We start from the raw sequence: 288358 nt of genomic DNA on the forward strand, positions 1-288358 counted from the left end.
TGGCTTGAATGTCAATGCCATTGTAAGTCCTTCGGCTGTTTTAGATGATATAGTCCAGCACTGTCTGCAATGCCCAGCACACCTGGACTTTGTCACTGGGAAGGCTCCTGAGACCATTATGAAACAAATAACTGGCAATATTATTGTCCTGAGTACTTAAATGCATGTGGAAGCATACAGTTACTCTTGAAACAGTCCTTTCAAATAGAAAAGATTAAGAAAGGAAAAAGAAAATATATTTTTAAGCACATGTGAAAGGAGAACATAAACCTGTTCTTCTTATTGCAAATGGCAGACCTAGCCCATTGCTGAATTTGCACTGGTGCCAGTAAAGTTACACTTGGGATTAATTTTACCCATTCAGCAGAAAGGCATTTCCTCTGAATCCCTTTGATTTCTTACCACTTTGTGATCTGTGAGCCAGAGGTTTTTTCTGTAATTTGCTGTCTGTAGAAAAACGAGGGAAACACCCTGTGCCCCCAGGCAATGATAAGCCTGAGGTGAAAGCTGATCTGTCCGAGTTATGCTGGAAGGAGCTTTGCTCGCTGTATGTTCCTCATGTTCTTCAGTTCTGCCTTCCATTAGACTTGTCCTTTAATAAAGAGATCATTAGAAAGTGTTAAGCTTCAGCGGAATTGCCTTCCTGCAATCTAGAATTGTTCAAATCCATCTGTGATCAAAGACATGAGGATATGAGGGACTTAGAGAGTGTGTTGTTTGTTCACTCTCACAGCAGAAGACGGTCCTGGCCCTGAACCAGACAAGCCAGTAAGATTTGTTTCATTGACTTCACCAGCTCAGACGCGAGCCCAGTCTATGCCAAATGCCTCTGTAGGAAAGGTCTGTCCTGCTAACAGCTGTAAATAGGTGGGAGCACAGCAGGTAGTAGCCTGGGCTATAGCTGTGCTGGAGTCTGGAGCTCTAATCAGGCCTGCCTAGCTAGGAAGATGAAGAAGATGCTGCAGCACTGGCAGACAGTACCGGTCTGCCCTGAGTCCAGGGTTGTTTATTCAGTTCTTAGCCTACGCCACTGTGTCTTCACCATGACTATTAGGAACTTCTGGAACAGTGGTGGGGCTTTTAGAACACATCATCTGGCAACATTCATGCTACCAAACTCCAAAGCAGGATTCCCTCCTGCCTCTTGGGAATTGCCAAAGCCCTTGCTGACTCCCATGCCATGCTCATGAATTGTCTGGATGCCAGGTGGCCTGGGTCAAAAACCTGCCAAGGACTGGTCGAGCAGGTAACTGTAACCAGATGAGTTTCGGTGCCTATGTCCAGACCCTTACCTAGAATCATAGAATCATACAACCATGGATTGGAAAAGACCTTTAAGATCATGAAGTCCAACCATCAATCCAACACCACCATGCCTGCAAACCATGTCCCTGCTTGGTTCAGCTTATTACTGTACATGTGGGTGTTATGCAAAGGCTTCATGGCCATACTTGGAAACAATCAGTTTTGTGGGGAATAAAAGGTCTCTGGTGGTGAAAATGGTTTTGCCAGTGTAAATGTCCATTGTAAGTTGTAACAGTCATTGCAATAAGGATGGGGTGTGGCTGTGTGTAGAGGGTGTGAGCCCATGAAGGACAGGAGGATCTGGGGGAGCGCTGAAGAGCTCTGTTGGTGTCCTTCATGCTACTGTATTTGCATGCCCTCAAGCTGGAGATATTCAAGACCCACCTGGACAAGGTCCTCTGCGGCCTGCTGTAGGTGACCCTGCTTCGGCGGGAGGATTGGACTAGATGACCCACAGAGGTCCCTTCCAAACACTACCATTCTGTGATTCTGTGATTCTGTGATTCAACAGTACTCGTGAGGTTTGGGATAGGTGCCTGTGGTATCATCTTAAATATCATTTTAAGGATGAACGTAGAGATGATTCCCAGTTTCTGTCAAATTGCATCATGGTGTGTTTCTCCCATGGGACAAAGAGAGAACTTCCGGATGGGTAAATCTGAGGAAGAATTCTGATTCCTGTAGAAACGAGTGACAATGTAAGTTATATGTGAGGGTTGGTAGTAAAACAGGACATAATAGGGAAAAAAATTGTGAGATCAAATTAATAGGGAGCTGTTGATAAAGAATGAGAAATACTGGGAACCATTGTAACCTGAAGTCACTCACGCCTCTGTAGCAGCAGGATGGAGCCAGTTCTCCCTTGGTTACCACAGATGAGATAGACAGTAGAAACAACATACTGCTGCTCACATTGAACCAGCTGGGATGCCTCTGCTCTTCAAAACAAAGGCCATCTAGGTCAGAGATAGATATCTTCAGGTGTAAAATTCAGCCTCTTACCTAACAAGCATTCCCAGAGAGCTATAGAATATACTAAAGGAAAGATAGCAGTGGCAAAAAAAGCACCAGTACATACATACCATCATCCAATTGATGGAGAAATCTTCCCAGGAAAACTGTTAGGAGATAACTAATGAGTCCGGTCAAGTGGGAGGACAGTTTCACATTAGAGGTGTAAGAAGACAGTGCAAGCCCTGAAGATCTGGGTGAGCTTCAGGGTCTCAGCTGAGTGCTATATGCCCACATAGCAAAAAATCTCAATAAGCAACATCCAAACAGGCAGGACAGATAAACACAGGGAAAACGAAGGATCCAATTCACAGCTGAGGAACTCTGATCCTTGAAGTTCTTGTCTCTTGAAATCCTTATGACACTCGCAGTGGAATACAAAGATGAAGTATGGAGGTGACTCCAACTCCCTGTAGTTCTAGTATGGTGATTAATCCAAGAACATCCTGTACACAAGGCACCAACTGAACTCAGTCGGATATGCTGGTCCCAGATGAAGGACCAGACTGTACAGTATCCTCTAACGTGGAACATGGCATCACTATACTAAGGAGAATGCTGACTGAGAGAGGTTTCAATATCAATTACTTGGTGCAGACATGAGGTGAAAGTTTTCAGCTTTGTTGTGGATCATTTTGTAGTCTCCAAATATTTTATTTTTGACATTTTTGTGCATTGGGGGATTTTGCACCACTCTGTATGGCATTTTCCAATGTTTTAGTGAGATAAGTGCATCACTTGGGGCCTTTCCTCTACACAGAATTATGTTAAAGCAACACCCTCACTCCAAACCTGTCCCACTATGCAGCAAATTCCCCCAGGTTTCATATTTATTTTGTAAACTGGGGCAATTGAATGACACAAAATTTGAAAACTTCAAAGGCTTATCAGTTTGAATATTCTGCACAGCTGTTGTTTAACATTGGATATGGAGACAGAGGAGGATTTTACTTGTGAGATACTTGGTGTTGTATTGCAAAACTGCATTATGCGAAGTCCTGTGCCTTCAAATTGATGAAAGCAAACAGTGCTTACTTCTGTGAGTAACCCCATCTGTTTCCATAAGAAACTCTTAGGGGAAAGATGAAAAAAAAAAACCCAACAAAGAGCTGTACTATGCTGGGAAGCTTAGATAGTTTGTCTGCCCACCCAGTGCAGATGTATTGCTACTATAGGTATAAATGCACATATACTTTGTCATTAATTTACATTCATTTGCAAGGAGGCAATGAGGCCAAGTAGAAAGAAATCTAACTGGACTTGAAGATTCAGAGCATTTGATCTTTTCTCATCTCTGACAGTTTCACCTGCCTGACCTTGAAAAAGGGGTGACCTCAAACACATGACTGTGCTTGCTGCACGTGTGAAACGATAGAATGCAGTGGTGGTCTTTTGAAGAGGGCTTGGAGAGCTGATGGAAGACATAGTAAGAAGTAAGTTGTCTTGTCAGGGTCCAGAAAGCAAGACTAGTCCTAGCATATTTGTGCAAATAAACCTGCTGTGACCGTGTAAACAAACATGGCTTCGAATCTGCATATGGTTCTCTAGCTGAAAGTTCATCCTGGTATGGCTCTTCTAGTGACCAGCCCTTCCTCAAGCTGTTAATGGTTTAGTCTGTGGGGTAGAGATTAGTGATGCAGGGTCAGTGAAATATAGGAAAGCATTGCCAAAAATCAGCCCTAGAAGGCAGCAAGATCAGCATGTACAGCATTAAATTGGGAATCACCCTAACTGGGTCCATTCCTGCTTACCATTTATAAACAGGGTGATGCTAAGATGGCAAAACTGGGTGGCAAATTACTTCACTTCTCAGTGCTTCAGTTTCCCCAGTTGCAGTTGTACTAAACTGCTTTTAAAGCACTTTGGGAATTTGCATGCATATTTGAGATATGACAGTTTAATTTGTAGCCGGAAAAGGAGAGGACCTGCAAGAGAGAGGAATATGGAAGGAGAAAGGACAATGCAGTGAAGTAGCATGGTCAAAAAGGAGGACTGAGGTACAGTTGTTAAGCATCCTGGACTAAAGCCATGCTGGGATTCAGGAGACTAACTCTTGGATTAGCTCTGGCTGGAGAAGTACCCCTGTCTCCTTAGAGGTGGGACTGGTTGGTGTGCCTGCTTCTCAGTGGTGGGTGGCCACAACACTGGTTACTGCAAGGGAAGCAGAGAAGTGCTGAGCTCAGGCTCAGGCTCTGTGTATGTAACTAGGTGCTATAGAAATCTTTCCTTCTTAAGCTGGGCACATAGACCCCATGAGCTTTTTGCCATGATCAGGAAGGTATTAAAAAACAGCTCAGGCACAATGCTCTGTTCTTCTGCAGGTTAGGAAGTGTGTTTAAGTATACCCAGATGTCGTATCTAAGAGCAGTCATTCTCCATAGTTACTCTGTGAAGAGAAAGAGAGCAAACAGTCATTCCTCCAAGCTAAGATGCAACGGTGAACTGCTCAGTACCGGCCTATTCCCACTTCTGGGTGGCTTTGTGGGCAAGGGATACAAGAGGTTGTGTATCATCATACGCATTATTACCTATTCCCAGGAGACGTATTTAAAGGCATGGCTGGATTTCAAGGGCTGTTATTCTGTTGTTGTCCTCTTGAGTCATGTTTACCCCACGAGACTGTCCACAACAGAGAGACCATCCTTTGTGCTGCGGTTGGGACAGGTGGCCTCTTGCCGTTTGAAACACACAGCTGATGTTCCCACATGCCCTAAGGAATAAGGGTGGTATGGAGATGGGCTTTAACTGAATTGTATGTTTCTCAAAGGCTGATATATCTTTTTTTTCTTCTTCTTTTTTTTTTTTTTTTCCCCACAAGAGCTGCTGTCTGCTTTCCTTTTGGAAGGCATCTTTACAAACTTGCTTAAAAACAAAGCCCTCACATGACACTGATGTAAACTTCCTGCCCTCCGGTTTGACTTTATTAACAATAACCTAAAGGGCTGCTCAAGCACACTTCCCATGTTTAGCCTTAAACCCTTTGTCACCAGTTTTTTTCTCCCCCCCCAGTATAGCGAGTCAGCCAAACCTAATTACCCTTTAATCAGTAAAATCAACACCTGCCAACAGGGTGGGCTTTTTTCAGTAAATAGTGCTTCACTTTTCCAAAGGGCTGATAAATTTCCAGGGGCCCTATTATTTCTTTGTCCTGCTGATTAGGAGCTTTGACAGATAATCTGGTAATGGGTATGGTTATCTCATGCCTATGAGGCAGTAGTGGTGAATCTTCCTCTTGGCAAGGGCAGCACAACTAGGTGAGACAGGAATTATACGTAGATGCTGGGAGCCAAATGTCCTGATCTTTTCTTTTTAAAACTTAGGTCAACCCTGGAAAGTGTGTGTCAGAGAGGTCTGGCACGTGGGATTAAAGTTTCAGGGGAAATAAAGAGTAAGGCAGCCCGTAGAAGTTCCTGATCTTTGATCTTGCTTAGGCAGCCCTCTGCAAAAAGGTAAGGTGGCAGGATTGTCTGCAGAGAGCAGGAACTGAGACTGGATTGTACAGAGCCTGCTGGACCTCAAGGGCATGTCTGTGCTGTCAGGTCAACCCAGAGCCACCACTGCCCGTGAGAGGTGACTCATCTGCACCTTCACTGCAGATCTGCAGTGTGAGAAGAGCTGTTTGTGGGAAGGAAGGTTGCTTAGGTGAAGTTCAGGCCAGGCCAGCATCTGGTTGACATGGGCTGGGTGGATGGAACATGGACAGGATTCAAGCTCAAACTCCTGATTTCCCACACTGCCCTCGTTCTCAGTGTGACTGGCTGAAACTTGAGCAAGCGGCAGCATGGACAGAAAGCAAACGGGGCTACAGGACTTACAGCTCCACTTGAGGTTTGCTTTTAGCACACAGATCATTCCAGGACAGATCTCTGGTGGAAACAATAACTGTGGTATTCATGGCAGCACTCTTGAAAATGTCTCACATATAATCTAACAGCCAGTCTGATGTTCATCTGAGAACAGATGAAACATTGTTCGAAATTTCAGCATACAAAACTCTTTACCAGTACACTCAGCTCTGAAAAAAAACCAGAGCCTTTTGGGCTGAAGTCTTTTACACTTGTTTTCAGCTCTAAAGTGAATGTTTTTGGAAAGTTTTGCTTAATTCCATGTGAATGAACAGGACTGAGGAGTGAAAACCTGTTGTGGTTTTGCTTGGATGTTCCCACTCGGGTTATTTTTGCTGGGTAGAAGCTGCAGTTTGTTCAGCAGCTGTGTGTGTGCCTGGCTCCGTCTCCCCTCCCCTAGCAGCCCCACACAGTGCTGCTCCATGGGTTTGTGTAGGTGAGTACACAGGCTCCTAAATGGCTGGTGTTGGCTTTACCTATGAAAACTATCCCCCTGCCCTCTGCACCGTCATTCAGCCTCTGCTCCAGCCTAGGGATGCTGATTATGTTCATTATTTATATGCAGACCTATGCCTGAGATGCAGCTAATGCTGATGACCAAAGCCCAGGATCTCCTCCCTGTACCCAGGGAGAACCAGGGTCTGTCAGTCCAGTCTAATTCTGTGTCTCCAGAGCTCAGCTCTTCCAAGTTAGCGTGGTTGGGTTGATGTTGCCAGGGTATGGATGAAGATCAGGCAGGATCAAGTGCTGGATGTTCTTCCAGGTGAGGTGGAGCCTTCCTTTAACTCTGCAGGGTGAGCAGTGCTTGAGTTAGTAGCAAAGTCCCTGCTAGTTGGAGGTTAAAGCAGTTCCTATGGAACAAGAGAGGTCTCCTGTGTCTGAACACCTCAGGTCATGATCTCCACGAAAATCCTCTGCTGAGCTTGGTTGAGGGAACGGGGGTCCAGTGGGATAAGGGGGTCTGGCATGGCTGGCTGCTGTCAAAAGGAAGGAGGATTTTGGATATGTGGGCTGACACCAGTCCCAGTCCTGCAATGAGATCTGGGAGGATTGATCCCTGGGCCTGTGCAAACTCTCCTCCATTGTAGGATTGCTCTTGATGGTGGACATAGCTGAAGAATTGTCTTCACCAGTCTGGCAGGACACCACCACTCACACTGATTTCAGCAGCAGCTACAAATACCCATTGCTCCAAAAATCCGTGTGAATTCAGGTGCTTTGTTTTGGACTCCGTCCTCTGACAATTCTGCCCATCCTTCTGTCTGTCTGTCTGCACCGGAGGGACAGGATCCCTGGGTATCTTGCAAACAAGCTTCTCCAAACCAGCCCCCCAGGGCACCCCCCCCCAGCAGCTTGCAGTGCCGCTGCTGGACAGCTGCACAGGAGGAGCCTGCAGCAAAGCGGGGCGAAGCGATGGCGTTTAGGACCCTGGGCCCTCCGCCAAGGCGCAGGTAGGTCTGTCTCATTCGTCAGCGGGGTTCATTCACTCCCAGGGATGTGTGTGTGTGAGCCTGAGTGTGTGCCGAGAGCTTGTCCTTCCCCGCCGCGGGCTGAGGTCCCTCCGAGCAATGGGACCCACCCCGTTCTCCGGGCGGTGAGGAGTGCTGAACTGGGGCAGAAAGCGCTTTCCTTTTCTCTGGAAGAAAACAAGCCGTGAGGATACTTAAGGATGTGCAGCCCAGATGTGTCTCCCACCTCCACCTTCCTCATAGGACTCGTGTGCTTGACAGCTTTCAGCAACTTTGCGAAAACTTCTGCAGACTTCTCAGGTAGGGGGGAAGCGCTGATCCCGTCGTGTGCTGGGCGGCTGCGTACGGGTGGGAGCTCTTGTCGCAGCTCGGGGAAAGTGGATGGGAGCAGATCCGGGATAGTTATGCGGGGAGTCGCTTTAATCTTTTTAAAATAAGCTGATGAAATGGATCTTCGGTAAGAGGATTTTGAGTTTGTTTAAAGCCTTTCTCAACAACCCTTAGCAAAACTATTTCAGCAGAGTCAGTCGGAGTAACTTTGGGAACAAGGAAGGGAACAGTGTTAACTTGTCTAAGTTTGTAGCAGGTTTTGTGCTGTGTTTCTCTGACGAGTGAAAAGAGCTAACCTAGGAGACTGGGAAGGCCTAGGACATAAATTAAAGCTAACATAGCAAAACCCAGTTATTTTGTAATCAGCCAGATTCCCCTCCACTTAACATACAGCTCCTGATTCTTGCAACAGCACCCAGAGACATAAATGAGATGTTACATGCGCAGAATGAATTATACTCTGAGCCTATGTTTGCTTAAGCCAGGAGAAGTATCTCATTTCTAAATAATTTCTCAATCTAAAAATGTTCATAGCACTTGTTTTGAGTTGTGCACAACAGGCAAATACACAGCACTTTGGAGGTATGGAGTCCCAGAAAAGTTTTAGAACTATGTACAGCTGCATCTGTCACTTTAAAATTGTCTTTCTGCTCCTTTTTTTTTTTGTGGATGTGTGTGTGGGTCAAAGAAAATGTAACAGATCTCAATTTATAGTTAAGCAGGATTGATTAGTCTTCTTGGGAATGACTGGTGAGGGTAACTTTGCTTTGGGGATATTGGTTCTAATTTTGGGTCTTAGTGTGGAGACCTAGTTTGGCATATTCTTTTGGTATGTGTTGCAAACTCTTGTAGTGGATAAGAGCTGCCAATTATACTTTGCTGATGAAAAAGTGCCATTAGCAAGAGCTGAATCTCACAGAATCACAGAATCACAGAATAGTAGGGGTTGGAAGGGACCTCTGTGGGTCATCTAGTCCAACCCCCCCGCCGAAGCAGGGTCACCTACAGCAGGCAAATCTCACTGGACTCTGGTTTCAACACATCACAACACTGCTGCTCGCTTGCTGGGAGTGCGTGGCTCTTCGTGCTGTGAGAGATTTGTGTTAGAAAGGAGGAGCTTGTGGTGGAGGGGGGAGAATATATATGGTAGCTTGAAGCCTTAATGTGAATTGAAGGGGGCTGACTTGCTTGTGATTCAGTCTCCTTTGGAGGCAGATCAGTCCCGGGGGCTGCCATTCAAGGCAGATCTGCCTCTGAATGGAAAGGACTGAGGCATTTCCCTGTTTCTAGTGTGTTTTTATCTCTTTCTTGGCACTGAGCTTTCTCTGTGCTCCTCCTTCCAAGCAAATTCATGCAGAAGGGGTGCATGGAGTGGGCATGACAGGAATTAAAGCTGCAACAGGAAAAGTACTGGTCCTTCTAAAATGTAGGTTAAGTTTGCCTCAGCCAGGCCAGATTGCTAAGCATTAAAATGTGTGAAAGTGTCCTAGGGCGAGGGTACTTCATACTGTGTGTGTGCAACATAGCCAGAGCGATGGAAGCAAGTTCAATAGGCTTTGGTGATGCTGGCAGTGTGGGCAAAAGCTGTGCTTTTAAAAAGATGGAAAAGAAGGTTGCTGATAACAAAATGGTGTTTTCTGCAACAGCCAGCCATACTGTCACACTTTGGGAGAAGAGGGGTGGCTTAAAACCCTGTGTACGTGCGTGGCAGGGCTGTACTCTGGAGCAGGGTCTGTAATCCCAACAGCACAACTTCCCGTGTGTTTCCACAACTGTTGAAATCTTCTGTCAGATCCAAGCTATGTTTTCTGATAGCAGGCTTGGCAAATGTCCCCAGTCTTGTTGGACTGACTGTACCTTGCAGGACAGGAAACATGGTTTGCGACAGGAAAGGGCTGTGCCGAGGGTGTAGCAGTTTGAATATGGTTTTCTAAGTTCAGGACCTGGGTAGCCACAAGATGAAAGAGGGTGGGAAATGGTACAGCACTTCCCAAATCACACCTTATGCTTCCCCAATACTTTCTGCAAAGACCCCATTTGTCTCCCTCCGGTACTGGAGGGCACACACCTTGTGCCTCTGAGAAGGAGGAGCGGCCCAGATAGCTTCCTACCTGATGGAGCACCTTGTTTGTTGCTGTTACCACTCTATATGACTTGTCAGCTGGCATGAGGAATGCAAGGCAGGTAGCCTTTTTAACATAATTTGACTGTAATGGTTTCTGGCCACTTATCTACTTTTTGTATACTTCGGGATTTTCTGTGTTTTTCTCCAGCATGGCTGGAACTGAGCAGGTGAACGTCTTTGGGGAAGCCTGATAGCCTTATCGTATGCCATCCCAGCTACAGGTGGTGCATTCAACACATGAGTTGGCTGCATCCCAGGGAGGTAAATGGATTTGTATTGATTATTGCTGCTGAGGAATGCGAGGCTTGCTGTGATCCCATGAGAGGTTTCTGCAGCAGTTCGTCTGCTGCCCACATGCTGGAGGGAGATGACACAACTCATTGGAATGGTAGGGCTTTTCCAGGTTGCAAACAGCAGTACTGTTCAGAGAAAGCAGCTGATGCTCTTTGGAGAAGAACGTTTTTTTAAACTCAATCCTGTAGACCATGTTTAGCAACAAAGCTTCTCTGGCTTCTCAGCTTGGTTTGACCCAGAGCTGCCTTGGAAGTGCTGCTGTCAGTAATAGGCCATGGCCTTTTCATGATGGGCCAGACACAATGCATAGACCCAGATCTGGAAAGAAACAGCTTAGGGATGGCCAGTGGAGCTCTAAGCAGATCGCAAGGAGCACTGATCCAACTCACATACTGCAGCTATGCAACAGGACTGGCTGAAAGACTTAGCAAGAATTGCACACCCACCAACGTCCCACTGCTCCCACTGCTCTCCCACTGGCTGACTCTTCAAGGTGTGTGTCTCGTGGCTGCAGGAAGATTTCTTTTTTACATAGGTTGTGACAAGGCACCCTGAGAGGGTAAGCAGAGGTATGGTGAACTGGGTTGCTCATGGAAGGCACAGGTAGAGCTGGTGGGGATCTCCATCATCTCAGCTCCCAGGTTTCTGAGCGCATGGTTCTCACACTGTGGCTCCATCCCTCCTGTTCGAACAGCTTAAATGCCACAACGTGAACACGATGAGTGCCTGTCCTGCTGGAGACTGGTGCAATCTAGGATGTAAGAATTATAATTTCTTTTAAGTCAAATATTTGAACTATGTGAAGAGTTTTGAAGTTGTTTTCTTTAATAGTTCTTTAAACATTGATGTCTGCAGGAGGGTGTGGGTGTAGGAAGGAGGTCCTTGGGGAGGCAGTGGAGTTATCAGGCACTTTGCAGCCACTTCTTGAGAAAGCCTGGACTTTTTCTCTGGGGCTGCTTGTAGTATGGACTCTTGATCTAATCTTATTCTGTGATCAGTTCTTGTGCTCAGGACTGTTTGAAGGCTCAGGACCTAATGTCATGATGTGTCACATATCCCTTATGTTCAAGGTGACAGTTGAAGACCGTGATGAGGTGTGGGGTAAGAGACTGGTCTTTTGAGTCTCTGGGCTTTAACTATAAACTCTGAATCCTGATCTCAGTCCCAGCAAAGAACTCTCCAAAATCTCTCCCAGATGATAAAACTTCACCTTTGTTTTAGCACTTTTCTATATGTGGTGAGAGTCCAAGAAAAGCAACGTCTTGCGCTGGGTAGGCTCTGGGAGGCAGTGATTCATGTGCAGCGCACAGAGCTTGCTCCTTAGAGACACTAGGTTAATGAAAATGGGGCCAAAATTAGTCTTTGGTGCTAACTTAAAATGCAGGTGTTGAAAGCTTAGTCAAAATCTTGGTCAACAGCTATTGCTCATATCCTGTGTGCTGTCTTCTAGCTCCAGCCATGGGATTCCTGTCTCTGAAGTTAATTTGTGCAAACACAGATTGAATTCTGCTCTGCCCACTAAGGTGACCATTTAATTTCCAGCTGCCTACCTACAGAGAATTAGGCTTATGTGATTATGATGCTGTGCTCCAATTGTATCCCCTCCCTCAATAACTTTCCTATTTATTAGCTAATTTCAGGCATGTTGGACAGAAAAGTAGTGACATCAGTGGAACAGATCACTACTGCCACAGTACAGAAAAGGCTGTCTGTAAACTCAACCATTTGCAGACATCAGAGAATCCACTGCAGGGACCTAAGCCAAAAACTTAGATTTCTAGGCTTGGAAATAGCTTTGATGGGAGCTTATGCTTTTTCTGACGCAGAAGAACCCAGCCGCAGGACATAAAGCCATAGGAACAACAGCCCCCTTAGTGCTGCTCCCCCCGGGCCTGCTTTAGTATTTATGTTCTTTGCACTAGATTTGGCACAAGCTGGATGTCAGCAGCGCTTTGCTTAAGGGAGCTGATCCAGCACTCGGCCAGATGAGCGCTGATAACTCCCATCCACACCCTGCAGGTGAGCCCTGGGTAGCTTTCGGGAGCTCTTCCCAGCTTTGAAAGCACAAAGATTTTTTTTGTTGTTGTTGTTTTGGGGTTTTCTTCCCCCCCCTCCCCAAGAATGGCAGGGTTCAAGTGAAAGCTGCTTTTGCCACCTCCCTGCTAATTGGCTCAGGGTGTTTGTTTGAGCTGATGAGGGCTGGAGTTGGGAGGGGAAAGGCACTTCTCCCTGATTGCATTTAATCAGTCCATAATAAAAGCAATTTGTTTGACAAGTCCATTCACCAAATTATCACCAAAATTTACATGCTAACAGCTTCTGAATGGCTTTAGTCAGACTTTGGTGCTGGTTTTGGTTTTCTGAATGGGTCGATGGTGTCAAGGGGATTCAGGATTTCAGTTTGTTGAAAGATGCAGGCTGCAAAAGGAGGATTTTCGAGAGAAAGGCAGATACGATTTATTTTCCAATGTGGTGGTGTAACTCAGTAATGAGGTTTGGGCTTTTGACCCCAGGAGTAAACAGACATGCTTGAGACTTCATTTAAAGACTGGGCTAAACCCAGGCTACCTCTGTACCTTCTCTAGGTGAAGGGCTCTGAGTGATGAGGTTGGATGGACCTCAGGCTGCTGCCGGAAGAGGTCGTTGCCCCAGGCAATTTTTTCCTCCTCAGCTGGAGGTCGTATGTGCCAACCCATCCATCACAGCTGCGTGGGCTGCAGTTTGGCTTTGTGAGGGGGGTCTGTGCTGGGGTGCAGAGGTGACAAAGCCCAAAATCTCATCAAAGACTGACTTTGGCCTTTTCTGGTAATGTTGAGAAGACGTGGCTGCATGGTGAGCTGTAGAGACTGCGTCTGGGGGACTGGAGGAGGATGGCTGGGTCTGGCAGCTATGGCTGGGTGATTCTTGAAAGAGGGGGGGCTTCCAGACTCCAGTTTTGTGTCATTTATCTCTATCTGTCAGTAGGCAGCAGTTTAAAGACCTCAGAGAGCTGAGAGGTGTTGGAGGAGGAAATCAAGCGCCAGTTCTGTTGCTGCTGGGAGAGGAAGAGAAGAAACACAGAAGCTGGGGCTATTTTGGTGCCTTAGAGAGTTTTTCTGGGTTTTCAGCTGGGATGCAGCTTTGTGGGCGTCAGTATATTGCACTAGGCAAAGATTCAGGTGTCTCTGAGCTCCTGTCCTGAGGGCTGCTTTGGAAAAAACTGGATTTCCCAGCAGTTATAATGGTAGTGCTGTGAGGGAGGACTCGGCGCTTGCTGACTCTGAAACATTCAGAGTTTACTTTTACTGACAGCTGAGGGGGCCAAAGTGAGCTTCAGGAAGAGAAACGCATGTTTCCAATTCTGTGTGTTCGTGGTTCTGTGCTGTGACCAGAGGTGCTGTTGCTGCGAAAAAGCAGCTGCGGGTCTGTGTTTGCGGTGCCAGAGAAAGGAGGCACTGGCAAGGAGGGACGGATGGGGTTGCTGTGGGTGCCAGGAGGTCTCGTGAGGGGTCTGTTTGAAGCCTTGTATAGGCAGTGACTTCAAGATCAGTGTGCCATACATATGCATCTGGTTCGCGTCATGTGGAAATCCTTCAGAGCTGTCAGCAACAGCCAAGAGACCCCAGGGATCCCAATGTCTGTGTGATGATTGGCGATGTTTATGTAGTATCTACTGATTGCTGTGGCCCAGAAACTGATCCACCGATGCAAACTTTTGATGGTACCAGGAACACTTTACTGAATTTGTGTTATTAATTAAAAAAAAAAATCCACTGTGGTAATTTCAATCATTTCAAGATATCCCAGGTTATCAGTACCCACTAGATGTGTTAGGGATACAAATGCTGCAGTATTAAAGAAAGCAACTGCTTGTGTCCTCAGGTAGAAATTGTCCCATGGTTTAAGACTTTGTGAAAGCAGATTTTATATAACATAAATAGTTTGGTCAATTAAAAAAAAACGGTGGAAATTTTAATGTATCCTTTCTCAACCGAGAGATGCTAAAATCATAATTTAAGTAGAGGTAGGGGAGAACAAGCTCTGCAGGGAAGGGGGAAACTATGTATTTACACTTGGCACTTTTCACAGAATCACACAGAGGGTAGGGGTTGGAAGGGACCTCTGTAGATCATCTAGTCCAACCCCCCTGCCCAAGCAGGGTCACCTACAGCAGGCTGCACAGGACTGCATCCAGCCAGGCTTTGAATATCTCCAGAGAAGGAGACTCTACAACCCCTCTGGGCAGCCTGTTCCATGGCTCCATCACCCTCAGAGGGAAGAAGTTCTTCCTCATGTTCAGACAGAACTTCCTGTGCTTCAGTTTGTGCCCATTGCCCCTTGTCCTGTCGCTGGGCACCACTGAAAAGAGTCTGGCCCCATCCTCCTGACACCCACCCTTCAGATATTTGTAGGCATTTATAAGGTCCCTTCTCAGCCTTTGCTTCTTCAGGCTAAAGAAGCCCAGCTCCCTCAGCTTTTGCTGGGTAGGAGAGATGCTCCAGTCACCTTTATCACCCTTTTGCTAATCCTTTGGTTGGTGCTAATTTAAACATGGCCTAATCTTCAAAAATGCTTGGTATTCAGAACTGGATATCAGACTATGCTACATTTTGGTGGGTGTGCAGTGGTTTAGGTGGCCAACACCAGGACTGTTTGCATGTCTTATGTGCTTGGCTCGTTTGTGTACTTGTATAGCTTGAACCTTCTGCTTTCTGTTCCAAGATAGCAATCGCAGTCCCTGTGGGGGACCATTTGAAGTAACTGCCCCTGGGCTTTTTTGTGCTCTTGTCATTCCTTTTTATCCAGATACCCCAGACCTTCACAGATTCAGTCTGTTTCTTTCCCTTAAAATTATGTAGTTGCCTGCAGGAACAGACCCAATGTGCTGCTCAAAGTAGTTCAGGGGATTTTCTGATCAGGTTGGACAAGGTTCCTTGTGTCCTTGCCAGTGCTGTGCCTCACTGATCTAGTACTGCTGTTGTCTGGAATTGTTAATCTCAGCTCATCTTCTTGATGATTAAATCTGATATAGAAGTAATAACTGTGAACATGTTTAAGAGAACTGCTTGGGTTACTTATTATTATTATTATTATTATTATTATTATTATTACTATTACTATTATTATTATTATTTACCTAGCTGCTCCTTTTGCCTGGGGAAAGATGATGAGCTGTGTTTCTCCTAGCCTGGGTTTGGGCTGATCCAAGTATGCCTGGCTCAGCTTACTAAGTGAGGATATGAGCTCATTCATAGTAATTCAAGTATGCATGTCTGCTCTTTTGAGGATGCCTGGAACCCAGTGCATGTCTTTTCATGTCAGGGAGACAACGATGGTTTGGCAGTTCTGAGTTGCATAGTAAAATAAGTCTTGGCTGAGCCTCTTCAAATATGCTGTGTGCGCTTGAACCACGTTGGTAGGTGCTGTCGTGTCACTGTTGATGGGACTTCTTTGGAATTTAAGGCTTGCTATACAGTAATTACTATTGGATCTATCTGGATCCTTGCATGAAGATGGAGTAGCATGTACAGGACCTGCTGTTTGGCACACTCTCCAAGTGGTCAGAGTTTTCGGAAGTGTACTTGTATTAACAGCTGGATGTAGCATACCGCAGAAGAATTTGGAGCAGACGTCCAAGCACTTTAGTTGTGGTGGGCAGGAGAGGCCACATCCACTGGCTGGCAAAGTATCCCACATCATTTACAACCTTGCCAGTGCTATGCCTGTGTGGAAGAAATAAAAGATTCTCTTTTTTATAAATATTCCCTTTTTTTAATGTTACATTAGTAGAAGAAGGCCTAGAGGGGTATAAGAAATATTGTCAGCCACCTACAGTCAAAGAACTTCACTATATACTTTTGTATGTCATCTTTTGACCCGGTATCAACACACTAGTTGCCAGCAGAGATGCTTGTCCATCCTCCAGCAGCCCATAAAAGCACCAGAATCATCACGGTGTGCGAGAGGGCTGTCTTCGGGTAAGTTATACCAGACCCTGAATAGCTTAGGTACCTGCTGGTGCTGCTTGCCAAAAAGGGACCATTCAGACCACCTACTCTGAGATGCCCTATGTGATTGTGTTGTTTTATTTTCATCTGCTATTGGATGCCTGTGGTTTTGCTGCTTGATATTATCAACATGTGTTGTATTAGCCTCAAGGGTTTAAAATGGGCTTTTATTCCAACAAGTAAATATAAAAACAAATACAGCAGTGGGGGGATTTTCTGCTAATTTTTCCTCTGTGATTTTTTTTGTATCATGCTGTGGGCTGGGGTGACCTGCATCCTGTGCTTAGGTCCTGTGGGCTCAGCTGTGATCCTTTATTGTTTGCTCCACTGCATTGATATTAAGGTTACTCTATGGTAGGTGCTTGATTCCTCATGTTTGCTGTATTTTGCATGGCTTTTGGCTCACATGTTGTCCCTTAAAGCTGTGTTGGGCCAATAGTGAAGACACTTGGTGCAACTAGGCTGATAGGTGGTAACTTGAGCTGCTGTAGCTGGATTATGTTCAATTTTGGGCCTCAGGTCTTTGGGAAATCTCTTACCTCTGTGGTCTGTGTGAGATATGTAAGTGCAGTGCTGCTGTGGCCCTGGCAATGCCCATAACATGCTGTCGGACTGAATTCTGCACTTCGGTTTTGAAAAAGTTTAGCTTTTGTGTGGAACATTTAAAGAACAGATTAATGTTGCAAATAAAATATTTGGAAGTTAAGAAATGTTACGATTAAGTTAAATGTTAGTTTTAACTAGCTGAATCCAGCCCTTTGGGTTTTAATGTTAAGAGTTACTCTTAAATGAAAACATACTACTTTTTCTCCACCTCCTTGGGACTCCTGTATTGTGAGGCAGCTGTCCTGTGCTCTGGACAATTGTGTTCTGCATGCTTCTGGTTCACTATGGCCTTATTTACCATGTGTTATTTAAACCCTGTTCTGCTTGTGGTGAGTGCCCTGCAAACAGGGATGTGCTTACCCTTCTGGAAGGAGTCTGGAGCATTACCTGCATTGCACAGATGAGGATCCAAGGTAGAGGGATTAGCATCAGGAGCTCTAACTGCCAAATATTTCAGAGGTTGTTCAGTATCTACCTTATTCTCCAGGAGCAGCCCCTTACCCATTCTCTCAAGCTATGATAGGCGGGAAGAAAGATGTGGTACTCGATACACAATTCCTTCTCCAGTACTGTAATGCATGTATGCAAATGGGCTGCATGGGTTAAAATGAGCATTACAGTTGCAAAGTCAAGTGCACGTAGTTACTTGTTGTGGCTTAAGCCCGGTAGGCAGCTAAGCACCACACAGCCGCTTGCTTGCCTCCCCTTCCCACCCCCAGTAGGACAGGGGAAGAGGAAAGGCAAGAAAACTTGTGGGTCGAGATAAAAGCAGTTTTATAAGTGAAGAAGTGGAAGAAAAAAGGAAGAAAACAAAATAAGTGATGCAAAGGCAACCACTCACCCCTCCCACAGGCAGACAGATGCTCAGCCAGTTCCCAGGCAGAAGATGGCTGATTTAGCTAAACTCCACTCCATTTGGTTGCTGAACATGACGTTATATGGCATGGAATATCTCTTTGGTTAGCTGGGGTCACCTGCCTGGTTGTGTCCCCTCCCAGCCTCTTGTGCCCCCTCCAATCTGTTCACTGGGGGTGCAGAGTGAGAAACAGAGGAAGCGCTGGTGCCGTGCAAACACTCTTCAGCAGCAGCTGAAATGTTGCTATGTCATCAATACTGCTTTGGTCACAGATCCAAAGCACTGCACTATACGAGCTGCTACCACGAAAATTAACTCCATCACAGCCAGACCCAGTACGCTGAGGAAAGGGTAACATTACACCGGCATTTTACAAGTAATAAAAGCTGGAGGTGGATGTGATAGCAGGCTTTCAGTTGGCAGATATGATCTGAACCCATAAAGTGCAGTTGTAAGAAGGGTCTGGTTTAGCATAACTTTTTTTCTTAGAGCAGGCATGCTTTGAGGGTTACTATATTTGGGACGAGATAAGAGTACTTAGAATTGGGTTACAAATTTGGGGTCAGTCCTTGAAATGTGTTCCAAGAGATCCTTAAAAATGAGTTTTGAAGGCATTCCCCACTTCCAATTTTTGTTTGTTTGTTTCTGTCTCTTCATAGGAGAAAAAAAATGCAAACATGTCTATTCAAAGGCACAAATAACGATCCTCTGGTGCAGGTGATATGGCTTAAAATAGAGCCCCTGGGATCTGCCCAGTTTAGTTTCTCTCTAGAATTTTTGTGTCTCTCTAGATTTTTGTTGTGTGGGCAACCCCTTGGAAACTGCGGTTGTTGAGCTGACTGTTTCCAAAGCACGTCCGTCTCTTCGTGCATCTTTTGTACAGGGGCCACTTCTGTTGTGTTAACACTGTTTGTGCCCTGGTTTATGTGCTCCAGCTGAATTCCAGCTCAAAGAGGTTAAAGCTTTATAAAAGTGAGTTGGGCAGGGAAGTGGCTCCACAGTTGATGATGAAGCGCACACATCTGTGACCCACGCTGTGCTCTCATGTTAGTTTATTGTCAGCCTCACAATAAAGGATAGCACTGGTTTTTGTTCAGCGAAACAACTGTGATGGAATGAATTGTATAGAAAAAAAGAACAGATGAAGCCTGGCTGTTATTTGCCAAAATGTTCTTTGTTTTAGCTGCGTTGTGTGGGACGCAGAACTCCCAGAAGAGGATAGTCTCTCTTCTGTAGCAGCCAAGGGGAGCTGATGGATTGAATAGGGAGGCAGAGACAGAGGTTCAGCAAGAAGGGGTGAAAAAATTTTCTGATTATTCCTGCCTGTTGGGTTTGTTTGTCTTTAGCTGACAGCCCCAGGCTTTTGCTTTGGCTGTACTGCAAGAGTAAAGGCTCTGCTATACCAATGAGTTGCACTGTAAATGTGGTTGGTGCCGTTTGGCTTGGATTTGGTTCAGAGTTAGCATGCACAGATAGTAGTTCATGCATTTTGGCAATAAGTGTAGCCAGTGGCTGGAGTGTAAAGGTCTATCAGCCGCTGCAGGATGCTGAATACTTGGTGTTAGATAATCCATTTTTCTTGCTGGATACATGAAAATAACTTTTTCTTTACCTCTTTTCTTCATCATTGTCCACATAATTGGAGGGCAGGGTTCAAGTTCAAACTGATAAGATTATTTTGCTTCCCTAAGCTGCATGACAATGGTCCCCTTGGCGAATTAAGCCATGGAACTCCTTTTGCTGTAATGAGAACCAATCTCATTAGAAACAGCTGGATTAGTGAAGAGTCCAACCTACCGTACAGATACACATTCTGACCCCAGCAGGCCTGAAGGGCCTTTTGTTCACTCCGGCATCCTCTGCATTTTCCCATCGCGTATACATCTGTGTGGTGGAGCTAGCTGGTGGTGATTATTTCTGCTCAAGACAAGCCTGCTGGGCGGGGGGAAGGAAGTTGATTGACCAGCTTGATATCACAATATGAATGATAAAGGGATTTTTAAATGTTTCCCTGTGTTTAAGTCATCAGAGTACAAGACTGATCAAGATGCCTGTTGCAGGGTATTGGAGATTAAGGGCCACTTTTCACTGGTATGACCTGTGAGAAAAGGTGATCCTTTTCTGCGTCTCAGCATTACTCTCTTCTGCAGATCAGGAAATCTGGACCTGTTTACACCAGCCTCTCCAATGTCTGGCTACACGAGTCTCTGTTGGGGAAAAGAAAGACAGAACTGTTCACCTGTGTTGTTTCTGTCTGTCCTTCTTGGTCATATTTATCAGCTCTTGAGGAGTTGTGCATAGACTGTCCAAGCTGCTTCATCAAGAGCCTTGAGCTGGCTCAGTGCACACCAGAGCCAGCAAGAGAGCAGCAAGGCTGTGCCTGCAGCAGGCTCTCAGGCAGATGTTGTGGTTTGGGAGCAGTGTTGAGCTGTGGAGATGCTGCTTCTGGAGATGCTCATGGTCATGCCTGTGTTGGCCCTAGCTTAGTGCTGGTGTTGTACATGCTGCTGTTGTCTGTGTTTACTTTCTTCCCTTTGCATCTTCACATTCTCCTTTTGGGATCCACCCTACCTATCTACCTACTTATGTGTATTATCTGCACTTTTTCCTCTTTCTGATGTCCCTCAGCTCTGGGAGATTAGAGGTACAGCCCTGGCTGATGCCAGCTGCTCCCGTGACATGGAGACATGCTAAAGATGCTGAAACAGGTGAATTCCACAGCTTCCCGGGCCAAGAGCCACTTTCTGATCCTTTAGGAAATCCTTGTGTCCTTGTATCTCTCCTATGCCCTACTTCTCTGACTTGAAGGTATTGCCTGGAGCTGGCTGGAAGTTCGTGCTTGAAGCAATCTGGCAGGAAGGACAGAATGGACAGTGTTTGAACGTGGCACCAAAGAAAGAATGAGCCTGGCCAGTTATTGTAGTAATTTGTTGCTATTGATTAGCCTAGAGGCGAATGCTTAAGTGGTGAGAAGTCCCAACTTGGGTAATTCAATTTAAAGCAGTGGGGCTCTTGACATGACCAAGAGTTGGCTTCCTTTATAGGTAGATGTCAAGTGGCTTTTTAAATGTCATTAGCAAGAACAAGGGTTAACCAGAGTAATTATTAACACTGCTAAGCTATAGTCTGTCACCAGCCAGGCTGCGAATAGGCAGCTGAAGAAACAGATCTGTTTTCTGTTCCTGTTACATTTCTGGATATTTTAAGGTTTCTCAGAAAGACCAGAACAATGAAACACCCTTTGACAATGGCAATCTCTTTTCTTCATGGTACAGCCTGAGCAAACATTCAGACTCTTTCCTTCTGGGATTGCTAATTTCCTCTTTTTTTTTTTTTTTTCTGAAATAAAAACAATACTCCCCCAAAAGCACAGTGTCTGCCAGTGCTGTGGCAGTGCCAGCCTCTCGCTCTGTCAGGCAGGCATCGGATGGGACATTGTCTTCTGTTTCTCGGGTGGGGGAAAAAAAAATAGAAAGCAACAAAGGAATCCTTTTCATATGTTATTTTAGTTCTGTCAAAAATAACTAGTGCCCATCCTGGATTTCTCTCAGTGCTTTTTCAGAGGCTTCCATCCGTTATACGCATGGGGGGAAAATGAGGCAAGCAGTAAAGAAATCCCATTCAGTGAAATAAAATATCGTCAAGCCAATTGGAGGTAAAACCCTTGGGTCTCCTGAAGTCTGGGGCTGTAGCCCCAGGCCTGGCATAAATGTGAAGGGAGCCAGTGATTAAAGAGACTGTCACAGACCTCCCGTGTGTCCCTGCCTACGCAGCCCCGAAGCTCACCATGAGAGCCTGGGGTCTGTGGGACTCATCCTCTGTTTCCCTGCCTGTGCCTTCTGATTACATATTTCCTGGGTGTCTCCATGTGTCTTTTACTGTAGGTTGATTTCTTGCTAGTTTTTTTGGAGCCCAGGTCCCATAGTTACTTGGATTGTGGTGACTTCTAAATAGTTTTGGGGCTGGAAGTTAAAGGGTATGTGTACCGCCTCATTAATAGTGCTGCCTCTCTGAAGACTTTCGGATGCAGAAAGGTCTCCTGAAGTAGATGGATAAGTCTGAGCAGGAGGTTAGATAGGTAGTCCTGTCTATCTGCTGCTTCAAATGAGTGGTTTTACTTGGTCCTGTCTGTGACTAGTTAGATGAAGTAAATCCTGGAAAGGATGCCTTTATTTGCACTTCAGCGGTCCAAAGCATTGGAGTAAGTTCAAAAGGAGTGTACAAAGGGTTTACCCACATCTGTGAAGTTTGCCAGCTAATGTTTTTGGTGAGACATGGCTTCAGCAAGTTTCTAACCTGCAAGACCTATAGTGGCTGCCTGCCAAGCCAGGCAGCAGATCTGGAGAAAGGTAAAGGTGCAGCTGCACCTGGTGGGAGTATTTTCTTTGCCAGATCCCCCTGACAACAGAGGGATCTGATACTGCCTCCTCCAGTGTCCCAGTGCCTCTCTTGCAGTGGTGGTAGAGAATGAGACACTTCTACTGCTTTCTTCACCACTGGGGCTGTGGTCTGGCTGAGCCCCCTCTGCTCCCCAGTGCAGTATCAAAATTCACTTGGTCCAAACTTTACACATCTGGCAAAGGGCAGAATTGGCCCGACCCACCTTAATCATAAGATATTTCAGAATTGTCTTTAAACTCAGACCTGTCCCTTTGTGCAAAAGTCTTCTGCTGGTTGAAAACTACTTTTCTGCTGTCGGGCTGGTGGGGGCTGCAGGATGCGCTTAGTACTCTGAGTGAGATATTACCCTAATATCCATGCCTGTTGGATGCAGAACTGCCTTTTAAAGTGCCTCTCAGCCTTGTCAGTGGTGGGGGATTAGTACAGAGCTGCAGTGCTGGGTTTGCTGGCCAAAGCAGCCCAAGCTACAAAATGCTGGATGGGGAGGGAGGCTGGCTAGATTCTTGATCCCTGGTTTCAGGGCCCTTCTGGCCCATTTCCTAGCATAGTTTTCTCAGGGAGATCAGAGCTGCCTCCATCCCAGCCCTATGCCACTGGCTTAATGTCAGTGCTGCTGGATGTGGAGGGAGATCAGGCTTTTCCCTGGACGCTTGGCCTGGTGGTGGTGGGGCGAGGGTGAGGTCAGTGCCCTTTTCTCATCATCTCGAAGGAGTGGCTATCAAGGGGCAATAACTTTTCATTTAAGGCTTTTTCAATTGGTGACAATGAGCTTGATTTGCATTGTAGAGAATCTGTCCTGTAAATGGTGCCTGGCTCATGCGATAACAGAGCTCAGCTGTGCTCCAGTCCCTGTGGGACATGCATTGAGGGTAAGAAGTTTTCTTAGACATTAGGCATGTGGAAGGCACACTTATCACAAAACTGTGGGGAGAGGCAGGGAAATGTCCATCTGTTGGTGTGTTTAGACAGAGAATGAGCATGCAGGAAACTGTTGGACAGAGGTGGAAATTTGCTCTCCCAGGTGGTTGTCCATCTGAGCCTTGCCTGGCCATGTGTGGGGATCATCCCACCCTCCTGATGTCCAGGCACAGGCAAAACTTGGTGTGTTTTGAGTGCTCTGGTGAAGGCTGTTTTATTCTCACTCTGATGGCTTGTTCATGTTCTTGCTTCAGTGATAAATCATTATTGGTGTTTCTAATGAGGCTTTTAGGACTGCTCTGGAAACTTTAAAACCTGTAGTACTAAGGTAGGGCTACAGGTAAACACCTTGGAGGCTTGGTTTCCTTCCAAAGAATGACAGGGCAGGTGCTTTTTGTTTGTGACAGCTCTGAATTTTCTAGCTATACTTGAAAACCGTAATGTTTCCTCCCTGTTCTCCCTCTAGTTCTGAATTTCCAACAGGTCTCCAAGTAACATGCTCAGGCACACTCAATAAATCTATCAAGAGTAATTCAAAGTTACGTGGTGTTGGTCATTCATGGCTGTACAGGCATTTCACCATAGAGAATAAACACTAAGAGCATTATTTTGCAGATGGAAAAACTGAGGCATGGTTTCATCAGGCATCGGATTCTATTTTCCTTAACTGTACCAAAGACACCTTCATCTCGCCTAAGCTGTTCCTTTGGACTTCTAGGGGATGCATCATCTGACTTTTTGATTACATCTACACCTAGAGTTCAGTGGCAATCCATGCTTGCTGGTTCCTCTCCATTGACCCAAAGAAGGTTCAGACAGCTAGCTTAGATTATACGGATCCTGCTCAGAATCACTGAAGTGGAGAACACTAAAGTTGACATCCTGACTTGCAGCCCATCTCCTGTGCCTTTTTTAGTTCTTGGCACTTTGCAGATATGCAATGGATATAAGGTGATTCTGTAACTCCTTCTTTCTGTCTTTTTAAGATACTTTTTTGCAGGAAACATCCTATTAGGGTGGTGAGGTATGGAACTGGAATACCACCCTCTGTTAGTGTCCTTGCAAGTAATGTCTGTGTAGCAGATTACTAGCCCTGCAGTTGCTCCCTTACTATGAGGAATGCTAGGGAATACTCCTTGCACTGCCCTGATAGAGCTAAACCAACCCAGGGAGCAAGGAGACTGGCTTCAGCGGTTTGAGATTAGTGCATTTGTTTTTGTGTTTTCTATTTTTCACTTTCCAGCCTAAGGGCATTCATTAGTTGTTTTGATGTATGTGCCATCTCCTATTCTTACAAATGCTGTGCTTGTTCGAAGAGCAGAATGACATTCATTCACTCTGAAAAAACCTGGGGATTTGTTTTCTTTGGCGTTGTAAAACAGACTAGGTATAAATGCTGCAATTAGGAGGTGATGGGCTAATCTCATTAGTCGATGGGAGGAAACACTGGGGTCAGTGGGTTGGATAATGAAATCTGAAGATATATTTTGATGTGCCAGATGGCCTGGCACAGAGATTCCACTAATTTGGAAGGAAGGAGAGCCAATAGTAGCTTTGAAGAACAAAAGCTGTAGCAAGAGGCGGCATGTGATTTCTCTGAGCTAAAAACCTGTTTGTGTGATGCCTCAGTTGAGTGCAGGCCAGTGGGATTCATCCAGGCCTGCTGTCTTTTTTTAGCTTTTTTGGCCAGTTTTGGGCAGTGAGAGACAGGCCTCCAGCAAAAGTTAACGAGGCCCTGGCAGTATATTGCTGTGCTTTTGTGATCAGTGGCTCAGCAAGAAGAAATAATCCTGACATCTCGTTGGTTTGGAAGGGATAATTGAAGTATCGTTGTTCTATAGGGAAGATATGTACAAAGTCTTACAAATATGTAAGAGTTAATATTCAGAAATCCTGATACTTGATTTTTGGGATGCGACTGTAGGCTCTTTCAGCATAATGCTCTGTTTGGGCTCAACTCTTAATTTTCTGGGATCAGTCCTTTCATCCCAACTGAAGTAGGCAGGAAATAGCATTTCTGGGGCTAAAAAAATAGGAAAAAAATAATCCAAGTTTTCAAGAGTGACGTCTGAGATGATAGGAACACCTCTGTTTTGACTTGGCCTAATGGAGAAGGTCTCACAAGAGTTTGATTTCACAGGGTCTCACCCAGCTCCTTTAGTTTCTGTTCATTTTTTGTGCGCTTGGCACCAGCACACACTAATGTGTCAGCACACACTGAGGCACTTCCCTTGCTGAGTCTCTCTGCAGGGCTGTGGCCCAAGAGACACCCCAGAAGTAAGTGGGAAGAAGCTGGATATGGTCCTCCTCCTTTCCGCTTTGCTCCGTGCTCGACACATTCACTCATTCCTTACCTCTCTCACCTACCCACATCAATATTTTTCCAGGACTCTAACAGTGAGCAGGGTTTGCCAAGCTTGGCTGTATTGCCTAAAACAAGAGCCCAGGAAATCCCTTTACCCACTCTGGCCACCTTACCTGGCAGCACCCTGGTGCTATTTTCTTTTAGTGAATATCTGGTGCATGCAAAGGCTTATCCTGGGCTCTGGGCCATCGCAGCAGCTCTGCTGTTGAGGGCCCAAGCTTGGAACAGTCTGATAAAATCTCTTCGTCTTTACAGCAGTGTCCAGAATAGTATCCAGACTTCATCTGGCTGTGAAATAATGAAAAGTGTATTTGCAATAAGAGGCCGTATTGTCAAATGTGCTTGTAACTGGACGCAGCCAGTCAGCGCTCTGTATCTCCTGGCAGAAGGGAAAGGAGGAGCTTTTCGGTAGTAGTATAGTGTGTTTAGTATCATGACAGCTCAATGGGCTGGATCTTCAGCGAGTGTATGATAACATAGGTCTGACAGCAGTGATGCTGCAGTGATGGTGGTCTGTATACAACCTGAGAGCAGCTCAGGTCAAACGCAGTGGGACCATTCTCCAGGGATCCTTTACCATCCCCACAGAGTAACATGGGCTGTAGTTTCTTAGCCTGCACCTTGAGTCCTATTTACGTTATCACGGGTCAAACACAACGCTATACATATGGCTCAGTCAATTCCAACCTAAGAGTGCACCATGTGCTGGAAGTAGAATTTAATGTGGAAAACATTAATCTGGCAAGTGTCCTCCTCCACCTGCAAAGGGTCTAGTTTCTGCTGCTGGAAGGGGACCCAACAGAGGCACTTAGCAGTAGCAGGGAAAGTCCCAGAGGAGACGCAGCTGTGGGGAGAGGCCCTTATAAATCACAGTGGCCCCAGCTGTCGGGGAGATTGATGTGGTGGGTGGGGGAGCTGAGGCAAGGAGAGTTCAAGCATCACCCTGACCCGGGAGAGGGGAAAATAGCCCCAACCCTCAGCAAGGTTTGATTGAAGCCTGCTGTTCTCCCGAAGGGGAAAGGTCAGGCTGTGCTTTGTCAGGCACCCTCAAACAAAAAAACCTGTTTATACAGGACCCACCCCTGTACCTGCTGAGGTAGAGGGTAAATGGGCTTGGAGACATTCAATGCTCCTCTCTCATAGCATTTGTGTTGATGAACAGTGGAAATTCAGACTGGGCAGGCAGTAAAAGCCTGGAAGCAAGCGGACAGGTTAAAACCCCACATAAACATTAACTGAGCTAGACTTTGTAAGCATTACGTTGGCGGTCCAGGGACGATACTCTCCTCCACCTTGGTTCCCATGCAGAAGTGATGGGATGTGTTGGAGGGTGCTGGCTGTTGCCAGCCTGCGTTTGAAGTTATGCCTGGAGCAGGCACCGCTGTAGATATCCCCACACCCTGGCAGCCTGAGCGTGGTGTGGGCTGCTGCTGGCACCTGCGCAGAGGAGGGTTTCCACACTTCATTGCCAGCTCTCTGCCGTGGGTACCCCAACAACCTGGAATAAGGTTTTGCCAAGCCCAATGGTGCAACTGGAAGCGAGATGTGAATATACTGTATGTCTGGGGACCCACAGACATGACAGTCATTTGAAGGTGTCTCAAATTCCCAGTGGTGGTCTCTGCCAGAAAAATTGACCTTCTCTGCTTCCAGGCATCCTCTTTCCTGAGTCCCCTCAACATGTGGGCAGGGAATAGCTTCTGGCTGTATGAACTGCTACGGTAACCTTCTCCCTGTCACAGGCTTTCAGAGAAACACTGTGGGTCCCATGTAACGTGATGGGTACTTGTCCAAGCATCCTGTCCTACAAACACAAATCACAGATCATAGAATCATATAGTTTGGGTTGGAAGGGACCTTTAAAGGTCATCTAGTCCAACCCCCCTGCAATAAGCAGGGCTGTCTGCAACTAGGTGAGGTTGCTCAGAGCCACTGCCAGAACGTCTATGTCACGTTTATATACATCACAGAAGCATGGATATTGGGAATCAGATATGACCTCCATGTCCTGTCCTGCATCTGGTTTATGCTCCTATTGTAAATAAAGCTCTTTGAAAGGAGAGGCCTGTGTGACTTGCCCTAGCCAACGGCTGAGGACCTTTTCAACTAACTGAAGTAAGAACTGGCAGTTCAGGAGCCAATTTCTGTGTGAATTGCATGTTGCCATCAAAGGAGAGGAGGAGGCATGAAACTGGCTTCAACCATCTGATTTTAATGTACCACCATACGTCTGTCGCAGCCCTCCCAGCCGTTTTCCAAACTCTCCCCTCCCTTTCTGCCCTTACACAGAGGAGAAGCTGAACCAAGCACAGCTCAGCCAAGCACAGGCAATCTGGCATCTCTGCTCTGGTCCTGCATGGCTTTTATCTGTTTGAAAATTACTGATATAGAATATGTTGATTAATGGCCCAGTAAATTAATTGGCAGCCTCTGTAGGTTGCTGCGCAGCTGACGGCTGCGGAGAGCTGTTGGGGTTGAAAAGCATAGCAAAGTGCCAACTTACTAGGCTGTGACGGTGCCCGCTGTTCGGCAGGAGTTCTTCTAACAGGAAAGGAAACAAAGGCATTTCACTGAGGAATGTTGCAGGCAGAGACTGACTCACAAGCAGGGTGAGGGCAAGGAATTTTAAAAAACAAAGGGGGAAGAACCCCAGATGTGTAGTTCAAACACAAAGCTGGCACTCTTCCGATAACGGAGTCTTTGCCACAGGATTGTATCTCAAAGCTGACTTTGATTTGATTTTACAGAGTTTGATTATATGATGTTTCATGTGTTGAATGGAAGATCAAATTCTGCCCAAATCTGAGGCTGTGAAGGTCTCTCTCCTGCTCTTTCTTTCCAGGGCAGCAGCACAGACGTAACTAAACAGGGAAGTACAGGCTGTGTCTGCCAGCTGCTGCCGAGGCACCAGCTTTTCCCCAGCTCTCCAGAGTCACTTTCTGATCAGTAAGCAGAGCAGCAACTGGGAAACAGGGCTTTAAAGTACTCTCTGTGTGTGCCAAATAACCTGCTGATATTAAATATCAAAAGCAAAAAGCTTCTGTTGTCTTGTAAGAAATCAAGATTGTGGTCTGTGCGTGGAGAAAACAGTCCCATCAAGAAGGAAAACAAATGAGAGTAGTTGATGACACACGAAATAAAAGCTATTACATCATTTTTAAATGTCATGAAGAGCATCTCCTCATCTGCCTGATGCATCCGTTCATCTCTTGTGTGTGAGCCCTGTAATTTTGTTTCTCCAATTTTGCAAAAGAAGCTATTGAGTCTTATTTGAGTTGTCTAGATATTACAGGAAAAAAAGCAAAATGCTTTGCTCTGCCCTGGTCTGGAGTAGTTGCTTGTGTGAAAAACCTGCTTTGCAATGAGCTTTCCTTGCCTGAGGGACTGGAATTTAGCTCCTTCTGCCTTCAGTGTTGTTACAATTCTCTTAATGGGCAACAAGGAGGGAGGTGCAGCTCCAGAAATCAGTTCCTCCGAATAGTCTTTGAAGCACTCCGACTTAAGTAGGATCTTAACAAAGTAGGACCTTAGCTCCTGTTCAGAATTCTGATTCTTGGTTGATTTTTGGTGGGAAGTAAGGATTTTAAGCAGGACACAAGAGCTAAATCTTGTGTTGAATCTGGGTCTGAGCCCATGTCACTTGAAGTTGCTGGGTCGTTTACCTTTGGAATAACCAAAACCTCGCAGTGGGAGTCTAATCTTACCAGAAAGGAAATCTGGCTTTAGAACTTCTGCAATCAAAGATGCTGCAGCGTCGTAATGCAAGAACTTCCTCTGCTCATTCAAAGTTGTTGAAACAGCTTGATGGGTTTAATTTTATATTCATTCAGAAGTGTGGTCTTGTTCTGCAGTCGGGATGGGGGAAAATGCGTACAGGAGTTGTGGAAGGGACTGTAGCAGAGAGCAGATTTCCAGCAGTTGTCTGGCACTGTGCCTTTTTCCCCAACACTAGCCTTGCTGTCCCTCTGCCTGCCATCTGAGAAGACCTGTGTATGGGGGTGTAAGAACAGGCTGACCAAAATAAAATAGAGCAGGTGGTTTGGAGGTGAGAGCTAGATATAGCGAGGCAAGTGTCTGCTGGCTTGATGGGTGCTAGGGGTTCTTCAAAGAGTAATGAAAGACTGGGAATATTCTACCTAAAAGACCTCACTGTGACTTTCTGCACATGTCATAGGTCCAAGATGGTTGATCAATAAGATTCGTTATAGGAAAATAGTGTTAACTTTACTGTTTTGTTTGGTCTGATTAGTAAGAGGCCACTGACCTGCTGCCAGGTCACTTGGCTGTCTGACCCCAAATGGCTTTGACTGGAAGAGTGGGCGTGTGTCTACTTGGAGATGGTGTGCATTGGCAGTGCTGGTTGTGTGCTTGGTATTGGCAGGTCTGATAAACGCTACCTTTTCTCCCCATGGGCAAGGAGAAGAGCACGTGAGTGCCTAACCCAGCAGATCTTTGCTTAAACACAGTCATGCCTCACACCAGTTTATGTGAAGACAGACTTGCAGCCCTCATGTTTTGCCTTGCCTTTGCATAATGAGACAACAAAGTATTGCTTGTCTTGGCTAAACAACAGAAATTGGCTGTGATGAATTGCATTTATGCCTGTTTCTGATCGGTTTAAGGTGCCTATTTCAAGTGGCCAGGAAGAAAGATGAGTGTTTACATTTTCTTTAAATGGCTGGTGTGGACGCTTTGCCCCCAAGTAGTCCGGATCAGCGCATAGCCAGGAGTTCTGGCACAGGGCCACAAGGACAGATTATTCACTGTACTTTGAAACCGTGTTGGGTTTCTGGATCTGACCTTTTGGGTGGATAAATGGGAGGATTAGCTACTAAGGAAGCAATTATCCACTCTCTATAATTAATATCTCCTTCTTATTCTCTGGTGTTATTTGACCTGGAACCAGAACCTGTTGGTGTTGCCAGTTTTGTGTAATTACCACCTTTAAAACGAGGGCTAGAGTCCCAGACCTTTCCAAGTCAGTGCAGTGGAAGCAGGGAGTAAGAATGCAAGGGTGAACTTCTCGAATCAAGCTCCAGTGTCCAAAACAATGAAGATTGGGATGATTAAAGACTAGTTTTGTCCCTGAGGTAACTCTCTACCCTTTAATGCCACTGTGTCTTTTGACACGAAGACTAAATATGCTTGCTATTCTTCTTAAACAAAGCCTGCCCTGTCAATAAAGCAAACAGATGCCTAATACTTCTGCACATGCCTTTTTAAAGGTTGCCTTTCCCATCAATTCTGCTCTGTTTTCAGCTGTCACCATTTAAAATGCCATCTTGATCAGGTGCAGCTAGAGATTTTTGTTCTGCACTATCATTTCCCATTTGCAAACCCAGGCAGGTGTAGCCAGATGTTGATAGCATCTGACAGTTCTGGGAGGAGGATATATTCTTTTTACTCTACTTTTAAAAGTAATCCTGGATTCCTTATGTATCTCTGAGATAAATATATAGTGTCCATTGCCATTGTAAAGGAGATTGAGACTCAGAAAATATTTGATGATTCTCTGGAAATGTCCAATTTTGATGTGTAGCTTGTTTTTTTGTTTTTTTTTTAAAGGACTGTCTTTTTAAGAAGAAAAGAGCAGTACCTCAGCCAAGTCAAACTGGATTCCCCTCTTTGAAAGCATTTCTTGTTAAACTTTCACATACAAACTTCACTTTTGGAACAAAAAGCCAAAGGAGAATAAACTTTTAAAACATGTGGATATAAAGTTAAATATTAACTTCTTTTTAAACTTCTAACAGGATGAAGTGGAGCTTTTAAAATGTACTTGTAAGTTAGAGATTTATTGCAGACTCTTATTTGATGCCATTGCTGAAGTAGCACCATAGGTGGGAGTTAGTTATTTTTCCCCTGCACTGTATTTTGAGATAAAGGGAAATCAGAGTTAATAAATTAAGGACAATTAAACCTTTTATACGATACATATTTTAGAATATGCTATCTGAACAGCATATCAAGGGGATTGTCTGCTGAGTAGAGTCACCAGAGAAATGCTGCTGGGTGTCAGGCAATGATGAGGTTTCAGCAGGCAAGGTGGGACTTTGTACAGCCCATAGGTAAATGGGGAAATCACAGAAATACGTAGTGTGATTATGCACTGGGAGCCAGCTGTGGGATTATCTTCCTGCCTACCGCACAGTGAAAGCAAAAACAAACAAAAAGGGTTAAGCATTTACAGTGCCGAACAGCAGCATTTTACTGAGAAGAGACCTCCTAAGTTGTCTCCTGGGGCCCAAATCTAAGGAAGAGCTAATTAATCAAATAGTCTTCTGCAGAGCACTAACTCCAGTAAAAGAGCACCCAATAATCTGTTTACCAGAGTTTGAGTGAATAGAAATTTTCACCGAATAGTCAAAATTAAAGCACAAATTTGCTATTTGTGAACAAAGATCTTTCTCTGATTGAGCAAGGGAGGCTGAATTCCTAGAGAAAATACCTTCCTTGGTTATTTCAGATACTAGAAAATGTTGTTTTCTTGACAGAAGAGGGTCTCACCTGCTACTAATACTACAGAGACATCCTTGGAGCTGTGGGTTACCCCCTGCCTTGGGAAGGATTGTTTGTCTGAGCTCGGTGGGAGACTGATTGAATTAGCCTGATTTAACCCTGTGCAGTGCGAGAACCTAGGGACTGTTATGTCACCCTTAAGGCAAATTGAACTTTGAGACAAACACTGACAGTGCAGATTCAGAAGAAGAAAAACTTGGGGAATGTGAAAGCTGAACATCCTGTATGCTCTTGCAGATTAGTGTGGTGCTGCCTTCTATTAAATCAAGGAGGTTGCTCTGTGTTGTTGCAAAAGATGTTTGTCCTGGTTTTCAGAATTCACAAAAACCAGCCTGCAGGGAAACTTCAGTTAGATCTCTGTTGTCTTCAGTTAAACTTAATAGTTCAATTCAAATAACAAATTAAAACAATAGAATAACAAAAATCATCTTCAATTAATGGATCATCACTAAGTAATAGTAGCGATAGTTTACAGTAGCCACCATTTCTCTGTTGCTGTGTAGGACTTGTATGTCCTGGGCCAATGCTTGCGTTTTTTTAATATCATGGCAACTCCAGGAGGTGCATCTACCTTGGTGTGTTCAGGTCAGGAGCATGCTGATTCTTCTGTGTCTCGCTTGATATCGTGTGCAGGTATCTTTGCAGGTCTTTTTGGCCAGAGGAGATTTCCATTGGCAAGGAGAACTTTGGACTTTTCCATGGTGACAGTTGATACTCGTTCTTCCAAAGTTACCAGCACAGCCAGTGGGAGCTCCCTTGGTGTCTGCGCCATTTCTGCTGGAGGTGACGGCCCAAACCACAAAACTCTTATGGCTATCTGTTTTCCTCTCAGCTCTAGGAGAAGGACTTCTCAGTTTCTTTTGATATTCTCGTTCTTTGCTTGTCTCAGAGATATCTCAGCGGTCTCCCTCCCTCCAAACATTCAACAGTTGCAATTCATGACACCTGCTATAACAATAATCATTAATTTTAATGAGAAATAAGTAAAGTTAGAGTTAGTTCAATCTCGCTTTGGTTGTACCCATACATCTGTTAGGGGTACTCAAGGCACTTCTAGATTTTTCCAAAGTGTTTAAAATGTACATTTAAAGTAAGTAAAGTAGGGATTCTCCTGTAATCACCTGTCTCCAGGAGATGGAGCTCCAAGAAAAACACTAATTACTGTTGAGTTTGTAATTTAAATTATGAAGGTTAGCAACATTAATTCTACGTCCCTGGCTGGGAAGACTTGTCAACAGCTCAATTACCATCAGCAAATCTCATTTTGTATTCCAGAAGTGTAGTGAAAGGAACTGAGAGGAGAAAAATACGTTCATTTACCTCAGCTAGAGAGACCCTGGGCCTGTATCCAGTTGTGAGTAATGCTTGCTGGAAACAAGACATGAGCGTTAACAAGGAGGGTAATTAGCTATTAATGTAGCTTATGAAGATATGCCACAGATTATTGCTTGCTTGGAGGTTTTCAGTGCGAAATGCAGGGGTTTACTCAGTGAATACTTCTTTTTGAAGTTATTGAGCTTTAGTGAAAGGTCTGTCGTGTGAACACCTAAGACCTGTGTTATGGTGGAGGTCTGGCTAAACAGGCTTAATAGCGCTGCTGGGCTTTGAAATCTCGGTAATTGGGTTGTGCACATGGATGTGAGGCTTGGATTTGGTCTTTCCTGATTAAGAAAATTTATACCAAAGAGACCCTGTGCATTTGGAACTTGAATAGACCGCTCTCTTTTGGCTCTGACAGCTTTCAAAAGAAAGTCCTGAAAGAGGTGAAAACCCCAATCCATCAGCAGCAGAGCCCTTGCACCCCACTGTTCCGCTGCCCGGGCTGCTTCTCCTCCCTCCCTGGCTGGCATGGACGTGCTCTCCTGCGGTGTTTGCGAAAGCAGGGCTTTCCCTGGAAAGTGCTCTCCTTCCTGAGGGAGAGCTGACTGTGCCTGTATGCAGTACAGCAGATGCTGGGCTGAGGTCTGAGGGGGAGAAATTCAGCCTATTCAGTGCTGGAATTCTTTCCAAATGGACTGATGAAAAATTTTGCTTCTTGAGAGGGACCATGACTTCATCTTGGCCTGAACAAGCTACCAGATAGTTCAAAGCTATTTAGCAAATGGCTAGTCAAAAGGCTCAATTAGTATGGTGGTGAAGGAAAAACACCTCACTTTAAAACAACACCAAGTAACTCTCACAGTTTTTATTTTAAATAAAAATGAAATCAAGTTTGACAAGTTCTTGTTTCTGTGAGATCTTTTTTTTCCTGGGTTTCGAACCTGAACATTCTAATTAAGATGAGAATTTTCAAAGAAAAAGACACAAAAACTTTTGCTCAAAAAGTCATTTTTTTTTTTAATTTGGGAACAAAAGTGGTAAGAGAAAAATCAATAGTGAAGTACACAGTTGCATTTTTTCATTTCTTTCATTTTTAATAATCCAAGACAGGTAGAGACCTTTGGTCACAGAAAATTTTCAAGTCTCTTAGGAGTTTTTTAACCAACACTAAAATCAATAGTGAAGATTATAAAAGGTGACACTTCAGCCTGAAAAATAACTGTAGCTTGTGTAGGCAGAAATGTTCACCTATACCCAGCTGGAACCCTGAAGTTGTTTTTATGAGTTTAGACCAAACATCTACCTCAATAATCATCCATCTATAGGATGAAATCAGATTAACACACAACTTCGTGCCATTGGAAATGCTCAAAGCCCTTTTCCTGAAAACAAGTAATACAGAAATCGAGATGTGCCTTCAGACGAAGAAACAGAGACCTGCTTTTGTGAGTGCCAATGTCACTGTTTTTTAATGTTATTTCCTGACATGTGGAAATGCTTTAGCATGCAGGTGATGCTTTGAAGTGTTGAGTTCTGTCTTTGTAAGCTGTAACTCTCCCTGGCTTTTATTATTCGCCATAGATTTTTGGGAATTATATACTCCATCACTTTTAGGCTCTGCGTAGAGTACGGTAACAACTGAAGAGTGTGCCTGAAAGATTCCTCCTGGGCCATAGTTTTTGGTATGGGCTGTATCCCTCTCTCTGGCTTCTTCTTCCTTGTGATTTATATAAGAAAAGGATTGTGAGCATAGTGCCAGAGTGTTTTGATAGTCTGTCATGTTGTCAGACCAGTCACTCAGCACTTTCTTAAACAGTTTAAGTGCAATTTCTGGAGTTAGGGATGGATATGTGAGGTTCAGCAGTTCTGGTTTGGAGACTACAAGGGATTAATTGTATAGCCAAGGCCAGACCATGACAGTTGCCTCAGGGCTTGAGAAGGGGACATGCCACTAGTTACTATTTTTGAGGGCATGCAAGAAAAGGGATGATCAGGGCATCCCTTGTTGTCCTATGATAAGAAGACCTGCACAGCCCGAGGAGGGCAGGAAATCATCTGGGTCACTTGAAGATGGCGGAGTCACAGGTATGGCCCATAGATAACCTGACCTGGCTGACTGCATAGTGTGGCATGTGGCATATATGTTTCTGTGGTTGGTGTGCTGAAATTGTGGTTGCTGTGGATCTCACCAGCTCTTGCAGGAGGCAGGGATAACTCCCTTTTAGGAAAGACTCCAGGCAGCATCAGTCGTATGGCATGATGTCAGAGGAAGATGGGTGGAAGGGCAGAAGTGAATAAGTTGTAAGTGTGGCCTTGAGCACAATTAAAATTTAGGATGCCATTGGGGCTGCCTCCAGCAGCACCAGCTCCCCTGGTACTGTATTGCAGAGTGTGAAGTTGTGTGGACAGCCTCAAATTTGGCCTCAGGCATAGCACCAGGGCTGCCCTTGTGTAACAGCGTGCACACGAACATTAATATCATATTAATGACCACGAAGATGTTATTCTCTTCAGGTGCTAAGGGCTTGGGTTAGCTTTATGTAGCCATCAGATCTGATGCGCTTGTCCCTTCTGGAAGGAAGAGTGGCTCCTCTGTCCCTTCTTGCATAAACCAAGGGCAGCCAAGGGCGGTCCTCTGGTAGTGTCACTCACAGTGCCAGGCTGCTCCAGACACAACTCAGTGCCACACCAGAGCTTGGAGGAGGTGTCTCCAGAGAATCAGAGGTCCTAGTAGCTGCTGTCCCTAGGCCAATGGTGCAAATGATTGTGAGTACCATCTTTTACTTCAGCTGTTTTCATGGTTGGCAAGAGGGTGGTTTGCTTTGCCCCTTCTAATTTAGCGTGCTAGTGCTTGACTGCTTGTGAATCACTGGTCCACATTGTTTATTATTGGGAAGAACTACCACAGGCTTGGGGGAGAACTGGAAAACGCGGTTGAAGTGCCTTGCCTTTCTCCCTGATGTCCCATGGCAAATTCGAAGTGAGCGTGCAGGTCCCTCCCTGCTTCTGAATGTGGAGTGAAGAGCTGGGCTTTCTGTGCACCTAGTGTTTCTTGGCAGCCTCCTTACGTGGGCTGACTATGCCTGCAGGAAACAGGAGATGTTTCTGCATGCAGATTTACCCAGGATATTTCAGGGGTGATACAATGAATCATGCAGAGGTTTAATTTCTCTCCCAGCCAGACCCTCTCCGCTGCTTCTCCCACCAAAGCGTCAGAGCTGCAGCTAATTGGCCTGACAAGTGGAACAGCTCCTTTCTGAGGGAACCCCATACTCTGTTGCGGAGAGGAATTTGCTTTGAAGTTGTCTCCCTGCCCTCTATTGTCTACACACCTTGCATTGCGTGAGTGTGATAAATGGAAATCAAACAGTCCCAGACCAAGGAAATGACTGCTAAGCCCTGCCTGTCATTCCGAAATGTTTGCCGTGTTTATTATAAAGCTGTCAGGGTTGTGCTGAGCAGCCAGATTCAAAGCAACCAAAATGCTGAGCAGTCAAATGCTGCTCTCCTCTCCCCCTCCCCCTATTCATTTTTTAGGGTAAGAACACATCAAAGCTAATGGAAGTGGGTTGAAGTGAGCTTGTTATTACTAATGTCCATGTGTGACACAGTGTCAGAAACACTGCGACCCAGCACAGCCATGCTGTTGCAGTGAGAAGCTCAAGACAAAGTTTGTAATTATGATACTCCAGTGCATGATTCCCACAGTGTCATTACTTCTTAGAGACCTCAGACTTTTCTCAGCTATGTAAAAAGGGTGATTTCGTGGTCTAATGGTTAGATGAGTAGAGCGGTATCGGTAGGGCACGGGGCTGGCCTTCAGTTCCCTGGAACTTTCACTGAATTGCAGTGTCACTCGGTAAGTGGTTTCATCTCTCCTCTTCCTCTCTTCCTTTGCTTTTGTCATCTGCTCCGAGACAGGTGGTGGAACTGAATTAGACCCTGTGCTTACAGGGGTAGTAAATCCCTCCATTTTGTTTATCTAATGCAACTGAATGGGGAAAAAGGAGGCTACTTTCCTTAAGGAAAAAATAGGGTGGGAAGCACTTTGAAAAAAAAAGGTGCGGGCTTTCAGCTGCTACTCAAAACAGCTAAAATGACTCCATGGCTTGAGAGGGAACCTGGAGCTGAAGGGGAAAGACACCATTTTTCAGAGAAATGGGCCTGGTTCGAGTTCCTCAGACCCTGGGGTTGAAGTGCCCATTGCCAGCTGTGTGGTGGGGTCAGTGAGTGGGCAGGTTAAGGGTCCTTTGCTTCTTGGGTCTACTCAGAGTTACTGGTTTACTGCCAAAGTGACTGGGGGGACAGATCCAGATGGATTCAGCAATGCTACAGTTTTCTAGCTTCATGTGAAAACTGCTTGCAAAGAAGCACTTGTGCCAGGATGACGTGCTTAGCATCTCAAAGATATAGGGGAGACAGAGATTTATTAGTCTTTTAAAAGTTGATTAGAGCAGCCTGAACCCATTGTTGCTGCTGTTGATTAACTCACGCGAAGGGTGCGATTGCCATGTTACTTCCTATGCAATGCGGTGTGTGGTGAGACGGAACTCCAGAATTACAGCAAAGTCCTAGGGTGGTGGTGTATCCCCTGTGGAAGCACCCCAGGGCTGACTGCGATGCAAGGGGACTCCGCACCTCCACAGAGTGGTTGGCAGCTGGGACATTCAGTGTGACAGCGGGGATATGCCAACAGAGAAGGGCTGTATTGACTTGGCAGAATATTATCTCCTCACCTAAGGGATTTGTCTTTCCCAGCACAGACATAAAAGATGTAAACTGGGCAGAGAGGCAAAGTATGTAGCTGTTCAGCCTGTCCCACTGCTCTGGACGTGGTGCTGGCTGGAGGATCTCTCCCTGCTGAAGATCTGAGCTGTGTGGGGAAGGGTGCAGTGGCTTTGAATGCCAGCAGGAATAGCTGTGTAATCCAAACTTTCTTGTTTCCTGAATAACCCAGCCTCGGGGCACAATTGGGCTTCAGTGATGTGGGGGGAATCTTATTAGGAGGTTGCAACATGGAAAGAAGACTGGCTTTTGTAAGTAGTAAATGAAGTAGTTATTAAAAAGGAAAGACAAAGCTACCAAAAGCCTCATTCATGTTGCAGGTTCGGGCATGGGACAGAAGAGAAATCCACAAAAATCTGCCTTTCAGCTCTTTCTATTGCCTGTGTTTGAATGGGAAACTGGATATCCCTAGGATCCTGGGAGACAGCACACATGAAAACAGCACCAAATTCCTTCAGGGGTATGCAAGGAGGAAGTGACATCTGTTTTGCATCCAAACATTACTTGAAATCTAGTTAAAACTGTTGTTGTGACAGTGTGGTGGAAAAACACGGACAAAATCCTCCTTCCCTTTCCGTTGGGAGCCAGTACAGCCAGGCAGGGGGAATACTAATGGAGGCCTCTGATCTTTCCTCCACTGACAAATCAATGCCATCCCACGTTCAAACAAGCCACTTAGTCACCCATGGTCGAGTCTTTGGTAAATGTGAAACGACTTGCTAGTGATAAATGGGGTCGTTCACAGTGGGCTATCCTGGCCTCTGTGTATGAGGAAAAGCGCAGTATCAGTCTCAGCTGGGGTTTATTCACTGTTCTTCAGTTAATTATCCTGACTTAATTTGATATATAGAAAACAGTTGCTCACGTAAGTTAAGGCTGGTATTTCAAGGGAAACATGGGGGATTTTGCGTATTGAGACCTTTTTGATGGGGCTGGACAGAAAACACAACTGTATGCCAAGAAATGTTATGAGGTATTTGACTTTGAAGATCCTTAGACATTTTTCATAATCAGAGACATCAACTCTTTCCCCTCACTCCGCCTTTTTCTAGAATACCCTTTCTGTACTCACCGGTGAGCTGAGACACCCACATTCGAGTCCCTGAAGACCCAATCTATAGAGTCCATTTCTCTTTGAATCTCCCCAGTTGAAGTTCTGCTGTCCTGTCGTATATTGTTTTGGCGAATGAGATGTTGGCCAGTCTCCACCGTAGGAGTGCAGTGGTTACAGCAAATGCCTGAGATAGGGAATGCATGGTTAAGTACTGGTTCCATATAGGACAGCCCCGGGACTTCCGTATCAGCTCATTTATTTCTTCTAAGGTTGTAGCTAGTCTAAAGTCTTGCTTTGGGAGTTGGGAAACATCCCCATCAGAACTAAATCAGAATGAAAATAATTTTGGAAGTGTGGAAATATTGCCTTTTTTGGGGGGGGGGGGGTTAGGGGTGGGGTGGGAAGGGGAGCTCCTTATGCACAGAAATAGCTTTTTTTCTTTTTAAATGTGTTCTAGGTCTTTCAGCCCCTAGCCAGGCAGGCAGGCAGGCCTGCCGTATAAAATATCCCCATGTTTTGCTTGTGCCCTACCCTGTGGCTGCCGTTGAGCCTACGTGGAAGACTATGGTGAAACAAGAGAATGGCTGGACTGCTATGTGTGAATGGCTCCCAGTTAGATTGCGGCAGAGCCCAGGCATTGTGGCAGGTAGGACAGCACATCTTTCACCCTGCGTGCGAGGGGGACTTGAGCTGCTGCTGTCTGAGCTGAGATGCTTTTAAGCACCCATGTACACAAGGCTGAAAGCTGAATTGTTTCTTTTTGTTAAGCAGAAGGATCAAGCAGGCAAGTTTGGGCTAAAGATTACTCTGCTTTATGAGACCACACAGCCAATCTCACCTGCTCTCTGCTAGACAAAACACAGAGCCTGGAGGTGGGAATAAATGCTGGAGGAGGCCAGTATGGGGAGGGACTGCTGAGATACAGTCAGGGAGATTTTAGCCGTGTGGTATGACAAGCAAGACAGCTGTGCTGGTTTTCCTCTCCTTCATACATGGAGATGAATAATCAAGCATATTAGCTGTCTGGCGTTTATCCTATTTCATAACCTGGTTTTGAATGCACTTCTGATTAGCACAAGACTGAAAAAAACAACCTCATGCTGTAAGTTTTGTCACGAGATGCATATTCCCTGTTGGTCTATGCTTAGGATAGTTTATGGATTTGTCTGATAAAATCCTACTGTTGTTTTCTCTTTTTTCTCCTTCTTGGTCCAGTTCCACAGCCTCTCTGAGTAGCCTTGAAGTCTTCACTGTGGAAGGCAGCGAGGGAAGATGGGGCACAGAGGTATCCTGGCATGTGTGGAACTGTGTGTGCCGTCAGTCAGACGAGCACGAAAGTTGCATGGAAGAAGATGCTGCAATGTGGTTGTTTTTGGCTATAGAAAACTTTGCCAACCTTGTAATAAAGTGGTGGAATTTTTTTGCTGAAGAGCAGGTTTTGGGATTGAGCTCCTAACCTTTTTTTGTTAGAAAATTGTGTGTAGAAATTAGTACTGAGGAGGTTGTTAGGTTAGACCTTTGCATGGTGGTGGTGGTTAGTTTCTCTGGCATGGAATTAAAATGCTGGTGTCGTGTGTGGCCATTCTTGCACTGACACAGGTAGCAGATACACCTGCATGGACCCCTCTTTGGGTAGCAGAAGCAGCAGTGCTCACCTTGCTTTGCATGGCAGCAATGGTAATTTAATGCCGCAGACCACTGCAGGTCTGCACAGATCAAGGCCCTAGTCTACTGAGACACATGAATGAATGCATGCTTAGTTTTTAAAAGTAGATTAATATTTGCATGTGTTTTGCCTGAGTTGAAGGTCAAATACATGAAATATTTGTCTGGATTGAGACCTGAATGACCTAATGGCACTAGGTCCTGACTGACGTAGAGTCCAGTGTTGGGAATGACAGCAGGTCTTGAACTTAACACTTGATCAATCTTTGAATGTCCCTTCAGTCCGGCAATTAGTATTTATAAGGCTCTGGGAGTGAATAGCTCTGTTAAGATTTAAGTCCTCAAAGTGCTCTGCTGTGGTTTTGTTCTCCCAGGGTGAGTCAGGGGGCCTGATGTGCTCCAGCAGCTGCTCTCGCAAAGAGCTGGATTGTAAAAGTCTCTTGATTCTTGCCTTGTTAGAAGCTTGTGGTTTATGAGGATAGAAACCTTTCTGGATGAAGCTTTCACTTTGTGATGATAAGCTGTTTTACAAGAGTGCAATGAATTTCTCTGAGGTTAATTGCAACTAAATGGGCCTTTTACACTGTATCTACAGGAGAAGAGACCATCTTTGGGTTTTGAAAAAAAGTCTTGCAAGTGAGCAAGTCAAAGGCAAACAGTGGGTAGCTGTACCAGCACAGAAAAGCAGGTTAAGTTTATTGAAACCAAGAGACTTCTTTGTTGGACTTGGGAATGGAACTAGGAATTTATTTTCTTTTCTGTGGCCTTAAGGCCTTAGTTAAGAAGGGACTGCCTGGCACAGCCTTCCTGCGAAGAGTGGATGGATAGTGAGATTGCTGGGTGGCTCCCCTAGCTCATGTATTCTCTAAAACCTGCCTGACAGCTTTCAGTATCAAAGTGTTGGTCTTCATGTAGTTGTGTTCTTTGTCCCATAGACTGTAAAAGCAACTGCAGCAGAGAGTGGATTCAAAAATTATTAATGTTGATGATGAAGTTAATACTAGGGGTAAAAGAGGGACTGTTGGAGCACCTGGTGACTGAGAGACTTTCAGGAACAAAATCTGGGGCATAAAGGAAGAGGACAGAATGGGAAGTAATGTGTGTGACAGGAAAGAGGACTTCCAGGACAACACAAAGCAGTTCAGTGACTTGGCTGGAGCCGCAGAAACCCAGTCCAGTGCTTTATCCATTAGACAGTGGCCCATTCTTGGCATATTCGTGTTGTTTTTTTTTTTAAGGTTGCAGTCATTGCATTTCACTTAACATAAAAGCAGCAAGTGTGATGTGTCCCAAGTGAAACTGAGATGGTCTCTCTTGTGCTTCAGTGGTCTCTTTGATGACCATGTTCAAGGGATCCTGTGCAGATCTTTCCACACAAGTGCTGGAGGTCAATTTTGATTTCTCTCTGAGCCTCTAAATATTCTTGCCCTGGGAGCGACCTGGAACTGTTCCCTGCTCCTTGGATTCCTGCCTGGATGGCTGCATGGGTGCACTCCCAGGGTTTTTTTGTTTCCACCCATGTTACTCTCATTCAGGCAGTGTGTGGCCCCATTGGATGCAGAAGGTTTGGCTTCTTCCTTCTATCTCTGTAGCATACTCTGGAGTATGGTAGTGAAAGATATGAGTGGTAGAAAGCCAAATAATTAGCTCACGCAGTCTTAATTCCCTGGGCAGAAGTTCACTTTTCAGTAACTGAAACTGGCTTAATCCTAATCCCCTGCAAATCCTCCTTCCTCAGAGTCCTTGTGAGGCTCCCTTATTGGTGAGAGCTTCCAGAAAGACCGGTGCTGCTGCTGGGGTGAATTTTCCTAAAGCCTGTAAATGTATCTGCAGTGTGATATAATACAAGGATAGTGAATCTCTGAAGCCATAAATGCTTTGACATGTGGGTGGGGTTATTAATGTGTAAAACAAACTGGAAGAAGAGCTCTAGCATTCCAGACACAAGTCTTGTTCCCTCCATTATCGATATAAACCTTCTCATTTCTTGCCTCTCTTGCAAGCTGGTCATTTTCTGGGAGAATCCTGTCTCTGAAACAGCTCCTGCTGCCTTTTAAGCTTCGTTGACTGAGAGGGGTGGATATGAGGGGGTACACTGAGATCACTTATCATTCCTGCCTAATTTAGCTAGTGGAGAGAAGCTGCCACAGCTGATACATTTGGCACTTGCTTCTGATCATCTGAGTGATCAGTTCAACTTCTCTGTGTTGTCTGTGCAAGCGACCAGAGCCTGCCTGCCCAGATCATCTCCTTGTGCTCATGACCATAGTGACCCACTAGTTAGGGCACCGAGTTAGCCTGTCTGAATGTCTCAGGCATGTATGGGAATTAAAAAAGGTGGAAACCTCAGCCATGAATCTTCCTGCATCTTCATGGGGAGGAGAGAGAGAAGAAAGAAAGAAAATTAGATGTTCCTGCCCTTTGCTTGCAGTAGATGGTCAGTCTGCTCATTGGTGATGAAACTTACAGATTTTTTTTGCAAACAAATGGGCCAGTTTCCTCTGCCTCCTCACCTCTCTACCTCGTGGCTCTCATCTCGGTTTCCTGTTCCAGTTTTCATCCTGGGAAAGGTCTGGGTGAAAGACGTTGCAGTGAGTGGAACAGGTACTGTCCCTCCTTCCTCTGCTGTTGTCGCCTCCTTCCTCTACCACAAAGGACAATTATATATCATGACAACTTGGTAGGTGAGCATCTTTCTTTGAACAGATATGCTAATTAAAGGCAGCCCATGTGCTAATTACTTTGTTCCCATTGTAACCAAGAACTCCAGGGAACTTTGCTAGTCTCAGCAATAAAACCAAAAGAGGATGGTTTGGGAAAATTTGTGGTCTAATACCATCTGAAGCTTCCCTTGTTAACTCTGTGGATTTAAGGAATGATTTCTTTCTCCTGTCTCTCTTACTTCCTTCATAAACCTTTGGACTAATTAGCTTGGATGACTTCTCTCCTGAAGAAGGATTAAAGGCAAAGAGGTAGGAGGTAAATTAACCTTGAATATGTGTTTTGATGGTGTTACTGGTATTCTTTTTTGATTTGTTTTTGCTTTTTCTTTTTTAAAATCCCAAACTGGATCAATCTCTTTTTCACTGTCCACTTCTGGTGAAGTGTCGAGGATCTGATAGCATCTTTCTGAGGCTTTATCAGGGCTTTGGGATTCCCGATGCCTTGTGACAGAGTTGTTTGGTAAATTGCTTCTACTCCTCCTCACCCCAGCACATACAGCTCTGAGGAGCAGGGACATGGTGGCTTGTCCCTAGCTAGGTCCCAGATCAGAGGCAGCTGCTTAGGAATACTTGGGTGGGATTAAAACAAGTCACAGCTCAGATCTGGAAAGCTGTTATTCAGACACTAGCAAGAACTTTCTTGTCTTTAGAGGGATTCACATGCATCAAAGGTTCAAACAACCACTAAGGGAAGTAACCTGTTGTACTCCTATATGTAAAAGTGATGTCTGTGTTAGGAATGTACGTGGTCTGGACCTGGCTGGCTGAATTGCCCTGCTGAAGTGCCCCTCCATCTCCATGGATGGCAGAGGGATCCTGGAGTGATGGTACTTCTACATAGCTCAGTAAATCGGCTAAAATCAGGTGGGTGACCTTGAACACGTTTGCTGTAGCCTGGTTAGGTCTGCAGTGCTGTTTTTAGAGATGCTGTACAAATGCCTAAACAGTGCCTTCTCTTAACCTGAAGTGAGCATTAAGTCCCAGACTGCAAGCCGTCTGGTGCTAGTGAGTCGTCCGGGCCACGGCTGAAGACCCATTCCCCCAACTTGCTCGCAGAGGAAAAGGCAGTGATTTCTAGGCTGGGTTTGCCACTGCTTCCCCTTCTTACCAAGCTGCCTCATGCAGGGGGATGAAGTGTGGGTGTCGGGATGTGTCCAGAGCCTGAACTAAGCCAAATAGCTCAGCTGAGTGTAAAGACAGGGACCTGCCTTTGGTATCCTTGAGGACTTTCTAGATTACTGGCTTTTGCTACTCTAGCTAAACCTGCCAGCCCATATTCTTCTGCAAAGTGTGCATTGGTAGAGGTTGACTGACCTAAAGCGAGGGAGTTCTGGCATTAGCTTTAATGAGGGCATTGACTTCAACGTACTGATGGGCAAACAAAGGCTTCTTGAGAGGACCCGTGTTTCTGAATATAATCCTCTGTGCTTCACTGCTCCAGAGACTCACTTGTCTTGGGGACTGGGAGAGTGGCATATTGTTATGCTGAATTTTAGGACCTGTCTAGCAAATGCCCTTCTCCAGCTTCCGGGCTGAATGGGACTTAGAGCAGTGTCTCCTTCTGTCCGTGGGTCATTTACAGTTTATGGTCAAGGGACAGCACAGCTCAGATCACCGTGCTTTTCAGAGAAAGGTGATAGTTCCACTATCAGCTGAGATTTAATACTTCCACAGCAGGTAAAGCCCGTCGTATCAATTTGTTGTTCTGGCCCATTCCCAGGCAACACGCCATTACCCAGCACAAAAGCACCTATTGTTGCCACTGAGCCGGTTCCAATGTAACGTGCTGTATGCCTCCTTCCTCAAAGAAATTCAAGACGCAGTATGAAATACAGTTTTAAGGTGTTGCCTTCGTAGGCGTGGCGACCTGGTTCAGGGACGGCTCGGCGACCTACCCCTCGGCCGCTCGGGTCATCAGCTCGCAGACACCAATGTGGTGGACGGCAAATGGCGTTTATTGATAAATAACACAGCATTACATAGCCCAGGTTCACAGTGTCACTTCCGTCTGCTCACCTCACGGGCCAAATGCCATTGGCCATCAGGAGAGGGGGGGGAACTACCTTTCCGGACAGCACGAAATCCTCAGACCGCCAAGCCCTAACTACCCACATTAAGGATTATAGATAAAAAATAATTCATAGCAGTTCAACAGAGTAGACTATGGTAATTATGAAAGTCTTATGAGCTGCCTGAAGATGGGCAGGAGGCAGAATGTTACATTGTGTAGGGTGGAGAAATTAGTCTACCTTGAATTCTCCAAATTATTCAAAACACATTTACTAAAACATTCTATCTTTCAGCAAGACAAACTGTGAAAATTGATTGGGAGAAGAGAAGGTAAAGGAACTGGTCTCTGATTCGGGAACTGTGGATAGCAGTTGTACTATGTGGCTATGCCTGTGCTAGAAAATTAGAGAGTTTCAAGGGTCACCAAGGGACTGGAACTCAGTCACAGAATCATAAATGGATTTAGGGTGGAAGGGACCATTGGAGGTCTTCTAGTTCAAGCCCCTGCTTAAAGCAAGGTGGACTTCAAAGTTGTGTTAGGATACTTGCGCCCTTGCCCAGTTGAGCCTGAAAATATCCCAAGGATAGAGCTTTCACAGGCTCTCTGGGCAACCTGTTCCAGAACTTTACCTCTCTGGTGGTGTTAAATTGTTTTGTTAAGTTTGGTTGGGTTCTCCCTTGTTGCAGCTTGTGACCTTTGCTTCTTGTCCTCTCTATGTGTAATTCTGGGAAGGATCTGGCTTTCTTTTCAATAACCAACCCCATTAGGAAGTATAAGTCTGCAATAATTAGGTCCTCCCATTAATCTTTGCTAGGCTAAACAAACATACTTTCATTAGCCCTATACATTATGTGCTCCAGCCATCTAATCATCTTGGTGGTCCTCTTGGTGCACTCTTTCCAGTTTCTCAACATCTCTATTTTACTGGGATTTTCATGAGTGCTGGGCAGAGAGGAGTCATCAGTCCCTTGGCCGCTGAAGTGAGGAGGATTTCAGCACATGCTTAAAAAAGATCTAAGGCTTTCCCGCAGCTGGAACAAAGTTATGACCACAACAGTTTTGAAGTTGCTCAGTCTTATTTTGCTGAGTTTTGGGTATCACCAAGAACAGAGATTACACAATGTCATCTTAAAAAGATCTAGGACAGCCCACAACTCATCCTTGGGAGTTTGTGTTTGAATGAGGATGTTGTATGTATATTATAGTGGTAAATTTGTTTAGTATTCAAGGTAGGGAAGGGAGAGGTGGGTAAACTTTGTATCACCCATGTTAGAACAGGCTAGATTCCCATTTCCTCTATTTACTCTGGAGAACACCAGTTTTCAGATGTATGGATGTTTTGCCAGCCAACTGAAACATTTTCAGAGGGGATACTGAGGAGAGTGACATGGTACTGATATATGGGGATTTTTGCGGGTTTTTTTAAAACTCAAGGTCACCTGAAAACATCAAACTGGGTTTGGTTTATAAACATCTCCCAGCTTCTTGGTTGAATTTAGGGTAAAGAGAGCAACAAGACAGCTATACTGTTTTGAGCAGACTGGTTGGTCAAAGTTTCGAGTCATTGGTTTTGTTAGAAGAGGCACTCCTCAGGGAGCCAGCTCTCTCTTGGTGCCATTGTAATCACAAAGGTAGCTGTTCTGCCTTGAACACAGCAGATGTTAAACAGGGAAGTTTTCTGCTGTGTTTGCAAGATTGCATATGGTAATTATTGGGATGAAGACCACTACTGTATCATACTGTCACTTTTGTCCCTCTGAAGCCAGCTGCTTCAATGAGATTTCCCCCAACTCACATCAGGAGCTCAGAGATCTGAAATATCACTACAATCAAGCCTATTCTATGTTAAGAGTGTCGATTTTGTTAATGCCTGGTCCACCTCTCTTTCCCTTGATTCGCATAGGTTCCAGTGGGAAAAAAGCTAATATTACTCTTCTCAGCGATGGGAAAAATTAGTTAAGCATTTCAAAAAGTTCCAGCCAGCACAAGCCTTCCTTCTACCTTTGGAAGGGTTGTCGTGGATCACTTAGCTCCAGCAGTCTTTGGGAAGGCTATGCCCATCAGTCTTCCCTGGAGATTTTGGTTGAGGGATTGGCATGACCATGAGAACCTGATGACAGCCACATGTCCTCTCTGCGCATGAGCTGCGCTGAGACTGCTGAGAGCCACTTGTATGGCTGTTAACAATTCTGTCCACCTCTAACTCATTTGAAAAATATCTTGATGCCTGGGTTGGGTCAAGCATGAACAAAGTATAATTCCATTGCACTGTTGTTAGGTCTAGTGCCGTGACAGAAAGAAACACGCATAAAAATTCTTTCAGCTGGCCTTTCTGCCTGGGGTTGGACAGATTGTCAAAAGACTCTTCCAATTATTGTTGATTTTGGAAATCCCTGGACCAATGAGCTGTATATGAGGGCCTGAGTAGCAGATCAGCCTCTTTTAGCTGTTGGTTCCAGATGGATCTGGCCAGTTAAGTATCCCAGGAGCCTTCCATTTTAGCCTTTTCCTATGGGGAACAAGAAGTGCTGGAAGGAATTATTTCAGTCTCATGAGATCTTAGAGGCACTAAGCTCTGAAAGCTGCTCTTTGAAGTTGTTTGTTTTTGGCAATTATTTCTTGCTGTGCTACCATTTCCAGTCCTGAGGAAGGTTTCCATCCCACCTAAATGCTCTGTTTTTCTTTTGAGAATAATTCTGTTTGACCCCTCTGCCTTTACAAACAAGATGTAGGAGGGTTTTGGTGCTGTTTCCCACTGCTTAGCCAAGTTACAACAGTTCTGTTGTTTCTCAATGCAGGGAAAGTAACGTCTACGCTGAAATTGTATCCAAGAAGTTTTCTCTCCTTGGTAAGGTGCAGGTTGTGGAAATCCAAGCTTTGTGCCCTTGGTTTATCCTCTGGGAGTGACAGTTCTGCTCTGCAGAACCTGAGGCATTCTGCCAATTCCTCACTGTTGTTTTTATCCCCTGACCTTTCTCCTGGCTTAGCCCCCTCCCACCTTGAGGGCAAGAGACAGTGAAGGGAAGATGGAGTTACAGCATCCTAGACATTTGGTTGTTTCATCTTTTGTACATCACTTTGTGGCTGACAGGACATTTTTTTTTCAGAAAATACCTTGCATGCTAATCTCTGGGCGTTAGCTGATCACAACATAAATGCTTGTCCATTAAACCAGTGCCTTCCTGTGTGTCTTTCATCTCCATGCTCTCCAGCGTTCTCCTGTTTCACTTCTCTTCCCTCCTTTGTCTTTAATTCCGCTTCATACAATCCACCTCAGTACCACAGCTCCAAGCTATGGGAACAGGGACAGATACTGTAAGCAGATTGATAGACTCGGTTAATAGATATGCCATCCAACGCTGAAGGCTATGCTCTCTGCAAAGGCCAATCTTCATGTGACTTTGACAGACATGTTCCCTTCCACTGTTTCTTTTATCTGCTGATAAGGGTAGCCTACGGACTGTTCTGCTGTGCCAACATATTGACTAAGATGCTACAGCTTATTTCCAGAGAATTCAAATATTATTATTGGTGCTCTTTTATATTTTAATAGATTGGGTGATTTGAGAGCAAACCCAATACAAAGTAGGGCTTAGTACTCTGTCCTAACTTCTCAGAGTACCATGCAGATTTCTATACCTGAGATACTGATTCTTGGCTCCCTGTGTAGGCACTGCAGAGAAACAGGTACTTAAAACATTATTCAAGAGCAACTACACCCGCTTGAACCAAAGGGCCACCAGTAACCACTCTAGGGCAACCTGTTCTAATGTTCAATCACCCTCACAGCTCAAGGACTTCTTAAATAAAGACTTGTGTATGAATTCACTGGTTCTTGATGGATTTTTCTTCCATTCATTGGTGACGTCGTGTTTTTACTCTGTGTAAGTGTTTGAGACCTGCAGAAGGGCGGTGGCAGTATGTGCCGCAGCTCAGCTTCGCAGAAGGTAAGGAAATGCCTTCTCGTTTACCTCATTTGGTGGCCCTACACCAACCTTTGTTTTCGTTGAAAGAAACAACACTTTCAATGCCTCTACTTCCCTTCCAGTTTCTGTGTGGTCTGTTGCGCCTCTCCATTGTCTGTTTTCCAGGCCGAAGAGGGCTAGTTGTAACTTAGCACCTTGCTCTTCACTGTCTCTAAGTTCACTGCATGGTTTCTGAGTGGGGAGGGAAGTGGGTGGATGACCCAGGAATGCAGACAGTCTTCTGGATATGAGTCCTTGAATGGTTATACTGTGACACAATGGTGATGTCTGGATTGCTTTCTGTTCCTTCCTGACAGTTCCTAGTATTATTTTTTTTCTCCTAATTATTAGTGAACATTGATTTTTATATTTTCACAGAAATGTTACTACTCCAAAATCTCTATCGTGTTACTTTGAATTTATTTACATTGACTTTTATCTGTGACTTATCACTGAACATTTTGGTATCAGGCGCTCTTTCTGCTGTTCACCCTCCAGTACGCTCTGCAGTACTCAGTGTGTGACATTTCAGACCTGGTTTGAGTGTATGCTTCACCATAAAACATTACAGAAATGTCTGCTTCTCTTCACTAGCTCTAAGGGGAGCCTGAACATGTCACTCACCTATGGAACTCTTTTACCAGACAGTGTGTGAGGGCAGACCTCCAAGTGCCGAGCTTGCTGCTGGCACAGCATGTACTCACAAGTACGTTGTCCTTCCTTTTTGGCTCTGTCTTGGGGAAAAAACAGAGGTTGAGATGACTTGATCTGCCACTTCATTTTCTGTAGCATGCCTGGCATGGCCTTTTTTCCTGAGCATGGAAAGCATCTCCCTCTGTGGAGAGTGGTGCTTCTGGTGGCATTAGCTGGCTTCCAGAGACTGTGTCTTATCATCTCTTTGCCTGCCAAGTGAATTTCTCCTTTTTGCTGAGAGATTACTTGTGATGATTTGGGAAGGCATTTGTAGAGGTTTGGAGGACTGACTTCAGAAGGAGCAATCAAGCAGGCTACAAGGAAATGCTATTGTGTAAAATCTGGACACTAAGTCATTATGTAAAATTCATAACAAAATTTTCAAATTTCATTATCTAAAACTGTGTTCCTGTAGCACTCTCCATGTTTACATCAGAGCAAATCTAATTAATAAACATAGATGTGAAGACTAAAGAAATCCTGAAAGGTGATCTTGTTACAGTGCTTGCTCAGCAGACTCAGAGTGCCAAGTGCCACTTCTGTTTTCTGCTCCAGAAACAATATAATATTGTTTATAAAGGTCAGTGATGCTGCTTGTCCAGGGGACATTACCGGGAAAGCCATTTCTTACTTCGCTGCACTCTGTTGCAGGACAGTCTGACTCTAACTACAAGGCATCTCTATGTGAACAGAGCTGAGATGATGCTGAAATGCTACCTGGGGTCGTGACAAATGGAAATCCAAATTTGAACAAGGGTTTTTTCCAGCGTGCTTTAAAGGAGACCAATGCTTGTCAATGCATCCTGAAAGTGATGTGGTGTCACAGAATGGCTGAGGTTGGAAGGGGCTAGAATAGCTAGCTGGTTGAGGGAGGGGATTGTACCACTCTGTGCTGCACTGGTTCAGCCCCACCTTGGGTACTGTGTGCAGTTTGGGCACCTCTGTAAGAAGGACATCAAACTATTAGCATGTGTCCAGAGGAGGGCAACCAAGATGGTGAAAGGCTTGAGGGCAAGACTTATGAGGAGCAGCTGAGATCACTTGGTTTGTTCAGCTTGGAGAAGAGAAGGCTGAGGGACAAACTCATGGCAGTCCATACTTTCCTCAAGGGGCGCAGCAGAGGGGGGGATGCCGATCTCCTCTCTCTGGTGACCAGCAATAGGACACGAGGAAATGGAAGGAACCTTTCTCAGGGGAAGTTCAGACTGAACATTAGGAAAAGGTTCTTCACTGAGAGGGTGGTCGGTCACTGGAACAGGCTCCCCAGGGAAGTGGTCGCAGCACCAAGCATGTCAATTCAAGGAGCAGTTGAATGCACACTGTTAGTGGTATAGTTTGGTTTTAGGTAGTTAGTCCTGTGAGGAGCAGGGAGTTGGACTTGGTGATCCCTATGGGTCCCTTCCAACTTCAGATATTCTATGATTCTATGACTCATGAGATCATCTAGTCCAACCTATCTGCTTAGAGCAGGGTCACCTGCAGCAGATTCTTTAGGGCTGTGTCTAGTTGGATTTTGAATATCTGCAAGGTTGGACACTACACAACCTCTCTGGGTAACCCATTCTAGTGTTTGACCACCCTCACAGTTATTACATATATGTTTAAGTGGAATTTCCTGTATTTCAGTTTGTGCTCATTGCCTCTTGTCCGTTTGCAGGATATTATTGAGAAGAATCTGGCTTTGCCTTCTTTACTCCCCCTCATCTGTTACTTATTGACAATACGCCCCTGAACGTTCTCCCTCCAGGCTAATCAGACCCAGCCCTCTCAGCTTCTCCTCATATGACAGATACTCCAGTCCCTTGATGGCCCTTCTCTGGATTTGCACCAGTATCTCCATGTCTCTCTTGTTCTGGGGAAACCAGGACAGGACACAGCACTCCAGATGGGTCTCACCAGTGCTGAGGGGTAGGCTTACCTCTCTTGACCTGCTGGTGATACTCCTGCCAATGGCTACCTTTGCTGTGAGGGCATATTACTGGCTCATGGTCAACTTGGCCTCTACCAGGAACCCCTGGTCCTTTTCTACAAAACTGCTTTCCAGCCTGTGGGTCCACAGCCTGTAATAATGCATGGGGGTACTCCTGCCCATGAGCATAACTTGGCATTTCCCTTCATTTAAAATTAATGAAATTCCTGTTTGCTCATTTCTCCAGGTTTTCGAGGTCCCTCTCAATGATGGAATGACCATCTGGTCTATGAACTGCTCCTTCCAGTTCTGTATAATCTGCAAAATATGCAGATGACATACACAGGTTCATAAATGTTCCTTAATGTAATGGAAAAGCATAACATTAATAATATAATTGGGTGCAGTTCCCTGTCCCGTCCCAAACCAGGATAATGTAGGAGGGGATATTCATCAATCTAAGCTCTCTGAAGATTAAAAAAAAATTTTTTAAAAAATCACCTTTTCTGGGGAGGGATGGTGTGTCTGGTTCCAGTATGGGCTTAGGATACTGCTGGGATGTGCACTCAGATCCAGCAACTGGGAAGTGCTCACAGGCCTTGTAGTTTAATCACAGCCTTTAGCTGTAACGCTGTCAATATATGAGCACAATTCTCACCGAGTTTAGCAGCAGCCAACTCCAAAACTGTTTTGGCCTGTGGTGTGTTTTGGTATGTAACACAATAGGTAGGAGGAAATCGTGTGCTGTGGATGCAGTTGCTGTTACAGCTGTGAGGCAAAGAGCTCTTCAAAGTGTTACTCTGCGAAAGAAATCCCTTTCTCTAGCCTATTAGTCAAAACAACTGCTCTGTGTCAAAGCAGTGCAAATAGCTTTTAGCCAAAAAGCTTTTTTAACTGCTGTTACGCTGGGGCCCTTCTGCGCTGCCTGATTGCTGTCCCTATAAAAGGGGTTAGTGTAGTATGCGGCTTAATAAATTCCACTGTCAGATTTCTATTGTCCCTTTGTTCTTCGTTGCCAAGGAAGCCAAATATTATTTCTGTCCTTGAAAGAAGCTGAAAATATGGGGAAAGACCTTAGTGAGAGGTGAGGGAGAAAAGGGACGCTGTGGAAAAATACCTTTTGTGTTTTCACTTATTGCCTTTATAGAGATGGTTGTGGTGAGGTGGTAGAACAGGCTGTTCTGTCTTTTCTCTGTTAGTCAGATGTCTTCATTATTGTTGTTAACTTATATTCCAGGCTAAGCAGTTCCCTCCCTTTGTGTATCCTTTCATCCCCTTTGTCACGTCCTGAAGTGCTACTGGGTGCTCCTGATTAAAAAACAGTATGCATTTCTATCTCTTTTTATCCCTAGTCTTTCTGTGGCTCATGTTACTTCCCATTCGCAGGTCCTTATTTTTTCCTGCCCTGCCCATGGGTATAGAAATGGGACTATCCTCAGCTGATATTTGGGAAAGTGAGGTGCAGGGGTGATGCTAGTTGAAGCGTGCTAGGAAGTCTTCTCTGGCACTGCAGCTGGCAGCCAGAGCTGACCTTTCTTGATGGCACCAGGGAAGAGGTAGAAGCTGTCTGTGGATGACTTTTAGGTCCTGAGAAGCTAAACTAGTATAGTTAAACCTCTGTACTAATTCCATAAATGCAGTATTTCTTTTGTTTTATGTAGGAATCACTTTAAGGTTAGATATTAAAGACAAAAGGTACGGTGGCAGCGACACTTCAGGAACAGCAGAAGCTGAAGAGCACCAGTCTCTCCAAAGACCATATCCTAGCACTAGCAACCATTGTGTTGCTGTCACATGAACCCTCATTCATCTGTGGGACCCTAGAGGGCTCAGGGCAGTGAGTTGCCACTGTACTGACCTTTCTTACCCGAGGTGAGCTCCACCTTGGGAAACATTTATCAGAAGAAGGTCATGAAGCTGTTGCTCAATGGTGTGATACGCAAGGAGCGGTTCAGCTCATCTTTCTTTTGATGCCTATAATGAAAATACATCTGAGCTAGTCAGATGGGGCTCCCTTTATAGTCAGCAGAGAGGGGTAAACCAGTTTCAGACATGGTTTGTCTGACCACTACTCCTGTTAGACACATACTTCAGAATAAAATGTTTCACACCTGACTGCTTTCTTCTTTCTACTGACTGTATGGGGAGAGTTCAAATCGTAGCTAAACCCCATACCTGGTGGGCTCTAAGGGGCAGTCTTCTAAGGTGAAGTTTTTCTCCGTGCTATAGCTTTGCCTAGCTAGGAAACAAAGCTGCCTTCCCACCAATACCAAAAAGAAAAAACATCTAAGAAGTCTTGATAATGAATCCTAAAGAAGGATAAACCAAAGCAACCAGTAATTTTTAAAGCCCCAGCAAGAATACCACAAGTTCCATGATCGAATGACATGATTCTTCAGGAAAAATAAAACTACAGTTAAATTCATGAGAGATTTTGAGACAGTCAAGATTTTTCACTTGAGCAACAGGGAAGAATAGCTTGTTTCGCAGGCAGAAAGGAAGCTCCTGCACTTGTGCTTGATCTTCAGCCCAAGGCACAAAGACCATCCTGCCTTTACTCCCAAGTGCTAATTTCCTGCCCGTTCCTGCAATGCCTTTTCCAGGAGGAGCATGTGGGACGTTGAGGTTAGTCCGCTTCTAGCTGCTTGGGCAGCCTGACAGCTCGAAGTGGCAATGCTCAGGATGGCCGTCTCTTCACAGAATCACAGAATAGTAGGGGTTGGAAGGGACCTCTGTGGGTCATCTAGTCCAACCCTCCTGCCAAAGCAGGGTCACCTACAGTAGGCTGCACAGGACCTTGTCCAGGCAACAGTGTCTCTTGTTAGTGGTGTTTGGATCAAACTAAAATAACAGTGTATATGTGAAATCATCATTCCTGCTACCCTGACAACTTTTATCGATGCTTTAAGTTGTCCAGTTACTGGTGGATAATAAATTCCCCCTTGGCTAAAGTCAATGGCTTAAACAGAAGATGCTGATCTGGCAGTTTTGCCTGGTTGTTGCATATGCAGCACACTGCACGTTCTGTTCAGGAAATATTTGTAGTTTGTAGCCAAGCTGTCAGAGACGGGGAATATCAGAAATCAGGGGAGGCTCGTGCAAGCCTACTTTTTTATCTTCTTATCTTTTTCTCTTTTTGCAGCCAGCCTGAGCTCCCTTTTCTCCTGGATAATTTTTATCTCCAGCTAACTCTGTCCTTTCTGTGAGTAGGTACAATTTTGAGCTCAACCACGTGGGAACATAAAGAGAGGTCACTTACAAATGGATATTCTTGCTCAAAATCTTTATTTTTCCTCCCTTTTAGTATTTTAGGGCTGCTCTCTTTCTGTTTCTCCAGTTTCCCTACCTTTGCTCAAGTCACCCAGCCACCAAAATGCTTCAGGCTGTGTCTTGCTGGCAGGATAAGCTCCTGGGACCACACTTCTAATTAACAAATGAGAAAGAGGATTTTTTAAATATGTCCATTCTACCCTGTGTCTCCTTTTGTTTTCCCTTTTTAATTTCCTGCTTTTTCCCCTACTCTGCTTCTTCCTTTCATTCACTGTTTAGCCTTTTCTATGTTGTCTCAGTGTCTCCTCATTTCCTTTCCTCTCTTGGGGTTCGTAAAGCTGCCAAGGCCTGGCCAAAGCGAAGAGAAATATGCGTTTCACAGGCGAAGGTCATGCAGAGGGCAGCATGACAGTTGTTATTGCAGGTCCTGGTGAAAAAGATGCAGGTCCATTCCAGAGATGTAGCTTTCATTAAATTTGTCAAATCTACTCTGAATAAGAATAAATAGATAAAATATGGGATTTAAAGCAGAAAGAAAAGGGAGATCTTAAAATCCCAGTATTGGAAACAGGCTTGTTTCCTAATTTTTGGATTTTCTTGGGAGGTGAGTTCTGGGAGGGGAACCACAAGTGTGGGTTCTCCACAGTGTCTCAGCAGAGCTCACCCCGTATGTTTGTGAGCAGCAGCTGCCTTTCCCACCACAGACAGCAATTTGTCATTGTCCCCCAAAATTTCCTGCTTCTTCAGTGGAAAAATTGCTAGGTGGCAAAGCAATCTAGAGTGATTCGACCTGCTTGAGCATGAAAATTGCCTATCGCCTATCCTTGTTACACAATGTCAGATGAGGGAGGCCTTGAATTTCACAGTTTGCAATACAATAAGGTTTCTAATAAAAACCACCATCGGAGCGTTGAAGTGCTTCTTAAAATTGGTAAGAGACTCCAGCCTGATTGGAGGTATTTTCCTGTAGGAGAACTCTTCACTGCCAAGACGATATTTGCTCATGTAAGTCACACTGTGTTATTTCATGCAAGGTAACAGGATTTCAGATTTGCTCTCTGGGATCACAGGAATTGTTCAGCATTTTGACCTGCCAGTTGAAATCCACTTTTTTTCAGGGATGTGTAGGTCGCGCTGAAGGTTCCAGAGTTGGCTTCTGGCGCTGTGTGCAAAGCACTCGTGTCTGTGATGGCTTTAGCAGCAGCTCCCGTAGGGTGAAGCGCTTTTGCCTTTGCTCCTGACATTTGCCCTAGTCTAAACAAAGCTGCCATCTCTCTGTACTCATAGTCTTGTCAGAATAAGTTCTCCCGAAAGGGCAGAAACCTGTTTCTTTAGTGTTGGTGTTTCTTAGCCCTTGTCAGATTGTCATGGCTTGGTGCTTGATTTGCTTAAAGAATTGGCCAGTGCGCACAAAGTCTTGTCTGTCACTTGTGTGGTCAGATAACTGCTTTCATTGTCCCAGGGTGATATGCTGTGCAAAAGCTTTCTTTTAATTTGAGTGGTAACGGGGTACTTCCCTGTCACTCCCAGTAAAGCTGTGGGCAAAGGTCAAGCTGCTTTTAGGCGCAGCTTCAGCCGTAGCTCTGCAGACGCACATGGTTATACCAAGGCTGATTTATATTTCCCTTACTGCGTGTTTCTAATACAAAATCAAACCCTTCCCTCTGTGTTTGCAATGGTGAAGGTGTGTGTTTTTGTCAAATTGGACAGTGCCCAGCCTTCCCGAGTTGGTGCTCTGTCGCTCACTGTCACGCTGTGCGGGGACACGAAGGAGCTGTCACAGACCTACCAGAGACCTGATACACAGCAGCTGCTTTCATGGCAGATGCCAAACATTTCCTATTTCCAGAGAAGATCTGGGACTGAATTGTCTTTGATATGTGGTGAACTGGTAAACCCTGTGCTTTCAAAATACTGGAGGTAAAAATTAAAGGTGCATTCATTGCGCATGAGGGTGCACCAGAAGACTCCTGTAGGGCGCTGTGCTCACCAGCCTTGACTTCTCTGTGGGTGATAGTGCTAAGGAAGGCCCAAGAAGGGATTTTATGGAGATAGAGAGATGCCTTGCAGAGACTTATAGGGTGCTTCTCCCCTGGGTGTGGAGAAAGCGTGATGGTGAATGCTTGCAGATTGATCGCGCAAGCCATGGAAGTACTAATTCCATTCCATTCCATGGGTTAGGTGGAGGGGGATGAAGATGTTGATCACCATAAAAGGTTCTTGGCCTCTTGAATAAGTAGAGGGACGTTCAGTGAGCTCAGAACATGTCCCGAGGGAGGTGCTTGGATCCAGTTCCTGACTCCTTTCCCTGTTACATGAGAATATTGCATTGGTTAATCACTTTAGCAACACATGAAGAAGTTGGTCCCTGGCCCTTGAGAAGTGGCAGAAATTTGATTTCAGTAATTTTAGTGACTAGGCCAGAAGGTGTGGGAGGGCTGTCAGCTTCTTGCCAGAAGACCCAGTGATGCTTGTAGGAAAGGATGTAGGAAAATGCTGTTGGAGCAGGCTGAGTGTGGGGACAGATCCCATTTGAGCTCTTAAACTTTGCTGCAGGCAGTGCTGCCTACAGCTGCTGGAAGACACCAGGCTTTGGGACTGGTTTTTCTTAGCTAGGGTCTTTCCATTTGCATGTTCGATCTGTGATGATGTTGATTTCCAAGGTCAAATTTGTTTTCTGTAAGAATTGACACAGGAAGGGGTGGGGGATCAAAAGGACTTTACTGTGGAACTGGAAGTCAAAATGAACACCAGTGAAACTCATCTACATGAGGAAGTTCACTAGCGAAAGTGCATTGGTAATTATGCAAATATGTCCCTCTGTGACTACGGAATATTATATAGGTATCATTATGGCATTCCAGTTGTATCACTGCAGTTTTGCTGCTGAAAATCCCATGCGTATAGACCACCTAGAGAAAACTGTCATTCTTTCAACAGAATAAACCTGTTATGACTTAATTGATAAGAGCTACATGACCCCTGTGGTGTGAACTCTCTATCACTACTTAGAATGCAATAGCAAGGCCACAGTGAGCAGTGCTGTGACTTACTTGTGTGATGGCTGTGTTTAAGAAAGGATTTGGTTGAAAGCCAAGGAGGTAGAGCCAGCTGAAGCTGCTCGGGAAGTATCACCCATGTAGTTCCTTCAGATAGAAAGTGGTGACCTGAACTCTTCACTGCAGCCATACCTGTAGAATGAAGTTGTGCCTATCTGGTGGAATTGGCCTTTTTGGGCTGTAAGAAGTACACAGTAAATCTCTTTCAAAATTATAGCTCATTCTTTGAGTACTGAACAAAGCCCCTAAGGCTTCCCAAGGCGACCTGGTAATTATCTTTAGGTTATTCTGTGAGATGTATTTTATGAATATGATTGTGCTATGTGCAATATACTTTATATAATTGACACATAATACATACTTATGCATGCTAAGTTATACTTTTTGCAATTAAAGTAAGACATTAATGTGCATTAATATTTATAATGCTACAACACTAACATATTAATTATATAATACATTAATATTTATAATGCTGTAACACTATTTTAACAAAATGTTCTAAGAAATTCAGTGCTGTGAAAAATGAACTCTGCAGTTATAGCAGGGTTCAGGCTTCTCCTGCAACTTAAACTAGGTAAAGTACTGACATGGATGCTTCAGAAGGCTGGGGAATCCGTGTCCTTGGCAGTCCTTGCTCAGGGCTGCGCAGGGTGCTGAGCAGCTTGGTCTCACTTTGATAGTGGCCCTACTCTCAGCAGTGGTTTGGACTAGGTGACCTGCAGAAGGCCCTTCCAGGCTAAATTTCCCTGATTCTAGAAAGATAAGCTTACAAAACAAAGATACATTTTAAACACTGCCCATCTGCCTTTTCAAAATGTAATACATCAGAAAAAAAAAAAATTTCCATAGCCATAAGGGCTTTAAAAACTGATCTTAGCGAAAAGTAGGTTCTGAAGAAACCATAGACTTGTGGGACATTCAAAGAAGATCATCTAAGATGATGTTCAAATAGCAAGCAAGTTTTTTTGTATTGAATTTTTAGAGCAATTCTTTAAAGTTCTAGATCCAAAATGTTTGCAGTTAGAGTTGCTTATTAAATTCTCCAGAATTACTCCAACAGTCTGTGGAAGGGCTGTAGTGTTTTATTAAACTCTATAGGAGTTTACAGTGAAGAAGTTTAAGGAGTTAATTATAGAATCATAGAACCATTTAGGTTGGAAAAGACCTTTAAGATTATCAAGTCTAACTGTAAGATCATCGCTCCAACTGTAAGATCTGTTAGCAATATTATTAACAATAATCCTCACTAGTGTCTGAGTTAGATTCAAGCCTGCAGAGTTGAAAACCACCGTGTTTTTATTCCTGTCACCCCTAGCCTTCACAAATCTAATTTCCACTCCCTTCTCATCCTTACACAAACCCAGGAGACCTATGAAATACTGTTCAGCGTTTACAGAAAGTTACCTTGTTCAGCCTTGAAATGCTGGCACTCAGCTGCAGTTCTAAAGTCACTCTTGTTTCAAAGCCGTTTTTCTAAATTAACATTGGATACTGTCTGGAGCTGTATCTGCGGTGCAGAAGATCAGATAATGGGCAAAGAACCGTTGACTTAAAATAAAAATATTTTCCCAAGCATACTTACAAGGTGTTCAAGTTTTTCCAGTGCTGTATGATAGCTGAAAGGTGAAAGGGTTGGGGAGTAGCTGAAGTGAAAGCAAATCTCTCTGTAGAAGGTTTGTAATAGCAAGTTTTAATTTCCAGTATTAGTAACAAAGCAAAACAAACCCTGCTTGTCCATGCTAGGCTGCTCTGTGATTCCAGAAAGCGGCTTTTACTACTGCAACCACAGGATTATCAGTAATGCCTGGTATGAAATGTTTTCATTGAGTTACTTGCTCTGGCTTCAAGCCTTGCCTGGAGTCACATTTCAGCCTTGCTGGCCTATGCTCACGGCATGTTATTCCATTCCACGGGCTTAGCACTGTTTCTGTGAGATGTTACAGGTATCGGTGTTCTGCATCTAAAGAATAAGCTGAAATTCACCAGTCTATAGCCTGTTTGAAAAACAGTCTGGTCTAGAGGTAGTCTGAGCTCCAGAAAAGTAATTGATTAACGCCTCTCCTGGAAGAAAGTTCTGTTTCACATTTACAGTCTCAAAAACATCTGCAAGGCAGCTGAGGAAACTAGAAGAAAATAACAGTAGTTATTGAAAAAAAATATAGATCTGGAAAATAAGAGGATTAAAAATTAAAAGAATTTGTGTCAATCAGGAATAAGGCAATGTCTTATTCACACAGTTAATTACACTAATTTAATGTTTCAGGTAATGGGAAATTGCTTATTTCTAAGAATGATATTCTTTTTTTTTAATGTTGATTTCTCTCAATTACATGTGTATATTCCTATATTTGTAACTGCAAAAACTCAAGATGTGATATTTTAAGAAGACATTATTATAGCTTAGATATAGCTCAATGCAGATATTAATGAAGCTCTGGCTTGAATTATGTGCAGTAGTTCACTAACCATTATAATCCTTTGAGTTTTCTTGTAATTTATTAGATGTTTTGGATCATATCCAAATTGTACAAAGAGTTAGTTTTATTGTGATTGTCTCTAATCCTCCAGCACACACTCACAGAGATGTTGCTTGGTGAAAGCTGAAATTTGTCTTCCGATGACTGGTGAGCTGGTGTGTTGCTATGTGCCTTGTCAAGCAAAACTAGAACTGTACTTCGGGGAAGCAGGAGAAGGAGGCTTACCACTTTGAGACAGTCATGGTTACATATGATAGATGAATGAGTGTTTGTATACTCTGCTATTATCCTACATCTGGCTGGGAGGAAAGCTCTTACATCATCTGCGCTTCTGTGAACCACTCCATCAGTTGCTGTGGTTTCAAAAAGGCAGGGTTTTAGCTCTATAACAGTAAGTAAAAGATGATGTTTAGATTTACAGTATCTGTGAAATGATGATATTCTGTACAAAACTGTTATTTTTCTCTAGTCTGCATATGTGTTAAGGCTTAGAACTGGCGGTTGGATGAGAACTGAGCAACAGTTCCCTGGAGAGGCAGTGGTGAAAATGGTTCTTGGGAACTGACATTGCTGGGTGGAATAGAGTTACAGTCAGCGTTAAGGGTTGTGTTTGGGAGTAGTGGAGAGTAATTGCTGATGACTGATAGGCGTCAGACTCTGGACTTGGGAAAAATAAATTGCCTGTGGTGTTTGAAAGGAATATTTCCTTCTTGTTAGAGGGAAAAAGTGATCTATCATTTTGTGATGCACTGCAGGTTGTTTATTCTGTCTTCAGAGTGTAAATTCCTGCTTTGGTAATGACATTGGCCTTTTGAATCAAGGAGATGTTTAGCACTTGACTCCTATATATTGGTTTAATTTGGGAGTATGAATACCCTCCAGCAAAGTTTCCATGTCCTTGACCCACTCTTAAAAAAAAGAGAATTTCCAAACCCAAGAGTTTTTTAACTGTTTTTGTTATCCCAGAGTTTCAAAATGTGTAACATTTGGAAAATGTTTGGTAGGCTTAATGCTTCAGATTTCTTTTATGCTTTTAGCATGCTTTCAAAGGCTCAAATTACCACCTGCTCTAACATTATCTTCCCCAGACAGGTTAATGAGTGAACCACCAAAAAATCTCTTGTTAAAACCATGAGATTTTATGTCACTTGCACTCCAAGATGAACCATGACAAAACAGAGTAGATTTGACTGTGGCAGTACAGATGGGAGATTTTCCTCAAATAATTGCTTGCCTTTGGGTCCTGGATATGATAATGGTGATTTCACATCCGAGAATTTGAGGTTGAAGAAAAGAGTGCCAAATGTCTTTGGCCATCTTTAATAACAGCCTACCGTATCTTTGTTTGGAGTGGACACTTGTAAGGCAGTAGCTTGTATCCCAGATAATAATGCAGAGAAATAAACTCAACGAAGAGAGATCTTTGACCATGGGGAGGTGTACACAGCACCGGGCCTGCTGGCAACAGGTGCATCGCAGCTGTCTCAAAGGGGAAAAAGGATACTTGGCCACGAGCTGGCGGGGCTCATTGAGAGGGCTTTAAACTAGGTTCGAAGGGGGAAGGGGACATCGCCCTGCTCACTAGGGACGAGCCCAGGCTTGGCGTGCCAGGGTCAGGGGTGAGATTGACAGCCCAGCTCAAGTGTGTCTATACCAACGCACGTAGCATGGGCAATAAACAGGAGGACCTGGAAGCCATTATACAGCAGGACGGCTACGACTTGGTCGCCATCACAGAAACGTGGTGGGACAGCTCGCAGGACTGGCATGCTGTCATGGATGGCTACAGACTCTTTAGGAAAGACAGACCACCAAGGAGAGGTGGGGGAGTTGGTCTGTATGTGAGGGAGCAACTGGAATGCATTGAGCTTGGCCTGGGGGCAAATGAGGAACAAGCTGAAAGCTTGTGGGTTAGAATTAAGGGACAGGCTCAAAAGGGTGACATTACGGTGGGTGTGTACTACAGGCCACCTGACCAGGAGGAGGAGGTTGATGAGGCCTTCTACAGGCAACGGCAAGCAGCCTCACAGTCACAGGCCCTGGTTCTCATGGGGGACTTCAACCACCCTGACATCAGCTGGGAAGACCACACAGCTAGGCAGGCGCAATCTAGGAGGTTCCTACAGAGCATCGATGATAACTTTCTGATGCAAGTGGTGGAGGAACCAACAAGGAAAGGTGCGCTGCTGGACCTTGTGTTAACAAACAAGGAGGGACTTGTGGAGGATGTGAAGGTCGGAGGTAGACTCGGCTGCAGTGACCATGAAATGGTTGAGTTCAGTATCCTGCGTGGAGGAAGCAGGGCGATAAGCGGGATCAAAACCTTGGACCTCAGGAGGGCTAACTTTGGCCTCTTCAAGGAGCTACTGGGAGGAATCCCGTGGGCCAAGGCTCTCGAAGGCAGGGGGGTCCAAGAGTGCTGGTCGCTCTTTAAACATCACTTCCTCCATGCTCAGGAGCGGTGCATTCCCCTGAGAAAGAAATCAAGCAAAGGAGGCAGGAGACCTGCATGGTTAAACAAGGAGCTTCTAGCGGAGATCAGGCAGAAGAGAAAGGTCCATCGAATGTGGAAAGAGGGACAGGCCACTTGGGAAGAGTACAGGAATGTGGTCAGAGCGTGCAGAGGTGCGATGAGGAAGGCCAAAGCCCACCTGGAATTGAATCTGGCAAGGGATGTCAAAAACAACAAGAAGGGCTTCTTCAACTACATCAGCAGCAAAAGGAAGGCCAGGGACAATGTGGGGCCACTGCTGAATGAGGCGGGTGTCCTGGTGATGGAGGATGCAGAGAAGGCAGAGCTACTGAATGCCTTCTTTGCTTCAGTCTTCAGTGCTAAGACTGGCCATCAGGAATCCCAGGCCCCGGAGGTAAGAGAAGAAGCCTACAGAGAGGACAACTTTCCCTTGGTCAAGGAGGACTGTGTGAGGGATCGCTTAAGCAATCTGGACATCCACAGATCCATGGGCCCCGATGGAATGCACCCACGAGTGCTGAGGGAGCTGGTAGATGTCATTGCTGAGCCACTCTCCATCATCTTTGAGAGGTCGTGGAGGACAGGAGAGGTGCCCGAGAACTGGAGAGAGGCCAATGTCACTCCAATCTTCAAAAAGGGCAAGAAAGAGGACCCAGGGAACTACAGGCCGGTCAGCCTCACCTCCATCCCGGGAAAGGTGATGGAGCAGCTTATCCTGCAGGTCATCTCTAAGCAAGTGGAAGAAAAGAAGGTTATCAGGAGTAGTCAGCATGGATTCACCAAAGGGAAATCATGCCTGACCAATCTGATAGCTTTCTACGATGACATGACTCACTGGGTAGATGAAGGGAGAGCCGTGGATGTTGTCTACCTTGACTTCAGCAAGGCTTTCGACACAGCCTCCCATGATATCCTCCTAGGGAAGCTGAGGAAGTGTGGGCTGGATGAGTGGTCGGTGGAGTGGATAGAGAACTGGCTGAATGGCAGAACTCAGAGGGTTGTCATCAGCGGCGCTGAGTCTGCTTGGAGGCCTGTAACTAGTGGTGTCCCCCAGGGGTCAGTACTGGGCCCAGCCTTGTTCAACTTCTTCATCAACGACCTGGATGAAGAGTTAGAGAGTAGCCTCAGCAAGTTTGCTGATGACACCAAACTGGGAGGTGTGGTGGATACACCAGCAGGCTGTGCTGCCATTCAGCGTGACCTGGATAGGCTGGAAAGTTGGGCAGAGAGGAACCTGATGAGTTTCAACAAAGGCAAATGCAGGGTCCTGCACCTGGGGAGGAACAACCCCATGCACCAGTTCAGGCTGGGGTGAACCTGCTGGAAAGCAGCTCTGCGGAGACAGACCTGGGTGTCCTAGTGGATGACAGGTTAACCATGAGCCAGCAGTGTGCCCTGGCTGACAAGAAGGCCAATGGGATCCTGGGGTGCATGAAGAGGAGTGTGGCCAGCAGGTCGAGGGAGGTTCTCCTCCCCCTCTACTCTGCCCTAGTGAGGCCTCATCTAGAGTACTGTGTCCAGCTCTGGGCTCCCCAGTTCAAGAAAGATGAAGAGCTACTGGAGAGAGTCCAGTGGAGGCCTGCAAGGATGGTGAGGGGACTGGAGCATCTCCCCTACGAGGAGAGGCTGAGGGAGCTGGGCTTGTTCAGCCTGAAGAAGAGAAGGCTGCGAGGGGACCTTTAAATGCTTACAAATATCTGCAGGGTGGGTGTCAGGAGGATGGGGCCAAGCTCTTCTCAGTGGTGCCCAGTGACAGGACAAGGGGCAATGGGCACAAACTTAAGCACAGGAAGTTCTGTCCGAATATGAGGAAGAACTTCCTCCTTCTGAGGGTGACGGAGCACTGGAACAGGCTGCCCAGGGAGGTTGTGGAGTCTCCTTCTCTGGAGATATTCAAGACCCGCCTGGACAAGGTCCTGTGCAGCCTGCTGTAGGTGACCCTGCTTCGGCAGAGGGGTTCGACTAGATGACCCACAGAGGTCCCTTCCAACCCCTACCATTCTGTGATTCTGTGATCTGTGATAAAATTGTTTGAGAATATCTTTATCATCTCAGTTACTTGACTGTCATATTCTGTAGTCCAGGAATAGCTGATTGATGATCTGCTGTATCTTTTTACTAAACTGAAATAGTTTTTTGCAGCCATTCATTTTTGTGCTTGCCAGGAAAGAGTCAATGAGCTCTGTAACTACTCCTCGTGTACTTATGAAGTCCTTCTTTGCTTGGTATACAAGTGCCACTGATGTCCTCAAACACCTGCCATTGGCTACATGTTTATGAATTTCTTTCAGTAGAGAGCATCCCAGTAGTTCTCTCCCTGGTACTGCAAGTAGTGGTACAAAAGATCACTGGAGACTTGTTACCAAAAATTCAGCAAGGGTGCTGAAAATAACACAGGTTTTGGGTTACTGAACCGTGAATCAATGGATAATGAAATGCCAGTGCTTTCAGAAGATCTACCAATGAATGTAGTGCAAATTTAATACACTTCAAGACGAAAAAAAAAAAGCATTGGTTCTCTACAGGCACTTCCTTTTGCTCTTTGAAGAGCATCGTGCCATCCCTGATCATGCCCATGCCTAATTCAGTATCATCTCTCTGACAGTGGTCAGTGCCAGATGTTTCAGACATCATGATTTTTTTGTTATTAGACGCTCACCATCTAAGCATTCAGTCCCTTCAGTGTGTTGAGCTTGAATGAACTCAAGTTATTTTGAGATTGCTGATGGAAGACGAGAGGAAGGAGTTGTTTCAACAAGGGATCTGCACTAATTGCAGGGGTTGAAACCTCCGTGATCCTGAACTGGGAATGTGAAAGGCATGCTTTAGCATGGCTGTTCTGACAGAATAGTTGAATATTCAGAGGAGCCAGTAGAGTGTTGACTGCGCTTTGGTTGTATTTCTCTGGCTGCCTAGTAGATCAGCCTCAGGGAAAAGTCCTAATGCGCTGGATTAACAGTGTGGAAAGTGGGGTTGAATGTTTTGTGTTATATTCTGGTTTTGTGTGTAATTTTCTTTTCCTGATGCCCTTCTTATATGCTTGCCTTACTTTTGAGGGAGCAGAGCTGATCTGATTCTAGGACTAGGTAGTGTACAGCATCACACAGAACGTGTATTCTACTGACTTGGAAAGGAACTGCACTCCAGTAGTTCACTTTATTCCCAGAGCGTTTCCTTGAACAAGTGAGATAAAGGCACTAAATTAGACAGTGCTGTTCTCTGATCTGACACAGCCTGTCACTTACTCTAATCATTGGGGCTGTGTCTTAGTCTTTTTCTCATAAGCAAATGCTGCCCTGGGGACTTGGAAATTAATATGTTGATTTGAGTGAATAGCTATTTGGCACACACCTTGAAGCACTGCAGCAACAGAACTGCTAAATAAGAACTATAGGTTAAAATTTAAAGAAGTCAAAGAATCCAGCCCTCATAGTGGCAACTTGGATGCTGAAGGTAAATTACTGTGTGTCAGTTATCTGCAAGAGCAATGATTATAGTTGTTTTAGGCACCTTTAAATTTGTTCAGACCAGTATTCTTTCACAAATCTCCTGAGCTTGGTTTCAGTGTTTGTACAGAAGAAGAAGTATTCCCTGGGAGTGTTTAACTTCGTGGAGTAAAATACCCTACAGATGTGTCTACAAGGATAGCTGGAGTTGAAGTTTAAATGAATTCTCTAAAACCACATGAATTGTGCTTCCCTATGTGTGTTATCATGTCTTGGAAGACAGGATGATGAATGTGAGGAAGCAGTGCGCTTTGCAGTAATGAAGGGTAACTGCATACCAGGCTGGCCCTTCAGTATAGCCAAGATGTTGAGAATCTGCAGAGAGTCCCTTTGGCTGCCAAGAAGGCAAGGGTAGTGGAACATATGATAAATAATAAGAGACTAAGGGAGCTGGTCTGTTCATCTAGGAGAAGTAAAGACTAAGGAGAGTGGGATCTAATTACTGTTTTACACTACCTAAATGTATAGAGGAAATGGAACCAGTCTTTTCTCTGAAATGCACAATGAAAGAACCAGAGGGAACAAACAAAAGTCATAACATGGGAAATTCCAATTGCAGGTAATGAAAAAATTTTTCATCCTGAAAGTTCTTAAGCATTAGCACAGGTTGCCCAGAGAGGTTGTGGAGGCCCCATCCTTGGAGGTATTCAGAACTAAACAAAGCCCTGGGAAACCTGGTCTAAGTTGGTCCTACTTTGAGCAGAAGGTTGGACTAGATGACTTCAAGAGGTACCAGCCTAAATTATTCTGTGATTATGGGCACATTTTAGACATTTTTTTAAAAAGAAATCTAAGAACTCGGGTTTCCTTTTAGGAATTTGTCCAGGGATTACTTGTTTCTCTTAATGGTTTTGTCTTTTCTCTTGCTGTGGTTTAGCCCAGCAGCCAGCAACTAGGACCACACAGCCACTCACTCACTCCTCCCCCTACCCAGTGGGATGGGGAGGGGAATGGACAAAAAGTAAAACTTGTGGGTTTAGATAAAGGCAGTTTAATAAGACAACAAAGGAAGGAATAGTAATAGTGATGATAATAATAATAATAATAATGATAATAACAATAATAATAATGATAGTAACAATAATAATAATGAATATGCAAAACAAGCTATATTCGATACAATTTTTCTCAGTGCCCAGTGACCCGATTGATCAGCCAGTCCCAGAGCAGCGATCACGGAGCTCACGGATTTCACCAAACTCACGAAAAAGTTTGAACTTGCAAAAAAGGTTGAACTCAAGGAAAAGACTGAACTTATGGAAAAGATTTTCTGCCCCCTGGCCGACCCCTGTTCATAAACTGAGCATGATGTCTATGGTATGGAATATTTCCAATGGCCACCTGGGGCTAGCTGCTTGGCCATGCCCCCTCCCAGCTCCTGCACACCCGCTCATTAGCCGAACACGGGAAACTGAAAAAGGTCTTTGATTTCTTAGCAACAACTGAAAACATCAGTGTATTATCAACATTATTCTTGTACTAAATCCAAAACACAGCAGCTACTGGGAAGAAAATTAACTCTATCCCAGCCAAAACCAGCACATCTCTGTACTCTGCTTCTTAATAAAAAAGTCTACCAGCAGCAATCCCATAATCCCTTTCTTTAAGAAAAGGCAGAGAAAGACAGGGACAGGGTATTGTGGGTTTTCTTCTGGTGGACTTGTGCTGGTGGCCGGCAGGGGGAAGGAGACTTCTAAACGCATTACAGAGGGGAAGTCTGCAGAGTTGAATGGTCCCGTGACTGATGCTGAAATGGGACATGCTGTAGAGTTCCCTCCACAAATGTCTCTGTATCAGCACTGCAGTGGCTTCCCCTCATGCGTCAATGTGGCAAAGTCAGGATTTGTTTGGCAGTTGCTATAGCAACCTGACTGCAATCAACCCTTTTAACTCAGTGTAACTTTAACGAGGCTTTGTCCCCATGCTTTATTCTTGCTAACAACTTTATTAGTGTGGATAATGTCATGCTCTAACAAACAAAGAGAGATTTGGTTCTGCATACTGTTTTCCCTTTAAAAAGATTGAAACTTTGCAGAACTGGAGAGAAAGCAAAGCTTTTGTGTCGAAGGCCTAGAACAGAAGGTGCAGCCAGAAGAATTAAAATGGTATATTGTGAAGGGAGATCAAAGATGTGATTGTTGTGCCATGATGGAATAGGACCTCATATAACCAACTGTAACACCAGCTTTCCCCTTAGTGGCTCTGTGTCTGGGTCTTTCTTGCCCATGATCATAAGTTCACAGGTAAAGTGAGGTTGGAAGGAATTTGAGTTCTCTAGTCTAACCTCCTTCTCAAAACAGGGTCAACTAGAAGGTCAGACCAGGTTGCTCAGGGCTTTATCCAGTCTGGTCTTGAAAACCTCCAAGGATGTAGACTGCACAACTTCTCTGGGCGATCTGCTCCACTGCTTGACTGCCCTTGCAGTGAAAAAGTTGCTCCATATACCAAGTCTGAAACTCTGTTTCATTTTGTGCCCGTTATCTCTCATTCTCCTGCCATGCACCACTGTGAAGAGCCTGGCTCCATCTCCTTGATAACCTCCCTGTAGATACTGGAAGGCTGCTATTCTTTTCCCCCAAATCTGTCTCTTCCCCAGGCTGAACTAGCCTCTTTTTACCAGGCGAGTGCTCCAGCTCCCAACTATCTTGGTGGCCCTCTGTTGAACTCACTCCAGTTTATTAATGTCTGTCTTGTACTGTGGGGGAAAAAATTGCATGTGGTATCTAGATATGGTCTAGGTAATGAGACTAGTTCAGCTGCGTTTCCTGTAAACTTGGTAGCTGTTCAGCTGTAAAAAAGTGGTATGATGGGACTAAGAGTTTGGAGCGTCTGAATATTGCTTCCTCTAAGGATATATAACATGGCTGAAGGCCAAATCACCAAGCCTCCCCACCCTCTCATGTCACTGTGTCTCTCCTGTGCATGTGTGTGAGATGAGTATATAAAAATCTGTGTCCCTCATTGCTTGTTAGTTGTGTGTTTGTTAGATTACACTGCTGTAAATCACCTAAATATTAACTACCTTTCACTAATCATGGTTTTTTGTCATGTTTTTTGCAGGTTACATATCACAAGTACTAAAGAATTACACTGACCATGCCTGTGATGGAGAATATGTCTCCTTGAGATGTCCTCACAGAACCACCATCAGCATCCAGTCTTCTTTTTATGGCCGTATTGTACCAAGTCATCAGATGTGTCCTTCTCGCTATCCCCATTCCTATGCGACTTTAATTAAAGAAGATGTTGCCTGTTCAGTTGGCACCTCCCTTCAGGTATTGCATATTAAACTGGATTTGTTCATTTTGGACTTCATCTTTCCTTGGCCAGGCAACAGCTGTCGGTGCTAGTGCTGCATAGATCTGTGTTAAGCAGCGCTACCCAGCGTGGGAGCACTGATGTCTCACACAGCTTAGTGGGCAATTCATCTTTGTAGTTTAGACAGGACTAAATTAGATTTTACTGCTGAATTTCTCAATTTTGCTGCAACTCCAGTCAATAACAGTTCAGGAATGTGGTTGAAACAGAATTACACTGCAAGACCACATTATGTTCACTGGGTTCGAAGATTACTTGTTTAGTATTGTTCCTTCCCAATGGTTAGCTTTTTCAACACGTTCAGAAATTGCTGTGGCGTTCTTTTTACTTCAGAACTGATCCTATTTCAAGAGGCTTTTACTTTAGTAACTTGAAACCCAGAGAGAATCCTTGGCTTTGCGTCTTCTGACTCATTTGGCTCTTAGGCCACTGTAAGCGATCATACATCACTTAAGCTTGTAATCTCCCAAGCATAAGTAGTTAATCAGCTCTGTCCATTTGTGTAGGGGATGTTGACTATATGTGTCCTCATGTGACGTCAGCAGATCAAGGGATTATTTGGAAGGTGCCAGTGTTATTCAACTGTCAGTAGGAACAACTAGAATTAGAAACATGGGTTAGCTGACGTTGTTGGGATGAATGGGGTCTGCTCCTGGATGTTAAAGTATGCACAAGTCTTTCCAAGTGCAGGATTTGGCACTGTGAAAATCTGACGGCAATGATCTCAAGCATCCAGTGTGTTTATGACTATGAATCAATAATAACTCATAATAAAAATTTATAACAGAACTAGATTAATGAACATACGGGACTAGTGAATAATTTCTTTTATAATTTGGCTAAAGGCCAGAGTTTTCCACATCACTTCTCACTCTTGTATCCAGGGTTTTTAAGAGGAATTTACAGTATTTTTTTTAAAGTTTATATGGGTGCTTTGGCCTGCAAATGTCAGCGGTAAATTCTCAAGAAATTGCACAGGGTTGGTGTTTGCCTGTAGTGTAACCCTTAAGATGACACATTTGCAGTTGCCCTCAAAGACTTCCACTGCACAGCAAATGACTGCGTTGTAGTGTGGGAGGACATCGTCCTTATCAGTGGAAGGTTTTCCCAGATTTGATAATGAAAGTTTGTAATACGACAGACAAGAGGCAGTTGTGTTTTTTAGGGTGGGAGAACATGGACCGAAGACTTTCAAAGAGGCTAGCCTTCCCTTCTTTCTTTTATTGATTTACTGCAAAATTTATGTTTCATTTACCAGCATGATTGGTAGTTGGGTGAGTAGCCTAACCCATTGTGAGTGAGTGGCCCGCTTAAGGCATCTGGAAGAACCTGGGAACAGGGAACATGCGACCTTTGGCTTTCCATGCCATGGTTTTATAGAAAAAAGAAAATCCATACCTGCCTGGATTAGCTCCTTGTGTCCTCAGAACTGTTACCCATTAGCTTTCCCTCCAACACTTAGATTGCTCATAATTACAGCTCTCCTTTTTATCAGGGTGAGAATTGTGTTCCCTGTAGGCAGTCTTGCAGCAGAGCTCTTGTACAGTAAGTTTGTTACATAACTGAGACTGGAACATTCCTATTCACCCATTTTTGGGGAAAAGAGAAGTAACTGACATTCTCTGTTCTGCCACAAATTTCTTGGAAGACCTTGGGAAAGTTCCTGAGTCTCTTTGGAGGAGATCCCCAGTGCCTCTTGGGTGCCCCCAAATCTGGCTTTGATACCTCAATGCACCATGCTTGACCAGGGGAGGATCAGTCTGAATGCCAGAGATGAATCTTGTCTTCTTTCTCAATTCTGGAGGGGGGTGAGGCCCCTCCGGAGGGTAAGCCAGAAACTCCACAAGCTGAATGGCAAGCTGCCTGCAGCTCGCTGGTCGGAAATGTATGTAGGAAAGTTGGAAAGCTGTAGACAAGAAAATTGCATGTGTTTTTGTGGTTTTAAAACTCGGCTATATGGCTGCTATAGGCAGGACCAGTTGTGTGTGTATTCTGATTGCCAGTAATTCAAAGAGTCAGCCAGACCAAACTCTTCAAAATTAAGTATATAAAAGCACCGTGTCTAATCAAACTCATGACTGTATAAATTTGCTGCTTCTCTGTGGAGTGGCCTGGAGGGAGTGTAAGGGGCAGCTATCAATACCGTTCCCTGCAAACACTACCTGTGAGTAGCAGTTAAGTCCCATTTAGAAGCTCTCTTCCCTGTAAATGTCCAGTTCAGACATTGTTTCTATGTTAAAAAGGAAAAGAAAGTGTTGATTACACGGAGAGAACCACTACTAATCCAGCCTTATGTGGTTGGCTGCCATGATCCCTTGCTTTAGTCACTTGTTTTTGTTTGAAATGAAATGCAGACCACTTTGGAGAGTGTGTCCAAGACATTAAGGCGGTGACCCCAAACTACAGGTTTCTGTTATTCTAAGACCATAGTATCAGATTCAGTGGGAGATTTCCAAAGGCACAAAGAATTTGGACATTCAGACTGGGATTTCGGTTTTGGTGTGGTTGGTCTCTTGTTAACTTGTAGATTGAGTCACACGAATATGGAGAGATCAGAACAACAGAATAAAGTTGTGTTGAAAGCCAGACATTATTTGCTTTTTAAACGGCTCCCCCTGCTCCCCACATTCCACTGGGTTTAACAGAGGAGCCCAGAGTTAGCACAAGTCACACGAGATATATGGCAGAAAGGAAAGAGAGATTTGTGCTCTATTCGTGAAGCATCTTTGAGATATTTCGAGATGGAAATGTAGAAAATTCCCACTCATCCTTTAGTAGTAGAAGTTAATTTGGGGCACTAGTGTTGTTAATGAACAGTCTGGTCTGGTATTGGCTCTTTACTTTCCTTGTGGTGTCCTGCAGAGTGTATTCCCGACTGAGAAGTAAGAGCGAGCAGTGTCCTCATCCCAGCAAGGAGGGCTGGATGGGGGACAGAGAAGAGGAACATCTGGAGCCTTGGTGGTTCTGGTAAAAGGGACCCATGCAGTGCAAACTGTCCTGCCTTGGCAGAGGAGATGTGTGAGGAGGAGCTTTATGGTTGCTGAACCATCCGTTTTCTTGCTTGTAGGTAAGGAAGAATAGTGGCTAGGACTAAAGTCTATTCATTTTTCACCCCAGGAAGTGAATTCTTGAATATTAAGGGTCGTTTAGGCATGTTTAAGTCACGCTACTGAAAATGGTTGGCAATAAGTAATAGGGTGTTTATCCACACTGCATAATTTAGGCAGAGAGATGAGTTGTGTGCCCACAAGAAGGTCTATATCACCAGACCAGGATCATGCAGAGACGTTAGCTTTGGTCCTGAAGGTGCAGAGCTGTGTTAGCATAGTCCTGTGTGCATTGGTGTCGTTGCGATGACCCATAACTCCCACCTACCTTTACCCCTTCGGAGCAATTATGCAGGTACAGTTGGTCTGAGTATGCACCCTAATAATTTTGAGAGCTTGAAGACTTTTGGTAGGTCTGTGCATTGTGCTTGCACACTGGAGTTTTCCTCTTGCTTTGTAATCTCATGTCACCTAGATGGAGTTGGTCAAGCCCATTTTTAATGTGCACAATGTCAGATTTTTTTTAGTATCAGATTGTTATGGGTTTGCATGGCAAGGTTTTGGTAGCGGGGGAGCTGTAGGGGTGGCTTCTGTAAGCAGCTGTGAGAAGCTTCCCCCAGGTCTGATAAAGCCAGTGCCAGCCGGCTCTAAGACGGACCCACTGCTGGCCAAGGCCAAGCCAATCAGCAACAGTGGTAGCGCCTCTGTGATAACAGATTAAAGAAGGGGGAAAAAGACTGCGGTGAGAAGGCAGTTAGAGAGAGGAGTGAGACGATGTGAATGAAACAACTCTGTAAACACCAAGGTCAGTGAAGAAGGAGGGAGGAGGAGGTGCTCAAGATGCCAGAGCAGAGAGTCTTCCCTTGCAGCTTGTGATGAAAGACCATGGTGAGGCAGGTTGTCCCCCTGCAGTCCGTGGAGGTCCACGGTAGAGCAGATCTCCACCTGTAGACCGTGGAAGGGACCTCATGCTGGAGCAGATGTATGCCTGAAGGAAGCTGTGACCCTGTGGGGAGCCCGTGCTGGAGCAGGCTTCTGCCAGGACCTGCAGACCCGTGGAGAGAGGAGCCCACGCCAGAGCAGGTTTGCTGTCAAGGCTTGTGACCCTGTGGGGGACCCACACTGGAGCAGCCTGTTCATGAAGGACTGCACCCCATGGGAAGGACTCACACTGGGGCAGTTCATGAAGAGCTGCAGCCCATGGGAAGAACTCACGTTGGAGAAGTTTGTGGAGAACTGTCTCCTGTGAGAGGGACCTTCACACTGGAGCAGGGGCAGAGTGTGAGGAGTCTTGCCCTGAGGGACAAGGAGTGGCAGAGACAACGTGTGATGAACTGACTGCAGCCCCATTCCCTGACCCTTTGTGCCGCTCGGGGGGAGGAGTTAAAGAAACGGGAGTGAAGCTGAGCCCAGGAAGAAGGGAGGAGTGGGGGGAAGGTGTTTGAATATCTGGATTTATTTCTCACTATCCTACTCGGATTTGATTGGTGATAAATTAAACTCCCTTTTCTCCCCAAGTTCAGTCTGTTTTGCCCGTGACAGTAATTGGTGAGTGATCTCCCCCTGTCCTTATCTCGACCCTCGAGCCTTTCACCATATTTCCTCTCCCCTGTCCAGCTGAGGAGGGGGAGTGATAGAGCGGTTTTGATGGGCACGTGACATTTATCCAGGCCAAACCAATAGCATATAAAGAACCTACATTACATTGCTGCACAGCAGGGGGAGACACGGGAACATCTGGAGAGACCTTTTACTCCAAGGAGATCTGCTAGGGACCATCCTCATCTGCTTTTGCCTGTCCCTTATGCAGTGGTTCTCTCGCCTGCCACAATACTGCAGACATCTGCCCTGCCCTGCCGTGGGGATGTCTCATAAGATCTTGCTGCTGAGGAAATAAGGAAGCTGATAAACAGATACAGCAGCATCATATGTTTATTCAGATAAACACATAAATGTTGGCACAGAGGACGAAGGAGGAATACGAGTGTTAAGTGTTCTGCACAGCCTAACAATAAATGCCTACTGATAAATGAATCCCTTTAGTAAAAAGTCTAGTCACTCCTAGCCAAGCTCACAATACGCATCTTGTGCCTGCAAAAATGCGTGGAGGCACGTGTAGATTTGAAGGAAGCTGCTCAGCTGAGGAGGAGGAGGCTTGCATTGGCTTGTTTAGAAAGCTTTCTGCAGCCGCTCATTCCTGGATCAGTGTTCCTGATGTCACCTCTTTTCAGCAATAAACAACTCGAGGTCTGTATGGAAGAATGTTTAATGGTTGGCCTAAAATGATTGCTTATTACCAGAAAGCTAGATTACACTTTACAGCAGATTGCCTGCAATATTCTCATTTTGGTAACTTGTCAGAAAAGTAAAACCACGGCTTATTCAGAAGAACAGAAAGCCCCGGAGCAAAGCTTGCTTAGAAGGAAAATAAAAAGCCCTGGAGAGGCACTTATCCGTGGTGTTTCTGCTCCCAGATATTTATCAAAGACATTGCAGGCTGGCTTCTGGCTTCACAGCTGTGTGTGCTGAAATCAGCAGGAAACTGCACTTCGGAGGGCAACGCTTTACCGTGTGACTTGTTTCCCCAAGAGGAGCTGTGCCTGGAAGGTGTTCTGGAACAGTCATGCCTCCCATGACAAAGATTAGCCAGTCTGGGGAGGGAGCTCAGGCACGGCCTGTGGCCTGGGTGTCTTTCAACACTGTCCAGGACAGCCAGTCCTTGGTAACAAGAATCACTCGTGCAGCTGATGTGGTATTTCCTTTTGTCCCTGAAGCAAGATACAGGACACCTCTGCTGCCGCTCCAGCCGCCTGCGAGGCAGGGGTACAGAAGGGAGCGGATTCCTTGCACGCTAGCCACAGGATTCCCTGAGCCCTTCTTCCCCTGTTTTTATTTGCACCTGCCAGGAAGGTTTCTGTGATAGAAAGCAGAGGGGAGCTGACCTCTTTGGTGACAGATGAGAGAAACTTTCCGGTAGCTGCATGACTCAAAGCATCGGCCAGTTGCTGATCACAGAATGATGGGGCTGGACGGTGTGTGTGTGTCTGTTACTGTTTCTGAAGAGGGTTTTACTTTCCCCAAATATTCTAGATGACCAGCATGGCGGAGTAAAACACAAACTAGAAGAAAATGATCCAACAGCTCTAGCTTGCTTGGTAGGTCAAGGACAGTGGCTACTGCCATGCCCAGTCACAGGATACTGTGTGGTCCCACTGGTGTAACAGCCCTAAGTGGCCTCAACGGGAATTAGGGTCCTGCTGTACTGGCACTGTATCAACTTAGAGAAATGGTCCTTTCTCATGACTCGGAATGTCTAGAAGATGATGATGGTCAAGGGGAAAGAGGGAGGAAAATTATAGAAAGGGAGATTAATGGTCATCAGTACCACTGGGAGGAGAACCCACTGTTTGTCATATTGCATATTAGAAGATCTCCACAGCTTACAGGCAGTTTGAACAAGGAAAGTTTCAGAAATGTCAGTGAATTAAAGAGCAGTTTGGGCAACTCTTTGTCAGACTATATTAATTACTTTGCAGAGGACAGTGAGCAGTGGGTTCAGGGTCCAGAAGAGGTTGCTGCAGTGCTGAAGCTGGTTTTAAAAATCGCAGAACCAGTGCAGCTTGTTTCATGAATCTTGCCCAGGCTGAAATGTAACTCTCTGGCAAGCAGCTCCCCCAGCTAATTATTCGCAAGCAGAAGAACTGCTTGATGCAGAGGTCATAGATAATCTCTAAATTGCCGTATCTTTGAAATCTTTGGCTTGACTGAAACAGCTCATCAGAGCAGTTTGGTTATGTGCTGCAGAAGAAGAGACACTGGAGGCAGAGGTGGCCGGTGCAGCCTGTCTCCCTGATGAGGCAGGACTGCTCCACAGGGTGTAAGCCTCCTAATGCTTTGTTTACTCTAAATTTAAACTTTCCAAGTCATGGGGCTTCCATCATTGCTCTGAGACCCTGCTTGACAGAGTAATGGTTTGCTCTCAATGATTTTTTTCCACTTTGTGTTTTAAGCTTTCCCTTTCTTTAATCCTATGACTTTTGGTTATGCATCCTTTCGTATTTCTTCAGCTTAGACCTCCTCTCCCTTTGAAGTTGACCCCGCATACAGATTAAGTTTCCCACTGTTAGGAAATGTAGGTAATGGTTAATTAGGTGATATTTATAATGCAGCTTTTATGGGGTCCTTCTATTTGCTGAGCATATTCTTGCTCTTTGTGAGTCGCTGTCTGTAGGCTCTTTCAAGACTCTGCCAGAGAAGCTCTGGTGAATCATGCTGTTGTGTTTTAACATCCCAGCCCACACTGCCTGCCTTGCTGGTATTTACTACTCCTGTAGTGGAGCTGGTGAAAGGGAATGTGTGCCCAGTTTTCAGCTCTTTGCTTCACAATCAGTTGTGTTAATGTGAGTCACCAAACGTGCGGTCATAGTTCCCTCCTGCTGACTCTGCTGTGAGCATTACAAGGTCCATGGAAGAGTGACAGGAGATAGCTGGTAGGGTACTGAAACTTGCCATAGATCAGCAGTGAGGATTTGGGGCCTTTGATCTCTTCTTCATGTGATGCACAGATTGAATGCGATAATTTGGGCAAAGCTGAATTACTTCCTAGTGGAGCAGGCTGGGAAGGTTGCTGGATGAAGCCATAGGCAGGTAACCTGCAGCTCGTCAACATGGATTTCGCTTCCTCAGGTAGTCTGTCCTTCCCTGTTGCTGATCCTTGGAAAATCCTCTTCCTCCATGGACGTCAGTAATTTGTGTGAATGAATGAAGATGAACGTGCAATCTTCAGATAATCGGAAAAAGGACCCGTGAATAAGTTTGCAACTTGAAAGTACTAAGTTTACTGTGTATAAAAATTAAAATGAAACCTGGCATGAAGCCATTATGAATGCATTGTGCAGTGAGGCTTTTTAGGGAGATTTTGTGCTGCCTTGTTTGTTGTATTTACTACTTCTCATTGCAAAACTCATGGAGGTGCACCACTAGAAGTGTTGGTGTAACTCCGCCATAATGGTTGTACCTGGACTGAATTTGACCTAAAAATGCTTAATCATATTTTTTAAAATTACTGGTATCTCTGTGTGTAAAACTCTTCGTACAAATCCCTGTCCATCAGCATTTGACTGCACACAGCTCTGATCCATTCGTGCAGTTTGCTCTCTGAGTTACTCTCCTCAGCAGCATACAATTTGGGCAATTATTTAGTGGAGTTCCTCTGTGTAATTTCATGCCTGACTGATATGCCCTGCAGTCATCCTTATGTTCCTTTGATGATGGAGGCAGTACAGAGAGCAGCCCTGTGGCAAAATCCTAGTTCCCATTGAGTTTCACCATTGGCTTCTATGGGTCCAAAATTTCACCCTAATCGTGTTGAATCTATGAACTACTACAAGGGACTAAGAACTGAGAGAAGTTTAATTGCCTTGGGTGTTAAGCTTAGTTGTGGTTTATTTTAAGCGTGTGGGGGAAGCGCTTCTTGAAGAGTGATTTGAAGAGACAGAAGAAAAAGGAGCGCACCCTTGGGAATGGCTGAGGACAGCCTTCTTGCAGAGCTCGCATCCAGTTCCAGATTTAAAAGGCTGTTATCTAATAAGCGCAAGCAATTACTTAGCTAATGAGCACAACAACATGAGCACAAGAAATGTGTTTCATCTGCTATGCCCACTAGAAAGGCATGGTTTTGAGCTTGAGGCTGCCCTTGCTTTAAGACTCGGGTCACCGCAGTGAGATTAATCCAGGGCATAAATCACAGGGGTTAGATTAGTGTTTGTTTTACTTGAATTCACATTTCTTGCTCTCTTATCTCCTCTAAATCTTGCAGCTTCTTAGCTCAATCATGAACCAGAGAATGGAATGGGTTTAAGCAGCCGCAGCTTCCCTCGTGAGCACTGGCTGTCAGCCCGCAGGCTTGATTTACCACTGGAACGCAATTATAAAATGGCACAATGCAATTAATGTGTCTTCCCTCCCCTTTCATGCCAGACAGGAATTTCTCCTCCACCTTCTTCAGTTGGAATGTTTTTTATAATATAATCTAATCCAGTGCAACTTTGTTTTGCATTAGTCAGGGGTCTACCAGATGGCAATGCCGCAACCAGCTGGTTATATATCCCGGTTCAGGGTGATTCTGCGCGTCTGCTACTCTTTCTGTGCAAGTTCAGATTGTTGGTGGGCCTCTTTTTGTTTGGTTTTTGTGGTTGTGTTTTCCCACCTTTACAACTGACAGTGACAGCCAGAAAAATAAGGGAAATATAGAATGAATTGCCTAAATTTTCCAGCAATTAAGTAAAAGCCATGTAAGCTCAGGACATTCCCTCACTACCAAGTAAACTCACAGCCTTCCTGGTGTCAGTCGAGCGGATTATCTGCAAATACTTCTGAAATGACATCTGACGTCTGCCAGAGCTCTGATACTGCCTAGAAGTGTGATTTTTGAGAGTAAGACCAGAAAGCCAAGCTCTCGGTGTCTAAGGGCCCCTGTAAACCCCAGATGCACTGGAGTGCCAGAGAAGTGTACCTGTAGCGGGTCATCTTGTCATGCGTGTTCGGTAGAGTTGGGCCGCACAGTGTTTAAGAAGATGCTGTTATATAGCACATACTGATGAAAGCACTGGGGAAGAAGATTTCTGTGTATGCAAGGATAGGTAAAAATTATATGTGCAAGTTTTTAATTTAACGTTAGGGCTGGGGTAACATCTGTATTTTTAATCAAGAACATGGCACAGTCAACCATTGCTAATTTTCATTGCGTTTTCCCTGATGCATTTCACAGAGCATTGAACATATTTTTTTATTTTACTCTTTATGGTTATATTTCATTACACTTAAGTCTTTACTCAGAGAGTCTGAAGGAAATCAGAAATCTTAAATATTTCTTATATTTCCAGGAAAATCATTGCCCTTCAGGGGGGGCACATTAGAATTACATGAATGAAAAGGAAATACTGATTTCTCTCCCCCCGTGAAATAACTTCTCAGAGTCATGGCTATTATCAAATTAAGTTGAAACTGTAGCTAAACACTAAAACCAATTAGTAAAAGTCATATTCAGCCTCAAGAACACTTCCCTTTTTCTATGGTCTCACAAGATGGCATAGATGACTTTTGCCCCTTATTTTGGGTGCAGACTTCTCCCTAGGACTCTCTGTTACTTTGCGTACTGCAGGAAGTAAACTCAGGAGGTTTCACTTATGTGCAATACATGGAGTAAGCACGAGCTGCCCAGAGTTAGAGTAGAGCAAGACAAAGTGGCAATATGTGAAGGCTGCTCATGTTCACCATTCCCCGAGGTTGGAAAGTAATTGCCTTCGCTCCTGGTGCTGAGCAGGACAGGTGAACAAGTGCTGCTGAGGTTTTCAAAGAGGCTTCTTGTTCGCCTGATTCAGTCTCTGCTGAAACCCGACATGGTTTTCCCACTGGTTTTAACAGCACCTATTATGCAATGCTGAAAGCTCTAGAAAATCCCACCCATCTGTGAGGGACAGGTTTGCTGACCAAAAACCTGAATCTGCTGCCTTTGAGGGGAGAAAGCTTTCCTTGTGGGAAAGAAGATGTTTAGGATGCTGCTTCTTTGCCTTTGCTTCGTATTCTTAGCACTGCTTGGGTGTAAACACAGCCGTGGCTGTCCAGTATCAGCAAATCCTTTCAGGTCCGCAGTGACGTGGAGAGGATATCTCTCCGTATGTGAAGCACTCCAGAGTTGTTCCAGTTGTCCTTTGCCTTCTGAGGTCAAAAGAGGTATCTGCGTAGAGGCCTCACTTAAATTCCTTTGCAACTCATTGGATTTTGCATTAAATTAAATTTCACATGCTGAGTGAGCAGTCAGCCCTTATGAGCCTAGAGGAGAGAATATGCTGTTCCTGTGCATTTTAACGTGACGGTCAAGTTGGGGCTAATGCTCCCAGGCACCTCCTTCAGGGTTCACCTTTCAGCCTTTCCATCCTAAGCCCTCTGTTTTGAAATGAAGTGCCTGCATTTTATTATCTTTATAAGTGGAAAACAACAGCATATGTTCTCTGCTCGCTAGAAAAGGTCTGAATTATCTTGGTGTGAACTTTAAAATAAAGGTCAGACTGGAGGCAGGCATGAATTCTTGCGTGTGGCAGCCCGAAAGGTGAAAGCTTGAGGAAGTTATGAGCAACCGCAAACGAGGCAGTTTCAAATTGCACTTGAAACTGGAACAGCTGTTGTTCCTGTTGTTTGGAGGGTGACATTCAGAGTTGTAATGCTAAAGATTATATATAAATTATGTTCAGGGAGAGCTCAAAAATCGAGAGTAGTCACTGAGGCAGAAAGAAGATTGGTTTGGGTGGCAGGTGGTAGAGAAGGAACAGCCTTTATGTCAATGGCACAGGCATAAGGTTGTGGGAAAGCCCAAATATTGAGGTGGGTGTAAGAAAAGGGAGAAGACAAAAGAGGCTTGGGGAGTCTAGGTGAATTTCTGAGAAAGGATTTGCCTCCTTGCAAATGAAAATTAATTGTTTTGGGACTGGAATTCGCAGCTCTGTATCACAGGGACTTAGCGAGGCTGGTGGATTACCTTGCTCTGTGGTCTCAAAACGCTCTGACAGGTTCATGTGTGCAAGGCAAACGTTATGGTAATTTTAGCACTTCAGGGGCTCTACAGGAGTACATAAATACCACCGAAGCCATCCAGCTGAATTTAAAACTTAATTACTGCCCTACTTAATAATATTCTCTCCCCACACTACTGCTTTAGAGGATCATAGGGTTAAAAGAAATCATTAATCTTCCTTAATGAAGCTATTTTCTAGCAGGAGACAGAATGTCTTGCTCCTGTGGATTCTGAGACGGAGTTTTTATGAGTGTTATGAATTGGGAAGTGGGGAGCAAGCGCTGGAGGAAAGGCAATGCAGAAAAGGGGACAGGACCCAAAATGCTGGCGGTGGGAGGACCCTCCGACTCGCAGGCCCTTGCTGAGTTTAGCTAAGAGGAATGCAATGGTCATGGGGGAAGAGGAGGGAGCCCTATTAAAAACTAAGCTGGCTGTATAACAGTGTTCCCACCACAACTGCTGATTGTCGGAATACCAGCAATAGCCAAAGATTTTATATAACTGAGATGAGAGCTCTCTTGAAAGCTGCGGTTGAAATTGTGCATCTCCAGAGAAGTCTAAAGCAGAATGGTGATGGCAGAGGTTGGGTCTCTGCCTTAAACTGTCAAAGCTGATCCATGCCTTCAAAGCTGCTTTTCCTGGGACAGTACTGCCTTACACTACAATTAAATTGCATTTTTGCAATGTTTCAAAAATCTCTGTGACCGTCCTAATGCAAATCCCTCCTTCTGTGTGCATGAAAGGGAAAGAAATCGCTCTCCTTAAAACAGTGCAAGGTTTAGTCTCCTCCTAGTCCGCAGCTCCTGCTGTGCCCACTGCACTGAGCTCCATTGCCTGCCTCGTGCCGGGGCCGGTTGAGGAGGTGAGGATGGCCTTGCCATTCTCCATCTTGTCTCTGTTTGACGGTCCCTTTGGTGGAGATACTGAAATGCTTTTGATTTTCTGTTTCTCGTGCGTGTCTGTGTGCATCCCCGGCTGCAGAAGATGCTGGACGAGTGCCAGGACAGGCGGAGCTGCCAGTTTCTCGTCAACAGCCGGCTGTTCGGCGCAGATCCGTGCCCTGGAACTAGCAAATACCTCATCGTGTGGTACAAGTGCAGGCCAAGTAAGTATTTTGCTATCGAGTATGTTTGCTACGGTGAGACCAAAGCGATTTCATGCTTAATCCTTGCCAGAGAGGCCTCCTAGGACTTTTTGTTCCCTTCCACCTTCATTTTCAGTGTCACAGAACCCCCTGGGTGCGGAGTGTTGCTGCTTTGCTGGGATGCTGCTGCTCCAGCTCCTTCCTCCTTGCTGGCAGCCTGCGCTGCAGATTGGTTTTGCAGATGCCAGCAAAATCCTTTGCCAGCGCTGAGCTCATGCTGTTGGTGGTGGGTGGGCTGCTCCCACTCCCGTCTGCAGCCACCCTCCTGTCCCAGTGGGCTGGTGTGATGTGTCCCCTCTCTGCCTGCCCCTCCAGCTCACAGAATCACAGAATGTTCGGGGTTGGAAGGGACCTCTGTGGGTCATCTAGTCCAGCCTCCCTGCCGAAGCAGGGTCACTCAGAGCAGGCTGCAGAGGACCTTGTCCAGGGGGGTCTTGAATATCTCCAGAGAAGGAGACTCCACAACCTCTCTGAGCAACCTGTTCTAGTGCGCCGTCACCCTCAGAGGGAAGAAGTTCTTCCTCATGTTCAGACGGAACTTCCTGTGCCTCAGTTTGTGCCCATTGCCCCTTGTCCTGTCTCTGGGCACCACTGAAAAGAGTCTGGCCCCATCCTCCTGCCACCCACCCTTCAGATATTTATAGGCATTTATAAGGTCCCCTCTCAGCCTTCTCTTCTTCAGGTTGAACAAGCCCAGGTCCCTCAGCCTTTCCTCATAGCAGAGATGCTCCAGTCCCCTCATCATCCTGTAGCCCTCCGCTGGACTTTCTCAAGTAGCTCCTCATCTTTCTTGAAGTGGGGAGCACAGAACTGGACACAGTACTCCAGATGGGGCCTCACCAGGGCAGAGTAGAGGAGAAGGAGAACCTCCCTCGACCTGCTGACCACACTCTTCTTAATGCACCCCAGGATGCCATTGGCCTTCTTGGCAGCCAGAGCACACTGCTGGCTCATGGTCAACCTGTCATCCACCAGCACACCCAGGTCCCTCTCCGCAGAGCTGCTCTCACAGCAGGTCTGCTCCAAGCCTGTACTGGTGCATGAGGTTGTTCCTCCCCAGGTGCAGGACCCTGCACTTGCCCTTGTTGAACCTCATCAGGTTCCTCTCTGCCCAGCTTTCCAGCCTATCCAGGTCACGCTGAATGGCAGCACAGCCTTCTGTTGTATCTACCACACCTCCCAGTTTGGTGTCATCAGCAGACTTGCTGAGGGTACACTCAAAGGGAGCGGGAGCTCTTTTCCTGGGCGAAGACCCCAGACCTGGGTGCCTAAGGCAGGCACTGAAGAGGGTTCAGCAGTGGGGAGCTCACCTGCCCACGCCATGCCATGAGCCAGCTTCTAATTGATCCCAGATCAGGCTGAGAAACGTTTGCCTGTGATTTGTGTGATCTCATTAGCTGTGTTTAATTTAAATGGGACTGGTGCCTGGATACTGGGAGTGCAATCATACGTGCTGCGGAGGAGTGAGCCTGGTACGGTTTTGACCCAGGACAACCAACACCCTCTTGGCCAATTCCTGGCACCGCCGGGGGAGTTAGTGCAGCCTGGGCACTGTTCTCCTTCAGCACTTTTGAAGCAGACACGTTAGTTTGGAGACGGATAGAGGTTTGATGGTGGTCAAGCTGTGCCAACCAATTTCTGCCAGAGAACAGGCCCTGAATCTATCTGAATTGATAGTCTGGACATGGCATTTCAGACCAGCCTAATCCCAAGCTTTTTTAGATGGCATAACTACCGTTGTTCCAGCATCACATCAGCAAAATTTTTGAGGAAGAAATAAAAAAAAAATTAGCACAGGGAAGTAAAACATACCTGATTTCAGAAAAGGTTTGAAACAAAAGCAGAAACATTCAGGCTCTATCAGATGCACAGAAGATGACTTTTTGCCCCAGCATGCAGAGACCTGTGCTAACGAAGTGAAGGGATCTGGCAAGATCTGTGAGGCATTCAAATGAAAAGTAGGTAATGAAGCACCTACATTTTTTGTGGAGTTTTCGTGTGTGATTGTAACATCCCTTGTTGGGTGAGAAGCGCATCCCTGAGAGAGGGGTGATTAGCAGGGCGTTCTGACAAGTCCTCCTGAACCTGCGGGTTTTGTACCAAAGCTGTCTTGAGAAATCTGACTATTGAGGCCTGTGCTGAATTTCTGAAGGTACGTCAGGATCCCATCTATGCATAAATATTTATGGCTTGGCATTCTTTGCTAATTACAGATATGCCAGCAAAGGAGTTTGCATGTGTGCTGGATAAGTGATTTTCCTGAAAAAGAGCAGGGAAAGTTGCTTGCAAACATTTCCCTAAGACATTTTTCAGGCAGCTCCAGTTTTGAAGGGTGAAGTAAGGTAACCTGACATGAATTATTGTTTCTTCGTCACTGGGCAAACTTTTAATCAGAACCTGCTGGGTTAATAATAAAGTTTGAAATATGTGAGGATTAGCTTTGCACAGAGACACAAGGACATGACCAGTTTTTCCTTGATGATTCAAAACGCTAATTTTGAGTCTCAGAAGCAGAATCTAGTGCTTGCTAGAGTTCAGTAGCTGTTCAGTGAACCTTTTCACCCTGCTGTAGGGAGAAGTTAATAAGGAGACTGAAGAAATGGATCCACAGAATGAAAAATACAGGACAATCAGAAATTTTGGTGGGCTTTTTGGGTTATGGAGTGTTTGAGTATCGTTTATGAGCTGTAAATGAATCCAGTGCAAGGCCTTCATGTTGAAGAGTTGACCCCAAAAGCTGTGGTCCTACGAAGTGTTCATCTGCTCCAGAAAGTCTGAGCACATATAATTGCAACCACAGAGCACCAGAGTCCTTGTCCAGAGCTCGCTGCCTGGTGCATGATTTGATCCATAACTTTTTCCACAGACAAATGCAGTTTTCTGGACTGTGTTTCTGTTCCTGAATTTGACCTTCTTAATAGCAGACGTGACAGAAGTACTTTAATAAGAAGCCATTTAAGGTCTGAATATTCCTCTAGAGACATCTATTTATTTCCTTTGCCTACTAAGGGAGCGTGATGTGACCATGCTGCTAAAGTAGGTGTCTTGGTTAAGTGACTACCTAGGTAGAATGAATGTGAGTTTTCCTGTTTACAGGTATGAAAGACATTTTGTGAAGTGGCCTGCAGAGTTTGGGCAGGACATCTTTAACATAAAATAATGATCCTCAAGTCCTCCCACTCTTACAGTTATGCTGGAGCCTCAGAAGGCTCCTGAATAGAGGTAGTTATCTAAAAAGAAAGGCTTCCTTGAAAGAAAGCAAACCTGAAGTTAGTGGCATTTACTTGTACCTTTGCTAAAGAATAAGTAGATGGTGCAGTCATCCCCTCCAGCCACTGTCACTGCAGTTCAGCCTCTCTGACATTACGTTGCGTTTGAAATCTAGTGGTTTCAATGCTCACTGGCTGTATGGGGTTCACTCACAAGGCAAGGTGCTGTTTTGGTTTCTCATGGGCAGACTTTCAAGGAGATGGAGGACAGTAAATCACATTGAAACTGAAAGCCACAGATATTCCAAATGGTGGGGCAGGGCAATCAGAGCGATCTCTGCTATACTAACCACTCTCAGACTGCCTCACTGGAAGCTGGGAAGACTCCTGCAGAGGTTTGGTGCTGAAGTGTTGTGGTTCTGCTTCTCTAGCAATTCAGAGAAATACTTCAGAGGAGTGCTTGCTTAACTAGAAGCAGCGAGAAATTCAATGACTTGTGTGCTTTGGGGAAGTCTTGTGCTAATCGTGGTCCCCTCTGATCCAATGGATGGATGTGGGATCCTGTGGACACTCATTTTGTGTGTACAGGACGCAGATATGTCCATGGTACTGCTTTTAAATGTGAGATATTTGGCAGTCCTGAGTATTCTCTGTGCCTGTAAAGAAATAAATACATGGTGTGTGTACTCTCGATTTTAAGGTACAGGAAGTTTAAGAAAATCAGAAATAATCAGTAAATTGCTCTATTCTGTCTCAGTTTGTGGCAAGTGAGACTTATTTATTGCTCCTATGTGCTTTGAGGGCCGAGGTTCAGCAAAGTGTGTAGAGCCTTAGCTTTTATTTTATTTTCCCATAGCATGTGGGCCTTAGTTTCTAATACGCACCAACCTTTGGGAAGACGTTCAAAAGCGCAGCATAAGCCTCAGCAGAATGCAGCTATGACTTGTGCTTCTAAACTTGGAGGTGCCTTTGCAAACCATCCTGCTATGGACAGCCTCAACAGAGAGCCCTCAGCGGGTCTCCACGGGTCGAGGTTGGGACATGTCGCCGTGACAGTGAAACCTGGAGTTGTTGTCTGCTAGTATAGATGTAGGCTGGCATTTAGCGCTGTCCGGGGATGGTTTCCAATGGGAAGTTTGGATACAGATGCCCTGTTTTAGAGGCTTAAAAGCTGATGAGCGTGTCTGTGGGCTGTCCCATGCCAGGTGGCCTCAGTGCCTGATATCAGCCTGAGATCTACCTCCAAAGCACACTGAAGCCTAGGATCAGTCCCTGAACACACAGAGGACTTCAGTCTCCACGGTACCTTTCAAGATTGTTAAAAAATTGTAGACAAATCCAATTATTTCTCAGGTAACATGCTGATTTGATTTAGACCCATTAAGTATAATTACCGGGTAGGCTGCAGGAACATATAATTAGAGGGAACTGACATACTATTTAATTGGTCTAACATGAATTCCCTCTAACGACTAAGACGGCTACGACTTGGTCGCCATCACAGAAACGTGGTGGGACAACTCGCATGACTGGCATGCTGTCATAGATGGCTACAGACTCTTTAGGAAAGACAGACCAACAAGGAAGAGGAGGGGGAGTTGCTCTATATGTGAGGGAGCAACTGGAATGCATTGAGCTTGGCCTGGGGGCCAATGAGGAACGAGTTAAAAGCTTGTGGGTTAGAATTAAGGGACAGGCTCACACGGGTGACATTACGGTGGGTGTATACTACAGGCCACCTGACCAGGAGGAGGAGGTTGATGAGGCCTTCTACAGGCAGCTGCAAGCAGCCTCACAGTCACAAGCCCTGGTTCTCATGGGGGACTTCAACCACCCTGACATCAGCTGGGAAGACCATACAGCTAGGCAAGCACAATCCAGGAGGTTCCTACAGAGCATCGATGATAACTTTCTGATGCAAGTGGTGGAGGAACCAACAAGGAAAGGCGCGCTGCTGGACCTTGTGTTAACAAACAAGGAGGGACTTGTGGAGGATGTGAAGGTTGGAGGTGGACTCGGCTGCAGTGACCATGAAATGGTCGAGTTCAGGATCCTGCGTGGAGGAAGCAGGGCGATAAGCAGGATCAAAACCTTGGACCTCAGGAGGGCTGACTTTGCCCTCTTCAAGGAGCTACTGGGAGGAATCCCGTGGGCCAGGGCTCTCGAAGGAAGGGGGGTCCATGAGTGCTGGTCGCTCTTTAAACAACACTTCTTCCATGCACAGGAGCAATGCATCCCCCTGAGAAAGAAATCAAGCAAAGGAGGCAGGAGACCTGCATGGTTAAATAAGGAGCTTCTAGCGGAGATCAGGCAGAAGAGAAAGGTCCATGGAATGTGGAAAGAGGGACAGGCCACTTGGGAAGAGTACAGAAACGTGGTGAGAGCATGCAGGGATGCGACGAGAAAGGCCAAAGCCCACCTGGAATTGAATCTGGCAAGGGATGTCAAAAACAACAAGAAGGGCTTCTTCAACTACATCAGCAGCAAAAGGAAGGCTAGAGACAACGTGGGGCTGCTGCTGAATGAGGCGGGTGTCCTGGTGACGGAGGATACGGAGAAGGCAGAGCTACTGAATGCCTTCTTTGCTTCAGTCTTCAGTACTAAGACTGGCCCTCAGGAATCCCAAGCCCCGGAGGTAAAAGAAGAAGCCTACAAAGAGGACGATTTTCCCTTGGTCGAGGAGGACTGTGTGAGGGATCGCTTAAGCAATCTGGACGCCCACAAATCCATGGGCCCCGATGGAATGCACCCACGAGTGCTGAGGGAGCTGGCGGATGTCATTGCTGAGCCACTCTCCATCATCTTTGAGAAGTCCTGGAGGACAGGAGAGGTGCCCGAGGACTGGAGAAAGGCTAATGTCACTCCAATCTTCAAAAAGGGCAAGAAGGAGGACCCAGGGAGCTACAGGCCGGTCAGCCTCACCTCCATCCCGGGAAAGGTGATGGAGCAGCTTATCCTGGAGGCCATCATGAAGCAAGTGGAAGAAAAGAAGGTTATCAGGAGTAGTCAGCATGGATTCACCAAAGGGAAATCATGCCTGACCAATCTGATAGCTTTCTACGATGACATGACTGGCTGGGTAGACGAAGGGAGAGCCGTGGATGTTGTCTACCTTGACTTCAGCAAGGCTTTCGACACAGTCTCCCATGATATCCTCCTAGGGAAGCTGAGGAAGTGTGGGCTGGATGAGTGGTCGGTGAAGTGGATAGAGAACTGGCTGAATGGCAGAACTCAGAGGGTTGTCATCAGCGGCGCTGAGTCTAGTTGGAGGCTGGTGACAAGTGGTGTCCCCCAGGGGTCAGTACTGGTCCCAGTCTTGTTTAACTTCTTCATCAACGACCTGGATGAAGAGTTAGAATGTACCCTCAGCAAGTTTGCTGATGACACCAAACTGGGAGGTGTGGTAGGTACACCAGAAGGCTGTGCTGCCATTCAGCGTGACCTGGATAGGCTGGAAAGCTGGGCAGAGAGGAACCTGATGAGGTTCAACAAGGGCAAGTGCAGGGTCCTGCACCTGGGGAGGAACAACCTCATGCACCAGTACAGGCTTGGGGTGGACCTGCTGGAGAGCAGCTCTGCGGAGAGGGACCTGGGTGTGCTGGTGGATGACAGGTTAACCATGAGCCAGCAGTGTGCCCTGGCTGCCAAGAAAGCCAATGGGATCCTGGGGTGCATCAAGAAGAGTGTGGCCAGCAGGAGGAGGGAGGTTCTCCTTCCCCTCTACACTGCCCTGGTGAGGCCTCATCTGGAGTACTGTGTCCAGTTCTGTGCTCCCCAGTTCAAGAAAGATGAAGAGCTACTTGAGAGAGTCCAGCGGAGGGCTACAAGGATGGTGAGGGGACTGGAGCATCTCCCCTACGAGGAGAGGTTGAGGGAACTGGGCTTGTTCAGCCTGAAGAAGAGAAGGCTGAGAGGGGACCTTATAAATGCCTACAAATATCTGAAGGGTGGGTGTCAGGAGGATGGGGCCAAGCTCTTTTCAGTGGTGCCCAGTGACAGGACAAGGGGCAATGGGCACAAACTGAGGCACAGGAAGTTCCGTCTGAACATGAGGAGGAACTTCTTCCCTCTGAGGGTGACGGAGCACTGGAACAGGCTGCCCAGGGAGGTTGTGGAGTCTCCTTCTCTGGAGATATTCAAGACCCGCCTGGACAAGCTCCTGTGCGGGCTGCTCTGAGTGACCCTGCTTCGGCAGGGGGATTGGACTAGATGACCCACAGAGGTCCCTTCCAACCCCTACTATTCTGTGATTCTGTGATTCTGTGATTGTGTAACATGATTCAGGATTCATCAGTGTTATTCAAACAATCCAGTGTTTGTTCATCCCCGTCACCTCAGAGACGGAGAACCGTGCAAGATCATGTGTTATTGTAAGCTAGGAAATATTTGCTCTGCGTGCCAGGCTTTCCGGAGGGGCTGTGTGGTCTAATGCTGGCTGGGAACAGGATCAGTGGCACAATAACTTCACCTCTCCTTATCCCCGTGACAGCATTGCAGTTGATTTTACTGGGGTTGGTTGCTGCTCTGGGGTATTGTACAAGCAGGGATTGATCTGCCCCCGCACAGCATCTGTTTGCCCCCGGTGGCTGTTTGGTTGTTTGGTTAGTTTTTTGGCTTTGTTATTTCAAAAGTGGCAATGCTGCTGAACAAAATGGGGACATAAGTGCTTGCCTGTCCCTGCAAAGGGATTAGTCAGGGTGAGATGTGTTGTCCAAGTGGCCATTTGCTGGCAGTGCTGTTGAGAAAGCAGAGGGCTCCTCCCGTGCTTATGTGGCTTTCCCCATGAGTCCCCCATATAGTGCTTTTCTCTTGTCTCTTGCTCACTTGTACGCTGCCATTGCCATGCCATCCTGGATGCACTGTCCCCTTCTCAGCTCTGAATATCCAGAGCTGCAGCCTGCTGTAATGCTATACTGATATTTTCCCTCTTTCCTGTCAGGCAGTTGCTACTTTAGCTTATGACTTCAAGGACTCCGGGAGAGATAATCTCATTCAATGTTTTTTTTTTTTTTAATTATCGTTATTAGTATTTCATTTGAAAATGCTGTGTGGAGCAGCTGGATGTGATAATTGGAGGCTGGTGAGTGTGAAGCCTCCCCGTATTAATCATCCTGGTGATGTAACAAAGTGCAAATCCAAACTTTGCTGCTCTCCCTTCTATTCGGAAACGTCAGCCGAAAACCTTCTGAAGTTTCAGAAAGCCTGGATTGTGACCTGGGCACCAACTGCAGCTCAGATTCCTCTGTAACAATACAAAAACATATTTGTGAAAGGCACATCAAGGCTCTGAGAAATGCACCTGGGAAGGAAACTTGCATTTGTTGGCGAAGAGTGAAGTACCGAAAGTTTGTGTGGGGGAAGGAGGAGGAAAGCGGGGTAGGAGGTCACTTTGTTCTGGTTCAGAACCTGTAGCTTTGATTTATGGGGAAACTTTTGTGCTGAGAATCGACCAGGACACATGTTTTGAAGTGAGCAGGCAGTTATTGTCCACCATGGATTTAATTCTAATCTAAGAGGCCCAGTTAATTCTTGTGAAATGTCAATGACTTTTTCAAACACGGAAATGCCCATCCTGAAGCCCTTGCCAATACCATACTCAGGTAACAACAGCCCTCAGCAATTTTAATTAGAAAGCAAATTAATTTTAATGTCAGTTAGGAATTAATTCCAATTAGATCATCTTCTGATTAAAGTTTGCACTCTGTCACATGCTGATGGAACTGCCATGCTGTGTCCCAGGAGAGTCTGCCTTGTGGTAAAGGAGTGTGATTTTTTTTCTTTGCCAGTGGTACTTAAAAACGTGTACAAACAGCAGAATACCATTACTTGTGGCAGAGCTTTTCCAGCTATCAAAGAATTATGAAGAGTCATCCTCTGTGTTTGGCGGTTCCCAGTTACTGGTGAATGTGAAGCTGTCTTCTGTCTCTTGGGGAAGTGGTCAGGTCTGCTCATCAGATTTCAGTTGAATAGACTGTAAAGTATGGAAAGGACATTTTGGAAGGATCGTTTAGGCTTGCAGTGAATGCATCGTTCTCACCTTTTAACTTCCCTGCACTCCACTCCTCCAATATTGAATCTAGTGTGGGTTGTGCCATTGACTTTGCTGGGCTGAGGATTACACCTTTTCTGCTAAATCCAGTGAACATGACACAAAAAGCTTGGTCTCATCACACATTCTTAAGGCTTTCATTCCCTAGAGAGAGTTTGCAAAATGCTGTGAGCAAGAGCAGAGGGATTTGAAAAGGACAGAGTTTCTGTAGAAATTTCAGACAAGAGCAAAGAGGGACCTAAATGTATTCCTGGTGTCTTTAACGCTGGTGATTGATTTTTAGGGCTGAGATTGACTGGTAATTCAGTAGTTATCAACCCTTTCAGAAAAGCATTAATCTCCTTTGTAAGACAGGTTTATTGGTGGCAGGAGAAGTTCACTCTATTGTTCGTTGGATTGCTTTTTGGTGGGCCAGCACGATGGAGTCAGGGCTGTTAAATGGGCACATCCTTCTGGCCCAGCCACCAAGCCAGCAGAATAACCCTTTTACCTCCCTGCATTCATCAGCTTGCTTTTGCTTATCTGTATTATTTCAGAACTGTTAAGGTGGTGCAGGGAGTGAAAATTTATAAGGGCAATAAAACCTCAGGCAGCAAGTGCTGTGGCGATGAAAAAGGTGTAAATAAAGGAACGCTATAAATAACAGAGGACAGATCCATCAGCCTGCTATTGGGATCAGAGGAACTTTAGTGCTAACGATTAATATTGTTTTAAGACGTTGATGCACAGAGATTTTCAAGCGCTGTCAAATAGCCCTATCTCTGTAGCACACTAATCACTGAGCTGTCAGGAGCGGGATTGAGAGGAGCGCATAACTTCATTCTCAGCGAATGCAGAGATTATTGTCAGCCCCTGCCCACATGGAGAGGGAAACTTCTGCGGACTCGGGAGAGTTAAAAAATAAAATAAAAATCCCAGTTTTCTCTGAAACCGCATCATTCAGCCCTGATTGACATAAGGAGCCAGGAAAGACCAGGGTGCTTCCTGCTGATGTAGGTGGAAAGATTACCTTTGCTGGATCAGGTCTCCGATGTCCAGATGTGAACCACTAAAAAAGACAAAATCTGAAATCTGCCCAAATTATATAAATCATAAAGCTGTGACTTTTACAGATCCCCTTTGTCCATTGGCATTTACGTTTTCTCTGGGGTCCTAGGAAAAAAAAAACAAGGGTAAAAAACCCCTTTTAAGCCATGATTTTTCAGTGAAGGGCAAGGAAGCGATACACCGCAGTCTTTCTGTGCTGGGACAGGGGAGTCAATAGTGTTGCCAGAAGGAAGTGGGAGCCTTTGCCCTCATGTACTTTGGGACATCCAGCCCAACCTTAGGTGTTGTGGGCACCTGTGATACCTGCCCACGCTGAGGATGGAGGCTGTGTTGTGGATGATGCTTCAGGTGCCAGGTGTCAAATGGCTTTGGCTGCTGGTAAAGATCAATTCATCTGGGAGCCTTCTCTCCAGAAAAGCAAGAAGATTATGATTCTATGATTCTATGACCTTGGGGCAATTAACGAGAATAAACACAAGGAAACCAAGTTTTTAAAAATGAAACCCATAAATCTAAATCTCAGCACGGTCCAACTGTGGTAGAGGTTTGCAAGCTCTGAATGATAGCTTTCAGATTTTCTGGCACACTGATGAAGAACTGTGAGAAGAAAAGTGTGTCCCAGAAACAATATGCTTATAAACCAAATTCAGATGCTGAAAATGTTTACTTTTGTGAAACTTTGGATCCGTTATATTGAATCTTCAGCTTAAGCCATGCGTGTAGGCCTCATAGAGCCGTAAGCGGAACAGAGAGGTAATTTTATACAGTCCTTCTGCAGGGGGTCCTATATACGAAGTTATTCAAGATAGAAAATATAGATGAGTTGTTGTCGATAAATAAAAGTTTATTGGAAAAAAACACAGAGAAGAGTAAATCTTCTCTGGGTTAGAGGCATGGTAATGAACTGTTTCCAAAACTGTGGGATTTCTTCAATATTTTTTCAATATCAGTCCTACATTTGGTTTTCAAATTAATTATACATTTTTAAAACAGGTATCTCCTGATATTTTCAACTTTTCATCATTCTAATGGTGCATCAAGCTCTTTTTAGTTATGTGCTTCTTTTTCTGACTACTTAAAAGGCACTGAAAGTTGTCACCTAATCATGTCTCTGGGAACTGAGACTTCTGAAGCGTCTGTGATGAATTTGGGAGATTTGGTAAGTGTTTCTCCCAGCTACATTTTTTCTTCTCAGGCAAAGCCGTTGAGGGAATACTGTGTGTTTAATTATTTAGGACATTAGTGAACTAGCTTTTAATCTATTAGGCCTCATTTTCCCATATTTTATGCTCTAGGCAACACCATGGATTATGTGTAAAAGTATCCATCGGGTATCCTTTTAATGTTCCTGTGTCAGAATTATTATCACCATTATTTTAACATTTGGAGAAGACTGACTAATCTAAGACTAAATTCACCCTTTCAGCTATTTTAGTAATAACTTTAAGCAGCATTACTCCAGATTTATACCAGCACTGGAAGAGAAGAACAAAGAGAGGCAGCACTAACGAAGTCTTTTTTCTCACATATTCAAATAATTTTTTTCCGTAGTGCATCCCTCCCATCTTTTCACTGTGGTAACAAAGGGTTTCACTGTGCTTCATGTGTTTCCTCCTGTGGTATAGGTAGTCCAGATTTACATCCATTGATAATTGGCCAGGTATTACATCCATGCTGGGTGGCTGGTGGGACAGTGCAACAAAGGCAACCAGCTTTGGCACTGATTTGACTTTCTTCTGTAATTGGATACCAGTTCTTATAAAGTTTCTGACAAATTTCACTGAAATTTAGCCAGCACATGCTGAAGTCCTTGGAAGGAGGACTGATAAAGGGTGAGGCAGAGGCTCAGGCAGCAGAACGCCAGTAAGTCACACTTGCTTCAGAAAAACAGCCCAAATTCATTAATGGAAGAAGTAGGATGAGAATTAAATTAGTCTCTGGCCCTCAAGTGTTTTGTTTAACTTTTTTCTTGCAGTCCGGCACACATATTTTGATACTGTTCCCTTTTTCTTCCTTAGAGATAACCCTATACCTCTGTTTGTCCAACACGAAAGTGGAGCTAGGTGCATCTGAACTCTAGTTTGGAAATGAAATGTAGCAGTTAATTTGCAAGACTGCCAGCCTTTTTAGAGCAGAATATAAGAAGACAACTACTTCAGACTAATGAAAGTGACAGTGGGGAAAGGCGCCTTTTAAACGTTGCAAATTGGATGGGTGCATCAGGAGTGTAATTTTAAAGGAATCTGACAAGGTCGTTTGAAAAGAACAATCTTCTTGCTTGTTGAAACAGTTTCAGACCTCCGGAACTTGGCACTTCTGAGTTTTCAGGGTACTTCTGAAGTTGTCAAACTGCCTCTTTGACATAGCTCTGGACTGTCATCCGAGCTGTATATTTCAAAGTTTCAGATTAACATTCTCATTTATTTATGCTCTAGATTAGAGGGGACAATCTTTTATAGATCCTGGCTGTTCAACTGATTGAATGACTTGGTAGCCAAAAGCTTAAGTGCTAATGGGGTGGTCAGAGGAAAGGCCGTACTTGAGGACTCTGGAGACCTTTGGTGTCCTGGAAGGGTATCTTCCACCTAATCCTGCCTCAGGGAATGCTGACTTGATGGATATAGATTTATTAAAATCCTGAGATGAACAGAAAATTCTCATTAGTAGCAGGTTCATGTGAGTGAGGAGGAAGTGCTGAAACTCGGGGTATGAGGTCCATATCATAAGTGAAAGTAAATTGGAAGAAAACAAAAAGCAAGTAGCAATGTGTACGGCTCCAAAAAGCAGGCATTTGCCACTGTGAGGAATTTCTGATCTGTGTCAACTTATTTGCATTCGGGGACTTGGAGGCCAAAATCTGCTCATATCTTCCAAAGTGTAAAAGAGGATGCAAAACTCAGATAATTCTTGCTTGAAATGAGAAATAAGTAAATATGGAACACAGGAATAGAAGTGCGGGGAAAAGGAGTGAAGGGGAGCACCGACTGGAAAATATCCTTTTAGTCCAATTACCTACTTCACAGAAGGACGTGGGAGTCAGTGAAAGCTGTCCAAGGCACTTATGCTCTGTCTGCTTTGAGAGGTGCTTATCTATTTTAGTTTTGGGAGGATAGACTTAGATCTACATGGACTCAGAAAAAGTCTCTATTTCTTACAGAATGTCCTGGTTATTAGCTGATTTTTTTGGGAAATAAAAACATATAAAAAAGAGGGTCACGGATTACAAGGAAGGGTACTGGATGGGTATCTCCAAGCTGAACTGTCCATGGGCAGTCCTGTTGCACAGGCACTCTTGTTCAAGGATGCTACTTAGAGGTGTCTGTCCTAGTGTTTAATAGGTTTCCTGTGTTGGACACTCATCTTCGTAATTCCCCCAGAAGAGATGTTAACAGACAGTCACTATACTCTCACTGGATTAACAGGATCATTAGAACAGGTTGCCCAAGCAGGTTGTGGAGTCTCAGTCCTTGGGGATCTTAAAAGCTTGAATGGACACGGCCCTGAGCATCCTACTGCTCTAGTTGTCTCTGGTCTGAACATGGGGGTTGGCCTAGACAGTCTCCAGAGGTGCCTTCTGTCCTCTGTGACTCTGTGAATTATGTCTGGAACGATTGCCTCCATAGTAAAGAGTTCATATTTTCATGGTTAACGCTTATTTTGGCTTTTTTCTTTAGGCTGACACAAAAAAATTGCTATATGTTGACTTTTGCAATGTAAGTATTCTTCTGTCAGGTATGGGCTGAAACCAGCAAAATCTCATAATACGTGAGATCATTATCTCTATTATTTGATGGATGAATTCCAGTCTCCATAAAAATTTGCTGAGTTCTAACTTGTGACTAAAAGGTTGCATATTCCACTTGAGCCTTCTGGCCCCCTGTGCATCTCAGCTGTGCAACATTGCAACCTGTCCGTATCTGATAAGTGCAGTAAGAGATGTAGGTAGGAGGAGTGACACAGAGAGTTGGAGATGTATTAACGCATTAACACAGTTCTTCTGGAGACAGTGGCTGGGTGACAAAGGGAGTTGTCCCTATACCCTTTTTCACAGACCAACACTAACCACCACCCAATAGTTAAACACATTCATTTATCAGTTAAAGGAAAACAGGTGTTGGTGGAATGGCTGGATATAACAAAGAGTTATGAATTTCAAGGCAAGAAATGTTCTTTGTTTTGTATGGTATGCAGCCGAACAGCTAACAAAGCTGGAATGAAGGTAAGGAAACCAAAAATGGGGCTAAAGAGAAGTAGTTATTGTCTAACATGGAGTGCAGTTCCGTTCTGAAGTGGCATCTTGGGTGCAGTCCCATTAATTTAACAGGTATAAACTAGATAAGATAGCCTTCTGTGGGAAACAGTCCTGACCTGATGAGGAAATGGGCAAGACCATCTCTTTCTGTTCTCGGATCTCCGATTCTGAAGTTTAAATCCTTTAGGATTTTTGTGAGGAAATCAGATTTCTCTTTCCACGTATTTCCAGCTCTTTGATCTGGGAAATAGGGTCAACTATGCATTGATTATGTGAAGCATGCATATTTCCATTAACAAAATTCCATAAATTTTTCCACAAGTTCTGTTGAAAAATCTAGTTTCAGACAAGGCAGACCTCTGGCATTAATGTATTTCATCATTTTGTTAGACACAAAATCTTGTTAGGAGCTTTTTTTACCTCTAAGGTCTTGCAGAGATTGTGCCAACTGACATTTAGTTTTGAGCTTCCCAATCATGGTCAATCAGAAAATTGTCGTGGACCATGGGTGAAAATGTTCTTAAGACACTGGGTGCATGTATTTACCACAGGTCAATATTGTAGTATTCTTGTACCCATCCTGTAATTACAAAGGGTATTTTTGTTCACTTTATGGTTCGAGAGAGACATTTTTTCCATTAGAAACATTTATAATTGTTTTCCCCCAATTGTTCTAACTATGTTATAATCATGCCATATAATGACCTTTAAAAATGTGTCTAGAAAAGCCTGCAGCTGTTCCCTCCTTGGTTTCTCTCTTCTGAGTTATATGTAAGCCAGTGTCTCTGAAAACAGGCAGTAATAAAAGGGATATTATCCTTAGCAAATATCTTAATCATGGTAAATCTCTGTTGCCCTACAAATGACTGCATGGGGGATTAGAGTTGAGAAAGCCATTTGCTGAATATCACTGCCACCTTTCCTAGGCCATTTAAGCATGTTTAATTTTTCAGGGTGAAACATGAAACCCACTAATACAAATGTTTGCATTTGGACTGAATTATATCCAGACTGTAACGCTTATAGCAGGCTTAGGACCAGATTGTGACTGATCTGTAGGAGGCCAGTTCTTCTTGGGAGAGTGAGAGAGAAAAATGCAGATTCATTCCCAGCCCTGGCTCTCTTATGTCACTTACGCTGCCTTGGTTCTTTCAATATTTATATAAGGCTATTATGGGTTGAAGTACCAGTAAATATATGGATGATGGTTATCTCTGTATTTTTTGTATATCAATCACAGTCCTTACCATCGTCCAATGCCTGGGAGCCGTCAGTGTCTGGATGAAGGAAAGCTGGCTTTCTTTCATCCTGGCTAAGATGAAGGTGGCAATGTTATGAAGCAGACAATATTTTCAGGGACTTGTGTCCTCTGTAACATCACTTTCTATCTGTTAGTTTATCCAGATTGCTATCAGGTTGCCCAGAAACACTGGCAGCATCTGTTCTCCAGTGTCAAACTTAAGGGAACCTTTTGGGAGTCTGAAATACTGTTGTGTATTTCATCCCTTCTTTTTTCACAGAATCACAGAATGTTTGGGGTTGGAAGGGACCTCTGTGGGTCATCTAGTCCAACCCCCCTGCCGAAGCAGGGTCACCCAGAGCAGGCTGCAGAGGACCTTGTCCAGGTGGGTCTTGAATACGGAGCACTGGAACAGGCTGCCCAGGGAGGTTGTGGAGTGTCCTTCTCTGAAGATATTCAAGACCCGCCTGGACAAGGTCCTCTACAACCTACTGTAGGTAACCCTGCTTCGGCAGGAGGGTTGGACTAGATGACCCACAGAGGTCCCTTCCAAACCCTACCATTCTGTGATTCTGTGATTCTGTGAGACTCCACAATCTCATTGGGCAACCTGTTCCAGGGGTTTCCTTCCTTTTAAGAAAGCAGTGTCTTCTGTCTATGCCAGGTAACTGCAGCCTTGAGCAGTCTGTAGTCAGCCAGAGCCGTGGGAACGGGCAGCTCCAATAGGTGTTTTCTAGGGCAGAATTTAGTGACCCTGAGGAGGTGGCATCTGTTTCAGATGGCACAGCCCTCTTACTCCACACCACAGTGTGCCAGGAGCACATCACCCAGAAACTGCACTGGTTCCCAAGGAACACGCGCTCAGATTCACCTCCCCGGTCTAATATCTCGAGCCATCCATCAGGCAGCTTCCCCTGTAAGCCCTGAATGCGACTTCCCAGAGTGGCTGCAAGGGTAAGAACTGTGAATGTGAGAGGCAGAGTTTTGTTGTTAGCTGTCTCATGATGGCTGGGCTGACTTTCAGCAAGGATGTGAATGCTTGTGCATCCCAGTGTCTTTTGGGCTAAATGCTATACTGCTGTGTTTAAATCTCTGTCAAGTTTCCAAATGACAAGCCCTGACTTTGAATGGTCAAAAGAATTTAATAAATATTCTGAGGACCTTCACTGGGTCCACAGGACGTGTGGTTAAGCAATTAGTTATCCTTGTTAATTGGCAGATGTAGCTAATAACACCAGATCGGAAGAGGAAATTGAGTTAGTGCCTTGTAAGAAATAAGACCTTCACAGAGGACCCTGGCACTTGCTCATTAGAGACTTCAAAATTGATCTTTTTCTAAAGTTAATCAACTATTTCATATTTCATCCACTTCAGCCAGTCACAAGCATTTTTACTTTACAGATACTGTTTTATTAACTATATATAGCTTGTCCTGTTGCAGAGTTTTATGCCTCTGTGCTTTTAGCTCGAATCTGTGGTTTTTCCCTAAAGGAAAAAAGTCTACAAAGTTCTATTATCATAGGATCATAGAATCGTTTGGGTTGGAAGGGACCTTAAAGATCATCTCGTTCCACACCCCCTGCCATGGGCAGGGACACCTTCCACTTGACGAGGTTTCTCAAAGCCCCGTCCAACCTGGCCTTGAACACTGCCAGGGAGGGGGCAGCCACAGCTTCTCTGGGCAACCTGGGCCAGGGCCTCACCACCCTCATAGTGAAGAATTTATTTCTTATATCTAATCTACCCTCCTTCAGTTTAAAGACATTACTCCTTGCCCTATCATGACACGCCCTTGTAGAAAGTGTCTCTAGCTCTCTTGTAGGCCCCTTCAGGTACCGGAATTCTGCAGTAAGATCTCCCTGGAGTCTGCTCTTCTCCAGGCTGAACAGCCCCAACTCTCTCAGCCTTTTCTCATAGAAGAGCTGTTTCAGCCCTCTGATCATTTTTGTGCCCCTCCTCTGGACCTGCTTCAACATGTCCACGTCTTTCCAGAACTGGATGCAGGACTCCAGGTGGGGTCTCACCAGAATGGAGCAGATGGACGGAATATTCTCTCTCGACCTGCTGGCCATGCTGCTTTTGATGCAGCCTAGGGTACAGTTGGCCTTCTGGGCTGCGAGCACACATTGCTGGGTCAGGTCCAGCTTTTTGTCCATCAGTACCCCCAAGTCCTGCTCCTCAGGGCTGCTCTCAATCCATTCTCTGCCCTGCCTGTATTTGTGGTTGGGATTGCCACAACCAGATGCAGGACCTTGCACTTGGCCTTGTTGAACTTCATGAAGGTTGCATGAGCCCACCTCTCCAGCCTGACCAGGTCCTGCTGCATGGCATCCCTTCCCTCCAGCGTGTCAACCATGCCACACAGCTTGGTGTCCTCAGCAAACTTGCTGACGGTGCACTCGGTCCCACTGTCCATGTCGCCGACAAAGATGTTCAACAGCGCCTGTCCCAGTACCGACCCCTGAGGAACGCCACTTGTCACCGGTCTCCACCTGGACATTGAGCCATTGACCGCAAGTATTTGAGTGTGACCATCCAGCAGTTCCTTATCCACCTAGTGGTCCATCCATCAAATCTATGTCTCTCCAAGTTAGAGACAAGGATGTTGTGCAGGGCAGTGTCTAAGGCTTTGCTCAAGTCCAGGTAGATACTGTGTTAGGTTTTACATTGTATACCCGGGCTAAAGGTTTGATCCTGTTTCCTTCCCAGCAGAAACAAAAATCCTAAGGGAGACAATTATAGGTGAAGATAACTACCCTAGTATACTCAGTGTATTTTTCAGATGCCTTCATGGAGACTGTGGATGAAACACACAGATAAAAAGATGATTGATTCTTCACAGCTGTATGAGGTTCCTCTCTCCCTGCATACTCTGATGTTGAAAAGAGCATCTATTCCTGATTCCTGTCACTGTTTTACATGCTCAGCTGGTCGTGGTGTTATCCCTATAGGTATTACTGAGGGATGTATGGTCTTCAAACAGATTGTCCCATGAATGAGTTAGGTCTTAATTCTGTCTTCATCTACAGGGATGGATGAGAAAGTCTTTTCCTATTCATTACATATTTTGAAGGTTTGAAAGTTTCACTGCAGTGGGCTAAAAACTAGGATTTTTCAGAGATTTTTGTAAAAGGCTGCAGAGAGAGAAGGAAGATCACATACCAGAATAGTGTCTAGGGTCAAGATTCTCACCTGGACTGTGAGGGTTTGGACCAGGGTTTTCACGCTCCAGGTGGATGCTCTGATCGCCAGGTAGTAAGCTATTTTGAGGTGGGTATTTTTTGGCTTTGAGTAGCAATTTCCATGTTGAGCATGAGGAGTAATTTGTTCTCAGACATTTCTTTTAAATCAGCATGTGCCTGTTTTGCCATAATACGTGTTTTCTCTGTGCAGTTTCTTCTGAGAAAATTAATGTAATGTCGAAATTAGCCCTGCTTTGATGAAGGGTTAAACCAGATGACCTCCTGAGGAGTCTTCCAACCTCAATTCTTCTGTGATTCAACTAAGGTGGAAAATTTCTCTCCAGCTTCAATCGGGAAGAAATTATTCTTGAGCCTATAGTTACAGTACAGTAAAAAATATCACATTATGTGCTTAGCTGCCATGTTGTAGAGATTGAAGTATTAAACTGTAAAGTAATTATTAGCTAGTGTTCTCAGTTATGGAGTGGTTTGATACATATGAACTTTGCAGAAGTCCTGACATATGTATGTGTGTGTACACATATATATATATGTGATGCCAGGCATAGAGAACCAGTGATGTGGAAAAACAAAAGTAATGTCTATGCTAGTAAAAGATACAGGGCCAGGGGCAGCCCCAGGCACTGGCTGATGATTGTTCATGCTGTTTGGTTGTTAGTGTGCTCTGTGGCACAATTTTGACCCGGTACATCTAGGAGCATTTCAGATGAAATGGCTGATGGTGCTTGGGAGGTTACTATGGGTCAGGGACTTTTCTCAGTTTGGATGCTGTTGTGACTAAATTTCTAACGGTAAATAGCATAATCAAGTAGAAGGTCACTCTACAGAGGCTGGGGAGGTTGACGTTATATTCTTGGCTGTGCCTTGGGTTGGCTGGGGTGACCTTAGACATGCCACTTCAATTTTCTTAGTCTCTTTCTTTCACACTTGTAGTTGTCTAGATGTAAAGACTCGGCTCTTCAGAACAGTGTCTACTGTGATGTGTTGACAGACATACATGGGGAGGGCCTGTTCTAGGTTGGGACCTCTAGGGGTTCCCATAATACAAATAATAATAGTAAAGAGAAGGGAATGACATGTGATTTCTTGTGAAATAATTGCCCGGTCTCCTTGACAGATGTAAACTGAGCAACTCTTCTGTATGCACCAGCCTTACAAAAGCAAGAGTGTATTTTGTGTTCTTGGACTGACCATTTCAAGAAAGATTTGGGGAGTAGCTTTGCCCATCTGTATTTGCAACAGGCAAGAGCAGCTTTCATCGTTAACGATTTTGGTATGGCTTCTACTGAATCTGCCAAGGGAGAGCTGCTGTGGAAAAGGCCATTAAGCACAGTTATGTTTGCGTTTGAGCTGCTGTGAGGTAGAATGAATGCTTGGCACATGAAGGGCTGATTTGTGGATGAGAAAGGTGCCCAAAGATGGGCATTTACCTTCTTCTGCCACAGGCTTCTAATGTCACTATGTGGAAATCACTCAATGGCAATGCCGCACTTCTTTGTCTGTAAAATGAAATTGTTAGCTATTTACTGGAACTCACATGTGTTAGGTTAAAATGCGTTCATTAAATGTGCTGATAATGCCAGAGACAGAATGCATAATGCAATTGATTGCTGCTACTCTAGCAAATGCTGTTGTAAGGCTGGGATTTGCTGGCAGCTGATGTGCACCCCTGGGTTTATGCCCAGAATAGCTGCTGCCTCTGACAAACTCACACCATGGGAAGGTGAGAGGGCTCCCTTTGTGCTGAGTGCCTGCCTCTGGATTAGCTGAGTAATTAAGTGTTTGTTTCCTTGCAGATGAATACAAGAGTAAAGTAGCCTGTGAAGACGACAAGCTGAGGCTAAGCTGTAAGAAGAGCATGGTGATAGCCATTTACTCTGCCATCTTTGGGAGGACACAAGGAGGCAGCCTGGAGTGCCCGTACCAAAACCTAGGGATGCCCATGATTGGTAAGCAGGGGAGCGGCTTGACAGGGCCCACTGATCTGGGCAGGGTGATTTCATTTACTGTTGTTACGGTAGTGCTGGAACAGATCCTGACTAGGAGAGGCAGGACGGGCACATGCAGTCTGCCATGGTGGCACTCCTGATGTGTGGTACCTTGTTAACCAGTCATGAGCTTCATTGCGAGCACCAAACTGAGGTTCATCTGGATGCCCTGGGCAAGTTACCAAGCAGCAGATTTTTAGCAAACTCATCCAATTATACACTTCAGTGTCTTGTTCAATTTTCTGTCCTCCTGGCGGTTCATACACTGAGTCTTCGTCTATACTATGGAGGAACATACTATTGGTGGATGTCATGGACCATCTGTGGCCAAGTCAGACATTGACATTGCATTTAAACTTTTACTGAAGTTAAAGCAAAGGGTGAAAATTTATAAACCAAGTTGTTAAGTTGCGTCAAATTATGGTTGATTTACAGTACCTTCAAGTAGCTTGTTTACTCTCAGGCTATCATAGCCTCTTACATTCATGTGTTAAAGATCAATAAATTTCAAAACATTCACTGGAACTGTCTGTTCTTGAGCTATTGTGAAATGACTTTGAATATTTTAGGCTGTGGCAGAGAGAGCAACTGTCCACAGTGCAAAATCCTGTGGTCAGCATTCTTCATCATCCTGCTCTGCAGATGTGAGAGGGTATTAACTGGTTTCCCAAAGGAATTGCTTCCAGAGGGGGAAAGGCTTCAGAGCTGGCTGCACAGGGGAGCTTGAGCTGCTGCCGTTGCCTGTGCTGGTATCTGTTCAGCTGTATCTGGGGATCTTTGGCTTCACAGCTGCTGATCCGGTGCCCCCAAGGAGTTAAATGCTATTCAAATGGAAGCGTGTGAAGTGACTGCTTGGAAATATGATACACAGATGATGGGTGTCAGTAGGAAACCACAGGTGGAATCAGGGCAGTCAGGTTATTTGTGCAGTGTGGTAAGTGCCTTAGCTGTGTAGCTGTGAAAATCTCAGTGCTTGCAGCACAGCTGAGTACTTCAGGGTCTCCTACCCAGTCCCATGGTTCAGATGCATGGCAGGAGAGCCATCATCCTGTAACAAGTTACTTCCCATCTCCTAAGGTGACATATGTCCCTAGGTGTGCTCCTGTTGTCCCCAAGTTGCCAAGGTGCAGAAGCCGAAACATCTGCGTAGCAGGCTAGCCTAGACCTCTTTCATGTGGTGTTTGGGATGGGCTAAGTGTGCGTACGCTGGCTGCTGTGGTGGTTTGGCTGCTGGGTGATACCTTGTCAAGTCAGCAAAACTTGATGAGTTTCTCACGTATACCTGAGCACACCGTTGCTTTGTCCTTGCTGAGAGCAGAAACAGGCACGTACTGGTGGCAAGGTACCTGCTCTTGAATGTTGATGTGAAGCAAAACTCTGTGTCAAGCTGCAAAGGGTAAAGTTTTACTCTTTTCCCAGATGCAAAGTCCCGAAACTTGTACTCACTGAGAACAGGGTATGTGGCACTAGAAAGCAGGGTGGGAGGCAGTGGAGCTGGGAGAGCAAAGCTATGGGTCAGAGAACAAGCAGTGAGGTGTGACAGCAGGGCTGCACGTGCCATACCATCTATACCACTTGTGTGCCCTGTTGTTTTCAAACTGGCCTTGTCATCTCTACAGATTGGGATGTTTTCCCAAGCAAATAAGGTATTGGATCCTAGAGTGTAGCATGCAGTCTGCTGCTGGGACAAGGCAGAGCCTTCCTCCAGTGTCAGCTCTTAAATGAAACCAGTTACAAGAGCAGGCTCAGTACAAGACAATGTAATGCCAAGCTAGCAGTGGAAATCATGGAATCATAGAATCATTAACATTGGAAAAGACCTCTAAGATCATCAAGTCCAAACGTCCACCCAACACCACCATGCCTGCTAAACCAAGTCCTGTAGTGCCACATCTACACTTTTTCTGAGCACCTCCAGGGATGGTGATTCCAGCACTTCCCTGGGCAGTCTGTTCCAATGCCTGACCACTCTTTCAGTAAAGAATTTTTTCCTAATATCCAATCTAAACATCCCTTGACACAACTTGAGGCCATTTCCCCTCACACTGAAGTCCAGTGCAAGGTTTTCAGCTGTGAACTGATGCTGAGTTGTTGGACAGGAGCAAATATCTGGAGTTACTGGTGTCTGAGGTATCTGTTAAGTCAGCCTGGTGCTGCTGGGATGCCTGCATAACAGCAAAGTGAGAGTGGGAAGTGTCTCTAGGACAGCATCTGGCTGCATGCCTGCAGGGCTGGGGATGAGAGGTGAGGCCCTCACCATGGAGCAATGCCTTCCCCAGTTTTGGGCACTGTATGTGTAGGGTGAAAGACACACTGTATAGCTGTTGGTGCTGAAGGACCCCTGCGTGCTCAAATCCCGAGGGGAGGGGGGTGGTGTGTGAGCTTAACTAAAAAAAAATGTGAGCGAGCAGGTGGTCTTTCAACTCACCATGCTCCTTTCCCCAAATCCCAGCTAGATTTGAGAGTGTTTGTCCATGTCTGCTGGTGTGTTCAGCAACAGCTCGCTGATCCCCTTGGCGTGACGCTGCCAGTGCTACAGGCAGTCTCTGCTGCTCGTGAGCTTCCCTTCACCTGTTTGTGCGAGCTGACCCGGCGGGACAGAGCCCTAGTGGTGCGGGAAAGGGAAGGTGAGTGGTGGCTGTGGTTATCGCTCCTCTCTTGGCCCCACAGGAGAAACCAGTGTGGGATCCATTTGCAACCCAAATCAGCGAAAAGCATTCGCAATGTGCTTCCCCATGGCATGCTGCAAGAAACAATAGTCCTGCACAGATGTGCAGTGCTGAAGTGAGGGAGTTGTGCTCCCAGCTGCCACTTGCAATCGTGGGAGCGGCGCACAGTCCCCCAACCTGCTCCAGGAATCGTACTCCTGTCACGGGCCTGCCTAGCCCAGCAGGTAACTCTGTTCCTCCAAGAGTGGGTGAAAACATCATGGCTTATAAATCAAAGCTTTTTCTAGCTAGAGAACATTTCCCTGCACGTTTCCACAGCCGTGCGATAGGAGGGGGCTGCTCCATGACAGCCTTTGATCCCAGACGTTCACAGCGGGCTGATCTTACAAATATGACCGTATGAGTCAGACTTCGTGGCAGCATCCAGTTCCCGTAAGGCACAGCCCAGCTATGTTCTGCGTATGGAAGATTTATTCTGTTTTAATTTCATGGCACTAATGATTTGTGTCAAGTCTAAGCCTTGGCAAAGGGCCTTTTCCTGGGAAGTAGGTCCTGGAGAAGTTTGCAGTGATTATTTTTATCCAGGCAACATGAGTTACTTGATGAGTGAAGAACTCATACTTACCCAAAAGGTGGTGGGGAAGGGAACTTTTTCTTCCTCTCCTACCGAAAAACAGTTCGGAAAATTTTATTTCATTTTTTCTGTGAACAAAATGCGCATTTGGGTTGAATTTAGAAATCTGCACCTTCTACAGATGAGGCTTTTAGAGAACTGAGGTGTAAGATGGGGAGCAGGGGTGGCCTAACAGAGCATTGTATTTATTTCTGACTCTGCTATAAGGTAAGGGAACAAATAATTTGTTATGTTTCTGCCTTGAAAAGCAAGACCTTGTACTCCTGTAGGAGTGCTGAGGAGATAAAAGTCCTCTAATGGTGAATTTCTTGGATTCTGCAGAGGCATGAGATGCGTTAGGTGCTCAGGTGGAGGGATCTGAGGTGTCGTGATGTTGCAGCCCCTTAACACCTGCATACCCCAGCCATCGTTGTGCTGCTTTTGGGTGATGCAAGATCCCCAAGTCAGGCTTCACACACTGTGCCATCCCAGTTGCACGCTTTCCCTCTGTCTAACATCTGTGCGAAAGTGCGTAGCATCTGCGAGGGGGAAAGTTATTGTGAAGAACTCCATCCTATCCCTGTCACGTTAAAGAGAAAATCTGCCGGGATCCTCTTCTAACTGGAAACATGCTGAAAATTGTGTCTCTGACCCTAGTGGGAAACTCCTGCAAACAGCTGGACCCCTCCTTGAACGCCTTGGGAACTCTGAAAAGCTCCTAAAGGAATTTGACCTTATTTATAACTCTCTTAATAAAGCCTCTGCTTTGCTGCCAGCATATGCAGAGAGAATACACAGAGCATAGGGAGGTCTCTGGGGAAAGGGTTGTTTGCAAGCAACAAACCATTAATATCCCTCAGCCCAGTGAGCCCTTTGCCCCGTTATCATGCTGTTTGCAGCTGCCTCTGCCTGCATCTCTGAGTGACTTGTTTACACCAAGAGAAGACGGTTTAAATAATTAGCCTTTTCTGCTTGTATCTGAGTGCAAGGTAATGATCTAATTAGGAGTCTGAGGAGGAAGAACTTGGATGTAAAACAATTACCCTTTTTATTGTTTAGTGGAGCGATATTCTTGATCATATTCAAGGCACCAGACATGTTCACATCTACATTTTTATGGTAGCTACACCCCTGAACCACAGGGAGTGAGATGGACGTGTTCAGCTGACCTCTAGCATCAGGATCCAGGTCTCCTTCTCAATCACCCGGTCTCTCTCCATCATGGACACAAAGAGCGCACAGCAACTTAACTCCGCATCTGGGTAGAAGGAATCTGGGCTTGGTTTCAGAGTCAGTGCAAGACTGTGGGAACTCTGGCTCCAAAGCCCAGCTTTGGGTCGTGGTGTGCCGGGTAAGCTGAGTAGTCTGTTGAGAATGAAGTGTCCCTGTCACTGAACATACTAGTGCTCTCCTGTGCCACTGTAGAGGGAAAATGGATGTGTTTACACAGCCAAGGAAACTCAGATGGTCAGCGGTGCGCCCTAACCCACTGGGTCTGATAACAAAAGAGCAGAGGAATGAGTTTAGCAAAGGAGCTTGTGCTTTACGTGCTCATTGCCTGGCATTTTTCATTTTAATGCAGTGACAGAAGGTGATCCAACACAGTTTATTTTGATTTCCTCCTTTTAATGCAGAAGTATATATGACTTGAACCAGAGCCTTCACAATCCCTCATATAAATGTTTATTGCACCATATAAATAATGGACCCTTCTAGTTTGTTTATCTGTGATCAGATCTAGCATGTGAATAAGTATGAAATACATGCAGTAAAAAAAATATCCATTGTATTCCGTGGTACATGTTTCTGTTCTTGCCAATGCAAGAGCTGGTTTTAAGAGACTGCTGCTCCTCCAGCCGTGCATTTCTGGCTCTCTTCCGCTTCACCATCCGTGACCGTTTTCCAGCCTGCGTTTCCATCAGTATGCGTTTGTGGCTGTGTTCTCATCTTGGTCTTCAGTGAAATACTTAAAAACAAAAGGTCTCCAAACTATGGAGCTGGAGTGATGAGGGGCAGTAACCTCTGGTACTGATGGGGGAAGCAGCGGGGACCGGGGCGGCCGGGGGAGGCAGGGTATCCGCTGAAATCTGTGCTGATCAGATAACGCCATGCAGCGCGGCTGTCTTTCAGCGGATCCGAGTGGCTGCACCCTGATTTCACCGTACGGGAGATGACGGCCTTTAAAGCGTCTGCACGGCTGTGTTTGTGGGGTGGGCAGCAGAGGTGGGAGGGAGTCAGGCCGTGTCTTCCTTCTCTAATGTGTACATCAGGCTTCCAGAGCATGCCTGTCTGTAGGTGTGACTGTGTATATTTGATTTACATTCGGTGCAGCAACTACTTTATTAAGTGTATAGCTCATGATTGAGAACATATTTCTAGAGGCCAGTCTGTTTGTATGTAATAAAACCCACAAGTATCCAAGCTTGAAGGCTAAATAAGTATCAGTTGCTGTTTAATTCACATATAATACCTTACTAAATTTAAATTGAAAAAAAATTCCCATTTAGAACACAAAATTAAAGTGGGACAAAGCCTGCTTTCAGAAAGTTGTTTTTCAATTTTAGATACTTTGCGTGTTTCACTTTTTGTCTCAAAACACCAGGAGGCAATTAAAAATCACTTTACAGCTGTTTCTAGAAAACTCAAACTATTGTTGTGTTCCACAGAGTAGTAAAAAATGATTTATATAAAGTTGTTTTTATATGCACACAATTGATATTTTTTTTTAAAAATGAAACATTCCATTCAAATTTGCTTCTGGGCAAGATCTTTCTTAAAGCTGAGGTTCAACTTGGTTTTAAAAAAGTTGTTTACAGTGCAGTATGACCCCATGCAGTGGTTGTAAATAGAAATCCTGAAAGTAGTAATTTGAATAGCACTAGCAGGTTCTGTGATGATGTTGGTGTGATGTTTGAGGAAGTAAAGTAGGTATTTGTATCAGTAGTATCAACTTCTTTAGTAGCTGATCTTATAAAAATGCCTCTTGCCCAATTACTAGTTAAAAGCAAATCCAGAATATGATCCCAATAATAAACAGACAGAATTTAAGAGATTTCAATCTGTAGCTTCTCACTTTATTTCCATGGAGTTACTCTGTGAATGAAAACCAGTGTAACTTGTTCAGAACTGATAAATTTCCTCTTAAAATAATTCAGATGTCACTCAAGAATATAACAAAATTATCATGATGGTGAATGCTGAGCCTGGGAGACAAAGGTAATGTGAAACCTGTGAGGCTGCAAGCACGCTGCCTGTATTTTAGGAAACAAGAGCAAGAAGAGACTTGCAGATTGTGTCAGCTGGGTAATCTCTTAAAACCAGCGGGCCAGTCCCACAGCTTCCAAAGTTCAAATCTTGCTTCAGCCTAGGTCTGGGCGCTTGTTGAAGTATACCCATGTTCAGGAAAATAGTTCTGTTGGGCTGTAATGAACAGTAAGGACAGATGAAACCAGGGACTTGACAGAGCAGTAGATGCACTGAATGCACCATCCCCATCTTCTGCGGAGTGAAGCAAAAGCTGTTAGCTTCTTTGCTTTTTATCTCGAATGCCTTACAGCCCACAATCAACTCTTCTCTGTTGCAAATTAAATAATAAAATTTCATTGTCATTGCCAGACCAAAACTTCTTTGTTCTCTGAGATTTCTTGGAGCCGAATTTAAAGCTGTCCTCAGATTCTCACTTTAGCCCCCAAACCTGCAAAATGTTATTAATTTGCTCAACTTTACACACTCTGAGTCAGTCTCTGTGAAACTGGAGCCTCATATATTTTTATATGAGTTCTGGTTCCGGACACAGGGGTGATAAGATGATTTTAGTTCAGGTTAATAACCTAAATATTTCTAAACGTAACTATAGCCTTTGTAATTAAACCTGCAATCGATCCTTCAGTTGCAGTCTCTAGATGTAATTAGTTTCTTTTAAGATCATTTTCTCTTTTCTGGCCTACTGCTGAAGTTTCCAAAGTTTTATGAAGTGTGTGGTGAGTAGTTTTTCTTTCTCTTTCACTAAAATGTGCTTTTTAATGTAAAGCTGGCCTTCTCTGCACGTCCTTCTAATGTTTGGACGTAGATTTCTTTTTTAGCCAGCTGTTTTCAGTGACATTGTGCAACACATAGAAGCTATATCCATCTGCACCAACATGAAGTTCCCGGCTGTCATTTGTAATAACTATGACGGCAATTTATACCAGAAACCCAGCTCAACATGGTACCGAAGTACCTGGTGCTTCCAAAGCAAAAACCAGACAGAAAGTCCCTCAAAATTAAAAGCTCTCAGAAAAAGAACCAGCATGCTGCGACTGATGCTGTTGTGGGGGAGGTAGACTCTCCTTGGCCTCAGAGTGGACTGTGAGATGTTGGAGTATCTCTCTCACTCTGTTCTGCACAGCATCAGGTAGTGCCACAGCCAGGGAGCAGGGACCTGGCAAACCAGAGCTAACGTGAGGGCCAAAGCCCCAGTGATACTTCTCCACCGGTCCTGACTGCAAACCCTTGTCCACAGCCCAGTGGTTTGTCAAACAAAAATTCTCCCAAGCCCATTTACAGCTCAGAAATGCTTTTAACAATCTCTTCTAATGAATTATTTGCTTTTATTTCCCTGCTTGAAGAGGGTTTCTTGTGCTTGGAGCAGAATGATTGTGCAGGTTTTCTGAAGCCTGTTCTGTTCTGGCTCCCAAACCAGCAGCCTTTTAATTGTTCTGGATCTGTGCTCCTGGGCTTTCCTCTTTACATATCTGCTTCTGCATCTTTTCTTGTATAAGGGTAGTCTTTCTTTTTCATTGGTTTGTCTTCATGTTGGATGGTTTTGAGGGCTAAGTGCCTGTAGTTTGGTTTTCTCCCTCTTGTCTTCCACGCTCCCTGTGGTTCTAAACCCAACTCACTTCTTGTGTCCTCTAGAGAGGCTTGTGTGCCACAGCAAGGAAAAGAAATTCAGCGTATTTCTGTTGCCCCCCATCTGAAACCCTGTCACAGTGCTACACTGATAAATTACCTTTTCAGGCTGCTTACTGTAGAGAGAAAATGGACAAAGCCCATCTTTATTGTCTGTCTTCTGCACTGGCTTTTAAAAAGAACATCAACCTTAATGGGTATGGGCTGAGCTGAAAATGCCTGGGATTTGATATACTGCACGTGGTGCAGACTGGCTCATCAATACTCTACGAAGATATCCTTCACAGGCTGCTAAGATGGCTAATGTTGGTGAATTTAGCAGCTGAGGCAGAGAATCGGACACCTCCAGCAGCTGTTGCTTTATGCTGAACTTTGTATCAACCACAGCTGATAGACCATCTTTACAATAAATGAGAAACTGTCCAAGAGCAGGAGATCTTCCTTCCCTCCTGTTTGTCATAGAGATTATCCTGCAGAATGAGGCAGTTTTGAGTCACTCCTAGGTAAAATATGAAGGAATTTAGGCATCTGCCTCACCTGCAAGACTGGAGTTGTTTTCTCCCTGCTTATGTTCTTCCTGCCCTTCCGTGGAAGTTTGCTTTCTCTTTTGGCAGATGAGTAGAAAACCACAGCACTGACTCAAGCATCTGTCAGCTTTCTTTGCAGGAACTAAACTTCTCGTAGTTAATTGACTCCCCCATCATCCATCTTTCATTCTGTCCTCCCTACTTCATAGCTCTCAGCAAGTAACTTTTCCTGTTTTATTCTTTAGCAAGAACTTGTGCTGCATGTTTTGGAGAGAAATCCTGCCCTCTGATGGGAGGAGTTTCCTCCTAGAGCTGTCACATGTTTGTAAATGACTTCCCTCAAGGCAAGACTTATTTTAGCTCGTTCCTTCCACTTGCTCCTCAAAAGGTAGCACAGAAAGCTAGGACTCTGCTGACTGTTTTAATTCTGGATGCAAGTCTGCTCCTGATGCCTTTAAACTGAGCCAAAGTGTGCCACAGAATTTGTCTCTTGATCATGCACCACCAGTCCTGTTCCAGTTCCTAATCACTTGCCTCACACTGCTGGAAATCGTATTGTAGGCAGTGATTCTATTTCTGAAGTTTTTAATTACAGCCAGTCATTTTGTCCTTTTGATACTTCAAGTTCTGATATTTTGTGCATTGAAAAAGTAGACTAACTGCTCCAACTCAGAAAGTGCATCCTCTGATGAGTGGATGGAGTATTCTTCTCAGGCTCTATTTTCCTTTAGTGCACCCGTGTTGATATTGGCGTGTGCTCCTTGCCTTGCTGCCTTTCCAGATCCATGGACAGCCTATGGAAAACCACTACTCGACAGCCTTACAGCATGCTGACATATCCAAACGCTCAGGTGTACGTGGTCCTGCTTGCTCTGGACAGCCTGCCTTATCTGCACGGGAACCTGCCTTTGCAGGCTCAACATGGATGTGGCAGATGAGTGTGATCGCGAGGTTAACTGATGCACAGATGTTCTTGAGCATCAGGCATATGCCCAACTGCACTGTGGGATTAATCACCCATCTCAATACTAAGTGTCTGAATCTGTTTGTGGATCCATCTGTGATGACCGCTGCCTTGGAAGAGGCTCCTGTCTCCACCAGAGCATCTAAAAGATACCATAATGCAAAAATTAAACTGTTTGGAGACTTTCTTTTGAACCCAGATAGGTTTTTCAATCAAAAGTAGCAACGTATGACTTGGATTTCAGATTTGGATGTGTCACCCTTACTGGAGAAAAACAAGTAATGGTGAGTAACCAAAGTAACGGATGTGATTAATAGGCATTGGCTCCAATTTCTTTTCTTCACCAGGAAGAGGTAATAAAGAAATAGTCATGCTGGGAAGCAGCCTTAAACTGACTAAAACCCATTCATTGTGGTGAGCTCGATGATATGAACATTACATCACTGAGTTTTAGAGCCAATGCGGTCTGCAAGCTGCAGCTGGTAAAATCCTCCAGCGTGGCTTTGTTGCCATCTGATTTGGGTTTTTACCCTGTCAGAGACTGGACTGATGAAGACAGTAGATCAGGCAGTATGATCATACTAAATGCAACTGGTAAGATGAATTACCTACTGTGGGCTTAGACTAAGAGTTGTGAAATGAAATGGGCTAGCAGTCTGCGTTTGTGGAGTGATCCTGCAAAAGAGAATTCACCTTGCAGCAGGAGCAAGGCTGGAGGGACGTGCAACTTGTAGAAAGTGGGGCCAGGAGTAAAGACGATAAAGCAAGCTGATCCCACTCTCCCCTAAACCCAAACTTTAGTTTAAAATACCATACTCCAAAAGCACAGCTGATATCTTTAAACACTTTCACATGTGGAAGTTTCAGCGTAGCCAGGATTCATATTTGCTCTTCGGCAGTGTCCTGAAGCAATATAAGACTAATGAAAGCTGAGGGTAACTCTGGCCCAGCCTGTGTAAGTGGGCTCTCTATCATCAGGTCTTAAAGTGGTTTTTATTGCTCTCCTGTGGGATTTGAGCTTTGTGGGCTTTAAAAGGTTCTTGGCAGGGGCCTGCCTCTGCTTAGCAGTACTAACCTCAGACTTAGTGATATGGTGTTGGCATTTGTGAGTGTCCTTCCCTGTATCTCTGACACATGGGATCACTTGCCTGTCACCGATGTCAGGATGGTATTTCATATACCATCTGCAGTTTGTGTATAGCAAGCAAACAAGCAGTAAAAGAAAGGAGATGTTGCCCTGAATGAACATGCCATCTGGTGCAATAAGAGTGCCACATCTAATTTTCCACTTCTGAAGACATGGAAAATGTGAATTTGGCCTGCTGAAGGGGACTATAGCCCAACTCAGCTCTACTACGTTGCTGGGTTTGGCTTCCCTGCATCTTTTTGAGAGGCTAACTGCGTGGTTTATGAGTAAGAGAGCCTCTGTTTTCTTGCCTCTCTGAGCTCTGGGAACGGGCACCTGGAGGTGAAGACTTCTGACCTGGAATGACCTCCTGAACAGGTACCAATACACTTGGAGATCTCACTTTAACCCAGCTCCCTAAGGATTTGTTTACATTTGGGAGTCAAATTACCTACATGCACTTCATAACAGCCAACAGGAGTGATGTTGATGATTTTTATACTCCTGAGACATGGGGGTAAAAGAAAACACCATGTTGTCAGTTCTAGAGCTCTGAATGACATGGTGGTGACTGTGATTTGTGAGGGTGCTGTAGCATCATCTGTCACTCAGCCATCTCTCAGATGTGTTATTGGCATCTTCAGTGCTACTTAGGGAGGGGATAAAGATACTTGAATATGACATTTTGGCATCCAGCTAAATGACCTTCTTATCACAAAATCATTTGAAGTGTATAAGGGAGATGGTCCCATTTGGAGGTTTTGATTGCTGCTCTTACATTTTTCAGTTCAATGTGTTATGTGGAGGACAAACACATTGACGGATCAAAAAAACCAAGAGGGGAGACCAAGCTAATTTCAGTATCAGTGTAGTCCTCTCTCAAAGTACTGCTGGCTATTTGCCCTGGCGTTTGTGGGAATGCACAAGGCATTTGTGCTTACAAATTGTGTGGAGGGAAAATGAGGGAAAATTCCCTGCTGTGACCAAGAGGAAGTCTTTGAAGTGAATACTTTGTAAAATTTTGTCCATAGAGCCAACTTCTTTTTTTCAGGGCTGGAAGAATATGATTGATTCCAAGAGAATGGCTCAGGCCTTACCATGGGGAAAATGAGAAGAGTATTTGGAGTTACCACGTGGGAGCCTGGTGTCAGTAGAGTTTAGCTGGATCTTGTAACTTGGGTACCTCAGATGACTTTCTGCCACTCCTGCATTCACCAGATTTTGGTGCTCATTAAGGTTTGGAGGTCAGTGGCAACAGTAAAGACTTGCCTAAATTGTGGCTGTTTGCTACAAGAGCCAGTGAAATGGCTTCAAGAAGCCTCCACAGTACTATGTTGAAGTCAAACTGGCAGCCACTTACAAGCAGTCAGAGATCAGTATTAGTTAACGTCTTCAGTAATGACTTGGATAACTGGACGGAGTTTGTAGGTGGTACCACATTGGACAGAACAGTTGTTACATCAGGGGGTAGGGATCTTGAGAAACCTCGAGGAACCTCAGTGAGCTGGAGAAACCTTATGGAAACTTGTGAAATTCAACAAAGGCAAGCACAGGGTTCTGCACCTGAATAACCCTTTGCAAAGTAGAGGCTAGGGACCAGCTGGCTAGAAAGCAACTCTGCAAAAAAAGCACCAGTGGGTCTTGGGGGACAAGAAGCTGAATGTGAGTCAGCAGTGTGGTCTTGTGGCAATGGTGGCTAAGGGGATACTGGACTTTATTCGTAAGACTATTGCAAGCATGTCAAAGAGAGGCTCCACTTGGCATTCGAGTACTCAATTGGAGTACTGGGTGTCCAGTTTGGGGGTCCCCAAGTAAGGAGATATTTTGAAAAATTGGAGCAAGTCCAGTGAAGGGCCACCTAGCTGGTCAGGGGGCTGAAGCACACAGCATATAGGGAAATGTTGAGGTACCTGGGTTTTTCTGCTGCCTAATAGGTGGCTTTACAGAAGACTGTTCTTGGAAATACACAATAAAAAACCAAACAAACACCAAAAGCAATGAACACAAGTTGCAGCAATGGAAATCTAATTAGATAGAAGGGAAAAATTCTTCACCTGGAGAGTGGTTTAGCCCTGGAACAGGTGCCCAAGGAGTTTGGGGAATATTTATTTGTGGAGATTTTCAAAACTTGCCTGGGCAAGTATCTGAGCAACCTGATGTAACATCAAAACTGGCTGTGCTTTGAGCAGGAGATTGGACTGGATAGGCTCCAGATATTGCTTCCAACTAAATTAGTGTAGGGTTTATGTGCTGCAGTCCCAACAGGTGACTTTTGTCCTGGATATATTTTCAATATTAAGGTTTGCATAAAGTTCATGTAAAAGAGGCTTTTAAATTCTCAGTGCCTTAATTTCTATGCTAGGGGATTTCATCCCCATCTGTAATTGAAGCATATTGAGTCTCTTCTGCTTTTCTGCTCATTTTAGTTAGTGCACGTTGAGCTGGAGCAGTTGGAGGGTTGAGGATTTCACTACTGATATTTGTGAATATAGAGACCTGGTCTGTGCCCAAAGAAGCGGGGTATCGAAGGGTACATGTATGATGGTGAACTAGCAGTACCAGAGCCTGGGCACAGATACTGGAAATAGATCTTCTGTACTGTTAAAATGTAGCATGGTCCATGGCATGGTTCATTGCCTTGGCCCAGATAACACTCTCCTAGGCAGTGCAAAAGGTGCTTTGAGTTTGGTTATAGGATAGGGACTGGGTATCACCACTCTGTTTTGGCAGGTAAGAGGGTTTAATACCATGGTTGTGGGCTGTTCCACCACCGTTAGCCTCAGGGCCAGGGAATGGGCCAGGGTAAGTTTTCATTTGCCAGTGAACGTGTAGCCGAACAGTGTAGGCTGGACCTGGGCACTGTCAAAATACAAGTAGTGATTGCAGTGTTAGGACCTGCTGTGGCAGGTGGAGCTACAAAGAAGAGGTGGTGTATCTAGGGCTACATGGAAGAGGCTCTTTTAACTCAAGCTCCTTCTGCATGTGTAGTGGTGAAGGGGCTAGAGCAGGGTCCAACGGCTGCCTGTGGGCAGTATGGCATGTTGTTTTCAGTGGGTATCATGGGCAAGTCTGTCCTCTCCTGGGGAAAAAAGATGCAGCTACTACCTGATACAGGCAGCATCAGGATTGTGCTCACCTACCATGTACACATCAGCTACTCTGTTCTGAATACAGTGGGAGAGCGCCTGCTGCCTGGCCCTGTGACTGGTTGACCTCATGTCCATGCAACTAAACTTTCTACCACGTACTTCTGCTCCTTTACTTTCCACCCAGAATATCTGTGGGGATATTCTGCAAGTTGATGACTGGGACTAGCCCTGTTACATCTCAGACTATATTACATGTTTGGGGTAATGCTAGTTGGTAAAATTATTATAAGGAACAATGTAACACTTAAACAAGAAGGATAATGATGTTTCTGGATTTGAGCCTTCTTTTGTTTCCTAGTGCAGACGATGCTGCTGAAGTCACAGAATCACAGAATCACAGAATGGTAGGGGTTGGAAGGGACCTCTGTGGGTCATCTAGTCGAACCCCCCTGCCAAAGGAGGATCACCCAGAGCAGTCTGCACAGGACCTTGTCCAGGTGGGTCTTGAATATCTCCAGAGAAGGAGACTCCACAACCTCCCTGGGCAGCCTGTTCCAGTGCTCTGTCACCCTCAAAGTGAAGAAGTTCCCTCGCAGCCTTCTCTTCTTGAGGCTAAACAAGCCCAGCTCCTTCAGCCTGTCCTCATAGGACAGATGCTCCAGTCCCCTCATCATCCTCGTAGCCCTCTGCGGGACTCTCTCCAGTAGCTCCTCATCTTTCTTGAACTGGGGAGCCCAGAACTGGACACAGTACTCCAGATGGAGCCTCACTAGGACAGAGTAGAGGGGGAGGAGAACCTCCCTTGACACAGTCCTCTTGATACACCCCAGGATGCCATTGGCCTTCTTGGCAGCCAGGGCACACTGCTGGCTCATGGTCAACTTGTCATCCAGCAGGACACCCAGGTCCCTCTCCGCAGAGGAGCTCTCCAGCAGGTCCGTCCCAAGCCAGTACTGGTGCATGGGATTGTTCCTCCGCAGGTGTAGGACCCTGCACTTGCCCTTGTTGAACCTCATCATGTTCCTCTCTGTCCAACTTTCCAGCCTGTCCAGGTCTCACTGAATGGCAGCACAGTCTTCTGGTGTATCCACCACTCCTCCCAGTATTGTATCATCAGCAAACTTGCTAAGGGTGCACTCTAACTCTTCATCCAGGTCATTGATGAAGAAGTTAAAAAGGACTGGGCCCACTACTGACCCCGGGGGGACACCACTAGTTACAGGTCAATACAGGTGGAGACCGTAGGCTTCTCAGAACTGCACGGGAGGAAGGAGGTCATCAATACCTATGAGTAGTGATGGCTAGAAAAGCTGGTGATGTTAGTGTGAGGGTAGATGACAGATTAAACTCCTAGAAGTGTTTTCAGTGTGCTGAGTCTACACATCTGGTACCTGAAGAGTCAGTCCAGTTTGTTAAGGTGGAGTGCAGAGTCTGTAGTTTGTTACCACACATTCCTACATGGGGAGCATCCCAAAGGCTGACCACCTCTGGTGAAAATGTATGCAAAAGACTTGTCATGCCTCTCACAGGACCAGCAATGGGTAATTCCTCACCCTCTCACGGAGGCAGTGTACTCCTGTGCCGGGGTCAAGGCCCCTGTGCAGACAGCCATGGGATGCTGTCTGTTTTGCGTGAGAACAATAACAAATAAAAAGAATAGGCGCTCTCCGAGAAATCCTATGCAGTGCTTAGACTTGATGAGTTTCTCTAACTGAACATTCGACAAAAAGACAATAAATCAGGATTGCTGCATGCCAGATGTTTCCACTGGAACCTCTGATACTTGTTGGATCAAAAATCCCCTAAGGAAGTTTGGGTGGTTCTGTATGAAAATACTCACATGGGGCCCTGTTCTTTTGTCATATGCAGCATGTGAAATAAAATGCTGCCTTTGGGTTGAGAAAAAAGACATGTTGCCCTCTAGGCTTAGTTTTCTGTGGCTTTCCTGTGTCTCTCATGGTTTTTGTTGTTGTGCTGGTTCTAGCATTCAGTACCTTTCGGCGTTCATTTTCCTTTTCTCTGCCTCCTGATTAGGGACCACAAGGGGTTTGTATTCCTTTTTCTGTAGCTTTCCTGTTGCTTTTAGCAACAGCTTGATACTGAAGAAATGTCTTCTTGTCAGCTTCCTCTTGTGCTTGGCCCTGGCTGGGCAGCGAAAGCAAACTGTCAGTCTAGCACTTAAAAAAAGTTTAAGAGTTTTTCTGTACAAATCATTTTCACCTTAGCTGGGAGAACAGACACAAATCATCTGATAGAAAATAAAACTTGGGAAAATATTTACTTCTGGAGCTTTCAATTTTCTAAATTCCTGATATGACAAATGTTTCTGCTTGCATGGAATAAACACACTTAATAGAATATTTCTACTTAGATGGTAACATTATCATTATTTGACCTCATAGTAACCCTCAGTAGACTCAGAAATACAACATCTTCAAAGAGGAGACAGGGACACTGGTCTTCTCTGTCTGCAGGAGGGGGCCAGAGATGGTGACTTGACACAACTCTCTTGGACATAACAAAGGCTAAAAAAGCCTACCCAAACTCACCCTATCTCTTCCTCTCAGAATGAAACAAGCTGTATTAGGTTTGCATGGCAAGATTTTGGTAGTGGGGAGGCTACAGGGGTGGCTTCTGTGAGAAGCTTCAAGAAGCTTCCCCCATGTCCAACAGAGCCAATGCCAGCCAGCTCCAAGATGGACCCACTGCTGGCCAAGGCCAAGCCATCAGTGATGGTGCTAGTGCCTTTGTGATAGCATATTTAAATAGGGAAATAAACCTGAAGCATGAGAAAAGAGTGAGAATATGTGAGAGAAACAGCTCTGCAGACACCAAGGTCAGTGCAGAAGGAGGGGGAGGAGGCGCTCGAGATGCCAGAGCAGATATTTTTCCCCTGCAACCCGTGGAGCAGACCATGGTGAGGCAGGCTGTCTCTCTGCAACCCATGGAGTTCCATGGTGGAGCAGATCTCCACCTGTAGCCTGTGGAAGTGACCCCACACCAGAGGAGGGGGATGCCCAAAGGAGGCTGTGACCCTGTGGGGAGCCTGTGCTGGAGCAGGATCCTGGCAGGACCTGTGGACCCGTGGAGAGAGCAGCCTGTGCTGAAGCAGGTTTGCTGGTCTGACTTGTGACCCTGTGGGGGACCCACGCTGGAGCAGTTCATGAAGAACTGCAGCCCGTGGGAAGGACTCACAATGGAGAAGTTCATGGAGGACTGTCTCCTGTGGGAGGGCCCCCACGCTGGAGCAAGGGAAGAGCGTGAGGAGAAAGAAGTGGCAGAGACAATGTGTGATGAACTGACCATAGCCCCCATTCCCCGCCGCCCTGTGCTACTCGGGGGGAGGAGGTAGAGCATACAGGAGGGTGGTGAGGCCCTGTCACAGGTTGTCCAGAGAAGCTGTGGCTGCCCCCTCCCTGAAAGTGTTCAAGGCCAGGTTGGATGGGGCTTTGAGCAACCTGGTCTAGTGGAAGGTGTCCCTGTCCATGGCAGGGGGTTTGGAACTGGATGGTCTAGAAGCTCACTCGAAACCCAAACCATTCTGTGATTCTATGTTGTGCCTGGGAAGAAGGGAAGGGTGGGGGGAAGGTGTTTTTAAGTTTTGGTTTTCTTTCTCATTATCCTACTCTGATTTGATTGGTAATAAAACAAATTCTGCATGTCAGGTCTGTTTTGCCCATGACAGTAATTGGTGAGTGATGTCTCCCTGTCCTTATCTCAACCCACGAGCCTTTTGTTATATTTTCTCTCCCCTGCTCAGCTGAGGAGGGGGAGTAATAGAGTGGCTTTGTTGGGCACCTAGCATCCAGCCAGGGTCAACCCATCACACAAGCAAAAACTGGAAAAAATCAGCACACCCAAATCAAATCAGTTTTACCCTTCCCCAAACAAGATCACAGTGTCCATCTCCCTTACACCTGTGAGGTGGGAATTTGCTAATAGCTTTGCATGTTACTGTGATCAATTACATTATCAGACATCCAAATAAATCTACAGGAATTCCATATGGATATTATAACTATAGTATTAATGTATTTTCTTTTCCTATGACTGTCTCTTACTTTATGGGGAAGCTTGTAGTCTTTCTGGACAAATACACTGGGGTGAGACTCCAAAGATCTGAGTCTTTTTCCATGCTCTGCACTGATCTGCTCTTGCTAGTTTTTTTACTTTTCTATGACTCTGTTTCTTCATCTGTTAAAATGAAGATACTGATACCTGTCAGAGTCCTTTCAGATCTGTACAGAATACATGCCAGGTGAGAAGGAATTAGTTTTATTATGAATAGCCTTTTCCCTTTGAAAACAAGCCATCTTTTTTTTGCAGCCTTCTTTCTATGGATGTATGGGAGTTTCTGATTCTTCACTGTTCCTTTTGGTAATTTCCTTTCATCAATTTAGAATTTATTAGAGGTGTTTGAGAGCCAGATACACCATCCTGTATAAACACAAAGATTTTTAAAAAGTCATGGAAAGCTCCTATGTATGTGCTCTCCCGACAACTTCTGGTATGAATGGACAAATATTCATAAATAGGTATCCTTTTTCCCTTTTAGAGTGTCAGTCGGCTACTGCTCTCCAACTCATGATCAAGCGCTGTCATGGGAAAAGAAGCTGCGACGTATATGCCAGCACCTATGAATTTGGAGATCCTTGTTACCCAGGCATCCGAAAGCATCTTAATGTCATCTACACCTGTGGTGAGCCATGAAATTCTCTTACTTTAACTTTCATTGACGAATGTGTTTGATGAACAGTGGTCTGTGAAGAACGACAAGTCTTTTAATTGTACATAAAAAGCTGCTGAATTTCCAGTTGGCTCGTGATGATTTTTATTTTGTCAGCAAGGGAAAACTTTGTGGATCACCTGAGTGGTTTAATTCTGTCTCTTTTTCTACTCATTGGCTGGATAGAAAAAAGCAGAAAACATGGAAATGGTATTTTGTAACCCATTGAACACTGCCTCTGCAAGGCAGGAAAATCTGGTGGTGAAATCAATGCAGTCAGTGGATGCTGACATCCTGAATGTTAGCATCCTACTGTTTCATTTGGCTGCAGCAATGTTGTGATTATCAGCAGGATCCTTATTACTTTGTTCTGTATTTCATTTTGTGCTGTAGAATAAGACAATCCCCAATCCATACCCATCCATGGAGTTCGTAGAAAATCACTCCCAAAATCGTCAGGTGAACATTGCAATATTTTCCTAGCAAAACACTGTTATTTGAAAAAAAACCACCCACCGTTGGAGCTCTCATCTGGGAGCTTCAGTCATAGTGTTGAGCAGACAGTGTCCTCCTACCTGACCAGTCATATTGATCTTGTGATGTATGATCTTATTTTGCAACAGTGAAAATATTGTTCCTGTCTGAGCTCTGTAGTACGAAAACAACATCAGGTCTGTCTCCTTCCAGTGATGACATTTTGGTCATTTATAGCTGATATATTTGAAAATATTTGCTTGAGGGTTTTGCTTATGTAGTTGTTGCTAGGATCAGCTCTGTGTCTCTCTCTGTTTCTTTCTACATCCACCTGGAAGAGGAAATTCTGGTGCTGTTTTGAATCTGCTGAGCAGATGGTAGAACATTTAGTAGAGGAGGTGCTGGCTGTGTCCTCACACAACAACAGGTCGATCTCTGTGTGTAACTGCTGCATGCTGAATCTGATAGATGGTATTTGAGATGGAGTCACTGTTGCATTTTAATAGTTGCTGTACATGGCTGATGTACAACACCCTGAAGAGCAGAGAGGCTGATGCAGGAGTGTCAGGCTCCGAGCTCCTATCTGGCTGTTGGCAGGAGTGGCAGGGAGGTTGACTTGTTTTTTTTTTTTTCTCTTGGTTTCTTGGTTTTTGTTTGAAAGGAACAAGTAGGAAGAAGTATATTTTATATTACTGGTGAAGTTGTGGTTTTTTAACTTCTTATGCAAACATCCAAGGTCAGGTTGGACAGGATTCTGAGCAACCTGATCTGGTTGAAGATTTCCCTGCTTGTTGCAGGAGAGTTGGACTTGATGACCTTTAAAAGTCCCTTCCAACCCAAACCATTCAATGATTCTCTGATTCTCTGATTCTATGATTCTAAGTAGCAAGGCTATCCATCAAAGCCCTGTGAATTTTCTAGCCAGGAAGGTGATATTTTTGTATCGCTTTTCTCATAAAGAGGCTGGAGACAAGCTATCCTCATGGAGATTTGACAGAAAGCAAGGCAATGCAGCAAACCAGGAGCTACATAACTCAAAAATCCAGGCACAAACCAAACAGAGCCCAATGATGTATTTCCAAGAGGATATCTCCTTCAAGGGCCTGTGCAGCCTTATCCTGGCATTGTGGTCCTGGTCCCAAAGTCCACTACAAAAGGCATTACTGATCTCTTAATCTCATCTTAACTTTCCTAGTCATAGCCTAACTGCATCAGGAAATGAGTCACGCTTGAGAGCACAAAATGGCATGTTTGGCTTTTTAGTGGGTGAAATCTGCCTCATCCTTTGAAGGTGGCCATGGCTCGTTTTCAGAACTGTGATCTCAGACATGTCTCTGAGCTGGATTTTGTGATCATAAGACACATATTTCTCCCCTCAAACAGCAAAATCCTTCACAATGTAAAAACTAAATAAACAAGAAATCAAATTCCAGTCCCATGTGCTTGTTCCAGACAGAAGTAAATCCTGGCATTCTTTTAAAAGAAATGATAAAACCAAGAAATTTGATGTTCTTATGGCTTAGAGAACAGTTGCAGTGTAGAAAACCTCCAGACGGATACCTCTTTGTTTCAGGTTTTCATAAAGCTGCATGCATCGTTGCTCCTGGTATTGTGTGCTCCTACTGTCACAAAACCTGTGGGAGTCAAGGGGGACAGGTTTTGACTGGTAAACATGACCTGTACCTAGATACATGCTCCTATTCCCCACCTCTTTTAGCTGGAAGCACTCGGTTCCTAGAACGCTGGATGTGGCTTTGCTGGTGTTCACTGGAGAGCAGTGAGAGACGTGGGGTAACGCTGACGTGGTTTAGGAAACGTGATGGGTGTACAGAAGGGGTTTCTCTGAGCATCTCTTCAGCCTTTCTCATTGCTGGTTCAAATTGGTGACTTCGTCACTCGCTGAGATCAAGCAGTGCGGGCAGTCTGATCTTTTCTGTCCCTCTCCATCTTCCAAGGTGTGGCAGAAGTGTCCTGCCACGGTTCTGCAGTTTGGACCACGTCTCTAGTCTCACTGGTGACAAAAACTGCGATGTGTCCTTGCTCACTGTTACCGACCCACTGTGCTGCTTCAGAAGAGGTGGTGAGAGCAAGCATACCGGTGGACGTGGCGGTGTGGGTAGCAGGGCATTCACATAGACATTCCCCTGGTCAGAAACTTCAGTAATTGTGGAGACAGGGCAGCTGAACTCTGCTCTTGTTGCTAAAACATTGAGAGGGCTGGAAATAGAAAAATATATCTTCTGCTACTAGCAATTAATGAAAAAAAACAACCCAGAACTGTTGAGGGAGTAATTTATGACGTGACAAAAGGTAATATTAATTGAAAACTCATGTGTTGTTAGCAGAGATCATGGCCCTTTTGCTGAGGTAGACTTTGTGACAGGCATTAATGCTGGTGTTGGCTGCATAGAGCAATGACTAGTGAAGAGCTAGTGAGGCGACTTATCTTCCAGTCCTGGCGGGAGAACATCTGCAAGAGTCGTTCAGGTCAGCACGTACAAACTGTTCTTCTCTGGCTTGACAGCAGGAGCTGAGCCCTATCCCGGGTTTCCGAGAGGTAAATGGATGAGGCAACAGCTTTGGTTTCTTTAAGCCATGTCCAAATTTCTTGGAGGTTCATTCCTCAACCTCCATGTTTTATTGGACATGAGAATTCCTGCCAGACATACACAATTTGGTTGATGAATCTGGTTTTAGGTAAAGGTATCTAACTTTTTGCCCAGTTTTTTGAATGATTTTCTGTAATTGCTCCAGCCAGTGGGAGTGTCTCAAGTCAGTTATCCTTCATATCATATCATATCATACCCCTTTGCATCTTGCACTAAATGCCTATTGGCATCACTTAGCTGAGAGGGAAATGCTACAAGTTAGCGTGTATGTACAAGATGATTGAAACAAGTGAGTAATGCAGCCCCACGTGCTAGCGATCTCTCGTGTGCGTTAGGCTCCCATTAGCCCAGACAAGGAAAGAGATGAAAAATCCCCCAACGTAAAAACATTCCAAACCTAAACTTTGGCAGGAGCCGAAATACTGAATTTTGGCCCAAAAGCAGATTTAGCTAATGGGATGGTGTGGAAGGTGGGCTTCTCCAGTGTGTGGGTCCTCTTACTACATTAATAAATACATTGATTATTTTTTTAAAAAAGGGAAAGGCGAGTTAATTGTGGGAAAGCACGCAGCATGTGGTGGGGTTGCTTTCTGACTGTGGCAGCTGTAACTAGAGTGAGATATAAAAATTTTTGCTCTACCTTTTCTTCAAAATACCCTGAAACTCTTAGAGGATATCAGCAAATAAGAGAGTGTTAATGCCGCTGAGAAAAATAGACCAGCAAAGTCTTTCTCCCTTTCTTTCTGCTCCTCCCTGCCCCCATCTATCGGTCTCCCTGTCTCTCTGTCTTTCTTTGGTGTAAAGCATTTTATTTGTCATATCTGCAGGTAGCTTGCTAATGTCATTACTGCTGTGGTTTTGTACTTACTGATAAAAGCTACTCTACTCCTAACCTTTTCCTTTTTCTTAGTTGTCCACTTATTACCTTCAAAGACTGCCTTTAATTCTCTAGATCTCTTTCCTCTCTGGTATGCTAGACTTGTTTTTTTGGCCTCTGCTGAAGTCCTAACTCAGCAATGCATTTTGTTGAATTGTGTTGAATATTTTTCATGTGCATACTGCCACTTGGATTCAAGGAAGTGTTGAAGTGTGTGCTTTATTCTAAGACCCATGCATAAATACCATGAAAGTTAAATATTTTCTCAAATACTTCCTTGAGTGGGGATGAGGGGCTTGTCTGTGTGTAAAGAGAAAGCTAATTCTTAACGCTGAAAGTCAAGGGAGCAATACAGAGTGCCTAATGTCCCGACTGCCAGACCTACCTCCCCGTGCAGTCGATGGAGGCTGTAAACATAAAACCTCTGCTAAGTACCTGCTATTCTTTAAATACAGACATGTGTCAGAAATGGTCTGATGAGAAAAAATAAAAAGGATGGGGATTGTGAATTTTTTTTGTGTCTAGGCTTGTGTCAGTGGGTTGGCTATCGGTCCTGATAACTGGTGACTTTTTAGTGCCTTTGTGAGACATACGTTGCACAAAATGGAGGAAACATGGCCTTGGATGTATTTTTGATGTGAATATCCATCATGTATTTAGATGTGTGCCCGCCTCCTTCTTGATTCATGCTTGATGGAAAGGGGTCACTGGGCTTAGAGCTAATGAACTGCCATGGTAACTCATAAATCGTTTGGAAAATCCTGCAGTTCTGCCACATTAATAACCTTGCCATCCTGCTTTATGAGGCAGTAAGCTGAGTCCCAGAGGCCAAGCGCGTCACATCCCGATGCGAGAACCGGGCAGGTAAAGGATAAAGCATTAGCGCAGGGAGAGCAGCTACTGTTGTTTTGCGGTGTCTGGTGCTGCTGGGAGACCAAGCAGGGTCAGTGAGAGCTGGTGGAGATGCTCCGGGGTGAATGGAGGTGCGCTGACCATTGCTTTCTCTGGGTACTTGGGAAAGCAGTCTGGCATTCACCCAAATGTTGTGTTTTTAAATAAATATTCTATCAAGCTGGACTAAAGGCAGGGTCTGTGCTAGACAAGAGAGCTCTGGGGCAGTTGCCCTCATGATGGCGATGAGAAGGGAGGCTGAAGAGCTGCTCAAATTCTCTCCTGTCGTCTCAAAGGGACTGTGCTCTATTCCATTAACTCCTGTGCAGTAAATCTATCTGTGCCTCAGGCTGGATGGATGTAATGGGCCCTTTTGCTCTTAAAATTTATTCTACAAATAAATGTAGAAAATGTATTTTTATCACTGCAAAAATGCTTTCTGCTGCTATAAAAAGCAATGTCTGAAATCTGCAAAAAATAGGAAAACAACAATTCCAGACTTCCAAGAAAAGCAAAAGCCTTTAGACCCTTTCGAAACGGGGTAATACAGACAGGGTCTTGCTAGAGAAAGATAGACACAGAATATATAACACGGACATCCTTTCTTCACGAGTTGAAATAAAATTGATGTTTACAAACAAGTAAACATTTTAGGCAGCCTAGCTCTAGGGATGATACACTGAATGTATAATGCCTGATAATGTCTGTTTAACTGGGATTCTTGTGTCATACTGTAAAGCAGAACTCACAGACATGTAGACTTTAAATTCAAAGCCCCATAGTTTGACCTACCAAATAAATAAAGAATAGAGTAATGATATAAAGTAATTCCATTATGCGTCTACTTTCAATGTCAAGACACTGGGTTCAGAGATGGTTTAGAACATCTGTGCAAATCCTCTGTCTTATTTTCCTGAGATAATAGGAGTTTATCCAGTAATTTTTGTATCAAGCCAATGCTTCTTTTCAAGCTATCGTGTATTTTTTCAAAAAGCGATCCAGTCCTCATGTAAAGACTGCAAATAACGAAAAATCCATGAAGTGGGATTCATCCGACCAAGTGTAGGTACATAAGCCATAGAGATTTATAGTGTAGCTGTTCCCATCTGAGAAAAATTCCTTTTACAGGTAACAGAGAGGAACAGCTGCTTTTGAGGCACGAATCGTCTCATCCTAAAGCAGGTGCCTGAAAGAGATGAATTGCGTATTTAAAGTGACAGTTCTCCTGTACTGGCTATAAAGGGAGCTTCTGGTGCTTAGCTGACACATTGTTATCTACATGTAGGACCTCTACAATGCAGATATCTATATTTGGTTAGATGGCTTTCAACCACTGTGTTCCTATACAGGTGCTTCTTCTGGTCAAAATCATCACTGCCATGTAATGATAATACCAGTGTTGTGCCTTACATTTGTTGGTTTCCACTCCCTCTGCTTGACTGGATCTCCAATTATCACAGATTCATCCTGGTCAGAGAGGAACGTGATGGTTATGTAAGGTCTTAAGGGGGATTTCTTCCTCTGAACCTTGAGAAATTACCTGTAGCCAGACGAGTGTTAGTGCTCAAAAAGTTCTCAAATAGCAGCTCCATGTCTTGCACCTCCGCTCAAGGTTATGTCAGTCTCCAGCCTTGGGTTTGGAGAAGGATTTTCCTGTTAGTTGGATTTGCATGGGACTGAGGTCCACTTTCTACATTTCACCTTTACAGATTCCCTGGATGTTTCCAGGAGCTAGGATGGGTTTGATAGCTTTGCTGTGTTCATTGACTGGCTTTCAGGTTTTTACTGTTTTGGTCTTTTGTTCTCCAAATGTGTTGTAGACTGTCAGGGACTGTGGATGGTGGTATGGGAGAGGGGGCAGAGCAGATTTTCATTGGTGGTGTGGCATCTGTTGCCTGTTCCTGCAAGCGCATGGACTTTTGAACCTCCTTCCAGCTGTTTACACATTTCCATCCAGGAGAAGGAAAACCAAGGAGCTTATTTCTCCTTTCAGAAGCATAGACCTCACTTTCAGTAATACTCATACTTCACAGAACCTGTTTAAAAAGCATCTGGCAGTGTAAATAAAGACTGCACCGTGACCGGTAAGCACAAAGCTTAAGCCTGACATTTTCCAGCTTCTGAGGCTGTGACTTTGTCATCTTTGGTGATGTTGTCTTAACAATTTTTGTGGATGCAGTTTCCTGGATCTTAGAGAGAGGCAAAGAAGGAAACCTCCCAGTCAGCAAGGCTCATATTGGATTCATGGCACAGATCTGTTGCAGATGATGGATTACCTGAGGGCAAAGGCAAGATGCCATCTCTTTTGCTGACAAGTGCTAAAGTGAGTGGTGCACATGCTTTACCAATAGGCTTGAAGGTACCTGCTAATAACACAGACTATAGTAGCTCTGACATCTTAAATCAAGGAGGAATACGCTATAGAGACAAAGAACTGTTTAGATTTAACGTTAGCGATTGCACAAGAATGTGAAAGGTGAGTGACATGACACAAACAGCCTGATTAATTTTAAGATCAGGCTTGGTAAATTAGGTAATTGGAAGCTGTCATTGTGCTGCTCCTCTTTGCTTACTGTACAACTCACTGTGGCTTGATCTGAATCACACATCCAGAAGAGTCCAAACACGTCTGGCCTGGCTGGCCCAGACACATCAGCTCTTCATTACGAGGGCAGAATGAGCCTGTATCTGACATAGATTAGGGTAAATAAATATTCTGAGGAAGCAGAGCTCTGCATCTCAGGTGGAGGAGGAGGTAATGCTGTCACCTCAAGGGAAAGGCTTGAAAGCCCTTTGATTCTTGGAGAGAAGAAATGGAGGCCTGGAGATAAAAATCATTGCCTTGGGGATGGGGAGGAAGGAAGATGGGGCTGAAGGAAGCAGAGAGAGAGTTCAAAGCACTACGTTTAGGATGATCCTAAGCAGAATGAGCTGTAAGACAAGGGTTGCCTGACAATTAGTTAAGCTTTGCAAGCCTGCTGCTCTGGTCCTCCATCTCTGCTGTTACTGGGAAATGTATATGCTTCTACTATGGAAGAAGAGTCCCATAAAGAGTTAGCTAAAGTACTCTGTAATCCCTGACCTGCCACTCTTCACAAAGTGTGTGCACCTGAGGCAGTTATTCCTTTTATTTCTATTTTTTCAGGTTTTGTTGTAGTTGATAAGGACCACAGTCTATAGGTCACCATGGTCTAAAAGTCACGGGGGAGTGCATCAGGGGCTGACTGCCAGGTTCCTGTTGAGAGTGAGGGGCTGCTGCAGGTCATTTTACTCAGGGTTGGTGCTGCTCCTGGCTAGGGGCAGTCATGGCTGGATGCAGGGAAGGGCGGTCGGGCTGTCATGGAGGAGTGGGTGATGGCAGGGATGCGAAGGAGGCAGGTGGAACTTTTTTTCTTTCTGGTATTATTCTTGCATTTTAGAAGTTTAGGAATTTTAGAAGTATTTTAGAAGGGATCCAGAGTTTCTATTGGAATAACTGTGATGATAAACCATGAGGTAACCAAGATTTTATAGAGGCTGACAAACCTTTGAGGTTTCTAAACAGATTTGCTCATTGAATGATTTTCTCTGGCATAAGTATGCACATGTCCTTGGGGCTGAACAGCAATCGGCCAACTGGAGAACTGATTTCAGGCCGGGGGTGGATCGGGGTGGTCTGCCTGGCTGTCCTGAGACCTCAACGCTTGAATAGCAAGGGCATAGCCTTGAAAACAATTGTGATCCATCCATGATTTCACCCCAGAAAAGCGGATCTACCTGAGAATGACTGTGCAAGATGACATCTGAACGTAAGATAGCTAAAGGAAAACTTTCAGGAAGTCTGGAGATAGAAAAGTGGGGCAGAATTAAAGTTACATGGGTTATCTATGTGGTGATTTTTTTTCTGTAAGCATTCTTTGGCAGACCAACTCCCTTAACTGTGTTCTTTTAAAAATTCTGACCACTAATAAGTGGTAGATATTTACCATTTTATTATCACAGGCTACTTTTTTACCTGGGAACATCATGGTGTAGCCTCATTAAATAGGGTTACTGTTGATTCTCCATGCCTGTCAAGACCTGCACAGGTTTATAATGTGGTAACTAACAGTAACATTGCCACATATGAGTCTTGTTTGCTGAGCAGGCCATAAGCAGCCAGCCTGCCTGCCCCTTTCATGCAGGAGACTGCAGGCTATAGCCAGAGGAATGTCTCAGCAATGAATGGCTGACCCTTCATTCAGAGATCACCCTAACTCCTCCTAATTGAGGTTAATGCCAAAAGCCTTGACACCTTGATGCTAACTCATTAGTGCCTGGAGGCTACTGGAGATCGCTGACAGCTCAGCGAAACACTCACTAGATTAAATTTAAAGGGAGCGTTTGACACCGTGACCAATTAAGATATATTTGCATGGATCACATATATATTTGCCTTCTTTTTTTAGAATGTATGAAGACAATGCCATTTCCTTGCACCATTTGTGGAAGGATTCACAGCTGGCATCTTTCTGCAAGCAAGTGCACATTTCTCTGCTGAGCATGGGTACCATGGCCCAGCTATTTTCTAGCTGCCCTCTCTTTGCTTTCTCCAATTTAATGCAAAGCAAACAGGAAATTCTCTGGGATTTGGAAAATCCTTGTTCCTGACCGTGAAGAGAGAACTGGAAGAGTGGCGTGGAGAGGGGAAATAAGTAGCAATTTTGTGAAAGCCACCAAAGATGCAAATATGTGCGACCTCCTTGTTGGGGTCCTTTGGTACGATTGGGGTTTGTGAGCTGCTGCTGAAACAGAATAACAGTAATGGCCACTCGGGTGTCTGTAGCTCATTGATGAAAGGCACGTGGACTTCAAATGTGTATTTAATTGCTGGGAAGTGCACTACTGATTTACACCATGTAGCCATGCCTACAACCCTCAGCAAGGACTGTCCTGTCATGCAATGCGTTCACTTATTAAGCAGCAGTCCCTGCTAGGAGTAATTTAGTGGTCACAGAGGAAGGGCCGGGCAGACTGTGGGAGAAAGTATTAGTCTCATTTTACGAGTGGAGGCAAAATTTACACAAGGAATTGTGTCACAGGAGCTGAACCTAATGGTCATCATCAGGTAAGGCTGAATGATGCCTTACATGTGCATGCCTCCTCCTTACCTAGTAGCTTATTGATGTATGCTCTGTGGTGACTTTGTTACGTGAGTAGATCCACGCTTTGTTCTCCAGGTGGACTTTTCACTGTGCAGTATTTCGTGTCTAATCCTTTCTTACATGAGACAGAAAGAAACCAGCAAGATGTGGCAAGATGATTTCTACCTTTTACCTGTTTTGAACCTGAGCTGTGGTTCTCCATGGCCAACGCAATTAAGGAGAGAGCTCCGTAGCAGGTAGCCCTCAACACTCCCTGCCCTGCACGGACTGGGCAGTGAGGAGGGTGCTGTGACTTAAATGACTTATACGACTTTTGTGATTTATAACAGCTGAATGATGGCCCACTTGGGTGTCTTTAGCTATGTGTCGCTAAAGAGCATTTCCCTTGTTCCAGTTCAGGTGCTTGGATGGGAGAGGCAAAGTGACAGTAGGGTGTAGAGGCTGAGGTTTCTGTGTCTTCCCACTACCAGGGAACACGCCTGGCCCTATTTCATCCTTCAGTGGTGTGAGAGAAGTCCAGTGTGCCACTGTTCTCCCCCTCTTTGGACATTTTCTTGTGTTACTGCTGGATTTCTGAGGGTATTTTGTCTTGTGTCTGTATGGAGGTCTTGGAATGGGCTTTTACAGTCTCAGTGTCTGGTCATCCCTGCACTAGTGCTTAGAGTTGAGGTGGCAGTAGAAGCTCCCCAAAAGTTCCTTAAGTAATGTCTGCTCAGTGCAGGTGAAAGGTCATCCCACCTTCAGTTACATTGGGGAGGAGATTGCCAGGGTAGTTACACCCCAGCAGTCTTGATCTTCAAGACACTTTCCGAAACATTCAGCTGGCATCTACTTTTCCTACCTCCATTCCATGACCTCCATTTATTCAAAGTGTACGCACCCAAACAGTTAATGCCCCTTCAAACAGACACTTCAAATACTGTTGACAGTGGCTACTTTTCTTGTCCTGTTTTAGTCATTGTTTAGCTAAGCCATTCATGTTCAGCTCCTTTAATCTTTCCTCATAAATCAACCTGTCCAGTCGCTCAATTGTCTTTTTGTTGCTCTTTTCCACAATTACCTGTATATTTTAACAAACACTGTGCAGGCTTATGATTATTTTTCCCCTGAGGGCCAGCAGAGACTTACAGTTTCTTTGCCATATATTAACAATGGCTGTTGTTTCAGCATCATGCAGTACCAGCACCACTACCTGGGGAAGAAAAGCTGACTTTCTCCTGGGAGGTTCAGTCACAGGTACCCTGCTGCTCAGTATTTCACTTATTTTCCCTCACTTTTGTGAACCGAGCCAAAGAAAGTAGCAATTTCTGAATGTCAGAGTAGGAAAGCATTTCTGAATGGGGCAAACAGGATCATGGGGGACAGTATCAGCATCCCTTGCTGGCTGGTTGTGTTCGCAGCCTTAGTAATACAAAAGCCTGGGGCCTTAAGGATGACTGATACTGCATAGTATAAACAATGAAGCAAATCCTGCTAAATCCCTTTAGAAGATATTTAACTAAATTCCTAACCCATGAGGCCACCCTGGGCTAACTCTTATCTTTAAAAGCCATCTCACAGCTGCCTGCAAAGACTCTAGAGGTTGGTTAATCCAAGCAGATGGACCCTTGGTGTTGGTGCCTTCAGGGGAGTGAGGGCAGAGACTTGGAGGTCTCTTTTTTGAATGGGTGTCACTCCATTGCAGTCCAAGCCAAAGCCTCAGGGAGAGGAAGATACCTGGTATGCAGCTCCATCTGGAGTCCAACAGACTTGTTCCCTAGCTGGTCAAAAGTTGCCTCAGTGTGGATGCTCATGGGTTGTAGTGACCCAGGGAGTATTTATCGGGGACCAGTTTGTAGGTGGGACTTGCTCTGTCTAGTCCCTAGATTGTATATATTTGCTTCAAGCTTTGATCAAATTCTTGTAGTGTTTCCTTTAGAAGAAAGGAAAAAAATACCTCTTGGAATATACCTTTGCCTTTTTTACAAGGTTACGTGAAAAACTAGAAAGAAAATGGATCAGCTCACAAAAGGGCAAAACCCCAACATGTTTCTTCCCCCTCCTCCTTATCAACCAGTGTTGCCTCTTTGGTTTTGGGCAGGCCTGGTAGTCAGCATGGCCCAGTGGATGGGCACTGGCCTAAGGCCAAAAGGCTTTCTTCTTAGACCTAATTTGTCACCAGCTCTGTGGTACTGGGCGGTCACTTGGCTTCCTCCTGCTGTGTGCGGTTAGGCTGCAGGTCCTAGGGCTGATTGCTCAGCATCTGGCGTGAGGGAACAGCAGCCTCACCACCTCCCTTGGGGTTTCAGTTTTTCCATCTAGTGCAGACATGATCACACAGGTGTGATGAGTCTCCGCTTTCAGTGCCTACAGTTACTGTTGGACTTCATTGACATGGAGCTTTGGGAAGTTCAGGTGTTAAGCTCCTGCCTGAAATGTCCATTATTGTCACGATAATTTACTCAGTCATGAATTCAATGACTGTCTCATATTTCTTTCATTCTTTTTCTTTCTTCCGAAGTATTATTGTAATTCTTATTACTATGAAAAGTAACTAATATTAAATTCTCTTCTCCCCTATTTTTTTTCAGTGAAAAACCCAAACTGTCCAGGGTTTATCCCAGGATTACATACTAAGACACATTTTTTCATGTGCTGTATATTGATCAAAGGGTCTGACTGCTGCATGAAAGCTGTACCTGATTCCCACAAGTAAGAAAGGCAAATTTTCTCCTCTGTACTATTAGAGATTATCAAAACCTTCTGCAGATGCCTTGGGTATCAGTGAAGAATGAAGTATAGGATGTTGGTGCTGTGTTGTGTCTCTCTTTTGAGCGGATCAAGCCACCTAGTAAATTGGAATTGGAACGTGTCTAACGTAAATTTTCTGTCAGATGTATCATAGCCTGTTATGGTATTAACAAACAAATGGATTTTCTTTCCTTCCTCACTTCATCATTCTTTGTCCCTTAAGTTGCGCTAAATTAAAAATGAGGGTGCCTCTGACGGTAAAGAAAATGAAATAGGGAAGGCACAGATATTGATTTGTATTTTTTGTTTTCCTTTCCTTCCTGTTCCCATTCAGTGTTGTCAGGGTAGTGATTTTCTCTTAAGCAACACTTAGACATATGCATATGTTTGCATTTAATTTCCAGATGGGGAAGCAGACTTCTAATAACAGTGCAAGTTGATGCTTTATAGATCTGGATGACTGGCTTACCTTCCTTTTGCAGTTGGCCAAGAAACTGCGCCCCATACCCTGGCATGCCAACGCACTCATGGCTGAGCCACGCTTTTTGACTTTCAAGCTAGGCTGGTGCAAGAAATGATTTACCTGCCCAAGACTGTAAAAAGGTTCACCAGCTCTTTACATACGTGAGGCTGGCTGGCTCACTCTCGAATTCAGGTTTATACAAACTGCTTTACTTTTTTGGCGCGATAGCTCTTTGTAAAGGTGTTTCCTGAAGTCTTGCGCAGACAGGTTTTATTCAGGGAAATGTATTTAATCATTAGCACTGACATTTGGGTTAGGGAAAAAATATTTTCCTAAGTGAAGTGACTTGTAATGATTCTTCTGTTTCTCTGGAAGAGCTCCTCTGCAGACTTGTTGGAGGGAACGCCATGTCTCTAGCTGCGGCTCAGGTGTCTTGTCCTGGCTTGGTGAATTGTGTTTTCCTGAGAGACCTTACTGAGCGAGTTGTAGCTCTCAGTGTAGCTGGTTCCAGCCTACAGATGCTTTTGAAGCTCAAGACTAAAGGTTTGGACTAGCAGTGGGCACAATCTTGAGCGTAAATAAAGAGAGGGAGTACTGAGTGCATAGACATTGATCTGAACAGGAATGCAGTTGCAAATAGGTATGTTATTAAACACGCTCTAATGCTGACCAGATGTAGCCGTCTACAGTATAATCAGCTACATATGGACTAGATGTGCTGGCCTCCTTTTGTAGTCAGTATATGAAAAGAAATGGTCATTTCTAGGTTGCAGTTCATCTCATTTTCAAGTAGATATCTCAGGTACCTTACAAGTGCTTATTTCTCCCTTTTGTTTTCAAAGGAACCCATGGTGATTAGACCAAGTGCGAATATCTGCATTGTTGACATCTAAAGTTAGATCAGATAATTTTTACCCTGAATGTGTTTTCTAAAAAATTACATATTTTCAATTACTATTTGTCATTACTTTCCTGAGTCTTCAAACCTCATGATGTTTGTTCTAGAAATTAAGTTCTAGCACCTTGTTGATTGTTTCCTAAATTGCTTTGAATCTTCTTCTTTTTAAACTTACTAGTCTTTGACAGTTTCATATCTTATTACCAGAAAGGACAAAAATTAGGTATGTAGTTCAATAGTACCTATCTCTTCTGAAGGGTTCTTACTCTTCGATGGGTCTGTACCCATTTTTGCAGGATGGGATTCAGGTTTTGAATCTGACACTGAGTGTAGCTCTCTAGAGGTCAGTGAGATATCAAAGCTCCTGGTGTAGCCAGTGAACTAAGGAAACTTGGTTTTGTGCTGACTAAATACCTAGAGCTGAGTTGCCCTTATATACGCCCTTTATGATATTGTAGACAATTAGTTTTTTTTATAGGTCCTCCCTAATATTTGCATGGCCTGTCTGATGTTTCAGCCTAGGGCCTTTCAAAAGCACTGGACACTCGTGTTTAACTGGATCATAAGTATGTGGCCAGCTGAATTATTCTCAGACTGTAAAGACCAGATCAATGCTGATAATAATGGAAACACACACACTTAACACCCATGTGGACATTTACATTGCAGACACTGAAGTATGGGTGTCTGAATCCAATGCTGACTCTCCTACTTCTTGTCACCGAGCAAGGATGAAACCCTGGGAAGGGTTTATCTTCTTCTAAGGGATACAGTGGTCCTAATATAGTTTTGTTGCTCTGGCAGCTGTCCCTGTGGAGGACAACAAGAATGCAAGAGAGAGAAGGCTAGTGTTGCTATTTATTTCTTGTTTTCAGCCATCTTTGAAAACAACGGATCCCCAAAATGGACATGGCAGTGTTATGCTTCTTGTGGCACAGAAAAGCAAAGAGCCTCTTCTCTATTTTGAGACATCAAAAGAATCCATGTCCTTCCAAAGGGCATTTCCTTTGCCCAGATAGCGATTAAAGAAAAACTTTCCCATTCTTTTTATTTCAATGGAAACTTACCCAGCTCAGAAGCAAGGGTTTGGGGTTAGGGCTAGCCATGGAAAACACGGTAATCTGTGACCAGAAATACTTTGTACCAACCCAAGAATAACAACACAGCCATAAGCTCCTGGTGGTATTTATGCTCTGCAGTAATGCGAAGCGCTCCGGTGTGTCCATATTTTGCACACTAGCTCTGTGGGTTGTTTGTTCACATGGAAGCATCTGGGGTGACACCAGCAGAACTGTGAGCACCTCCATAGCCCTCCTGCTTCCTGACAGCCTGGCTGTTCTGCGCGCACCCGGTGCTGGCAGGGTGCAGCTGACCACGGCATGGCCTCATGTGCTGTGGGAAGTCTGGCCTGGTTTGGAGGACGTGTTCTGACTGGACAAGGAGCTGCTTGCTTTGTCAATCTGTGTCACCTGAAGAAAGGACCAGGGTCCCTCCGGTGGAGCGAACACCCCCAGTAACACAGGAAAACTCTCTTCTCTCCAGTGAAGCAGAGCATTTAGCGCATGCAGCTTCCAGCCAGACCCCACGGCCCGGGAGTCTCTCCAGGGACTATCCAGCCCTCATCTTGGCAGAAGCCAGCACACCCTAGTTAGAGCCCTTTCCAGCTGGCTCTGAGCCTGTCGGCACCATCTGCCAGCGGACATGTTGCAGCGCTACAAAGCCTGGCCACTCCACTGTCCCCGCACCATGGAGGAATCCCGGGAGCTAATGGTGTTGGTTTGGTTCCCACTGGTAGGAAATCCACGTGGCAGGGGGAATGCCCCCACACTCGCAGTCCCCAGCATCTTCTGCTCCCTTTGTGTCTCTCAGGCAGCAGAGAGGGCAGGGGATGACTCTGAATACATCGAGGAGGCAGCTACGCCCTGCCAGGCATCCCCTACACACCGCAGCAGCCATTGCTCTGCCACAGTTTGGACATTTAACTGTGTTTAGGAGAGAGTCCCTGCGAGCTACACTTGTGCAGTGAAAATGTTTTCTGGCCCTAAGGGCATCAAGTGGCATGGCATGGCTCACATTTGAAGAGAGGAACTCTCTATACCCAGACTGTCTGCAGTAAAATGTCCCCTGGCTGTGCTGTCCCCTGGACCATGCCAGGGTGGGCACAGGCCAAAATATCTCCGGAAATTTTGTCAGTTACAACATACGTACAATTGCAAGCCAGTGTTTGAGCCCTTTATGTTATTAATATGGATATGCCCTGGTTTTGACCTCCAGATCAAAGGAATTTATTGATCGTTATTCTTCCAGTCCTTTGTTCATTCTTCGGTCTTTCTGGGATAACAGGCTGCTGCCTTCAGCATCCTGGCATACTTAGAAACATCCCTGCTCCAGATCGGGACAGCTTTCTTGCCAGAAAGGGCTAAGGAGCTGCAGAACTATCTCTTACAGGTGAAGAGTTGAGACAGTCTGGCACTTGTGTGATGGAGAGCGAGTCTTCCGTTGGCCAGGGAACGGCCAGCGAACCCTGAACTTGGGAGCGTTTTCTGCCTTGGCTCCCATGGTAGTGGCAGGGCCAGAGAGGGGTAGAGGAGAGGGCTGTGCCCTGCCGCTTCAAGGGAAACTGCCCTATTTTTTCTCTGAGGCTGTTCTCAAATACTTTTGTTCATTTCCTGCTCTTGTTTTTGTTGCCATAACGTTGCAAAGCAAAACCTGCTAATGCCAGTTGTTCCCTCTGCACATAGGACATGGCCACTCAGCTGCTCCTCTTCTCCTTTTCCTGGGCTCCCTTTCGCAGAGAGCAGCAGTACCTCTGCTCCACGTACCTCTGTCTGGTATGTTCGGGGCAGGAGGATGTCTCCTTTCTGGTACTAATGACTTTGCCCATGATTTCTCAGCCTGTTTGGAAGGAAAAAGAAGTTGTTGGGCAACATCCATCATTATTTAGGTTGGCGGTGGAAACCACGCTGGGCAATTTGATAACTTAGGAAAATACAGACTCCTCAGACCCATGTTTCTTTTGGACATGTACATTCAAGTAGCATTTAATTGATTTTTTTATTTAAAAAATCCCTTATACACTTTATTAAAAGTTCCCAGTTTAGTCTGAACTCTGATTTACTTTGAAGGTGCTTGGGATCATATCCTGTCGCCAGGAGAAACTGGGGCATTTCTAGTCATTAACCAAGAATGAGTCTGAAAGGGGCTTTGAGGCTCAGAAATGTGGAGGTGTTGGAGTAACTTTTCTAGTCCATGTTTGAATCTCTTCTTTGACAACAGCTATTGCAGGGAGAAAGTCCAGACTCCCTGAACACGCTGGGCAGAGCAGATCAGTAAGAGATGATGTCTTGTCTGAGTGAGTCCTAGTACCTGCTGCAAAACATTTCAGTGGAGTCAAGAGATTTGGAGTCAGATCTCAGATGATTCTGTTCTGCAGTGAACATAGAGGAACACCAGTAATTGTAGACCGTGGTGTTCATTTTGGTCACTATGATGTTATTATAACTGATTCCCAGTCCACAAACACACCCTGTTTCCTTTGCTTGCCTAGCAGCTCTTATGAACCAAACATGCTGTTGAAAGGGAGCTGCAGATGATGTTGTTTCTCTGAGCCTTTCAAACACATTATAAAACCAGTGGAGCCAAAGTAATCATCATTATTAGTAAGTAGACTTGGAGCTGGAGTCTGAATCCACTGTGAGTATAAACAACCTGCATTTGCGAGCATCCTCCCTGCCCTTGGTGACTAAGGTTTCAGTGTGAGATTAGGGGTTGAAGGCTCTGAGGCAATAATTTCAGCTGTGTGCCTCTTAGAGCTATAAAGCCTGTAGAATATCAGAAAATTTATTGCTGTGACTTAGTCGCAAACTCCCTGGAGTGGACAAGGGTTGCAGACCTCATGATAAATAGCACGTGCTAATATTTAGCAAATGATAATGCAGACCACAGAAAAACGTGGAGACAGGAAAGTATATTCCCAAAGGCTGATAGCTAATGTGAAGAGCCAAAAAATAGTTTGGATTGGGAGGAAATTTCCCCAGCTTCCCTCCTCCATGGATAAGTCACTGGTGCGCTGCATGGGGCCCAGCGTTGATCCCTCCAGCACCAAAGTTACTCCTGGCAGTGGTTCAGAATACACACATTTGCAAAGACCCGCAGGCAGAGCAGACCTGATGTTTTCCAGCCCCAGCTGGAAGGTGATAGAGCCTATATCCACAGCAGACAAAACGGCTGTGGCTAAAGCTCAACTGGTTGTTTACAGGGCTTCTCCGATGCCTCTGTGCCATCTGCCCCATGCAGAGGGCAGGTATTTTACAAGACAGTTTCCCTGTCACCACTTCCCAGCTAATCACTTTCCAGAGAGCTAAAAAATACTCTTTCTTCTTGCATCCAACCAGCGAAGCCATATCTGCACTAGAAAGCTCCCTTTGCCTGGGATATGCCCCTCCTGCAAGAGTCATATTCCCTGGTCCTAAACAGAAATGTGCCATTGGAGGGGATGAGGCATGTGTAACGTGGTGTCAGGTGGCGGTGGGTGAGCCAGCCCTGCTTGAATCGGGGTTGCTTGGTGAGATGTTAAACATGCCTGTGTACAGACAGTGCAGTTCTGGTGAGCTCTGGGCCAAATTACCTCAGTCCTTGAGGCAGGAGGGTTTGTACAGCTGGTGGGTCCTTGCGGTAAGCCAGGGGCTGGGGTGACCCACAGCCTCTTTTCTTCTTTGTGGCCTTAAACAGAGGCAGCTGGAAGGTGGATGATGCCAACCAGCTGTGTCTGCTGCTTGCAGCCTGGGATGGGGAAGGGGCCAGGCACAGTGAATTCTTGGTGAGTAGAAGGGTATGAGAGGGAGGAATGAGAGGCACGAGTCTCAGCCTTGAGACGTGATGGATCTGCAGTGGATGGGGCTGCTTCCCCTCGATAACCACTAAAAATCTGTACCTACTTCATCACTATATTCTGACCTGTGTTAGAGGTTGATCTTTTAGACTGAAATATTTTGCGCGGAGAGCCTGTTTATTCGTCCCCAACACTGGCCCAGTGTAACACGAGCTCACAACGTGCCGTGGGTGATGCATACCTTTGCAGAGCTGTCTGCTACAGAGATGGGAAATGTCCACCTCATGCACCACCACTGTGCTTAATCCACAGCTGAAATGAGGAGAGCTCAGAGGCAGAGGACAGCAATTGCCTGATGACTTTCGGTGTTACTTTGGGACAGGAGGTGTGAAATGATGCAGGTGAACAACTGATCATGAAGGGTAAGGTTTTGTTTGTGATGGAATTAGATTCAGATATTTTTCCATCCTTTGTGAGAAATACAGGCTGTTGGTGATCAGAGATACAGTCGTGACACTTCTGAAAGACAAGGATTAGAACTGCAGCCTGTGTCCAGTGTTACGTGTTGGTGCTTGGCCTCATAAGGTGAGAATTAAAGTTTCCTGTGTGATTATGTGGAAACTGCAGTAAAACATACATAAAATCAAATTGTGGGCCATGCGTTTCAGATGCTGGAAAGGGAGAAATGATAGACAGCCCGTGGCAAAATCTGATGTATGTACGTGTGACTGCAAAAGATCAGAAGAAGGCATAAGCATCTGATTTAGAATACTTGTACTGCAGAGGCAGATTCATCGCACATGTTGAAAGCTTATAGGGAACAGACCATGCAGTATGTGATACCGCACGCAGAGAGAGCTAGCGCACTGGAAACTTTGTTCTCCTGGGAAAAAGATCATGGAGCAACATTTATTTTTAAGAGGCACCCTTATTCTTTATTTATTCGTGCTTTCTGTCGTGATATTTGATAGCATTACATTTCATCACTTGGAGACACACTGCTTGGGAAGGCAGGCTTGGACAGTACCTGTGCTCTGCACAAACCCATTTCCCTGTGGATGCATTCCATGCTAGTCCCACTATTGGACCATTGTGTGTCCTGAGAACAAATTGTGTGTAGTTAGGTTTAGCTAATGAAGTGTATCCTGGAAGAGATGCGCTGGAGGAGGACATCATAGATTAATAGACCCTAGGAGCAGGTCAGTGATATGCTCACAAGTAGTAAGTCCAACTCTTCCTTCCAAGTTTAAAAATAAATTAACATGATAACTGTACACCTTCAGACCCCTGTGTGCTCAAATCTGAGCAGCAGTGCTATGAAAAACCTGCTCCCCTTCCTCGTTCCTTCCACAGAACACCAGGGAGCTGGCTGTCCTGGCTGTGCCCACCCTCTGCTCGACCCGACAGCCCTTTTTACGAGCAGACTGAAATACTGTGTATTCAACCTCTGGCTGTGGGTGAGCAGCAGCCTTGGATAGTTGTCTACCCTCTTGCTGGAGTGGAGATGACTGGTGGAGGCACATCCCTGCCAGCCAAGAATCTCTCATCTGTGGTGATGCACAGACCCTTCTGTCAACAAATCCTTCATGCTGGATGAAATATCATTTGGGTGAGGCTGGGGGGGAGCAACCTTTCTCCTTCAGATCCCTTTTCCAGTGACTAGTGGCTCCTTCCAGGGTACTGAACAGGCAGCCAAGGCCTCTTACTGCTCTCTCTGCTGACACTGTCACTCAGCATCCTCCTGCAGCATAGCCAGGGCGAATGGGGAGTCCGCTGGCTGCTTTCCAGCCACCAATAGCTGGATGTTCCCCTCCTGAGAAGCAGCTCTGGTCCTAGGGAGAAGGCCTGATGCAATGAAATCTAGGGAAAGACCGCAGGCAAACTACAGAACTGGGAGGAAGGGATCGTTGCTGGGAGAGGGACAGCGGGAAAGACTGTGGGAAGGGAAATGACAATAGCAAAGAGAGAAATGATTGACAATCGGAGGATGGTGGGGCCGACGGAGAAGGAATTGAAGAGAAAAATCTGAGATGAGGGGTTCAATCACTTTGTAGATAATACACGATACTTCAGCCAGGATTTCAAGTTTGTTGTTTTTTTTTTTTTTCATTCCAGCTCTGATCTGTGAGTTACTGCAGAAGAATTGTTTTATTGTTGCCTGAATGACTTTCCCCACTTATGAAACAGGGATAATGGCCATTAGCAACCCTGCAGCAGGTGAGGGCATCTTAAGATCCCAGCCTGGAAGTGTTGACACTTGAACATTATTGACAGACATGTGGAGACAGGCTGTCTCTCTGAATACTTCTGTGAAAATCTTCTTGAGTGTATTTAAATTTGGCAGCTCCTAGACCACATACACCAAACCTGAAGTACCTTCACAAGGTCTGACGCTGGGACTTTTGCCCTTAACTGTTCTGCCTTCTCATGACAGGTTTTGGAGTGTCTGGTGACGTAGGGGCTGTCATGAGGGGAGGGTGCAGCAGAGCTCTGAGCACATCCTTAAGGACCAAACAGTTGTGAGATTTGTCTGCAGCTCCAAAAGCGCAAGTGTTGGTGGTCCCTGACTGAACTGGTGCTGCAGACCTGGGCAGACCTTAGGTAATTTATTCCCTCTCTGCTTCAGGTCTGTATTTAAAAAAAACAAATATGAGGATACTTCCCGGGAGAGTGATGAAGCTAAGTAAGGTAAAATGTAGGATGTGATGAGGTGTATTGAGAGTCCATGGAAGTGCACAGATAGAAGTTCGTCACAAAGGTGGATGTTTGTCATCTGCCCTTCATCATGCCATTTGCCTTGCTGCGCTTCACCCTTGGTTGGTGATCATTAACAGCACTCAGAGACTTGAAGTGATTTTAACAAATTGCCTGAGGTGTGCTGTTTCTCATTTCCATACGCCTTAGTCAAGACAACAGGGACAAATAATTCAGTGTCACAATGCTGACAGCAAAAGAGTCACAGATGCTGATATCAAGAGATTTATCTAGTCCATTTTGATCTTTTTTTTGTCTTGCTTTTCTCATCTCATCAAACAATCACTGCTGGACTCCACAATTGGGTCTTCTTGAGATCCGCTCTTAAGATTCACAGCCCAAGCCTGAAGCGCCCCAAAGGACTGGTCATTTTGAAGATCTTCACCATGTCTTCAGATGTGCTCAGTTCTCTTTTCAGAACCCAAGTGATGAGGTGTTCAGCTATAAGTATTTCAGATACAGCTGTGACCATTAGGCTCCTACCTGTCTACACTCATCTCTATGCTTGTGCTTCATTTGCATATGTGTACAGTAGATATGTTGACTGATGGGACATAGTAGGGAGCCAGAGATGGTCAATAGTTTGGTGTTCAATTACTTGAAAGTTCCATGTCTTCTGAACCAAGGCAATATTTGGCCTTTATTTTCTCCCCACTTTGCTGTCCCAGAACTGTCCTGGCCAATTATTACGTTTATGCCAAGCTGAGTCACAGGGCAGCTGGAAGAAGTGGTTCTCTTCATTAAGCTTTGGAGAAGTCTGTCTGCTTTAAAAGGGTAGGGCCTCTTGTAGCTTAATTTTCTTCAAGTTACATCATTTTTCTACTCAAATGTTTGGCTTTTTTTTTGGGGGGTGGTGTCTCTAAACTTCAGGAACTCTCTGCTGAAACAGCTATTTTATTTCTGCTGATGGAAATTCACATTTATGTTTAATGGAATTACAGAAAGAAATGAAGAACTCTTTCTTCATGACCCTGATGCCACCCTTTCATCACAAAAAGTTGATGATTCAGACATTAAACTGATCCAGAATGCTGTTCTTATTACTGGGGTGACTCCCCCATTATATGTGATCAAAAAAAGAGTTCAGATCTCTGCAAAGAGTGATGCTAGGCACTAACTTTTTCATGTGCCAAGATACCTTACTGCTGTTCCTGTGAGTTAGCTGACTTTCACCAAGTTGGGAAACATCCATAAGCACAGCTGTGAGTGGAAGTGACATATTTACCTCGCCTTGTCTCCTTTCATCCTGTTTGAGACATCAAACTGTCTAACAGCATTAGGAAGCCCCACAGAATGAGAACTTGAAGTCAGTACTGCTGGACTTACCGAATCTCTGCGCTATCTCCTGACACTAGCATTAACTGAATACATGGGGAATGGGGCAGAGTGCAACCTCTGTGAGATGAGTTTCAGGGCTATGGGAAACAGGAAAATCTTACAAATAGAACTTGTGAAACCAGATCTACCTCATATGTTCTTACTGCAATTAGCCAAGAAGCTGACTGGCTCACATACAGTTATCTCTGAAAAACAGAAGAGTCAGACAAGAAACAGAGGGCAGTGAAAAATATGTTGCATTGATCTTTATAAATAAACAGCAGTCAGTAAAAGATCTAGTAACTATCCAATAACTTTGGCTTCTATCTCTAGTAAAACAGCCTAAATAAGGAAAGAAGAAGAATTTGCTGTGCCATGCATTCGCGAGGAGCCATGTATATGTTTGCTAACCCTCAACGATTGTTGCCAAGACAGAATGTAAACTCTGGAAAAAGAAAGGAGCGAATTTTGTCGTAGCAGAATAATAGAGAAAATACTAAACAAAGTAAATCTGCAAGCAGTTTAAGCAAAACTTATCTCTGGTGAAGAAGAGCTTATTGAGTTTTCTGTGTGACTCAGAGCACAATTCAGTTATTAATTCAATTCCTTTAGTGGCGTGTAGGAAGTATGCAGGCACTCTACACAAGTTAACTTTACCATTGAAAAGGAACATGAATGACATATACAAAGATTTGTAAGAAGCAAATCCAGACACAGCTTAATCACTTAGTTTGATCCAACTGCAGACCAAGTAGATGAAAAGAATATGGTCATTTAATCTGTGTAACTAAGATGTCTGTTCATGTACTGAGGCAATTAATGTATTGTTTCACAAGGACTGAGCTGAAAAATTAATCTAGATTGACTGGAGATGAAGATTATAAAACAGACTGAAAACAGGCTGGAGGGACCAGAAACACATACTGATGCCAACACTTGGTGGGTGATACCTCAGGGGAGCACAAGGGAACAATATTAAACTGGTTTTGCTAAAGATCCTTATTAATGATTTGGAAGGAGGGTTGGCTATGATGTAAGCTCAGTGCTGGGATGGTGCTCATCTTGGGAGAGATCGTGCTTTCCAAAGCACTAATAGTAACAACTTTTCATCTGGGAAATTTTTGATAAATCGGAATCACAGAATATGGTGCCAGAAAGTTCAGTCTGGAGGCCCTACCTAGAGTCCTAGGATTGCACCTGTCTGTAGATGCTTCACTTTGAAATCTAGGTCCATAAGGTCCACCATTTAGGACAAATGCAGGTTATCTTGGTTTCCACTATGATTCAGCCTCTCCCACTTCTTTATTTAAAGTTTGTGCAACTTTGTCCACACTGGCATCTCCATACCAAAGCCTCCTGGCTGATCCCATAAACGTACTGTTTTATTGTAGTGGTTTTTTAACATATATTTTGATTCTAGCAAATATCTTGATACTACTAAAAATTTCAGACAGAGGGCTGGTGAAGCAATAGGGAGTAGTAGGGTCTCTGTTCCCTTACTAAATCTACTGTTCCACAGCTTGTTTCCAGAGGCCTGGGCTTTAGTCAGTGAAAGCTGCACTTCAAGACTCTCCTTCAGGGACTATCATCGTTGCTTTCGGAATGGAGATTCAATCAGCTGGGTCATCTGCCACCTCTTGACTTTGATCGATGTTCAGAAGTCCTGCTAACGGGTGAAGGACATGGTCCTGGCTGTGAAAAGGGATGGGGCAGTGCAGCTTGCCTTGCTGCACACAACTGGGGAAAAGGAGCTGGACAGGTAACCCCACCCCATATCTGGAAGGAGGGGCAGGGAGAGGGCTGCAGGAAATGCAGAGCAATTTTGCTATAATTTCACAATGCGTTTGTTGGCAATGTCCATCTCTAGTGATAAGGCCCAGTAGAAGAATGCCTGTTCACTCATTAGGCATTGCTGTGCTGCCCCAGGAGATGCTACATCAGCGTGCATGTCTCCTGCAAGGCTCAGGAGGAAATCTAGTGGGATTGTCTGTGCTGGATTCAATTTGCAGGCCACCAGTTTGACAAGGCTGGTTTGTATTCTGTGTTGTGAACTCTCTGGGGCAGGGAATGTCTTAATGGGTTTCACTTACACAATAGGATTGCTTCTTTGTGGTCTTAAGGAAACATGCACAATGCTTAGACACTGACTAGCAGGATTGAGATTAGGAGGCAAATTAAAGCAAGTGACAAAAGGGACATGCCACAGCCAAAAAGCAGGTGAGAATGGAGGGAGAGATAGAGAGATTGCGTTAACCACAGGAGCATGTTTATCTCAGCCCCTGCAAGAATCTCAGTTTCCTCTGTGGAGTCTTCTGTTTTGGATAGATACCATGAAATATGACAGTCTGAGGGTCACAAATGCCAAATTTCCTTCTTCTTCGCCAGTGCGTGGCTGAAGGAAACATTCATGACATATTCTTGTGCTTAAGCAAACATTGGTTTGGGACTTGAGTAGGAGGAATAACTAAGAATTCAGGATTAATTGCTTGATTCACTCTCTGATCATTCTTTACAGGTATTAGAGAAGGTGTTATTATCTATTATTGCTGAAAGATCATTATTTTAATTGCCCTTTGCTGGGAACAGAAAACAAGGGAATCAGTTACTCAGTGTGGTCCATTACTAGTGTGTTAAATTAAAAAGCAAAATCCCATGAAGGTTTTCGCAAAGATGACATTTATTAGGTTGTAAAATAGCCTCTCACAGAAGCATTTGAAGCCCTGTTACTTAATTGATAGATTACCGAGACCAAGAGGCCATAAGACTTCTCTCAATTACTTGCTGTTTGAACTGGATTGAAACTTTAAAAAAGGTGAAGATTCCTATTGACTGTAAGTATCCCACACCCTTGCAAAATTGTCAAATGAACTGGATTTATTTTGGTTCTGATTGTCTAGATTTAACTTCTAGGTATTGGCCATGGCTAGATCTTCTACTCTTCAGGCTGAAGAAACCTTGTTAGCTAATTCTTATTCTCTCTTTCAGTATTTATAATCTGTGATTAAGAAACCTCTTAGCCTTTTCTTTGTAAAATTAAAGGGGCAAAAATTCTCATATCTTTCTCCAGAATGAAGTTTCCCAATTCTTCATTAATTTTTCTGGCTTTTCCCTGATTTCTTTCCAATTTTTTAGTACCTGCAGCCTCTGGAATAGGCTCTGAATATCAGCAGCAGTTGCACCAGTGCCAAATGAGGATGATGTATAATTTCTTTGCTTCTTCTACTTGATATTACATCTCTAGTACGTGCATTACCCTGCTGAAGATGTCAGACTGGTAGTCCGTATTAAACCAATTAGATTCTATAATTTGCTAGGCTTTTTCCGGTTTCCCTCTGGCCTCCTTTCTCATGTCTGAGAAGACAGATCTCCACTGTTCAGTCCTACATTCAAGACTTTGCATATGTCTGTACTGAAATGCATACTCTCAGCTTGTGTGCAGTTTACTGGATTGCTCTCTGGATTGCTTTGCTTTATTAGCCTCTTCATTTCATACCACTTCCCCAAAATTTCACAAACCTACTAGGTGATGATTCAACTTTTTCTTCTCTGTCGGCAGTAAAAATATTCAATAGCAACTAGTAAGACAGGACCTATATGGGACCAAAAGTTCACTCACGGAGTGAACATATGCCATTTCCTGTTACATTTGAAAAGGTGTCAGTTAGCTGGTCTCCAATTCATCTACGCTGTACTACGTTGATTTTAAACCAGGCAAGTTTATCGCTCAATAATTGAAGTCTGGTGCTTTTCAGAAGCCCATTACATCAACTCTACTACTTTTATCCGTCTCATTTTAGGCTCATCAAAATGTGAGACTGAATTAATTTCCCAAGATTCCTTTTCCATTAACTGTTGTAGATGGACATGAATTATTGATTGGTAGAGTCCCATTGCAGCTGTTCTGTGCTTGTTCCTGGGATCGACGTGAAACAAACAAGTGCATGTTGATAGGCATATTTGCCCCTTTTTAATGTATGTGGTGTGCAGAGAGCATTGATTTATTTACCACCTTCTAAAATCTTCCAGGAGTTGCAGAAAAACATTGCGTTGCGGTGAGCTGGGGGGCATACGTACAAGCAGCTACTGGATTTCACTAAGGGCTTTTAATTTTTAGTGTTCTTCTAACTATGACTGTTGGTTTTTATTATTGTACCATGCTCCCTTCTGTATGCAGTTTGCATACAGAATCTCTTGGGTTTTTTGCTTCTTCAGAAAAGGGATAGGAGGAATCTTTGGGAAGATCACCTGACCTGGCCTGAACTGAAATGTTTTATTTTCTGTTCTATTCCTGCACTCATCAGATGAGCATTTGAACATCTTCCAGTTGTGCATTAAGCAAAATGATTATACATCTTTCAACTGTTGTTTTCACAGCCTCCCTCTGGAGAGGAGTGTTTGAAGTGCAGTATATTATTTTGATACGATTTTAAGGCGGTTTGATTTTTGTGAAATATGTGTTCTCTCACGTATTTTATTTCATATAGGAAATGCTAAAGAATTGTACCGTGTACTTTCGGTGAAAGGGGATGAGACCTGAAGTAGTCTGCAATTCCTAAGGGAGGAACTTTCCATGAAGCCAGATCATAGTTGCTTACCTTTTTTTTCTTTTGGACCTTTAGTATGTCTTGGAGATGTCCCGGGTCCAGACAACAAAGATGAGGATCAGGGCACACAAATCATTTCAGAGTTCTTTGGGAAGCTGGACTAGATGGTGGAGGAGAGGTTTGGTGTGTAGTGATGTTCTCAGCTGGCTGAGTTTCTTGTACCATGATATCTCCATGTCCATATCTGTCCCATAGTTGTACTCAGCTAGCCAGCCCGACCTGAAACGCATTATTCAGAAATAGCAGTCTAAGGGAGCTTAGCATCGGCATGCATTGTCAGCTGTGCTACTGCAAGTCAGAAAGAAAGATTTGTTCTCTGAGGCACTGGGGATTTTGAGTTGAAGTGTTACCGTGGCACAAGTCAGGAAGAAAGAATATATGGTTCGGTAATCTTAGCTCAGAGTCCAGAACACATTGGCGAGGCTGAGCTCTGGGTATACAGATGCACTGATGGTTAATGGCTAAAAACCAAAAAAAGCTGTGTTATAAATAGCGAGATACGTGGTATTTCTCACAGAGCATGACCATGCTTCTTTGCAATGACCAGTTATGATGCGCGCTGTAGTTACTTAGAAGGATTTGCCATCTGATAACAAGCTGGGGCAGAACTTATAAGCTTCAGGGAGGTCAGATGGAAGGTTTTATTTGTTCTGGATTTTTTTCTGACAGCTTGCTATATGGTAAACCTCTTGCTAAAATTCATCACCTTCCTAAAGGTAGAAATGCAACTCTGAGATATTGAATACAATTAACCCTTAACAAGACAAGACAAGAAGCACCTAAGTAAAACTCTTAAGAGCAGCAGTTCCCAAAGATTCCTCTTTGTGAAGCCCTTTTTGGTGCCATGGTACTGTTTTCCTGTGCACTTCCAGGACCGTGAACTTTTCCAGTTCTGGGCTTGGGATGCAGCCCAGTGTGGGAATCCCTGCTCCTGCCCTGTGGGTTCCTGACAGAGCAAACACTCTCCTTGCTGAGCCCTTTGAGTCATGAAGTCTGTGCTTTCACGGGACTCTTTCTCTCTCCTCTGTTATCTCTGTTAGAAATGCGAGAGCATCAGCAGTGCTATGCAAGTGGGATGAAGGCTTTCATCGCTCCTCTGTCTATGGTTACCCTTTTAATTTTTAACAACAGGATCCTTGATCTCATGTTTTCTTCTCTAGCACATGGGACATGCTCATGGATAAGTAGTTACTGAATGGATCTGGATTTGGGAACAGATCTTTGGCCTCAAGAACATGGAGGTTTCCACAGAACGTCTCCCATTGAGTTGTGTGCCTTAATTTAAATAACTGTTTGTTGAAAATTTATGTCGCTTTCACCAATTAGTGCAGCAAAGATGATGTTGATGTCAGTGGTGCAAACTGACTGCAAAGCCATCCTGCTATTAATAAATGGTGTCTGCAACCACAGTGGTGTTTATTTTTCTAAAAATTGTCTGCTTTTGGCTGTGCTGTGGAAAAATAATGCCTACTGGGGTGTTTCTGCCTCTGACTGTCTTCTGACTGTGACCTGACACGAACCCATTTATGTAATGCTTCCTAGCAGCAGTGCTGCTGCTGGAGACGTGGCTGCTCCTGTGACCAGAGGAAGATCCTTCTCCAATTTTAAGGGTCTTTCTAGCTATTCAATTTAACAAATGTTGTGCCAGGAAGGAGGGGGCTTCTTCACAATCATCACAGTGCTGGTGCTGGAAGCCAGCAGTGTTTTATCCACGCCTGCTCTGCTAGGTGAGCTTGAAGAGAAGGGCTGCATTTGTCCTTTTGTCTCGTAGTGTGCTGTCAAAGACTCCCCCTTTTCTTGTGTTGCAATTCCTTCCCTCTTGCAGGTAAGGGATACTGGTTGAGTGTTGCAGTGAGGTGATTAAATGAAATTTTTTTGCTGTTGTGTCAAATGCAGAACAACCATGTAGTTTCGGAAGATTTTGGTGTCTTAGCTCAGGGGTGGATTTTCAAACAGTTGACTTCACAGGAACATTGCTATGGCAGTCTGAGGCTCTGCAGCTGACACTTCATGGCTTCCGTCTAGGCAGCTTTTAAGGAGATGGTCTCAATTTAACACGATAAACAATAATGTTTAGTTTCAGGCCAGGAATCTTCTTCATCATCTATGATATTTGTGGTAGTCAAGATTTCTTTACTGTAGCACAAATCTCATGTATGCAAGGATAGACACTTCCAGATGTTCTTCCAGGCCTGAATCCAGAGCTAGAAATCTATACCATGCTTCATTCAAGAGTAATGGAAAGAGGCCCTTTATTTCTTTGAGCTGCCTCCATATTTCAAGAGCAGAGGCTTTGTAGCATGAAGGTGTAATTTAAGGTTATTCATATGCTGATTGCAAGCACTCAGTCCTTTGCATTTTAAGAATTAAGTGCTCTTGGAGTGGAAGTGTTGTGTCTTAGATGAAGACTATCTTAAGATAGTCTGCTAGTGATCAGTTGTCTATAGCCAGACATCTGGCAAGAAACACATGGCAAGAATCAGATCTGTAAGGCTTACATATCCCCCTGAGATGAGTTAGACTGCTCCAGTTGAGTGTGTTCCATGGGACAGTAATTCTGACTCATTTCCATGCCACAGATTCGTGCATCCATTCACAGCAGACCTCAGACTGCAACACTGGACACCAGGTATTCTGCTTTCTTTTGCTCAGATGCTAGAGCTTATATATAGGGCTTTCTTTTTTTTTCCCCTCTCTTTTTTCTTGTTGTCCTTTGTTCTTAATTTTCCCTCTTCTCCACTCTTTCAGTTTCTATATGGGCAAGATTACACATCTCAGCTTAGAATTTACGTTAACATGTACTTGTCTCCTGTTCTTGCTCATGATGGCTTAGAAAGCCTGGAGGAAAATTATGTAATTTAACGTCCATTCATGTGTGTTTTCAGTCCTTCTCTTCAAACATAGCTACTTACAGAAACCTTGGCAAGAACAGAAATAACAAAAAAGCTGTCCCCACTGTTCCATGGAGTACAAAGCAGTCATTACAGGGATAAATTGTCCTTATTTTCCATGGGAATAACTCATCACTTCAAAGGCTATCCCTTTGACTTCCTAGCTGATCTATCTCCCTGTTAGCAGCTGCAACCTAGAATTGGAAGTGTTTGGATAGAGACACCTCAGCTGTAGTGAGGTGTACCAGCAAGGGAAGGTCTGAGCACTGTAGTGAAACTCATCTGTAGCCCCCAATTTATATTACTGCAGAATACAGTATGGTGTGGAGGTGTTTGGGCTGGCTCCACATGGAGTAAGACAATACTTGTAGTGCATCCAAGCTCATGTGCTCTGTCAGTAGGGCTGATTGGCTCAAGAAGCAATGTCCCTTGCATAGCTTCACTGCGTCTGGACCAAACTGATGCATTTACCTACCAAGTGCGCTCCTGCAGCATGAGGTAGCATTGCCAACTCGATAGGACATCAACTTGGAGATCTCTCTGTGTTGTGGCAAAACTGGTTAAAACCTACATGGGAAGCACCCAAATTTGTATTTCAGCTGAAAGCATCCTCAAAGGCATCCAATGCACTTCTGTCCTTTCTCTCCTAGGTGTCTGGTACGCCTCTGGCTTTCATTGCTGAAGGCAATTTTTGCCTTATTGGCAAACTGCCTTGTTTTAATAACCTTCCATTTTGAATTTTCAGTTTATAAGCATGGCTTTGGTTTTCTTCAGATGACCAGAGCTGTCTTCTGCAGCATAAAAAGCACTAGTAGAAGGCAGAGAATGGAACTGATTCTTCAGGAACAGCACCTCAAATGCATTTATTTACTTCTGAAGTGCTCTGGGAAATGCTTTCCTTGAAAACTGCAAGCTGCGATACATGTGCCGCCTGGACAAGGTCCTCTACAGCCTACTGTAAGTGACCCTGCTTTGGCAGGAGGGTTGGACTAGATGACCCACAGAGGTCCCTTCCAACCCCTACCATTCTGTAATTCTGTGATTCTATGTAGATTGATAGCTGGGTGGTTTCGCTGAATATAGAAATAAACAGCTCTAGACTAATTGGAGGCACAAAGACCTTGCTGACACCTCTGTGACACAGGATCATTCAGTCAGGATAAGGTCATACCAGAAAACTTGCTGGAATCTCAAAGCAGAATCTGATAAACCTTGGAAGGTCAAAACCATCAGTGTTTTGCCTGGATTCTCCCTTTCTGCCACTGGAGCCTACTTCCTCCAAAAGAGGTTAAAAGAAGAAAGGTACTTTTAAGTTCCTCTTTGTAAATGAAATCATAATTGATGGAAAAAGAAAGCAATTGATGTAATGTAAACCTCCTGGAGTAACTGGAGAATGTGCTACAGAGGCTTCCCAGCAGTTACACATCAAGAAACATTCTTAATCTCCTAGATAATGTAGAAAAGGAACGACATTTAGTAGCTACAAGTCCACACAAGCTGCGGATGCAGTTTATAAAACTGCATTTGGCTCCACCTCCTTTTCCTCCTTTATTGTAATCCTTCACCATGGATCATTTTACGTCTAAACTCACCTTCATCTGTTTTCATGCTTCAGTGATTTATCGACATCACAAACTTCTGATTAATAAGGCTAGAAGAACATCCATCAGAAGAACTGGGAATGTGTGATCATTTCCTCTCAGGCTCTCATCAGCTGTGGCTTTCCTTTTGGGAGTTTTATCTTTGTCTTTCTATTTCCAGACTGAAGCATATGATGTTTAAAAATAATTTCTTACAATTAACCTTTTGTTTCTCTAGACTTTTAAAAATTTTGGTCAAGATGGAATATGATCGCAATATTGTTAGCTGAAATAAGTGGAAAACAACCCAAACTGGCCATGCTCAATAATTGAGCAGGCAAGTCAGAATGAATAGATGGCTTGATTCAGCTTCCTTCATTCAAGATGGACAATACAAAGCTGTACAGATAATCCTATGATCATATAAAAATGTTTGTGGGATAGGTAGGAATTACACTCACAGTGTCTTTTTGAAAAGAATTTCCTTTTTCTTTACGTTGCTTTGTTTTTAAATGACATGGGTTGTGATAAAATGCAGCACTGGTATTTTCAGATTGCTACGCCAAGTTAAATGGGAAAGGTTTTGTTTTAGAGTTTGCATATGAAGTTCTCCTTTTAATGAGACACTCCTAGGCTAAAAATACCTTTCAAAAGAGACTTCCCATGTCTTTTCTACATTAGTGGCAGACTGGAGAAGAAAACATGGAGTACGCCTGAAAGTGATAAGTTGAGGTTAGAGGTCTAGCCAAAGTCAAGTGCTAGGGAGTTTCAGCTGTAGAGAGCTGATGCTTTGAATTATAATCAAGTGATTAATGTTTCTAACATAAGTGGGTTTGGGAGTTACAAGGACTTGCAGGAACAGCTTGGATAAGTGTGGTGAAACCTGCTTTTAGAGATACTTTATTTATAGCACATTCATTAGGTGGGACAGAATGGACAACGTGCTTATGTGGTTAATGATAAATCCATCTGAGGACTAAACTAGTCTGCTGAGTTATGAGAAAGCCATTTGTAGGTCAGATTTTTCTGGAGAGGGACGGACTTGAGAGAAACAATTCTTATTTGTTTGGGCGGGGAGCAGGGAGAGGGGAGTAGCTGAAACCGGCTTTTCTCCTGCGGTGAAATACGTAGGATGTAAATGTTACAGATCTTCATTCATTTTTAAAGGTCATTTGCCTGTGAAGTCTGTGTGGCTGGCTTCAAGAGTACTAAAAATAATACAGGAATGAGCAGGCATGCCTGGAAAGGTATAGGAATATTTTGTATAAAATAGCAGGTAATGTAATGTTAACGTATGAAAACTGCAGTGATCTATATGAACTGCAAAAGCTAGAAAAGACTTAATCTCTGTGGCATTATAGTTTTGCTTGTGGGATTCAGACATTCTAGCATGAAATGAAAGGTACTGAACAAAAAAATTTTATGTAAGGCTGCTCCTTTCACTTGAAATCACCAGACCTTAATCCTGCTTCTGTAGGTGGTTTAAAGTAGTCTTTCAAATAGAAGTAGTTTTCCCTGAATGATAAAACAAGGTGGGAGTACAGCTAATCAAAACAATGTTTTGGCACATTGTTAGTGTTGTGGTTTTCATTATAGATCTACCAACAGGATAAAAAAATTGGTTCCCCTCTCCTAGCCCTATCCAGGGTAGTGTGGGTCGTTCATCCACAGGTCCCACCTGGTTTCTGCTGTGGACCATGATGCCACAGGGTTTCAAACTGAGCTCTGGACAATTCTTATCTGGGGGAAGGGAGGAAGGAAAGTACAGCAAGACAAACAAAGACAAACAAGTAGAACAAAGCCCTCTTTCATTCCCTTTATATAGCACCCAAAAGCAAAGGTGTGTTATTTCTCTCAAGGATCTCATTAGTTGCTTGTCTGGATAGGACAGCTAAACATTGTAGAAGTAAAGACCTCACAGATAAATGACTATCAGAAAGGGATTGCATGCTGCACATCCTCGCAAATAAACAGGCAAAACCTGTCCTTTTGAAACACACCTTTTCCCTGCTGCTAGTCTTATTTTTAGCTAAAAATGGAAATGTGATGTTCATTGTCAAGGAAGCTAATTGCAAAGTGACTACTCTCAAACGTGTTGCCCATACCTATTCCAGGTGTTGCTGCAGGTGCTGTTTGTGAGTGAGTTTAGTTTATCAGAAGTTTGAAAGCAGACTGGTTATACTGAGTAAGTATTTTTAGAGAGAGTAAATGGCACCTGGCAAAAAGGTATTTAATTATATACATAAATGTACAACAAAACCAAGTACAGGAAGCTGCCCCAGATTAATTAACATTGAAAACTCATTTATCACACTACAGATAATGAGCTGATGAAAGACACAATGGCTTCTCCCCTCTCTTGACACCTTACAGTCCAGAGTGGATGCCCTGCTGAGAAGATATGCTTTAGTGCCACATAGCTTATCAGGATCCAGCCATAACTGAATGAAACCTAATGACCTAATTGGAGTCTACCTCATTCAGAAGCTACACAAGATTACTTGTTACTGGCATCAAAGGGCATGAGGATGCTATTGTCATATTTATTTTATAGATATGAAATAATCTTTGGTCTGTTATACCAGGCAAACACATATCTTGCTTTTGGCCTGCATGTTAGACACTGAAAAATTAGGTGTTGAGATTGAAAGAATTATCTAGGCTCCCTCCATAATCCCTGGAGCAGGAGGGGCAGCTCCGGAGGTGATTCATCTCACCTGTCTTAAACCATGTTTGGATAAGCCAAGTTACGCTCTGCAAGTGCCAATCTCTCTTTGACAGCACAGGTGTTGAGTTTGGATCTGCCTTTGAGATGGCTAAGCTGGATTTAAGGAGCCGCACTTCTGCTTTGAACTGCAGGGGCAAGGCTCTAGGGGTAGATGTGCTCCTTACCTGAAACAGCTCACAGCCAAAATCAGAGTGTCTTAAGTGTAAGAAATAAGGAAGTTAAAGCTGTGTAGAGAAGTCTGAGACTCATAGAGGCAAGCTTGCATTTATCCAAGGCTTCAGGATGAAGAAAAAGTCTTGTGGGGCTTTCAGATATCTTGTCATTCTGTAACTACGTTTCAGTTAATTGGCTAAGTTAATCAAATAGCGTGAGGGCCCTGCCACTGGAAAACTTTTATCCATGGTGTTAAATTTTGGTGTGGTCTCTGTTTATCCCAGCCCAGCGGCAGCCCTCTGGCATGGCTTGAACACTAGCATTGGCCAGAGCTCGTTTCCAACCAGCAATCTGGATGGGGCCATTCTCTTTTGAAGGTTGAGGATGTTTAGCCTCCAGCGTGCATGTGGCTGGGCACTGCCTGCTGGCCCCAGGACCAAAGAGCAGCCCTGACCCTGTTTATTTCATTACAAGGTGCATCAACAGTCTCTTACAATCTCCATCTTCTGTTTTTTATTATTTTACATTGTTAGGATCACAGCCGTGAGGAAATAGATATAGTATGCTGGGCTTGATACAGGGCTATCCTTACTTTGAAATAGTATGGTGCTATCTAATTCCCTTCTGCTTTTCTCTCTAATCTACAAAGACCTTGCAAATCTGATTTTGGCCTGGATACCCTTATCTGCATCACAGGCTGCCCCGTTTGCTGACTTCAGTGGGCCACGCTGGAGTATGTCAGGGTTTGAAGCTAATAGTAGTTTTTTGAACTGGTTGAGCAAACAGATCTGCAAGACCTCTTCCTGACAGTACATCAGCTCTGATCTGAAAGGAGACACAGCCTTAGACATCTGTTTTAAGGGCATTACTATTCTGGGCTTATTTGAACTCAATACAAGGTTCTGTTTATATTTCTTTGATTAATTGAAAATAACTTCTTGTTAAGGGAGTGACAACCGATACCTTAAGATTGTGCTTAAGTCATTCACAAGAGCAAAAAAAATGCACCAAAGGTTAAGCAGGTCAAAGCCCTTGTTTGGATCAAAGCATATGTTGAACACTGTATAAATGCCAAATCTTAAAGTGTTTTGTATTTAAGGCTGAAGTTTGGAGTAAAATGATACTACAACAATAAATTCCTAATTCAGCTTGTTAACACGCCACCACATTCACAAAGGCACAGCAAAGAGAGAGGTGATTCTGATGGAGCAACTGGATACCAGTCTAAGTGTGTTGAAAATTTACAGCATAGGTGAGATCATTACTATAATACCACATCCAGTTCTGGTAGGCACATTTCAAAAAGGGCTTTAATGCAATGGAAATGGATCTCAAAAGAGTGACAGGCACGATTTGCGGTCTGTTGGTAAAATCTGCCTTACTCTGAGAGACTAAAAAAACTCAGCTAATTTTATTTCTTCAGGACAAGGTTATGAGATTGTTTGTGGTTTTGTAAGGTCGAGCCTACGTGGCGAGGGAACAGCAAGCTCCAGTTTCCACTTGGAGCTACATGGGCTGGGTGCTTTCAACCAAAACACGGGAGGAACCCCAGCTCTGCCTGGGCTTGCAACATTCCTGCTGTGCTGAGGGTAATCTGAGGTTGGGCTGTACCTTGGTGGGCTGCAGCCCTTCACTGTCCATGCCTGATCTGTAGCTTCCTGGAGTGGATTGATGAGCGATGGCCAGGGTTGAGGGTGTAGAGTGAGGCCAGACAAATGCAGATTCAAAAGGCAGACTTTCTTCTTGACAGCGTGATGGCCACTGAAATAACTTACCTGGCACAGATTGTCCTTCACTGAAAGTGTATGATTCAGGGTGGAATGTCACCTTGAAAGATGTGCCATATTTCGTAGGGGTTCTGGTGTTGGTTTGGGACACCACTTTGTGGCTTCAGCTATGCAGGTGATCAGACCAGGTGACTGAAATGATCATGCCAGGGATCTCACCTGGCCTTAAGATATCCCTATTAAGTAGTAATATTTTAAAATTCTTATTTTAATAGGAAAATTATATTCCTGTTAAACTGATTGGGGAGTGGAGAGGTCTCAGTGAGGCCATCTGTAGCCTGAGAATGCTGAATTTTAAGAAAAAAAAACTCCCACCGCTTCCAAATTTGTGGCCAGAATGACTATGTTTACATTTTCTCTCCAGTAAGGAGGAATCTGAGCTTAGACTTGGGTTCCAACTGTCCCTAGGCAGTGCCCCTATCTGGTGGGACATCTTTGAGCAGGATGAGGGGTGACTCACCTACTTCCAAGTGAGTAGGTTCCATTTTACCTGCTTCTCAGTCTATAGTGACCTGTTGCATGGACTTCTCATCCACCCTACAGCGGTGGTGTGGGTGCCAAACTGGGAAGACAGGAGGACCCCCTAGAAAGCCCCATGGGCTCCTACCGAAGGGTTTATAGCACTGCCCACTACAAAGGCAGGTGGGATTTGTAAAGAGCCTAAAGTCAAGCCAGGTCTGGGCTGCCTGCAAGGACCCATATGTACCGGGCGTTACGTCTAAAGGATACTTTAAAAACTGCCACCCAGTTCAGTAGCCGTTGTCCCCTTGTACCCAGCATTTAGAGAGGCATTCAGAGGATTTACCTCGCTGGAAGATGTCCATCCAGTGTTGTTCAATGAAGGCAGTATTTTCCATCCATCAAGGCAAAGTTTTGACCACACGTGTGATTTTCTACTTCTGTGGTCATGCCATCGTCGTACCTCGCCGGTGCTTGGGCTGCCCCTTGCCTTGTCCCCGAGGGGTGTGGAGCGTGTGTCCCCAGGCTGGGCACAGGACCCCAGCAGCCCTGGCCCGTCTCCTCCGCTGTCCCCACGCAGCGGGGGCTGCGGGCAGTGCTGCGGGTCGGTGCGGCTGCCTGCGACCCCAGGCAGAATTAGCCCTCAGGCACAAGCTGGAGCATTCTAGGAGTTTAGAAAAGACAGAAAGCTGTTGAAAATGGCATCATTCTGCTCTCAGTGCCTGACATCCTCACACCGCTCCTTCTCAAATAAATAAACTCTGATGGGAATCCTCCCCCCCGCCCCCTCCCCCCCGCCATTCATGCCTTGCTTTAATAAAACTTGTCACAGTGCTGTTTTTTTTTCCAGTCAGCAGATTTTTAGGCTGGTTAATGAGGGGGAAAAATTTCTCTCCTCCCCCACCTCACAACCCCCCCCCCCCCCCCAAATTGCCGCTCCCCTCTTTCATGTCAGGGGCCAAGTTTGGATTGGAGCCTGGTGAAGTTTCTGTGTCATTTCCTGTTGCTGCCCTCCTCGACGCTCGCTCCCGCGCCCCGCTTCGCTGCCTCTCCGACGCCGACGCGCGAGGCGTCCGCTCTGCCGACCCGCAGCGGTGGGGACGACGTGAGAGGGCAGGGGCACACCTCACGCTCCCGCCTGTCGCGACGCGTTCCCGCTCCCGCCATCCCCACCAGCTCGGCTCCGCTGCCGGCAACGCTGACGAACCGAACGCTAAAACAACTTTCTTCTCCCCGAGCAGCTCGGCTGAGCTTCCCAGGCTGCTGCGGACCGGAGGCGGTGAGAGCAATCATGTCCTTCACTCCGGCGAACTTTGCTGCTGACAGCCGTGGTCCCGTCCACGCAGGTGGTCGGTGGCGAGGTGGCCGTGGGCTTGGGTGGTGGACGGGCGAGGGGCTGCGGTGCCGTAGGAGAGGTCAGCATCTGCGAGGGCTGGCACCGACACGGTTTTGCAGATGCTGCTGGCTGGATGAGACTGATGGAAAAAGAAGAGCTGTTTAAGGGAGGGAGAAACCGGCGTGGGGCTGTACAGAAGCCGGGAAGGCGGTGAGGGAAAGAGCAGGGGGTGCTCATTATTTTCACTTACGTGTTTGTCTTTCGGCTTCAGTCTCGTGTTGACAGGTTTTTCCTAGGGCTTGTTTGTGGCGGTGTTCACGGGGTTTGTGGTTGTGTGCGGTCCCGGTGATTGCTTTTCTGACCAGAAAGAGCTGATACTTGCAGGAATCTGTACTACATTCATGTGGAGGAACAGGCACAAATCAGCTGGCATCTGTAAAAACCTGCCTGTGATGCCTGTCCTCTGCCATTTCCTTATTTGCTCACTAAACACACATTTATTTGTGTATTTGGTAGGAAAATGACACAAACACTTGTGCTTTAGAGTAGAGCGACTGTGACTTCATGTACTATTTCTGTTATCCCTAACTCGTTCAGTCTTGACTGTTTCTTGACAAACAAGGCGTAACAAACTGACGGATAAATCCTGAAGCATGTGCTGGAGCCAGTTCCCGGAGCTTGCGGAGTTAAAAGGCTTTCTTGAGCTCACTGACACAGGGCAGTAAATTTCAGCGTGTCAGTGAGTGAGGAAAAAAACACTTGCAGAGCATTATACACCAGCAGACAGAGTCAGCGCTGCACAACCCCAGGGTCTTCACTGGCAAGATTAGTTCCCAACACCTCCAGCTACTTAGCAGCATTTAGAAAGGTCAATTATATGTACAGTATTTACTGGCTAATTATAAGTGGGGATGGGGGTGGGGGAAGCCTTGGAGCTGGCCCTGGGAAAAATGATCCTAAGGCTTTGTGTACAGTGTGTTTACCTCCAAGTCATCACTCGATTCATGTTGCTTCCTCCGAACACCCCCTGTTTTATGGTAGTTTTGCAGCAGAGTTCTCTTTGCTCCCTCTTTCCATAGGGAACACAGTGGAGGAAGGTGCAAGGTGGGGAACGGAGGAAGGAGGCTTTGGTCACACCCTGAGCACATCAGTCCTTTGCCCTCGCCTCCAGCTGAGGCACATCACCTCCCATGGCTGGGGAAAGTTCGAACTCCCTGTCCAGCCTTGGCATCCCTTGTCTTGCTGCCGTAAGCACTGGGGGACCCAGGAGACATTGATGACGGCTTTGCCTGGAGTCGGTTTCTAGGTAAAAGCTCAAAGTTTGTTTCACAGTTCCTATGTGAAAGCCACACTGTTTTAAAAATCGAGTTGAATAGCAAATACTTTTTTGGGTCTTACCATCTTCCAGAATCATTCTGAGTACTGTGCTACTCCTTTCTGGTTTTTCAAAAACTATTCTTCGCATTCAGCGTTCCCCACAGCTGGCTTATACCTGTACTGGTCTTGGTGGTCTGTGCTGGCACACAGGTGATACACATAGGTTGGTCTGAGACAACTTCTGCGTGTTGCGGGGAGTTTGGATGGGCTGGGATACTCCGGAAAGGCAGTTTGCATGTGGCCACCTTGTTTCAGAGTGTAAAAGAGAGCTGAATAATACGTAGGCGTCAGGCCGTGCCAGTTGGCTTCAGGGCTGAAGAATGGGCTCTGGCATGGTTTAGCTTACTAGCAGAGACGTAGCCAAGAGGCTGATGAGCTCATGTAACAGAGGGAGGAGAGAGCTGTAGCAGGAGCCACTCCCAGCACCTCTAAGGAGCTGAATAAACAGTATTTACCTGAACTGTGCTCTGTATTTCTTCACATGAAAGGAAACGGAGTGACAGACTGACATTTTTGCAGGTGTCCGACAGACGACTTGCCTCTGTAGTGAGCTGAATCATTGCCTTTGCAAGGTGACTGGGGGGGCTAACTGCACTTCAGGTGCTGCTTTTGGGTGCTTGGAGGGTAGACAGCACCTGAGGTGATTTAGAAATCCATCCTTCTATATAGGTGTTGGGAGATGAACCTCTGTCTCAAATGCAGCTTTGGGTAGTCAGAGTCTAAATTATCCTAAAACTTTACCTATGTGTGCTACAGTGAGAGATGAACCTAATGTCATCCTTAATTATTTTGCATCGAGAAGTGAAGCCAATTCATTGTAAGCTGACATCACTGTTTTCAGTGAAGTTCATCCTGATTTACAGCAGTTGAGGGCAAAGAAGAATCAGTCCCTTCGTATCGGCTTTTTTCTGTGACTTGCAAGGCAGAAAGCAAGACAATAGAAAGCCACTCAGGGTGAGATCATGATGGGAACTGAAAGTCTTGAGTACCACCAAGACCTTTCTGGCTTTTTTGGCTTTCTTGCTTTCCCCAAAACTCAGCTTTTTGTTCTGTTAATGGAACCTTGTTCTGTTGCCTTGACAGATGAGTCAAGGGATGGAGATTCCAGTTCCACGGCTTACCTTGGGAAAGTGCTCTGGAGCCCAAGAGACTTCACTGTCTGTAAATATTTCCTGTTGCACAACATAAATTGTCTCTTTCAGTTTAATCGTGTTGTCTTAAGTTACATTATCAAGGTACTACCTTGAGTAAAGCCTCTCTTCGTGGTGGAGGAACCAGTATTGTAAGAGGCCACAGGCGGTGAAGACTCTCTGCAAGAGGGTGGAGTGAGCACGTGCTTCCCTTCCCCCTTTTGCTGTCTTGCACAAAGGCCGGGCGAACAAGCCTTGCTTTGCCACAGTGGATCTGTGCTACTTCGAGTCCCTGAGCCAGACCCTATGCTTTTCTGCAAGCCCATGGTGGCCACTGAGATCTCCAGGAGAGATCTTTCATCATCGGTGGCTTCTCATGTCTCTGGTGGTCATTTTCTCTGAGCTGCTTTTCCCTGCTTCAGTGCTTGAGCTTGGTGTGGTGCTCCCTGTGCTGCCCGAGATTGCTCCAAGGATGCTCTGCTGCAGCCTAGCAGCATGTTGCCAGACATCTGCTTCTGTTTCTCCCGGGGTTCACCCAGAGAATAGCAGCAGCATTTGGGGTAGCCATGGCCCACCAGCACTTGTGGGTGCTTCCCGGCTCAGTCCTGGCTGTCTCCCCAGGCTGAATCAGAATCACTGTGTTTGTCTGCTTTGCTCTTGTGTAGCTCCAGCTGCAGTTCTTGTGGCATTTAAGTGCTGATGCACAAATTAGGGTAACATTTACATGCTCTAGTGAGTCTTCAGCTTGCCTGCACAGATCTCTTGTTTTCCTTCTTCTAATGCAACGCCACTACCTGAGGACAGCCCTTGCGTCCTTGCTCCAGGGAGCTGTTGATCCCTGCTCTGTTTGTGGGACATTGCCATGGCAATGAGGATGTGTAGTGGAGACGGTCAGGATTGCCCAGGCGATATCCCTGCTGCTGGCCAAACACAGCCGAAAAGGTGCGTGCCTCCTTCCCTCTCCAAGCAGTATCCTGTTTGCTTTGGCTATTTTTAAACGTATTTGCTGCTGGAGACTGAAGCTCGCTGTCAGTCTGAGCCTCGCCACCGTGCGACTCACAACTGTTTAAAATGGATTAACGCTGAGGCTGGAAGGACAGTTTTTGCTCTTCTGTCCGCTGCTTGGGGCTGCCTGGCATGTTCATGGTTGTGGCAGAGTCGCTTCCCAGTAAATCGACTAAGGGCACCAAAAATCTTGAAGCCAGAGGCTTTTCTTCCTTACTCTTGACTTCTTCTGGAGTTGAACTGGTGAGAAGGAGGTGAGAGGCCTCTGTACCTCATCAGCAATCCCCTCAGTCATACTTTCTCCCTGGAAGTGTTATTTTTGGTTAATTTGTACAAGTCTGGGCCTCCTTGGTCTATCCTGTGGGAGGAAGCTTGAGGCTGGAATTTTGTAATAAAATCCAGATTTTTCTCTGGAGGCAGAGTGGAGGAGGCCACTCCCGTTGCTTCTCCAGGTCCTGTTAGTTCTTGACCAGCTTAATCTTGTAACTGTGAAAGGTTCTCTTTCCCCGCTGAGAATAAACTTGTCCTCTGAGGAAGGTCAGCTGTGGGGTGTTCACCTCAAGATACCCGATTTCTGCAGAGCCACTGGTTGGAATCCTGGCTCAAGGTGCTCAGACCTCATGTTCCTGATGCAAATTCCCAGCAGTTTACTGGAGGTGAGTCTCTCTGAGTGCACCCCAAGCTGTCTGCAGCATTGCAGAACTGCAGAGTTGCTAAAACCAAGGAGCTGTCCTCCACTGTCCTTGGCTGGAGTTTGCTCTTAGCCTGAGGAACACAGAGCAGTCTGTCCCCTTCCACACCAGCAGAAGCTGGTTTTCACTGGAGCAAGCACATTTTTGTACCTGCAGTTGGGAGAGTGTTCTCAGAGGCTTTCTGTGGTTATGAAAAAAAAGGATCCGTCCCTCTGATTTCCCCTGTGTACCACAGTATTTCAATGTTCTCCTCCACTGGCAATAGGAAGACCACAATTCCCAGCTCTTTCCTCTCTGACCGTCTTACTTTGAAGTGGGGGTTGTTTCTACCGGGGCTGGTGCAGTAGGAAGCTGAGAACATTTGAAGTCACCATAATTTAAATATGCAAGCACTACCTTAACTTAAGTATACCCAGAGAGCTTGCTAATTAAATCTAAGTTTTGTTCTTGGTCATCAGTTACTGTACTAAGGACAGAGAGAACAACACGTAAAGCCCATATCTCATCCGCAGTGGTACCTGACACACTACCTGTAAGTTACTGCTCTGGAGTTTCCCAGCTGGACTTGATTTCCCTAGCTTAGTAATATACATCCTGTGTTCCTTTTGTTTTACTAGTCACTGTGATTCCCCTCTGACATAGCCTAAAATTGTTCGAATTATACTTGGATTCCCTTTTTTTACCTTCTTCTTTATTAATGCATACATGGACTGCATAGTCTTCAGAGATTTATTTTTCTTTAATGAAATCAGCCTCCTTTTCCTGGTTAGCGTAGTGCATGAATGTCACATTGAAATATGTGCTTGCAAGTTCAGTCCTTTCCCTCAGACATACTGCTTTACACTGCTTTTGGCTGTGTAAAACTGCAGTGCTGATTTACTACATCAATGACCACGAAAGACTCAAATTCCTCTGACTCCTCTTTTGCTGCTTCTCTCTATTTACTGTCCACAATGCTCTGGTTTTTGGAATAGCTGGCAGATTATAAATTTAAATTTCTTATTTCTTTTCCTCCACTTGATACAATGGTTACAGTCAGATTAATATATAGAGCAGGTTCGGATCTGATTACAGAGCGAGTACAAAAAGTGCTCCTGAGAGCACTGATGCCATGAATGTCACAGCAGCGTGTGGTGCCAGGTACCAGGTGTGCACAGGAAAGAAGGGGTAAAGATCTGCCCAAAGTGCAGGGAAGATCCCTTCTCTCTCTTCCACAAGCAAGAACTGGAAGCAGTGAGAGATCCACTGCTGGTGACAATCCTCCTTGCTTCCTTTTTTCTTTTCTTAAAGAAGTCGTGTTTTCTGCTTGCTGCTGCAATTCAGAACTGAGAAGGGTGCTCTTCAGCCAGCTAAGGAGGCTTGACCAGCAATGAGCCTGCAAGGAGCGTTCCTGTCTCCTCTTGAGTTTTACGTCCCAAAGATTGTCACCTCTCTTCTCTGTCCAAAACCTGCAACCATTGGCTTGTATGGGAGCTCTGGGTATGAGATTTGGTCAGCCAGAGTCTAAATAGCTTTCAGTATTGAGTCCTACTCTTTAAAAAACTAACAAGTGGAAAACTGGGAATTCTCCCCTTGTTGTTTGCGTACTTGAAGAAGCCCTGGCTAGGCAAACCTGCACGTAGTGCAGGGGTAGCACATAGTGACAGCAAGAGTGGCAGCAGAAACCCTCCCCAGAGACGCCATGGGCACCGTGACAGTAGCCAAGTCAACCTCCATCTTCTGCTTGCGCCTTCCTGCATGGGTTTGCATCACCTCTCCTTCAAGGGGATGCCGTGTCAGGCAGTGAACATGTCTAGTGAGAACTTCCAGCTGATATTTAGGAAAGACTTCTCTGCCATGTCAACCAGTTTCTGAGGGGACCAAGCCAGGAGGTAGGTGCCTATTCAGATATATCTCTGGGCTTGGTGTTTCCAGCCGGCTGGCCCTCAGCAGTTTCTCACTGGGCACACGGGAACACCTAATTGGCCTGCACAGACACTCTGTCTCCCTGGACCATACATGTATGCTTACAGGTTCTGAGGCACTCCTCCGAAATTCAGTGTTCTCGTTTTCACCGTGTTGGATGCCTGAACACTTCAGATAGGTGCTCTGGGTCACGCTGCTGGGCTGGATGTCTGCAGGTTCGTTACTGTGACACCAAGGTAAGACTTTTATTGAATGTGGCCTGAAGCCAACTTTCCATAGCTCATCTTTTGCAGGTGCAAAGGACAGGCTGCAATCTGGAGAAGTATTGTTGACCTTAACCAGTATTTGTAAAGCAGTATGCAAGATACTGCCTGTTGTTACCAAGAGAAATGATTTGTGTTAGGAAGGGGATCACATGGCTATCGCGCCATGCAATCTATTTTCTGTAATTCTGTAATTTTCTAGGGTTGTCTGAGGCAGAAGCTTGCTTGCCAAAAAAAAAAAAAAAAGTCTCCATCCAGGGCCCTCGTTTGCCCTCTGCACAGCTTTACTTGTGCAGCTTGCTGCCAAGCATCACACAGCAGAGCAGAAAGCAAGGCACAGAAGTGCTTGTAAACCACCACGGAATAACACCAGATGAGCCAAGCAGACCCATGTGATTTTAGGCAGGGCAGGAATTTCATTCCTTTAGCTTCAACCCAGGGGGCAAATTTGTTCATTCCCCTGGCATTGCAACAATGTTAAAGACTCTGCACCCATTTGCCCTGAACAGGTAGGGTTTCTGCTCTGAAGCAGTTGTTGTTCCTAGCATATGTGACAATAACAGTTAAAAGAAGGGTGGAGGTGCAGCGGGACCTACTCTCACATGTATTAAGCTGCTTTTGCCCTCTCCTGAGTACATGAAATATCCTTAAAGCAAACGTAAATGGTGTAGTCGAAGTACTACAAGTGAGTTCCAGAATCAGACAAATAGGTTCCCTACTCTGAAGTGATTATGTTTTGCAAACATTTGTAGGGAGATGGATACCAAGCTGTGAGTTGTCACCTATCCCTCTGATACAGATGCTTAGGAAGAACGGCTGATGTCTGATGGCCACAACAGATGATGGACGGAAATTTTTGGAAGGTTGAGGCACCTGTGTCTGCGGGCACCAAATGCTCCAGTGGTTCATCTTTCGCGTTCACATAGTGCATGCTGGTTCCTGAGCCTTTTCTGGGAATTATCTGGGAGGGTACCAGTTGGCTTGCACCAAAGGTGTGTGAGGTAGCTGTGTAATAGAGTTATAGAATAGTGTAATAGAATAATAGGATTATTTAGGTTGGAAAAGACCTGTAAGATCATGGAGTTCAACTGTAAACCTAACACTGCCAAGTCCACCGCTAAACCTTGTCCCGAAGTGCCACATCTGCATGTCTTTTAAATCCCTCCAGTGATGGTGACTCAACCACTTCCCTGGTCAGCCTGTACTGATGCTTGATAACCATTTCTGTGAATAAATTTTTCCTTATAACCAATCTAAACCTCCCCTGGCGCAACTTGAGGCTGTTTCTCCTCATCCTCTTACTTGCTACTTGGGAAAAGAGTCTGACATCCACCTCGCTACACCCTCCTTTCAGGTAGCTGTAGAGAGTGATAAGGTCTTCCCTGAGCCTCCTTTTCTCCAGACTAAACAACACCAGTTCCCTCAGCCACTCCTCATAAGACAGTCAAGTTCCATCACCCATGCTTGTGTCCCTAACGGTTTAATTCACTACTACAGAAATAGCGTAAGAGCTTTCTTGACCTTTGGTTCTTTCCTCTCATGGCAGAGGTCACACAGTTTGAATCAGCTCAGAGATAAAGTGAAAGCATATTGAAAACAGCAAAAGACAACACGAACTGGGAAGGGACGAGGAAAGGTATTTTCTGGAAAATACAAGAATGCAGGCAAAGATATGAAGAAAATGACCTGCTTGAGAGAAGCAACCTTGAAAGGTGGACATAAAACTTCCCAACTTGCCTTTCTGTGTCTCTTGGACAGCCTAGAGTCATTTCACAACAGCGCAGTTTGAAGCAGGCACCCTAAAACATAACCCTGTTGCAGTGGCTCTTTGGGCCTGATGTGCCCTTGCAGCCCTCAGGACTGCTATGGATCTGAGAGGGAGACTAAGTGCAGCTGGTGGAGCTGAGAAGCCCGCGTCCTCCACCAGTCATGGTGACAGGAAGGTCATCTTACCCAGCTGCAAAATGGGAGTGTTACCTTAAAGCCACCTGTCTGAGGTTTCATTCCTTCTCCCTTGCAACATGCTGAAAAAATGAAAAGCTTTAAGTGACTGATACGTGTTATTAGTGAGGGAAGGCTGGAAAAAATTGCGATGGCTTTCTGTTGCACGTGTTGCTTGAGAAAAGCCATGCTATCCATGGTGAGACCTCATAGCATGCAAATTCTCAAAGCACATATGCAAAATTTTGAATATGAAGGTTTTGTTGACCCTGGAAGAAATAGCAAATTCCAAACCGGGGCTTAGAAAAAAAAATCTCCTGTTTCATCAATATTTGCTTTTGCTGTATCGATGAATGGATGCAGCTTGCCTGTGTTGTGGTTTTTGTTGTGTTTCTCTTCTGAATTTGCATACATTTTATTTCTGGGCAATTATAGTTTCAAGAGCTGGCCACAGAGTAGGCAGCTGAAGAGCCGCATTGCCTCCTCCATCCTCTCTTTCACTGAATTTTTGAGCATGGGGTCTTGCTTTTGAGCAGAAATTTTGTGATGGGGACTGTAGGGACTAGATTACTACCGGGAAAATGTGAAGTTCTGTTAGGGTTTGAACTTTGGTCTACAGAAAACTGATATTTCAATCTGCAAAATCACTTTGGGCCATAAGGACCTACAGATTAAAACCTCATAGTATAGGAAAACGTAACATAAAATCTCTATGGCTTTTAAGGAAATTGCTTCTACCTTGTTGTTTCCATCAAACCATGTGACTTAGAGAAGCATGAAGTAAACTTGCTCGGAACTCCTCAGGAGGAGACATGGACTGCTTGAGGGTATCTGTGGGGTTGTTTCCCCATTGTCCAAGGTTGGGTAGTTGATTCAGCTGTTGTGCTGCCATGATGCAATATGTATTGACAAGTCTTTCCTGTAAGGTTAAAGGACAAAGAAGTCAGTGCTAAGACTGGCTGCAGTTTTTGTGGGGCAACATCTGCGATCCTTTGTTTTTTCTTCTAAGTATTTAGTCTGTTATATCAGTATGCAGAGTCTGGTACTATAGGATAATTCCAAGCTGTTCTGTTTGACTTCAGCTCTTTTGACTCTTTCAGTCTGACCGTAGGCTCATTATGGCTACTCTTTACCAGGAGGCAGTGTAGAAAAATTCTAGCATGCATTTATTTAAATAACATTTGATATATTCTGGAAGATAGACAGTATGCAGTAGCTATAGTGCAGTTTCCAAAGAGTTCAAATGGCATTCTTGGCAAGAAAGCAGTGAGGAAGGAAAGATCTATTACACGTGCTGGTGTATTGCCCCTAGAATAGGACTGAAGTTATGAAAAGAAACTGTGGTTTTGTTTCTTCGCTGTTGTTAGAGTTCACAAACTTCCCAGGATATATATTTCAAGGCTTTCATCAACCGTATTTTGTACATTTACATTCATTTAAAATAGTTTCCAGGCAGTGGGTGATTAGTGGTTAGAAATGGCTTGCAGTTTGGTGATAATTTGATTAAGTGAAATCCTTAGGAAAATGAACATTCCAGATCTTTCATGTTCCCCTGCTTCACCTGTGGACCATGTCTCCTTCCCCACCCAGTCTCACAGGAGGCATCTCCTTTATCTCCTGCGTTTCAGAAAGGAACAGATGAATGCTGGTCAGGAAAGACCAGAGGATCCCTCCGGCCAGAATGAGCATCAGGAAAATACATTAACCTATAAAAAATACCACTTTTACATTTTTCCAGGACAACTTAAAATGGAGTAATATCCCTCTCCCCAAGAGCTCAGTGTACTCCGTTTCTTTTGCATTGATTCAGCGTTAAGGACTGTGCTGTGCTACTAGGAGGGGGCTGAGTAGGTGCACTGCAGTGTTATAGTGTCTCCGGAGGTGAAGAAAGCACAGCATTCATAGTGTCATCTTGAGAAGACTCTCACTTCCTCGACAAGCCAAGGAGGGCACTCCCTGGTAGCATACTCTGGAGCAGGACTCCTTTGTCTGTGGGTCTGAGGCAGTCTGCAAACAAATGAAGATGACCCATACCTGTCCATTCTCATGCTGGCTGGTGATCCAGCAAAGAAAATGGGGTAAATATAAAATAAGAGGCAAATATTCAAAGTTTAGCCAATTTTTTAATTATGTGTACATGAAAATAATTTTCTGGTGTTGCACAAGCTGGATAATGGATATTTTTTTGTAAGAAGGTGAGGTGGTGTAAGGGTATAGCTTGACGTTTCAGTCCTTGCTAATAGAAGGACCGTATTATGTCCTGCTCCTTCATTCAGAGATGTGGGGAATGGAAAGGAGAGTTTAGTACTTAAGTAGGTACTTTTAAAAAAAACTTTGCTTTACTGATTTATTTCAGGAAATTTTGATTGAAAATATTGATTTAAAAAAAGATTATGTCTTTCTGCCTTCCTTTAAAAGGTGTGGGTATATGTGCTTTCATAGTCACTGGCACATGTATTTCCAGTTGGTGGGAATGGATTTACAAATGTTTGGACTTACAAACACACATGGATTTACAAACAGTTGCTTGAAGTGTTTCTGCAGACCTCCTTGTGATAATGACATGTCGTTTGTGTCTCCAAACCATAGGCTAAATACTATCGCAGGGCTACCTGGGGTAGCAGGAGGAGAGAAACAGTCTCACCTCCTCTGCATCCTGGAGACTTTTCCACCACTTGGCAAGCCAGCATGGCTCTGCGTGGAGCAACTGTCACTGGCCACTGTGTCACATCCTTCCGGCCATCATCTCACAAAGTAGTCTAACCCAGCTGTTTTCATAGGTACCTAAAGAAAAGGTGTAAAAGGACCACTGAGACCATTCAGTCCATCTTCCTGGACAATGCCAGCCATAGACCTTCCTTGAATTCACTCCTATGCCAACTGCAGCAGGCATCCCACCTTTGTTTTTAAAGTGGAACCATCCTTGGCAGTGGTGATTCCACCACCGCCAGCAGCTGACATGGGTACTACCGTTACCATCTCTCTGCTTGGCCTGTATCCCCTTGAAGCAGCATATGTGACATTAGTGGTCCATGTATCCTTCTTTGGGACACCCTGAGCTGCAGTAGATTCTCTCAGGGAGTGCATCCATCTTCATTTACAGCACATTGTATGGAGAACGTGTGAGATCCCTCAGTAAGATTTTCAGTCTAAACTGATTTAAAACTTTATATGGAAGAGGAATGATCTGGAGTCCACACTCGACAATAGAGTATGCATGAGACTCAGTTAATTCACCTTGAAAGAGACCTTTAGGACAACTTGAAAATACATGCTGTGTTAGGGATAGGGCATGGGTGAGTGCACAAGGGCAGCACCAGATAAACAGAAAACATTGCTGCAACCTAGCTAGGAGGTCATGGGATCTGCATTGCTAAGCAGATTGATTTGCGCTGTGGACGTTTTTTTCTCACAGATGGGATAAAAATAAGATAGATTAAGTATATCCCAGAAAAAATAGTTTTGCAAAGGCTTGAGCAAGCTGCCAATGTCAGCAAAGGGAGCCAGTAATGTAAGCAAACTTCAGAGCAGGAAAGCTGCAGAGGGTCCTGCCGGGGAGAGCAAAGGGGACCGGCTCCGCACACTGGCTGCATGTGGGGTGAGGGGTTGGCCAGGTGATTAGTTTGATTTGTGTCTTCTGTGTTTACCAAGGCAGATCCCAATAGAAAGGGAGGTTTTCCTTTTAGCTGATAAATATTCCTGCCTTTAATTTAAAATGTTTTCCCCCTCTTCTGTGGCCCTTTGCGTTAACCTCTGCCATGCCGAGTCGTTCAGACTGATAGGTGGGTGTTGAGGTCCTTACAGAGATTTGGAGCCCCTTGCCACTGCTGTTACTGCCTGTTCTGCTTCTCCAGGGTTAGATCTACATTTGGCTGTGATTTCACACCCAGCTTTCCAGCAGATCCTTAGGAATGGCCAGTTTAGGCGAGGTGAGGAACTGCTCCCTTAAACTGGCTCTTGTATCAAGAGTGGGCAGCAGCGCTGTGGCTGTCTGTGCTGTAGGATGCTCCCATGAAGCTGCAGTTAGGATATACAATGGAGTAAAAGCAGATGGTGCATCAGGGCTTTGCAGGGCTCAGATGAGCCATAGTTACTTCTTCTCCATGGATCTGTAGTAACTGTGAGCTTGGTCTTGGACAGTGGCAGATCGTCTGCCTTAGTTTAGTTGGCTGTGAAATCTTCCTGCTGTTCATTTCTGCTCTTCCCTTCCTTTTTTTTGAGAGTTGCTACAGCTGGGTCAAGGCTAACGTTGTACTGGGGCTCCATACATTGAGTCTTCAGGGGTGCTGATGGATAGAAAAACCCCTTACCTGGCAATAAGAGGGGGAGACCAAGTCTGAAATAGTGCTCCTCCGATTTGGCAGTATTTTCTTCCGTCTGTGGAGATTTAAATAGTAAAGGGCATGGCCAGCAGGAACAAAGGCCAGAAGATACCTTTCTCCACTGAGTTACAGTTATTTGTTTGTCTCTGGAGTCGTTACTTCAGACAGGTTTTTAAATGCACTTAATTCAGCCAGATGTAATCTTGGTGAAAGGGGGGTTGGGATCGGGTAGGAAACATTTTGGGGATAAACATCTGCCTCTTTTTGGATAACAACCACATTTGTTTCACTAAAACAAATACCACTATCTGACCCAGAGAGCTTGTGGAAGGAGGCCAGAAAATAAACTGTGTTGCTACTGATGAGGTATATTGGATCACAAAAAAAAAAAAGTTTGCAGTGCTAAAAGAAAAAGAAAACTCAGTCAAAAAGCTGTTTCTCCTTTCTTTTTACGTTGGCTTGAAAATTAAGACAAGTGTAGTTTTTCAGTTCAGCCTCACTTTGTAGATTTGGTGGGTTTTACACTAGGGGAAGGGAATTATGACTTTCCTTTCTCATGTTGTTCGAGAACTGCGCTAGCAAAGTGTCTGAGTGGCAAAGTTCACTCCTCTGCGTGTGTGAGGATGGTTAAGGCCAGGGGTTTGATGTGCTTTTATGGGAGAAATACTAACCAGATACAAAAATTGCATCCAGACTCTTGAACGGCCAAGAGGGATCGGGATCTAGGCATTCACTTTGGCCCTCTCCGCTATAACTAGTGTCTGTCTGTCTGGATCTGTGGAAGCGATGCCATTAATGCCAATGCACCAATCCCTCTGTCTGTCTGGCCAGCCACATCGGTCTCCCATCTGGGTATGATGCAATTTCCTTGGCTTCTTTATTGGGAGATTAAAGGAGCTGCGTCTTCTCTCTTTTCCTGGTAGATAATTTATTGTTTCTGGAATTAATAACTTTTTGTATTTGAAGGTTTCCTGCAGATGGATTAGGAGCAAATGCAAACATTACAATGACAGCCATTTCTAAGGCAAGTTATCTACAGTATAGGCTACCTGTTTCCAGATCCCCCTGTAGTATAGATCGAGATTCGCGTACGTACCCTAGCTGTCACTTCAAAGGCAGCTTTGGCTAATAGGTGTTGTTTCTTAGAGTAAATTCAAGAGGGAAAGTATCTTAAATGTCTTTCTGGTAGCTGTTGGTAAGTTCAATGGTGATGTTAGGAACTGCTTCAAGAAGTTCAGAACTCTCCTCTTGTTGCTGTTTGGCCCGTTGGCTAATGTATGTGCTCTTGAAAGAGTGGGAAATCACTCCTTATCACCAAGTTTTGCATTTGGAGGTCCCTCCTACCCACAGGCTTCCTTTGCCTCTCTTGCAAGCAGCAAATGGCATCTGCCATAAAGAGTCAGTAGCGTTATGTAGGGATTTACTTTAATAAGACATAGAGCTGGAGATTTGGCTGGAGTCGATAGCTGCAGCCCACAGGCTGTAGGAGCCAGATGTAATTCTGTAGGGTCTCACAGGGCTATACTACCTTAGCACATACCATCCTGTCCCCTGGGAGGTGACCCTGCAGCTGTGAGTTCTGCTGTGCTGAGCTGTCCGTGCACAGACTGGCTCCACTGAAGCCATTTGGTCACTGCAGCCCTGCGCCCCACCAATAAACTTTGCTTATGGGACCGAAAGGGACTGCTTGGTCTTCAGCCCAAGTGGTGAAGTTGTTGCCCTTTAGGGCTCTCTATGACCCACTTTCAGTCCTGACACCTCGAGGGACTTGCCACATGATGTAGCTGTTCCTTCAGGACAGAGCTAACTAAAGCTGTTTAATTTTAGTGTTAAGCATAGAAGTAGCATGTAAAGATACAGATATCTGTCAGCTTTGCAGCAAGTTGCAGAGATCACTTCATGGCAACTTTGGGTTGCTTCCACATTTCCATTTTCTCAGATGTAGAAGGCTCCCCTGAGTCTGACACTCTGGCCTTAGGGTTTCCAAGGGCTGTTTATTTCTGCAACAGTTCTGATGGATTTTTTCTGTTTTTCTAAGTGAAAGTCTACATGGGAATGCTCTTTGCAATTGTACCTCCTCAGTGGTGTTAGTCCTGTTGCTGATACGTGTCCAGGTCCCTGGGCTGCCGTAGGCTGACAATGTGGGTGAGCACCTCGGGTGGGATTTTGTGAAATGAGACTCAGAGCAGTGCCCTGCTTCACCACGAGGTTGTGAAGAGAAGAGTTTTGGAGATTGTGAGCTGTTTGAGTACTGCAGTAGGCGGCAGCTGCATTAAGTACATCCTCACAACTTGCATTAAATGGGATCTCATGCTAGTTTCAGCAGAGACTCCAAAGAGAAAATCTTGCATGTCTGTGCGAAGTCTCTCTTTCCCAGAGCCAAGACACTGAGGAGAAGCAGCTGACACAGCCACCGTTGCTCTGCTTATCTGGTGTGTTACTGTTGAATGTTGAGTTTTGGCCAACAGTGTCTTCTCTCTCCATGCAGACACTCTGCTGTGACTCTGTCTGGGCATGCACTCTGGCTAGGAGGAGGCAGATAACAGCTCTGCGATGTGGCTGAGGCTGACACCTGCATGAGGAGGTCTTCTCCTCCCATATGACATTGGGAAACATGTGCTGGGACTGGCTGAGCTGTGATGCTGGAGGAAAGGAGACTTTCTCCTCAGCTCCTGGGAGGAAGGACTAGTCGTGTTACAGGTGGCTTCAGACTAAGACTTATCCTGACTGGCTCATTGCAGAAGGTCTAGGAGGATGCTTATCTCAGAGTTAGGTGGTTGCCAACATGCATGGGCAGTGGATTAGGGCTCAGACCCATGCTTGTGTCCTCAGCCTAATGTGCTGCGCAGTCTTGTGGCACTCCTGTTTTGCAACTGAACCCTAGGTGGTTGGTCAGAATGCATCTGAGATGAATGTTTGCAGGTGTAAAAGTCTGTAAAGCAATCTGGTTGCTTTGCTTAATGAAGGCAGTGTTGGAGAGGGATCTGGTAATCCATGGTAGAGGGACAGTCTTTATGCAGCCATCTGCAGGCGTTTCCAGTGCTCTGTGGATTAGTACATTCCCACTCCACATTCTGTCTGCTAGAACTGAATAATTACTGATTCTCCCTGTGAGAACCCCCAAATCTGTCTGTTTAACTGGCGAACTGATGAGCAGCAATAACCAAGGAGCAATGAGCAGCTGCTAACGCTGTGGAAACAGCCCTTATCAGAAGCAACTCAGCGGCTGATAATTATCTCCTTTGGGAGAAGCTTTGCAGGGAGAGTTCCCACCTCACTAGATCTTTGCTTCATGTGAAATTATTTTGGTTGTATATCTTGGTTCAACACGCCTCCAGTCGTTTTGGTTGGTATGAAGATTCACAGATGGACTCTCCATATATGGAGCCCTGTGAGGGCTTGCAAAGCTCTTTTCTTGGAACCCATTGACACCTGCCCTGTGGTAGAGCAGTGAGTGATACCCAGGGTTTAGCACCTGACACGGTCCAAGGGCCTTTCCACCCCATCCAGGGGTAATGGTAAGTGCCGTGTTGCACAGAGGATTTTAGGGTTTTGCTCTGGTAGAAAGCTGGATCCATATCTAATGACTGCTCACAGCCCTGCAGTAAACACAATCTATATCCTTTATAATGACACCTTCTTCCTCCTCAAATAAAGGATTGCTTTGCTTACCTGGATTTACAACTCCATCAGCCAAGCTCTGTTGATAAATTGCCCGGTAAAGACATAGTTAGTCTCTACCAAGAAGTTTTTTGGCCCACGTAGTTTGACTGTAGTGCTTGGAAGGGGAAACTAAGCAGCAAATAGAGTTCATGGCCCCAGCATGAGGTATTTCATTTGCATAGCCATGTCAGGTACACATGTGTGATTTTTCACACGTCTCACTGGCAAAGTGTTTACTGGCAAAATGTTTATGTACAAAATGAGCCAATGTCACTTACCTTTTCCATCCACTGGAGAAGCTTCAGTCCCACTCACCCACCTTTTACTAGAAACTTAACAGGGAGGGCTGTGGAGCTGGTGGCACAGTGATAGGTGCAGCAGAGAATAGAAAGAGTTATATGCCAAGTTTTACTGCAGAGCTTTTGATCATCACAGCCAGGGAAAGTGGAAACATGGACAGAATAAATGGGTCTGATGATGCAGGACTGTGGACAGGTTTTGAACCCTCAAGCTCCCCAGCACCGCAGCCCTTAGCCCTTGGTCTACTGAGTTATACAGCGTTACACAGCCCTCTTAAATGGCCCAATTATTTCTTTGTGTGAGAGCGACTCAGAGCGATCTTTCTGTCTGTTGACTGTGAAATATATATTTCATTTAATCCAAGAAAGCCCATTTTTATTTGCAATTCAAGTGGAATCAATATTTCAAAATGGCATTTCAATAAAATCAAGGTTGTAAACAGGGTAATGAGCAGACAAGTGCTGTAAATGGATTTTCAAATGTCAGGCTGTTGATATATGTTTTCAAATATATAACTTGATTTTGCAAAGATAAATATGAGAGATTGACAGCAAATGAACAAGAGCTACGGAAGGAGAGGAATGATGTGAAACTGCCTGTGTTTTTCTCCTTAGCTAGCGGTAACCTGCAGACAGGTATGGGACTCCGGTGGGCTGAAGAGGGAGGACAAGTAGTGTTGTTTATGTATGGTCTTGGCTGGAAAAAAGGCAACTTTACACTGTACTTAGAGCCTCTAGTGTGGCAGCAAGTCAAATCCTGAACTTTTTGCCTTAACAGCAGGATGTGTAGGGGTTAAAGGAGGAAGAGGGCATTAGGGGAGGGCTGCAGGGGATCACTGCATGAGTCAGTATTGCACTGATGCCCCAGCCGATGGTGCTGGGATCTCCATCTCTCCTATGCCTGTGCAAATCCCTCAGCTTTACCTAACCTTTCATATGCTGCACAAATGACTCCCTCTTGCTTTTCCCGGGAACGCACAGTGTGTTTCTGCTCTGCTAAGCAGTGGCCACGTTCCAAGCAGCAGCGGCTGCATTTTTATGCTCTTGTATCGGAATGGGACTCACATAGTTTGAATCATCACTTGCAGTCACCCGCAGCAGAAACGCTTGTGATTAGAAACGTGTGAGACGATCCCCGTAGCCTGCAAAAAAAGTTTGGCATCTTTCTGGGAAGAAAAGCAATGGGAAGACTGAAGAACTTATATGCCTCCAACTGTGAAAGATGACACAAAGGAGGCAAGTGTAGGAGAGCCACATAACCCCAAAACGGCTTTGAGATGGTGGATGAATAAAATACAATGCTATATTTTTTTTTTTGTATTTTCCTAATTGCAGTATCCTTTCGTAAAATGTAGTCCTGATTTCCCAAGGGATTGTAAAAGTCAAAGCTGGTTGGTTTGCAGGCCAGATAGAAGGGTGAATGGCCCTAATGCACCTACAAATCAAGCTTTGTAAATTAATTGCTATTATTTTGATTAGAAAGAAAGTTTGGGAACATTTCAACATGAAATGAAAGAAGCTTACAAGAAAGTAATTGAAGTAATAATCTGTTTGAGGGGAGAATTGAGATCGGATTTCAAACTGGTAAAAAAAGAAAGAAGTCAAGACATGAAGGCTGAGAATGAATACAGCCAGCATCTCTCATCCTTTGTAGAGCTGGTGAGCAGGGAAGTGGCATTGGCGGATGAAGAAAGCATTGCTTTGGGTCCAAAGGGGAGTGTTGTATCTATCTGAAATATCTAGCTACCGATGAGCAGTAACAGTCTAGAGTTCTTCATCCTGGTTCATTTTTCAGGCCTGTCACCACCTGCACATGCATTTTTGAGGGTGGGAATTTTTCCATCCATCAGTGAGCGATTTGGGGGGTCAGTGCGTCTGTGTGAAGTCCGTGGCATCCAGCAATGGGCTGAGCTTTGCTGAGCTGCCGTTTGTCATCCCACTGATGTTACCTGGGCGCTCTGGATTTCTGAATAATGGTGATTTTCTCAATTCAGGAAGCTGCTGTTGACATCACCCTAAAAGCAGGCTCGGGCATTTTCTTTGACGGGGAAAGCAGATGTGGTGCTGCCACACTTTGCTGCCAGGAGTCTAAAGTAAGACTCAGACCTCCCAGTTTTTCCAGTTGTTTCGTCCTGATCCAGGAAATCAGACTGGCAACTTTTTTATTCCAGCTGGTTAAAGAGACTTAGAGCTTTCATGAGATGCTGGATTTTGATCTTAGCTAATAAAAAGCAAAGAAAATCATGCACGCAGTCTGGCAGGGGGATTGAACATTTGTGCAGTATGAAAGGTCCTCTCAGGTGCGGCTTGTGCTGTATGGTTTGTGTAGTGTTCAGCATGGCCCTGTCAGTGCTGGGGTTTCCTGTTGCTCATAGCATTCCTTCACTATTACTTTTTTGTCTTGCTTTGTAGAATTTGATCTCTGCTTTAAATTATGTCTCTGGTAACGTGTGCTCTCTGATTATTGCAATGTGCCTCACTGAAGAGGGATCATTCCCTCCTCAGTCTCAATTTGCTTCACCTTGGCTTATAACTTTACTTTCTGGGGAAAGGAAAGGTTTGTTTTCCTTTGGGATTGCCAGAGATTACGGTCTTTGATTTCTATGTCCGTGGCCTGAAATCGTTCTCAAATCCAGCCTGTCATATTGAAATGATTTTCTTCTTTCATTGTTTGAATCTCCCCATTATTTCTTGCCAATTCTGTGTGCGAGAACGTTCACTCCTGCATTTACCAGTGATTTCTGCATCTGACGGGACTGGCAGGTTCACATCTGTCTTTCATAAGGAGGATTTTGCAGACAAGAACTCCTTGGAAAGAGATTAAGCCTTTTTCTTGTTGTTGTTGTTGGTCCTGAGTTTGTTGCTGCTGAGAGGATGATAAATGCTGTGCATGGGTCATACCACGATGAACACACGTCCCTTTGGGGGGGGTGGATGTAACTGTGTCTTTGTCCATCATCACCTGTCACCTATATTACCATTTATGTTAATGAAAAGCCAGCAAGTGCTCGTAGTGCAACAACCTGTGCGGTGCAGAGAAGCTCTGAGGTTGTGGCAGAGGGGTGCTCGGTAATTATGAGGCACTGTCCAAAATTGATGAAGCAGGACTTTGAGGGGCTGCATATCAGTATTTTCCCATCTTAAGCCTGTTTTATACTAATTCCAATTTATCAGGCACCTCCATTCAATATATATTTGCTAGTGGTGGATAACATGAAGTAAGATCTGTCTGTGCACTGAACTAGATTTTCTTATGTTTCTGCAGGTCCAATAGATAATTTTTTTAGATGGATAGATGGACAACATGTTAGATAGACATAGTTTTTAATGTGTACATTTCCCCATCTGGCATGGCTGAAGTGCTGAAGTCCAGACCTCCAAGTAGTTGCCATCAGTGCCTATGTGGTATCTGCAGACAAAATTGTGTCTGAACACCCTGAATGGGTTTGCTGACAGCCCTATGAAGCAGAGAAGCCCTGTTGCCCCAGCATATAGGTCCTTCAGGCCTGGGATCACGTAGGCAGTTGTGGGGCGGAGCAAGGAAGCAGCTTTGCTGCCTTTAGTTTACTCTGACACAGATTTGCCTTGGTGGCCTTGGGCAAGTCAATTAACTGCCACGGTTTGGGTTTCTCACTTGTGAAAGTTGAATGCTAGGCTGGTTTTGCAACACAGATGGTGTTTTTGAGGGTTAATTAATTGGTGTTTAAGGCACAATAGTTTAATGTAGGAGTTATTCATCGAGTCCTTTGTCCCTTTGCTCAGGAGAGTGTTAATTGCTATCTGCTTATGGGATGGCTCTGATGGGATGAGAGTAAAATGTTGGAGGTGAGCGTGTGATTAACAACAGTGAGCCTGGGGTAGAACAGATTTACCCAGATGAGAAAATGAGTTGGTTTTGGCTGCTGGCTTTCCTTTTGGCGTGTATTCCTGAAAAGGCCCCAGTTTGGGGAGCACCCAGTAATGACCCCACACTCATCTTGAGGCTTTCAGGGCTCCTCGCTCACCTTCAGAGGTGCTCAGCCACCTCAGGGCAGGAAGGATCTGAAATTCCCTCCCCCTCCTGTCTGTGTGGCCAGGTGAGGAAGTCAGCAACGTAATTTCATGCACCATAAATACTGATAATTCCAGACGATTCGAGCATGCACATTAATGTGGTGTGAGCTCTCTCCCCTGGCTGGAGTCCGTGCAATCACACTTCGGACCTGTTTGTCTTGGCGCGGCTGCCCGTATAAGTGAGGTAACTTGGGAAAGGACATTCCTTCACTCATGGCAAGCAGCTAAAAATATCTGAACTTCCACAGGCCTGGGGAGGAGAGCAGGACTCGAGGTAAAGCTCAGAGCAGGGACCTCCGGAGATGCAAATCTGAGCTCCGTTACAGAACTGAGCAGGGGCTGCAGGTCCTCATCACCCTGCGCACACCACCTTTGCTGGACCAGGCTTTACTGCGGAGTGTGTCTTGGGACTGGAAATACTTTGCTCACATTTAGCCACTCAGAACATGCAGGTTACAGCAAATGACCTCTGTTCTTTGCTGAAAACCCTGTTTTGCTTCTTAGCGACTTGCACATTGTGTTTGCAAGAGTGATGCAAGAGTCCCTGCTCTGCAAATAGCTGTGAGAGCATGTTGGATGATGACTGCTGCTTTGGGACAGAGTGCGCAATGCTCTCGTTAACCAAAGATGGGTTGAAGATTAATACGCTTTCTTTCTGCCCTTTAAAATGAAAATTAAACAGCCTTCCTCTGATGATGGGAAGAGACGCTTGTAAAGGCTTAAAGCTAGGGCAGTTAAACTGTTTGGAAGTGCAGGGATAGCCTAGTTTGAACTGACCGAGGGCTGATAGTTGCTTTTTGTGTGTGTATGTCTGTGTTTAAGAGAAGTTTTTCAAAATCAAACAAAAAGAAGCATCATTTCACAGCCTGAAGGAAGTTATTGAAGCGATGCAGTTATGCCTCCCCCCTGAAGATCTGGCCCCAAGCCTCCACAAAGAAAAGGGCTTGCTCAGGTAGCGTTTATCATGCAGTGAGAGTTCCTGTTGCTGCTTTTCCCGTGCAGCGGGAACCACAGCTCTGCGTGGTTCTGTGTGTGCATGCATGCACTTACTCAGAGGCATTTCATAAATCACACTTGAAAAATGCATTTTTTTTTTTGTTTTGGAATTTGGCAACAAACAAGTGAACTAAGAAAAAATCGAACTTGGGATTGGTTCAGTCACCAGCTCCGGGGGAAGGGGGGCTGCAGAGATCAACATATTTCTAAGTATGCAGTAGCTGGAATGGGTGTATTGGCTACTTTTTTGGCAAGGCTGAAGTTGCTTGATTATTAAGAATGATTCTTTATTATTTATGTCACCCATCTGAGGTTGCTGTGTGTCTGCAGATGTGCCCTAAAGCAGGGAAGCGAAGCACAGGCAGCGCAGCCAGACTGCTTGAGGTTTATTGGAAACTGCTGCTTTTGGTGTGAGAACTGCTTTTTACGGCCAGCGAGCTCCGTCTGTCCTTGTCTTGCTTCCAGGAATGCAGGGGGCTGGGGAGGACAAGAAGTGGGGAAATGCAACTTTGACTGAAACTCCGAGGGACCATGGAAGAGAGCAGAAAGGAAAGAAGCAAACCATAACACCACGGCAGTGGGGGCCAGCAAAAGAAGGACACAGCCCTGAGAGCATGACAGGGCAGTGGGAGCTGTAGCTCCTCTTTTCTCAGGATGCTTTTTGATTCTTGCTATGAAGAATTCTCCAGTTTGCAACCTTCACTACAGAGGTTGGTTCGAGATATGGTTCTTTTTGAAGTCCAAGGGAACATGGGTGAGTTTTCACTCATTTCCTCTTGCAGTGCCTATAATCGAAAAGGCTGTGAGAGTGACTTACAGGTCCCACTTACTATCACTCAAAAGCTTTGCATTAGCCTTCAGCACCCTTCAGGGTGCTGGGAGATGCTTTTAGCCTGCCTGTATGGAGAAGGGAGGCCAGGAGGGTTGTAAAGCACGATCCACATGAGCACTGAGGTTCTTGTGTGCATCAGCCACGAAGAAGGACCAGAAGCCAATTCTCCCATTCCCAGCTCGAAGGCTTGCAGGAGCCAAATGCCGTGCTGCCAGCATGTTTTCTGCCTCCATGACCAGGGCCTGCTTGAGGCACCCAGTGGGTGTTTGCCTGGTGTGGCTGATGACTGAAGCAACAAAACAGTTGTGGGCTTTTTTCCCTGTCTGGCTGGGCTGGTCAGGTGTTTATTGCTGTCGAGAGGAGCGGCTGACTGGACCATCAGGACACTGCCCTTCCTCGCCTGGGTTACAAAACTCAAATCTGCCCATGTGGTGGTGAAGCTTCACAGCAAGGCTCTGCCCTGTGGCTTTTTGAGCTCAGGGCTGTGCAGCTACTGAGCTTCCACAGGAGCAGAAGGCAGCTCCTTCAGTGAGCGTCTCTGGTCCCTTCAGGACATGGAAATTATTAAGCCCTGCTGAGGCTGAGCTGGGGTTTGGAAGTGTGTCTCTTCTTTCCTAAGCTCCACTGACAAGGTTGCAGAAGGTGGCCGTTGCATGCTCTTTTTTGATGGAGAGTGGCTGTGACTGCTGGGCTTTGCACCGAAGTCAGTGCTGTCAGTGTGGTAAGAGACTGCTGCAGGAGATGGGTCCTTCAGGGCCGTTTAGCCGAGCTGGTGGCATTCCCGGCCATGCGCAGCCGATGCCAACCTTAGATGTCAAAGTAAGTCTAGGTGTGAAGAATTTTAGTGAGGTGCCTGGGCAGGAAATCAGTATTATTTTTTGTGACTCATTTTGCTAGTGTTAAGCACTTACCTTCTCCCCGAAGTGAAATTCGTGTGCCAGATTGCTGTGTCATGAATCCTGCCTTAAGTGGTACGCCCAGGGTGAGAAATAAAATGAGTGCAAAGAAAAAGCAGGCAGAGCCCAAGATCCTGCTCCAAGGTTTTCCTTCTCCTGTATAGCTGTGACCAACCTTATGGCTTTTTCTTTGCTATGGCTGATGTGGTAACACCAGCACAATCCTTCAAGCCCGTTGTTGCAACTGTGGTTCTCTCCTCTATCTGTTCAGTGACCGCAGAGAAAGCCTGCCTTGTCTGCATCTGCTCTTTTTCTCTGTGCTTTGCCAGGATGATGCATTTATTTGGGTTAGGTGTCAAGCAACATCCACTGCTAGAACAACACTGCTGACTGCCAGAATCAGGTCACTGCTGGTCACTCGCTGAACGCTTGGCTATTTCAGGGTTTGGCACTCTGCAACGCTTAGGTGATGCTTTACAAACGTTGCATTGTGGAAGCTCCCATGCAAACCACGCTCCGCTTTATAAGCTGCATTGGTTGGCCTTTGGGCAGCGGTGAGACAAGGCAGGATACACCCCTCAGTAAATGTGTAGGTGAAAACAAAAAGCAAGAAGAAAGGAAAGTAAATACAGATTGAGCAGCTCCAAAGACACGGAGTGAAGATGTGGAGGTGGGTGGTGGGGTCATTTAATCCTGTTACAAAGAAATGACAGTTTGTTGTTCCAAGGCAGAAGCATGAAAGGCAAATAGAAATAGCTTCTTCGTTCAAGGATGAAACCTGTCAGCCTGCTGGCTGGTGGCTTTTAAATAGTAATCAAACACTTAACTGTCACACAAATAAGAGATGCTAATGAGACGTTTTCTGTTTCAAATCAGAGTCCTAGCTAATTTACGGAAGAGAGGGGACTCTCTTCATAGTGCAGAGGTGACTCTTGGGTGCTTTGCCTTCTTCATGTTCAAGGGGTCTGATCCTGCTGAGATGTGTTTTGGGGCACGAGAAGGCATTTCCTACAAGACTCGGCACATGTACACCCCAGCTATACTTGGAGAATGCTTCTGGTCTTTCTGGCTTTTTTTTCTGTGAAGCTGTAGGTTTGAAACATCTTCTCTTTGCTGGTAGTGGTTGGCTGCATGGGGGAGTGTGAAGGAAATCCATTTGGACTAAATTTCTAGCATAGTTTGTCATGTCTGTAAGGACTTGAAAACCCACATCACCTCTTGCAGTCCTGTGCTCACTGGATCTTTGACTTGTGCAGCAGACCTTCATAGATGATCTAAAGGTTTACCTTATTAATTAGCTCCCTCCAGACAGATCTGATTTTTCTACTCCTAGGAATTTTTTCTGTTTCCCTGACGTATATTCTTTTATGCCATCCTTATAAAGTTAAAAAGTGTTTTGGTAAGAGATCCTGGTCAGCTGGCAACATGGTGCCTCGGTGACTTAATGTAGACCTCATCGCTGCCACCCTGGACAACAGATATGGTCAAAGCCGAGTTGTCGCAATGAAGTAAGGGGATTTGATGAGTGAGCAGAGAGTTGGTACTGAACTAGGCTGGATTAAGTCTGGAATCATAGAATCATTAAAGCTGGAAAAGACCTATAAGATCAAGTCTAACCATGAAAGAAAGGTCTTGTAAGGCTCTGGAGATCTGAGGGCAGCAGCTGGGAAGCCAAGAATGAGCCATTGTACTGTGTCCATGGCTAGCAGGCAATTTAAATTTGCTAACACAGGCTGGCTTTGTCAGGATCTTCTTGTACACATGGAGAGGTAACTGCTTCACTCTTGAGTCATGCAACATGAGCTTTCAAGAGCTCATTAGTCCACCCTTCTGTCACCAAGCAGGATGGACACTGACCACTCCTGACAGATATTCTGTCAGGGAAGACTCATCTGGCAACGCACTTTCATGCTTTCCTTTCCATTAGAAATGTTTTCCTAGCGACTAACGAAAATTTTCCTGATGCAATTTCTCTTAGCCCATTACTTCCCATATGTCCAAATGAAAATAGATTATTTCTTTCTGCTGTCTAGCAGTCTTTATATTTTTGAAGCCTGTTTTCATGTCTTGCAGGTTCCTTTTGCTGCTGCTGCTTATGGTGACAGTATCAGTATTGCCTAAGTTACTGATTGTTCTTTGTCTTTCCTCTGTACTCTTTCCTGGACGCCTATGTTTCACTTGCAACAAGAAGCCCCAAACCAGGCACAGTACTCTGGCTGAGATCTTACTACTGTCGAGCAAAACCTCTTGGCTGAGGTCCATCAGCCACTTGACATCACTGGCTGATGTTCACCCTTGTGATCTGCAAGACTGCTGTGTGGAAGGCTGATTTTCATCCTGTGTTTGCCTAATGGATTGTTCCTGGCTGACTTTGGTATCCTCGACTTGTCTGTATCTCCAGCCTCTCTAGATCATGTTGAGTGCTCTCCTTCTCCCTTTATTGCAATCCTTCTTAGCTTATTATCATCTGCAAATGTAATAAACATTATCTATATTCCAGCTTCCTGGTCATCATCCAGGTACTCTCTGTTCAGGAAAATGAAAATATTATCATTAGAACCGGATCTAGGACTGATCTCTGCAAAACCCCACATGATGTATACTTTCACTGTGAAAAATGAATCATTGATAACTACACTCTAAACAATTTTCCAGCTAGTTTAGTTCCTGCCCTAATAACATACCATGTTTCTGTAGTTTGATTATGAGCAGGTCCTGAGAGACACTATTATTTCCAACACGCTGCTGATGCGGAGCCTCTGAATGGGAGGGGGGTCAGATTAACAGCAAATTAATCCTCTGGTGAAGGCAAACCTTAAATGAAATGCTAGAACACACAGTGGTTGCACTTGAAGGCTACTGCTCATTTTTCTTTCCTCATTTGCTGAGAAGCAGCACAGCTCTTTTTCTCAAGTCCGCACGGCATTTGACTGTAATGCTGTGAGGCAAACAGTGCATCTTTCAGAATATTTTGACTTTCATGCTAGATGCACATGAAGTCTTCCCTCTCCCAAGCACCTTTCCCAGGACAGGGGAATACTGTGTAGAACGAGTGTTGGTGTTCCCACACCTTTCTGAATAGCTGCGCAGTAGGAAGCCAGCCTTGCCTGGAAAATAGATTTTTTTTTTTTGTGGAATTGGTAAGTTCTGGTTTGTGATGAAATTTTTGTAGATTAAAACACGAGAGTCAGATTAATTATCAACAATAATAAGTGAGATCCAGTCAGGAAGAATACATGATACTAGATATAAATAAGTACTAAGTAGGAATATGCTGTTAGGATAGTTTTGCAGTGCAACTGCATTAGCTGAGAGAAAGGCAAAAATTAATTTTCTTTCTACAGTGTTTGCATCGCAGATTCTGACTTTAGCTCACTTCTGATCAAATGCTATTTATATTAAGTATACAGACACATGACTTTTTGTCTGCATCTCTGACCACTCTCACTGACTGCATCCGTACTAGCAAACAGCACAGGTGCACGGGATGGGCTCAAGAACAGCCCTGCATAGTCCAAACTGGTTAATTGTTCCTGTGCTTTTTGCCCTGGCTTTGTCCCCTGCTAACTAGCCCTCGTCCAGGCATGGTTTGGGAGCTAGCTTGGGCCAATGGCTCTTCCCAGTAAGCAGTATGAATGAAGCCATGCTGTGTGGGAAGGTTTGAGGCAGAAAGTTTAGCCATATGGACACAAGATGTGCTGTACATATTGCCCTGAGGGTCAGAGAACGAGCCTTGACCTGTCTTCTTAATAAGCAAAGACATAGTGACCACAACACCCTTGCAATTGTAAGAAAAGGTACAAAAGACTTAGCTATACATTTTCAATTATTCCAAAGGTCTCATTCCCCTTGTGCATCCACCAGCGTTGTTCTTAAGTCCAGATGTTGATACTTGCATGTAGGTGAGCTTTATTGCTATTCACATGTGTCTGAACTTGTTTGGACAAAGGTTCCTTTGTACATGAGGCTTAGCGCTTCATGAGCCATGGATTTGTCTTCAAAACGTTTTTTTTCATGAGTGTTATTAATATCTAATTTACGGTGTGGAGGAGGAGAAAGGAAAGTTTGTTGTTCAGTTTTTTGACTCATTAGCTTTATTCTGTGAGCGGATGAGTAACTGTGTACAAGAATGCTTACACATATGGTTCATGACATGACTTGAGCTTGAATTATAAGCTCTTTACTACCAAAGCAGGGCAAACCTGGCTGCTTGCTTCTGATGATTGTTTGATAAATTGGTTCATTCAATTCAATGAAATGGCAGAAAACTAAAAAGGCAATAAAGTTACTGTTTGGATTTGTAAGTGAAATCAGCTTGCTTTTGACTGGGCAAACGGAGAGAGATCAAGTTGAAGGGTGTGGGCATGGGGATAGCTAGAAGAAGGGAAACAAGGGGAATCAGGGTCAGAAGGAGAGAAAAGCAGGGAAGAAGGGAGGGAAACTAAAACCTCCCCTTCTTGGCAACAGTAGACTCTTAATTTAGCTGAGTTGTTTGGTGAAATCTTGCTTTTCTAGGTGATGGAGAGAGGTGGAGGACTTCAAAGAATAGGTCACACTGAGAATCCAGGACATCTGTTGTAGGATGGGCTGAATTGCCTTTGAAAGGTGGTTGTCTCCACCTGTTAGTGACACAGGGAATTTCATCTTCTAGTTTAAAATAATCTCTTAACTTTTAGACTAGGCCTGATGTTAGATGAAGCATGATGTTGGACCAGTATGCATAAGATTATCAACGGGTGAGCAGGACTGACACTTCAACGTTAAAAAGTCAATATAGAGATGAAGTGAGATATTCCTGTATGCTTAGTCTCAACCAAAGTTTCTCTTTCTTCTGTTAGCAGAGCTAATATTTGGTATCTTGAATGATATAAAAACTGTTTAGCAGAAGCATTTCTTGATGCTGAAAGCCATTGGTCACCGCATACTCCCACACCAGCTGTGTTTGATGTTATGACTCATTTGTGTCAGGAAGTGTGCAGATGACACCAAGATGAGTGATGCAGTTGATTAACTTGGGCGAAGGGATACCATCCACAGGGAACTTGACAGCCCTGAGGAGAGGGCCCGTGTGAACCTCATGAAGTTCAACAAGACGAAGTGCAAGGTGCTGCACGTGGGCAATCCCCAGTATCAATACAGACTGGAGGGTGAATGGATTGAGAGCAACCCTGCGGAGAACAACTTGGGGATACTGGTGGATGAAAACTGGATGTGAACTGGCAACATGCACTTGCAGCCCAAAAAGCCAACTATATCCTGGGCTGCGTCAAAAGCAGCATGGCCAGCAGGTCGAGGGAGGGGATTCTGTCCCTCTGCTCCACTCTGGTGAGACTCCACCTGGAGTCCTGTGTCCAGCTCTGGGGTCCCCAGTGCAAGAAAGACATGGGCCTCTTAGATCAGGTGCAGAGGAGGGCCAAGAAAATGGTCAGAGGGCTGAAACACCTCTCTGATGAAGAAAGGGTGAGGGAGTTGGGGCTGTTCAGCCTGAAGAAGAGAAGGCTCTTGGGAGACCTTATAGCAGCCTTTCAGTACTTAAAGGGGGCCTACAAGAAAGACAGAGAGAGACTTTTTACCAAGGCCCATGGTGTCAGGACAAGGGGCAACAGTTTTAAACTGAAAAAGGGTAGATTTAAATTAGACATAAGGAAGAAATTTTCTATGGTGTGGGTGGTGAGACAGTGGAATGGGTTGCCCAGAGAAACTGTGGATGTCCCGTCATTGGAAGTGTTCAAGGTCGGGTTGGACAGGACTTTGAGCAACCTGATCTATTTCAAGGTGTCCCTACCCATGGCAGGGGTGTTAGATTAGATGATCTTTTAAGGTCCCTTCCAACCCAAACCATTCTATGATTCTATGATTTGGACTTCTGTTAACATATCTTAAGACTGGTTTTCGGTTTATTTTATACACATCTCTTTTGCAGATTTAAGGCTTGCTGTTCTTAAGTGTCTCTGTTAGGTCAGGAAGACAGTCTGGGAAAGCATGGAAAGCCAAAATGTGAAATAAAGAATAATCCACCCTGAGGTATAAAGGATTCCTCAGTGGGAAAGATTTCATCAGAAGAGTGGTTTCTGTTGGAGTTCAGGTGCCTTAATGGTAACCTTAGCCACTGGCCTGCGGTTCCCAGGCTATCATTTGTTGTAGTGGAGGGGTCAGCATTGTTTGTCAGTTCTTGCCTTGAAAGGCCATTTCAGGTGTTCAGACTAGTGGTGATATTGCTTTTCTTCTGACATTGTGTACGTAACAGTCCTGAAAATGGCCCTGTGTACCAGGACCTGCTACATCACACCAGCACCTTTAATGAAGCACATAAACTCTCATGGTAATCACATAAAGAAACAGAGTAGAAGTGTACCAGCATATGGGTTTCTTTTTTCAACAAGATACTTCTGTAAGTTCACAGACAGGTATTTCTTAAGTCCCCACTTTGATCATTGCCTACAGACCTTCTGAAACGTCCTTAGTAGCTCCAACAGGAGTTGGTCCACCCTCGAGATTTACCAGCTCTATGATGTTGGTTAAAAGTAGATTTTTTTATACTTCTGATTGGTTGGCAGTTATGGGGTCTGTCTGTTACAGGTTTCCAGCATAGAATGAGTGACTATTTTTCTCTGTTGATGGTGTTCTGAGCCAAGCTCCGAGCCTTTGGCAGCTCTCTGAATTTCTCAACATCATCTTGAATTTAGTTTCCATGATAATTAGGATGCCTGAGTTGGCCAGTGAGAATGGGCAATCTGATCTAACCCTCCACCACGTAAGTTATGATTTTTCAAGCTATCTACATGCTGTGAAAGCAGACTGGGAAGCTCCTCAAATTGTTAAAGGTGACGTGGATAAAAATGATTTTCTGAGTGGTTTGCAAACCACATCTTGAGTGTCAACAGGACACAGGCGTGTGTGTGGTCATGTAACGCTATGAACAGACTGAGTTTCATAGATGCACATTGCTGAAAGTTGCTCCCCACTCGCTTTTATGGCACAACTCAAGCCCTGCTCCAGCGCAGCGTAGGCTGGTTTGCTCCCTGTATCATTTTTGGTTCTCAGCTCTTTCAGACGCCGTGGGAGAACAGGAACCTCAAACCGAAATGGGGCACTAGTCACAACCAGATGTTGTGCTGCCTTCTGTGCCAGGAAGTAGAGGGTGATAAATCACAGACAGGCATGTGCTGGGGCGTGACACCCTGCGCACATGTGATTGCCATTAGTGATTCGCTTTGCAAGTGCAAGCGAGAGTGAATGAAAATAACAAGGCAGTAAACAAAGAGGGGCTCGGCGTCTGCGGGGCTGCATTGCTGACTTTCAAGGCAGAGGGGTAAGACACGCTTATGTGTTGTCTCCATGGGACAAATGCAAGCACAGAAAGGTTATAGCTAGGCTTCAGGAGTTAGGACTAGGAGAAAAGAGCACCAGCATGAAATAAACACAGGCAAAATGCCTTTATTTAAGTTAAAGGATCTTATTAGCCAGTCTTAGAGAGAGAATTATATGTAAAAGACTCCATTGCGTGTTCAATGTACTATTTATGTTCAGGTGGACCTACCTGCCTTCTGGGCAGAACTCCATCACAGACAGGCAATGAAATAGGACCATAGGGCAGAGGGTAATTCAGGCTGGGAGGGAGCTCTGGAGGGCTCTAGTCCTAACTCCTGCTCAAAGCTGGGTCAGCTATGAGGACAGATTGGGTTGCTTGGGGCTTTACAGTGGGTAGTGTCTAGGGTGTTGGAAAATGGGACAGATGCTGAGATGGCGTGTATAGCTCATGTGCCTCTTACTGCTTTAAAATTGTAAAGAAAAGGAAACTAACTTTTCAGTCTTTAAATTATCCCTTGTATAGGGACAATTTTGGCGCAGTCATAAAAGGAATCCAGTGAAAATGTACATGGAGACATGTCATCAAAGAGCCACTGAGAGCGAAGGCAGGCCATGCTTTGGAGTTGTCTGGTTACTCTGTGTGTTGGTGCAAGACTGGTCTGCAATATACATAAAAACATTTACAAGGTATGTATAAGAATTAGACGTGGGCCTTTCTTTCTGTCTGCATGCTGAATATCTCAGCCCTTAGCTTTGGCCCAATCTAGTTTGAAGTTAGGTGTTTCTGTTTGAACTGCAGTTAAAGAGTTTCAAGCTAAGTCCCCTTACTGTACAGTCATCCTCTGCTTAATACCGTACACATAGACATGGAGACAACAGAACTGGTGCAAAGTGCCTTAAATTGTCTGTGTTGTCAGTGTAGGGTCTGGGGTGGAAGAAAGAGAGGACTAAAAATGAGGGAAGGGGCACGTGTCTGTGTACTGGGAGAAAGCTGGCTCCTGGAGGACTGGCCCAAAGCAAGACAGAGAATTAAAGAAGTCTAATTTGGGGGATTCCTTAGAGACAACAGGGTGGGACAGTGAGAGGGACACCAGTCGGGAATCAGGAGAAGGAAGAGTGTTGGCTGTACGAGGACGTGGGGAAGAGCTGGGAGGGGACTAGACAAATCTGGCAGAACAGAGAGGAGTCTGGTGGTGCTGAGATCACAGGAAATACTACTTTAGTGTGCAAATAAATAGTAATAGCAATGCAGGAGCTGATAGTATAGGAGTATAGGCCATGTTTGGAAAAACATGATGTTAAGTGGTCTTGGAAACAGAGTTGAAGATGCATGCTTTAGCATAATGGGAAACTCATTACGCATATGTTTAAATATCATCTCCAGTGCAGCCAGTGTTTTTTAAAGGTCATAGGTTCATTCACAGCATTTAGAAGCCAGAAGGGACCATGGGATCATCCAGCATGATCCAATATGTGTTATTACATCTTTTCCAGTTGCTTTTATACTAAGCTCAGTGCAATAAACACATCCCACCTTGGGGTTCAGGCCTGATTTGGAGAACCTGTAAGAAGGACAAACCACCCATGGCAATGATAGTAAAGATTAGTGATCCTGACTGTTGAAGTCTTGCACTGTGTCTCTGATCTGGGATGTGTCCAGCTAGTGGTTCTTGTTATGACTCCCTCTGCTAGACTGAAGTATTCACTGGAAACTGGTGGTTTCGTTCTCTGAGTACATCAAATCAAGTCATCTTTCACAGCCTCCATGTTGATACACTAAACATCATGCTCTTTCCATTTTCCATCGTAAAGCATTTTTTCAGGTCTTAAATCAGCCTACTGCCTCATCTCTGCCTCTACCTTCATTTTTTTTTCACATTAAAACAAATGGACTGCCTGAATTATACATGATGTTCCAGCTTCAGTCTCCCCCATGCCATGTAGCAGAGGTAACATGCCCATTCCCCAAAATACCCCTTGCTTTTATGTCTTGAAGTAATGTGCCATGGTAAGAGCATTGCACAATGTATTCTTTGTCCGCTGTGGCTGTGACCTCCATGAGCTTTTCCAGTGCTGCTGTTCCCAACGTATTACAGCTCCTCCATCCTTTAGGTACAATTTGACTTGACTCCTGCCCTGCTGCTGTGCTGAGTGATGGTTTGCTGCCATAGTTATGTGGGCATGAACAGAGTGAGGTCATCAACCCAAGCACGCTCTGTGGCTAACTGCCCCCAAACAGATTTTCCAGTTGGAGGATATGTTTTATATCTGAACAATTCAAGATTTATTGCTTCCCCTGAGGTTCTTTTAGCACCAGATTTTTTCATCAGATTGTTTGTCTGACTTCATCCTCACATGCAACTTCCTGACACAAAATCAAACAATGCAGTGTTTATATTTATTTAGAGGTCACTTTCCTGTGGGTTTTTTAGTTCATTAGCATTACCTTTGCATTTATTACAATATATTCAGGGTCCACTAATTTTCTAATTTCATAGTCATCTAGAGAGGCATAACCTGGCTGATGTTCAGTGTATATGCTGGAACTATGCTCGTCTCTACTGTGTGAGTTATTTTAAATTTGAAACTGTGGCAGTGTGGGGCATACAAAATGTTTCTAAAGTGTAAAATTGCAACAGGCAGGGAATTTGTTTGTGCGCTAATGTCAAAAACAATGAACTTAAATGGTGAGTGATTGTTCAGTGAAGCCTATGGGTGATGAGGAATGCACACAGAAACTCCAAAGACATTTTCAGAAAATCCTAAATTTGACCATTCAGGCAATTAATAATGGTTCTGTCTAAAGGAAATTTGCATGTACAGTAGATTTGACGTGCAGAATCCTTTAAATTTGTATTCATTATTATGGTTTGCTGTGCAAGGGAGGATACGTGTGTTTCAAGCAAATAATTACCATTTTGTCTCAAGCTCCTGTAGCAAAAATGGTCTTCAGAGAGCTTTGAAAAATATCATTAATCATCACCACTTCCCCTATAAGGAAGAATGGTTTTGAGATTAGGGCTTTGGAGGGGGACTTGGAGGATCTGGTTTGTGTTTTCCAGCTCTGTCACAAACATTCATACATCTTCAGGTTGTATTTCAAAATAGTTTATCTAGCAGCTCAATAGAAGCAGAAATAACCACATTTTCAAATTCAATCATAGAATCATGGAATCGTAGGTTGGAAAAGACTGCTAAGATAATCAAGTCCAAATGCCAGCCCAACACCACCATGCCTGCTAAACCATGTCCCAAAGTGCCACATCTACACGTTTTTTGAACACCTCTGGGGATGGTGACTGCACCGCTTCCCTGGGCAGCCTATTCCAAAGCCTGCCCAAATAATTTTGTTAGGTACTAAGCCCTCTGTAAACTCCTTTGCAGCTATAGGAGTGCTTGAAATGACTAAACGTGTCTATCTGTACCAAGTTCCTACCTTTAAAACAGGAATAATCTTTTTCTTTGACCATTTTACTTTCATTTTCCCTTTCCTTTCTGTGTCGATTATAAGCATTTTGGAACAGGGACACTTGTAAACTACATTTGTGTGGTTCCAGGCAGGACCTCCGCCTTTTTTTTTGCCTTTGGATACAATTATAATACAAATCTTGAAGTCATTTAGCCTAAAAAAGAAAAGTCTGGAAAGAGAGTAGGTCAGTAGTTTTCAGATAAATAAAAGGCAGTGTCATAGATGAGGAGGATTGCCTATTCTTAACTGCCTTGGTGTAGAGGATAAGAACATAAATTGTAGCAAAGGAAATTCAAGTTACTAAAGAAATATTCTAGTGATGAAAAGCATGAAGTTCTGGAAAACTCTGAATGGCAATTGTGGGGTCTACATTACTGCGGGTCTTTAAAAGCAAGATAGATTGGATCTTGCCTACAAGAGCAGAAGGTTAGACTAGGTGACACTGCAAAGCTTTTTTCAGCCCTGTTACTGTGTGACACTCAACTTTATTTTGCAGTTCCCTCAGGTTGGTCTAGTGACTTGCCTAAAACCACGTAGTGTGTTGTTCACAGGGCCAGGATTTGCTGTGCTTCTCTACTTGCCAGTAGATTTCTCCTTGGGCTTCTCTTCAGCAGTGCCAGAAGCTAACGCTGCTCTTTCACTTTGGGATATTTTTTCCTGAAGCACAAAACTCTACCTTGAAATATGAGTTTTCCAACCGTGAAGGCGGTTGTTTGTTGTTACACAGAACTTGAGGCAGGACAGGAGAAGGTGTTTGGTTTTTGGCGAAGGTACCCACATGTGATTTTTGGCTGTGCACACAGTGTGTGGAGTGGAAAGCCTTAGTTTCCAGCTGGCTTCACTCTACAACACAGGACTCCCAGCCAGATTTCTCAGGATGATTTAAAACAGCTCAGACTCTAGCTTGCTCTCTCTTGTGCAAATGGGAAGGTACAGTTGTGTGCATTGGGGGCCTTACTCCTTACCAAAAATTCCTGAGTTTGATGTTAATGAATGTTGATGAAAGTGTACTGCTCTGAGCAGAAAGGCTGCACCTGTACTGGGAAACGAAATGTGCCAAAGCCTCCGTGGTCTTCGGGGGTGAGTGGCATGGCAGGGCTTGTATCTAGCCAGATGTTTTTCCTTCAAAATAGGGCAATCTCCTGTATCCCAACTGCCTGCAGGCAGTGATCCAGGCTATGGTCTACCATGACTGGGGAGAGCGCTAGTTTGCATGGGCCAAGTTCCTGTCGAGGGCTATGTGAACATTTAAAGAGTACAAATGATCATTTTCTGGTGCTTGGACCAATGCCCTAGGCCTCCTTAGTTTGCAAGGAGAAGCATAACTTGTAGACCTACAGCAGCAGTGCCCGCAGACCAGGGAGCTCAGTGCTGGGAGGACCATGCAGCTGAGCTCTGTAGGATGCTCTGGAGTTCCATCCTGGGGTGATGGCATGTCACCCAGGTGAAGCATGTGCTGATACAGCAATTCGTGACTCACACTAGAAATCTGGCGTTCAAACCTTCTTCTAAACTCACAACAAAAGCTCCCTGCAGTGCTCCTGGGGCTTTGATAGGACATCCAGCTGCCCAGTTTGGGAGCAGCCAGACGGGCTGGGTGCCAGCTCTAACGCCATCTCCTCTTGCGTTGTGTTTGGTCTGAGAGCTGGCAGTGCTTGTGGTATGAGCCCAGTGCACCCCTAAGGCCTGGTGGCTGGGCTGAACACATCCATGTGCTTAATGTGCTCGGCTGCTTGGGAAACATTTTGGCTGGGTTGTTTTCTTGAGGAGAAACAGATGGTAATTGTCAGCTATGGACCAAGGCTGTTTAAAGACTTTAAAAGGAAATGTTTTCTCCTTGACAGAGGGTTGCTTACATTCAATCAGATTTGATGACCATGCTTGTGTGGCATAGGAGTATTTGGATCTAATATGCAAATCAAATTTACTTTGTTTTTTATGGTCACTGGGTTGTGTATTCTGCTATACTCTTCAGTTCTGTTGCAGGTAGATGCACAGAACTGATCTCTAAACAATTTATTATCTTTCGCATTTGGTTTACAAGTGGGGGCTGAGAGGGTGGTGGAGCTGACAGCCTTGTAGCTTGGGGTGGATATGCTCTGGTTACCTGCTGAAATGATGCAGGCTCAGCTGTGTAAGCGTCTTGCGCATGTCATCTGCCTGTCATGAGGTCCTTTTTGGAAGGACCTCCTCTGGATATGAGAGTCATGCTGTCCCAGAGTAGCAGTGTCATTCATTAAGTCTTTGGCGTCTAAACTGTGACAGCCAGCAAGTTTTCCCATTAGTGTTGTTCGTAATTATGACTTCCCTACTGACTACTGCAACAAGGGTAGGACATTCATTTCACGTAATTCATCACTCAGACATCATCTTTTGCCTTTTCTGCACAATTTTTTACCAGCATCTGTGCAGTGCTTGAATCCCAATCTATTAATGCCTGTTATATGGCCAGCTGACTGGTTGTATCCACCCAGGGAAAAGAGCAATTCCCATGTCCAAACATTCCTCCCATGAGGCCAGGACATGGTCTGGCTCATGCTGGCCTGGCAGTCAGAAACCTCAGCTAACTCCATTCAAATTCCACAGTGGTTACCTCCACACTGTGAATGCAGAAGGGCACAACCGTTTTGAATTTCCTCTGTATTTGTAAAAAGAAAATGTTTCTTAATCAAATAATTATGAGTGCTTTGTTTGATAAAGCCCCACATTTATGGGCAGCATTTTTGTATCTCTTTGCAGCAATTAGCGTTAAAGCTGGAGCACAGAACAAAGGAGGCAGAAGAAGGCTGAATTCAGCACTAGTCTCACAGCCAGCTATTAATCTGCCTTCTGACAGTCCATCTTTCGTGGTGGCTTGTGTCCATCTGCGTGCATGTGCCAACACTAGCAGAAGGCGATGTAAGACCTCCTACTGAGCTTTATGTGAAGGTGTCTCGGGGCAAGGCTTCCATTAACAATTATTTCTAGGAGGAGTTCATGCTCTCCAGAGTTGTAGCCAGACCTGGGAGCACAGCTTGTAAGCTTGTTACCCAGGTAAGAGAGATACCTGTATTGAGGTTGGTTGGAAGGTTTCTGTCTCAAGAGAGCTGGAGTGCTTCCAAATCTCTGGCTGTTGTGGAAGTAGGGAGATGCAGTTTGTCTCATCTGTGGGTGATCGGCTTGTCAGAATTGTTTCTGTGGATCCAGACGGTCAACACTGGTGTGGACTTATTTCTCCAGGACTGTATATTCTGCTGGTTTTCCTGATAGTGTAATGAGGGTCTTCCTTACTGGAAAAACCCTGATAAATACTAATAGAAGAACAAGAAAATAAACAAAGGCAAAACATGTCTGTAAGAGTTGTTCTTCTTTAAGCAGGCGGAGGTGTTGGACTGAGGGAGCTCCATCAGAAAATGGACTTCTGTTTTTAGTCAGTCAAACTGAGAGGTAACAGGATTTTTAATATCAGACTCTGCCATGACATTTTTGCAAAAATGCAATCATGATTAATTGTGTACGTGTGGCTCTAAGGCCTTGCCTAGATGGGAATGGAAGGGGGATGAGGGTTTCTGCACAGGAAGTTATCTTTTATCTCTGCAGTTTGTTCTACCACAGCCGTAACTGGAGAAAAGCACCAATGGGAAACAGTCTTTGGATAGCTCATTAAATCAACTGATGGATACAGGCATGGCTTGAGAATAAGTTCCACTGTAATTTTACTGAGTAGCTGTAATGGTATTTAAGAAAGAAATCTTAGGAACCCAAGAACATGGGGGAGGCTGGCTGTGCTTCTGTCATCTATTTTAGCTTTCTGTCATTTGCATCATTTAATTGAAATATGGAAAGATTAGAAGTCAAAGATTGCCTTTTGACATAAAAAGGAGCGACATTTATGGCTTGAATTTGGCCCAGGAGACTATTTTATCCCATCATCTCTCCCTTGAACCCTGCTGTTCTCTTTGATGGATGAGGTGCCCAGTATAATATCCTTTTACAATCACATGAGCCTGCTGGACTCTCTAACACAATCTTTTTGTTCTTTGTGTTTAAAGGGAAAGGAGGAGCATTAGGGAAAGATATGGTAATATGTTTCCTTCCTGTTTCTGGGCAGTAGCAGCTCTACGCTGTGCTAATAAAGTAGTTTGATAAGAGTGTTCAGCTTCAGACGGCTGAGTTCAGACTCCTTTCATTCTCGGAGGAGGCTGAGCGCTGCTCTCCATGTAGCTCCAGTGAGTTGAGGGGCTGCGTACTGCTCCACAAAGACAGATGGTGCAGCACAGATGGTCCATCTGAGGCAGGTACCTCTGTATAAATTAGGTTTTTTTTGTTACAGACATGGCTGGAACATGCATGAAGGAACAGTTCAAGGGAGGCCAGATGAATTTTTTCAGTCATCTTCTTTCCCTGTGGAGCGTTTCAGCATTCAGTGTTTCTAAAGTGCTGTCCATTCCTATGACACATAGTTGATAACATCCCTGAGCTGAATGTCTCATGGCCTGGTGTCTGGGTACAGAGCTATCCCAGCTTCCTTGGCTGCATGCAGGCAGCAGACCCAGCCCTTTTCTTGGCCTGACACATCTCCGGGTGATCGGGTCCCAGGTCTGTTGTGCTGCTACAGGCCTGTGGTTTCATGTCGCTGGTGCTTTGAGCCCTGAGGAGCAGTGCTGACTTCCCAAGCTAGTACAGCTGCTTAGTCTTCTGCATTTGACCTCTGAATGTAACTGAGTATGGCTGTACCAATGAATAAAATGGTGCCAAAGCCCAGGAGCTTCTGACACCAGAACTCAGTGAACTGTCCTACTAAGCTGCAGAAATGACATTTGGTGTTGTATGGTCCTGGCAAGGCTTAGAAGTCAGCATGGGGCACACGCTATTCCCAGCAGGCATTTTGGATGGAGCCACTCTGTTCTGAATGCTAAGAGAGTTCAGTGGCATGAAGGTTGTCAGACTGTACCAGGTGAATGGTGTGTTTAATTTCCTTGCATTACAGCAGCCACAGTTTACTTCTCCCAGGATGTGTAAGAGTGGAGGCTAATGCTCCTGGTGTCTTTGTAATTGTTTCAAAGATCAGATGAGCTTTATTTTATCTATCACAAAATCTTCGCTGGTCTAAACAGAACATCAGAAGGACCACACGCATTTGCCTTCCCAGGTTTCCTCATCACTTCAGGCACCCTCTGCCTGAAGTTCAGAGTCTTCTGATGAGGCTAAGGTCATCCCTCCTATGTGTGGGTTCCTTTGCAGATCACGGCCTCCCTCTTCCTCTACGGCCAGGTGCTTGTTGCCTGCAGATAGCTGTGGATATTGTATATTTAGTCTCTGACTTTTCAGAAGAAGGTAAACAAAACAAAACATCCTCAGATGACATCAGGCCACCACTGAGGGAGAAAAATCCTTTCTGCCTCTGAAGATGATCAACATAAATATAGAAAATCTGAGGGTAGGCATGGTCTTCGTGCACAGCAAGCAGCAACAACCACTCCATTGCCTGCATGGCCCACAGGGAAGCAGGCAGGATGGGTCTCAGACTCTGAGGCCAGGAAGAGCCCATCTGACCATCTGTCTCACTTCTGTCCTTTCAGTCCCGTGACAGTAGATTTACAGGGTGGTGCAAGCTGCGTGAGGACAGGTGCAAAACCCTGCTTTGCAAACTGCTGTGATTCCTCTTGCAAGAGGCTGGGAAGCTATTTATGGGTGATATTGCAAAGTGATGCTCTAAAGTTTCATTAAATGCTAGAGCTTGAATAACATTGTAGCATTTCATTCCTTTTATCAGCCAGCTATGTGAAGACTAGACTGATGATAGGTTTCAATTTCCAGCTCTGTGAAACTTGGCTGCAAATCTGTACTTAAGTGCCTCCAAAGCCTGGATTGCTCTTGGGAAACTGTGCAAGCAACTCTTTGCACTGACTACTGTACAAGCACAAAGATGGCATTTCTTCTACATGCTACTTTTTTAATTAGTGTGTGCCTCTTTCACAATGTGCCTTACTTTGAACTCTATTTGTCTTGGACTTTCCATTTACCTGGGACATAACTGGAGGGGAATTATTTGCTCAAGGGTGAAGAAAATAGCTTTCATGCAAGATTTTTTGTAAATACAGATTTTTCAGGTAAGTTCTTTGTTTTTCACAAAGAATAGTCTGAAGCAACTCAAAGATGGAAAGCTCTGACTAGGCAGAATAGTGGGCCAGTTCTCATCCTCTACTGTAGCACTAACTTTGACAGGGTATTAGAGGTGTAAACAAGGTGACGATGTAACAGATTTCTACGTTGGACTTGCTGAAGTTCCTACTGAACTGGGAGAAGGTTAGGAATGAGTTTACCTGAGAGTAAACAAGAGATTAATCTCCTGCCTTATTCCACTGAAACAGCTAATGCTTTGATCTTTGTTCAATTAGTTGTTTGTACTCCCACTGTGCCTAGGAGTCACAGGCATGAATCACAGCCCTCTCCTGCCAGGCTGAGGTCAGTTTTAATACTGTAAGATCTGATATATCTCCTATCAGCAGTCTGCATCTGGCAGTCAACAAGTTGACAACTGTTTTTCTCCTCTAACAGTTATGTAGTTATTAGAGTTAAGATGATTAAGGTGGATTACTTCAGATTTTAAGTAACGTGTATGGTTGTTGGAACTGCATTTAATGACAGCTTGTCACTATAACCTGGGCAGGTTGTGAGGCAGATTTTATCCTGTGCAGTTGCATTGATAAGGATTCATTTTCCTTTGGAGTACTGGCCACTTTTATTTGTCAGCTGAGCAAATTCTACAGGATGTGTCTTTACAGTGATGGGCAGTCTCTACATTGGTATGAACAGGGGTCATCCCAGCATGGGACAGAAATACTTTGAAGGACTGTGTTTATGAGTTTCTTGGCTGTTTACAGGGTCTTATAAACCATACCTGTCTATACCATCTCCTGGAAATTTGTTTGTTAAAGTTTTACTTGTCCAAAAGATGTGCACAGCGTCTTTGTGTTGAATTAATCCTTTCATCTGATGATAAGATATCAAGGTTAGTGGGCTCAAAATGTCCAGTAGAGGGAACAAATATTGCGATACAGAGCATTATATTCCACTTGAAAGAAGTGGCAACTTAAAATGAGCGGATGCTAGATAAAGGATCTGCACTGGGTTCAAATTACTAGCAGAAAAGGTATGTATTAAAGTCTTCATTATTTCTTTTCACAGTCCCAGAAAGGAAGCCTAAAAATAGAGGTACTACAGCATGAAGTTAGTTCCTTGGCTTTGAGTTAGCAATCTGCATTTCCTAGGGAATATGTAGTAAGAAACACTTGTAAACACATGGCAGATTAAGATGTGTCTTCATTTACACTTTTTAAGTGATTGAATTTAGTAATTTTGAAAGGTGAGGTAGGAGAGATGGCAGTTGATGGGTCTTGCTACCCAAACAGGCAGAAACAGGACTGTGCTTGGCAAAGGCTACTAGAAGGGGACCGTTGCTGACCTTCCCAGAATGACAGCCCTGGGGTTTGACTAGGTTGGCAACGTGGTGAAGATTTTCCAGTGAATCAAGTATTATGAGTAGCTGGGATGTGTCACAGACATCTTCTGTTAGAGAAGTCTCAAGGGAGTCCCAAGTAGTCCTGGAATAATTTCTGCACTAATTGGTGGGTAGGATTTGATTCAGAATCAAATCAGTCCCATTAACATCGGAAAAAAAGAAGAGAAGACTTTTGCCCAGCAACGTCCTACAATAATGTAGAGATAACTTTCATACTTGCAGCTCAGCCTTACAAACCCTTACTTGCACTAATGCAGGTATTTAACTGAAGTGGTTAAACTGAGAGATTAGTCAGCCTATCTGTATAATCGATGGAGGGATGAATTAATCACCTCCCATCCCAGTAAAGTGACTTCAGTTAGGTGGTGTGAATCCAGGTATCATTTGAGATAGGGATATTCATATAAATGAATCTTAACTACATGTGTGAATGGTGGAAAAGAGCAGACTGGTGTGCATGAAATACTGTCCTTGCTGAACATTTCATGAAGCCTAGTAGAAACAAACATTTAGCTTTAAAAACCTCGTGTTCTCTTAAAAAAAATCATTAATAAGCACTAGAAAGCTGCCACAAGCATCCAGCACTGTGTATTCCCACAGTTTTTTCCCGTCCCAGACTGCGCTGGTGGAAGTAGCTGCAGGGTGAGTTGCATAAGAGCGTAGGGTAGGTGCTCAGTAACATCCTTGCTGGACTAAAACAAAACCCTGGCATTGTTTTCCATGGTGTGTATCTGCTTTTATGTGGCGTCAGGAAAGTGACTATAATTTGCTGTTCCACACAACTGGCAGTTACTTGCAGTAGCTATTGTAATAACACTTGAGCTTGCAGTCCTTACTGCTCCCCCAGGGTATGCATGGAAGCAAGATGATGCATGCTATGTGTTTTTCTATCAGAAAAAAAAAACCAAAACACAAACCATGCAAAGAACTTTTCACAGTCTACAAGCCAGATAATTTAAGGCTGATGCTGTGTGTTAAAGAGGTTCTGCCAGTTAAATATACTTCTTTGAAAAAAAAAATGAGGGAGGTTTAACACTCTCATAGTTCAAAAACATCTGTAGGGTTTTTCCTCAAACTTTCCATTGTGCTCAGGAAGTCTCAGCCCCAAAGGAGGATGTCTCACAGGTTATGACCATGTGAATAGAAGAATTTATATTGAAAACAGTTTTGCCACTTTGTTCATAGAGCCTTGGATTTCGGGTTTGTTAGTGTAGCCTGGCTTCTTGTATAAGCCAAGTCCTGAACAGCAGGAGCCCCGCATCAAGTTCTGGATCTCTAACTATACTGTATTTTTGTGCAATAAATATTAATCTTCATTCATCTGTGTGCAATTGAAGGGCATTCAGCATTGGAGCTACCTTATATGGTTTTGTTCACTCCTAGTTTTTATCCAACGCTGTTGATAACCTTTCCTTGTGCAGGGTTTCCAGTTTGGGCATTTCATGGGATCCTGGGAATCACCACACATTAAATCAACCATGTGATCAGACAAAGTCACTGCCTTTAATGACAGAGGTTACTGGCTGCTTTCGAAAGACATTCCTCAGCTTGTGTTATCAAAGCACCGCTATCTTTTTGGGAAAACACTCTAGCCCCTTGTCTAGTTCTCTGCTGTCTGATTACCAAGAGGAAAAGCTGAAGAACTGATAAAGAACTAGCATGCATCGTTGAATAAGTAGCACTTACACAAAAAGAAAACATTTTTTTACAGAGCACAGTTTTATTGCTGTAATTACAAACATTTTTAATTAGACAAGGAGAGCAGATGGGAAGCATCTCCTGGCTGTGCCTGCCAGCAGATACTGAGACAAACCAGAGGGGAACATCCAGGGATATGCTGGTTTTGCTTTGCTTTGAATTAGTTTTTTTTCTGGGTCACTTCTCTGATGCCTAACAGGTCACCAGTGGTCTGCGGACTACCAGATGTATGACGTTGTTTCAGAGATGGGCGCAGGAAATCCCCTAAAAGTCTTGGTCTGTAGTCTCAGAGGAGAAATTATATTCCTAACTGTTGGAATATAATGGTTGGATCATATCAGGCTGGTTGTTGGCTCAGATGCTGAAGCATGAGGCTTCTTACTCTGTATTCTGATATATGGGTGGTGCAGTGTAACTGTGGATGTTCTCACTTTCCCTGGTACCTTCTTTTCCTGCCTTCCCTGCCATCCCTCTCCTGTCCCTGGTGGAGGCTGGCATGGCTTCCCATCAGCTCCAGAGTGTTTCAGGGCCTCTTGCCCTTTACTCCACCCCTTTCTCCTTACTTTATGTTGGATATTCTTGCCCCAGCTATCATTTAAGTGTCTCACAGTGATACATAATACTCACCCAGCCAGTGCCTTCATGTATGTAATAGTGAAGACCTGTATCACTGACAACACTTGTATACCTTTCACTGAAGTTTAAGGGAGTATCTTTTGCCCCAGGTTTTACAGAATGGGTTGCTGTGACTCAGATGATGCGTGCAGGGCTGCAACCACTTGGGTATGTGTTGGCATCCTGAGCACAGAGACTCTCCTCCCTTACTGGCGAGCAATTCTTTGCATGAGCAATGCCCTGGCTCTGAATCAGCCACATTTAAGCACACAATGCTTACTGCTCTGTCAGCATCCTCCTGGGACCCACATATCATGTCACATATTTTCCTGAAAAATAGATAAGCTGCACAAAAGAGTTTTGCCAAGCTCTATAGCCTAAATAAGTCAAGGACAGCAGTTCCATACTACAAAAGTAATTTAAAATAGTGAAGTCTTTCTTGCAGTGTTAAACGTTTGATTAAAATGACTGAATATGATGAGAAAAAATAGGAGTTGTGTCAAAATCTGCAATTTAGCATTACTCTGCTTTGATCCAAAGTGGAGCGGATATACTTAGACCATTGCATAAAACTGCAGTCTGTAATGAAAGTCTTCTTTGAAGATACCAACAAACTAGTATTCCCTACAAAGCCTTAGAAATCCATACATGAGAGGGCTGGTTTGCAAAGTACCAATGCAAGTACACGATAGATGTAGTCCGAACAGGGAAGACGAGAAGAATGAGTCTGAGTTCCTTATTAATCTTATTCTCTGCTTTGTGTCATCCTCTGTATTGTGTCCTCCTCTTCACTGATAAAGAGCCCAAGCCCCCCATTCAGACATCCTTGTGTGCTGCAAAAACACAGAAATCCAGAACTGACTCTTGCACTCTCCTGCTGTAGCTTTCGTAGTCTGGGAGACTGGCAGATTCTCCCAGCTGCTGTCAGTCCCTGCTTGGCACCCTGGCAGTTATTAGGGTTTGTTTTTTTTTCTCCCCTCCCTGCTGCCACTTCTGGAATTGAGGCTGAAATTCTGACCATGCTCAGCACGTAAATAAAGGGAAAGTTGCTTAATGCAGCAGGGCTGAACTCACTCCATATGTGAGTGCCGAGTCAGATTTCTGTTCCTGCAGTCAACTTGCTGATGGTAGTTACCCATGGTTCTAGCAGTAGCACCTGGAGGTGATGTTAGTGGTTTGATCTAGACCCATCTCAATTCCCTAAAACACACTACTGATGCTCAGGTGTATAAAGTTACTGTCATAGCCTCCTCTGGGCCTGGTGGATGCCAGATGCAGCCGGACTGCCAGAGATGTCCTGCAGTGCTGGCTGGCAGAACGTCCCATGGGGGGTGTAGCTGAGGAAGCTGGAATTTGGACAAGCCTCAGCTCGAGTCTCATCCTCCTAAAGATGCATCATCTTGCGAAAGTGCAGAACTCTCCTGACTTTGGGAGCAGGCAGATATCTACCAGATGAAAGTAACTCTTCGTATCTGCAGGTATCTCTTACAAGGCTTTCTTCCTTTTGATCCATTTTTCTTTCCAAACAGAACATGTAGGGAGCAGACTGGTGCATGCGATGCTTCCCCCTGTGCCCTTTGGAGACCAAAAGCCACATCAAGCAGGAGATTTATGAGTTGCTGGCAATAGATGCTTCATGTTCTGTTATTACATTTAAGATGATGAAAGAAGAACAACTGACTTTCATGGCTATGAAAGCAGGAGGAAAACTGCCTGTGGATAGATCAAGCACATACATCATTGGATAGAAATGAAGGTGTTTGTAGCTTCAAATCCTGATTTGAAAAGCTCAAGATAGAAGAAAAATATCTGAGTAAAAAGATGTGAAGCAGTTTGTAAGATTTTAACTCAGATACACTCAGGAGAATAAATCCAAAGGTAACATTATGATTCATTAATTATCCCTAATTAGGCTCCTAAATTTAAGTAGACAGAATCTTCCCTGGAGGCTTTCAAAGGCACCCACCTTTCACGGTTGATGATACAGGGATCTTAGGAACATAGCTTATTTAAGGAGGACTTCTTCATTAGGTACCTGCAGGGCACGCATGGGTTGAGGTCCCAGATTAGGGGAACCAGAGCTTTTAGTATGGTTATTACGTTTCTGGGCAGGCAGAAATAGGAGAAAGCAGGTAAGGATGTTCTGCAGCCCTGTGCAAGAGGGGGAGAGGTTGGTAGGGGAGCAGTGCTTGTGTCCATCTCTGCCCCGCGGAGTCTCAGTTGGAGGTGTACCATCTCCTAAATCTCCTTCATCTTCTAAAGCGTCTCACATCACAGGGCCATATACCTGTGGGAGATGATGTCACTGGGAGGGATGAGATGGTGAGATGGAGCTAATTTGTGCTGCATGGGCTTCGTTTCTGGACTGGAATCACTTCCACTTCTGAAGTCACTTCTCTGATTGCAGCTGTGTGAGAAAAGGATGAACAACTCCTTTTCCGTGGAGGGCAAATAAGATAAAAGGTTGTCTGTGTTATGTTTATATTCTTATTGCACAACCTTTCTGTAGTTAGCTGCTGTCAGAAGATGCAGTGCAGGGCAAAGCATCTGGGCTGCTTCAGGAGTAGTCTTGGCAGAGTGCTCTGCAAGTTGGTATGAGTTGTGTCAGGCATCCCATCTTGTACCACTCCCCACCAGCCCAAAAATCACCAGCAGAAGAGACTGATTTCTGCTTTGGGCAGCGTCTGCAGGGAGGGGCAGGGGAGGAGGGTCCTGGCGCAGGCTGTGGGCTCGGGGAGGTGTAGGTGGCTTTGGTTATGACAGGGCTGTTTTCCCAGACAGTCTCACTTGGTTTCTGCGTGGTGCTTGGAAGTGGACATACTGTAATTGGCATGAGTCACTTCCTTGTTGCCGGTGGTTTGGAACAAGCGCATGGGAAACACCCCTGCGGCAGGCTGAGCAATTCCCTCTTTCTCTTGGGTTTTGCATTAAGTTTCAGGACTGCAAATTGTATCAATGCTGCCTGAAAAAATTCCCTTTTTAAAATGACTGAAGGAGGTGAAAAGCTGAGGTCTTGACCACTTGTGTTCATGAAGCCTCTACTCTTTTTTTTCTGTGAGAGTGAAGATTTTGCATGGCAGTCTGTTGATCAAATCCCAGCTTTCAGACTTATGTTCTATTGCACAAAGTCCCTTCATGTCTCCTGCTGTCTCCCTGGACAGTTTACACTTTCTGGGTAAACTGTACTATACTTCTACTCTAAATATGATACAGGATGCACAGAGGTATGATACGGCTTTGCAGCCAAGGCATGGAGTTGATGTCCAGCACGCTCAGCCTTCCGCATGGGAATGCCCAGGCCATCTAGCTTCTCGGGGAGACATCTGAGAGCTGTAGGATCTGATGGTCTCCTATTGAGTGATTATACCTGTATCTGACCGAACAGCGGTGGCTCCCCTGTGAGATGAAGGGGGAATGCTTTGTGGTGGGACAGGAACTGAAGGTAGGCTTTGGATGTCTGATGTGACACATGCGATCATAAGAGGGAAAGCCTCTTGCTGCATGATGCAGATGGAGTTTTAGTCACTTGAAAGGGGCACATCCAGCACTGAGGTAGATGGGGGCACAGGCAGCTGGAAAAAGTTTCAGCTTGCTCTGTGGCCATGTCTGAGACCCTTGGGAAAAAGCCAAAGAGACTGGCTGTGCCTCAATTTACATTTGTTAATCAGATTAGCATCTTCAACCTCTGTGTTTCTAGCTACACAGTGGTGTTACTGTTGTCATCAGGTGTAGACTCTTCTTATGTATGGGACTTTTCCTTCTTGCTCCGTGATTATGTTGTGATGTTTTGTGGTCTGGTGCAGCGAAAATCCATTATTTTAATAGACATTGTTGACTGACTGCTTAGTAAATTTAGGTTTTACAGCACATAAAACACTTTAATTCTGCAATCTGAGAGAGCCATATACCTTACATATGTGCTAAGGATTTGCTTTCTTCTAATAGTTCACAGACATGAACGATCCCATTTCTGGTTGAATGCTGTGCATTTTCAAGTCTCAAACAAGAATCCTTCAGAGCTGCTACCTCTAAAAACCTGCAGTAGTTTAGATTGGGTGTTTTCTCACAGTAGGATTTTGGTTTTTTGTTTAAAAAGTATGATGAGCATCAACAGTGCCTGGCCCCAACCTGCCCAGATAAAAGGCTTGGTTGTAATTTTTTTGACGGTAAGGGAGTCATGTTTTGTTCAAATTGCACTCTGCTTCAAGCATTCACAGGAGGATTTGCTGAAGCTCCTGCAAAACTGCTTTAATCATACTGAGCTTTCAGAGTAAGCCCTATGGGCTGGAAATGCGTGAGCACTATATAGCAGAGGACTGGCGAATGACAAACCTCCCGTCTGTATGTTTTTAAGACTGAGCTTTCATTGATCTCCCCTCCAGTTGAGTGATCTGTATATATAGTGAAGATAGAGGTCAGGGAATAACTGGGTCCTGGGAGTAGAAGTCTTTCAGCATGTTTAGGACTGAGCAAGCATCAGGAAACACCAAATGATCGAATTAGCAAAGAGAAAGGATGGTTTGAGTGCGAGGCTGAAGTACATGGAGCCTGGGTTTGTTTCCTTTCTTTGGCACAGACTTCTGTGAGATTGGACAAATCATTTTGATATTTAAACCCTTTCAGAACTCTGTTCCTGAGCCAGTTCCCCATCTGTAAAATTTGGGGGCTATAGCAGTCAAATATTTTGATTAGGAGAATAATATATGCACTTAAATTGAAACACTCAGCAGCCTATTGAAATAGAATTCCTCAGAAAAAGCAATATTCCTCTGCAAAATAATCTCGTGTGACAATTAGCCAAACCTCCAGAACTGGAGTATTTAAAACTACATAGATCAAAATAGTAGAAAACATACAGCAAGTGATTTTGATAAACATAGAGGTGAGGTATCAGCTGACCTTTTCTATCTCTTAGCACTGTAATTCAGAATTTTGCTGCTCCTAGGCACAGTAACTTTTTCTTTTCATCAGCCCTCAGTTTTCCGGCCACACAAGAGAGTGCTTGTGTGAAAATCCAAGCGGAAGAAGTCTCCACCAAGTACAAATAAGGACACTGTCAGCAGCACCAGCATGTGCCTTTTCACACTGTCCTGCTGGTTGCTTGTACCCGAATCTGATGGGTCTGCTCTGGCAGCGAGAGCACGCTCCAGCTTTGATTTTCCTTTGCCCCTGTGTCTGCAGGGGGGAAGCTGGCAGGCAGTGGCGGCAAGGTTTTGTTGTGGCATTGATGTCATTAATCCATTGCAAATGGGTAATGCAGGTCTTGGGTTGGGAATTGGTATAAATTATTGCTAGCATGACGTTGATTCAGACATAGAAGCAGTGGGAGCTGGTAGCTGGGACTGCTTTTAAAATAGACACAGAAAGATTATATAAAGACTTGAAAGCCTGTAATGGCAGAGCAATAAACCTGCCAACCCAAGAGCTCCTTTGCAGGTCTGTAACCTAGAACCACCTTCTGCGGGTGACTTCACAGGGTGTCACAGTGACAGTGAAACTTCACTCTCCAGACTGAGCTCTAGCTCACGCAGAGTCCATGCGTTGATGCCCGAGTTGGACCCTGGGGTGGGTGGCAGAGCATGGCTTGGCATCCTGATATTTACAGCTCTGCCTGTACTGCTCAGCTGCCCAGCCCAAGTTACTGGAGAGTTTTATCATTTGGATTAATACCCACATCTCAATGCTGACTGCTACCCCCTGAGAGACCGAAGGTCCCTAGAAATGCCCAGAGCAACTCCTCTCCTTTCTTCCAGACGATCCCAGCTCATTTCTCATGTGAATTTAAAGGTGCAGGGCTCCTGACTACAAGGCGTGTTAACGCTTTGATTCAAGCCCCTATTTCTTCCTCTCTTGTCCACATATATCACTTGTTCTGCTGACTGAAATGTTTTAACTTCTCTGCTTGAATGAATGGAGCAGGCAAAGCGCCAGCCCTTCCCTGACAGTATTTCTGGGCTTAATGCTGAGATAAGACTAAAAATCCAGGTACTTTTTTATCTTGTGGTTTTAATCATAAATAACTTTTCTTGGCACCTTCTTTCAGTTCATGCCATGCTTTGTGTCAGATGGACTTCTCTTCAGAGAATTTAAGGAGGATATTTCAAAGGAACCAGATGTTTAATCGTTCTTGTGGAGTTGGCTGCCACACAGAAGCGAACTGGAAATTGTGAGGTGTTTTGCACTTGAGAAAGCTTCTCCATTTTACTGTCTTTCTAAATCAAGCTGTTGAATCTGCGTATTGGTTTAGCATTGTATAAACTAGAAAAAGAGCACACTCGCTGCGTGCCATCACTCGATTTACTCTTTTCCAAGATAGGCCCTTCCTGGCAGAATGCCCTCAAGATGTTTATGGAGCTCCCAGAGAAGAATGGTCCCTTGCAACAGAGGAGTCCTAGGTTCATGTGCTGTAGGCATCCTGTGTTGCATGAAGTTGCTTCCAGTGTTTTGAAGTTTAGTTGCTAAAATGAAGACAAGCACCTCTCAGGATTTTTGGAAGTACCGAGGTGCACGCTAATCACGGACGTTAAGCACATGCTTGCTTTTGGGAATCTCTCTTCATAGCTGCCTGCATTTTTAGGCACCAAATGCCTACTTGGTAGTCATCTTACTTCCTCAGCCATCCGAAAGGGAGAACAGCACTACACACCCCATTAAGGTGCTGTGTCAGTAAACGGTCTCTATGAATGCTTCCCTCTGAACAATTCTCCATCTCCACTCTTCCTTGGCATGCTGTTGACCAGCTGCTGATTGATTCAGCTCTGTTTTTCTTCACCCTGACTCCCCTCCCAGTTCTGTAGGTAGCATTCGTAGTGGTGGTGGCACAGATGCTGAGGTGGGAAAGCCATAGCTCTGTTCCTTGGGTGTCCTAAGGAAAAGAGGGTGATTCTTGCTCATTTGGCTCAAATGTTTAAGGGGCTGATGCTATCGTCTTTTCAAAGAAAGATGCGGGTCCACTCAGCCTGTGTTGTGCCCCAGACATGACCATGAATACTGGGAGGTGACAGGAGTTGTCTATGAAGAAGAGTCAGTCTGAAATGTGAAAGACTAGTCAAAATCTGCTAAGAAATTGGCTCTGTGTTCCTTTTACTTAATTTTCTACATTGGAAGCGTATCAACAGGTTACTGGGATGCAGTCTGGATGAAAAGTGGGTAAACAAAACATTACTTGTGTGTTTCAAATGCCTATCAGGTCCTCAGCCTGAGATGCAGCAGAAGGGGTCTTTATTTCTGGAGGGTGCTGAGCCCTATGCCTTCTGAACGTCAGGTCCCTTTGGTTACTTAAATCAGACACCCAAAATTGCAGCTTTCCCTGACTGTATCATTTGCAGGATAATCTCTGTTCTACTCACCTCCTCCCCAGACTTTCTGATATTTCTCTGGCACAGGTAACCCCCTCGCTTCTGTCTGGCTGCTAACAGGGTATGTGCTTCTTTGCTGCCTTCCCATCAGAGGAGGTTTGCCAGTTCAGGTTGCACTAGAAACTGCTGTGCCAGCTCTTTGATATTCAGAAGCTGTGGGGATTTTCTGTCTGTTTCCTGACCTAGCATGACTCTACTAATAATGCAAGAACTTCAGTGCTGATATCTTGGCAGCCTAATATAGCTGTCAATAAATACAGTTAGGATTTTGTTTGCCTCGGCAAAGACAGTGAGTTGAACACAATGTAAACAAGGTGGTTGGATCCCTTCCCCCGCCAATAATATTTGTAGTTATGCAGGCAAATTTGATGGGCATGATTAAATCTCATGCTCCAGCTTGGCAGCTGATCAGCTGCAGGGGGTGGGCAGGAATTTCCTTGCTGTTCCAGGGTTGCACTCTTTCCAAGTCCTCCTTCATGCTTGTGCCAAGGATCTCAAAGTGCTTTGCATTTTTAATTACGCTTCTTCACGCCCCTGTGAAGAGTGGCGATGAGAGATAGCACAGTCGGCAATGGAGCAGTGGGGAAACTGAGGCAAGGGGGGGTGGCAGCCTGCTTGGGATGAGAGAGGCGTGTTAGACTTGGAGAAGGGAGAGCTGAGCATCCCAGAAATCTCCTCTTGGAGTTCCTGTGGGTCTAGTGAACTTGTGCCTAGTTCTCCACAGTCTGTGTCTCTGACACACTAAAGTCTTGGTTGTTTGCAAGGACAAAATTGTGCTTTTATGTATATGTAAGTATACAGTCACTGACAGGTAAAATTTATCTTTCTCCTCTGGAAATTTTAATGTCTTTATTTTTGTCTTTCATCACTGTTCCTCTAATTTCTGAGCAGAAAGGCCTGTATATGTGTTTCTTCTATTTGTATGGAAAAGCACTTTGCTCTGAAATAGCCTGAAGTGTTGGCCATGGTTGAGGCAGAGGACTGGTTCAGTTCCGTAAATGACATACTGCTTTGTCCCTACAGGGCAAATTAGTGAATTTACTATGTGGCTTCACCTTCAGTGGGCGTACACTGAGGTAGCTACACCGACTTTGATTTCTTTACCTGGATGTACAGCTGAAGAGCTGGCCTTGCAACATCAAGGAAGAAAAAAAATACTCTTCTTACTAAGGCATGCTTTGGTCCAAAGAAGAAATCACAGATGTCCTGACAAAACTGTCACATATTAACCTACCTCGCCTGCATATTGCTAATGCTGTGGCTGATGAAACATGGAGAGCAGCAGGGATTAGCTGAGTCTTCACCCTTCTTCCCAGGATGGTGGGAATGGCGAATGGGCCTTTCCCAGCTTAGTTAAAGCCTATAGGCCAATGAGGAACAGTGCATTTTGGATCTCACTGGGTGGGGAGGGTTTCTTATAGGTGGGATTTCTTATTTCTGTGGTGGATGTTTTAAGCTTTATGGTTTCACATCGACAGATTCCTCCAGAGGCTGTTTTTGTGAGTCCAGAGTGGACAGAAACTTCTGATGTGCGATCTTGAGCCAGCAACTTGATGGCTGGAGAGAGGCGGCGATTCAGGTGTACCCGATAGTCCCCACTGACATGGGGCATCCTGCCCAGACCACGATCATCACAGGAACAGAGGTGTCGAGCTGGAGTACGCTGAAGCTCAGGGCTGAGGCCAAAGCCTGGCTTACTAGGCATTTCAGGTTCTAAGATGGGTGTCTAAATAAGATGTCTGAATATGATACTTAGTCTAGTCTCAAAGCTTAATTGTAAATAAACAATACCTTAATTGCTTTATAGTTTCCAGTGTTTGCACGTTGAATGCCTCTGTGCTGGCATATGGAGAGCATTCATCGTAGTGGTAAATGAGTGTCTGTTTGGTCTGCACATGGTATAATTAACTATCAGCTGAGCCCATAGCATAATGTAATAATTCTCATCCTGACCAGCTGAAATAGCTCACTAACAACCGTGCTCTTCTTACTGCTCTCTTTCAGTTCCCAGGAAGCTTCTGCATGAAACCCAGCCAAGACCAACCAATTACCAAGGATTTCAGAAGCCACATTTTCCACTGCGGCCAAGAGTGTTTGATCCCAATGTTATAAGGGATGGCGTTTTCCTTTCTGATGTCTCTCCTTCCATCATAGGGCGTGCTCTCCCAGGTAGCTACGACTATTGCGATGTTGGCCTAAACCTAGCTGTGTTGTGGTAACTGTTGCCTTCTACATTCCCTTATCTGGGTTTCTGTATAGTTCCCAAACTCTATCCATGTCACAGTCAGAAAGAGAAGCTTCAAGGCATGACCAGCGATGAGCTAAAGTGAGCTGTGAAACTCACACCAGATTTCTCGAAATAGCAGTCATGGCCATGCATGTCAAAACTCATCACAGAAATACTTTGCAGACCCATCTAATCCAGTGGCAATGAAAAAGCAGGGCAGAGACAGTAGATCTGATCTGCCTCACAGGGGACACTTGTTTTCAACTGAGCTTTGAAATACGATGCTATTTTCATAAAACGCAAAGTCAAGAGATGTGAGTGAAGTCAAATCTTAGCTATCTGTAGGGATAGGTGAGTAGGAGGATAGTGTATGAATAAAGAAGAAGCACAGCTGAGCACATATTGGGTTAGTTGGTGGTTTTGCATTGTGTTTCCCAACACACAGGAGATGGTGTATGACATCACTCCTGAGATTCCCACCCTGTGCTCCCAGAGATTCAGTTCTAGGGTGGGTATGGGCAAAGCTACCTCTGTCCACTCCTGGCAAAGTTAACCCGCATCCTGAATAATCAATGCACAGATAATTAAGAGTTGGCAATAACATATTTGTCAGTTTGGAGGCCTTACTGAAAAATTGTCAAGGAAAAGAATTTTAAGTTACCCCAAAATAATTTTTGTGATCCTGGTGGGTTTTTTAAGCAAGGAAAAAAATCCTGAACCCATTTTTCATCTAAGCATTTCACTTCTACAAATGACACCTTTTATTTAGTTTTCAGAGTTCTTACTCATTAATTTTTAAAATATGCACCACTTTTCAAACAAAGATGACATTTTGAAATTAAAAGCTAAAACAATGTTTCAAAAATAATGCAAGGAAATATTTGGACATTTCTGTAATCTCCCTTCTAATTTTATTTCTTTTATTAAAACTATTTGCTGAAGTCAGCCTGGTATCATAAATGACCTCTCCTATGCTTACAGTGTGTTGCTGGGCAAATTTATTGCCAGCTCAAATAATATACCTCAACTTTGGTGTAAAGTCACAGGGAAACCACTTGAGTGACTGGGAACAGCTAAGTAAGGGTGGTGAAGAGAAAACCAGTAGTAGGTGAGCTGATTAAGCATAGACAAGGTCTTCAAAGCTAGCAAGGAGGAAAGATGTCTTTTAATGTGATCCTGGAATGAATGGCAGACCAGGGAACCGCATAGCATAGCAACACATGGCCCTTGTGGAATTGTGTTTGTTTTTTCCCTCCTGCATAACTCCAGTCATTTTCTGTCTTCCCTGTCTGTGCTTGTACAATCCTGCAGATGGCAAAACCAGTTCTGTGGTTTTGTGGTGTTCTTTGCTGGAGTGTAGTGTGTGCAGACAAGTATTCATTTAAAAACTTGTCTGATTGCATCTGTTCTTTGGACAAGTCTCTCTCACGCGAGAGGAATTATGCCTTACTCTCCCTCCTAAATACACCATTATCGCACAGCATGGTTTGCAGGAGATGCCCCATACCCAACAGAAGTGGTGTCCGTCGGAGCCTTTCCTGGCTGATCTAGCACATACACATGGAAGCCCTCACTGCAAGTATCCTTTAAACCCTAGTCCTAGTGAGATCCCGTGAATGTATCGACAGGGAGGGGCAGGTGGGTTGTTACTAACCCAGAAATGGACATGTGAGAGAGGATAGCACGGAGGCCCCAGGTCGATGTCCTATCAGCTCTGTGCAGCTGCAGTCCAGCCACGTTAATTGGACTTCAATGCAGAGTTCTGGAAAACTCTCAGAGACCTAGCAGGAACCTTGAGCCACCTAACCCAGCAGTCCTCTTTACAATGAGATATATAGTTATGAAACATAAATGAGATTATATCCTCGTCGTGCCCTTCATTGTCATTGATTGTAAAGGGATTTTAGATTAACTAGTTCAGAGCCAGATCTCAGTATGTAGACACCTCAGGCAGGATTCAGTTACCCCTGTATAAATATGTCATTTGAGATGACCTGGGGTATTCACCTGGCTTCTAGATGCTGCCCTAGAAGGGTGAGAGTTTCCTCTACATTCTTTCTCATACATGAAATCTCTGTGTGGATGCCCTCCTGACCCTGGGGTGTCTTAAATGTCTCTGTATGAGAAAATACATCAAGCTTTAAGTGTCTGCTACAGGGAGAGCTGAATGACTATCTAGGATTTGTCAACTAATAACAGGATTCAATTGCCTCAATTTAGATGCATAGTGCTCCTTGAGATGCTCGGAAGTACCCAGTTCTTCAGTTCAGTTTTTAGAAATGAAAAATGTACCCTGCTTCCATGGATTTCTTTGCAGAAACAGTGGCAGAGAAAAATCCAACCACTTGTACAGATGTAGATTTACCAGACAGGGAGACTAAAGGAAATATTTGAGGCCACGTTGGTGCCCACATTTAAATTAAAAGAGTTTCCTAAACTTTGTTATTGATTTCCTGCTAAATGTGCCCTTGACTCTCTGTGCCCCAGTGCCTCTGTTTGTGCAATCGATCTTCAGTGATCTCCACTCTCCTAAAGAAAAAGTTTTTTGGGATATTTTCCCCTCTTGGGTCTGCCACTCAGGCACACAAATTTGAAAATTTTGCTTCAGGGCCAGTCATTAACACCTTGGTAACTTGTAAAATGTGGCTTTCCCAAGGCCGTGCAGGTATTCAGTGGCAGAGATACAACTGTGCCCACATTGCTTGGGGCTGATCCCTTACAGCAACACCTGGACATCCATCCCCGCTGCTCCTCCTCCGAGGCAGATTAGGAGTTGGCATCACTGCACGCACGTTCATGCACTCGGCCCCTCTCCATCCAGTATTACCTGTTCTCTTTGACACTCCTCAATTTCTGCTGCTGCTCCCTGGGCTGAGCCGCTTCCTGGCAGGCACAGCGAGGAGCTGAACGAGACGTGTCCCGCTGCCGGGTCTGCAGGGGGAGAGGTGGATCGGGCAGCCAGTGAACACAGACGGCCTCGCGTCTGGCTGCTGTCAGAGTCCCTTGGCTTGCATGGCACTGGTGGCATTATCAGTGACGGACCTGACAGCTTCCTGAATTTAATACCTGCAGATAAGTGGAAGCCAGGTGCAAGTCTGTGATTGTACAGTGCGCTGCTTGCTTTGGGCCAGAACCAGATACCCAGGGAAAGGAGCCTAAAAAACTGTAACAGCTACAGTCAAACAATCACATGGATGATGGAGCTGGATCCTGTGCACTGACTTTTTTGTCTGTTTAAAACAATTAGTGGTTTGTGACTACAGATCAAGGTGCCCACAGATCAAGGTGCAGGGAGCACTCAGCAGCGAGCTGATATGGTCTGAAAGGGTCTCTTTGAGCCTCCTGGAATTAGCTGCCTCCTCAGCTTCAGTCTTCAACAAATAAAATCAAATCATTAACCCATGTTCACTCACCTCTCCAAAGGGGAAATGGTGTCTGGCTGAAACACAATACGAGCAGGCTTCCAAAGGAAGTCATAAACTCAGGTTCGCCCTTCCCCAAGCAGGCTGGAGAGAAAGAAAGTCTGTTTGCCAGGTGTGGATGGATCACTGCAGCGAGACACCGACAGAGGGTTGGCGGCTCTGCCCGTGTTTTCCAGTCCTTCTTACAAGCTTAGCTGAACCCACTGTTGATAAAGGCTCCTTTGATTTACATAAGAGAAAAGAAACCTGATTATGTATTTGCTGTAGCATAGGTGGGTGTGTCTAAGTGGTGACATGAAAGAGCAGGAGACGAGGGAGAGAAGATGCTGCCTGGATGCAGACAGGGTATGTGCTCAGCTGAAGCTACCTGAGAAGGTTTAGTTGCCCCCCTAAAAGGGGCAAATCTGGGTGTCTTGCTATTGAGTACCTCCAGATTTCTGAAAGCAGATGCTGACCTGGTGGGGATAGGGCAGGGTAGGGCTGGGGCATGTGCCTCGTTCCTCATTCCCTTTCTGTTTCAAAGCAGAGAAGAAGAAAGGGAGATCGGCCACCTTCTACCCTCTAGACAACACCCCCTTCCTGCTTGCTGTGGATGAGACACAACCGCTGGCACTCAACATCAGCATGGAGCCCGTGGGCGTTAGCACAGAGATGGCTCTGCTCAGCAACATCCTAGCAGCGTATGCCTTTATCACAGGTAGGTCTTGTGACTGCCATCTCTCTGGGAGCTCTCAAGCTCTTTGTAGGCCCTCAGTTGAGCCTACGTTTCACAGGTACAGAATCTGCCTCTTTGAACTGTTTGTATTTTTCATTTGTCTCTCGCCAAATTCTGCCTTGAAAGACCTGACCAGGACAGCTCTAGCAGACAGTATATAACAGGGTTTATTGTGCTCTGCTTTCTTCTGGATTTGCTCTCATCTGAAGTTAAACACAATGTGGTATTATTCCTAATGCTCCATTTTCCTGGAGATCAAAGCCTGGCTCATTAGGGAGGCAAGCTTGTTGTCCTGTAATTTGGAAAATAAGCAGCACTCAAATCATTACCCTGCTTAAGAGAATTTGGCTTATCTTCAGTAGAAGTGTGAAGATGAAGTAACTTGAGAGTCTGCTTAATTGTATATTTAAATCTAATTTAGAGTAACATTTCCTTGGATCACAGTTTGTCTTTCACCCACGTGTATCTTTCAAGTAGCAGGGGAGCAGTCTTCTAATAAGATTCACTTTAAAAATTGAAATAAAGATTTTGTGCGCTAATGAGTGCTTGGGGTCAGCACCATTGATAGCAAAAAGTATGGTAGAGATAGGTGATGTAGAACAAAGGTTTGCCATCCCACAGCTTCGTGAGGTACCTTGTCAGCAGTAGGGATTGCATAAAGAGTTGGAGGAACTAACCCAAAAATATAGGAGGACCATTGGCTAAATAGCATCAGATTACTAATTCAGCATATTTTAGGCCGATCTCTGCTGCTTTCCCCAGAAGAAGGGCCCTGATTTCTATGTAACTGGCCTGCTGAGGCAGGATATGCTGTTTGTGGTCACTTTTTCTTACGGGATTGCAGGGTGTTCTCCATTTGTTTTATGAATAGTTTTTATGCTTTTTATCTTGCATTCGGATGCCGTGCTCTTGCTGAGATACCACCATGCTGCAACAGACAAGTATTTGGATTTGAAACAACTAGCTTGGGCTTTGCATTTTGGAATCACTGAGCAGATTAGTAAGACAGTTTCTGCACATTTAGTAGAGGGTCCTTCTGAAAGGACCATGAATGGCAAATCCAAGGTTCTGCCCTTCTACATGTCCAGTTGTGACATCAGGGTCCATCTTTTCACGACAACTTTAAGAGGCAGGCATCTTAAATGGGATTAGTAGTGTTCTTCACAAAAGATAGTTGAGTCAGATATGTTTTTTCTTGCGCGGGCTTCTCTAAGGAAGGATTAGAAAAAGCTAACTTTAAAGGAGCCTTCTGTCTATCACACTTCTCCCACCTCTTACCTACAGCTGCCTTTTTTTGACATGAAAATGCCTGCATTCCCAACCTTACTATAAAAGAAGGTACTGTTAATGTTATTTTTCCCATCTGAACAGTAATGGGCACCAGAAAGTTGTAGGATTTATGCTCAGGGACAGTCGGGGCTAGGATTCAGGGCTGCTTCTGATGCCCCATGGACTTTTCTTCCATTTACCCCAGCAGAACTCTTTGACCCTGCATTCATTTTGTAGGGCACAAGGCCTCGATTCATCCCCTTCACAAGGTGTCAGTCTTGGCAGGAGCCTCTGGATTTTACTGTAGCACAAATAATAAATAAGGACGGCTTTAACTGTCCTGTTGCTGTGGGATTTGCTTACCCTTTCATGATGTGGTCTCCTTGTGGTGTATTCACATCCACTGGATGCCAAATAGCTAAAACTTAGGCCTCACAACTTTGGTTTCCAATGATGAGTTCAAAAGCTTTTTGCTCATGTTTTCCAGTGCACATAAACATGGCTGTTATATGAGTTTTAGTCTCAAAGACATATATGTTCGGTTCAGTATTTAAAAAAAAAGTTGATGGCTGCCTCGTGTATTGAAACAGCAGATGCCCTAAACCATCTTTATCTGCTGCATGTAATTTAGCCCTCTGCTTTTAGCAGAGAAGATGGATTTGGCATGATATATTTTGTTATACATGAATATGGAGAGGTTTTAGATTATGTGTTCAAAGACAAGCTATGTCACAGGGCAAAAAATATCATCTGCACAAAACTAGAGCACTGCAAAGCCATCCCCTTTCATATTGCAGATTTTGAGCAGCAGAACAGTTGGAAATTTTTGCACTCACCCGAGTTTGGGACCCAGAAGGTGGCTTAAGCCACAGCAGCTGTTGATATCCATAGAGGAGCTATTACAGTGGCTCAGGAGAGGCAGCGTATCGGGGTGGCCAGAGAGGTCTGGTTCTGGTTCACACATCTTCCCACCGCTCCTGACCACAGCCTTGGTGCCAAAGGGAAACATTAGTGCAAGAACTGCTCTGTTTCATAGCCCTAAAAATGTCTCTCAGGTAAACTCTGCAGACTGAAAGTGCTGTATTCAGGGCTTCCCTTTTGCTGGTGAGTTGGCTCAAAACAGGACTTTACAAGAAAAAAATGTAAACAGGCGGAGACAATATGTAAAGATGTTTCCTCTGTTGGGGCGGAGGTTAGCGTATATGCTCAGACCCACGCCAGGAGAAAGAAGTTACAGGCACTTGGTATTTCATGGGTGAAGTACATGACTGAAAGGGTGAGCCACTCAACTACTTTTCCTGCCTCCTGGCAGTGCGATGTCTCTCGGTCTGGGAAGAGCATCCACAAATCACCGGTATCCCCTCTGTTTCAAGTGGTGTTCACATTTTCTGTGCAGATTGGCAGGTTTGGGTGTGCAGCTGCAGATGAAGGGACTGCAGGCTTGGTCACTCGCACTGTTGGCACGTGCAGAGTCTTGCAGTGCACAGAGGGGAAAAGTGCCAATATTGGTAAAAGCCTCTGTGCTCATTTCCACCATCTTTTTGACTGATGTTTCCATGCAAATGTTGGGAATGTTCCTACTGAGGAGTGAAAAGTCGCAGCACAGCAGGAAGCAAAGGCTCTTTGCAGGAGTGTTGGTTTCCACCGTCAAATCTCTTTGCGGCTATCATCATGGTTAGGAGTATCAAAGCCAGTTAGGTGTTAGTCTTACCCCAGCTTCCAGAACCTTGAAAACAACATTTCTTCAGAAACAGGGAGAAAGAGTGAACATGCTAATGAGGATTGAATTTATCAGCTGATCAAACAAATAAATATTATTTGGAGTTCAGTCCTGCAAAAGACTCAGGAATGCCCTTAATTTGAAAGCTGTTTTTCTTTATAGAATTAGGTTTTTTAATGATATGCAATCTCTGCCTGCAAACCTCAGATCTGTTATTTGTCATGGATCTCTTCCAAAACCTGTCTGAGTGGTTGGAGAGACTTCACCAGTATTAGTGACAGCTGGAACTGTCTTTGCAGTCACAGTCTACCAACAAGACCAGACCTGTCCCTCATGGTTATATAAATTTTAAATGATCAAATTGCATCAGAGCACTTCCAATGCCTCCCTTTGGACAGGAGACTTATTCCAGTTTTGTCGTTGCATTCAGGCTGAAGTAGCTGGAGGGAAACCTCCACAAATCCCTGTTTTATTCTTCTTCTACATGCAAAGCTTTCCTGCCAAGTTATTAACAAGGGGCTTCCAAAAAACAATGCAGGGGAGATCATTCCAACTTTTAGAATGCTTGGCCTGAGCCTTATTAATGAGGGGCTCCTGGAGAGCTTCCTCTGTTCTACCAGGGGATTTCAGCAGCCTGTGGGGCTAACTGTAAATTCCCTAGAAGATATTGCTCCTACTGTTTGTCTGGCCGTGCTTAATGCTGAACCTTTTACTGGGGCCCTCTGAAATTTTCCTCCCCACTGAGGTTTCTGAATGCATGAAGCCATCACAGGAAGCCAGCAGCGTTAATGCCTAGATTGGTTTTTATTTATTGAAACAATTTATTATAATAGCAATAACAACCTTGGCCTGGGGCATTTCCTGGGGAATTAATGGCAGTCTGGGCTGATGCTCCCAGCAGATTGTTAGCCCTCAGGAAATAGGCTTCGTAATTGCTTCTGGTTTGGTTGGAAAAACAAAATAAAATGTGTTTCTAATTTTTGGCCAGTTTGAGCGCCTAGAAAATGGTGGCTTTTGTATAAAGGGTTATAAAGAGCATATATCTTTTGTCTGCATGGATTAAATTCAGACTCAAATCAATGACATTTTCATCAATGTTTGAAGTCCAGAAAGACAGCTACCAGGAAGGGGAAAGGTAACTCCAGCTAAAGATATTGACAACAGCTGGGTCCTTCTAGAAGTTTAGGAGAAGAACATAGCTCTAAGCTGTCATCCACAACAGTGGAGGAAAAAGCTACACTGGTCAAAATCCATGTGTTAACAAGTGTAACAGGGTACACACACACACACAGACGAATGCATAGCAAAATTATGTTAACTCCTGCTACTGATGTCTATGCACTTTGAAAGAGATTTTTTTTTAATATATAATGAGTGTTTTGAGGAGCTTCAGTGTTGGCACGATGAATCTGAGCCACTGTCAATTTTTTGGAAGATGCTGAGCATCCATTTGCTGAAGGGGAAGCCCGTTTTTGGTGTTTGCAAGTACAACACACAATGGAGGAGGCTTTCAAAATCACTCATCAACTGTCAAACCCTCAAATCTAGGCTGTTTCTGACTTCACTACTTCAACTGAGAAAAAGCAGAGCCTGTGGTTTTTAGCTTAAGTTGCTCTTTCTGCTGTGAAAAAAAGATGTTGCTGTGCGAGTGGATTGCATGTATGATAAATGCCAAGACTGCAGTTGAATGCAGGGTTACAGCTCAGTGAGGAAGTCCAGACAGTGTCTCAGATGTTGACAGAGTAGCTGTAGGAGCTCATAAATGCCACTGGAGCCCAAAGATTCGATTACAGCCACCATACTGCATGAAGGGCTGTGCATACAAGCACAAGCAGGGGATGAAAAATGGTTCCTTAAGTAGCAATCAAGGTGCAGCTTGCTCATGAGCTGGATACAGTAGCATGGAGAAAGGAGTGTGGCGGAGAAAGGAAAAGCAGGATATGGGCGAAAACAGGGGAAGAGAAACTGCATGTGTCTGCGTCTCAGGCTCCAATCTATGTTTTTTTTTATGCGTTGCTTTAAAAGAGTGGGCAGTGGAACTAATGCAACCAAATCAAGTCCATGTGTGTGCAGGAGCGTGGTGCTCAGGAAAGTGTGAGCGGAGGCAGACTGGACCAAGCGTATTGCAGTACAAACAGATCAGTCCTGCTCATTTGTTCTTCTCACACTCCCACACTCTGGGTGTCCTCAGAACCCTCCTTAGGCCTGCTTGCAAAGGGAGCTTTGCAATTAGCGTCCTGAGTTATATTCCACATGGAGGTAGAATCGCTGCCAGGCAGTGATTCTCCTTTTCCCAGGGTTTTCAAATCTCTGAAATTTGGGCCACTTCTTTACTGTTCACACCGCACCAGATAGGCAGCGGCTTTGCTGCTGCACAAACAGGGCTGCAGTTTCGATTCGAGGTCTGCCCCTTGAGTTCAGAGTTGCCATTAGCTTCATCGGAGCCAGGATTTCACTCAGCCAGACTGCGACAAGAGCCATTGGCACATCCTTCATGCCTCCTCTGGCACCTTCTCTTTCACCTTTGGATTTTTGCTGTCTCACTTTTCTCAAAATCCCTTAGCTTAAAACCTCTGGCTTTGGTCTCACTTGACTTTCCACTACTGCTGCATTTCTCTCCTCTTTCTTTTTTTTGGACTTGTTGAATGCATCTGCTGCAGTTTTCTCCTCTTTTTTGTAGCCTGTCTCCAGCCTGTTTGTCCCCATGCCATCCACACCAACCACTCTAGCAACAGTCTAATTTTTCAGACTATAATGACATCTTTCTCCACCTTGGCTTGTCAGTCACGTTTGAGATTTGTTTGGGAAAGAAGTAAAGAGCAAAAAGGTGTTTTTTCTCTGTAACTGTTCCGTGAGCATCTCCAGGCATTGAACTATGTGTTGCCTTGAATGGTGCACAAGTCCGTGTTTGGGCTCTGACCATGGAATCAGAGAATCATTTAGGCTGGAAGGGGCCTCCTGGGGTCACCTGGTCCAACACCCTACTTAGAACATGGCCAACTGCAAATTTAGAATCAGCTTTGAAATTAGAACAGGGGCTTGTCCTGTTGAGTTTTGAATATCTCCAAATGGTTTCCAGTTCATCTTCGACAGACTTTCCTTTAAGGAAATCAGCTGGAGAGGGCAGTTTCTAAAAGTACAGTGGGGGGAAGTGAGGGTAGAGCGTAGCCTTTCAGTTACAGAGATCTTTCGGGGCCAAATGTCAGGCTCTCAGCTGGTGGGAACTGTTACAGCTCCATCATGGAGTTCAAGGGAGTAAGACTCATCTAAGGAATGGACTCCAGCTTTGAACTCAGGACTCCCAGCAGAGAGGAACAGACCTGACCTTGACACTTCTGCTTGGTTCACCTTCACCCGTTCAGTGTACCTATAAACCTGGAATATGCCAAGATATTTCAGCCTAGGGGAACTGCAGTAACAACATTTCTTATAATTAAGTTTGTAAGTAGTCCCATGAACTGAAAAAAAGAAAAAAGGTAGTAAGTAAACAAGATGACCTAGTTTAAAAGGCATTGTGGATCCTTTGGAGTCTTGTTATATCACCTCTGAAATATGACTATGTAGGATTCATCTTGTTTGGTGCACTGACTCCAGCTATGCTTGTGTAGCGCAGGTATACATTTTGGTGGTCTGGGCTGAAAGCCAGCACACTTGCCTTAGATAAGCAAATGAAAACTATGAATAAATAATGTGCATTTTTCCATGCTGCAAGGCTTCCCATTTCAGCTGGGCCGTAGCACAGATAGCGTTGTAAATTATCTTTATTCCTCATGCAATGATAATGGATGCGACAGAGGGACTCACTTAGCTGCTGCTGGGTGTGCAGCACCCTGGTGTCAACCCTGCTTGTGCAGCCACTGGAATTAACATTTAATTCTGCAGGCTGCTCCTTCCCCTTCCAACTCCAAGACAACTCCAAGACACGACTGCAGCGAACCCCAATTCTGCATGCAGGCAAGTGCCTTGGCAGCAAATCCACTGTTGAAGTTCCCCTTCCTAATTTCCCTGGGGGAGGAGGTGAAGGAGGGCATGCAAGTAAATCAACCAGAAGAAACTCAGCCCTTCCAGAGGCTGTTGCTGGTGCGCGCACAGAGGAGCTCTGAGTGCTTTGTTCTTTGAAGGGTTGTTCTTGACAATCATTTCCTTTCTCCTTTCAGAAAACCCCGAGCGGGCTGCTCTGTATTTTGTCTCCGGAGTGTGCATTGGACTCGTCTTGACCCTGCTGGCCCTGGTGCTAAGGGTGTCCTGCCGAACTGACTGCAAACGCTCCTCTGACAAAAAACCTCCTCGGGAGCGGGAGAGCGACAGCGACAGCAGCGACAGCGATGACGATTCAGACACCACGTCGGACCTGTCTGCCCGCAGGCACCGCAGGTTCGAGAGGACTTTGAACATGAACGTCTTCACTTCGGCGGAGGAGCTGGAGCGAGCTCAGCGGCTGGAGGAGCGGGAGCGCATCATCCGGGAGATCTGGATGAACGGCCAGCCGGACATCCCGGGGACCAGGAGCCTCAACCGTTACTACTAAGCGATCGGGGGTCAAGCCATCCTGGCTTGCACCCTGGGGCTGCTCCACACATGATAGAGGAGAGGGAGGGAAGGAATATTTCGTGGGTATCTCCCCCTTTCCTTTCAGGCGTGCTACCTGGAGCAGTGTGGATGGACAGCAATAAAGCTTTCCCCGTCTCCTTCTCCCTGACATATTGCTATCACCCCTCTTCACGGACACTTTCTGGTTACAATAGAGGTGGTTGCCAACTTCACTCCTTAGTAGCAGGCAGGAAGGTGACAATTATAGTGCTCCCATGTGGGACATGGAGCTTGGAAGGCTGCGGTACAAGGGCTCCCCTCTTGGCTGGGGAGATAAATCGTCCAGGTTTTGGTGTTCATTTAGGATTTTTTGGCTTCCATTTCCTGAAGACTGTGGGAGAATTGTGAACAAAATGACAAATCTGGAAAGATGATTTGGAAAGGAAGGGGGAGGTGCATCCTGACCTATTGTCTTGTGACTTCAGAAGCCATGAGATTAACCTAATTAAAACCCAACAGCAAAAATGGCTTGTTAAGAACTTGGGGATGGGGGGGAGGGGGATTCTTCCATCATGAAATCATCTCGGTGCTTGGATGTTTGCCACAGTGTATTCAGTTATTTATGGCCATCTTTTCATCTTCCTTTTCAATGGGAACATTTTTTTTGTTTGTTTTTACTGACACCTCAGGGATAAAATCCTATTATTTTTTTGAGTCTGTTCTCCCTGCTGGCCCCTGTCAAACACAACCCAACCCACCTCCAACAGTGAAATTATGGTAATATAAGAGATGTGTCAGTGACTGGTGAGAAGTTAACAACCTCAAAGAGGTTGAAAAGGGTTTTCTTTTTCTTTTGTTTTAAATATATATATATATATATTTGAAGATGCTGCACAGGAATGTGCCTTATTCTTTTTTTTGTTGTTAAACTACAGTTTTCCTATGGATAGCAATGCACAATGTTTTATATATTTTATTAAAAAAATAAAAAAAATAAAATGTCTATGTTTACCAGAGGAAAAAGGAGACAGAAGAAGCTACATATGACAGCAGAATGGGTAATAAATGCTAAATAAACTCTGGTTTGCTTCAATACATTTAAATTTGCATCCTCACTTTTGGCATAGTAGTTGCTCAGGGCAGATGCTTTAGAAGAGTAGCAGACCTCTGCAGGCAAACAAGGGCGATGTCTTCTGCATGCAGGAACCTGGAGGCACTTTTTCCTTTGGCTGCAGCCCATCAGTCTGCTTCTGTGGTGCAAATGGCCAGGAGCAGCTGAGCAGTGTGTCGGTTCTAAGATGGCCATACCAAAGCCTACCCACAGCAAGGGAAAGAGTCCCAGTGATTTCACAGAATCAGAGAATGCTTGGGGCTGGATGGAACCTTTAGAGGTCAACTAGTCCAACTCCCCTGCAGTGAGCAGGAACATCTTTAACTAGGCCAGGTTGCTCAGAGACCCGTCCAACCTGGCCTTGAATGTTTCTAGGGATGAGGCCTCCACTACCACTCTGGCCAACCCGTTCCAGTGTTTCACCTCCCTCATTGTAAAAAATTTCTTCCTTATATCTAGTCTAAATCTACCCTCACTTAATTTAAAACCGTTAACTCCTTGTCCCATCACAACAGGCCTAGCTTTCGTGATGCTTTGATTCTGTCCTTCAGACCAAATCACACCTGGGCCAGAAGTAAATGTTAAATAAATGAAAAAATACATGGAAAAAAGGTGAACTACATTTTAGTGCTCCTTCAGTTGTCCCATGGACTGTTCAGTGGGATGTCAGCACCCTACTTGCTATCTAGGTGCTTATTAGTCACTCCTAAGCACCAGTTCAAATCCCTTCAGCCACAAAACTTGGTGTTTTTCAAGTCTGAATGGCATGCTTTAGCCTGCAGGGCTTTGGGATGTGCTCCTCTGTCACTTAGGCGTGCTTACATCTTGCAAGTTCACAAAATGCCAGCAAAGCAAACAATGACCAAAAACTCTGAATGCCCGGGAGCTTTCCCCTAGCCTCCAAGAGAGATTAACATGGGTGGACCTGCCCCCATGATGACTGAGGACATTAGAATGGGGCTGTTAATGTGCTGTGTGAAACAGCTGTGTGGTGGGACAGCCCCCTGACACCTTCATGACACTCATTAGGGTTGCTGTGGGACTCCTTCTCTGGCTGAGGAAAGCTGCATTTTAAGTGTCCACAGTGACTTCTCCTGGCTCTTGCAGGGTGAGACCAAAACTGAGTAACTGCAGCTGGTGGTACTGGTAACATTGGAGATGAGGCCAGCCAACGAGAAGTGGCTTCACCTGGGAAGGCAATGCTAGCACTGCAGAGCCATTCCTGTTCCTGGGCCCATGAAGGTTCAAATGGAAAGGCTCCGTATTGACCTGGGATGTAATTTTGCAGCTGATACTCAGATATAAAGCAGGAGGCAGGTCCCAAACCCTGGATGCATTGCTAGGTGCTGTGCTTTAGCTGAAATATTGAATGTGCTCTGCTGAGGGTGTCGAGGAAGAAAACGACAGGACGAGGTCAGTGGGATCATTCTGTTGGCCGTGTGTTTTCCCCTATAGCGAGATATAGGCCCTCAACCTTGGTGATAAAGGGACAGCAACTTTTCAGATTTAGAGTCCTCTGTCCTGGGAGATAGACTGCAAAACTGGTTATAAAAATGCTATAAATAAATGGTTTTATGTATATGATTTTCCCAAATGAATATTTTTGACCATAGGAAAGAGCAAGTGCAGTAAGTCTGAGCATACCTCATATGCAACCAAGGGATTAAAATATCTTCTTCAAATGTAAATCACAGCTGAACCCCAGTTACAAATGGACGCACAATCCTCTCTGAGCATTGCTAGTGCTGCTGTAAATCTTCCAGCTGTAGCCTGCAAGCGAAAGGAGCTGGTTGTACACGTTGCCTTTCAGAGGTGAGCAGACAAGCCCAGCTCAGCCTTGCCCTAGGTAACAAGATGTAACAAAAGTAGACTCACTGTCTTCACAGCACACGCAATGCTCCTACGTACCTTCTAGCTCCTTCTGTCTCTGGGCCATGAATTTCTGAAAAGGGTTTGACTAAAGAAAAAATACAACCCTTTGAGCTACCATGAGTAGAAGACTTTAAGTCATTCTGTAACTATTTCTGGATTTGTCCCAAAAGTGATGAATAGTTTGTCTGAGGGGAAAAACACAATCAGTAGTCGTGGGGCAGAAGTTGGTGGTTTGCCTTTATAAACCAACGGAGAAAAAACACTCACCTGGAGTACAGAAGAGCTGAGTTCACCGTGGGAGGAATCAAATCCATATTTCTTACCCCACAAACGAGTATCTTATAAACATAGAGCTGTGGACTTGTCTGGTTTCAGTCTTTCGTGTTGTGCTCACCGTGTTACATGAAATGTTTAAACACTTATCGAACCAGAGAGTGGAGAATGCAGGCTTTTCTACCAGGCTAATGTGAATCCCTCTCATAGGAGGTTACGCGTAGCTCTGCTTTCTTACTTCTATGCTCATTTAATTTTTTACAATAAAATGAGATATTGTTTCCAGACTAGCACTATACAAATTCCTCAAGACAAATAGAGGAGTTGAAATCAAATTTTCCTGTTTCATGAATGAATTTCCTAATCAGTGACCTTTTGGATAAAAAAATGCTGAGGTCATTTTGCATGTAAATCTACTCTTTATCCCATATTTTGCTTTTATAATTTTATAACAAAAGATAAGAGAGTAATCCTGGACTCTGAGTTGATTAGCCAGTCGGTAATAAGGGGAACTACATCATATAGTATTTAAAGGAGATAACATTGCTGTTGCCATGTACTGTCTGCTGGGCTGCAGGCTAGTGGCAGGTGAGCCTTGGGAAGTGCCTGAGCTACATAACTGGACACTTTCATGCTTCTGCAAATTGCAGGTTACTTGGATTAGTAACCACAGAGTCATTCAATTATGGCTCGGTAAGTCGTACAATGTTAACTTTGTAAATGAATGTGATGGGTTGGAAAATTAAGGGTTCTTCTCCCGGGAGAAGCTGAACACGTGGAAAAGATGGGTCAGACTTTCAAAGAGTCAACTTTGTGTTCGTTACCCTCTTGGCTGGTGGAACAGATGGGGCTCATTACAGAAGTCATGGTGGTGTATGCAAAAACTGCGGGGAGATAAGCTGTTCTAGTTACCTGCTATGCTCTCCTACTCAGTCCCCATCGCCTTTGGCTTCTCGGGGCCATTTTCACCTCCCACTATCATCCGGTCCATCGGCATTGACCTCTTTTGCGGACCTGTGTTCAATGTACCCTGAAAATCTCGGTAACGTGGAGTGTGCTGCCTTTCCCATGTCCACCCTGGTGTTCATATCCTCGATGAATTCCAGCCAGTTAATGAGGTGTGCCTTTCCCTTCCAGAAACCACAATGCCACTACTTAACCCCTTGCCTGCCATCTTTCCCAGCACCCCAGGGGCTATGCAAATAAAGAGAGCTCGCTTAGCTGTTGTACTGGCAGGATGTAAAGCATATGATTGTGGTGCTGTGGGGAATCTGAATTTCCTCTTGTGCTGCATGGGCTCTCTCAAGGTTCTGGAGTCTTCACAAGAAATTAATCATCTTAGACTGGCCCAGAAATCCTTCTGCTCACCATCATTACTGAGGTCTCCATTGTAGTGAAGTTTTAATAAGCTGATCTGAGTTTCTAGTGTCCTTAAATACCCCCCTCCCCAAAAAAATCCTAATGTTGCTTGCCTTTCCTTGCCCACTCATTAGAATTGATGCAGCTTGCCCCTTCATGTAATTTCTTGCTTTTTCTCTTTATCTATTCGTCTGTTTCTCTGGTTTTCTCAAGGACTGTCACAGATAAACATATTTCACCACAAAGGCAGTAATGATTTTGGTTCATTACACTGCCACTCATCTTTATGTTGCAAAAAGTGTGCATTTGCTACACCCCTGGTCAGAAGGTGCTCGTGTACTCTGAGGGGATGTGGTGGTTTAGTAGTATTTAAGCAAATCACTTGCTCTGGGGGTTTTCAGTTGCCCACCACTGAATGGACCTATTCCAGCAACAGTGGAGTAATTGTCACCATTTGGAGTATTGCATCAGGGAGACCTGGGTCACTGGTGCAGTGTCTTTGGGAGTTCTGTGTTGGCTGAACCACAACCACCTGAAAGCTGCTCAGAGATGTATGTGTGATGGATGCTCTGCAAAAAGCATTCTGGGGAACACCTGCTCATATCAGGAAAGCGTACTCTTACCCATGTGGGCCTGTCCAGAAATATATGTGGGCTAGGCTTTCTCCTCAAGGATAGAAGAGTGCAGCTAGCCATGGTTTCCCTTGGGAGGTGTCTGCTTGCTGAGGGGAGGTATAAGATACATTCCTCAATCAAATACCTGAAAATATGGCTAGCACCGCTCCAGAGACACAGAAGTGGGTAGCTCAGGAAGGTCCCCAGAAGGAGAGAAGGTGCTGGACCAACATGCTCCACACCAAACCTCTGATCAGAACCCTTGGCAGGTTGGGAACGGGGGACAGGGGACTCCTGCCGCCAGGCCGGTCCTCACCAAACAAGGCTTCCTAGTGCTGAGACTTCAACAAGAACTGAGGGAATGAAGCCACCCTCTGCCAGCTAAAGGCTGTTGACAATGTACTGGAGCACTCTGGTCAAGACCATGAGTACGGCCAGGCATCTGTGAACTCCATCACGATTACTACAACATACAAAAAATGGCAAGATTTGCTGGCTTGCTTTTCTGGGACCAGTTCCTGAGGGACAGTCTGATTTTCTTTCAGTGCCAAAGAAGTAATTGATTTGGGATGTGGGAATAAACTGGTGATAAATTATGCATCTACATGCATGTCAGTGATGTCTTCACAGTGCACTTGTGTATTTGCAAACACATAGTTGCTTTTCCTACTGTCAGAATCATGCAGAAAACATTTCAAAATACGAATCTATTTTTAATTCAAGATTTTATGTTTTGTTTCACCTGTTTTCTCCTTTTCCCTTCCATACCAATGACAAAATAAAGTGCTAAAGTTAAAGCCTCAGCATCCCCTCTCAAGACCTAAGCAAACTCAAGCAAGTTTTACTTTTACCCATTCTACAGTAAGAGAGTCTAGACAAAGTGCTTTGTAAAAATATTCAGTTGGGGATTTTTTTTTTTCAATTTAAAGAAATTAATTTTAAAAGTGAGTTCTCCAAGATTATGTTATGTTTTCTTATCAGCTATCTTATCTCTATATGTGAAAGAGCAACTGGAATGCATTGAGCTTGGCCTGGGGGCAGAAAAGGAACATGTTGAGAGCTTATGGGTTAGAATTAAGGGACAGGCTCATATGGGTGACATTACAGTGGGTGTGTACTACAGGCCACCTGGCCAGGAGGAGGAGGTTGATGAGGCCTTCTACAGGCAGCTACAAGCAGCCTCACAGTCACAGGCCCTGGTTCTCATGGGGGACTTCAACCACCCTGACATCAGCTGGGAAGACCATACAGCTAGGCAAGCACAATCCAGGAGGTTCCTACAGAGCATCGATGATAACTTTCTGATGCAAGTGGTGGAGGAACCAACAAGGAAAGGCACTCTGCTGGACCTTGTATTAATAAACAAGGAGGGACTGGTGGAGGATGTGAAGGTCGGAGGTAGACTCGGCTGCAGTGACCATGAAATGGTGGAGTTCAGGATCCTGCATGGAGGAAGCAGGGCAATAAGCAGGATCAAAACCCTGGACCTCAGGAGGGCTAACTTTGGCCTCTTCAAGGAGCTACTGGGAGGAATCCCATGGGCCAGGGCTCTTGAAGGTAGGGGGGTCCAAGAGTGCGGGTCGCTCTTTAAACGTCACTTCCTCCACGCTCAGGAGCGGTGCATCCCCCTGAGAAAGAAATCGAGCAAAGGAGGCAGGAGACCTGCATGGTTAAACAAGGAGCTTCTAGCGGAGATCAGGTGGAAGAGAAAGGTCTATGGAATGTGGAAGGAGGGACAGGCCACTTGGGAAGAGTACAGGAATGTGGTCAGAGTGTGCAGGGATGCGATGATGAAGGTCAAAACCCACCTGGAATTGAAGCTGGCAAGGGATGTCAAAAACAACAAGAAGGGCTTCTTCAACTACATCAGCAGCAAAAGGAAGGCCAGGGACAATGTGGGGCTGCTGCTGAATGAGGCGGGTGTCCTGGTGACGGAGGATGCGGAGAAGGCAGAGCTACTGAATGCCTTCTTTGCTTCAGTCTTCAGTGCCAAGGCAGGCCCTCAGGAATCCCAGGCCCCAGAGGTAAGAGAAGAAGCCTACAGAGAGGATGACTTTCTCTTGGTCGAGGAGGACTGTGTGAGGGATCGCTTAAGCGATCTGAACACCCACAAATCCATGGGCCCCGATGGAATGCATCCACGAGTGCTGAGGGAGCTGGCAGATGTCATTGCTGAGCCACTCTCCATCATCTTTGAGAGGTCCTGGAGGACAGGAGAGGTGCCCGAGGACTGGAGAAAGGCCAGTGTCACTCCAGTCTTCAAAAAGGGCAAGAAGGAGGACCTAGGGAACTACAGGCTGGTCAGCCTCACCTCCATCCCGGGAAAGGTGATGGAGCAGCTTATCCTGGAGGTCATCAACAATCAAGTGGAGGAAAAGAAGGTTATCAGGAGTAGTCAGCATGGATTCACCAAGGGGAAATCATGTCTGACCAATCTGATAGCTTTCTACGATGACATGACTGGCTGGGTAGATGAGGGGAAAGCCTTGGATGTTGTCTACCTAAACTTCAGCAAGGCTTTTGACACTGTCTCCCATAACATCCTCACAGGGAAGCTGAGGAAGTGTGGGCTGGATGAGTGGTAGGTGAAGTGGATTGAGAACTGGCTGAATGGCAAAACTCAGAGGGTTGTCATCAGCGGCACTGACTCTAGTTGGAGGCTGGTAACTAGTGGTGTCCCCCAGGGGTCAGTACTGGGCCCAGTCTTGTTTAACTTCTTCATCAACGACCTGGATGAAGAGTTAGAGAGTAGCCTCAGCAAGTTTGCTAATGACACCAAACTAGGAGGAGTGGTAGATACACCGGAAGGCTGTGCTGCCATTCAGCGTGACCTGGAGAGACTGGAAAGTTGGGCAGAGAGGAACATGATGAGGTTCAACAAGGGCAAGTGCAGGGTCCTGCATCTGGGGAGGAACAACCCCATGCATCAGTGCAGGCTTGGGGTGGACCTGCTGGAGAGCAGCTCTGCGGAGAGGGACCTGGGTGTCCTGGTGGACAACAGCTTAACCGTGAGCCAGCAGTGTGCCCTGGCTGCCAAGAAAGCTAATGGGATCCTGGGGTGCATTAAGAGGAGTGTGGTCAGCAGGTCGAGGGAGGTTCTTCTTCCCCTCTACACTGCCCTAATGAGGCCTCATCTGGAGTACTGTGTCCAGTTCTGTGCTCCCCACTTCAAGAAAGATGAAGAGCTACTGGAGAGAGTCCAGCGGAGGGCTACAACGATGGTGAGGGCACTGGAGCATCTCCCCTACGAGGAGAGGCTGAGGGAGCTGGACTTGTTTAGCCTGAAGAAGAGAAGACTGCAAGGGGACCTAATAAATGCTTATAAATATCTGAAGGGTGGGTGTCAGGAGGATGGGGCCAGACTCTTTTCAGTGGTGCCCAGCGACAGGACAAGGGGCAATGGGCACAAAATGAAGCATAGGAAGTTCCGTCTGAACATGAGGAAGAACTTCTTCACTCTGAGGGTGACGGAGCACTGGCACAGGCTGCCCAGGAAGGTTGTGGAGTCTCCTTCTCTGGAGATATTCAAGACGCGTCTGGAAGCGGTCCTGTGCAGCCTGCTGTAGGTGACCCTGCTTTGACAGGAGGGTTGGACTAGATGACCCACAGAGGTCCTTTCCAAACCCTACCATTCTGTGATTCTGTGATCTTTCTAGACAAACTTCTGATCAATGAGGGGGATATGACATTGTGGTAATGCCCAATTCATCATTCTTTGGAAACATTTTTCTTTGCGATGTCCTAGTGTGTCCTACATCTCTCCATTGCTGAATAATCTCTAAGATACCTCCTCCTGTTTCTCATCCTAGATTGCCCAACTGCAGCCAGGACCGTAAATCATGGTAGCCCACATTCCTTTGGCTGATCTCTCCTCCTCTATACAAACCCTAACTGGTTGGGGACCTGTGCTACCTGTTTTCTGTGAACTGCTGAGGAAAATCCACATTTTTCATGACACTGGAATTTATCTTGGCTTTGATTGGTTTCTCTGCCATTTTCCTGTTGAACGTTGGGAGGTGGAAGAGAAAAATCAAGATCTGGTTTTGGAATTTTTTTCCTGCTGAAGGACATTGTTCTGAGCACAGCTAGGAGACTGCGAAGGAAAGCAAATTGTTACGCTGAGGCTGAACTTCAACATAGCAAATGCAATCTTGAGGGGGACCTGTTTCTGCCAAGGCTTTGCGTCCTTTACCAAATGAAAACATTGCCACTTTGGCACCTCCTGGGAACTTCAATCATTTCTCCTGCACAATAAGCTTATGTTTTTGGAGCAAACACTTTCTGAGGACAAGTAGTGACAGCAGATGGGAACAAAGTCAAATTTCTTTCTTTGAGCTATGAGAAAATGTCTTTCCCTTTCTAGTATGACTTCATGAAGAAAAATAAGCTGTAATGATGTGATGGAAAGTGGCATTAAAAAACCCTGAAATGGGACATCTGAGTGAAAAGACATCTTTCTTTACAGTTTCTGGCAGGGCACCGACTTAGCTTGCTTATTTTCTGGTTGTGTTTGGAGTCTGGTGTTACGCTGAATTGTGAGTAAAACATAAGCTCCCCGCAGCACTTTTCTGGGTATGTGGTGCCATATTGGAAAAAACATCCTTTGGCTTTTAAAAAGGCAGTAATTTGTACATTCCATGTCTTTCAAAGGTCTTTAAAATCCCTTTTATGTGGAGTTGTCCTTGCCTCATTTTTGGTGTAAGGGGACTTTTGAATAAATTCATGAATTGTTTAGAAGAGATAGAAGTAGTTCTCCTTTCTCCAGCTCCTTCGTTTTTGGAACCTCTAGACCACCCAGGAACAGCGAAGCTCAGAGGCAATTCTTTGTGTGAATTACTTTCCTTTCTGGAGATAGCACTGTGCTGCTCCAAAGTAGCAGACCCAGCGTTATCTGTGAGTGTTGCTGTTTCTGACCCATAGCTGTCCTAGCTGTCCAACTTCCAATGTGTTTGTAGTACCAGTAAAACACCTGTGTATTTCTGGCATCTTTTAAAAGGACAATTTAAGAGAAAAAGTTCAAGATGGCTCAAGCAAACCAATGTGAGTCAGAACCGGTGACTTTGCATCCAAACCCAGTGCAGGATTTTGCTACTGGAACTGGAAGTGATCTGGCAGTGACAAGTTTTCTTCTGAGAACTGGTTAAAAAGCAAGAAAAAATGACTGCTAACAATACAGCTGGAAGACTAAGGAGCTCACCAGACAGCACTTTCCAGAGGATACTTTTCCCGGGAGGGAAGCTTGAATGCTGTCTAAAAAGACCCTGAAAGGTGCCACCCACAATCTTGGTGTACTTTTGAGACTCCCCTGATGTTTGCTCCACTATAGCAGCACCTCAGCAGACTTCCCTGTCTGGATCTATGTCAGGGTTTACAGTACCAACAGTGCTGGATCCCTTAACAGGTTGTCTTGTGGACCAGGGGAAGGCAAACAGCACCAGCACAAGAAGGGACGAGGCTGGTGAAGCTGAGCCTCTTCCCAGCCCACTTGACAGCTGGGGTTCACCAGGGAATCAGCTGCTGCTCCATGGTGACCCCCTCCTGCTCCAAGCACATCTGTCTATACACTGTATGTCCATCCCTGCCCCACATGAGGGCTAGCCAGAAGATTAAACCTCCTGCTCCCTCTGAGATTGCCTTCCAGGTCTGACTACCCTCTGATGGCAGGACCACCACTTTCTCTGTATGGCAGGACCTGCACAGGGGGAAAAGAGCTGACCACTGTGATGGGACAGGTAGCAGCAGGGGAAGGCGAGGGGCATATAGATGTGGTCATCATCTGGGGTTCCTGAGGGAGAGCAGAGGTGAGCAGAGGAGAAGGTGTCAGGAACAAGAGGTCTGGGAAACAAAGACCCCTTTGTCTCCAAACACCCACTCCCCAGGTCCCTTTTCCCAACCTCAGGACCTTCCAAAACCCCTCCCAGCTGCAGTCCTTCTGGAGTCTGCTTTTCCTGGAGGACGTAGGTCATGACACAGTCTCCAGTAGGCTACATGGTCCTTTTGGGTGAAAGCCCAAGCCTTAAAAGTTTTATTTACAGAACATAACTGGCTTTCATTAGTGAAAACTTCTTCTGGTGTGGAATAAGTTCTCTCTATCTTCTACAAAAGAAATATCTCATTTCTTCTTGTAAACAGCTTAGCATGGATGGTGCTCTATGGCCAATTCAGTTCACTGATGGGAAATGATATACTGCAGGAACGTTTATACACTGACTATAAAATTTACTCAGTTTTCCAGGATGGAAAAGTGCCATTTGTATGTGAACTAATTATATTTACTTCCTTATTGTAAATTACCACGCAAAAGCAGCAGTGACAGCAGTCAATGTTTATGTCTCGTACACCCACACAGACCTCTTCCAGTGAAAGGATGAAGGAGTAAACAATTTGTGAACGTGTAATTTTGATTTGGACCATTTCTAGTTTATATCAAGTTATTAAAGTGTCAGAAAAAAACATAGTTTTTGACTTGTAATCTGGAGTGTTTGAATTAAAAATTGTCTAACTGGGATGAGTTGAGAAACCCCATCACAACTAATCCTTTTCCACAAATCTCTGTTTTAAACAAAAAAATGTTTTACTGATAACTTCTTTACTCATTCTACTAAGCAAGAGCCAACAAAGCTGAAGCTAAAGTCAGGCTGTATATAAAACAGGCTTTTTAGTAACAGCAATAATTTGGAATTGGAAGAAATTAGCACATGATTGTTTCTATGTGACTGGGGAATTTTTTAATCAGAGTAGGGTGTTTCTGAATGACATATTTCATTATGGATCAGATGCAATTTCAGAATAGGCCTTGACATACATGGTATGGAATTGATATTAGATGGTCCTAACGGCTCCTGACAACCATAAAATGTATGGCACTGAGACCGTCTCCCACAGGTCATACACTGCCCTCAGCTAAAAGCAGGGCTGTGCTATGGCCCACATACTGGCAGCAGAGCAGCCCAGTAATAGCACAGAGCTATACAACACCCTCTTCTAGCTGGTGGTCCTGCCCCTGGGGTCAGACTTTTGACCCTGAGCAGTAGCTGGCCCAATTAACAGGCTTGTTATAGAAGTACTCACTGGAGATTTTCCTTTTACGTAAGTGGTAGAGGAGCTGAAACTCCTGGTTTCATGTTCTTGGCATCATATTGGTGTGCTTGCTGGGGGCCCCTGATGGGACCTGGGTCCCATCAGTCTGATGAAGAACGTGCCGGGGTTTGCAGCCAGTGTTCATGCAGCTCTGAGGGGAAAAAAAGACATTTTGTATTCAATGCACATCTTGGGGCTGAGAGAGGAGGTGGAGCAGGGAAGGAGGGAGGGGAAGAAGCTGATGTGTGTGTGTCACTTTCTCAGCCATCACTTAGAGGTTAAGGCCTCTCCAGCCATTCTTCTGCAAAGATTCATGGTGTGGAAGAGGTAGGTTTTTAGTAGGGATGCATTCCCTTTCGACCAACCTCTGCAAAAGCCCTCCAGGCTGTTGGGATTAGGCACTCAGAAACTAAGCAAAAGCCAGAATGAAGGGTGACAGCCACCTTCAAGTTCCTCAGTGAATGGCATCTTCGTTAATAACATGGTTACATGCTCTGATTTCATGAATGCAATGGGTAATAATGAGGTATTTCTTTGCGGGTACTGCTCCCTCAGGCTTCATTTTCTGGAGTTGTGTGCCAGCTGCCTATAGAACTCTATCATGGCTTGCAATGACTGCTCCTCCCTCTTTGCAGGGTCACGGGTGTGTTGCGGTGCTTGAGAAGAGTACATTCACAACATGTCTGTGAGGACAAAAGCGTGTTGTTTTGATTGGGGGACCGGAGCATCTCTCTTATGAGGAAAGGCTGAGGGAGCTGGGATTGTTTAGCCTGAAGGAGCAAAGACTGAGAGGGGATCTTAGAAATGCCTATAAATATCTTCAGGGTGGGTGTCAGGAGGACGGGGCCAGACTCTTTCAGTGGTGCCCAGCGACAGGACAAGGGGCAATGGGCACAAAATGAAGCATAGGAAGTTCCGTCTGAACATGAGGAAGAACTTCTTCCCTCTGAGGGTGACGGAGCCCTGGAACAGGCTGCCCAGGGAGGTGGTGGAGTCTTCTTCTCTGGAGATATTCAAGACCCGCCTGGAAGCGGTCTTGTGCAGCCTGCTGTAGGTGACCCTGCTTTGGCAGGGGGGTTGGACTAGATGATCTCCAGAGGTCCTTTCCAACCTCTGCCGTTCTGTGATTCTGTGATTTGGTGGTTAGCATGCCCGTCTCAGAGCCGGAGGTGAAAAACAGGGAAAAAGCAAGGTCAAAAATCTCTCTTTACCTTAGTTTGGGCATGGCACCATGCAATGGTGTTATGTCTGACTCTGTTGGTGACCCTATGAGAAAAAACAGAAGCACAGGTTCACTCTTGGGTAAAATAAAACTACTTAGGGCAAAGGAGTTTAAAAAGCTGGTACAGCTTCCATTTGTATGTATGAAATATTGATGACTCGGGGTCTGGGGAAGAGACGTTGATTATCTTAATGCAGGGCACTAAATATTGCTTTAGTCTTTTGTCTCAGAACTAGCTATTTCTTCTGACAGAGAAACCTTTGCAAGGTGATTTATAATTGCAAACTTCTGAAGGCAAGGTTGCCTTGATTGTACATTTTTTCATATTTCAACCTCAATTGCATATGCCATGTGGTTCTAGTGTCGCATGTTATCTTTGCTTTTATTCACCGGATGGCTGTAATAAAAAAATAATTTCCTTACTGACCTATCAGTGTGTTCATCCTGTTTCAAAGGGCACATTGTCTTTCATTGTCATATAACTGCAGAGGGAAGAGAACTTAATGGTGGTGTGTATTCTAACCCATCATTGGGCCTGTGGCAAAGATGCTTTATAAACATGACACAGTGCACAGTGGAACTACACACTATGCCTTGAAACTAATGAGTGTCCATGATTTTGCAGCCTACAAATTATTTTGTGATTTATGTTAGATGTCCTTGAGATTCAAGGAAGTTTTTGGTGCCTTTTATCTCCAAAGTCCTCACCTTGATCACCTTTATAGAAGTTACCCCTCCTGTCTTTTTGCGTATGAATCTTCTTAGCACTGAAGAGTTCAGCATCTCAAATGCAGACCAGCCTTTGCTAGTGCCCACAGCCTGGCATTTGCTCTTCCTTTTCTGAGTGAGAGCTGAAGTGATGAATTAATATTGAAGTTATAGAGGTCTGAAGAGAACAATCCAGCTCTTGCTATGACTGCTTGAGCCTTTCATTCACAAAACTATGAAACATTTTCAAGATCTTGGTTTCTGGCACAGACTACTTTGTTATCCCATTCAGAAAGGAAAACTTGAAAGCACATTAAGATGCATGTATATGTATACATGCATACACACAAGCGCACACAAACACACTCAGACCTTTATCCTAGTAATTAGGCACTCCTTTGGAAAATGGGCACTGTGCATTCAATGACAATAATATTTTAATTTTATATTATGGGGATCCACCTCAAAGAATCTTATAGAATTTTTCCATTTTATATAAATTGTATGTAGATTTAGTATTTGGCATTGTAAAGCTGTGAAGTCTAACAAGAAAGAGTCTAGCACCAAGATTCAAGAGCAACAGTTATTTTGGGTAGGACAGTTCTGGTGGAGCAGGACTGTGTGCCTCAGCATCCTTTGGAGCAGCAACGAACAACACCTTTCTTCTTGCAGACTGTTGAGGTTTGTAAGCAGCAGTTTTTGGCCACATAAAGCTGCAGCTTTTGAGGATGTGACCCTGCATTTATAGGAAAAGAAAAAAAATCCAAATCAGGACTTGACTGCAGGTCTAGCCATCTGCCCCCATGTTTAACATTTCAGTCTTGCCAATGACCCTATTGTCATTGTTCATTCAATTTTCTTTGTGATTTGCTCATGAATTTCAGGCTTAACCCTTCCAACATGCATTCTGATGTATGCAAATGCTTCTTCATTCAAATAAAGCAGATGTGCATGTAGTAGGTCTTCCTTTTGAATAAAGAACAACAGGAGAACAGATGGAAAATGGTCTGATTTTCACTTCATGCTGCTTTTTACATACATTATTTTCAGTTGTTGATGTTTCATCTGTTTTCTGAATGTGTACATAAGAGGTGAAGAAGGTCCTTGCAATAGATTCGTTAATTAAAAACAAATGAACTACAGACAAGCTGGTCTATTATACGATGCAATAGCACTGGCTTTAGTAGAGTTATGCTGATTTAGGTTGTACAAGAGAGAAAGTAGCCAATAAATGCATCAGTGAAATCAGCTGAAACTCCATTGCAATCACTGCATCTGCAGGAGTGACAAGTATAATGTTCTGGTCTTGCTAAAGAGAAACCCGCCTCTATGTCCAAAGCAGACCTAGTTTTCCCAGATACCTCACGTACAGAATAAAAATATGGGTTTGTTGAACTCACTTGTGGTTTTTCAAACAGGAGGCAGGAAGCAGGAACTGACTAACACCCCACCAGTGCGTACAAGCTGGTGGACAGTGGTCTCTGACTGTAAGAGCCTTTGGGTAGCTGGAGATAACAGACATTTATTTTGATACCTTTGTCTTTCACTATCTCAATGATGCAAAGTCTGAATTCAGACCAAGCTTCTCCTTGGTCATCTGTAGTTTCTGGGACTTGATCCTGATCAGATCTTCTTACTGGTGTTAAGTGAGAGAGCCGCTCTGTGAGCCAAAATGCTTAGCGGAATTTTTCAGGGCTGGTATCCAGTGCTTGAAATAACAGTTATGCTGTATATTCTCTTTCTTGCTGTCCCCTTAAAGCTGCAAGGAAAGGACAGATATTATTCAAGACCCAGCAGTTGTGATTCTGGGATTGACTCATTTGGGAACTGATTGCGTGGTTGTGGAAGTAGATAGGCTCCAGCTGAAACACGTCCTCCAAGTATTACGAGCAGCAAGCTGATCTCCAGATGTCATCGGTACGTTCCTGCAGCTCTGTACCACATCTGGGCTCTGTCTGCCCACGACTGCTGTCAGCTCAGTATCACTGGCTTCTCACAATGAAGCTTGAAGCTGGGCAGGCTGCATTCCAGTAATGGGCTGCTGAAAAATTAATCCACTCTGACAAATTAACAAAAAGAAGCTTTGGATCCTTCCCAGGTCTGCTCTGAAAACACCATTTGAGCTAAGCAATGTCAGCTCTCTGATGCTAATCATAACCAGAAAAACATGGCATGGCCGTCATTAAGTAGACTGGTTTCCTGAGAGTTTTCTCGTAAACTCTCTTCCAGCTTTTCCAAAGGCAAAGCCATGTACACAGCTTAGTGCTCATTTTCCTGTGTACAGCAAGCAATTTATAATGTTCGTCCTGAGCTCTGGGAGGGGAAAAATATCTTCTAAAAGCAGAAGTGTAAAAACAGAACTAAGGAATCATGGACACTAGTAAAGAGATCAGTGCTTTTATTTAGGCTGAAAGAAGGAAGTGCTCGGAATAATAACCTTGAAATTGAGCTGTTACAGGGAAAATAATTTACCACAGGTTTACCCTCAGTCTACAACTGTGCAGTCAGAGTGCATCAGGATTAAGCTTTGGCTTGGAGCGGAGTGTTGGAAAGTTTTCATTATTTTTCCCACTCCCCTCTTGTGAAGGGTCTAGAAGATGTGCCCATTATGTGCTTTAGGCATTGCAATGCCTAACTCTTTGCTAACTTATATAACCTAGGTAAATTCACAGCCCTTAGTAGAATTCTAGGTCTCTAATACAGTACCCATCTGCAGTGTTTCCTCCTCATCTCTTCCTTGCTCTGTGACTCCATGTTCAAAACACAATTGATGTACTCTGAGGATGATGTGGGGCAGACTGTGGCACCATCTAGCAAGGCTTCAGACTCAAAAGAAGCTGGTTGATGTGGTCCTTTCCCTGTTGCGCCATGCTATGTGCATATGTGTGCCAACCACAGAATCATAGAATCATTTAGGGGAAAAGACCTTGAAGTTCATGGAGTCCAACCATAAACCTAACACTGCCAAGTCCACCACTAAACCATGTCCCTAAGCGGCACATCTACAGGTCTTTTAAATACTGCCAGGGGTGGTGGTGCAACCACTTCCCTGAGAAGCCTGTTCCAATGCTGGATAACCCTTGCTTTGAAGAATTTTTTCCTAATAACCAATCTAAACCTCCCCAGTGTAACTTAAGGCTGTTTCCTCTCCTCCTATCTACTTGTTACTTAGAAGAAAAGCCTGACAGCCACCTCATCACAACCTTCTTTCACATAAGAAGGGCACCTTTCACAAACATAAGGCATACAAGGCACAACCTTCTGACATGAGACCACTGTATGAGGTGACCTAAGAGATGTGGACAACTGAGATACCACTCCCAAGTAAACATAATGAGGCTTTAAAAATGAACCACTCATCTTGTGGGTAGGCATGCAGGTACTAGGCAATATTAGCTTGTGCCTTGGGCTGGAGTTTATAGAAGGCTCAAAGTGGTAGGTAAGCTGAGAAAATACGCTGACTCAGGTTTCACCGAAAATAAGGAAATGCATGATTAAAGCTGTTATTGAGTTTCAGGCAAGAGTTGGGGATCCAGGCGTCTTGGAGGTGTTGGGACAAAGGTGGTTGTATGTGTATATTTTGGAAGAACAATAGGCCCTATGGTCTTTGGATATGTCATCGAAGTGTAACTGAAGCTCAGCAGAGTACTGTGAAGGTGTTCTGATTTAACTCCAGCTAAGCACCAGACAGCCGCTCACTCACTCCCCCTCAGTGGGATGGGGAGAGAATTGGAAGAGTAAAATTAACTCTATCCTAGCAAAACCAGCACAGAAGGAAATGTCTAATTATTAGACTTTGCACACCTAAGGGGGGACCCATGTGCCCTGAGTTAGGCCAAAAATAAAAAATTTAAGTGTGAGTTAGTCTTTGCTGGCTGTGTCAACATATAGAAGTCAGAACTTCTGGAAGGTGATTCAGCTCATCCTAAGATAGGTATCTAAGGCAGAACAGATAAATTGTTCTCTGAGGGCTTATCTGTCCACCACCAAGATCCTCTGCTCAGTTGCCACACAGGGTCGTAGAATTACACAATCATAGAATCATAGGTTGGAAAAGACCTCTAAGATCATCAAGTCCAACCATCCACCCAACACCATCATTCCTGCTAAACCATACCCTGAAGTGCCACATCTACACTTTTTTTGGACACCTCCAGGGACGGAGACTCCACCATCTCCTTGGGCAGCCTGTTCCAATGTCTGACCATTCTTTATATCCAATCCAATATATATCCAATATCCAATCTAAACCTCCCCTGATGCAACTTAAGGCCATTTCCTTTCATCTTATCACTAGATACTTGGGAGAAGAGACCAACACCTGCCTCACTACAACCTCCTTTCGGGTAATTGTAGAGAGCAGTAAAGTCCCCCCTCAGCCTCTTCTTCTCCAGAATAAACAGCCCCAGCTCCTTCAGCCGCTCCTCATAAGGCTTGTTCTCTAGAACCCTCACCAGCCTCTTTGCCCTTCTCTTGACACGCTCCAGCACCTCAATGCCTCTCTTGTAGTGAGGGGCCAAAAACTGAACACAGCACTTGAGGTGTGGCCTCACAAGTGCCAAGTACAGTGGCATGATCACCTCCCTACTCCTGTTGGCCGCACTATTCCTGATACAAGCCAGGATGCCGTTGGCCTTCTTGGGCACCTAGGCACACTGCTGGCTCATGTTCAGTCGGCTTGTTAATGCTCGTCTTGCAGCACATGGGGGTAGCCGGCTCCTGTGCCTTTAAGACTTCCTCCTTGAAGAATGTCTTCCTGGACCCCTTTGCCCTTCACCACTCTCTCCCAGGGTACCTTCTGAACCAGCATCCTGAACAGGCCAAAGTCTGCTCTCTGAAAGTCCATGGTGGTGGTTTTGCTGGCCCCCCACTTCACCACGAACCAAGAACTCTGCCATTTCATGATTGCTAAGCCCAAGATGGCCTCTGACCATCACATCTCCCACCAGTCCTTCTCTCTTAGTAAACAGCAGGTCTAGTGAGGCACGTGTCCTGCTAGGCTCACTTACCAGCTGCGTCAGGAAGTTATCTTCCACACACTCCAGGAACCTCCTAGACAGTTTCCTCTCTGCTGTGTTGCATTTCCAGCAGATGTCCGGTAACATAAAGTCCCCCACAAGAACAAGGGCTAGCGATTGTGAGACTTCTGCCAGCCTCTTGTAGAAAACTTTATCTGCCTCTTCCTCCTAGTTGGGTGGTCTATAACAGACTCCCAGCAGGATGTCTGCCTTGTTGGCTTTCCCCCTCATCTTTACACATAAACATTCAACCTTGTCATCACAATCGTTGAGCTCTATACAATCGAAGCAGTCCCTAACATACAGAGCCATCCCACTGCCTCTCTTTCCTCGCCTGTCCCTTCTAAAGAGCTTGTAGCCATCCATTGCAGCACTCCAGTCAAGACAGTCATCCCACCATGTTTCTGTGATGGTGACCAAGTCATAGCTGTGCTGCTGTGCAATGGCTTCCAGCTCCTCCTGTTTATTGCCCATGCTGCGTTCATTGGTGTAGATGCACTTGAGTTGGGCTATCGATCTCTCCCCCAACCCTGGCAGGCCATGCCTGGCCTCATCTCTAGCGAGCCTGGTTATATCCCCTTCCCCCTTCGAACCTAGTTTAAAGCCCTAGATAAGTCATAGAGGGATACAGGAGACAACTTGCCTAAAGCTTGGTGCTGTCTGTGACTACATCCTGAGGCCTGCAGCAGCAAGGCTGTTGGCTGTCCGAGCTGATTTTGTAGCCAGGTTCAGTGACAGGGCATGTGCAGCTTTGGCTCAAATCCATCCAAGTAAATATTAGCAGTTAAAAATATTCACCCTTGATATAGGAACGTTGTTCCAATTCTCAGTTGGCTTGGTTGAGAGTCTATTCACACAGAATGGAGATCCTGGGTACATTAGGCTGCTCTAAGGCAAGTATCTCTAAAGTCTTTTGCCTGTATATCTGGCTCATTCTCTCATAGCTTTGACAATCAGAGAGCCCTACACCCCACATCCCAAGGTCATATCCTAAACTAGTGGGGTGTAATATTCTTCTGTTCTTGTGCATCTATGTTCATATGTATCTGTGTTCATAAACTGAGCATTCAATATAGCAGAAACAGTGGCACAATATAGCTGACACACAAACAAGGATAGTACCAGCTATCAGGGGACACTCTTAACTTTTCTGATCCTTGTAACCCAGTACTTCGGCCCCTTTGGCTTGTGGGATCTGGAGCAAAGTATTTCCCATGTTCTTCATGATGGCACCATGAATAAGCAGGGAAACATATCTCTTGAACCTATGTGCTTCAGAGATTTCAAGGTCTGATTTGCCCCTGATCCAAGTACTGGAAGGCAGCATATGCCTCAATGGCTTTGCTTAGCACTGGTGAGGGAAATTTGAAGCTCTGGAGAACTTTGGGTGGAGGTGGTTCAGAGACAGCCCTGGGGGATGCCAAGGACTTGCAGCAGAGTTAAATGTTTAAGGTAGGAAGGTACTTGTCTCTGCAGCTGTAGACCCACTTTATATTATGTTTTTTAACCTGTTACCTCAGAGGAGAGTGAATTCAATGCCTTTGACAAAAGCTGCAGATACATTAATATTTTAGCAACAGTTGTTGCACTGAATCATCAGTGAACCTGCTTTAGCAGGGACATTTGACTAGATGATCTCCAGTGGGCCCTTCCAACACCCACCATTCTGTGATTCTGTGATCAGGCTGGTGTAGCAACACAGAGTTTCTACAAGTGACATGATTCATTTTGAGCAAATGAGGCTACATTTTTAGTTAGGCTCTGTACCTCATCTTGCCTGGGCTTTTGGAGCAAGACTTTGCCATTTAGTGCTAAAGGCAGCTTAATCCTGCCGGGGAGGCTCAGACCATGCTCTCTTCACAACATTTTGGTTGGGTTCATCTTTTATATGTTTTATTTTAAAAAATTATTATTTTTTTTTAATTTAAAGAATTGAAGATAATCTGTAAAAAAAAGCAGTAAAGCCAAAGAAGAATTAAAGCAAAAATGTCTGGATGAGAAAGCACAGCTTGGGTGTCTGCGACGAGAAGCAGTTTAGGGTTAGACATCTGCTGAGTAACAGGATGCATCTGGACACAAAATGCCAGTTTTCACCAGTAAGCCTCAACAAATAGAAAGAGCCAAAGAATAATTTTTTTAAGGTCTGGTATAAATCACACATTTTATTTCCAGGTGCTTTTAGTCCTGAAAACAGATCTTCCCTCTCCTTTGGGAAAGAAACAAAACAAGACAAGACAAAACCCCAGAACATTCCTGTGGAGATTAAAAAAATCATAGTCTTTAACGAAAAAAAAAAAGTTATGGGAAAAACTTACTACTTCTGATGAGCTCAGGCACTGAGAGTTCATAGCCCATTTTATCTAATGGATAGAAAATATTTCACCTTTGGAGGACTTCTCAGCTCTTGGTCTTAGTCTCTTCTGAGTTACCCGTGAGCAAATAGCCTTGTCCCAGAACAACAGGCATTTGCTGCATGGTGTAAAATCAGTTTTTTGCAGGCAGATCCTTTCTTTATGGCAGACAGGGAGGTGAACCACCTTTCCTTGGCTTTCCAGCAGCGCTGACTGCTTCTCACCAGCACCACTACCCCCTCCTCAGCATCTCTGTCATATCAAGGAACTCCTGAACTGTCTTCCTGTATTCTTAGTTTGCCATTAGCGTCCATCTTTACTAGCGAATAAAAGGAGTGAGGAGCTGCCTTTGGCTCTGAGGTCAATTTGTGCAATTTATGCTTGTATTAATCCCTCTAATCCCCAAACCAGGATGGCTGCATCCAAATTGCCTACTGGGCCCTGTGCTACCCCGTGAGTCATGCCTGTGTGCTGCAAGTTGGCCTAGGTCTGACCAGTGCCAAGAGGGATGCAAATAATGTAACAGTGTGGACGGCTGCGTGATATTTATTGAGCACATGTCCTCATTTCATTTAGTTTACTAGCGTAGGCATAGACAATGACTACTGACAAGTCCAGAGGCAAGGACAAAGCAGCAGAACTGCTCTGGGTGTTCATATATAATTCAAGGACTAATTCTTATTACTGGATAGTCTCTAAGCAGAGAGATGGACCGAGATGGACCCAGGCCCCCCTTCCCCTTGAAGAACTTTCTTGTCGGTGTAAGGCAGCAGCTGCATGGCTGACTCTCCATCCTTGGGCTTCTTCAGTGACTTCGCAAATTGAGTGTGACTTGGATCATCTTATTTACCGCCAGAGAGTAAGGGGAGCAAATCACAGCCAGATGGGAATGGATGGGCATAAATTCCCAAGTCTTGATTTCTCCATCCCCTCCCAGTCAAAGGAAGGAAATAAGTGATATGATGAGAAGTAGTCTGCAGAATGAGCAGACATGGAGGAGAAAGGCAGGAGAACCCCCCAGTGAGGTTAATCTTAATCCCCAAAGGGTAGAACTCCTATAGCTTGGAACATTGGGAATATATTTTGCCGCAAAAGTGTGTAAATGACTTAATCATGGCTAAGCTGCTTATTTAGGATTCCGAATCTTTTCACTAAAAAGCAGATAAAGTTAATCCAAATCAATTTCTCAAATCTGTTTTTATTCAGATTATCAAACTTTAGGGCACATTAACCATTCTCTAGCACATATGTGCAGGCTACATGGCAGCTCTACCCTTGTTAAATCTTTTAAGCATCTGGATTGAGGGATAAAGCAGCGTTTGGATTAACTGGACATGTATCTCTCTCTCCTTCCATACTCCCTCTTTTTTGGGGCTGGTTTTGTGTGCAGTTATGAGGAAGGCGCTTGCAGCGGATCTTTTGGAGATGTTTTTGGCAGGGAGGGGACAAATCACTGCCACTTAAAGGAACTATGAGTCCTATAAATTCATAACCTACTTGAAGCTTCATTTTTAAAATCAGAGCAAATCCTACAAGGCACAAAATCCTGTGGAGATTAGAACAAGCACTAGGACCCAGGGTATTTTAGATACGATTCTGGTTGACCACCTTCTGGAACAGATAAAATTTGCAAGAACTTTACATCATGACAAAAATCCTTGCACAGCTGAAAGAGCTCTTTGACTTAGTGGTTTTTTTTGAGCTGTATTTCATACTGGTTGGAAGTACTGGTTTGGTTTCTCTTGACACTCAAGTTCTGTAGACTAGGGGAGAAGGACTGAAAATTTCGTAACTAGCTAACTGGCTTTAACCAACTTATTTAAATGCTGATGTTCAGACATGCTAAGTAATGAAAAGTGCTTGTCCAAAGCTCCTGTTTCTAGAGCCTGTGTGAATAAGTAAAATATTTTAAAATAAAATATACAAGAATTTCTAAGTTTCTTTTAAACTGAATTAAGTGATTGCCAATAAATTAATGAAAGTGGTGGTCAGTGCTGGTTTGGGAACTGAATTATTCCTAGACACCAAACAAAGTGAATTACAAATATGTATGTCCTGAAATAACCATCTGCAAAATGTCTACATTAGTATTACCATTGTGGATATAACCTGAAGAGATTTTCAAGCCAGAATGGACCATGAGGTCATTCACTTGACTATCTGCGTAACACAGGGTGTAGAATTATGCTGAATGATTCCTGTCTCGAGTCTTCAGGCCTTGGCTGAGCCAAAGCAAGGGGAGGAAAAAAAGAAAAGAGGAATATTTTCAATGGCTTGGATGAGACTAGAAAGAGGAAAACCTGAACAGTGGAGAGAGATAAAAGGCAAAGGTCCAGATCAGCATCTGAAGTCAGTCATCATATGTTTGTTTGAGGTCTGAGGTGCAGCAATGGACCTGCAAAACAGTGAGGAAAGTGTTTCTGTCTGTGGACATCAGTCACATTGCTCAGGCAAGTGTCTTTTCCCATCTTTGACTTACTGTTGCTGAGCCAGTTCCTTTCCCTTGAGCCATCAAATGGGAGCAGTAAATCTGAATTGCTTCTGGGATCAATTGACAACCACATACCAGGAGAGGGAAATCCTCTTAATTTCCCTTTCACTAAAGTTGCATAGTCCAAATAACTAGAAGTTAAAATTAAGGGTGGGACTACACCAGAGTGTTCAGAGTACGATCTGAGTGTCTCCGAAAAATGGGAGTGTTTGGAGGCAGACTGACCAGAGGTGTAAGATGTTAGCACATCAGGAAACATATTCTGGATGCCTGTTTTGGAAAAAGGTTCATTGGCTCTGCCAGTTGCCAGACTGGACAAAGCTTGCTGATTTCCCAGGATGTCCCTGAAAAGATATCTCAGAAATGCTCTATCAGCTTTTCCTTTTTCTTGTGAGCTCCTGTGCTGTCCTGTTCCTCCCTGGAGGTCTTCGCAAACAGCTGGGAAAGGATGGGAACTTTCTGTGTTGTGGATACCAGTCTGAGACCCCAAGGTCAAATCATTCAACTAAATCATCAAGCAGCAGACCTCTCCTCTTCATCACTCATTTGACTCAATTATGCTTGATGCTTAGTTGAAAACCACGAATGAAAAACAGAGATTAAAAAAAAAGGGAGGTAGAAAATGACATTTTTGAAGAGGCAGAAATTAGGGAGAGCTGTTGATTGCTTTCTTCTGACTGTTTTCGGAAAATAATTGGAGACAGTTTCCTTGTCCTTGCAATGTGTAGGTGGTCCAAAGGAGATCCAGCTACTGTTGGTGCCAGACTGGCATCCTGATTAGTTTCCCCTCTGCCTGGGCAAAGAAGAGGTCTGGCAGCTATGGGGGAGTCTGGCACAATATTGCTGGGTTCTCAGTTTATCCTACTACTACATGGTCTGAACAGGGCTCTGTAGTGGGAAAGAATCTCCACCCAGTGAGACCAGAAACCTAAATAGCCAAGGCACATAAGAGAATGATTCCTGCTCCATAAACAGGGAGTAGAGAGGCACAACATAAATACAAAGCATCCAAATGACTGGGAGGACTCAGAAAGCTGGAAACGCACATTCCCAGTTGAAAACCGACACCTGACTCCCCACTGGCATTCATGGAAATTCAGTACCTAGATGTTATAAAAAATACTGTGCTGAAATACATCCTGACCTGAGCTAGCCTACAGAGTCCTGGCCCAGTGGCCCAGTCCCCCAGTTGCAGGGTCACTGTGTGCCATTTGGGTAAGACCCACTTCTCTGTGTACACAAACTCCTTGCCACAAATGCTCAGACACAGGCATGCCACTATGCAGGTGCATACCAGCTTAAACCTACACCCCTACTTGGCTTCAGCCTCTTATCATACTAAACCTCTTCAAGGTCCTTGCCTACAAGCAGGCCCCTTTTTTCCCTGCGAGAAACTTCTGTTCAGTGTTTCGTCCTCTGGAGATGCTGTCCTGCAGCACTGATTCTGTTTAATTTCAAAAGTCAGCTAAGAAATATCTCCCTGGTCTCCTGTTAATGCCTACAACAATATATGAAGTTGTGCTTCAGACATTTCAGATCACAGCTGAGCTGCAAGGCATTATGCAAAATAGGAGCTTTTTTGCTCATTGAATGCACAAGAAGTTTCCGTGCTTTCAGAAGTCTTTGTGATATTCGGTGTGTCTCCTGTTTGGTTTACAGTGATGGGCAAATATCCTGGTTCTTGTATTTTGACGTATATTGTTTCCTGGACCAATCCCATATTTTAACTCCATGATAAGAGAGTGGGTGGAAGCAGAGAAACTGATAAAATCTCCCTTTGCTGCAGTTGCATTTCTGAGATGTTTTCTTCAGCTTAAATTTTCTGGTTTTGTTTTTTTTTTTTTATTATATTTTTTTTTTTTAATACTGTGGTTAGGAATTCAGGTTTAGTGCTGAGGGCAAACAGCCAGACTATCTGATATTGAAAAAGCCCCGGCTGGGGGCTAGTTTGATTAGAGATGTGAGGACGCCTCAGTGGAGGTTTTACTGAAGTTCCTGGTTATGTCCAGTGTGCTGGGACAATTAGTTTCTCTGGACACATCAGAACAACAGGAAACTCACAAGTACAGGTAAAAATTATCTGTCTTCAGGTTTGTGCTGGGATTTGGAGAATCCTTCCCTGAGGGCTGGGCAGCTTGCACTGGAATGGCTGCAGAGGATTTGTCCCTCCCTGTGCTGAACCCCCTTTGCACAGACATCTTGGCCACTCAGCCAGCAGTGCCTGAACATCCCTAGCATCACAAAATCCTGGCTTTCAGGGCAAAACAGCAGCAAATTCAGCTTGCTTTGAACACAAGACTGTGATGGTACAGAGGCAGCTTGGCAGTGCAGTAGGACAGGGCGTACAGCATGGAGCAGCAGCTTTGTCGGATGGCCTCGGTCACACTGCTTTGGCATGGGTTGCTCGAAGCAAACTGTGGGATGAAAGCCTAAATACAGACAGTTTCTTGAGGTTGCCCTCACACATAGGTGTACCACATGCTTGCAAATATCTGCCTTGGATACAGGCAACATGCATCCCCCAATTCTTGCATTGCCCACCCAAGCACAGAGGCTCATGTCCAAATGTCCTTGCTGTGTGGGAGGAAGGAGAACAGTGCATGCAAACTGTGTGTCCAGACCTGGCGGCCTCTTCAAGGGCTGCTTTCTCTGGGCTGGTGAGGTTCACAGAGCTCTTCTGGAGGGGAAGCAGAAGGGAGGGGTAGGCAAGCAGGACTGCCATATGGGATATGTAATCCTAAACATGTGCACTGATTCTTCTAGTTATTTGCTGGAGAGCAGAACTGTTGTGCTCCTTGTGAGCTGGGGCAAGCAGGGGCCCCTCGTCTGAACTGGAAGCAGAGCCAGGGACCATAATGGAGTCCAGAAGATGAACTTCCGTGAATCAAAGACAGGCATGTTTATTTACAGTACAGTCAGCAGCAGGGAAGCTGCCCCAACAAGCTCATAAACATATTTACAGGGATTTCACAGCAAGGTTTGTAAGAAACAATAAAGCAATCACTCAGCACCTCTGCTTAGGAGCTCTTTATAGCATGGAGTCTTATCCAGAATCACTAGACGCCGGCTGAGTCCCTCTTTAAAAGGCCTCTGACTCAGCCTGCTTCATTGAGGTTTATTGCTTTTCTGTCCCAGAAGTTTTCCTAATTCCCTCTGCTCCTGTAAGGAGCTGATCTGTTCTTTAACCCAGCTGGAACCAGGCTAACTTGGCTGCCCTTCCTTCTCCCACCCGCTATGGACACCATCTTTGGTGTCCCACAGTTTAACAGATGTGTGGGCACCATGTCCGGTCTCGGTGCCAGCATTCCTGTAACCAGCTGCTTTGCAAACACCAGCACCCACTGAGGAAGCCTGAGAAAATCCCAGCTGTCCTCACAAAGCCTATAAATTAAAGGCCCTTGGTGATTGCATTGGTGCTTTACCAAACATGTTCTATCCACAATACATTATCCCTATCTCCGAGCCCAACAAAGGAGCCAGCTTCGAATATTCTAGTCAGGTTTTCCAGTTCAGGGGATGCTTTCTCTCTCCATTACTTATTTCTCCGTCTCCGGGAACAGCTCTTGCAGAGAAGGCCACAGCCAGATGTGGCCACAGTGAAGGAAACAAACAACAAAGCTGTGTCTGCTGTGGTGGGAGGCCCTGGTGAGAGGTTGAAGGGGAACGACACAGGCCCTCCAGCATGACACTGAGTCTATGCCAGGTGGATGGTGCTCCTTCTTATTAGTGACCAAAGGCTCAATGTCCAGATATTAGTGGTCAATGACTCAATGTGCAGATGGAGATTGGTGACAAGTGCTGTCCCTCAGGGGTTTGCATTGGGACCAGTGCTGTTTAATATCTTCATCAATGACATAGACGAGATGGAGTGCAGCCTCAGCAGGTTTCCAGATGACACCAAGCTGCAGTCGGCGTGCCTGAGGGATGGGATGACATCCAGAGGGACCTAGACAAGCTCGAGCAGTGGGCCCATGTGAACCTTGTGAGGTGCAACAAGGCTAAGTGCAGGGTCCTGCATCTGGGTCTCGGCAATCCTCAGTATCAACACAGGATGGAGGATGAAGGGATTGAGAGCAGCCCTGGGGGGGACTTGGGGGTAGTGGTGGATGAAAAGATGGACATGAGCCAGCAATGTGCACTTGCAGCCCAGAAGGCCAACTGTATCCTGGGCTGCATCCCCAGCAGTGTGGGCAGCAGGTTGAGGGAGGGGATTCTGCCCCTCTACTCTGCTCTGGTGAGACCTCACTGGGAGTCCTGCGTCCAGCTCTGGAGCCCTCAGCACAGGACAGACCTGGAGCTGTTGGAGCAGGGCCAGTAGAGGCCACAGTAATGATCCGAGGGCTGGAACCCCTCTGCTGGGAGGAAAGGCTGGGAGAGTTGGGGGTGTTCAGCCTGGAGAAGAGCAGGCTCTGGGGACTGTCCTGGGTTTGGCCAGGACAGGATTAATTTTCACCAGAATCCAGGAAGGGACACAGCCGGGCGGGCTGACCCAACCCCAACCTGGCCAAACAGAGCCAGGTATTCCATACCATGTGCCTCACGCTGGGTTCCGGTGGGGGGGGCGGTGCGGCGGGAACTCACTCGCGGCTCGGGAGGGCTCAGCGGCGGTGCGGTCCGGGAGAACGGCTCTGTGGGTCGTGCAGTTTTCTCCTTATCTGTGTCGTTGCTGTTCCTGTTCCCTCTGTTTGCTGTTTTGTTAAACTGCCCTTATCCCGACCCACCAGTTTCTGCCTGTTTCTTTCCATTCTCCTCCGCACCCCGGCAGGGGGAGGGGCGGCCGCGTGGTGCTTTTGTTGCCGGCTGCAGCCAAAACCAGAACAGGACACCTTATTGCAACCTTCCAGTACTTAAAGGGTTCTTATAAGATGCACGGTGACAAACTTTTTCGCAGGGCTTGGTCCAATAGGACAAGGGGTAATGGTTTTAAACGAAAAGAGGGTAGATTTACATACAAGAAATGTTTTACAATAAGATTGGTGAGGCACTGGCACAGGTTGCCCAGAGAGGTGGTAGATGCCCCACCCCTGGAAACCTTCAAGGTCAGATTGGACGGGGCTCTGAGCAACCTGATCTAGTTGAAGAAGTCCCTGCTCATTACAGTGGCGTTGGACTAGATGACCTCTAAAGGTCCCTTTTGACCTTAAGTGACTAAGTCATGCAGCTCCATGTCTAACTTGTAGACTCTTTGAAACTTCTTTCACACCTCCCACCCTTCCCAGACCCTGTGCTGGAAACCTCATCACGTGTGCTAGTTCTTACAGAGACTGAAGAGATCCCCAGGCCTGAGGAGAAGAGCGGCTGAATGAGGAGAGAAGAGACGGCAGCTCTGCCTCTGCGCAGCTGTAGGTCTGTTTGAAAGTTTTCAGGTAATCACAGTTTGTAAATTTGCAAGGAAATGGCAGAGCTGTGCCCACTGCAGGAGCTGTGGTTGTCACCCCATATCTCCTCATGGCCTTCAAAGAAAGGGACCTGGCAATGTTCTTTGAAACACTGGAAAAAACCCCAGGACTTGGCACAAAGGTTACAAATTGGGCTGGGAGGAGTGGATTAAAACAATGCAGTAGCATGAAGGAAGCGAAAACGAAGAACCAAGGGGGGGAACTGTCTTTCTTCTTCAGCCATCCCTGAGCTGCTGGTCATCAGAGCACTTACTGTGCTGTCCTCTCGGCGTGGCCAGCACCCTCTGCTACAGCATGGAGTCTGGTGCGCAGTACTTCTTCCTCTAGGAGGGCACGTGAGTTGAAAGGGTCCATGGTATTTTTAGCAAAGAGCACAGAAGTATATGGGAAGGGTCATGACATGAGTTGGTCTGTGAAACAGCAGCTGCTTCTCAAGACATTGTGTAGGAGGGCTGCTGGTCTGGAGGAGGAACACTGCCAGGCTCTGGCGTGGATGAAACCCCCGGGGAAGGGCTGGTCTCTCTGCTGTGTTTGAGAACAAGTGTTCAGGATAAAAAACAAACTGAAGGGTTTTAGTGGTCCCAAGCAAAAGCCAAGATGGGCCCAAAGCACTTGGGATATCATCCTTTCTTGAAAAATTCAGTTCCTCACTTTATTTCATTTACTTTCTAAGGCATCCAACTGGTAGCCTGACCTTTCCAGACCTTTAAAAATGGTCTGTGTGTGAAGGGGAAGAAAGTATTTTGGCCAAACTTGTTTATCTGACTGTAAGTTGGGGAATTGTTGGGTGTTATTGGGTGAGTGCCTGGTTTCCCGTGCTGGATATTCCTGCTCTTTTATTTTTGGAGAAGAACATGGTGGTGGCAATACTTGCACATGAGGCTGGGAGCAGGGCAGAGAATGAGAGGTTCAGTGCAGCATGGAGGCTTGTGTGGTGGGTTGACCCTGACAGAATGTCATTTGTCCACCAAAGCCACTCTGTCACTCCTCTCCTCGGTCGGATAGGGGAGAAAAAAAAATGACGAAGGCTCGTGGGTTGAGATAAGGCCAGGGAGAGGTCACTCAGCAATTACTGTCACAGGCAAACCCACACTCAACTTGGGGTAATTAGTTTAATTTATTATCAAGCAAATCAGAGTAGGATAATGAGAAATAAATCTAAATCTTAAAAACTCCCCCCCCCCCCCCCCCCCTTCCCTCCTTCCCGGGCTTCACTTTACTGCCGAATTTCTCTACCTGCTCCTCCCAAGCGACACAGAGGAATGGGAAAAGGGGTTTGCGGTCGGTTCATCACACATTGTCTCTGCCACACCTTCCTCCTCAGAGGGAGGACTCCTCACATTCTGCCCCTGCTCCAGTGTGGGTCCCTTCCATGGGATGCAGTCCTTCAGGAACAGGCTGCTCCAGCGTGGGTCCCCTCCCAGGGTCACAAGTCCTGCCAGCAAACCTGCTCCAGTGTGGTCTCCTCTCCCTCCACAGGGCCACAGGTCCTGCCAGGAGCCTGCTCCAGCACGGGCTCTCCATGTGGTCACAGCCGCCTTTGGGCATCCACCTGCTCCAGCGTGGGCTCCTCTCTCCATAGGGACACAGGTCCTGCCATAAACCTGCTCCAGCATGGGCTCCCCATGGGCTCACAGCCTCCTTCAAGCATCCATCTGCTCCGGTGTGGGGTCTTCCACAGGCTGCAGGTGGAGATCTGCTCCACTGTGGGCCTCCATGGACTGCAGGGGCTCAGCCTGCCCCATCATGGTCTGCTCCATGGGCTGCAGGCGAATCTCTGCTCTGGCACCTGGAGCACCTCCTCCCCCTCCTCTTCACTGACCTTTAAAGGACTACATGACCTTTTAAGGTCCCTTCCAACCCAAAGTATTCTATGATTCTATGAATTCATATGCCTTTAAAGCTAAGTGTGCCAGGAGTTTTAAGATCGATATTGATTACGAGCAACTTTCTTACATGTCATGTGAATGCATGCTCTTCAGGAAGGTGATTTCCTATTAAATCCTCTTGAAGCTGTCTGAAGGATTACCAGTATTAAGAAATGATACAATTATGTTTGGAAGAATGTCCTGAAACCCAGTTAATTTTTTTAAAATGTTGCCTTTATTTTGAATTATTACTGATGTATTTGATTTGGGGGTTTGCTTCCATTTTTGTGCTGGTGTTTCCCATGTTTTCCTGCATGATTTTTCATTGGCTCGGTGCCAGTGGAGTGAGGAGTAAAGAAAACAAAATCCAATACAAAATGCTTTTGTGTTATTGATGTGAAGTGTATCAGAGAGTATTAGCTTCAAAGCTGCTCAAAGAGAAACAACTTGGGTGATTTCTCTTTCATTATGAAATCTAGAGCATCGTATTTTCAGCCCAGAAGCAACTGAAAAAATATAAAAGGAACATGTGGGAGATTTTGCTAGAGAAAAATGTCTTGTCAGCTGCTCCACCCTCTGCTGAGGATTCAGTTCAGTTCTGAAAGGGGAAACATCTTCTACCAAATGTCCCCAGCCAAGGATTTCCTTGGAGGCTGCCCATGTGTACTTTAGCATATGAGAGCTGCTAAGAAGACAGTTGTGTAGATACTGTTGAGGTTCACATCTTGCAATCATTTTTAAGAGTTCCTTTTCTCACTCTGACAACACTTGCAAAGATTTCAGGCGCAAGAAGACATTTGGCCAAGCAGCTGAAAACACATGGCTGTATGGAGGCTGCGACCCCTCAGGTAGCAGCTCATTCACTCCGGGGTTGTATGAACTGTGATTTAAATGAAAAAAATAACAGCTTGCTTCCCGAGGTCTGCTGAGGCACCGATAGGTCCTCTCTCCTCCCTTGGAATAAGTGCGCAAGCCAGACAAAGGTGAGAAAATACAGTCCCTCCATGTGTGGCTCTTCTGGAGAGGAAAAGAATAATTGTTGCCTAAATTCAGTTTAATCTGCACTCTGTTCCTCAGTCCCAGGCTTTGCTCTGTATCAGCCAACCATAAAACCCTAAAGAACAGGAAATAAGTTATTTGTGGCTTTTGAGTTGCATAATCTTTTAGGTGAGGCATTTAGCAGATGATGGTGCAAGAAGGGAAAGCTGTGGAGCTGGCTGTGTAGCTCATTGCCGCTATGGGGCTGAACGTGCTGAGGTCTGGAGAGGAGCGGTGTTAATGGGCTGTAGCACATAGGAAGTGAGCAGGGTGAGTGATAAGGTCTGGATCTGGGGTCTGACAATTCCCCCAGGTGCCTGAAAGCTCCAGTGTTTCTGCTTGGGCTGTTAAAGCGTCTACTTGCAGGAGACAGACTGCGCAATGAATAAAACCATCTGTTTTTTGCTCTTGCCACACCAAACTCAATATGAAGGAGCCTCAGGGGTTCCAGTTATGTCCAGAACACCCTATTTGCTAATGTATACCGCATGCAGTAGCCATTTGTAACTGGCCTCCTCTGGCAGCCCGCTGGTGGCTTTGGGGACATACCAGACAAGGAGGACTGTAATGTGCTCCACCAGTGTGTGACAGGCTACCAAAGGGGACCAGCATGCTGTACAAGCCCTGGAGACGTTACGGATCGTGTGACCCTGCCCAAATTCACTAAATTCTTTGCATAATGCAATTCACGGCTGGAGCAGTTCTTGTTTCTTTCCATCACAAGAGGGAGCCCATGGTTTGTTGCTTGCTCACAGCCAAGGAAACAAGGTACCTCCTGGGAAATCCATTTCCACATTTGACTGTCAGGGCTAGAAAGATGGGAAAGGGCCAGCTCTCTGTTTCCTGGTCTGCCACGTCAAGCTGATCACAAGTGACTGTGTTTTGCCTCCTTTATTTTAGAAAACAAGGAAAAAAGAGGAAATTGGCTGAAGGTGTCTGCCTTTTTGGCTGCAGGAGGCAGCACATCTGTTAGCATGGCTTTGACCGTGCACAAATATTGTTTCTCCCACTCACTGCCAACCTTGGCTTGTCCCTGCTGGTGGCACCACCAGGGCCTGTGCAACCCCTGAGATCTTTCCCACATTTCATGTTCATGTGCTTGCTGGTAACAGCACTTTCTGCCTCCGTGCTGCCGTCTTGCCATCCTTCTCCAGCAGTTACCCTCGCAGACACGTCCAAACAGAAAATCCTCCAGTGCTGCCGCTCATGGAAATGCACTGTGCCCCATGTAATAGGTGGCTCCACACCAGCTTATCGAATACCAGCTGCTCGAGAGAAAAGCCTGCTCTCAGTTGCATAAATGTGGATTATCCACAGCCCAGGGAGAATAAAAAGCTGTTGCTCTGTGCTATGCAGCATGGCAACATCCCCTAGAAGCCATCCTGGACACCCAGAGGTCCAAGCGTGGAAACCACCACTGCAGTGAAATGATGCCAAGCACATTAGAAAATATTACAGAATATCAAAATCCAGTGCTTAAAGGCAGGCACTAAGACATATGTGCAAGGTCTAAATGTGATTTGTCAGTGAAAGGTATTGGGCATCCAAAGTGGCCATGAAAGGTAAGGATATAAAACTAATGTGCAGATTCAAACAGAGCTGTATACCTAACTGATTTGGCTCCTATCTGTTGAATCACAGCTTCTATTACAAGAAAATTATTGTCCTTCTACTTAATGGATGTTAATCAACACAGCAACTTACTCAGTTCCCCCAGGTCTTATTAAGAGCTAACAGCAATTTTCAGCAAGTTACCAGATTGCAAAGGCTATGACTTTGACAGAACACCTAAGAAACAATTTCTTAGCTTATGTAGAATAATACCTATGATTTTAATTGTCAAATTATATCTACTCTATTAGCTTGTTTAGTTCAGTAGTTTAACAGCAAACAAATTCCCCTGTTTGGCGATGCAGGCTGGGCACTGTGGAGTGGGTAAGATGAAAAATTTGTAAACTCTAGTTAAAAATGAGCATCTTTCATCCCATCGTGGGCTTTTTACTAACTTCCTGATTTAAGAAAGTCAGTCATTCACAGTGGGTTTTAGATTCAGCAAGAATTACCAACCACACTTCTAAAGCAATGCATTAAAATAGATATCTTTAGGGACAGCTAGTGGCTCTGTGAGCTCTCATTTTCCTGGAAAACAGGATTTTCCCATTCCACCTTTTTTCTGCCCAGCTGCTTTGAGTTAAAGCCAACTCATCAAGTGCCCATTTTTCTCTCACTTGTACCAGCATAAATCAAAAGCTAACTGTGTTAATGTCACTGGTGTAAAACTGGAGGAAATGAGAGAAGAATTAGCCTGGGTAAAATCTAATTTGCTTTTTGCTCTGTGTCTTTCAAAGTTACAGTCTAGATTAAAAATATTCACCAACTCATACAAATGGGATAGCAACGCTGCACACCATCTGTCTGGGAGAGGAAAATCCAGGATTTTTGCCTGAACTCCCAGTCTTGCTATAAAGCAAAAAATATGGACAAAGCAATTCACCAGTTTCATGCTAAGAAAACACAAGAAGAAAGCCACATAGTACCTACTGATTGCAATTCAAGGAATCTAGTATAAGCCAGGCTTTGGCGTTCAGCTGAAACCCTGGACATGCAGGGTTAATGTGTGTTTATACTAGCACCACAAGCTGTCATTTCATTTCTCTTCTGTCTGTATTTGCCATGGCCCACACAAACAATAGAGCTCTTTTCAGAGATGACATAATGCAGTGCTTTGCAAAAAAATGGGGTGAAAGTTTTCTTTTCATCCCACCAATGGGAAATGTGTCTTACACGCTTCAGCAAATTACTGCCTTGAGGCAGAAAAAGCTCTTTGTAACAGTTTGGTGCTAAAACAGGTACCTAGTCATCTATCCATCAGGGTCTAACATAGCTGTATCCTCTGGAGAGAGCTGGATGCCTTTGAACTTGCTTTCCCGGCAGTGCTGCTGCATCGAGGTACGCTTTCAGATGCCATTCGTCTCTGAGGAGGTCTGCTACAGCTGCAGTATGCATTTTATGGGTTCTGCAGAAAGAAATGGTCCCTCAGAAAATACAGTAGCTACATTCAGGTGCGTAATTTACTAGCTTGTCTATTCTCCTGACAACCGTTAGACAAATGTGAATGCTCTGGTTATAACATGGCATGCTCAGTGCATCTTTCAACTTAGGAGAACGTGGGGGAACCTGTCTGTAAGAAGTCACATTTTCAGACAGAGTTTTGGGCAAGCTGGAGAGGGGAGAAAGACAACCAGCATCAGGATTCTAATGCCTTCTATGAGATTAAGTGCAGGGGATGCTCGAGTTGGGATACATATATCTAACACCACATCTCTGTAGGACGAAGCGGTGCATCTGAGCTAGTTGTCCTAGTGACTGAAAATACATTGGCAAAAATGAGGTTGAACCCGGGAACTTCCAGGCTCTGAGTCACCCAAGCAGTTTGGGATGTGTCTGCTTCACATAAAGGTGAATAGCCTGCAAAGCAGTTATTCGGGCATCTTCTTTGGGCATAGCGGCTGGGCTGCTCCCCAGCCAGCTCTGGGGTGCTCCTGCCTTTGCTCTCCTGCTCGACCTTGCACCACACATGGTGGATATAGCCAGCAGGAGTGGGATGGTATTTGCCAGAGCAAAGTTAAGCTGTGCAAATATGTCGAGGGGTTCATATCACAATAAGGGGAAAAAGTGTGTCATTTCTGAGAGATTTTTGTAAATAAATACCTAACTTGTAAGAAAAAGAGACTGAATGAAGTGAAAATGGCCTTTAAAGTCTCCAAGTTTAGAGCTGTTGTAGTCATCATGATCTAAGGACACAGCTGGGACAGAGTCAGTGGATAGAGATAATATTTTTAAGCTGATCAGTTGCTACAGCTGGTAAGAAGAGACAAACTCTGTGCTTTGCCTTGAGGAAGTGTCTCTGCCTGAGCATCCAACTAATTTTTCCAGCTACACTTGTTAATCTAATGAAAGATCTTAACTCTCTCCACAAGCCTTGTCTCACTCAAAAATCGCAGCATTTAACACTCCAACCAGCAAACCAGCCTTGCTCTCTCATTACCGGGTCACAACGTGGGAAGGAAAATCCTTTCATCTTGCTATGGCTGGACTTGATTTTCTGAATTTCCAGTGGATTGCTGAAGCAACCAATTGTGCAGGTTTAATGATTTCCACTACCCTTCCCTCTGTGCAGCACCAGTTAAATGAGGATTGACTTGCCACTGAGGATAGTTACTGGATAACTTGACTTTCTCTTTGTCCTACTGTGTCCTACAGCTGAACATATTTCTCAGGGGTGGAGAACTGGGTATCTGTGTGTTTTCTTTGAAACTGCACTTTCTTAGCCGAGCATAGATTCAGGAGTGCAGGTTGTTTAAGGCCAGGACTGATCACGAGCTCAGCTAGTCTGATCTGTGCTATCCCCAGCCTTTACATTTCAGCCTGCAAGGCCAGCAGCCAGCCTGGAGCACGTCTGTGACTTGTGTTTGGCTGACAAGATTCCCAAGCTCTGCTCTGAAGATTTGCAGCACGAGATGCTCACTGCTCCGCCTGTTGGACTCGATGAACTTAAAGGTCTTTTCCAACCTAAAGGATTCCATGATTCTGTTACCTTGCACAGTGGTTAGGCATGTTCACTCTTAGCAGACATGCCAGCTTCTCATTTGTACTTCAGCTTTAGTTTCCACATGCTGGTCCTTCTGATGACCTTCTTAAGCACTCCCAAAGCCTGTCAGTGTTTTCTGCTGTTTTCTTACAAATTTATTTGTACTCTCAAATGCTCTCCAACACTTTAGACAGAATAAATTCTTAAAGCCTTCCCAGTGTAAGGCATTTTTTGCAGCCCTTGAATCTGTGGCTTTTTTCTGTTCTTACTGCCATTGCTTTTTCAACATGATTTTAAAACTAAGCTCTGTCAGGAATGTGTGCAGTGCTCTATTAGTGGTCTCCAGATGTCTCTGCTTTGATACTTGCTCATCAGATGAAGATACTTCCACTCTGCTGTTCAGAGGTTTCTCGAGTTTTACAGGATCATCTAATTAAATATCACAAGACTGCTATGAAGCCAAATCATGTTAAGAGCCTTGTTTTCATGAGGGTAAAATAAAATGTAGGTGAGTAAATGAGCTGCCCAAGGAAGAGACCAGACCAGTGTTTAGTGGTCCCCTCCAGTACGGGGTAGAAAGCAATGTTGCCCACATACCCTTTCGCTTTCAACTCCAGCCAAGTGAGTTTTGTTCACTTCAGAAACGATCCATTTTATGGCTTTCCCATGTAAATAAAAGCTGCATATTGCCACTGGGTGACAAGCAATTTCCTTCCACTCCCCCATAAAGGAGAAACATTACAGATGATATTGCTTCAGAATGACATAGGAAACAGCAATTCTTGCATTTCCCGAGAAAAAAAAAGATCGGGGTAGGCTGTGCCTCCCTGTTAAAACCACAGCTGTGGGTTGCCAGTGCAATGCTAGACTTACAAATCCTTTGTTGGAATGACATATTTATTTTTATTGCCCCATGACACCTACAGAAGGAAGGAAGAGGGAAAAATGTGGTGGCAAAGTGCACCCCTTAGTGGGACTTGTTGCAATCGCCATCCCAGGCTCTTCTGGGAGCTTGGGACAGTTTTCTCCTGTTCTCTGCCCACGACTGTGCTCCCTCCTGCTCACTGTGACACCCAAACCCCAAAAGCTGCAAACCTCAGGCCTGATCCTCTGTTGTCTCCTCCTCTGGGTGTAATGACGTGTCAAAGCAGAAAAAGTCTACACAGGAACAAGTGTGGGGATCCAAGCGTGAAGCCTGCGAGTCTCACTGGAGTTACTCTGCAGGCCTGCAAAGAAAGAGTCAGCCACTTAAACTGGACTCTGATCCGTCTCTAGGTCGAGATTAGTTTGGCTCAGAATTAATCTTTTCATTACTATAATGAACGTAGTACTCCTGTGGGCTGGAATTACAATGTCCATCAAGGTTTACCACAACAAAATGATGCTATTGATTTCTCTCTGTGTTTTGCCTGTGTTGTGCCTAGTACTTAGAGTAAATACATGCCACTTGGATTTTAGATGCTTTGGAACTTTGTTCCAAACTTTGTTTGGAAATTTGATGTTTTTCATCTCACCTAACTTTACATGTCAATCATGCGGACATACACCTACACTACTTAACTGGGGCTCCTTTTCTAGTCCCTGGAGAGAAATAGGGCTTTTCTGGTGGGTGGCAGCACTGCCCTATTTCAGATACCTACGTTAGGCCAGGAGGAACCACCGCTATTTCCTTCCTTTGACTAAAAAATTCTTCAGTTAGTTCAGATGGCACTACCTACAGATAAATCCTGCTCCCTGAGTCTCAAAGGTCAGTTTAATGCTTGTGGATAACTTGTTTTTTGACAGGACAAGGGGCAATGGACACAAACTGAACCATAGGAAGTTCCATCTGTACATGAGGAAGAACTTCTTTACTTTGAGGGTGACTGAGCACTGGAACAAGCTGCCTGGAGGGGTTGTGGAGTCTCCTTCTCTGGAGCTACTCAAACCCCTCCTGGACATGGTCCTGTGCAGCCACCTCTAGGTGACCCTTCTTTGGCAGGGGGGTTGGACTAGATGATCTCCAGAGGTCCCTTCCAACCCCTACCATTCTGTGATTCTGTGATTCTGTGGAATCCCACTCCACCAAAGGCTGGATTTTAGGAGGTGCTAATTAACCCAGGGAAAGTCCATGGCACCATCTAGAGGGAGGAAGAAAATACTGTAGCTTCTGAGTTGTGTTTCCTCGCCTTCTGTGAGGAGTGCTGTCACCTGAAGGATCATATAGACATGGAGACAGGCTGGAGGCAAATCAGAGCAGAGGTTTTTTGAGGTGGAAGAGCAGGAGAGCAGACTGTCACAGGTATAAAATAGATCAAATTACTTTTCCCGTGGCTGCTGGTGATCAATAGCGCAATGGTTCAAGGATTAGATTTAAAACAATCTGTCTGGAAATGATGGAAATGTCTCAGGAAAGAAAGAATTCATAACATTCACCCTCCAAAGATGTGTCAGCTTCTTGCAAAGTCTGGAAAGTCTCTTTGTTTTGTGCAGCTCTTTCACCTCCAAAAACTTGCCAAAGGACAAACGATTTCCTTCATACCTCCACTTTGGAGACACTCGTATCCTGTCATGGTCCTTTCCCTGCCACGTACGCTCACCAGGTTATTAAACACATTTTCACCTTTCTAAGAAGCTCTACAGGATTATTATAGTTGAATACCATTGATAAAAGATAAAATTAGATGTTGGGAATTCTATAGTATGTAAGTCAGTAGCTTTATCAACATCAGATGGTATCTTGTGGTTATGTTGAGCTTCCAAACGAGTGATAGTCATCCAGGCTTGGCTGCTTCTCAGGGTTTATGCATCTCAGGATAAAGGTTGTTACTGAGTTATCCTTCTGACAGTAGGATGCAACATTGGTCATCTTAGCCCTGTTTTGCTTGGCTATTACACTTAAAATTGCTGTGGGGGTGCTGTACACCCCTGTGTACGTTCTGTCTGCAGGCCTTTCCACGGCAATGCCCTTGCTCTGCCACGCCCTTTCAGAAAGGACCCTGTGCGGACACCAGTTAGTCAGGAGAAGCACAGATTGAGTAGAGTGCAGCCATTTGTGGGTAAGACACTTCAGCCCACATCCACAGCCAAAGTGAACTTTCACTTGGCAAGATTTGCTTTAACAAGAGCTTCTCAGCCGTTTTGGTGAAACTGGCATCTCCCATCTCTGTGATGCCCAAGAGCTATCACAAAGGGCTGGTGCAGAAGGAAGAGTGCTGTGCTCCCCCTCTCCACCTCTGTGTGCCAGCCCAGCTCCATGCAGGTGCAGTGGAGATGAGAAAGCCCACAGGCCCTGCCTGTGAATAGACCTGGGCTCCTTAGTGCTGGTCAGGCTGGTGGCATGGAGAAACCACCCTCGTCATGGCAGGGAGCAGGCTGGTAAAGCTTAGAGATGGTGGTAGCAACTCTAGGGGTTTTCCCTGCATCACAGTGGACCAAGTCACCTCTTCATGGTGGCACCTCCGCTCTCAGCCTCAGTGTCCTTTTTGCTGGTGTTGGCCTCCAAAAGTGGAGCAGTCGTAGAATCAATACTGCAGACACACACACACACAAAAACCTTGAGACATCTTCGAATGAATTAAAGGGAGCAGGGAAACTGGTGGGATCTGGAGGATCCTCTCTCACTGTACATTTTTCTTCGGTTAGATCTATGTGGTGGTGAGAAATTACGCTGCTGTGGCGAGGTTGTGTCACCACACGATGGCATGCTCTCCCTTCAGCAGACGTTGGTGACTCCTGCAGCACAGGCACTGGACATTTCTGTCCCCTGGTCCGGCAGCCCAGAGCATTTATTTGTCTCTCGAAAAGCAAGGATGAACTTTAGAAAGACACAGGGGCTGGTGTTCCGATCAGAATAGCAGCTCCATTTACATAGGACTTCAGAGAATGACAGAGACTCCAGTTCTGGCTGGAAGAAAATACTCAAGACCACAGAAATGCTGCTGAGCTGACGTGAAATGTTCTGGTGCATGTGTACAGCCAGATCTTTCTAGCTCCTGCTCGTCAATGACATATTAAACATTAGGAGAATTATAAATACACTCATTGTAATTCTACAATCATTTGTTTTGGTTTAAATCTCCTGTAGTCTGGCTGATGCAGGCAAAAGAATGTCTTATGAATGTGTATTATGTAGTGCTTTGCACAAAGGATTTTTGGCTAATTTGGTCCCACTGCATTGTGCGTGCTAAATGAAAAGACAGAGAAGCACAAGCTGCTAAAGGATGTTGCAAAAGTATTAATGCTGGAAATAGTGCTGATCTTTGACATCTGTCTGCTAGGTGGGAGATGATTTAGAGATAATCGTATCTACCATTTTCTTTTGAGATATTGCAAAAAAACCTAACTCCATGTGCACAGGGGTAGACCTGGCATTTTTTTAATGAGAAAATGCAGTTTGATCAATATAAAAACTTTCCATAGGAACATGTTGATTCAATTATGTTATATTCAGAAAAAAGCATACCAAAGCCAGTGTTCTCAATTCCGGCCATTACTGGCAATATTCTTGGAATGGAACCTGTGATTTTTTTCTGTTCCCAAATGGTTTGTTTCTAAATAGATTTCATTTAATGGTTAAACTGTAAATTCTAACAATAGCCCCTAGTTGCCTTTCTAGGTAGGCTGGAAGGAAAAAAAACATGATTTTTAAAGATTTAATTCCCAAAGAAAAAGGAAGGGGAAATAGTTTCTTTCTTTTGCAGGAGAGGAAAATCTGTGTTTCTGAAGGCAGTTTTCATTCTGAAACTGAAACTGTGTTGAAAAGTGTTCACTGGAGATTGCATGTGTATTACAGGGCCAGAGAGAGCAAATCACTCTGCTGTCCTGAGCTCAACAGCAGCAGAATGAAACACAGCAGGTTTCAAGACTGTGACCATGTACCACTTCTCACTGCGAGCAAAGGCAGTCTCAGCAGATCTGGAAAGCTGGAAGGGCCTTGTATTTCCGACTATGTAACACAAGGGATGTTTAACCAGAGTTGTTCTTAATTTCATTAGGAAGTATCTGATTCTTTTCCACCTTCACTTTGCATTAGCCATGATCTTCAGTCCAAGTCCAACCAGCCATCATCACCTTCTTCCTTGCACTCTTTCAAAGCTTCATCACATGAAAAAAAAATTATAAAAATCCAGGCATTTGCTGACTCTCCAGAGAAGATGACTTGGAAGATATTTTCTACGGGTGAATGCACTGAAAGAAGCAATTAAAAGGCAGTTCAGCAACACTGCAGAACTTCCAAGTGTAATTCTTCCTCCATAAAAAGCCTATGATGAATGGATTGCAGACATGTCATCATATTATACTACTGTGTAGTACTGACAGGTTCAATAGTCATCTGTGGAGTGGTTTAAGTGATGCTGATCTTGCCTTGGAACAAGTATAAAGTAGGCAACACATTGTCCTGGTTTTGGTTGGGATGGAGTTAATTTTCCTCCCAGTAGCTGCTATGTTTTGGATTTAGTATGAAAAGAATGTTGATAATACGCCGACGCTTTTAGTTGCTGCTAAGAAATCAAGGACTTTTTTCAGTTTCCCTTGTTTGGCTAAAGAGTGGGTGTGCTGGATCTGGGAGGGAGCACAGCCAGGCAGCTAGCCTGAGAAATATTCCATAGACATGATGCTCAGTATATAAATGGGAGTCAGCCAGGGCGCAGGAATCCCTTTTTTTCCATGAGTTTGAACTTTTCTCTGAGTTCAGTCTTTTTCCATGAGTTTGGCGAGTTCTGCGAGATTTGCAAGTTCTGTGAAATCTGCGAAATTCCTGAGCTCTGGAAAACTCATGGGTTTTGTGATCACTGCTCAGGGACTGGCTATACAATTCGCTGTTGGGCAGTGAGAAAAATTGTGTTGGGCATAGCTTGTTTTGCATATTCATTATTATTATTTGTAGTAGTAGTATTTGCTTTGTCTTATTAAACTGCCTTTATTGCAACCCAGGAGTTTTACCTTTTGTCCATTCTCTTCCCCATCCCATTGGGGCAGAAGGGGAGAGGTGAACGAGTGGCTATCTGTTGTTTAGTTGCTGGCTGCTGGGTTAAATCACAACACATGTATGAGTTCATTTTATCCCTATTTTTCATGATTCTGTGGACTTGCACAAGTTTAAAATGTAAGAATAACTATTCTGGGCCAAGCCAAATACCTATCAGCCATAGCTATAGCTAGTATATTAAGTGAGAACTGTTCTTGTGTACTCATATGGGTAATGCTTCCAACTCAAAGCTTTCCAAAACCAGCTGCCATGTTCAAACTTTTTAACATGAAGAGTGGTCCCTGGTCTGTGCTAATCCATGCACAACACAGGCATGTCTTGTCTCTAGTAGGGATAAATAGCAAATGCTTAGGAAGGGCAAATAAAAGGAGAAGAAGTATAGAGGGTATTTCCCCTGATGAACTCAACAATGGTCTGGTAATCTCTGTTTCAGCAGTGTAAGGAACAAGATGGATGTTGTGTCTGCTTCTTGTTTACGAGTCCTAAACAGACCTGCAGCCACTGAAAATAGTATAATTAAGTGCTGAGTCTTTAAACACAACTTTTTTGTCGTAATTAAAAGATTGGTTTTTTCCTCTTTGCTGAGACCTGTTGGCTGGGGATCACTTCTGCCAATCTTCCTTCTATAAGCTCTGGCCACTTCTATGTCTTATATGATCCAGATGTTTTCCTTGGCAAAACCGCTGTCCAGACTGTCATCATAGCTTGTCAAGACTACTGTGCTATGCTTGTTCAGGAAATCCTAATCCAACTGCACCATCCAGTTCTATTCAATGAGCTGCTGGAAACAAATCTTTTTCCCAGACTATTTTTTCTGTTACAACACTCATTTTTTCTTTAAGTTCCTCTTCTAAGTCCAGGTCTTTCCTTCCCTGTAACGCGATATGCACGTGGACATTTAAGGGGACATATGAGATTTGTTTGCAAACAAGTAAAAGCCAAATATAGGAATGGAAATGAAGTCACTGACTCTACAGGTCTACTGCCACCTTGTTTACATACCTCAATTCCCAGTACAGTGGAAGGCAACATACAGACTCTTCACACTAGTATGCTGAGGTAAAAGATATTTAGCACGAAATATTGATGAGAGTAGCATTTTCAAAGTCTTAAAAGTAGGTAGCGATACAAAAGTTAAATGCAGGCATCTTGATTCTGCTTTTGGATACAGACACCTGCTTCATTTTCCGTTTTAACAGAGAGGAGACAGGCAGGAGACTCCCTTTTCTGTAAGAACAGTGATGATTATTGTTTTCAAGAAGGATGGAAAACACTTGAGCTCTTCAGCCTGAAGTTCTTCAGGCTCAGCAACTCCTTCTTCCGGTAGGAGTGCCTGAATCAGCTAACTATTAGCTAAATACATATGCAGGAACCCCCTGCTTCCTTCCAGTTGAGACTGTGAAGGTGAACACCGAAACTTTGTGGGGACAACAGGAGAACAAGTAAAAGGAAATTTGATTCTTTAACCGAGTCGGAAGGCATGACTGGGGAATCTCAGCTTTTGCTCCCTGCTGTTTTACTAAAAAGTCCTGAATAAAAAGCATGAATCTTCTTGAGGTTTATGAGCACAGCTAACTAAGCCAGCAGCAGATACAGCAGCCTCTAAGTGCTGCTTTGGGAGCTGGATGAAGACCTGGATGAAGACCTGGATGAAGAGTTAGAATGTACCCTCAGCAAGTTTGCTGATGACACCAAACTGGGAGGTGTGGTAGACACACCGGAAGGCTGTGCTGCCATTCAGCATGACCTGAATAGGCTGGAAAGCTGGGCAGAGAGGAACCTGATGAGGTTCAACAAAGGCAAATGCAGGGTCCTGCACCTGGGGAGGAACAACCTCATGCACCAGTACAGGCTTGGGATGGACCTGCTGGAGAGCAGCTCTGCGGAGAGGGACCTGGGTGTCCTGGTGGATGACAGGTTAACCATGAGCCAGCAGTGTGCCCTGGCTGCCAAGAAGGCCAATGGGATCCTGGGGTGTATCAAGAAGAGTGTGGCCAGCAGGACGAGGGAGGTTCTCCTTCCCCTCTACACTGCCCTGGTGAGGCCTCATCTGGAGTACTGTGTCCAGTTCTGGGCTCCCCACTTCAAGAAAGATGAAGAGCTACTGGAGAGAGTCCAGCGGAGGGCTACAAGGATGATGAGGGGACTGGAGCATCTCCCCTACGAGGAGAGGCTGAGGGAGCTGGGCTTGTTCAGCCTGAAGAAGAGAAGGCTGCGAGGGGACCTAATAAATGCTTATAAATATCTGAAGGGTGGGTGTCAGGAGGATGGGGCCAAGCTCTTTTCAGTGGTGCCCAGTGACAGGACAAGGGGCAATGGGCACAAACTGAGGCACAGGAAGTTCCGCCTGAACATGAGGAAGAACTTCTTCCCTCTGAGGGTGACGGAGCCCTGGAACAGGCTGCCCAGGAAGGTGGTGGAGTCTCCTTCTCTGGAGATATTCAAGACCCGCCTGGACAGGGTCCTCTGCAGCCTACTGTAGGTGACCCTGCTTCAGCAGGAGGGTTGGACTAGATGACCCACAGAGGTCCCTTCCAATCCCTACTATTCTGTGATTCTGTGATTCTGTGATTCTGGATCTTGTGGGGACAATGGCCAGGATGATTGGGGAAGGTGTAGGAACACTCTGAGAATCTTGAGTGTTCCTGCTGCTGCCAGGTAAGGACCAGGTAAGGGGAACCACAAGGTTCTGGGACTGAGGAAGGTCTAGCAGCTTCTAATGAATGTGGTCAGCTGCCGCTGACCCAGAGTACCTGGAAGCTTTGTTGCTGCTGCCCCTGAATAAGGAAGATCAAGCAACCTTTGAGCTGCTGTTTTCTCTTGGGTGTATGATATTATGGGAGTTCAGATCCACATACAGAGACCTTCTTTTTTGCCATAGGAAGCACCAGGTTGGGAGCTAGAAATCATGGGCTGTGCAAGTCCTAATCATGCAAAAAATCCTAATTGTCTTGTCCTTTCTTGTAATCAGCTCCTGACTCTTACAGAGCCGTGAACATAGACATTTAGACATATACCTCCATCTGCACTGCAACTGTTTGAATTTTAACCTTTCTTTTAACATCTCGTAACACAAGTGCAGTTCTTGATTTGCCCTGTTTATTGCTAGCTTACCATCAAATGCTTAAATACTCTGGTCTTCAGTGAGAAGGAGTATTATGAATGTCTACAAAATGACATTGTTGACTTTAGCAGATGTGTGTGTTTTGTAGTTGGTCCAGAGATGGCATCTCTTATATTCAGGAGAAAGCAGTTCATATTATGAATTAGTGATGCTTTTTATTTTACATAATTAAACGTGACGATGCCATTTGATACGGACAATTAAGCTCTTATTTGTGAGCAAAGTATAATTAACAGTATAGAGACTATGTCATTTTGGAATTTGCTTTCAGTGAGTCCAATAGCATCACATAGCTAAAACACAATTTAAAGTTTGTCTTTAATTTAATTCTATCCTTTGCAGTTAAACTTTGTAAGACAGCCGAATTAGAAACAGGATGTTCAAACATGATGACTTCAATTAGACTGCATATCCAAAAACTCTCAGTTTTTAGGCTGTTTCACTAAGAGATATTGTAAAGAAATTATACTGCTTGCAGAAAATACATTTTATGGCTTTATAGACAAAATTTGGAAGGTCCTGGGGAAATGAACTTCCTGATACAAACTCTATGCCCCTGACTACTTCTTCGTACAACTAAGACTGGCCCTCAGGAATCCCAGGCCCCGGAGGTAAGAAAAGAAGCCTACAGAGAGGATGACTTTCCCTTGGTCGAGAAGGACTGTGTGAGGGATCGCTTAAGCGATCTGGACGTCCACAAATCCATGGGCCCCAATGGAATGCACCCACGAGTGCTGAGGGAGCTGGCGGATGTCATTGCTGAGCCACTCTCCATCATCTTTGAGAGGTCCTGGAGGACAGGAGAGGTGCCCGAGGACTGGAGAAATGCCAATGTTACTCCAATCTTCAAAAAGGGCAAGAAGGAGGACCCAGGGAACTACAGGCCAGTCAGCCTCACCTCCATCCCGGGAAAGGTGATGGAGCAGCTTATCCTGGAGGCCATCATCAAGCAAGTGGAAGAAAAGAAGGTTATCAGGAGTAGTCAGCAAGGATTCACCAAGGGGAAATCATGCCTGACCAATCTGATAGCTTTCTACGATGACATGACTGGCTGGGTAGACGAAGGAAGAGCCGTGGATGTTGTCTACCTTGACTTCAGCAAGGCTTTCGACACAGTCTCCCATAACATCCTCACAGGGAAGCTGAGGAAGTGTGGGCTAGATGAGTGGTCGGTGAGGTGGACTGAGAACTGGCTGAATGGCAGAACTCAGAGGGTTGTCATCAGCGGCGCTGAGTCTAGTTGGAGGCTGGTGACAAGTGGTGTCCCTCAGGGGTCAGTACTGGGCCCAGTCTTGTTCAACTTCTTCATCAACGACCTGGATGAAGAGTTAGAACGTACCCTCAGCAAGTTTGCTGATGACACCAAACTGGGAGGAGTGGTAGACACACCGGAAGGCTGTGCTGCCATTCAGCATGACCTGGACAGGCTGGAAAGTTGGGCAGAGAGGAACCTGATGAGGTTCAACAAAGGCAAATGCAGGGTCCTGCACCTGCGGAGGAACAACCCCATGCATCAGTACAGGCTTGGGGTGGACCTGCTGGAGAGCAGCTCTGCGGAGAGGGACCTGGGTGTCCTGGTGGATGACAGGTTAACCATGAGCCAGCAGTGTGCCCTGGCTGCCAAGAAGGCCAATGGGATCCTGGGGTGTATCAAGAAGAGTGTGGCCAGCAGGACGAGGGAGGTTCTCCTTCCCCTCTACACTGCCCTGGTGAGGCCTCATCTGGAGTACTGTGTCCAGTTCTGGGCTCCCCACTTCAAGAAAGATGAAGAGCTACTGGAGAGAGTCCAGCGGAGGGCTACAAGGATGATGAGGGGACTGGAACATCTCCCCTACGAGAAGAGGCTGAGGGAGCTGGGCTTGTTCAGCCTGAAGAAGAGAAGGCTGCGAGGGGACCTAATAAATGCTTATAAATATCTGAAGGGTGGGTGTCAGGAGGATGGGGCCAAGCTCTTTTCAGTGGTGCCCAGTGACAGTACAAGGGGTAATGGGCACAAACTGAGGCACAGGAAGTTCCGCCTGAACATGAGGAAGAACTTCTTCCCTCTGAGGGTGACGGAGCCCTGGAACAGGCTGCCCAGGAAGGTGGTGGAGTCTTCTTCTCTGGAGGTATTCAAGACCCGCCTGGAAGCGGTCCTGTGCCGCCTGGTGTATGTGACCCTGCTTCAGCAGGAGGGTTGGACTAGATGACCCACAGAGGTCCCTTCCAACCCCTACTATTCTGTGATTCTGTGATTCTGTGAACTAAACATTTCATTGAAATTACTGAAAGATTTGGCTCAAAGTCTACACCAAGATTTGCCGTCATAGCAACACAGGTAAAATGAAAGCGGCACAGGTCTTGTTACTTTTTTCCCTAATAAATGATGGATATTGTCTGCAGCTGCAATGGTAATTCATGTGGAATACTCTGGGGTATTTTACAGCTATACCTAGACTGTTAATTTAAGCAGTCTTAGCATTAGAGCTTGATAGTCCAGTATTCTTAAAGGGGAACTCTAACATTTTCCTTAGGGATTCCTGTATGCTGATGAGCAGGCATGTACCACAGACTCTCCCGAGTATGAAGTTTGGATGCATTTGCCCATTTTTTTGATTAACTGAGAATTTAATAGCATGGCTGTGGTCATACTGAACCAGTTAAGGCAATGCTACTAATTAGTTCACTAGTAAAGATGTGAAATGCCTCTCACAACAGGGAACTTCATTACACAGTCAGCTGATGCCACAGGATTTAATAGGTTGAAATACCAGACTATGCCAGGAAATGTAGAGCCATATAATCAGCTCCACCTCCACTTTTTGTCTCAATATTTCTAATGTAGGCCATAGGTGAGAATGACATTAAAAAAAACCCCAAACTTGTTGCTTTTATCTTTATATAATACTATTGAAATATACAGAACAGAGTCTTTCAAATTACATTGGTCCTAAACAGAGGGTCAGACAGTTAGAATATTGCCTCTCTATCTTCTGCTCCAGACAATGCTTGTGGGAGTCTTCCAATCAGATGAATACATTTTTCATTTAGAGGTCTACATCTAAGTTGATTTTCTAGATTTCTTTTACAGCCAATGGAGAAAAGCAAGTGCTTTTAAGCTCCTTCCTTCTAACCTAGATATTCAAAACAGCTCAGATGAGTCACAGGCCATTAAGTGCATATTTATGAGAAAAACCAGAAAAAATTACCGAGAAAAAAGTAGGCTGGAACTGACGTCCGGATGTCATCTACAGCACCCCTCTGCTCAAAGCAAGATTAACTGCAATGTTAGATCTGGCTGCCAAGGGGCTCTCTACGTACTGTTTTTCTCTGGCCTAGAAAAGGAAGTGATTATCTCAGATGTGGATGCTTATATCGCATGTGTCCGCATATAGGCAGCCTAACTGTAGCCTGTTTTTCTGTATCTTTGCTGAGTGTTCAGATGGCACATTCTTCTGGCAGCTATTAGGAACATCTGGAGCATAATTTCAACTATTAAAAGTAAAAGAAAAACTATGGTGCTTAATGAAGGAATACCATATATCAGACCACCAGAAACATGCACAAAGTTGAACTAGTCTGTATTAGAAATATTGTGGCCAGCAGGACTAGAGCAGTGATCGTCTCTTTGTACTCAGCAATGGTGAAGCAACTTCTGTGACTTCTGTGTTTAGTTTTGGCCCTTCACGACAAGAAAGACATTGAGGTGCCGGGGAGTGCCCAAACAAGAGCAATGAAGTTGGTGAATGGTCTAGAAAACAAGACTTTGGAGAAGCAGACGAGGGAAGTGGGGTTGTTTAGTCTGGAGCAAAGGAGGCTTGAGTGACGCGTGAAGAGAAACTTCACAACTCATGGAGAGTTATAAAGTAGGTATGTTTATTGCAGCACCAGGTGCAAGGGGGATCGTTCCTCCTAACTTGCACACCGAGTCACAAAGCATGCACCTATTTATTACAAAGTTTATCTAAGTAGACTGGATTATTGTAATTATTTCTAGGAATAGGTGTGATTATTATAATTATTCCTAGGAATTCATTATCATACTCTGCCCCTCATTAGCGCTTGCACAGTGTCATCTGGTGGTCGTCTGTGGGGGTCTTCTGGATGAATGCTCGTAGTCTTCCTCACTGTGTGCTTTCACCTTTGCCTCAAAAATTCCTGAATTGTCTGTGTTGGCTGAGTCCCAAACCATAGAACAGGTTTCAGCTAGAGAGTTGCTTCTTACAGACAAAAAAGTTCTGGTTATCAGTCCTTATCAGTCCTTGTTTCTCTTCATTTGTCTTGCAAGCAGTCCTTGTTAGCAACATTTGAGCTCACAGCAGTCCTTGTTAGCAAAGTTACAAAGAACAGAACTAAACTAAATGACAGTGTTTAACTCTTACCTAAACCTAGCTGCAAAGCTATATAACAAAATTAAACTAAAGGTGTAGCAAAATTGAACTAAACGTCAATTTCTCACATCGTGAGAGAGACCTTGTCGCTCACTACTACTACCTGCAAGGAGGTTGTAGTGAGGTGGGTGTTTGCCTCTTTTCCTAGGTGATTGTCCTGGGTTTGGCCAGGACAGGGTTAATTTTCACCGGACTCCAGGAAGGGGCACAGCCGGGGGGTGGAGGCTGACCCCACCTGGCCAAACAGAGCCCGGTATTCCATACCATGTGACGTCACGCTGGGTTCCGGTGGGGGGGGCGGTGCGGTGGGAACTCACTCGTGGCTTGGGGTGGCGCGCCGCCAGTGTTGTTCGGGAGAGCGGCTGTCTGGGTCGTACGGTTCGTTGTTGTGTTTTCTCCTTATTTGTACCTTTGTTGTTCCTGTTTCCCTCTGTTTGCTGTTCTGTTAAACTGCCCTTATCCTGACCCACCAGTTTCTGCCTCTTTCTTTTCATTCTCCTCCGCACGCCGGCGGGGGGAGGGGCGGTCGCGTGGCGCTTTTGTTGCCGGCGGCAGCCGAAACCAAAACAGTGATAAATGCTAGGATGAGAGGAAATGGCCTCAAGTAGAGCCAGAGAATGTTTAAATTGGATATTAGGAAAGATTTGTCCACAGTAAGGGTTATCAAGCGTTGGAACAGGCTGTGCAGGGAAGTAGTTGAGTCACCATCCCTGGTGGTATTTAAAAGATGTGTAGATGTGGCACTAAGGGGCACGGTTTACTGGTGGACTTAGCAGTGTTAGGTTTATGGTTGGACTTGGTGATCTTAAAGCTCTTCTCCAAACCCAAACAATTGTCTGATTCTAGTTCCATTATCATTACCAAAGAAACACCTTTCTCTCAAGAAGTCACGTTTAGAACTTCTCCAAATACCGTTGGCATGCCAAGTGAAATGATTTGTATAAGTGGTTGTATCTTCCTCACTAGACCTGAGACACAAATACAGAGGGGCAGCTCTCATTGACTTTAGGGGTGGGATTCAGTTAGAAATTTAGACAGAATTTAAATTTAAACAATTTGAAGTTTAACACCTAAATTTAGCTACTAGAGGCTCTCAGTATCTTAGCTGTGCTGTAATCAGTGGAGAGCTGGTCAGTGCAGTCAGCAGACGCTAGAGAGATTTAGGTAACCAGTGACTGGGTTGTGGTACAGATCTCTAAACACGGGTGTCTAGTGTCATTTAGGATGCCTTAAGGTATCCTATCTGTCCCCAGCTGTTCCAGAAGGAGAAGACTTTCCTTTAGGTCTTGTCTGGTGCCACATATTCCAACTAAGCACTTGGTGTCCTGCATGTCCTTGCATGATGCTGGGTGCCTTTGAAGGCCACCTAAGTTGTCTTAATCTTGACTTGCATTAATTTCCACCTACCTGCCAGGCTTTTTTAGGTAGCACCTCTCGTGAGTACTGTCCTCTCTCTGGAAAATTAAAATTAAACCTGAAAAATGCTCCATCTGAATTATCCACAGTCCTCGTATGAGCTGCAGGAAAGTGCACAGAAAACAAAAGCTTCTCTCCTGAGACCAGCACAGCTAAACTGGGCTGTCGTAATAACACAGCTGAAGTCCTTAGGATGGTCCTTAGGGGCCCTCCACTATTCCCTGAGAATTAAAAAAAATGAAAGTCTTAGTGAAAGTGTCTGCGCAACGATATGTATCTGACCTGGGTGCCATTGCTGACTTTGCCACAGACCTACTGGTTAGTGTGGGTCCAGTTACTTTATTGTTTTGTGTCTCCATTTCCCTGTAAATTAAACTGAGAAGATACAATTTCTAAAGACTTTGAATGGCGGTGATGTATGAAAGCTGAGCAAAATTGTTTAATGCTTAAAATAATGAAAAATGATTTTGATTCAAACTGCTGCTGGATCTTTCAAGCTGCTGAAAAAGAAATGCTGGGGAAGTGAAAGAAAATTATGCTACAAAAGTTTTAGGAAAAATAATTAGAAAATCATCAAATAAAAAGGAGAGCATTATTTACTTCTCCAAGTAAATAATTCATGCAGTTAAGTATAAAAAAATTAGCTCATTGTTTAGCTCAAAATTTTGCTTGTCTTATAAAGAAATAATGTCTTATTTTATTTATTCAAATATTGATAGGAATGGGTTGCAGAAATGATGTTCCGATGTTAATTTCTTGTGACAACAGTTATGAATGTGCAGAATACTGCTTAAATTTTCACAAATTTGGATCAACAAGATGAGTTTTGAATTTTGCCTGTGAAGCGCATAGTGTGGAGATGATTTTGTATTTTTGATAACTAATTATGAATCATTTCTGAGTTTTCGGGGTCTCAGATAGGATGGGGTAGTATTTAACTAGGTATAAATAATAATTGTCATGAGTCTGAGGTCCAACATAATAAAATGCAATGAATACAATAGTCAAGATAGACTAGCAAAATGTTTCAACTTTTTTTTTACATTAGGACCTCCAGCAGACTCAAATATCCAAATAACTAGTTAGTCTGGAAAATCTGATTCTTCTCCATGAAATTCAGGAGTAATTTTACCAATGTTAATGGAATGAGATGATACTCCATTCTCACCAGTGAAGCTGTGGGGCCAGTTCTTCATACACAAAACTTTCCCACTTTCTTCACTCCCGTAATTTAACCTGCCAGACATAGTAAGATCCTCATAGACAAACTGGTGATGTATCAGGCAGAGGAGAACAGACAGCAAGGTGGGTTGAAAATTAGCTGAATGGCCAGGCCCAGAAGTTGATGATCAGTCGAACAAAGTCCAGTTGGACTCCAATAACTAGTGGTGTATGCCAGGGGTCAAAACTGCATCCAATTCTGTTTAACTTCATCAATAATCTGGATGATGGGGCAGAATGTACTCTCAGAAAGTGCAGATGACAACAAAACTGGGAGGGATGACTGATATGCCAGAGGGTCATTCTGCTTTCCAGAGGGACCTCAACAGGCTAGAGAAATGGGCTGACAGGAACCTCATGAAGTTCAGCAAGGAGAAGTTCAAGGCCTGCATGTGGGAAGGAACAGTGCCATGCACTAATATATGTCAGGGGCCACTCAGCTGGAAAGCAACTTGGCAGAAAAAGACCTGGGGGTCCTGGTGGACACCAAGTTCAACATAAACCAGTGAAGTTCCCTTGTGGAAAAGGCAGCTGCGTTAGCCAAAGTATTAGCAAGGGAGGTGATCCTTCCCCTTTATTCAGTGCTGGTAAGGCCACGCCTGGAGTGCTCTGTCCAGTTCTGGGCTTCTCAGGACAAGAGAGACGTGGATCTGTTGGAAAGAGTCCAGCAAAATGTCACAAAGATGATGAAGGAATGAGAACATCACTCCTATGAGGAAAGATTGAGAGATCTGGGACTGTTTGACCTGGAGAAGAGAAGGTTCAGGGGGAATCTCACCAATGTCTAGAAACAGCTGAAGGGAGGGTGCAAAGACAACAGGGCCAGGCTCTTTTCAGTGGTGCCTGGTGACAGGACCAGAGGCAACTGGCACAAACTGAAACACAGGAGGTGCCATCTGAACATCAGGAAACACATCTTTACTGTGAGAGTGGCCAAGCACTGGAATAGGTTTCCCAGGGAGTTTCGGGAGCCTCCATCCTTGGAGATATTCAGAGCTAGTTTTGACATGGTCCTGGGCAACTCTCTCTAGGTGTCCCTGCTTGAGCAGGGGGATTGGACCAGATGACTTCCAGAGGTCCCTTCTAACCTCAGGCATTCTGTGATTCTGTGATAGTAGTCAAATTAGGTAAAAATTTTACAGACAAAATCACACATTGAAAATGCAAAGGCATATTTCTGTTAAAATAAATTGTAAAAAAATAATGCATGAGATCCTGCCTTCATAATGTCTATTTCATTAAGTAACTGACACTACAGTTTTTTAATGAACTGTGGTTTACCATTGTGATTTTTCTTCTGGTAGGTATATGTGTAGAGAGAAATAATTCATCATACTGAAATAGGGTGGAGAATCTTTCAGGCTGAATTTTAACCTCCCATCTGAATATGAAAACTCAGAGACAATGGGTCACAACCATAGGAAATCTTTGTAGGAAAGTAAGAAAGTCATATTTGTATGAAAGAGTCTGTGTAAGCTTTCAGCTTCGCTGCAAATTAAGACAGTTACAAGTTGTGACACAATAGATAAGTAGTTAGGGCTGTGTTACTCAAAAGAAAATACTGTTGTCCAAGACTGAGAAAATGTTGCTTATTTATTCTTGTCAGACTTGAGTTGCATTTGCGAGTGAAATACAGAACTAGTAGGAGACTAATACAAAAAAGGTATAGATTTGTTTTTTTAAGATCAGTTTCCTGGCCTAAATAATACTTAATAATGCCTAATAACACTAGGTAATGGTAGGCATGCTTTCTCAAATGGGATAGTGGCAGGTTTTTGTAATGTGACAAAGACTGTGAATAACACGCTGGAGATGATAAACTGATTTGAAGTACGAACACACATAAAATATAGCCCATGATGAAAAATGGTTTTATGGTTCACAGGCAAAAGAATACTAGTGATGGAGATATTGGAGATTTTGTCCCATTTTCAACAAAGTGTTTCAGTACACATAATTTTAAACATATAAAGAATTCTACTGAAATCAGTGAATAATCCTCAGTATTTAAAATTATACACATGTTTAAGTGTTTTGAATGAAAGAGCATTTCCAGATTATGGATCGATAAAGCTCAGCTGCACAGTGGAATTCACTTGGACAGGATATGGAAATAATACGTAATGAATTTATTGTGGAACGGATTATACTGGAATATCTGAATAAGGAAAGTAAATTTCATGACTGCCACAGAATTTGAGGTTGCTTAAGAAATTCTAAAATAGAGTGCATTTAAAATGCAGTCATTTTCTTTTTTTAATTGAATACCAGGAAGTGAGTTTTGCTGAAAATGAGCCAGCTACTGGCATGTGTCTTCAGCAAACAATGACAGTTTTACAACTTTATTTTCATTTACAGCACAACATATAGAAGTGAGCAGATACGTTTATTCACCTCCAGTACTTGCCAGAGACTCCAGAGTAGTGTGTGCTTTTGAGTACGTGGCAAAATTAGGAGTATGTGGGACTGGTGTAGATCACAATTGGACTCAAAGGCATATCCATACAAGAAAATTAAAAGGCTTCAGGGCACAATCCTGAGTAACGGAGTGTGATGGTCAGTACTGCTGAATTGTTCAAAGGGTCCCTGATATACTCCTAGCCCAGGCCAAAAACGTACGTTCCAAAATTAATCCTAGATACAGTTTGGGAACTGGACTGATCTGGATCTCAGTATAAATAGGCAGTTTGGAGATGACCACCTGACCGTGGAAGTAAGATAATTTAGTAGTGCTGTGGTATTTAATAGTACTGGTTAACATTGCATGGAGGCAGTGTGCACATTGTCATCATAAATGGAGTAGGGGACTGCCTTTGCTTGGTTTATTAGGGTTTGAGTCAATATCAAGGAATATGACTGATATAAAATTAAAAAAAAACCTCATCTGTTGAGTATGGTTAAGCTAGTTGATGTCCAGGAGAGAGATCAAACTTACTTAAATTAGGTAGTTGGAGGGCTAGACACGTAAGGTTTGGTTACATTGGTTACATGGTGTCTAGTACTAGCTCTAGTTCAGCTCCTCATCCAGAAGGACTCAGGTCTGCCATAGATCCTGTCACACGTGTGTGGACATTTAATTTCTGTAGTCAGTGAAAAGGGCAGTTTATCCCACCCTCATGCACATAGGACGACTTACCTTCTGAGAAGTCCCTAAGCTTTCAGTTGCCAAAGGCTGGAGGGATTAATAGGCACCAGTACTTGGTACCTACATGTAAGTGCCTGCAGCTGTGCTAGAGACTTGTCTCAACTGCCCAAAGGGCAAGAACAACGTCTCCAGACGGGCTTCAGTCTCCTGTGTGTCCTTTCACATATCTGGCAGACCTGTGGGAATGCTTCAATACCCACACATGTGTCAAATAGTGCTAAACAGATACATTTAAGCAATGAAGCTGAGATCTGTGCCGCTGATAAAAGTTGCTCAGACACTTCCAAAGCTAGTAGTCAACTGTCTATAGACACCTCCATAGAAGTGCCTGTCCTGATTCCCACCCTAGCTATCCTGTATTTTTTCCTTCATCTGCAAATTCTCCAAAATACGCACCTCTCTTTTCAGTGAAACTAGGATTGCTTGGATTTAGTTGCATTATTTCTGCAAAATCTCAAGGAGACCCCCCAAATCCCCGTATTCAAATCTTCATGTCAGCTAATTCATTTTTCAGGATTTCAGACAGGGATGTTTCTAAAGCAGTGGTTTGTTTTAGAGCAGCTATGAACTTCAGGAGCAGACTTTCAGTTGTTGCAAGTCTCTAGAAAGCTTGAACTGGCTGGAGTTATGTAGTTTTTCCAGCTACTCCTCCGTTCTGGGGGCTACAAACTTAGAAGCTATGTGGGAGTGTTTCTGAGGAACCTTTCAGGTTACTGGGCTGTTATTTTGCTCCTTGATTCCAGGTACTTGTACCAATCATCCACCTATTACCATGCTCATCTGCTCCTACTTCTTATAATACCAATTTTCAGTTGCTCATTTGAAACAAGATGACATTTTCTATGCTGATTCCTGCTTTACAAATAAGGCATTACATCCTCTAAATGGAACTAGGTCATGGAGCTTGTCAATATTTTAAGCATGTTTAGACACTAAGGGATTAAAGTATTAAATAAATGCCTTACAAACAAGAATATAATAAATTATAATAAACTTACACTAAAATGTAATTTGCTTAAAAATGCATTTCTTAACCTATAAAATTCACGTAGCTTTCAAGAGAAACAATCTCTTTTTCTAAAAGGTAGCCCTGTGAATTGAAATAGTAATCTATCATGTGAAAACCTCTATCAAGCATGCTTTAATTGCGGACATAAGAGGAGAGACTGTCGCACTGTGACAACAAATGCAAAGCCAGTTGCATTTCTTGCGGAGTGAAGACTTGGGAAGCTACGCTCTTGTATCAAGTGACCTTTGCGGTTAACTTGCTTGCTTTTGTTCTGTCCTTGGTGTGCACTTCCATATGAAAGAGAAACAGAGCAGAAGACAAGTAGTGTGAAGAATCTAGATGAATGGAAACCTGCTCCACCATTGCTTCAGGCTATTCAGTCCTTCAGCACTGCAGAAAATGGAAGAAGTGTGACTCAAAGTAGAGAGGTCAGCTTCCAGAAATAACACCACAGATATCCTAAACTGTTGCAGTAGCTCATGCAAGCAGCTCACTTTCTTCTGGAGTTCTAGTGTTGGCATGTGTTCATTGTCTCATACACAAGAGTAAATTGTTAGTGCAGAAACTGAAGTCGTGGGTCTTTTGTCCCATCCGATGCTGCTTCCTCCAAGGGGATGATATCTAAGAAATGCAGGTTACTTTTAAATGACTGCTTCTATCTGTATAGATTCCACAGCTGAAATTCATCTTTTCTTCCCTGAATTGCAGAGGTAAAGTCTTAGTTATGAAATCCCCTTTTTGCCTTGCATTCCTGTGCAGCCCCTTTACCCAGGTCTCCTGGGGGTTCGCCAGTGGCAATACCATCCTTGGAGATAACTATCTTTCTGTTCATGAAATCCTGGCTCCATTTAAGTCAATGTTAAAAATACTAGGAGAGTATGCTGGGAAATCTCCTAAATAGTGGGAAATATGAGGCAAAGAATTCAGAAGGAACCAGACTACCAGAAGGAAGGGAACTGAGGTTATAAACAGGATAACTGAGTTTTTACGATCTGCATACATATGGCTTGAGTTGGCAGAAACAGACTGTGAATGTGAAATAATCCCATCTTTCTTGTATGCTCTTCTGACACATTAATAACCGGTCCCTTTTGGAACTGTTATTTGCTTTCATGGAGGTTATCACTCTTTCAGTACAGAAGAAATCACTATATGCCTCCTCTTGTATGTTACTGCTGCTTATTAATACAGATAGCCACCCATCCGTATGAATAAGGCTGAGGTCTGTGAACAGGACTCTGAAGATAGAGCGAAACCCCAGATTAGCCAGCCCTTGATACAGTGAGCTGAGCAAATCTTTGTTTCGTTATAGGGAAGCTCACGAAACTCACCTATGCTTTTGAGGCCTACGTTGCAGTCCAAAATCTCTCGGGTGCAAGAAAAAGTTGAAGGCTATCAGACCTCAGGAGAAAAGAACTTCTCTAAGCAGGAGAGTAAAGACTGTTTACAAAACTCTTACAGAATCATCAGGAGAAGATGCTCTGCTAATCCATCCCATATTTCAGAAAAAAGCAGAAGTTTCCCAAGGCTTCTGCAAACCTGTCACAAAGGACATTTCTTTCCCAAACCTCAGCATTGTTTGAACAAAAGAGTAAGAATATCCTCCGTCCTGCAGGGATAAATTTGTGATGCATAGCAGAAGGGAAGAAAAATAACTCTGTATCTCAAACCAACTATTCAGTGAAGGAAAACATTCCTCAATCCTGTAACAACAGGCTGAAGCCCCGAAATGTTGTATTTCAGTAGACTCAGGACATCAGTGAAGAGACATGAAGATTACTGAGATATCGAGGGCAATTCTCTGCTCCTCAGGACACGCTGAGAAGGTAGGTGATGGACCATAGACACATCTCTGCAGGAAGGACCACAGTCATCCAACCTTCCCTCTGCTCCCCTCCACCCACAAACTTGTATTTTTACTAGAAACTCATTAAATAATCTCTTTTGATAGAATTATAGTTTTGCTGCATGAGAACATTGTTGGTACTGGACTGGTTTTGTCACAGCCTAAGTAAGACCTCCAAATTAGCAATGTGGTTGCCTGCACGATCTCAGACCCAGGCGCTCTTTACAGTCAGTGAAAGACACTTTCAAAGAACGGCTCACGCTCCTTCAAAGTGTGAGTTGCTCTCTAGAAGTTCAATCCTGACCTATGTATATTAGTATTGTTAGTGTTCAAAGCCATATGCTACCACAATTCCCAGCCTGACTGGATTCACAACTGATTAAAAGCATCCTACTCCTGCATGGAAATGTTAAAAGCCTTGGGATTTATGGTGAACTGAGAAATTGTGCAGCATAAGAAGGGCTGGCAAACTCCAAAGTGATTTCTGTACACGTGCAGGAGAAAGCTATTCTAGACAGTGTGTTTCTATTATTTTCAGAAACTGATATAGAAAGAGGTTGCTTGTGTCAGCAGTGTTGACTTTGTGGTATTCAAGGCAAATTCAAGAAGAAATGTTAGAAATAAATGTACAGTGCTCAGAGGCAACAGGATTGATTTAAGATTTAGACAGGAAGCAAAATCCTGTAAATGAAAGGGTCATGAATTCTGTTTTTGTGAATAACAAGGCATCAAGCCAGCTGAGATAGAAGATGACTTTGCAGAATTGCTAATCCAATAAATAGATAGACGAATACACAGACCATGCAGGTCCTTATCCGCTGATCTTTTAGCAGACATGATGGAGTTAGATTGACGGTTGGACTTAATGATCTTAGAGGTCTTTTCCAACCTTAATGATTCTATGATTCTGTTCTATGATCTACAAAGTCAAATGTCTTTCCCTGTATTTCTGCAATAGAATGAATGTGTGCCAAGTTCAGACCAGAAGTATGAAATCTGCACTTCTAATTAGATTTACGTTAGGATATTAAGCTAGTAAGTAGAGACATCACTGACCAGAATGCTCCCATATAAGGTAGCTATTTTGATCCCATATCTATCAATTGTACTAATAATAAAAATTCAGTGGATTTTTATGTTCATCAAAGGCTCCAACATGAGCTAAGATGATAGCAGTGTTTACTGTCGTATAAATTAGATTTTGTTTTCTGATTTAGAAGTGAACCAAATATTATTGAGTGGGGTCAAATCGAAGATACGAAGATAGTAATCTACTGTTGAGCTCAAAGTGTTCTGCAGTAAACAGTGTGATAGCAAAAGCATCCTTCATCATACCTTGCCCATGACCCTTAAATATGCATTGAAGCACTTTTTTTGTAGAAGCAGCTCCTTAGACCTGTCAACAGTCAAAGGTAACAAGGATACAATTTTTTTCTAAACAAACCAATCTTTTGTGGTGCCATAGAAATAGATCATGTTGTCCAGTTGTTATCTCAAATAACACTTAGCCAAGATTAATTTATATATATTAAGGTTTCTTTAAGAGTTTAGCTGGGGAGGAGGAATATGCAGAATTTGCAGAGAAAACATTCATTCAGACACATGCATACACTTACATTTCCATACACATGGGAAGGTGGTTTTGAAGCATTCAAAGGGGAATTTAATTTGCCCGATTTAGGGGCTTTTAGTCAAGCAGGTGACTGCTATGGAGATGTTGAAGTCAGAGAAGGTTTGTGTCATCTCTTTTGCTGTGTAATTTCTCGAGGAGTTATGGCTTTTTGAAGTTCAGACAGTTTCATACTCTCTGAATCACACCACTCATGCTCTGTCTTTGCTTATGACTTCTAGCACTTCTCTAATGCAGACGATAAGGACAGAATGCATACTGCTTGACAGATTCCACTGAGGTCAAATAACTTGGCACAAGTCTAATAGACTTGGAGAATTAAGTGAAAATTAGTATATCCTGAGTATTTGTGCCCATGTTTTAACACAGTTGTTTGATTTGTTTATCAAGTCAGCCTATTGCAGAATTTTCAGCTTGAGCAATGAAAATATTAACACATAGATAGTATTTTAAATCTCAGTGCTATAATAACTAATTTTCTTCAAACTCACACTTCTTTGGAGAAGATACATTAGCATCTTAAAAAATACATTCAATGAGGGAAGATGAAAGGTTTTCATTGCTCATACAGGTGTTATTCTTAATTTAACTTGTCTAGCACCTTTCCTCAGATATCTCACCGGTTTCTGTCTATCTGTTCCAGCAAAGCTGTCAGCAAATGCCAATCAACTGCTAAATGGAAACAGTGCACTTCGTGAAAAAACCTAAAGTGAGTGGGAGATTCCAACCCCCGTCACTCAGGAGGTCCTTCATTTTGGTTTCAGCTTTGCTCCATGGTGACTGGGCTCATAATCTGTCTCCTGGCATCGATTTTTGATTGCACATCACAAGGTGAACATCCAGGTCATACACTGAACAGTCTTAGCAGCAATACCACAGCCACATTTCCAAGCACTTATTCTTGAGTGGAATTAATCTTTTTGAAACCAAAAAAGTGAATTGACATAAAGGTTTAAAAGTTTATAATAAATGTTCTGATAAAATATAAGTTTGATTTATCACTACTTGGTGTAAAAGACAATTTTTTTTTTTGAAAGCTGAATAAGATCTGTGAATTGGTATTGGGATCTTTGGGTTTGTTAACAACAAAACCCAGTAAAAATGTAAGGCGTGAATGGAAGTTTTTGTGTGAAAAAAATCAATAAATTGGAAAAAGTTAAAACAGTATCAGGTCTGATGAGAACATTTTGTTTGATTTGTAGCAAAAGTTTCACTTGCACTTAGCATGACTTTGGATTTTATTGGTTTGGAAACATCTGAAAGAAGTGTCAAATAAATATAAACAAGATATGTTTCA

The 288358-nt window shown here is 44.7% G+C and overlaps 1 protein-coding gene across 6 annotated transcripts; it reads left to right on the forward strand.

Moving 5' to 3' along the window:
- Nucleotides 1-7579: 7579 nt before the first annotated feature.
- EVA1A (eva-1 homolog A, regulator of programmed cell death) lies at nt 7580-226872 on the forward strand. Of its 6 annotated transcripts, none has more exons than XM_075414944.1 (8): nt 7580-7612; nt 70005-70219; nt 82863-82986; nt 103822-103974; nt 122447-122590; nt 214456-214620; nt 218624-218797; nt 225962-226872. In XM_075414944.1, exons 2-8 carry the CDS (start codon nt 70139-70141, stop codon nt 226330-226332), a joined length of 1212 nt encoding a protein of 403 aa, XP_075271059.1. In that variant the 5' UTR covers nt 7580-7612; nt 70005-70138; the 3' UTR covers nt 226333-226872. The 6 variants fall into 6 exon arrangements, with proteins under 6 accessions (XP_075271059.1, XP_009936127.2, XP_075271056.1 ...); XM_009937825.2 differs by lacking the exon at nt 7580-7612 and adding an exon at nt 7673-7930; XM_075414941.1 differs by lacking the exon at nt 7580-7612 and adding an exon at nt 7673-7930 and having other exon boundaries at nt 218627-218797.
- The last annotated feature ends 61486 nt before the right edge of the window (nt 226873-288358 follow it).

This window comes from Opisthocomus hoazin, chromosome 2 (genome assembly GCF_030867145.1).
Source record: "Opisthocomus hoazin isolate bOpiHoa1 chromosome 2, bOpiHoa1.hap1, whole genome shotgun sequence".
Classification (NCBI taxonomy): domain Eukaryota; kingdom Metazoa; phylum Chordata; class Aves; order Opisthocomiformes; family Opisthocomidae; genus Opisthocomus; species Opisthocomus hoazin.

Bases quoted from the DNA above. Each gene is read 5' to 3' on its own strand.
- EVA1A (XM_009937825.2), top strand. From the start codon at position 7,831: ATGTGCAGCCCAGATGTGTCTCCCACCTCCACCTTCCTCATAGGACTC. The intron at 214,621-218,623 runs GTAGCTACGACT...TCTGTTTCAAAG, and splicing joins CATAGGGCGTGCTCTCCCAG to CAGAGAAGAAGAAAGGGAGA. The intron at 218,798-225,961 runs GTAGGTCTTGTG...TTCTCCTTTCAG, and splicing joins AGCGTATGCCTTTATCACAG to AAAACCCCGAGCGGGCTGCT.